Genomic DNA, 227,831 nt, shown 5'->3' on the forward strand with positions numbered 1-227,831 from the left:
GGGAGGGCAAGCAAGCAAGCAAAAAAGGTAGTCTCTTTTAAATTAAAAGAACACCATTTATAATATGGAGGAAAGCTATTTAGGGGAAACCAACAACATAAACACCACCAGAAAATAAAAATGAAAAACGCTTCCCCCCTCTTTTTTCCACTGGTGAGGGAAGAAAGAAGTGCTTTCTAGTTCTTTGTTTTCTTTGCCTCTTTGATTGTCTAGCATGGGGCGGGGGGAGGTCTCTTCTGTATTGTTAACAGGCTCTGCATAAATACTCTGCTTCAGAGTATCTGACGAAGTGTGTATTACATACGAAAGCTCATACCTTGAAAGTTTATATTTAGTTGATTTTTAAGGGGCCACTGGAATTATTTAAAAAGATTTTTTCATCTTTCATCTTGTTATTGATTAAGGCTCTGCATAATTACAGTAGCTGAGCTCTTAAGTCAGTGTTGGCCAACACTGTGGAAAGATATGGTGAGTTTGCTGGTTTGTGTGAGGGATACAGTGGTACCTCGGGTTAAGTACTTAATTCGTTCCGGAGGTCTGTTCTTAACCTGAAACTGTTCTTAACCTGAAGCACCACTTTAGCTGTGCCGCCAGAGCACGATTTCTGTTCTCATCCTGAAGCAAAGTTCTTAACCCGAGGTACTATTTCTGGGTTAATGGAGTCTGTAACCTGAAGCGTCTGTAACCCGAGGTACCGCTGTACTCTCTTCATTTCTTATCAGTTAGGAGGGAGGAGGGAAGGAGCAAACAAAGCTAGAGACACCCTGCCTGCATATTATCTGTAAAGTATCTGTTCAGCTTCCACCTTTTGTTCACCGGTATATCGCCTTGTTTAAACACTTATCACAATGTTATTTCACTTCAACGATATGGTGATTTATTCCACAGCCCTAGCATGTACAAGGCATCTTTTGTTGCTTCACCCCACTGCCCCAGTTTCATTACTGCATTTTTATTTTTCTATCTACTACTCCTTGCAGCAGTCACCTTCAACATGGCTGGCATGTTATTGTCACGGTTCAGCCCTGCACAGGCATCAAACCTGGAGTCTCAGAGGAGCAAAGAGAGTACCCCTCTTCCAGCTGTAATAAAAAAATTAAGGTCTTATATATATATATAATAAATGTTCATAAATGTACCAACCAAGCACGTACATAGATATGTGGACCACATGTCTGGAGCAGCACAGGAAGACAGTCCTGAAATCGTTTTGACTCCCAAACTGACCAAATGTTTTCTCTGCAAGGAGGGGGGGGGGTGAGGGAACCTTCCTGTTGTCTCAGGAATTGGGTAATCACTATCTCAAAGGAATGGCCAGACTGCCAGGAAAGGCAATCAGATAACCTGGCAGACAGGAAAAACAACAGCATTCAAATTCCTGTTGTAGACCGCCTTTTCTGTGATGTAGGTATGATGTTTGTGGGTGGTGGTCTTGGGTTACACCCCTTCTGTGATGTATGTGTGATGTATGGAGGGGTGGTCTTGAGCTCCAGGGAAGGCAATTTAAAATGTCTATATAAGGGCAGGCACACCTTTGTTCTGAGTCCTCCTTTCTCCTGCGTGTGAGGGGAGCACCCTGTTGCAACAGTTCAATAAAGATCTGCCTTACTAGCTGCTTTGCTTCTCAATATTCTCTGGTTGGCCTCTGTTATTTTCTCCTACCGATGGAGAACCTACAAAGGGCTCTATAATGGCTCTTGTGTCCCCCATAAGGGAATAAGGGCAGATTTTGTTTACAACACAGCAGATCACTGGATCCAGATACCCCTGCCCCACACCAGCTGCCTGGGTTCCCACCAACCTCTCAGGATTCCCCCCCCCCCCTTCACAAACATCTTTTTCTTTCTTTTTATTGAATTTGTATCCCACCAGAGGTCATCGCCTTCATCCCTTATTAGTTTCAGTTTGTGGTTCAGTCTACATGCCCAGTAAGAAAAAACTTCCAAACTGAGACACACTGTAGATGGTGATGATTATTATAATTATTTTTTGGGGTGGCTATTCTAATAACTTAATCTTTTAATTGATTTTTTGTATAGACACTGAACTATATCCTTGCTCTGGGATTGCATTTGCTTCCCTGGCTGCCTGGTTAACCTGGTCTAACTGTCCCAAGCCATGACCATATTAGCTGAGGCAGTTTGACATCTGAGAACAATGCAGATTCAGGTCTGTTTGAAAGGTTTATTCTTATACTGCCAGTCAGCAAGATTCAGCAGTCCACTCCTGTCCTTTCATTTCTGTCTGAATCTTGCTTGACACTCGGGGCATTTGCATTGCTCTTCTCCTCTTATGCAGTGGCTCACTCATGTTGTTTATAGTTCAAGACAGTGAAAATAAACAAGTTAAGTTTCAGGTCACTTCCTGAGTTTTGCTTTTGTAAGACATCATCTTTAATAACTATGTGTGTGTGTGTTTCTTTTTGGCTGCTGTATATTAGCCATGATTCTAAATCTACTGAGTTAATGCCCCTGTCATTAGGTAAAATTTAGCAAAGCAAAAGAAAAGGCACTTCCATTCTTTTAAATCCCAGTAGCTCAAAATATAACCTTATTATTAGACAAGAGATCAGTAGCTGTTTATTTTTCAGATTTGAAGAAAGAGGAAATAAATGCTTGTAACTAGTAGATCATGAGGACGGTATGAAAAACTGTGCATCCAATGGTATAATTGGTCCTCATGAGTCTATGGAGCAGCATATAATACTTGGAAGATGGAAAGAACAGAATGAGAGTCTGTAAGACTTCAGGAGGCTTCCTGACTCAAAAGGAGTAGAACCCCACAACAGACTCGAGTGAAACCCAAAATGAGAGAGCCAGGCTGTTCTGCTGCAGGTAAGTGGAAATGAGTGAACAATCTGCACTTTCCTTGCTAAATGCAATATACAAAGAACAGCAGCCCATTTTCAGTGAGACATGTAGAGCCCTGCACACTGCACATTTTTTTTACACACTGCCAGTAACTGGCAGAAGCAGAAAGAAACTCAAACTTATCAAAAACTGCAGGTGTTCTTAAGAACGCTTATGCTACTGTCTTACCTAAGCTGGCCAGTTTTTATTAAAGCAGATGCAGGTGTTTGGGAGACGCATAAGGGTCTGTGTGCCTTGGGGTATGGAGTAAACTACTGAACAGCAAGCCAACCAAACAGTTGAAAATTTGGCCAGAATTGCCAGTCATTTTATGAAGGTTTTATCATTTGAAACCTCAAACAGATGGCACATGAAAAGCCATGGTGGTGGTGCCCTGATAATCCAATCATCATATGGCATGCAGAGGACAGTTCCAAAGGGCTGTGTGAAAAGATGCAAAAAATTGAAGGGTGGGAATAATTATAAGCAAATGTGGGATTGCACTTCTTAAATATAGTTTTATGGATTCCCCCCCCCCAAATTAGCTTTTAATTAAATAGTGCCATTGTTTCATGCATTGACTTCCCACCCTCACCGCCACTGTGTTTTTATTCAAACTCTTCCAATGCATTATATATCAAATTCTTTTCTATTACCAACTTCCTTCTAATACTTTATCATTTTTCTTCCACTGTTCCTAAGTGATTGCATTTCTCTTAATGAAAACAAAGAAGGAAGCTCATGATTACTGATAACATCAAGGTTGCAGGTTCGATCCCTGTATGGGACAGCTGCATATTCCTGCAGTGCAGCTGGTTGGACTAGATTATCCTCAGGGTCCTTTCCAACACTACAGTTCTATGATTGGTGGAAACATTAATGCCAAGTTGAAACATCTGGTTCAGGCTTGCATGAAATGCCAACAAATGGCACCTTTTGTTCAGACAGAAGGTTGTGCTTGTGACAAAATGGGACCACTGGATATAGTAGGCACTGTTTGAAGCAGCTGCATCATCAGGTCCTCCCCAAAATGACTTGGCTGTATCCTATAGAACGGCCATCTTAAATCTTAGTGTTTTCATGTTTGCGCTTTGGTCCTCCAGGCTCCAAATGCACATATCCAGGAATGCAGATAATGAAGAAAATGAGGATGGGCTTGCTCGCTTACTTGTTTCACCTTGGGAGTACAGAAAGCCCGAGTTCCTTTGCAGTGAGTGATGGATGCTGTCTTAGAAAAAAGGCACTTCTTCCTTGACCATATCAAGTTCTGGTAATACTTCAGCCCCCTCAAACGGTCTGCATCAAGTTATTTATAACCATGTTTTTATTGGAAAATTGCCATATACTGAGTAAAAACACTCAAGGCATCAAGGTATTGATTTTTTAGATGACATCAATATAAACAGCACTGAATCTTCCTAGATTGTGTGTGAGGAAGTGTGAAAGGTTTTATGTGTAGCAGCAAATACACCGTTCCACTGAGTGTTTTGCTTACCAAGAAAGTAGGAATGAGAGTGAGGAATACCAAAAGGAAGACTGCAGCATTTATTTACTTGGTTACCCCAAAGAATCAACCATACTCTTTTCAAGTCACACTCCAAACATGCCATCTTATTCTGAGATTCATGAGTGTCTTTCTTGTTGCTAATTGGTTGCTGGGTGGGTGGGGAGACAACAAAGTGCTGCTAACAGAACTGACATGTTGTCTTTTTACTGTAAGGTGTCAGTGTGGTGTAGTGGTTAGAGTGTCAGATGAGCACCTGGGAGAGCAGAGTTCAAATCCCTCAGAGTGACCCTGGGCCAGTCACTCTCTCAGCCTAACCCACCACATCGGGTTGTTGTGAAGTTAAGATGTAGAGAACTATGTCTGCCACTTTGAGCTCCTTGAAGGAAAGGTTGTATATAAATGTAATAACTGTGGCATTATTTAAAAGCCAGATTGGTAAAAGGCAGCTTTTTCTTCACAAAATTTGAATAGTAGAGGAAATTTGAGACAGCATCTTGGAGCCTTTCCCCAGCTCTTTCGGACAGGTTTCAAGTTTGGTGACAAAATTCAGTTGCTTGGTGTTCTGATAAGGATGCAACCTAGGCACCAATGAAATCCGTTTAGCTAATTGATATTTTGCCTTTTAAACCTATCAGTTGATCCAAAGTAAATCACTATATCATGAAAAGTCATGGTAGGCCACTGCCATGCCCCCCCCCCCCGTCAAATTGCCTGCTTTGTTGATCTGATAAAGCAATGCAACAGGTAAAAGTATGAATGTGCATTCAGTGTGCATGGAGCCATGCTGTGCGTGAGCTGCTGGGAAGGCATCCATTCCAACTGGGTCTTTGAAATCAGACACTGGAAGATTCAGCAGAGTTCAAAGCAAGGAATGCCAGGAGTAGTTTAGCTGAAATGCAAATTAAATCCAGTGATTGTCAAATGCTGTGATGTTGCCACACAGTGGATGGAGGAGAAGGCCAGCCTTGGTGCTGTGACTAGCCTCAAGCTATGACTGAATTTGCTTACTCGACCACTGAGGGACTCTCTTGCCTCATACAGAACAAAAATGTTTAGCAGGGCTTCTAGATCCAACTCTATGAACACACACCACTATAGAAAACACAGTATACTTGACACAAATAAAAGATGAATGCTCTTGTGTAATAAAGCATCGGTTTCCATTCTGTCCCATGTCTTTCGCATGAAGTGCTGTTTCCATTCCACTGCAGTTTAGCTTCCAATGAAAACTACGTCATCTGTCTTGCTGCCGGCTGTGGCAAAATTCTGTGTAATTAATTACAATAATGTCATTCCACATCATTTAAATGCAAATGGAATGCAGTGCAAATGGGTGTAGTAGGTACTATTTGTGAACTGAAAACAACAGTGAATACTGATTGTATTGACTGGATTGATTTCCATTCCAGACATGGGACGAGAAAACAGACACAGTTAATTTCTGTTCTTTTCTGCTGAAATTCTCCAATAATCCGACTCTTCAGATGTTTGTGCTTGTGCTTGTCCCAGGAACAAAACTGATGTTCCTGTGTGTGCATGTACATGGCTAGCCAATGATCAGGATGGCTGCTTCAGAGCACTAGAATCAAGACACAAGCCCTTTTGGCAGGAAATCTTGAATCTTATCAGTGATATAATTAGATCTAATATAGCTTTAGACCCAAAGTAAATGTTCCTTGGTAGCCTAAAAGGTATCATTTGGAAGACAGATTTAAGAACTCGCTTTCACATTAATTCCAGCAAAGTTGGTGATAGCAATTAATCAGATACAATGTAACAGTACATGAAAATCTGAAATATAGTTTTTTACAAACTTAAAAGTACACTGCTGTCAGAGGAGGATGAGCTGATGATAGATGTATCAAAAGATGAAGTTAATTTATAAACTACAGTATTGGAATTTGAAATTTCTAGATAATATCCAGCTGTACACTTTAACTCAATGTGACCTGAAGTGATAACTGGATGATTGTTTCTGTATTATTTAAAGTGTGATATTGTCATTATAGGCAGAACTTTCTGATTATATGTGTGTAAGCCAATGGGTCCCAAAACTGTGATTGACAAACTTTATTTGGGTGAACTATAGCATGTCTGCATTAAATATTCATATTGATTTTAATTGCATTTTAATTGCTGCTTTTATTTCATATATTGTACTTTATTGTATTACAATCAGATTTGTGTGAAGTACCCTTAAACCAACAATATATTATGAACTCATGAAGCTGTAACCACTAAAAACACACCTGTATCAATATTTCTCAAGAGGACTCCATGCTATTTCACAAGCAAGCTGCCAAACATTTGGGCATCCGTTATAATTGAGGATCCCCTTTCAACATTAAAATTCAGGGCCTGATGCCATGTTCTAGCATGACTCAATTATATATATGAGAGATCACTTTGAGGACTTAAGAGCTGAAACTCTAGGTGAAGAGGAAGATTAGGCTGACAGCTCCAAATTCTTCTATTCGATGTATAAGTGATCCCACAGGTCCAAAACGAATTTACAAAACAACAGATCAGATACTCAGGAATGAATTTAAATTGGGAGAGTGCACCAGCCGGAAGATAATTCAGCCCCCAATTGGATGGTTTAGGAAACAGTCTGACTAGGCTTGGAACAACTTGGAGGCTTTCCAGTTCAGCTCTGATGTACCAGTTCGGGAAAACCAAAGATCTGTTCCTCTCTGTTCACTCATGGAAATTTAAACAAAAAACAACGGCTATTACTCCCACCCACTCCCCTTTTGACGGGATTGGATGAAATTTACAGACAGGCGTTTGGGGCTCGGGTTCGAGCCGCCGCTTCTCCCAATCACAGCAGGCCTGTCTGGTTAATTTTCACTCACCCGCTTTTGAAGGTTTGTGGCCTTATGGCTAAAACGCAGAGAGGCTTTGCTATCGGTGGCCAGAAGCATGTCCCATCTTTAACTGGCCCTGAATCCTCGAGATGCCCGTCTTTCCCCGGAGCCTTCCTGCAGAGGAGGAAGTCTTCCGCCGCCCCCCCGACCCCTTGGGTTGTTCTCCCTTGGAGGTTGCCTCCCCCGCCCCCGTTCCTCTGAGCACATGCCTGCCTTTTCTACCCCGCCCCCTCCTTTGTACCGGGACCCGTGGAGGGTCGAGGCCAAAGGCAGCAAGAGGCGAGCTCTCGGCAGTGCTCTGGAGAAGCGCTCTGCCTCGCAGGCAAGCTACCGGCCGGGCCCCCCAGCAGTAAAAACCCGGGACTCTCCCGGCCTGCAGTCTTCTCGGGGGGGCGGGGGTCCTGCTGCTGCACCGGAGCGCTTGTAGACACCGCCGTTGTCGCTGCTGCTGCTGCAATAACTGCGGGTGCTGCGCGCCCTGGTCACCCGCAGCAGCAGCAGCAGCAGCAGCAGCAGCAGCAGCAGCAACTGCAAACGCAGCGCCGGCGGTGGGCGCGAGGAGGAGTCGTCCAAGAGCGACCCTCCCAGGCGGCGCCCTATTGGTCGGCGCCGAAGCCCGTCAGACGCGTTGCGGCGCTGGGATTGGCCTTTGCCGCGGTCGACGGCCGCCCTGGCGCAACCTTCCCGCCTCTCCCTCGCTGCGCCCGACGCCGCTGCACCGCTCCAGCCTCGCGCCCGCCTCCTCCCGGCCGGGCTTTGTGCGGACTGAACGCGAGGAGGAGGAGGAGGCGGCGAGGAGGAGGAGGCGGCGGCAGAAGCAGCGGCGGCGGCGGCGGCCAAAGGCAGGCGCCCACCATGTGAGAGGCCCGCTCGCCGGCCCGCCGGAGCCGCGCCGCCTCCCCGCAGCAGCTCCTCCTCCTCCTGGTGGCCGGGCTGCCGGCAGGCAAAGATGCTCAGCCGGCTGATGAGCGGCAGCAGCAGGAGCCTGGAGCGCGACTACAGCTGCACCGTCCGCCTCCTGGACGACAGCGAGTACTCCTGCACCATCCAGGTGCGTCCCAGCGCCGGGAGACCGACTGACCGACCGAGTGGGGGGTGGGCGGAGGATAGGATCGCCGCCGCCGCCGCCGCCGCCGCCTTTCGAGGCACCCGCGCCCCGACGAGCCCGTTCGCCTCCTGCCCCAGCCGTCGGGGAGGCAGCGGGGATCCCCGTCCGTTCTTCCGCCCGCCTTGCCTAGCTCGCCGGAGGGCAGAGCGGCGCAACTTCCCCGCTGGCAGCGCTAACTTTGCAGCCGGCGGCGGTGGCGGCGCAGAACAAAGCGGAGGCGAGACCTGTAGCTCTCCTACCGCCGCCGCCATCCAGGCGAAGGAGCCGCGCGCTCCCTTCCTCGCTTTATCTCTCTCTCTCGGGGCGCCCTCCGGGCTGGCGTTGCACCAAAAGGGGGGGGCGGGGAGAGAATTCCGCCTCGGCTGCAAAGCTCCGTGCCTTTTTGGCTAAAAGGGGGTGGGGTTGGGGGGAGGGGGTGTCTCCCCCACCCGTCGGTGTTCCGTCCCCAAGGATGAGAAAGGGAGACCTAGCAGACCCGGGGTGGTGGAGGAAGGGCAGAGCGCCCGAGAGAAGAGGGGCGCCCATAGGTGCCTGGAGAGCACAGACCTCTTGGGGACTTCTGCTTGGCCTGGGACTGGCGAAAATCTGGGCAAGAGGGGGGCGACCTCTTTTGTCTCCAGAGAGCGGGGCATGGAGCACCCTCTCTCCCTTTCGGGGCCCCTCCTGGCTTCCAGCAGGGCGGGCTCCGTAATTGGGTGCAGCAAAGAGCCTGAAAACACCCCAGGCTGGCTAGCTCCCGAGAGTGGCAGATCTTCTTAGGAGAGATAACGACGTGTCCACAATTCTTTCGCCTTTAATGGGGTTGGATGCATCTTATTTTTCTTTAATGGGGATGCTCGCTGAACTCTTTCTGTTTGCATTGCCATCATCTTGGGCAGAGGGGAGGAGGGCCAGATCATTAAGACTTAAGGGCAGCGGCCGAGAGGCTGAGGAGCCCCCTTCGCCCAGGGTGGGCTCAGTAGTTCCTCTCCATTACATGGAGGCATTAAATCTCATGGGTGCCCTTTTTCAGACTCCTCTGGACCCACTGTTTAGTCTAGAATCCAGGGGTTAGGCTATAATTCCCACTGACACCTACTTTACTTTGTAGGCTTTTGTTGATCTAGCCAGAGCTTTCCCCATGACCCCCCCCCCAATCCTTGAGGACTAGACACTTTTTCAGTTTTCACTTGAAGCAAATGGTCCAGTTCTCATGGTGTGCTTGATCAGTAATGGAATAACATTGTCCTAGGTAGGAGATCTGGAGAGAGGGGGAGATATTGAAGCACCTGCTCAGGTGATCTGTAAAGGTAATCGGGCACATTCTCTTCAAGGTCACTGGAGGAACGACACCCATGCCGGAGAAAGTCTCTCTTTACACACTCTGCTCTGTTCTTTCCTCTCCCGCTTTTTTTTGACATGTTGCATCGTCAGCGCGTGTCTGTTTTACCCCTAAGGGTGTGTATTAATTTTTCTTAGGTGGCATTTCTCTTTCCACATTGTCTGTTGTGAGCACAAAGGCCTGGATGTGGCTTAATCACAGCACCCTCAGTGATCCACACATTGCTCAGCAGAAGGGGGTGCGTCCCTTGTGTGTTTCCAAAAGCTGATGTACCATTTCAAGTGAGAGCCCAGGTGGACTGAAGGCAGCTTCATCCTTGGACTCTTCTGAACGAATGTGGGTCTTGCCAAGCTCGTAGTAGCAGCAGCTGCTGCTACTGCTGCAATGTGTGAGCAGGAGCGAAGGCTGGCAAGGTTTGGGGCTGAATGTGTAATTCATGCATCACTCCAGCTGCCTCTAATAATGCAATCCACGTTGCCTTGGAAGTAAGACCTGCTATGTTCACAGGGGCTAATTCGTAGGTAGGAGTGCACTGCAGCCTAATTTTCCTCTGGCTTTCTCTGTGCATTGGTAATGCCAAGTATTGCAAAACCCCCTAGGATGTGTATCTGTGTCTCGATATTGCATGTAGACATCTACAATACATTGTTGGCTTATTTGCTACAAGGAAGAGTTTTGGGACACAATATTCTTGCTTGTAACCAGAGGGGGGTGGGCATTAACAGATGCTAGTTTCGGTCATTTGCCAAGGGAATATTCTTTGTTCTGTGTATCTCTTTTCTGCTACACTCTTCAGATGACAAACTGACTCCTTCTGTTTAACTCCAATTGACTTTTGTGTATGCTTAATCTGGGATAGAATGTCTATCAGATAAATGAAGTCGATGAACAAGGTTGCAAGGTGGGGGCCACACGGCATATAATGTTTTGGTTTTGGCTTCTGGTGGGGAAAGAAAATTGAAGCCACCTTTTGCAGTGGATGGAGATTTCTGCCTCTTGTGCTGCTGCATCCAGTGTGTGATCCATTTGCTTGGTTCTGGTGGTTCCGCTGCACTGAGGATAGAAATGATTAGCTGGTGTTCCTTTGGCCACCTGGGTGGCTGCAGTCACACCTGCGCCTGTCTGTTTGCATGGATCAGGGGGAGAGAGTGAAATATTGTGAACCCTGTTTTTCGCATGCTCGGTCTGAGCAAAAGCATTTGCAGGCTGTGAGGAATGGACATCTGTATGCACAATGGTGATGGGTAATGTTTCACAATCGAGAGGAATTGCTGCCTGCTCAGTGTGCAGTCTTGCAAACCGAGAGTGAGTTCTGAAGGTCATTCCTTTGGAAAATGCCGAATCCACTTACTTGGGTTCAGGGATTTGGTTTCAAGAGCATTTTTTTAAAAAACCCTATATGCACCATTTTGACTTTTTAAAAATATGAATGCAGGTATATGCACTTTCTTGTCCCTCATACTGTTTTAATTAAGTCAGGCGAAGAATAATAGTTTTCCAAGACAGAAGATATATTTGAACACTCACTGTTGGAGATTTAGTTGAAATGATTTGTATAAATGATCTGTCCATACTCATGGCTGTGCTGTGTTTGGATTGGGTGGTGGATTCAAAAGACGGCAGAGCCCATCTGAAGTGCCTGTCCCTTTTTGTGCTGGGGAGCATTTGCCTTGGAGGGAGGGGTCCCGTCCCGCTTGTCAGAAAGACCCAGTAGCCTTCCAGATAAGGGTGGATATGAATCCATCAGCACTTCTGGGGGGCTCCTCCAAAACTGGCAGTGGGACAGTTCTGGTTTGTGCCTGACCTGTGATAGAGAATAAATCCAGGTACCACATTGGATTATTTTTAGAGGGGTGGCTGTGCTGGTCTGTGTTGTAGCAAAGCCAGTGAAGAGTCTTGTTGCATCGTAAGGAACCTTTTGGGTGGGATGATTTCAGGCATAAATCTGTGCCGATGGCTGGTGATTCTTCAAAGGTGGGGGGCTCCAAGCCTCACCGCTTCCAAGTACCACTCCCACCATACCTCACTTCAACTCTACCCAAATCTGAGGGGAGAAAGATAAGAATTTGCAGCAGATGAATGGGTAAAATAATTCTATTGCTCCTGAGATTCCTTCCCTGTTTACTGTGGCTGTGTTCACACCCTCATGGACTGGACACTCACTGCGTTTCTGGGGCCGGGCTTTTAACCCGTGTTCACATGACGTTATCCAAAATGCAGTTTTGGCTTGCACTCTGTTGTGGAAAATGGACATTTGACGTTGTTTCTGAAATCAGTGTCAAACTGATGGAACTGTCCCCTGCCTTATATCCTGGAGAGCTGCTGCCGGTCAGTGTAGCCAACACTGAGTTGGATGGACCAATGGGTCTGGCTTGGTATAAGGCAGCTTCCTGTGTGCTGCCCAAACCCTGAACCATGCTGCTACTGCTGCTCTGCCTTCATTTAAGAATATGCTTATTTAAGAAAATATTCCTGCATTGCAGGGGGTTGGACTGGATGACCCTTGGGGTTGTTTCAAACTGCATAATTCTGTCTCCTCTCTTTTCAGATTAATTTCCCTTCTCAGTTGGATTTAATTTTAGATTGGATTTAATCCTAAGGAGTTAATTTTCATCCTGGACCTTCCCAAAATAACCCCATCAATGAATTATCCCTGATTCATTTTTTCCCTTTCCAAAAGTGAATTTCTCTCATGTTCCCTACATTAATGACCTGCTCTTCTAATGCAAGAAAAATGAAAAATCCTCTTCACTCATCCTGGCTGCCCTTGAATGCAGCCTGAACCACAGACACCTCTTTTCTTCCACCTTCCGGAGGCAGGACCCCTACACCCCCAAGAAAGAGCTGTGGCATTGGAAGTGGATGGGCAGCAGCTGTCTCTCCATCAGCCTCCCACCAACCTGCCTCACTGTGATGCTGACACTCTTGCACGGCAAATAACCACAGATGTCCTGGGGCTCCCTCTGGAGGGGCTACTCCCTGGCAGCAGACCTCGCAGGCCCCACTCTGCCAACACCAGTGCCCAATTGACTGTCGATCTCGTACAAGCACTGTAACAAAAAAATCACAAATTAAGTCCCAAGCATTTTCACCGATAACATTTGGAGGGGTTGCTTTTAAAAGACGACAGCAAAGGGGACAGCGCACTGGTCGCCCTGCGCATAGGGCTGCAGGTGCTGTGCACACCATGCAGCTGTCAGCACGGTTTGGTAGGGTGTGGGTAGGACCCGAACCAATGGATTGCAAGAAAAGAGAAATGTTAAGACAGGCATAGGCAAACTCTGACCCTCCAGATGTTTGGGACTACAATTCCCATCATCCCTAGCTAACAGGACCAGTGGTCAGGGATGGTGGGAATTGTAGTCCCAAACATCTGGAGGGCCGGAGTTTGCCTATGCCTGCAAAGCAGAGGCTGGGTGGCCATCTATCAGAGATTCTTTTGCTCTGGTTCCTGAATTGCAAGGGGTTGGAATAGGTGACCCTACAAGTCTGCAATTCTATGATAAGCCCTCTTCAGGTGTTATAATGACGGTGGGTTAAGTAAAAGCACATGAGTGGGGGTCTGCGGGGGCAAGCATGCTCACCTGACCCTCTCATGCTGTTCTTATCACCCTCTAGCCAGCAGTCGAGCGAGTTGTCTTCTGAGCCCTGTCCATGTTTTAGACTTAGGAGGGCCTGTGGCTCCATGGCAGAACATCCACTTTGCATGCTGAAGGTTCCAGTTTCATTCTGCGGTAGCATCTTCTGGTAAGACTGGGAGGGTTCCCCACTATGAAACCCTGGAGAACTGCTGCCAGAGCTAGATGGACCCAAGGGTCTGACTCAGTGTAAGGCAGCCTTCTGTGTCGTTTTCCTTGGTTTTCTGTAGTTCTAAAATGAGCAGGGGAATCCATGAGTTTGCATAACACACCATCGTATCGCCCGGAGGAGGCTGTTCACTCTGAAGTGCTCAGTTTATAGGAGAATTCAGTGGGGGATTACGGTCAACATTAGCAGGTTCTGGGCCCCATTTCTATTACATTTCTTGCTGGTGATGCTGATGACAGCCACTTCTATGCTCCAAAGACTCTCCTTTGATGGGAGGGCAGCCTTATGCCCCCACCCCCGGTCTTCTCTGTCTTAAAAGAAAAGCTTTCTCTGTTCCGCAACTCCCTCTCCCTTGAGTCGAGTTGGTGATACGATAAGGTTTCTCTCTGAGGAAGCCTCACCCCCCACCTTCCTCCTTCACCTAGAGCAGCTGTTCTCAACCTGTGGGTCCCCAGATGTTGCTGGACTACAACTCCCATCATCCCTGAGCTCTGGCCTTGCTAGCTAGAGGTGATGGGAGTTGTAGTTCAACAACATCTGGGGACCCACAGGTTGAGAAAGGCTGACCTAGAGCATCTCTTGAGTAACAAGCCCCAGGAAACACATTTTTTTCAGGATGCCAGAGAGAGATTGTTGAGGTGGAGGGGGTCTAGGCTTCACAGAGGAATAAGTCCAGATTGTGGGAATAGCTGAGCTTTCCGCTTTCCAACAGGATCATCTGCTCTGGGGTGGGGGGTGTCATCTGGGCCCCTCCTGAGTGTTTCCTGGCATGAGGGGGAATGGCGAGGCACCAGCAGATTCCAGTGAGGCCCCTGAAGGTGAAGACCCCACCCAATTGGGTCAGTAACTCCCACTTGCATTGCAACTTTGGAACTCCCTGCCTGTTGATCTCAGTCAAATGTCTTTACTAAACTCTTTTTTGGTGCCTATCCAGCGTCTTTTTTGATGGCTCAGTAAGGCCTGTCTTGAACTGTGAGTATCCAGCAGCAGCTCCATCTGCTCTGTGGGGTGTGTGTGTGTATGTGTCCGTCATTTAGACCACCTTGAGCCTTACAGTTCAGGGAAGTACTGACAAGTTGCAAGCAGATTTCTGCTAGGCCCAGGAAGTCTGAGGTCCCACCCTGAAAATTCAGCATCACAGCCACTCCTGAGAAAGTGTTTTGGTTATTGAAAGCAAACCAAATATGTAACTAAGAACCAGTGCCTGAGTTAGTTTCTTTTTCCTCTTCCCTCCCAACTCCCTTTCCTTTTGTGCCTTTTCTAAATTGTTAAGTCTGGAAGCAATGGTTCTGTTACTATTTAGCGTTGCAGGCTGTTCTGAGAGTCTTTTTCAACAGAGGAGTGGGGGGGGGATGCATTAAATAAATCAATCATTAGGAGAATAACGGATTCCCAGATTTGGAACCGGACTCAGAAAAAGAGCCTAGGTCATTCCTTTTCCCAATTTGGAGGGGAAATGTGTCCAAATGCAGTATTTAATCAGAAATGACAGGATTAATGTGGATTGTGGCTGACACCATGGGTACACCTCTTCCCAAACCAGCAACGGGAATGCACTGGATGCAGAGTAAACAGGAGCATGTGCACGGCTGTGTTTAGACAGTAACGTAGCTTTCTGAGCTCCGTTCTGAATTCAGTCAGGGTAAATTCACCTATGGCTAATTCTTTCTTTGCCTTGAGAATTAATACCTCTGAAGGTACACCTCTATCCTGTTTGCTAACCCCAGGAACACGGACAAGCTCCTCACTTAGTTCATTGGCCTATTTGTTACCTGCTGCTTATGCATGTACATCGAACATGATCTTTCACGTACCAGAAATTCGGCCTTCCGGTGCTATTGACTCTGGTGCTTAGAGTGGATGCTTTGAACACAGGCGATGTTCTTGATGAGTTGGGAATGTGTGTTCCATCACAGGGCATTTTGAGATGCCATCTGCTGTTTCGTTCCCGATGCCAGGCTCCCTGTGATTTTGGAACTGGCCTTCTGCTTACTGAAGGCAGCAGTGAGCTTGCTTGGGGTCTTTCATAAGGGATGAGAAGAATGGGCCAATTTCAGGCTATGCGAATGTAACTCTTTCCTGTGAAAGGCCACCTTGGTGGTGGTAATGATGATGGGGTGTTTTGTTGATGAGTTTGATCCAGATCTCAGATCCCTCAGTACCAGAGTCTGGTTTTCTGGTAGCTGCCTTTTGCCAAGTCCATCTGAGCCTTGTGTTGTCTGCACAGACTGGCTGCAGCTCTACAGGGTTTTACATGGGGGGTTGCATTTCCCAGCCTTAAGAGGAGCAGAGTTAGAAACTCAGATATATAAGCTAGGCTCCAAATAGTATTAATTATGGACCAAGGCAGAGGTTTTTAAACGGTTGTTTTTTGGTTCCATTTGGGTGGGCTATGGAAAGGCTGCAGCACTGACAAATATATCTGTGCTCAGCCCTACACTTACTTTCTTTGATGTGATGATGGAGGACTAAGATGCCCAGCAAAGGGGTCATGATTCGTGCTGCAGCACAGAAGCACAAGACGCTTGTCTTTTGCTGTTCACGAGTCAGCTGCCTCGATGAAAATATCAGTCACCAACCCGGTGCTCAGAAATATCCACGTACAGTGGTACCTCGGGTTACATACGCTTCAGGTTACAGACTCCGCTAACCCAGAAATAGTGCTTCGGGTTAAGAACTTTGCTTCAGGATGAGAACAGAAATCGTGCTCCGACGGTGCGGTGGCAGCAGGAGGCCCCATTAGCTAAAGTGGTGCTTCAGGTTAAGAACAGTTTCAGGTTAAGTACGGACCTCCGGAACGAATTAAGTACTTAAGCTGAGGTACCATTGTAGTCACAACTGGACCCATGCTAGTAGCAAAATGCACCTGGGGAATTTTGAACACCGAAGAGGAGGTGCTAGGGATTGAACATGGGACCTTCTGCGTGCAAAGCAAATGCTCTACCTATGCGCTAACATGAACCTTCACAAGTGAGAGGCGGCTGATACTCTCCGACTCCCATCAACCCCAGCCAGCATGGCCCGTGGTGTGGCATCCAGCAACATTGGGAGGGCCACAGGTTTCCCATCCTGCTATGAAGTGTTAGATCCCTCAAGCTGTTAGTCCTCAGGTACAGATTGGGTTTCCAGCCATGGAGCCGCAGAGAATTAGGCATATTCGCAGGAACCAGGTGAGCCTGAATTTGGTGCCCAATGTCTTTGTTCCTTTTTGGGGGTTGTTGGTTTTTTTTTTGCAAATTCCACCTTCTCTGCAGAAAGTTGGTCTAGGTGGCCATTGGGTTCATGACAGCCTCGTGATTCTATTTTAGCCTTATATAGGCCAGTCCCGGAGGAAACCCAGATCCAGGAGGATGCAGCAAGGATATGCATGGTGTGACCTCATTAAGAGGCGAGTCTGTCGTCTTTGTTTCCGCCGCTGTCTCCTCAGAATAGGAAATTAAATTATCGCAGGAAGAAGGCTCGTGGAATGGCCAGGCTTGCAGGTCTGAGGGACTGCGGTGAAGGAGCTGTCACTTGTTATAAATGGGAGTCCGCTGCTGCTCTTCCCGCTGCACCAGGAGAGACTCACAGCTGCTGAGCAGGGTTTCAGGTCCGCCACGGTAGAGCCGCTGGGCTGAGAACCGCTGAGCCAAGGGCAGGCAGTGTTGCCCATCAGTCTCTTCCAGAGTCAAACCTGGTGGAACTGGAGCATGCCAGGAACAAGCAGTGGATGCATCTATTCATCCTTTGTGCCGCAAAGACAACTATCACATTATTAATTTTATCTATTGTAGTGGTTCCCAAACTTTTTTGGAGGCTCTGCCTGCTCCCACCCCTGGCTCCATAAGCTCATCCCCAGTGCCCCCTACCATGCCCTATAAAAAGCATGATTCAGAATAGTTTGTACACCCTGGCAAAGAAGATAATAACACAGTGAAACTCAAAACAATTATTTGCACCTTTATTCAAAGTCCAGTGAAAGCTGTTTAGTTTAATTCGACAAAATCAATGACCTTGATGCAATATACAATCTTTTGAAAGTCTAGGAGTCATTTACACCTCCAGCACCCCCTGCCTCCACCTGAGCTCTTAGCACCCCCCAGGTAATCCCCCTGCCCCTTTGGGAACCACTGCTCAATTGCATTTATATCCTACCTCTCTTGTAACTCAAAGTGGTATAAATGCCCCCCCCCATTTTATTTTTGCAACAACCTTGTGAGACACTAGTTGGAATCTTTGATGGAAGTAAGGGGTGAATAGGTAGGAGATCATCATGTTAACAGCAGCTTGGACAGAATCTTTGTTAACCTCGACTGAAAATTTATTTTGTTTTTTTTATATATACAGTAGTCATAAACGAGCCCACGCAAGCATGAGAAGTAGAAGCTTGGCTTTGTTTAAAAACAGAGCACTTGTTTGTTAATGGAATAATTTTAAGTGTCACAAGTTGTTTGGAAGATATTGGATTCCAAACAGAAGGGACAAAAATGACTCATTTGGATCGCCAGCAAAAGCACTTTAAAACAGTTCACAAAAATAATCGGATGGCTTGGGGTTTGTTTCTTTTTGCTCAGAGTTGGGGTGGTTTGGATCCCTAGCGTTTTGTCCCAGTGGAAATCTTCTTAAAATGGAAGTTTCCATTAGTGTGCTTGGTTGGGTGGCGGATGAATGTGGCAGGTAGGCGGAGGCAGCGCAAATGGCTCAATAGGGGAGGCAGTCAAATGGAATGAGACATGAACTGTCCAGGGTAAATCTTCCACTAATGCACTATCCTTCTGTCAATAATTATATGTTGCAGAATACACCTGCAAGAAAACCACTCAGTTGGAGGGGCCGCTTGGTCAATCAGAGTTGTGGTGCATATGCCACAGCCTCAAAAGCTAGTTTTATCCGGATGAGAATGATCTTGAAGAGGCTGGTTAGAAATGACTTTTCTCTTCCCCCTTTCCGGGTTGCAAGCTGACTTATTTATTTAAATATATTTTGTCCCATTCTTTGGCTAAAAAAAAAAAAAGAAGAAGACTCTGGGGGCAGGATACAGATCGTTCCAAAAAGAAGACCATCTTTGCCCTCAGTCTTACAATTTAAAAAGACATGACACAAGAAGAAAAATGGATCAGGAGGGAGAAGGAAAGATGCAAGCTCGGGTACAAGTTCTGTTGGGTGCTGGCTCTTGCCTTTGGATGTACTTGCATACTGGTGCTGCACTGGTGCCAAAGGTCTTGCTGGTGTGGCCAGCATTCTGCTCCATGCTGCAACAACCCCCTTGCAATTCCACACCCACCCACCCCGCTGCTCTTTCCACTTGCTCCGTGGTTGCACAGCTGCATTCTGGGCATTGTGCTGTCCTTTTACACATTTCTTCCACTTGTGGCTTTGTATCGATGCAAGGAGCGCCCTTGTGCCAGCTCTGCCTGAGGCTTGAATGCTCACAGTCTCCTTTTGTTTCCCCGCTCAGTGAAACTTGGACTCTCTTTTTATTGGAGCAGAGAATCTCATGGCTGTTTGTGTGCTGCTCAGTTGAGCTGGCACCTTCTGATTCCAACTGACATTTGTATTTGCATGATGTCCATTGCTTCTGTTCAGCCTGAGAGGCCCCTAAGATGCCGGGAAAGGCTGTTTTATAGTCGTGGAATCATAGAATTGTAGAGTTGGAAGGGACCCCAAGAGTCATCTAGTCCAACCTCCTGCAATGCCGGGATCACAGCTCAGGAGTCCCTGACAGATGACCACCCAACCTCTGTTTAAAAACCTCTAGTGAAGGAGAGTCCACCACCTTCCAAGGGAGTCCATTCCACTGTGGAACAGCTTCTACTGTCAGAAAGTTGTTGATGTTGAGTTGAATCTCCTTTCTTATCATTTGAATCTATTAGTTTGGGTTCTTCCCCTCTGGAGCAGCAGAAACCAAGTTTGCTGCATCTTCCATGGGGCAGCACTTGGGACTGAACATTTTGGGTTGTTTTCAACCAACTTTTACAGTAGATGCATTTCAAATGATGACCCAGACTAACCTAGGTCCATTAATTTCAATGGATCCTCTTTGAGTAATAGCTGGATAAAACTTCTAGCTTGCTGTTCATAAAGAACTCCAGAAGTCTCTGCAGAAATTACTTTCTTCTGATTCCTGCAATTACACAGTTGGGTCCAGCGCCACCCTGTGACAGAAGCATTGGGAAGGTCAAGGGCAGAGTTTGGGGCAGTGGCCTCGCTCTGTTCTCCCCACTTCCTTTCCTAAAGGGGTTTCATCGGGGCGCTTCTGCCCCAGAGGAGACTTCACATCTGGGCGTCTCTTAACCCTGCATAGTTTCTGGGTTGCCTCTTTCTTGAGCATAGAGTCATGTGCATCCATCTTTCCCTCCAAGAGATATAGTGGCTTGTCATTCAAATTACAAAGTTTACAGAGTGACATGCAAACATTATTCCAGCCTAGCTGCTGTCCCGAGTGAAACTATCACACAGATTACCAAGATGCTTTGACGGATGCCACTTCCGATTAAGCCAGGGAGGAGGCCGGTCTCAAGGCATGCCACCCACATCTTAAGGGGGCTTTTTGCCAGCTGGTCACTGAAGGCAGAGGCTGGGAAAGTGGGACACACACGTACACAGGCAGGCTCTCAAAACCCAGCTGGAGGAATGGGTTCCCTAAAGCAGGTGGCCTGGGAAGAGGAGGCGGGCTCTCTCCCTCTCCGTTTTGGATGCACCTGGAGAGTGAGGCCTCCCAACAGTACTGCTCAGCCTTTTGGTTCCGGCTACCTAGAGGAATGTGGGACGCGAGTGGCGCTGTGGGTTAAACCACAGAGCCTAGGACTTGCTGATCAGAAGGTTGGCAGTTCGAATCCGCGACGGGGTGAGCTCCTGTTGCTTGGTCCATGCTCCTGCCAACCTAGCAGTTCAAAAGCACGTCAAAGTGCAAGTAGATAAATTGGTACCGCTCCGGCGGGAAGGTAAACAGCGTTTCCGTGCGCTGCTCTGGTTTGCCAGAAGCGGCTTAGTCATGCTGGCCACATGACCCAGAAGCTGTATGCTGGCTCCCTCGGCCAATAAAGCGAGATGAGTGCCGCAACCTCAGAGTTGGTCACGACTGGACCTAATGGTCAGGGGTCCCTTTACCTTTACCTTATGGTGACTGCAACCTAGGTTTAAGGTGCCATTTCATAATAAGAGGATATATTTGAGTTTCTTACACTGTGTGGAACTCCCTCCCACAATGATGGCTACCAACTTGGATGGCTTTAAAAGAGGATTAGACAAATTCCTGGAGGAGAGGGTTGTCAATGGCTGCTAGCCACAATGCCTATGCTTCTGAATACCAGTTGCTGGAATGGGAGGCTCTCAATTCAAATTCTGTTCGTGGGATTCCTGCTGGGGCATCTAGCTGGCCAATGAGAGAATAGGATGCCGGTCTAGATGCACCATCTTTGACCTGATACAGCAGGCTCCTCTTATATTCTAGTTCTCCCTCTGCATGACTGATGGTTGTCCACGGATATCTTTTGCATGCTTCGGTCCCTAGGCCTTGGCTCTGGAAGAAACACACCATCAAGGCTAGACAAGGCAGCAGAGTGCCTGCAAAACCAGCTCCTTATTTGTCTTTGCCAGAGTGGCTTTCCTCTGGCACCCAGACTAGAGAGCTTGTTCCTTGTTCAGAGTTTGTTCCTTTTCTCAACTGGGAAGGGGGGGGGGTGGAGAGAGAGAGAGAGAGGGAGAGAGAGAGAGAGAGAGAGAGAGAGAGAGAGAGAGAGAGAGAGAGAGTCCTTCTATTCAGGTTCTTCTCTGTCTCTGCCTTTTGGCCACTGGTCTTAGCTGGCTCGAGTTCCCTCTTTGGAATGCCATCTTATGTAAAAAGTCATTTTCATTCCTGGAGCGATGGATTCTGCTTCCTCCTTTACTCAACAGCCAGTCCTTGGTATTAACTGATGGTCTCATTGCAAGTCTGGCATCCATTTTAATTCTGTGCATCTGGTTGGAAAGATTCTCTGAGCAGAGGGAGAGAGGGCAGAGCAACTTGAGCTCACCCAACCTCCCCCAACTTGGTGCCCTCCAGATGTTTCGGATAGCAGCCCCAGTCAGCACAGCTGTATTATGCTGGGGCTGATGAGGGTCTGGCTGTGGCTGATGGCAGTCGTGATCCAAAACATCTGGATGGAGACCACTGCCCCAGTCTATCTCAGAGGCCAGTTCTCAACAGCTGGAGTTGAAGTTTTTCGGGCTGACACTCCCAAAAAGCATATTGGGTTCTCAGGCCACGTACGCCAAGGTGGGGGCCGACAGGCCTGAGGTTCTGCAATGGATCGCCTGGCAAGACAAGGTCAGGACCTTGGATAAGGACCAAAGTGCTTGTTCTCCGGACAATGGTTAGCAGTCCTGCAGATAGGCACAAAATCCAAGCTGTATTGATTTTGTTATTTATTGCATTTATATTCCTCTAAGGAACTCAAGGTGGTGCACAAATGGCAACCATTTTGCGCATGTTTGATTGATATGCAACTGCTGACGCATGGGTCATTTTGGACCCAGAAGAGGGCAGAATGGGGGGCAGGACAGGGCAGAACAGAACAGGGGCAGGGCGGGCTTATGCTGACACTTGTGAATGCCCGCAAGGCAACCCCCATGCAAATGAGGAGTTGCCTGTACATGGTTCTCCTCTTCCACATGTAATCCTCACAACAACCCTGTGAGGAAGGCTATGCTGAGCAGCAGTGACTGGCCCAAGGTCACCCAGTGAGCGTCAAGGCCAAGTGGGGATTTGAACTCTTGTCTCCCAGGTCCTAGTCCAAGACTCTAACCGCTACACCAAACAGACTCTGCATTGTCTTGGAGCAACGGGCAGAGCTCTGGACTCAGGAGGCAAGGTGGAAGACCCAGGTCCCTGGGGGTTGGCTTTGACCACCAATGGGCCGCTGACTTTTCCTGCAGGGCAATTTTAATATTCTCAGGAGTCTGTGGTCCAGTCATTGGAGTCTGGAGTCGGAGTTTGAGGGATGTGATATGGCCTGTGTTGCCATTGGATTTACATGGGAAGGACTAGGGAGTCCATCCAGCTCCTCCTCTGGGTTCCTGTTGTAGGGGGACTCTGCATCGGACAATTTCTGGTCCAGGGCTATGCTGCTCTCCCTCAGGGAAGGACATGACTCACCTGTCAATCACCAGCCTGTAAACTAGAGACAAATTATGTAAAACAAAAAACAACAAAAATCAGTTTTAAAGCTGAAATACAGGGCTTGGGAAACGAACCACTCTTGAGTGTAAATGAAGGGGTGGGCATGGATAGCTTCCTATTGATTCTTGTGGACTTGGAGACCAAACATTTTACACACTGGTTCAATATGAGTTATTTATACAGTATTCTGGGTACAGGATAGATAGCAATATTTTTATTTTAAGTTAATGATTTTCAACAGGATGCTTCGAAAGTGGCAAACCCTATTATTGCCTCGACGTGCTACAAGGAACCCATATCTCACATTGACAGTATAGATCTGGCTTTTGGGACTTACCGTATTTTTCCGTGTATAAGGCTAGGGTTTTTTAAAAAATTAAAATGAATGCCATCTCCCCCCATTTTCTCTATTTGGAGTCCCAAAAAAGAGGGGGTATCTTTTACATGGGGGCGTGTTATACACTGAGAAATACGGTACTTTGTTGGGTTGGCAGAGCATGCCAAGTGGTACCTGCAGCTGGTGGTTTGTTTGGACCTGCTTCCTGCATCTCCCTGTCCTAGATGAGCATGAGGTATGTGTGCTGTTACAAGCACATAATGAACCGAGTGCCCAGCATGCATGCATCAAGCACACTTTCGAGACGACCATCATCTTGCAGTCTTTCTCCATGTGACATTTCAGTTGCAGATTGTTCGCCAGCTGCAATTTTCAGACACTCTGATCTTTTTATAAGATTGCTCCCTCTCTGTGTGCGTACTGATTCAACAGAGATAGTAGCACATTTTTCCAAAGCCTCCTTCGCCATCAGAGGCCACGGCTGGCTTTTGCGGATGATGCCTTTGTGGCCGAAAGCCAGGGAGCTAAAATAGCATTAAGGTATGGATCTCAGGATCTCTTTTGCCTTGCGACTTGGCCAGGAGCAGTGGCAAAGCAGAGAAGCTCCTGGGGGTGGGATGTGAGGTTGGGTGGGTAGGTTAAAACAACTCAGTATGGGAATCTTACCATGTTTCTGTGTCTCTTTTCATTCACACGAATCCCAAAGTGGATTACAAACAATAAATAACTATAACATCACAAATGCAGCATAAATCATCTAGAATAATTAAAAAATACTCAGTGAAACAAGTGCAATCTATCAACCTCTGTTAACAAAGCAACAGCTAAAAAAATACAGTGGTACCTTGGTTCTCAAATGCCTTGGTTCTCAAACAACTTGGAACCCAAACACTGCAAACCCGGAGTAAGTGTTCCAGTTTGTGAACGTTTTTTGGAAGCCAAATGTGCTCCGTTTTGAGTATTACACTTCTGATTTGAGTGCCACATTTCTGTTTTGAGTGTTACACTGAGGTCTGTCTGTTTTTGCTATTTATTTTGCGTTTTTGTGGCGCTCTTTTTTTGTGACTGTGTGGAACCCAGTTCAGCTACTGATTGATTGATTGTGTAACTGCAGTACATTGTTTATTGCTTTCGTTTTATGGATCAATGATTTCGTTAGATAGTAAAATTCATGTTACATTGCTTTTTTTAGGGGTTGTTTTTAAAGTCTGGAACGGATTAATCCATTTTGCATTACTTTCTATGGGAAAGCGCGCCTTGGTTTTGGAACGCTTTGGTTTTGGAACGGACTTCTGGAACAGATTAAGTTTAAGAACCAAGGTAACACTGTAAGCTAAACCGATTAAAGCAAATGTCATATTATAAGATTACCAAATCAATACAGCATTTATAATCTATAAAACAAGATTAAGAACGTTAACAAAATAGCAACCCAAAAAATGAACTAAGCACTGTTAAGTTCTTGCACACGCTCTCCACACCCCCATGACTCATAATCTTTTGCTCTATTCAGTTCATTAAAATACATATACTGTACACATCATGCCCATGGCAGCAACTCCCTTCTGAAGGTTCATTGGCATTTCCCATGGACTCTTGACTTTTCCAACCAGTGAAATATTGGATAACTTGGATAAGTCAGAGGCAGCAGTGCTTCTGACTACCAGTTGATGAAAACTGCAGGAGGGGAGAAGGCTCTTGTGCTTGAATCCTGCTTGTTGGTTTCCCATCGAGGCATCTGGTTGGCCTCTGTGAGAACAGGATGCTGGACCAGATGGGCCATTGGCCTGATCCACCCAGCTCTTCTTATGTTCTCATGTTAAGACAACCCCCTTGTTCATTCCTGCCCTGAGTGAGTGTTAATAGATTTCATTAAGATCAAGTTTCTTTAGGCTGGCAGAAGCTGCCCTAGAGGCAGTGTCGGGTTGTGGCTTTTCTCAGCAACTGTTCCGAGAGCAGTGTGTGAATTCTAATGGTATTGTAGACACTTACTTCCACATCTCAGTTAGCCAGAGTTTTAGCAGGTGCTTTGTAGCACCTATAAATAAAGTGCTAATAAAAGACTGCCTTTAAGTACATTCCAGATACATCCCTACAAACAGGGACTTCATCTATATTATTTTTTCCTGCCTGCCATTTCCGGAGATGTTCTGTTTGGCAGTTATTTGCAACGTTGCTTTTGGGTAAAGCGTCCTCTGAGGACGGAGTTCTGTAGCTGTCATGCAGGAGTGAAAACGAGGACTTGTTAATACCACAGGTTTGTTTCTTTCGACAAATAAAAGAACTTTGGTTGCACAATCTGAAGAGCAGCCTTTCATATCATGTAACAGGCTGATCGGTGGAATTATCCAAGGAAATTCCTCGCAGCGTAATAATTGGAATAGGGACAAAGCTTGCTTACATTTTGCATCGGGACTCGGATTATGATTGCTATGTTTTGGTTCCCCTACCTTTCCTGTTTTAATATTTCAGTTTGGGTTTTGTGTTGTTTGTTTGAAGTTCCTGAACCAATTTAGATTTGGAACTTGCCCAAAAGCTCCAAGTGAGCAACAATATGTTTAAACTTTAAACGTGTTGCAGCTCTCGAGCCTGTGCAATTGCGTAGGCTCTGGCTTCAAATTGGTTCAGAATGCAAGAGTGGAGCAGCAGAGAGAACTGTGGTGCGGAACATCTTTTTCATTTTACAAAAAAGGACTGCCTCTCCCATCCTTTGCCAACCTTGCACCCTTCAGATGTTTTGAACTTCAGTTCTCATCAGCCCCAGCACCATATGGCCATCCTGACTGGAGCTGATGGGAGTTGTAGTCCAGAACATTTTGAAGGCGCCAGGGTGCTGAAGGCTGGTCTCATTTGTTGCGTTTTGTTTGTGGGGCTTCCCCTGTAAACTGATTTGAATTAATTCATTTGGAATATTTGGTTTCCCACGGGTTATTATAAGAGCAGAACTTCATGAGAACATGAGGAGAGCCTGCTGGATCAGGCCCCTGGCCCATCTAGTCCAGCATCCTGTTCTCACACTAGGCAACCAGGTGCCCCAATGGGAAACCCTCAAGCAGGATTCGAGCACTCTCAAGTTGTTCAACAAGAGCAACAACGAAAAGCCGCCTTCTAAATTAGGCTGCTGAGTTGAGCAAAGCTTACGGCAAAAGCCAAGAGTGGATCTTAGTGCAGCGGAACTGTGGGTTGTAGTCAGCTAAATCCTACTCAGAGTAGACCCATTAAAATTGATTAACTTAAGCCATGTGTATTAGAGTAATAGAACTGTTGAGTTGGAAGGGACCTAAAGGGTCATCCAGTCCAACCTGCGATTAATTTCATTGGGTCTACTGTGAGTTGGACTAGCATTGAGTACCATGATGTGGTCTCTCTCTGAGAGCTGGCATGTGCTCAGAGAGGCACTTGTGTTCTCTAATCCTAAGAGTATGTAGTCCTTATCAGGCAATTTCTCTTTGGGTGGATCTTGGTGTCCAATTTACCGAAACATCAGGCCCTGCAAGCCTGAAGTCTGCTTGCTGAGTAGATCCAGCAGCCACCCCTTTCTGCTGTGGAAGAGGGGGCTCAAGAGGGTATGACTCCAAGGGGAAACGGATCCAGTGTTACTATGAACAAGAGGAGGGATTCCTGTCTCCCACCCTGCTTTCCTCCCCTCACCCAAGGACTTCAGCATTTCTAACTCACCCTTCCGGCCAGAGAAAAGGAAAGGAACGTTTCAGTGAAGAGCAGGGTTATACATCTCCAGAAGAACCTTTGTGCCAGATCTGATTTTCCCAGCTAAAATCTGACTCTGTAACACAGGGGAAGGTCTGGGGAGCTGCGTTGTGTCCATATGGTTGGGCCTGAACCAGTGACTTCAGCTGTGATCCCTTCATTGCAGGGTGTTGGACTAGATGACTCCTTGTCTCTAAGATTCTGTGACTTGTGGGTCTCACTCACAAAAAAATGGGTTGCCTGACTTGGATTTAAACCGGGAGAAATGGTTTCTGTTTTGCAAGGGGGGAGGGTGAATAAAAGATTTCCAGTTGATCTTTCAGACAAAACTATGGGATGTCCAAATCTGTGTGTTGAATGGGGTGTCAGCACAGTTGACCCCATGAGGGAATCTTTAAGGGTTTCCCTTTTGCCTTTGTTGTGTGGGTCTTTTAAGAAACAAGGAGCTGACCTTTGCAGGGCCCACCATTGCTATGGGAACGGGGACGGGGGACGGGGATGAATGCTGTATTGCCCAGGCAATGCCCTCTGGAGCCAAAGGCACCACTCGCTCCCTTTCATGGGAAGAAGGGGATGAACTGGAGGCTTATGGTCACTTCCAGCCTGGGGGAGGGGTGGAGAGTAGGAAGCCAAGCATGAGGCAAAGATGCACGGATTCCCCCCCCCACTCCCTCCCCCCAACGCTTGGCTGCTTAGCTTTGTTGAAAGCAAGAGATAATTGCCAGGGCTCTGGGTGAGCCTCCAATTTTTCAAGTCTCTGCAAATACTAAATTGGGTTTGTCTGGTAATTTTCCTGAGTGTGAAGTGCAGGTCTCAAGAGTTACATGAACAGAGTGAAGGAAGTCAGAGCCAGGGGGATAAAGGGGGCAGGAGAGGGTTGGGGTGTGTGTGTGTGTGGTGGCTCTAGTGAAGGATCTGAGAAAGGAGGGCAAGTCTTGGATTCAAAACAGTGGCAGGCAGTACACAAGAATAGAAAAATAGGTCTGTTGGATCAGGCCAATGCCCCATGTAAGGCCAGCATCCTGTTCTCACAGTGGCCAACCAGACGCCTATTCAAAAACAGCAAGCAGGATTGGAGGACAAGAGCCTTCTCCCCTGCTGCAGATAACAGCAACTGGTACTGAGAAGCATTAGTGCGTCTGACAGCACAGGCAGAGCATAGCCATTGTGGCTAGTAACCATCGATAGCCCTCCAGGAATTTGTCCAGTCCCCTTTTAAAGCCATCCAAGTTGATGGCCATCCTTGCCTCCTGTGGGAGTGGGTTTCCACAATTTGTGCTGCTTTAAAAAGTCCTTTCTTTCATCTTCCCTGAATCTTCCAATGTTCAGCTTCCTTGGATGCCCCCAAGTTCTAGTGTGGAGATGTGCGTGTGGGGAGTGCCAGGTATTCCAGGTGAAATCCAAACCTGCATTCCTTCCTGCAGGGAACAGCGTGGGTTGGGCTTTAGCGCTTCCTTGCCTGCTTTTGCATTCCAATGTGCCTAAGCCCACCTGTGCTTCTCTGAGCTTCCCCGTTGCCCTGAGGCTGGTGCTGCTGTTCCAGAAGGGATGCCCAGGTGGCTCCCTGGTGCTTGGAGCTGAGAGTGAAATATTGGACTGGGCATGTTCTCCTAGGAGGGGCCTTTGAGGCTCGGAGCGCTGAGCCTTAAGGGACTCTTGGATCAGAAAGCAATTTTCTTCTCAGCAGCTGAAGAAGGAGGGGTTTTGGGGTGGGAGGGGAGAGTTAGCTGCTTCAGGGTGGCTTGAAGGTTGTTTTTGTTTCTCTGCTGAAAATGGAACGTCAGCTTTATGGCAGCCTTCCTTGGGGAGAGATGGAAGGACAGAGAACAGCAGGAGGCTCCTGGAGAAGGCCTTGCCCTTCTCATGACTTGCCCCTGCACTCTTATGACAGGTCTCTTGCCTTCCACAAGATAGGGAGAGGTGCCCGCAGGTGTAGGTGGAAGGCCAGGAGGTCTTGCCACCAAATCTCTGGGAAATTCTGTGATGGGGAGCTGATTGACTCATCACGAGGCTAACAAGCTTTGTACAAGTTTCCTTGAAAATTGCATTGTTTCAAAGTTAGTGGGGGGGGGGGAGTGGAGCGGTTTGCCTCTTTTCATTTTGTGTGTTTGCGGTAGGCAAGTGAGCCACCTTTCCTGCTATGAAAATTGCGACCAATTCTTGCATCAGCCTGCAGACGTGTAGGGAGCCAGCCAAGCAAGGATGCTGAAGCTTCTCTTTGGGTGGGTTGTGGCTATTGGTGCCATTGACTTAAAAATGACCATTTAGTTTGCATCTGTTCCTTTAGCAGAAGGAAGGAGTCATGTGGAAGAGACTCCCAGGCATGCTAACAGCTCGCAAGACACTTTAGGAACATGCCGAGAGCATATTGTGATATAGGGTATGATATAGGAGTTAGAGTGCCAGACTTGGACCTGGAAGACCAGGGTTCAAACCCCCACTTGGCCATGAAGCTTCCTGGGTGATCCTGGGCCAGTCATTGCCTCTCAGCCTAACCTACCTTGCAGGACTATTGTGAGAGTTTAAATGAGGATGGGGAGAACCATGTACACCACCTTGAGCTCCTTGGAGGAAAAAGACGGGGTAAAAATATAAGGCCAGTAGTGTTGGCTTGACTTTCTTCCTCTGTTTGCCCTTGTGTGGCCCCAAAGATGGGGCTGTTTGCGACAGCCCTGGCACCTTTTGCAATGCTACTTCCAGGGGATGGATCCTGGGACTGCAGTCTAGGTCTGAATTGCACAGCCACCCATCTTGGAAGTCCACACCTGGATGCACCATTAGAGTGCCTGATGACAAACCCTCGCAAGAGAAGGGACACCTGCAGCTCCCCCAGGTTACAAACACACACCTACTATAGTCAATTACAAAGACACAGTGCTCCTTACAGTGAGTTTGGTGTCCTGCAAATGATGTAGCCTGAGAGAAAATGCCTGATTGTGAAGACTGCAGGGCTGGCTCTTGAGTTCCTGGGTTCCTGGGTTCCTGGTTCTACGTTGGGTCAACTGGCCCCAGGTTCCACTTATGCGCTCTGTGTATATCTGTCAATGAACCACGCTGTGATCGCCTGGGAATTGGATTTGGATGCTGAACCTGAGGAATCCCAGCCTGCACAGGATTCCCCACCTCCAGAACCAGCTGAGCCGGGGCTGGGGCATGAGCCTGAAGGGCCCTCACCTGTGCTGGATCCTCAGGTGCAGGCACCAGCTGAGTCTGCTCTGGCTCCTGAGGGGATGGAGGGCCCATTGCCTGCAGGTGCTCCACTCTCAGCCCCGTCAGAGGAAGCTGAGGTTGCCTCTGGGTCCGGTAACCCTCCAGTCTCTCCTGAGCTGCAGAGGGTCAGGGCAGAGAGGCGGAGGGAACTAAGTTCCTGCAGGAGGAGTGCTCGTCTCCAGGCCAGGAGAGGCGAGTCACCTGAGGATCGGAGCCACCCTATGCCTCAGGGAAGATAAAAGCCAGCCAGCCCCAGACCCAAGTTGCAGGAACAACATCATTGGTTGTCAGTTCCAGCCTGATCCCTGACCTGCTTCCCTGCCGGAGCTCCTGACCTCATCCGACGCCCTGCCCTGCACCCAGCTTCTACGTCTACGGACTGCCTTCATATTGCACCATCGACCTCAGACTGGACTCGGACCTCACCTCTCAGTTAGCCCCTGGGACCAGCACACAGGCATTACAAATGCTGTAAGCATTCTGTGGTCTTTCTGTGAGTATATCAGGGCAGTGCTGTGGCTCAGTGGTTGAGCATCTGTTTTGCATGCAGAAATCCCCACGTTCAATACCCAGCATCTCCAGGTAGGGCAGGGAGAGAGACTCTCTCTGTAATCCTGGAGAGCTGCTGCTAGAAGGCCCAGTGGTCTGACTTGGTATAAGGCAGCTTCCTATGCTGGCCTCCCAGCAGAACCAGAGGGCTTGCCAAGCTTTATCTGCTGGTGCAATGAGGCCTCCTTTTCCTAGCAATCTCAGCCGGTTGGCTGACTGCACCCTGGCAGCCTCCCACTTGTCATTACTGGTTCCATGAACCTTGCCAGGGAGCTGGAGGTTGGCTGGGTCCTCCATGCTTTCCAGAGACCGGCTGGCCACTCTTTCCCCCTGACAAGGCAGCCATCGCGAGGGCAAGGACCGAGGTGTTTTTGCACATTGCTCTGCTCCTTGGGAACGTGAAGAACCTCAGATTTTTTTGACCCAGCTTGGTGCGGTCTTGGTGCTACAACCCGAGACTCTTGGGCAAGAGGATCCCACTAATTCTGGCATATGGTTTGTCCTGAAATCATTCCTATTGATTCATTGCAGGCAGATTTCAGGAGAAACCGCATCTACAAGCCTCTCTCTTCCCTGGGGAAGTTGAAGTCTGCACCAGCTAGCAGAGTTCAAATGGTGTTCAATTAAGGAGTGCAACGGGTGTGCTGTTGTGTCATTTGCCCTGCTCCTTTAGACTGGGTTTTTTGGGGGGGGGGTGAGAGGGGTGTTCTAGAAATTTGGGATATTTTGAAAAGGATAGAATAGTGGTAGAATAGTGGAAGCATAGGGAAGCAGGCTTCAGATGGAGAGGAACCTCTCTTCTTTCTGTTCCACATTCACATTCACACTCCACACACACCTAGATGTTCATTCACACTCTTACACACAAGCATGACTCTTCTGGACTCTTAGCTATTTAAACGTGGCTGTTGCTTTGCCCTGGTGTAACAGATCCAGCAATCCTCCAGGTTTTGTCTCCAGACTATCTCATCTTAATGCGATTATCAGAGAAACATACTGGATGAGGTGACATTAACTTCAGGTTGCTAGCAGGGAGAAACCTTCTGCAAGTATGTGGATTCTATAACACATTTTGCAAATCACTTAGAGATTCTGTTTGCAGTCAAGCAACAGATACATTTTGTTAAATAAAAGAAATAATGGCATACTCTTTTGCACTCTCCCGAACTCAAAAGGTCATCCCCTCTCCCTTCCATTAAGGGGGGATGGGGTGGGAAGTGGAGTTTGGTGTGTGTGTGTGTGTGTGTGTGGAGTTTCCTTAAATTTAGCCTGGTCATAATGTTCATAAGAAAGCAAAGGATAATTAGAACAATCAAGCAGAGTAATTAAAATGCACACACCTCAGATTGCAAAGGTGGAAGTAAAAATGGCAAACAATTGCTCAAGAATAGAAGTAAAAGAGCATGGCTGTCTCCCTTATGTCATTTCAGGGGTCAAAATTGCAGCTCTGAATAAAGCTCTAAATTAAATAAATAAAGCTCTAAATGAAGATGGGAGACTGCACTCCTCTTCCACTCTTTTTTTTTAATTAATTTGAATTTCTCAGGGCAGATGGGAAAGGTGGAAGAGCCATGGAGGAAATGCAGGGTGACCTTAATTCCGTGAACTGTCGTGGCCTCATACCAGGAATTACTGGAGGGAGAGCCTCTGATGTCAGCAGCCCTGAGGAGAAGACGGAGTCCCCTCCCTGCTCCATCACATGTGGAGCCATGGTCACCAGAGCCTGCATGTCCTCTCTGAACCATAAGGAGAGAATTCCACTATGAGACGGATGACTGGTCCCCAGACTCCTCAGGAGAACACGGAGATCTTCTTACACCGTGAATGCCTCAAGAAGAAGCCAGCAGCTTCAGAGGAAGGCACCAGCTCTTTAACCAGCCATGTTCAGCATCCGGGGTGTAGGACATTTAATCAACGAATACCTATCCCTATCTGTAAAGACCTTCCAGTTTCACTTTAGGACAGTGCAGTGCTAAAACAACTTGCAAGCTCAGCCTTAGCTGCAGGGTCGCTAGCCATGGTCCTGAAACCCACACCAGGGTCCCTCTCAAAGGTGCTGATCCTGCCTCTCCTCTCCTTCCTGACTGCTTGGACTACTTAACTTCCCTTGCTTGGGCCATGATCTGTCTGAGAAGGTGTGGGTCATTCTGCTGATCCCTGTGGATCAGCAGAATGACAATGTCAAATAGATGCCCTATAAAAAGTGAATGCCCAGCTTGAGATTTTCAGTGTCCTTCAGACTGAAGGACTGCAGGGAAGGAAGACTGCAGCAGTTCTTCTAGTCAAGGAGGAAGGTGGAATAAGCCAGAGATACTTTAAACAATCCTAGCATCCTAGAGTTGGAAGGGATCCCAAGGGTCATCTAGTTCATTGTTTCCCAACCAGAGGTCATATGATCCCCTGCCCCCTGGGTAATCCGGGGGGGCAGAGGTGAAAAATGCATAAGTGGGGGGCACCCTATGAAAAGATGAACACCCCAACATTATACTTGCTATTGATTATGGGGGTGCAAGTTAGAATCTAAGAGTTGGATCCAATGAAGTTATACTCAGAGCAGACCCATTGAAAGACCTAAGGTAGCCATGCTTATTAATTTGAGTGGGTCTACTCTGAGTAGGCTAGCCCTGGGCACAGCCATACTTGGCTCCTGCTACCTGTTGCTGAATAAAACCAGTCGCCCTCAAATCTTCCACAGTGACCTAAGTTGTCATGACATCCTCTTCCATCTCCGGACTGCTTTAGTTAGAAGCACCTTCATGCGGGTTCTGAAATGCAAACCGGAGACTTGATTTCCGCTTTTAAACTCTAGGGAACTTTGCTTGAGTGAAAGGGATCTGGGAGATAGCGGCTGATGGAAATTACTTTCCCTTATCAGCAAAGGTACTGCTAGGAAAAGGCACAATTCTGCCTCTCACAGCAAGCCAGCAAGGGAGTCCAGAATTAACAGAAGCAAAATTCTGTTATGTTTTGGAGTCTGCTGCCTTGCGTGAACACAGCAGTAGCTTGTAAATTTACAGCCGGACATAATGAGGTGTGTTTTTAATGACATGATAAGAGGTTTATAAAATGATGCATGTCCTGGAGAAAGTGGATTCTTTCTTCCTGTCTCATAACACTAGAAGTTATGGACAACCAATGAGGCTGAATGTTGGAAGATTCAGGAGAGTTAAAGGAAATCCTTTGTCACACAACACATAGTTAAGCTATGGAACTCTCTTCCACAGGGTGGCCATTGACTTGGATGCCTTTAAGAGAGGACTGGAGAAATTCATGGAGGAGAGGGCTGCTGACATAGCCACAATGGCTGTGCTCAGACTCCACAGCTGAGGCAGCAATGCTTCTGAATGCCAGTTGCTGGAAACCACAGGTGGGGAGAGGGCTCCTGGGCTCAGGTGTTGTTTATGGTTGCCTCCAGGCATCTATCTGGTTGGCCCTGTGAGAAGAGAACAGGATGCTGGACCAGGTGGGCCATTGGTCTGATCCAGCAGCCTCTTCTTACTTTCCTATTCTGGCTTTCTTAGGAATATAGCAAGCTGTCTTATGAGGAGTCCATCGGGCTCAACATTGTCTACACAGGATAGAAGTTGCTCTCCAGGGTTTCATACAGGGGTGTCTTCCAGTCCTATCTGTAGATTAAAGTGAATTGCTGCTCTACCATTGAACTATGGCCTGTCCTCAAGTGAACACTAGTTCTTCTCTTTCCTCCCCGCAACAGTTCTGGGAGCCAATGTAAGTGAGACCTTAGCCAAATGATGGCTTTAATGCTTTTGAATTTGGCATCATTTCTGCAGCAATCTCCTTGCAAGGTACCTTTAATGTGTCTTGAGGTGTGGGGGGGAGCTGGAATTGGAAGGTGTAGTTTAGAAATTTGAGAACGACCAGAAACAGCACCATGAAAGATGACTCAATTATCTAATCAGGCAAATGACTTTGACACAACTGAGGAAATGTCCTTGAGGATTTTTTTTTTTTTTTTGTAAAGGTCAGGAATGTTCGGTATGTAATCAGCATCCAGTGCGTCATGCACACCGAAAAGGGCCCTCTCTGCCTTGGTACGTGCGCCTGTGTGCGTTTGGAGATTTTGGAATAGTCTACTGGGAAACTCCTTTTAAAGAGACCCCTTTTACGTCTTTGCAGAGAGCCAGGGACTGGGCGGGCGGAGGATTTGAAACAAGTCTTAAATGTTTTGTCTGAGAAGACTCATGCAGCAAGGTTAAAAGAGGATTTTGGTCCCTCTAGGATGCAACAAAGGATGCATTTTAGTTTGGGAGGAGAAGAAAAGAAAAATTCTCTGCACGGTGCAGATTTTCTGTAATTGAAAACTAAGCTAAACTGCAAATTAGCAACGTAAAACCCATCTCTGATTCCAGTCTGGCATGCAGATGGCATCACTTATAACTGCTTAATGCATGGGTAGGCAAACTAAGGCCCGGGGGCCAGATCCGGCCCAATCGTCTTCTAAATCCGGCCCACGGACTGTCCGGGAATCAGCGTGTTTTTACATTAGTAGAATGTGTCCTTTTATTTAAAATGCATGTCTGGGTTATTTGTGGGGCAAAGAAATTCGTTTATCCCCCCCAAAAAATATAGTCCGGCCCCCCACAAGGTCTGAGGGACAGTGGACCGGCCTCCTGCTGAAAAAGTTTGCTGACCCCGGCTTAATGCATACTGGAATAGAAGGGGAGGGGCTTAACAGCTGGCTGCAGCTGCTGTAGACCCAAGTATTGTTAGCTGCCCCCTATCTCTAAGTAGTGAGGGGTTTGGGGGTTCCCAGCACATGCCTTGAATGAAGGTCGCTGGAGACTGATAACACTCCTGTGATAAAACATTTTACATGCAGTTTCTTCCCCCTTACAGCACCCTGCAGACATGCCTGGCCCAAGCCCACCTTAACCCTTGGATCAGGTTGAGGTGGTATGAGCCACACTGACCCCCTTTTCTTTGGTCTTCCACTTGGGGTCTCCAACAGGTTTTGGGGTGCTGTAAAAGCCCCCCCAACTGCTTTCTTGTAGAACAGCCCTTAAGCTTCTCCTCCTGCTGATAGCAGGAGCCTAGCTTGGTTAATTGTGTCGATTCCACCCCCCCTTGGAGAGCTCCCCCCGACGCCTCTTTTTTCAGCTCCAGCTGCCAGACCACTCTGCTTCTCGATCTCTTTCTTCTTTCTCAGAGATTGATTTGTGGCGGCTTCAGCTCTGCATTCTGCACTTTGCTGGGTTTATTGTCTTACTTGCCCCTGGTGGCCTCAGGTTCCTGTACACAAATATCTCTGAGAGATGCTTTTAAATACCTGGAGTGTCATATTTGGTTGCCTGTCAACTAGGGATGGATGGATCTGTCAATTTCAGTTTCTCTCATTTCTTCATTTTTCTGTTCTTTGGTTTGCCACATTTCTGCATCAGTTTGCAATTTAAACAACAGCAAATTTTAGTGCCATTTTCTTTCAATATTCACCTTTAAATATTATTAGGTTTTCAAGAATAAGTAAATATATAAACAGAGGAAGCTATCTGTTCCTCTGTACAATTGCATTACGCTTCCCTCACTCAGCAAGCGAACGATACACAGAACCACTATAAAAAAATAAGCTGACTAACTGAAACAAAACTAAATCCCTTCCCTCCACCCCCAACCGAAAGACTCTTTGGTTTCAAGTGTCATAAGAATGAATATTCACTTTTTAAATGCAGTTTTGCCCAATGCGCACATTTTTGCATGCCATTTCCCTTAGCAAAATGCATTTTTGTTTGTTTCCACTAATATTGTGCATTCTTATGGACATTTCCCCCTAATTGATGCCCCCCCTTTTTTTTGCACACAACTGTTGGTTGGAGAATTGCATTGCAAAAAAACGTGGAGAAGGGATGGTTTGGAAAGGTAGCTGCATATTGGTTCAGGCGTTGTTTAGGGTAGCGTGAATTTGAGTTAGGTTTGCATTTAATATGGGAGCCAGACTAGATTCCTCCCCCTGCCAACCCGTCCCCATGCATGTCACTGTCAGCATCATCCAAGTCCACTGTTGCTCTGCTTTCTCCCTTCCTTCTTCCTGGGCAGCCTTGCTTGGGTGCTCCTTGCAGGGATTGGCCCAGTTATTGGGCTGGGCCTCCAGGAGGATCCTTACCAGACTTGCTGCTGCAGCAGCCTTTTCCGGAGAGAGATTTATTGGCCATCTCCAGTGCCTGTGCAGCAAAACAGCCGCCACTCCGCTCTCCCCCAGGTGCCCCCATGGCTGCCGATATGCGGGGAAAAGAGTTTGAAGCTGTGGCAGGAGCTGGCAGGAGCTGAAATCTCCGTTTCAGATTTCCTGGCATTGGCAAAATAGAAATGTTCTGTACCGTTACGTTCCGAGATAGATCTTTTCAGCCCCAAAGCCTTTGTGATATTCTTGTATTACAGATGCAGCAGAGTTACTGGTTGCTCTTGCTATTAATTTTTATTATTTCTATCCCACCTTATCCCTGGACACACATTAAAACAAGGCAGATAAGATATAAACAGCTGAAAACATATAAAAGATCATCATTAAAAATAAACAGTAATAGAATTGAAACAATATTTTAAAATCTCTTAAAATGCAGATAAACACAGCACTGTTATAAAGCCCTTTCCTTAAAAAGCAGTCACTTCTTAAAGGCCAATTAAAATAGAACAGTCTTCAACTGTCTATAAGGTGATGGAAAAACACGGTGGATGTTCCTTGCTTTCCTAAACCTGTGAACAGCTCTGTTCCATGGAAGAGCTGAATCTAGGATCCTTAGAAGTTTGTTTTTAAAAGTTCCTAGTCCTCAGTTCTGAAAGATGACCAAGTTTTAGGCAGTGTCTGAAACCAGAATGGGCCTGGGCAGGGCAGATATTCCAGGGCAGGAGAGATGGAACTTCAGTGGACGAGCCATTCTTGTCTGGACTACATTTAAGTTTTGCCTACTTCATCTCTTCTCTCTCTTTCTCTGGACACAGCAGGACACAGAGACTGTTCCATCTGTGATGAAGCCAGTCTGTCCCCTCTCCTTGATATGCTTCCTGTTGCCTATCTGCCAACCTCTGCTTTTCTTTCTTTTCCCTTGGCTGCCCCTGTTCTTCCCCAATTTTCAAATCCTTCGAAAACCCGAATTCCCAAATGGAAATATTCATATTCCTTAATTTGCATCGAGCACATAATCTGTGGTTGCTTTGTTAAATGTTGTTGACCTGGAACTTGCTCCCACAGGAGGCAGTGGTGGCCATTAGCTTGCATGGGTTTTAAAAGAGGATTGGACAAATTCATGGCTATCAGTGATGGCTAGCCATGACGACTTTGCTCTGCTTCCACATTCAGAGCCAGCAATGCTTCTGAATACCAGTTGCTGGAAACCACAGGAGAGGAGAGGGCTCTTGCGCTTGAATCCTCTTTGCAGGTTTCCCACAGGCATCCGGTTGCCCCCTGTGAGAACAGGATGCTGGACTCGATGGGCCATTGGCCTGAGATGCCCTGCTTGTAGTTTGCAATGTGTAGGAAGCCTTTGGCACTCATTCTGCACATACAGAGGTGACCTGCGCTGGAGAGGAACTGCTTTCTGAACAGGGAATGCGTTTGGCCTGGGTGGCCTGAACTTGGAGGCTCCCTGGCCAGGCTCAGCTTGGCTGTTCCTCATCCAGAAATAGACTCTGGGGCCCGGAGTCGCCTCCCTTGTGTGCTGGCAGGAGGATTTTGAGTCAGCGAAGCAGCTGGCATGGAGCACACAGCCCAAGCATGCCAGGAGGGGTGCAGGCACTTGGCCACCCTTCCACTAAAATATTTAACAAGGCTCTTCAATATTGCATGCAGAGCTGGAGGCAGCGGTGGATGTGCACCCCTCTTTGAGGTGACAGTCGTGCATCGCCAGAGGAGCATGGCGTTCCTTTGGCTGCAGTGGGAGAAGGGACCGCCCACCTCCGGCAACCTGCAGCCACTTCTCCTGGTCTTTTTGACACTTGGGAAAGGGGTGGAGCAACTGCCTTTCATGCAGAAGGCCACACGTTCAAACCGTATGAGGAACAATTGAGAGAGTTGGGCCTCTTTCGCCTGGAAAAAGAAGAAGACCAGGAACAAAAGTTGGATGTCGGGAATTCTTTGGCTGTGAGCCAGTGTGGTGTAGTGGTTAAGAGCGGTGGACTCACAATCTGGTGAACCAGGTTCAATTCACTGCTCCACCACATGCAGCTGCTGGGTGACCTTGGGCTAGTCGCACTTCTCTGAAGTCTCTCAACCTCACTCACCTCACAGAGTGTTTGTTGTGAGGAGGAAGGGAAAGGAGATTCTTAGCCGCTTTGAGACTCCCTTAGGTAGTGATAAAGCGGGATATCAAATCCAAATTCTTCTTCTTCTCTTCCTATATTTCAGGGGGTTGGACTAGAGGACCCTTGGAGTCTTCCAACTCTCCAATTCCATAATTCTCTATGACAGCCATCTTCAAGTATCTGAAGGGCTGTCATGTGGAAGATGGAGCAAGCTTGTTTTCTGCTGCTCCAGCGAGCAAGACCCAAACCAATGGATTCAAATGTCAATAAAGGAGATTGCAGCTAAATGTTAGGAAGAAGTTTCTCACAGTAAGAGCTGTTTGACAGTGGAACAGACTCCCCCGGGAGGTGGCAGACTCTTCTTCATTGCAGGTTTTAAAACAGAAATTGAGTGGCCATCTGTCAAGGATTCCTTAGCTGTGATCCTTGTTATTGCAGGGGGTTGGGCTAGATGACTTTTGGCTGCCCTTCCAAATCTGAGGTTTTATTTTTCTATGAGCTTTGCTCAGTGATCTGCACTGGTTGTCAATTCATTACCAGGTCAGATTCAAGGCGCTACTCTTGGCATAAAGGTAAAGGGACCCCTGACCATTAGGTCCAGTCGCGGACAACTCTGGGGTTGCAGTGCTCATCTTGCTTTACTGGCCGAGGGAGCCGGTGTACAGCTTCCGGGTCACGTGGCCAGCATGACTAAGCTGCTTCTGGCGAACCAGAGCAGCGCACGGAAACGCCGTTTACCTTCCCGCCAGAGTGGTACCTATTTATCTACTTGCACTTTGACGTGCTTTTGAACTGCTAGGTGGGCAGGAGCAGGGACCGAGCAACGGGAGCTCACCCCGTTGTGGGGATTCGAACCGCCAACCTTCTGATCAGCAAGTCCTAGGCTCTGTGGTTTAACCCACAGCGCCACCCACGTCCCTTGTATGCACTCTTGGCATACAAAGCCCTTAACAGCTTGGGACCAGTTTACTTGTGGGATTGCCTTACCCATATATTCCCACTCGACTGCTTCATTCTGTGGAACTGGCACTGCTGCAGATGCTGTATAATACTCATTCTGCCCTTGTAAAAAATTGATATTCTAGCAGGGCAACACCCACTCTTTGGAACTCCCTGCCTTTTGGCATCAGGCAGGCGCCTTCACTGAGCTCTTGTTGGCACCCTCTAAAAACATTTCTTTTGCTCAGGAAACCTATCCAAACATGCATAATGTTGGCATGTGTTTTAATCTCTTTTTACCTGTTGGCTAAATTTAATCCTCTTTCAAATGTTTTAAAATAATGTCTGATAATTTCAATTAAAAAAACCCACACACTTAGAGTTGCTGTTATAATCAAACGATACAGAAACTTTGCTCAAAGAATGAATAAAAATCCCTAGTTTGGGCTAGGAGAGACTCCCTGTCTGAAACCTTGGATAGCTGCTGCCGGCCAGTGTATATATTTTTATTAAAATAATATTTATTGAAATTTCAAAAAATTACAAAAATAAAGAAAAATAAAACAAAAAATACAAAATACAGAAATAAAAAAAAAATTATAAACAAGTCAATCCTTCCATATCTTATCTTTCATTTGCTTATTTCCTTGACCTCCTCACACCTCCCTTTTTTGTATTCTAGTTCAATTAGTTAATTCAGCAAATCCTTTCCATCTTTGTTTTTATCTTAGTAATTTATCTTAATATATTGTAACTTTACATTCTCACCTGTTAACAATCCATTTTTACTTACTTCTTTGTAACATTGCTGCTAAAACCACATAACTTCATTCCAGCATCCTTCTAACATTCCTTAATTTTACAATATTTCTGTAGATAGTCTTTAAATTTCTTCCAACCTTCTTCTACCGACTCTTCTCCCTGGTCTCGGATTCAGCCAGTCATTTCCGCCAGTTCCATATAGTCCATCACCTTCATCTGCCATTCTTCCCGGGTGGGTAGATCTTGTGTCTTCCAATACTTTGCGATAAGTATTCTTGCTGCTGCTGTAGCATACATAAAGAAAATTCTATCCTTCTTTAACACCGATTGGCTGACCATGCCCAGGAGAAAGGCCTCTGGTTTCTTCAGAAAGGTATATTTAAATACCTTTTTCACTGGCTGCCGGCCAGTGTAGGTCATGTTAAGCTCGATGGACTAATAGTCTGGCTCAATATAAGGCAGCTGCCCAGGTTCCTATGATTTTTCAAATATTGGTGATTCTTTGCAGACTGGGGGCTTCAGGGCTTATCCATCCACAATGGAGGCTGTGTGCTGTGCCCTGCCACCTCTACAGCTGAGCAGTTGGATCCCTCGCTCCTGTCAATTTTAGAGGCTAAGCAGAGGTGCCAGTGTTGGCAGAGGAAGCTGCCTGTTGGGCATCTGCTTGAGTCACTGCTCTGGTCTTCCTTCCTGGTATGCCCAGGTCAGCAACTCATGCAGTAAACACAACAGGATTAACACAGTCTCCTGATGATTTCTACCTCCACACTTTCTCAGTCACCTTTTCTGGGTGGATAGCCAGCTTCTGTCCTCAGCACTCCTGGCTGGGAGGCACTTATCCACCACCAAAGATCCAAGAGCAGCCTCAGTCTGTGGCCAGCCTTCTGGGAATGAAAGCAGCAGCTATCTCACAATCTGCTCATTTTGCCCACAAGGTCTAGAGGTGTGGAGGTCTGGCAGCTGCCAAGGATGTCATGAGGGGCAGGAGGAGGAGACTGATTTTGCCTCCTTCAAAACAGACTAGGAGAGCAGGGATCATTCCAGAGCAAGGGGAGCCACGGGTCGTCCCATCAACCCCCAGTATGGCCAGTGGTCAGGGACAATGGGAGACATTGCCCAAGAATGTATTTCTTCACACCACTTAGTTAAACTATGGAACTCCCTCCCTCAGGAGGCAGTGATGACCACCAACCTAGTTGCCTTTAAAAAGAGGATTGGACTTGGAACAAGAAGGAGACAAATTGAAATTGCAGAGTTTTGAGAAATTAAAAGATAAAGTGTGAGACTGGCTTCATTATTATCAAATAAGAGAGGCCTATAATTTGGACAAAAAAATTGGCTTCCAGGTGGAAAAATCAAAATTGGAAACAGAACTGTTAGATCCCAAAACTAAGATACTTTCAAGAATGTATAACTTGCTGTTAAAATGGAATACGCAGGATGAAACGGTTAAATCTGCTATGATTAAATGGGCACAAGATGTTGGACATAACATTATGTTTGCTGACTGGGAACAGTTGTGGACCACCGGTATGAAATATACGGCATGTAATGCCTTAAGAGAGAATAAAAAGAGGATTGGACAAATTCATGCGGGATAAGGCTATTGTTGGCTACTAGCCATTATGGCTCTATAGAGGCAGCGATGCTTCTGAATACTAGCTGCTGGAAGCCACAGGAGGGGAGAGGGCTCTGGTGCCCAAATCCTGCTTGCAGGTTTCCCATAATGGGCATCTGGTGAGACGACGATGCTGGACTAAATGGGTGAATGGACTGATCCATCAGGCTTCTCTTCTTAACTACCACTTTGGCTATCCCTAAGTGTGCCAAGGTCCCTAACCTAGGGCCCTTGTTGGCTTTTGCCTACTAACGTTGAAAATTTTGTACTGAAAAGGTAAAAAGGTAAAGGGACCCCTGACCATTAGGTCCAGTCGCGGATGACTCTGGAGTTGCGGTGCTCATCTTGCTTTATTGGCCGAGGGAGCCGGCGTACAGCTTCCGGATCATGTGGCCAGCATGACTGAGCCACTTCTGGTGAACCAGAGCAGTGCATGGAAACACTGTTTACCTTCCCGCCAGAGCGGTACCTATTTATCTACTTGCACTTTGACGTGCTTTCGAACTGCTAGGTTGGCAGGAGCAGGGAACGAGCAACGGGAGCTCACCCCATTGCGGGGATTTGAACCTCCAACCTTCTGATCGGCAAGTCTGCTCTTTAGATGCTGATGGAGGGGGGAGCACGGAATCAACATTATCCTTTGAAAAACCAACACCCCACCTTCCTCAAAGCAGCCATTTCTAAGCCCTCCATGATAGAAGGGGGGGGGTCTGGTTGGTGGTACCTGGAGCAGCCCAGCCTGTTGCTAGAAGGGGGGTGAGGTTCAGCAGTTACTTCTCACCATTAGCGCTGGATGTTAGGTCAACATTGTAGTCGATTCCGAAACAAAAATAGAGTGGAAACTAAAAATAATATCCCTGTCCTCTTGGGAGCACTTTGGGGAAGTGCAGTTTCGACAAAGCAGCAGCTTGGTGTGAAAGACTCCGGAGAGTGAGATGTTAGCTCAGGGGTCACCAGCCTTTAGAGACCTTGCGAGTGCATGTGGAATTTTGAGGGAGTGCCGGCACCACCTGGTCCAGATGCATCCCCCCCTCCCTCTGAGTCATTCGCCCTTGTTCACAGAGACAGTGTGCCATCAAATGTGTACTCACACACTTAGGTTTTCCAGGGGGTCTCGTATTATGAAAGACCACCAAAGTCCAGTCCTGGGAGTGTATAACTTTTGTGGATGCCAGTAGTGACCCCAGTGTTAGAGGCGCAGGAGAGATTTATGAGAGAGGGCAGGATATGAGTGGAATCTTGCATAAGTCCCCCTCCCACCCACGGAAAAAAAGTCACCTCCTGGTTCGATCACACCAGATAGTGCTGAGAGCTAGTGTGGTCTAGTGGTCCAAATATTGCATTAGGAATGGAGAGGCCAGGTTCAGATTGACACAAATCTCACTGTGTGACTTTGATCTCTCAGCACCTCACAGGGTTGATCTGAGGATAAAGTGGAGGCGGGGAGAAGGCTCACACATACCGTATTTACTCAAATGTCATGCACCCCATCTTTGGCCAAATTACGTCACAAAAATTAGGGTGCACATTAGATTTGATGGCACATTTACATTCACCAGCAAATACTTCTTTGTTTTCAAGGCTTTGAAAATTGAGGTGTGCATTTGATTTGATGGAACATTAGATTCGGGTAAATACGATACCTCCCTGAGTTTATTGGAGGAAAGCTGTAGAGCAGAGGTTGCCAGAGAGGGTGGTCTTGCCCCCTTGAGGGGGGGGATGACATTACGCTAATAGGCAAGGAGATGGAAGGGGGAACTGGAAGTATAAATGACTGTCAGACTTTGAGAAACTGGTATCACTGGATCAATTGTGTTTAGTTAATTGAACTACTTAGTTTTGATTGGATTTTGAATAAATGTGCAGTTCATGATTACTGTTTTGAATTTTATTGTGTTGCTGTCTTATTCAGTGGGTTGTGCAAACTGCTATTCTGAACTATGTTTTTCATAGGGTAGGAGGCAATAGGGATATGTTTATGGAACCAAGGGGGTGGCCCAAAAACATCTGGAAACCACTGGTGTTGGATATAAACTCAGCTTGCTTGTGGCTGTTGATCCCAAAGGGGAAGTTGCTTCCTCCCATTGCAAAGTAACCAAGTTAAACACCCACTTAGTTCTAATAGGAAGTAATGGAGATGTAGCTTTTCATTACAGCTAATGGACATCACCAGGACAAGTGGCGTAGCATGGCAGCCCATGTGACTCCCCACCCCCCACCCCACCAGCCAAGCCGCGAGAAACAAGGCATGGAAATAAGTCCCAATTAATGGGTCAGAAAACGAGCAAGTCCGGAAGGAAGCCACACTTCTTTCCATTTTCTGGGGCAAAGTGAATGGGCCAAGGAAGAGTCAAAAGACACTCCCAAGGCTAGTCCTATCATGTTAAAAGCATCCACATTGGACTTCTGGGAGATCCTGGCTCTGATCTGGCTAAATGAGCTGTTCATGATCGTAGTGATCTGGGAAATGTTTGGGCATGTGCTTTGCTCTGCTTTGGGTTTTCAAAGTGTTAACAAATTCCAAATGGGGGTTACGAAGAACTTAAGAAGAGCCTGCTGGATCAGGCCAGTGGCCCATCTAGCCCAGCATCCTCACAGTGGCCAGACAGATGCCTTTGGGAAATCAGCAAGCAGCATTTGAGCCCCAGAGCCCTCCTGTGGTTTCCAGAAACTGGTATTCTGAAGCATTACTGCCTCCCACCGTGGAGGCAGAGCAGAGCCATCAGCCACTCTCAACCAGCATTCAAAATTGCCAGGTAACAGGTGCGTTTTGCACCTGGCCATCGGCCACTTGCGACCAAGTGAAGATGTCCAGGCGCCAGGATGGCACCTGATGTCTTCCCCATCTGGAGGTGCATGCCTGGGCAGCCTTGACTCTTGCTCGTTTTCACACACTAATAACACTTCCCGTAGAATTCTATCCGCTGTATTTTATTTGCACAATCCAAATGAATTTCAGGAACCAAAAAGTCATATTGAAAAATTCCACCTGCCGAGCCGTCTGGTCCACAAACTCATCGTTCTGTTTTGGCAACTGTAACCCTGGTTTAAGGAGCCATTTGGTGCCTAGCTTATATACCTGAGTTTCTAACACTGGAGCAGCGCTTCTTCTGCAAAGACCACTGGCTGATGGACAAAACACTCCAGTGTGTGGCACAAAAGGCCTTTTCACTCTGATGCGCACACGACTGCTTATGCCAGATTTATGCGCACACCCCTTCCTAGCAGCCATGCAAAGAGATCCTCCCCTCCTCTCCAGCTTCGGATACTGGAATTCCACCAAGTCATCCCCTTGAAGCTTTCATGCCAGTTAGACTGGGGTGGTTTTTTAAACAAAAAACTCTGGCTTTGCTGCTTCCTCCTTTCCCCCTCCTCACGCACAGGCCAGCTGGTGGCTTTCAGAGACTTCAGCTGCTTTGTCCTTGGGGACTCTGCCATTGGTGGATGTGCATCATGTTCCCCAGCAACACAGCCAAGGCTGATGTGGCATCCTCTTGCACAACCCAAGTGCGTGGTAGCACCAGCATCAGTTAAATCATGAGGCTGGATGAATAAGGCTGATCACCAGAGGTTCACATATATTTGATGGATTTATGAAAACCGACTGATCATCTTCCTGCCCCTAAAAATGTGCAGTGAAATAACTAAAAGCTGGAGCTGGTTTCATGCTGAAATGGAGAGGGGATCCCTGTGCTCCGTTTGCAAATGGCTTTTGGCTCTTGAAAGGCTTTGGCAACCGTTTTAGACACACACACACAGGCCAGAGACCGCTCCTGAGCGTGGCCTCCTGCGAGAGCCATTGGAACAAAGGTCTGATCCTTCCATTATGCTGAGTGCCCAGCCAAATTTTCAGGGCAGATTGGTATGCAGGAATGCATTTGCAGTTCAAGTATCCAATTATTTTTGCCATTTTTCCTAGCCCGGACACTAATCTGGGAGTCTCTGGCTCTTAGTGCTGACCCTGGAACAAACGCTCTCTGAATTGGACCATTTCTTTTCTGAGAAGAGGCAGAGCCCAGGAGAGAGGTCAGAGTTTTCCACTACCAAATTGGTTCCACTGGAGCCAGGAGCCTGACTTTGAAAACAGCCACCCCATCCCTGCCAGGCAGGAAAAAAGTCAGGCAGCTGTGTTGTTTTTTTTTCTTGCTTATTTGCAAAGGTTTAGAAAGGCTGTTCCTCCATCTAGAAACCTCTTGGTGGGAGTGGGTGGTCCAGTGACTTCCTTCCAGTGACTGACTGTTGTCTCTCCTGAAGTCCTAATACTATTGCCATAAAGTTATAGGACAGTATTTGCCAACCAGGCAGATGTTCTAGTATGGTCACTAAGGGGTCCTTTCTCCTGATATAACTTCGGGCATCCTTATCCTAGGGTTGCCATATTTCAAAACGTTGTTGAGCTTTTTGGGCAAAATCTGAAGTTTTGGCAGCCAAATCCCAGATATGTCTTGGAAATTCCAGACATATGGCATCCCTACCTTATCCATGGGGGTGCCCAGTGCCACAGAGAGGTGATGGCTCAAGCAAGGGGGAGCCCAGGAGTCCCAGGACTCCATGCGGACAGAAAGGTGAGATCAGCACCTTGGAGAGGGAAGTAGTTGTAGGTTTCAGGACCATGGATAGAGGCCCTGAAGCTGAGGTAGCGCATACAAATTGTTTCAGCAGGGTCTGGGAACAACTGGCAGATCTTTCTAGCCTGAGCTATGTATTCATTGACTCCCCAAATATTTCATTTTCCCATTAAGGAGCCAGTACCTTCCTTCACAGCTGTTGACTTATATGAGTCCTTGGAGTTCCAAGAAGTTGGGGTAGATCCTCAGGGCTCTCCTGGTTCTCTAAGGAGTCTATGGACCCATCGCTGGAGTCTGGTGGCCAAGTTGTCTCCTTGGAGTTCATGGGTGGAGATGTGGGCTCTGGTGCTTCTGGTTTTACATGGGATGAACCAAAAAGTGGATCCATCTTCTCCAAGGTTCAGCCAGCGTCTGGAGATTCCTTCAAGGATTCCTGCTTTAGTGCCACAACACAGAGCTTCTGGGGCTGTAATTTTGGCACCTGTGAAATAATAATTCTAAGCATAGCAGCCACTGTGGTTTGGATTGTTCAAAGTCCTGCAAGTCCATTATCTCAGTAGTCTACAAGAAGAATAATGTGGAATGGCTTACAGGAGAGGTACCAAAGGCCACCTTGTGAGTTCATGGCTGATAGGACATTTGAGCCTGGTTCAGGGCTCAATCTTGCTTGCAGCCCTACCCCAGCATACTCTCTGCAAACAATGTGCCGTGAAGACCTGTTTGAGATGATGCATGCCTAGTACACTTAAAAACAAAAACAAAAACGTACTGTTTGCCAGGGCTGCCTTCCAGTCTGGCATCTGGGGGTCTCTTGGATCACGGCTATCACAGTAAAGACAAAATGTGTTTGGCTTTAAAAAAAACAACCTCCTGTCAAGGCCCCGTGCGTTGACTAAACTGCCTCTGCAGTTAGTGATTATTTCTTTTCAAAAATTTCAAGTATTTGTGACAGGCTGTTTTGGAGAATTCGTATGTTGCCATAGTGAAAAATGAATTATTAGCAGGCAGCACCGAGTGACTATCATGATCAGAAAAGGCCACTAAAAGGTTGGGCTGCTCCCATTCCTCTGTAGATAATAGTTTGCTTGACACTTTAAAACCATTTCTTTCCCCCTCTCCCTTGGGTAATATGTCTCTTCCTTTCCTTCCTTCTAACATTATTTTAAAAAAATAAAAAACCCACGTAATTACCATTACGCCTTGTTCAGAAGTCCTTGCCGAACGCATTTCAGCTCAAAATCTTGGGAGCCAAAGTGCAGCCTCCTGTTTAGCCAGGCTGTTAGAAAGCCTTGAGATGGCACTGGTGCTCTTCAAAATCAGCCAGCAATCTCTGTAAGACCTGGGAGCCAATGGTGGTGATTTTGGTTGAGGCTGGGGCAGTTAAGTCGCTGCTTTTCTGCTCTGTGGGGAGTCAGCATGAGTAGCAAACAGAACAAACCAGAATGACAAAACAACTGCAAGAGGGCAGGCAAAGAGCAACTCTCTCTTTGGGCCAATGGCCAGGAGTCCAGGGAACGACCTTAGTGAGTCCTCAAGGTCGGCGATGAAATGAGTTATAGATTCCACAGATTGGAGCCTTTGTCTCTTCTCTGCCAGAACTTCTCTGTTGTCTTCAGGAGGGAGTCTGATTGTGCTGAGCCACTTTTCTTCAAGGGGTTGCAATATGCAAATGCTCATTTGGCTTGGTTTTCATGAAAGATTGTGGGGTGGAGGGCATTCTCCTTGGTAAGCCCAAGACTGAGGCAGACCCTAAACTGTTTCTCCTCTGCTTCAACTTGGCATTAGCTCACTTCAAGGTCCAGAGCTCAAAGTGGGCACCTGAGTAGCAAAGAGATGGACACTCGTATGCACTCTGGTGTTCGCTGTAAAATGGGGCTGTGCCCAGATTCTTGAACTCCCTCCCTAGAGAAGCCATACTGGCTCCCTCCTTGCTGCCCTTCTGCTGGCATTTGATGGCGTTTCTACACTGACAGGCCTTTGGGAACTGACTGTTTTTGAGGAAAGGGTCGTTTTTATTGTTATTATCGGTGTTTTTAATGGCTCTTTTTACACTATTTTAATTCCTTTGGGGTTTAATTACATTTAGTAATCATCTTTTCTATGTTTTCTTTGTCTGTGTAACCCACCTTGAGTTCTGGGCTGGGAAAAGGCCGGATATAAATATTAATATAAATACAGCAACAGCAGCAGCAGATTCCATGTTTATAAACCTACAGTCTACATAAATGTAGACATGGCACCCACAGTGCCTCATGCTTCTTTTGTCCCACGTCATAACAGCAGAGTAGCTGATTGTGGTGATTCTTCCACATACAGTATAGTGCACACAGGTAGGGATATTTGTTCTTTGTGTGCCCAAGGCCTGATGAGAAGAGTTGATCAGGGGTAGTGGTGTGTGTGTGTGTGTGTGTGTGTGTGAGTGAGAGAGAGAGAGAGAGAGAGTTTCCATGTTCAGCATGTTAACATACACCATGATCTTGTATGGATCTTGTTACGACCAACACATCAAATGCCTAGGCAGGGGAGGAAATGACACAAAAACAGACCCCGAATGTGTTGTTTGTAAAGGCCTTGGTTATCAATCGTTAATCAGGCCGAGGTGAGGGAATAACTGGTGAGCCGAAGCACTGAGCTCCCCAAATGTTCCTTCCTTCGCTCTCGTCCATTCTGGCAACGTACTTCAGGGTTTCCTAGAGAGCTCATTAAAAAGACAATAATGATGCATGATAAATAGGGTGTGCCGGCTTTTCAACGACGTTGTGCCCCTGCAGATTTCTCAATCAAAAATCAGAACTCAGATCATTTTTTTAAAAAATTGTACTTTTAAAATTTGTGTTAGCTTATGTTTCCATGGCTACAGGGCTGGGTCTGCGGATTTGCTGCTGGTAGGTACTGCTTAAATTAAGAAGTCTCAAAAGTTACAGATGTGTCCAGAATGGCCCATTGGTGTTTTAGATCTGCAGATCATCTTCCTCCGACTGATTTTGGAGAGGGAGAGAGTATTTCCCTAGGCAACATCTTGCTGCTGCTTTAGGTAATGCTGTTCTACTGTGGCTGATGGTGCTTCATCCTTCCATGGCTGGATAGGGAAAGAACATGGCCAGGCACCAACTGGAGCCTTGTGTCTAGTTCTGGGCCCCACAGCTTAAGAACAATATTGACAGGCTGGAAACATGAGCAGAGAAGGGTGACCAAGATGATCAAGGGTCTGGAAACCAAGCCTTGTGAGGGACAATTGAAGGAGTGGGGTATGTTCTGCCTGGAGAAGAAAAGACTGACAGGTGACAGGATAAGCGCCTTCAAATATCTAAAGGTCTATCACTTGGATGATACAGTAAGCTTGTTTTCTGCTGCTCCAGAGGGTGGTATCTGAACCAAAGGATTCAAATTATAAGAAAGGAGAATCCAGCTCAACATTAGGAAGAACTTTCCAGTGGTAAGAGCTGTTTGACAGTGGAACAGAATCCCTTAGAAGGCAGTGGACTCATTTTCAGTGGAGGTTTTTAAACAGAGGTTAGATGGCTATCTGTAAGGGATTCTTTAGCTGCAATCCCTGCATTGCAGGGGGTTGGACTAGATAACTCTTGGGCTCCCTTCCAACTCTACAATTCAATGATTTTATGACTAGATGGACCACTGGCCTGATCCAGCAGGCTCTTCTTATGTTTTCATGAGATGACCCTCTGCGTAGCCTAGCCCCAAGACTTAACAGGATAGCATCATTCTTGGAGTGACGGAGAAGCCTGTTAATTATTCTTAATTGCATCTGCTTTCCCTAGTCCCAGAAAAGACAGTAAAGCTGTGAAACTGACTAGACAGCTTCTGGTCTAGTCAGTTAACATGTTCCAAGGAAGGAGTGGTTGCTCACCTCCCATTTGGAAGAGGGGGCTCTGCGTTCTTGTTCATAGTGACTCGAATTGAGACTGCTCCCCTCGTTGGCTTCCCTTCCTGGCTTGGGCTAGTTGCTCACTTCCTGTTGGAACTAATCCTCCCCCTGAACAGAAGCACCTGGTGAAGAAAAGCAGGCGAGACACATTTTGCTCCCCTCCCTCTCTGCTTCTTTTTTCAGACCAAGGCACAGAAATGGTTGCTGTCATCTTTATTGAATAAGACTCTGTGTAAACTCCAGCTGCTGAGTGTAGTCGCAGCAGACGGGAATATTTCCCTGTGGCCATATTTGATTTCCACAGCTAAGCCTCTGTGTGTGTGCCTCTGCCTTGCCAACACGATTGCTCACCCTGTGGCAGGAGCAGTGTGCTGTCATGAAGTTGGGTGAGCGGTGGCAGGTCATCATATATGGGCAGGAGGGGTCACAGCAAAACCAAGTGCCAGACCATCCTCCTCCTTCTCCACTGTGAAAAGGTTCAGGTTTCTGGTTGTTGGGTTTTTTCCAGTGTGCCTCCAGTGAAGGAGAGGCCAGCACCTTCTGAGTGAGTCCTTTCCGCTGTCAAACAGCTCTTTCCTTCAGAAAGTTCTTCCTAATGTTGTGTCAGAATCTCCTTTCTTATCATTTGAATCCATTGCTTCAGGTCCTGCCCTCTGGAGCAGCAGAAAGCAAGCTTGCTCCATCATCCATGTGACAGCCCTTCAGATATCTGAAAGTGGCTGTCATATCACCTCTCAGTCTTCTCCACTCTAGGCTAAAGGCCCCCAGCTCCCTCAACCATTCCTCATGGGACTTGGTTTGCAGACCCTTGATCATCTTGTGCCCAGCACTGTGTGTGCTCTCAGCCTCTGTGATTAAACTATAGCCCTGTGGTATTCGGTTCTGAGTGTCAAATCTTGCCCTTTTACAGCAAGCTTTTCTCCCTTACGGATGTCAAATCCAGTGAGATTCTCTCTAGACTGCCTTGAGCTTCAGAATGATTTTCTGTGCAGCAGTCAGGCTGGTGTTTGACAAACATAAAGGGAAAAAAAAATGTTGTTTATGTACCTCTTTGGAAGTCTGCCTCAATTTCCAAAGTGTTTAAGTCACAGATCACCTTACAAAATGGTGGTTTTGGCTAGATAGAAAGGACCTTGTGGCTCTCCAAAGCAGCTTTCCCCATTCTGATACCCTTCAGATGTTGCTAGCTGGGGCTAGGGTTGCCACCTGTGGGTGGCGCTGTGGTCTAAACCACTGAGCCTCATGGACTTGCTGATTGGATGATCAGCGGTTCGAATCCACGCGACAGGATGAGCTCCCGTTCCTCTGTCCCATCTTCTGCCAACCTAGCAGTTCGAAAGCATGCCAGTGCAAGCAGATAAATAGGTACCACTGCGGGGGGAAGGTAAACAGCGTTTCCGTGCGCTCTGGTTTCTGTCATGGTGTTCCGTTGCGGCAGAAGTGGTTTAGTCATGCTGGCCACATGATCCAGAAAGCTGTCTGTAGACAAACGCTGGCTCCCTCGGCCTGAAAGCAAGATGAGCGTCGCACCCCATAGTCACCTTTGACTGGACTTTACCATCCAGGGATCCATCACCTTTTACCTTTTTTAATCATACAGGATTGTCCTGTATTTCAATGTAAGATGCTATGTCCTGTATAGATGCCGTTTAGTCCTGTGTTTCAGGTCTTCTTTGTCTGTCTGTCTGTCTGTCTGTCTGTCCCCCCCCCCCCTCTCTCTCTCTCTCTCTGCCAAGTCTGGGATCCTCTCCAAATACATGTGTTTGAAAGTGTGTGTGAAATGTCATGTATTTAAGCTCCAGATAGGCAAGCACAGACAGATTTATAAAATGTTGTGCCTGTGAGCATGTGTGACAAATTTCAGATGAGCCATCCTGTTGGGCTGCAATAGATTGTAATGGATTACTTTGAAGTCACTTCGGCACCAGACTGGGAAAAAATATCGTCCCTCAACCGCACCACCCTGTCCTGTATTTTGCCAGAACAAAGGTGGCAACTTTAGCTGGGGCTGATGGAAGATGTGGTCCAAAACAGCTGGAAGGCACTTGTTGGGGAAGCCTGCTCTAAGGGGTAACATGCTTACTGTAGCTGGAGCTTTCAAGAGCAGTCATCTACTTCACTGGGGGTGGCTTATTTTGGGGAGTGGCTTAGTTTTGGTAGCTGTGTGTGTGTTTCAAGATTCCATGTGGCTGTCGCAGGGTCTGGTGTTGCTACTGCTGCTTCTTTTCTTGCGATGATCTGCCCTCTGTGATGAAGCAAAGACCAACTGCAGAACTGATGAATGAGCCTAACTCAGCTCAGGCAGCGAGATGCATAAATTGAAAGAGAGAAATGATGGAGGAATCAGAGACTTTTCTGAGCTGGCAGGGAAATGAGGCATGCGGCAGGTGAGCAGGTCACCAGGGAGGCCCCCCCTCTTTTTGGCCAAAGGAGGGAATGCATGGCCAGTGGAGCAGGACACCTTGACGTAGACAAGATCTGATGTGTGCCGAAGCGGACTGGACAGCAGAAGGATGTGGCGTTGAGTCTTGGTTGCGTCAGAATGACAGTGGCCCAGCTGAGCCAGATCCACACCAGTAAAGGGGCCATTGCCTGGTGGTGGAGCATCGTCTTGCATGCAAAATGTCCCAGGTTTAGTATCCAGCAGGAATGTCCCCTGCTTTGGAACCCTGGAGAGCTGCTATTGGTCAGTTTAGACAACACTGAGCTAAATGGACCAGCCATCCGACACAGTGTTAGCGAGCTTGCTGTGAGCATTGCAGGGGACCTGAATGCCATCCAGCCCAGAATTCTTCCACCCTGGGTCTCCAAGCACTACAACTGCCTTCATCCCTGTCAGCAAAGGTTGATGAACACTGATCTAGGCAGGCTCCTCTGTCCTGTGCAATATCACCCAGGTTTTTTGGTATGTCACTTGCGGCGAATGAGTGAGAAAGAGATACAGATTCTGGCAAGAATAAAGGGCTGTTTGTGCTTGAAATATTTGCAGCAATTACTACTGGTGCCTCTCCTTAACACATCACGTCCTTGTGTGCGAAAGAGTAGCAGTTTTGACTTGTCCAAAACGGTGCCTTTGAAAAGCCCGTGTGCGAAGAGTCTCGCTGGTTCATCAGCAGAAATCTCGAGCTGTCTGTTAATACAGATTTGTTTTATTTTATTTTTCGCTCCTTGGGAAAATCCGATGTGTTTTTCAAAGCACGCAGTGAGACATAAAAATGCTGCCAAGATCTGGATCCTTGTGAGGGTTGAGGTTACCTTGTTCCCTACCTGACAAAATGCTGCTTTTTGTTTGTTGAGGAGCTTCAGAAGCCGGAAGGCAAAGGGCGGGGGGGGGGGGGGGAGAGTCGTTTTGTCTCCTTCTCCCAGGAAACTGCAGCATCTGAGATGAAGTTGGGGAGATTGGGGGGGATGGAGAGAGAGAGAGAGAAGATCTGTATGGGGAGGGCTTTTGAATTTATTATTTTTAATCCAGACTGCATGTTACCATTTGTGCAGCACCCATTAAGCCCCCCCCCAACACCCACCCACCCACTCAGTGGAGGAATTCCCTTTGTTTCCAGGGGGCCTGTTCTTTCTGCTGCATCTTTCTCCAATCCAAGTAATTGATTTAAAGTTTTTGCTGCATTTCTTTTGACGCAGCTGGTGAGGAAGCTCCTCCCCCTCCCCCTCCCCCTCCCCCTCCCCCTCCTTGGTGCAGCTTCAGCTTTTGATGGGGCTGATAAATGCTTTGCACAGCAGAAGTCTGCGCCTTGTTGCAAAAAAACAAGGGCTTTTCTCTCTCTCTCTCTCTCTCTCTCTCTCTCTCTCTCTCTCTCTCTCTCTCCCCCTGAGTTTTTAATTCATTGAGCTGCTCAAGGTGGAAATTTAAATGAGACTAAAACACAAGGCGAGCCATTTGTAGCAAATCGATAGTCAAATATATCATCATAATTGGAACTGTGAGGGAAAAGAACCAAGCTGGAGACTTTTAGGCTGTTAGGCTGTGGGCTCTGCCGTATCTACTGAGCAAATGCAAATCCTGCTGTCGTTCCTTCATCAAGAGGCAGCCAAGCCTGGAATCCATTCTTGCATTTCCAAGCTGCCACCTGAGGCCTTCTTGGACCTCTCCCCACCCTCATAGAAGTGGCTGAGTATGGAGGACGGGCCTTGGGTAGTAAGGCCTGAATTGTGGGTTGGCTGCTCTGTTCTGTCCAGACTAATAAGGTATGAGACAGGCTCAGCTCAAGAACTCTTTGGGTGATGGACAAATCTGCCAGTGTCAGCGTCTTGGTTACTCATTTCCCCAAACCTAAGATCAGTGCACCACAATTCTGCAGAGGTTTGTGATTGATTGGTTTAAAAAGTCAGCATGAAAATTCATCTCCATAATAGTGTGCATTTCAGTTTTGCCGAATAGCATTTACAGACAAATTAAAAAAGCACTGGCCCCAGAGCCATCCCATAGCATTGTGAAAACTGCCCATTCATTCCTGCTCCCTGCTTCCTGTTCTTTAACCAGTTACCAGTTCACAAGAAAGCCCTTCGTCTTATTCCATGAGTGTTAAGTTTGCTCAGGAATTTTTGCTGAGGGCCTTTGTTAGTCCAAGTACACAGTCTGCACAGAATCACCCCTATCCACAGTCCTTTTGACACACAAAAAGAAATCTACACATTTAGTTATACAAGACTTACCCTTTTGGAAACCATGCTGGTTTTGCTTCAGCAAGGCTTGTTCTTCTCTTAATTTTTGTAATGCTTTCCATTTTCCCAGAACAGACATTAAGCTAATTGGCCTGCAATTTCTTGGATCAGCCTTGGATCCCTTTTTTTTAAAAAAAAATGTATAGCATTGAGCACTTTCTAGTTTTCAGGTACAGAAGCCAATCTTAGGGAGAAGTTACATATTTTTGTTAGAAGATCAGCAATTTCACATATGAGCTCTTTAAGAATTCTTGGGTAGATGCCACTTGGACCTGGTGACTTGTTAATTTTAATTGGTAAGACTTGGAACATCGCTTATCACTGCCACCTGCCTCAGTTCTTTGGACTTGCTGCCCGAAAATGTCAGGGCAAACTTGGGTGTCCGCCTTACATCTTTGATGGTGAAGACAGACATCTTTCATAATACTAGAACACAGTGGGGTCATCCAGTGAAGCCGAATGTTAGGAATGTTAGGAAATTCAGGATACACAGAGGAACTGTGCGATTTTAAACTGTGCGATTCTGCGGTGGTTAAAGTGGTACCAGTGTCTTTTCTCTGGGATCATTGAGCAGGACTTTGGAGAGTTCAGATGGATTTAAAAGGAAACTAGACAGAGGGGGCCTACCTGTGCTTGGAACTTAGAGCAGGTGATAATTCACTGGACAGGTACAGAAGTCGCATCTCAGCCAAGCTCTGGGCATCCGTTTCACAGGTGATGAAATGTCAAGGTGCAGATCACAAAGCCTCGCTGTGCAATGCTGTTGGCAGGAAGCAGTGGACCTAGGCCAGGTGAGCTTCTGATTCTGCTTTAACAAACATGGAAGCACCAGGCAGGTGAAGGGGATGGAAGAGGGTCAGTGAGGGCAGGTCCCATGATGGAGATCCCACAATGCTTCAACTTCAGTAATTTTTTATTTCAATTTTACATCTTTCAAAGGGCAACATCTGGCTCTCTTGTCTGTTTCACAGAGATGAGCAGGTTTTGACAGCTGAGAACATCAGGCAGTTAAAAATAGAAAGTAAGAGCTGTGTGCTCACACACAAACCCTGCATGGTCTGCTACACACACATGCACACCCCACAAATCACACAAGGGTTGGCCCCTCATTCCGTCTTATAGCTAATTTTTTTTGGGGGGGTGGCATGCATAGTGTGTCCATCAACATTGTGACAATTTCTCTCCTTCTCGACACCTTTATTTAATAAACTTTTTGGCCCCTTTTAAAATCATAACGATGAGATTGTAAAAGCCTTGCCTTGCCTCTGTATATTTACATCACCACTGTTATCCTTAACAGTGTTTTTCTACCATTTTATTTGGCTCATTTATTGCATTTCAAAGATCTCATACAAATTTCTCTACCTTCTCATTTAATCCCCACAACAACCCTGTGAGGTGGGTTAGGCTGAGAGTGGATGACTGGCCCAAGATAACTCAGCAAGCTTCAGGGCCGAGTGGGGATTTGAACCCTGGTCCTCTGGGTCCTCATCTAACCATGACACCACCCTGACTCCCTCTTGGCAGCAGACAGAGTATAATTACTATTGAAATAGATAAATCACATATTCCATATCTTATATAGAAGAAGCCACTGTTGTTCTTTTTTGCAAAAAGGAAAGCAGGACTTTTTCCCCATTTTAGTTTTCTTTGGGGGGGGGAGCCATTTCGGGCTGGGAGTTAGTTTATAGAGGAAGGAAGACAGCTCTGTCCTGACGGGTTCAGTCTACTGTTAAGCTCAGAAAAGTGACAACCAGGGGATGTGGGCAAGGGAAGGGGGGGAGATGGGTCCAGGGATTTGGTTCACTGATGATGCCCACAGGCTGGCTGCTCTTCTGAGGATACAGATGGCTGCATAACCTTGGATGGGGCCCAGAGTTTATTCATGGACCTTTGCGTGACGTGAAGCAAAGTGACATGTTTGAGCATGTTTGTCACAGCAGCATAAAAATACTCCGAGCTGTCTCCCAAAGTCCTTCTGCAGCAGCCGGGTGCAGGCAGGAACCTACTCTGGCACGGCTGGCAACCCTTTCCGTCGCTGATGGCAGTGAATTTCCATATTGTCATGAAGGCTTAGTAATGATCTTCGCCTCTCTGCACCTCCAAGGGGGTGTGAGGTGGGGCCCCGTGAGCTTCATGATGGTTGAAGTCAAGTTCAAAGGCAGCCAGGATCATGCTGGGTGGCAAGTAGAGGCATCGCGTGCCTGCTTTCTCCTGCGCTCGGTGTTAGCCCCTCACAGACTAAAAACAGCGCAAGGCAACCCACGCTCTGATGGTGCTGCAGGCATCTGTGCCCTCTTTGACATCTGGGTTGATTAAGACAGGTCTTGGGTCAGAGCAGGGCTCTAGCCCTGGGCCACGAAGCACCTGGGCAAGTGCTTGAGCTTAAACTATGGAACTCATTCCTGCAGGAGGCAGGGAATGGCCACCAACCTAGATGGCTTTAAAATAAGGTTACCAGATTTATTTCAAATAAAAAGTATATTCTCTTCTATGGTCTCCTCTGTTGCGCGGCCTTCCTCTGGGCCCTGGCCTGCTCTCTTGGAGCGCTAGCCACCGTGGAGTAGGCTCAGGTTGGGCCTGGACTCGGCCATGTGTTCTTGCCTTCCCTGTGCTCTCCTACCTCCTCTCCTCAGCAGTGGCATGGCAGGGTCGGGGCTCCCCTCTTTTTTCTCCTTCCTCCCCCTCTCTCTTCCTTCTACTTCTCCTCTCCTCCTTCTCCCTGCATTGGCTCCAGGGCTTTCCTGGCCCCAGAGCGCTGCAGGGCAGTCGGCCCGGTGCTCTCGCTCCCGGCTTGATTTGGGTCGCGGGGGGGGGGGACACACAGCAGTTCCCCCAGTTGACACACCGGGCATCCCCAGTTCCCTCTTGGCAGTGGCAGTGGCAGCAGCAGTCTCAGCAGCCTGGAGCCAGCCTGGTAGCGCAGTTGGCTCTGGCTGGCTTCAGGAGCTGCTCGCTGCTGTGGCGCCCGCCATTTTGCCTCGCCAGAAGTCCCCATATGATGTGTCTTGTGCCATTGAACCAATCACACAACATTCATTCCCTACTAATAAATCTACAACACTTAAAATATAAATCTGGGGACGTTAAATGAAATCCGGGGAAATTCTGGGAATGGATTTTGTCCGGGGACAGATTTGTAAATCCAGGGACTGTCCCCAGGAAACGGGGACGTCTGGTAACCATACTTTAAAAGAGACAATGGCTACTAGTCCTGGTGGCTATGTTCTGCCTCCACAATTGGAGGCAGCAATGCTTCTGAATACCAGTTGCTTTAAGCTGCTGGGATTCTGCTTGTGGGTTTCCTATGGGCATCTGGTTGGCCACTGTGGGAACAGGATGCTGGGCTAGGTGGGCCTGATCCAGCACACTCTTCTAATCAGAGAATCACAGAATTGTAGAAGGGATCCCAAGGATCATCTAGAACAACCTCCTGCAGTGCAGGAATCTTTTTGCCCAATGTGGGGCTCGAACCCACAACCCAGAGGTTAAAAGTCTCATGCCCTACCACCTGAGTTATACTGGGTCCTTATGTCATTGTGGACAGTGAATCGGCTTTGGAAGTCCCTTTCTCCTGTGCAAAAATATGGCAGAGGCACCCAACTCGCACTGCCTTCCCTCCCCTTGTATTTTTCCAGCACCTGTGAGAAAGTCTTGCAAGGTCACCTTCCATGACAAAGGATGTTAGTGCTGGAGGAAAAGGCCCGCGCAGTGAACCTGAACACAGGAACAGGCAAGGCCTCTCTGTCTCCCAGGCCTTGGGCTTGGGCAGGCTCTGCAGGGATTCCTGGTGCCAAAATAATATCAATAATGCAGGTGGTGGGGAGGTTGTGGGGGAGTTGTGAAAGCAAAATAACACTGCACCCAGTGAGGTGTGAAAGGAAGCTGCATTAGTTGAATTTCTGCCTGCCATGAGGCTGCTGAAAGATCTCCTGGGGGTGAAGGAGATGGCAGCCCTTTTGTGATGGTGAGATCTCATTTTCCTTCACTGTTGGAAGTGGCTTTCGGGACACTTTGGGCACACAGGAGCTCATGCTTGGATGCTTCAGATTATGCTCCAAAATGTGACATGGAGCTACAAAAAAACAACAACAACCAGTCTTTGCCAGGCCGAAAGCTGGATTCTGTGCCCCCAGGATGGTCACAGCACATTGCGAAGTGATGCTATATGGAGGTCATCTGAGGAGGAGAGGACATCCTGTTGTGGCCTCTGGCTGGCAGTGTCTGTGTGCTGACTTTTGTTTTGCGTAGCACAGACAGCACAACGACCTTCACCCATCCCTTGATTATGTTCAGATTACCTTTGGCTGCCGAGTCCAAACACAAGCAGGAGTCTCTGTGAGTAGCTGGTCGGCAGCAAACGCCACATCCTCGGTTTCTGCCTTGCCCACTCCTTCTTCCAGAAGAGCCCCCACTGCTCCGTCAAGCAAGGAGACAAGCATGTTATTGCTGTTCCAGGCTCACTGGGGTGGGGGCAGAATATGGAGTATTTATTTATTCATTTCATAAAATTTATGCACCACTTGACTGTAAAAAAACCAAAACAAAACCTCAGAGTTGTTTCTGGGGGGAAATAAAACAATAAAATCATCAATAAGGAAAATTAACATTAATTTAAACTTTTCAAAAAGTTAAAATAACAACAGACTAAAAACATATTAAAACTCTCAGTATCTGGGAAAACTTGTCTAATGCATGCTTTTAGCAGGCATCAAAAAGACTACAGTGGTACCTCTGGTTGCGAATGGGATCTGTTCTGGAGGCCTGTTCACAACATGAAAAGAGCACCACCTACAGCGGCGCATCTGTGCATACGTGGGTTGCAGTTCGCCACTTCTGCACATGTGCATGGCATCATTTTTCGCGTCTGCTCATGTATGAGAGGTGAAACCCGGAAGTAACTCTTTCCGGTACTTCCGGGTTGCCGCGGGACGTAACCTGAAAGAACGTAACATGAAGCGGACATAACATGAGGTACGACTGTACAACGAAGGCACCTGCCTGGTATCAATAGGCAGGGAGTTCCAAAGTGTAGTTGCCTCCACACTAAAAGACCAATTTCATACAAATGTGGAATGGGTTATGTGGCACCTATAACAGTGGCAGTTCCGCTGATCGAAGCAGTTGAGTGGGTGTATGTGGGGTAGGAGTAAAAATGGGGCTGTTCTTTGAGGGCCATGGGGACCCTGGAAAAAAAAACTTGAGTCCTCCGCTTGGCTTATTTAGTGGGTATCTCTGAGTGGGGGTGCATCATAAGAATGTAAGAATAGCCTGCTGGATCAGGCAAATGGCTCATGCAGTCCAGCATCATGTTCTCACTGTGACTGAACCCCACAGACACGATGTGAGCACAAGAGCTCTCTCTCTTCCTGCCCCCCTAGTTTCCAGCAACTGAAATTAGAAGCATTGCTGCCTCGGACTATGGAGGCAGAACATCAATAGCTGTCTCCGCTGTGAGTTTTTCTAATCCCTTTTAAAGCTGTCCAAGTTGGTGGCCATCACTGCTTCCTCTGGGAGCGTATTCCATAGTTTAGCTACTGCGATGCATGAAGAAGCATGAAGAGGAATAAATTTATTATTAAGCACTTTCTTTTATCTGCCCAACATTCATCCCTGCCTGGTCCTTCTCTGCTGCCATGGTGTTGTGCCCCTCCCCCCCCCCTGAAAGATGGGAGCATCATCTTCTTCCACTGCCTTTCCAAGTCTCCTGTGCTTTTGCTGGAGGTTTAGGAAGAAGATGAGAAAAGAGAACCTCAAGTCAGGGGTTCAATGATACTTCCTCATTTGATCTCATACTGAGATGCCAGCTGATGCTTCTCTTTATTTCTTGCCAAGTTGCAGAATAATGGGAAGGTGGTGGCTTGAAAAAAAGAAGTAATCCTCATTCGTAAGAAAAGTGCCTCTGTTTTCTGCTGATGGTGATTTTTCCTTTTCATTAGCAAACTTGTGGGTGAAAGGAAGGGTGAGCTGTGGGTGCCTTTAGGAGCAATATATTTGGTTAGGATTTGGGGATTTTTTTGTCTAATGGGAAAAGTGAAGATCTGTATTGCCAGAGACGGCGTGTGCCCGGATGTCGGGGTCAGGGATGGGGAAATGAGCACAGCTGCCCGTCCAGGGACATCCGACTGGGAAAAAGGTGTTTGTTCTGCTGTATATGGTGCCTTAGCACAGATTTGCTCTTGATAGTGCAAATCAGGCTAGGCTTAGAGGGCTCTGTATAATTGGTGTCAGGCATCAACACAGAGGCTCGTTACCTTCCAATCAGGAGGAACGATTTCTCGAAGTGTGCTGGATTTTGTTTTCAGGCATCATTAGATCCTCCTTCCCTTATATTTTGGGTTTCTTTTTGGGTTTCCTCTGCCGCTTCCAAAGTTTTATGAGTTTTATCTTTAAATAAATTTTTATTAGAGTTTTACAAAAAAGAGAAGTAAAAAATTTACAGAATAAAAAAAAGAAACCACAGATAAAAATAAACAATAAAAGAAGAAAACACAAAAAATACAAAAAAAACAGCTAATTAAAAAAGAAGTTAAAAAAGTAAAACAAATCCATTTTTCTCAATATCCTCAAATTCATATGCTTGTATCCTTGACCTCCTCCCCCCTCCCCCCTTTGTGTTCCCGTTTAGATACTTGGTTCAGCAAATTCTTACCCTTTTTCAATTATCTTAACTTTGTGTCATAACATAATATAACTCAATATTTTCAACCATTTATCAATACATTTTTTTTTACATAATCTTATTAACTTTTGTTGCTAATTACCACTTATTGCAAACAAAGTTTTATGAGTTTTTAGCTGCATGTTTAAGAATACAAAATCAGCAGGGGGTCTAACTCTTTCTGATTGCGTTGGCTTCTCTTTAGACAACGTCAGAAAAGTGGTTTGAATGGCTTGCTGAAGAATAACCTGTTTCCAAATTGGCAAGGGAAAATATTTTCTTTGAGCCTTCCCCCCTCCCATCCACTTTTTGTCCTTGTTATGCAAACTATGGCTGGGTTTCCCACTGGAATATGCAGTGGAGTTAATGCTGGAGACAGACCTGGGAGTCCTGACCACCCCTCTTTCTCCATAACTGGGCCAGATCCATGCTTAAATATATGGGCATTGCTGGGCAGCCTGGGCTCAAGCAGGCATTAGAAGCCAGTTTGTAATGGGCAACATCCTTTGAACTGATCCTTACTGATCAGGTGGAGATTTTTCAGTAGTTCTTCCCTTCTCTCTCTCTCCCCCACCCCCCATTTCCACCCAAAAGATAAAAAAGAAAGGCACTGCTTGTTATGCAATACAGAAATAATTTTTGAAGAAATTGCTGTCGGAGGATTAAATACTGCCTCTGTAGGAGGGATGCTGGCCTTTCAAATCCTTTGCTGGCAGCTTTGGACTGCCAGGCGTTCTTTGGATTCAGCCACAGAGGCTTCCTGTTATGCTGCATTTGTCACCTTGCAACATAAAACGGGCAATAATTATGCAGCGAGGGAGGGGGTGGTAATAAATTCCAGGGAATCAAATGCCTTGAGGGGGGGGTGAGATTCTTTAACCGCAGAATCAGCAGAAGGAGCAGCCTCCAGGCTGGCATAAGAGCATGAGAAGAGACTGCTGGATCAGGCCGATCATCCATCTAGTCCAGCATCCTGTTCTTGTGACACCCCAGTGGGAAGCCCATAAGCGGGATGCAAGCACAACAGCACTCTCTGCTTCTTTGGCTTCCAGCAAGCATTGCTGCTGCCTTGTGTGGAGGCAGAGCATAGCCATCGTGGCCAATAACCATTGATATCCCTCTCCCTCCATGAATCAGTCTAAACCCCTTTTAAAGCCCAACTGGATTGGTGGCCGTCACTGCCTCCTGTGAGAGAGTTCTGTAGTTTATCTATGTGTAGTGTGAAGAAGGACTTATTCAGCCGCGCGTCTTCCAACATTCAGCTTCGTTGTTTGTCCATGAGTTCTAGTGGACAAAACGGACCAGTTACTTTTTTAAAACAAACGAACAAAAAACACCTCACTTTTTAGGATTTGGAATGTGATGGGGAAATGCACAGAAATGTTTGGAATGAATACCTTCAAATACCTGAAGGGCTGTCCCATGGAAGATGGAACAAGCTTGGTTTCTTCTGCTCCAGAGGGAAGGACTTGAACCAATGGATTCAAACGGCAAGAAAGAAGATTCCTACTAAATGTTAGGAATAATAATAATAATAATAATAATAATAATAATAATAATAATATTTTATTTATATCCCACCCTACCCAGCCAAAGCCAGGCTCAGAGCGGCTAACAACAAATAAAAATAGCACAGTCAGTTAATTAAAATACATTCTAAAATCAATTCAGAACTTCCTGAGCCATTCGACAGTGGTATGGGCCACCTTCAAAGGTGGTGGACTCTCCTTCATTGGAGGTTTTTAAGGTGAGGTTGGATGGCCATCTGTCCGTCATCCTTTATCTGTGATTCCTGCATTGTAGGAGGTTGGACAAGATGACCCTTCGGGTCCCTTCCAGCTCTACAATTCTATGATATACAGCCTTCTAAGATTATACAATTACTGTATAATAACAATTGATAAGTCAGATCTTGTGTGTGTTGCCCTTCAGCTAGATCTGCAATTTTCCGTGCACAAACAGGAACAAACGACTTGCAGTGCTCTTGTATCTTCTATCAGGGTGACCCAAGTTGTGTTTTCTGTGAAATTGCATCACACCTAACAGAACTTGCAGCCCATTTTCTTGAACTGAAACACCTTGTCTTTTCAGTGTCCCTCAGTGCTTGATTTTGGAGCACACTGTGGCTAAAAAGCCCCCATTTTCATGCTGATTGAGAAGCTCTTGGGCACTGGGGACAGGGACCCTGCTGCAGAAATAGTAACAGGCCTCCAGCCCATCCCGCTCCTGTGACTCCAGACCACCTCACCACTGACTGGGCTTCATTGGAAGCTCAAAGGCATTTTGACCCTGTGAGATCACAGTGGCCCTTGGGGACTCTTGGAATGGGAAATCACCAATAGGGGAAGTGAGGAAAACTTCAGTAATGTGGCTGAAGACTAGCAGTCCCAGTCTAATGTTTCCCAAGCTCACTTCTCCAGCTTTCCAGGAGATACGGCGTACAGGTGATTTTGAAGCTCCAATACTCCTTTCCTGAACGCAGTCTGACTCACTGCCCGACTTCTCCCATCTCCCTGCCTGCCACTTCTCTCCTTCTGAAGACAGCCTGCACCACCAGGTGTGCTCTGAAGCGCCTCCTACACCAATGTGCCTGTCACACAGAAGGCAGCACCATCAGAGGGCTAAGAAACCCAAATCCTGTGCTTTCCTTTCCTCTGCGCTCGCTGGGGTTGGACAATTAACAGCATCAGTGATGTCAGCCCAGATGCGCTTACGAGAACAGATCTTTACTGTGTTTTGGAAAATCCTCATTAAAAATCCATGAAGGACACTTGGCGTTCCTCGTCGAACAGCGTGGCGACACGAAGCTCAGCGTTCCCGCTCTGTGATCTTCCTGCCTTTCATGTGCCTGTCATTTTGGAATCCAAGCAGAAAGCAAAACAAAACCATTTGCCTCCATTAAAAACAAAAAGGAAAGGCAGACAGCAGAATACCTGTTCAAAATCTGTTTGTATATGCATTGAACAACGATGCTTCTTTTTGGATAATGGAAATGGGACACAGTCACAGAACTGTAGGCTTGGAAGGGGCCTGGAGTGCTCAGGGTCCTGTTTCTGGGCAGGTCCTGATTAGGGCAGCTGGCTGGCCAGTGTGAGAACAGGATGCTAGACTAGATGGGGCCATTGGCCTGAAGCAGGAGGCTCGTGTGTTCTAGGCAGATGACACTCCACTCTGCCTTTTCTTTTCCACCTGTGCATCCCAGGGAGTCTGTGGGACTTCTAAGCCTGTGCTTGAGGGCCATTTTGGGTTGGATGATGGGAAGCAAGCTGACGTTTAAACAAGGCAAGGTGGAGGAATGGTAATCCTGGATGGTTGTGGTCAATTTGTCTTTGTCAGGGCTGCACCCTCCTTAATGGGTCATGTTTGCCATTTGGTGATGCTGCTGTACTCATCACTGCTTGGGAGAGTCCTTGATCTGTGTAGGGCCACAGCTGATGCACCAGACTATCAAGACAAGTTGGTTCTCGTCTCAGTTGCCCATGAGCTCGTGTAGGGCTTTCTTTGAAGGGGGTCTGGAATCTTTCACAGTTATAGAAGGTGATCCAGATGGTGGTCAGAACATGCTACACCCATTTTGTATCCATTGTGCTGGTTACCATTTTCTAGCCCAAGTCAAATTGTTGATTGCTGTTACCTTTAAGACCCCAAACAACCTGGAACCAGGTTACTCAAAGCCTCACCTACACTCATGCGGTCCTACTCATCCATTAAGATCTAGCTCAGAAGAAAGCCTGCTTTAGTGGGGAACATATGAGGCAATGGCCCACCTAGTCCAGCATCCTGTTCTCACAGTGACCAACCAGATGCTTCTAGGAAGCCTGCAAGCAGGACTTGAGCGCAACAGCAATTCTGCCTTCTTACGGTTTCCAGCAACTGGTATTCAGAAGCATTGCTGCCTCCAACCACAGTGACAGATCATAGCCACTGTGGCTAGTAGCCATCAGTAGCCCTCTCCTTCATGGATTTGTCAAAGCCTTTTTAAAAAGCCTCCTTTTGGGAATGAGTCGCATAGTTTAACTATGCACTGTGTCAACAAGGATCTTCTTGTTGGAGCAGCAGGCAGGGTGCTCCAGGAGGCTGAGGCAGGCAAGGATCCCAGCCCAGCTCCCTAGCTGACCAGATGGGGCTTGCTAGCTCTGGGAGGAGGGGTGTGTGATTCCTCAGCTGGAGATGGCTTGGAACAGGTGATGGTCACCTGCCTCATTAAGCCCAGATGCTGCAATCAGCAGGCAAAGTAGAAAAGGAAGCAGAGGTGAGGGGCTGTGTCTACTCAGCTGTTTATGTTGATGGATCTCAATGGGACTGTGCTCTGTTTGGACATGTGGATTGATTCTGGACTGGGGACGACATACCACAAGGTAGGACAGGAGTTCAGGACAATGCAGTGGGAGTCTTCTCAGTGGCAGCCTTGCAATTATGGGAAGTGAGTGTTAAGAAGACTTAACAAACTTAGCTTTCCTTAAAAACCTTTGATTGGGACAGAATGAAGAGTAGCTGGCTAAGTTGTTGTTCTGTGCTGTTGGTTTTCATGTTGCTCATTGCTGATTATGTGTTTTTAAAAAGTTACAGTGAGGGGGGAAAGTATTTGATCCCCTGCTAAATTTGCCCATTTGCCCTCTGACGAAGAAATGACCAGTCCATAATTTTAATGGTAGGCTTATTATAGCTGTGAGAGACAGAATAACAACAGGAAAACCCCCAGAAACCCAGAAGACAAAAGTCAGAGATTGATGTGCATTATAATGAGTGAAATAAGTATTTGATCCCCTATCAACCAGCCAGATGTCAGGCTACCTGGTATCTTCACTGTATATAACGAGCTGAGATTAGAAGCACCTGCTGTAAGGGAGAGGTCTTACCTGTAATCCCAGCTCATTACAGTACCTGTACAGTACCTGTATTCTGTCTCTCACAGCTACAATAAACCTACCATTAAAATTATGGACTGGTCATTTCTTTGTCAGTGGGCAAACGGGCAAATTTAGCAGGGGATCAAATACTTTCCCCCCTCACTGTATATGAAGCCTGTATTTTAAAACATAAGCTGCTTCAGGGAGGATTTCATCAAAAAAAGGGAGCATAATAAATCCCTGAAATAAAAAAATACATTGAGAGAATATCAGAAAAAAAACAAAAGCCAAAATGAGATTAGAAATAACAAGAAGGATTTTTTGGAGTAGTGAGTAAAAAGCAAAAAGGATAACTTGGGGTTTCTTTGACTCGGCTGCTGCTCTCCCTTGTTGCCTGGAGATTACGTAGCATTTCTGTTTCCAGGGATGTGGTTGGATTTGGAATTTGGAATTTACCTGATTGGTCGTCTTGTTTGATGAGCTCAGCTTTTTGAGGTGCAGATCCATTGCTGCAAAGTTTCAGGTGAGAGCCAGGATGGCTGCGGTGATGGGGACCTAAGAAGAGGCTGTGGATCAGGCCAAGGACCCATCTAGTCCAGCATCCTGGTGTCATAGTGGCCAACCAGATGCCTCAATGGGAAACCCACGAGCAGGATCCAAGCATAAGAGCACTCTCTCCTCTTGTAGCTTCCAGATCAGGTCAGACTCTGTGACGGACCAAGTGACCTGTTGGCATCCATCTGTATCGGGAGGCAGTGGAGTAATGCACCTTTTGGGGGTGAAGTCTTAAACTGTTGAAGAGTTACAGTGCCTGCTGTGGCCATAGGAAAAGACATGTTTTGTTGCAGCTGGGGCAGACGAAGGCATCTGGTTCTGCTGCTGCAAATGGGGTTTCTTCTCTCTGTTCTCCTCCCAGCAGTCATTCCTCCTCTGATTACTGCTATGGATGACTGGGAGTGGCCGCCAAGACCATATAACATCGGTCCTGAAAGACCTACATTGGCTCCCAGTACATTTCCGAGCAAAATTCAAAGTATTGGTGCTGGCCTTTAAAGCCCTAAATGGCTCAGCCCAGTATACCTGAAGGAGCGTCTCCACCCCCATTGTTCAGCCCGGACACTGAGGTCCAGCACCGAGGGCCTTCTGGTGGTTCCCTCACTGTGAGAAGCGAAGTTACAGGGTGGTGTACTTCTCGGTGGTGGCACCCACCCTGTGGAACACCCTCCCATCAGATGTCAAGGAAATAAACTATCCAACTTTTAGAAGACATCTGAAGGCAGCCCTGTTTAGAGAAGTTTTTAATGCTTGAAGTTTTATTCTGTTTTTAATGTTCTGTTGGAAGCTGCCCAGAGTGGCTGGGGAAACCCAGCCAGATGGGCGGGGAAGAAATAATAATACTGTGGTCACCTGCAAGGGATCCCCATGTGGCATGGTTGATGCTGCTAGCCTTCATGTCTTGTCTGCAGACACTTTTGTCTTGCAGAGTTGGTCTGCCAGTGGGCCTGGTGCCTGAAGCCAGCTCCCTGTAGAGCACATCCTTGGGGATCCTGCCATCTTCCATTCTGTGAACATGACCTGTTTGCCACAAAATCAGTGCTTTGGAGGCGGGGTGGGGATTTAAAAAGTCAATGCAGCTGAAAATACTTTCCCCCTTAGAGAAATCCCATCCATATGCATGAAGTGGGTTCTGCTGTTGCTGACAATGTATACTAATGAATTTCTAGCTAGCAACATAATTCGCTGCATCAGGTCTCATGAGAGAAAGGCAAGTAGATTGGGTGGGATAAACCCAGTTTTCCAGCTTGAATGGAATGGTCAACAGCAACAACAACAAAAAACACCTTGAAATGTGGAACCATGTAGAAACTGGAGAGGCAACAAAATGTGAATTCATTTCTTCGTATGCCACTTTTACACTGATTGTGCCTAAAGCGGCTTACAGTATGCTAATTGAACACTAAACATATAGTTGCAGCAACGTGGGAAAGCCTCTTGGCAAAAGTTAACCGGTGTGTGTGTTTAAAATAGTGTGTTGGGGAGATGATGGCTCTGAATCCCCTGACTCGGTTTCTCACTGATGGCTGCAAAGGCTTCCTCTTCTTTCCTAAATACCCTGTCTAATAGGTTAGTGAGACAGGGCTTCCATTTGCCAAGCCATGCTGGTTGTCCTTCAGCAAGGCTTATTCTTCTACACGTGTTCTGATTAGCTACCATGCTTCACCTGTGTGTCTCAGCCTGATGGTTGCTTTCCTTACCTGTTGCCTGTGCAGCTACAAGATTGTTGGTCGTCTTTTACACTCCACAACTTCCTCACCACTTTGGATGTCATTTGGCAAGGCTAAATTTGGCTTTAGTTGGTTCCTCCCATCTCTGAAAACAGGAAGTATCATGGATGGTCTTTGGAATAACAAAGAAGCACTAAGCCCCCCCCCTTTTTTTTTTACATTTTACATGTTAGTATTTAACACAATGAAGCAAAGGTGTTGGACTACTCCAGCTAATGTTCCAGCTGCCCTGCAATGATCACCCATAAAATGTCTGGCTACAGGCACGATTCTCACTTTGTATGGAAAACTGGGACTGGGAAAGAATTGCATGCCCATTTCTTACGGGTTAAGAGGTTCCATGGAGGATCCCTTGTCTGAGAGCCCCCTGTCATCCTGATATTCGGTGTATCTTTTAAACCAGGAATAGAGAACCTGTGGCACTCCAGCTATTGTTGGACTCTCATCTGCCCCAGTCCACGTGGTCAGTGGTCAAACACCCTTCTGTGTGCTGTTCATGAGGCAGAATCTGTTTGGCTTTAAAAACCTCCTAAAGTCTCACTTAAGCAGGCATTCCAGGACGCATAAGATTCATCACATTGTTCTGTTTCATTATTTATTGATATTTAACTGAATGTTTTATTGATGGCTCCTATTTTTATTGATGTATTTTTGTTTCTGGTTTTAAATGTTGCATATTCATTTCCCTTTTTCTTTTTTAAGCTACCTTACTGTGTTTTGTGTAAACCGCCAGGGATTTTGCATATTAAGCAGCGTATAAATATTATTGATGATGATTTGAGACCCAGACTTTTCCTTTGCTGTCTAGAAGCCCGTGTGTTGCAGTGGTTAGGGTGTTAGACTAGAACCTAGGAGACCAGGGTTCAAATCCCCACTTGGCCATGAAGCTTTGTGTGTGATCTTAGGTTAGCCACTCAGCATAGCCTACCTCACAAGGTTGTTCTGAGAATAAGATGGAGAAGGGGAGATGTTTACTTTGTGGAAGGAAGAGGGATAGAAATGGAATAAGTAAAATAAATTAAGAAAAGCAGTGGTCTGGGGCCCCTGGAGTGAGTGGGTATTTGCTTGGCATATTTCCTCTGATGTGGCCTCTCCAAGACTTGTGATGTTCCCTTCAGCTGTTTCCACACAAGCCATTTTCTCTGGTGTTGATTTTTTAGTTCCCTCCATTATTAGGAAGCATCCAAATGCCGAAGTGTGGCTGTCCAGGTTTGTCACCTTCCCTGAATAGACAAATTCATGGAATGGCTACTGGCCTCAATGTCTTGTAGGAAGGTTCATGCAGAGCATAGTTAAACTGCGGAACTCCCTCCCACAGGAGGCAGTGGTGACCAGTGGCATAGTGTGGGGGGTGCAGGGGGGCCAGCCGCACCGGGCGCAACATCTGGGGGGGGCGCGCTCGCACTCGCAGCTCTCTGCCCCTACCTGGCTCACTCACTCTCTCTCACTGCAGTGCTGGCTGTGCGAATCCGATCCGAGCCGCCGGGTCGCCGCCCACTGTGGAGGGGGTGGATGCCAGGCGTGCGGTGCGGAGAGCGAGGGACTATCTGGGGGAGGGACAGTGCAGCAGCCGCCCAGCACAGCGCTGAGCGCGGGAGAGAACCACACCAGACCAGACCAGGCAGCAGCAAGAAGAAGCTGGCAGCGGCGGCAGGTTAGGGGTTAGGGGGCGCAAATTACTTGCCTTGCCCCGGGTGCTGACAACCCACGCTACGCCGCTGGTGGTGACCACCAACATGGATGGCTTCATGGAGGATGATAAAGCTATCAGCAACTACGGGGAATGATGACTATGCCTCTGCCTTGCTGGAGGCAGCAATGCTTCTGAATGCCAGTTACTGGAAGTTGCAGGAGGGGAGAGGGCACTTGGGCTCAAATCCTGCTTGCAGGTTTCCCACAGGCTGGCTACTGTGAGAAAAGAATGCTGGACTAAATGGCCCATTGGGCCAATCAGACTAAATGGTCTGATTTTATGTCTGTTCTTTTTTCCACTGCTGGAGGCAGTAAACGCCTCTGAAGTTGCTGGTGGGCTTCCCAGAAGAGGCATCTGTGTGGCCAGTGTGAGAAGTGGGCTGTGGGGATTAGGTGGTCCACTGCCCTGATCCAGCAGCTTAAACTCAGCACCTGGCTGGGGCAGGCTGATTGACACTGAGGAGCCTGGGTTGCAGAAGTTGGCAAAAATAGGTGCAAGTGACTGACTCGAGACCTAGAGGTGCCCTTTTCCTTCCCTCTCTGAGCTGCTCTGCTCTCCACTCTGGCTGATCAATAGCGTGTGAAATACCACAAGCCACATTTCCCTCTCCCAGTCTCCTGTGCCCTCTTCCCACCAGTTCAATTTGCTCTAATTATTCTTTGGAGTGGTGTTTGTAGGGTAATTAGCACTTTAAATCATCTTCCTAAGTATTTCTTTCTCTCTCTCTCTCTCTCTCTCTCTCACACACACACACACACACACACACACACACGTACAAAATCCAGGGCAGGCCACCACTGAGTTTCCTGGGAGCAAGAGGCAGACATTCCATGGGGTTTCTCCTCCAGGTAAATGCTGCTGCCTTTCCAGAGACCCAGAAGTTGAACTCTGCTGGGTGGAGAGATGTTAAATTAGCAAGGTCACTGAAGCATCTTAGCCTGGAACAGAACAGATACTGGTGCGTTAACTGACTGCCATGTAGGACAGGAGCCTGTTGCCTTTTTTTGCTTCCGGAAATTGGCTTGGGTTCGCCAGCTCTTTGTACTAACGGTGAAATGATTTGTTTCCCAAAAATCATTTTCACAAGGGAGGTACAAGGCCAGCACTGGTGAGATGAACCATAGCTCATAATTGGGGAAGGGCCATGGCTCAAGGGTACATCATCTGTCTTGCAAGCAGAAGGTTAAATCCCTGGCATCTCCAGGTAGGGTTGGGAGAAAGGCCATGCATGAAATCCTGGGGAGCTGTTGCCAGTCAGGGTAGACTACACTGAACTAGTTGGACCAAGCTCTTTCCCAACAAAGTAACCCAAGCAGACCTGGCACGAAAAGCTTTTAAGGTCTCCATCTTGCTGGGCTTGGGGGCGGGGCAGGGGAAAGGCAGACAAGGCCTGCACAGAACATGTGTTCTCTGAGTGCTGGGGATTCTCTCTGCCCTCTTCACCTGCTAGCTGTGGAATGGCTCTAAGGCTTTGGGTCTGCACCATATTCACATACATGCAAAACCCTTGGAACAGAACCCATTCCATAACATGCAATCATACTGTACCTTGAACCACAGAGAATAAGAGGAGGGACTCCTAGGTGTGTTTGTAAACATTAGCATGTGGGTTTTTACAGGCTGGATCTGAACTCTTTTATACCTACAGAAAAACACCAGTTGGGCAACAGCCCTCCCTTTTCTTCAACAGAAGGTGGGATGTTGCAGCCAGGTAGAGCTGACAAAACAGCTCTTGCGTCATTAAGCAGACAAACACCAGCCTCTCTTCCTGGTTCCTTCCTCGACACGGTCTGTGCTGTTGTTATCCGTGAAACGGGCCCACTGAGGAAAAGCCACAGCTGTCCTATTCATGTAGCACAAAAGCACTTATCATAATGTATTGTTGCTGCAATATGCTTCCTGCCAAGGAATTGCTTTGGATGGGAAATGATGGTCTGAGCTGCTTTCTGTTTCTCCTTCTCCTTGATGGCTGGGGCCATTTGAAGCCCAGGTGAGCCCTTTCGGCCCAAAGGGTCAATGGAGGTGGTGCTCTCAGCTGAGCTGAAATCCCACCACTGCTCCCAAGAACAGAACACAAAGCCAATCCACAAGTCTGCTCAGAATTCTAGCATTTATTCAAATACCTTTTTAAACAGCTTGATTTTTTATTTTTTATTTTGAAAATTGGCAGAATGGGCCTTCTTGGTTGTCCCTCCACTCTGAGGCAGTGGGTGGCAGTAGCCCAGGAGAGGGCCTTCTCTGTGGTGGCCCCTAAGCTGTGGAATGCCCTACCCCACAGAGACTTTCTGGCATCTTCACTGTACAGCTTCTAGAGAATGCTGACTATGCACCTCTCGACCCTGGCTTTTGACACTTGGGGGGGGTACATTTTCCAGGCCCACCTTATTTCTGCAATTGTTAAGTTGTTTAAAACTGTTTTTAATATTGTGTTTCAATTCTGTAACCCACCCAGGGACCTTAGAGTAGACAATGAATGAATGAATGAATGTATCATAAAAACAGAGATAAAAACATAAAACCAGAAACAGCGCTATAAAAACAAGTTAAACATGCAGCCTAGTTGTGCATTATTAATTTACAAATGTATAGCCCGTGTTTCTAGAAAAGGAGATGCTTTCACCAAAAAAGTAAACTGAAGTAGAGAATAAGATTGAAAATAGAATTTAAAAAGCAAAATAAAATACAACCTAACCCCCCCCAACCAAGATCATTGGGATATTGAAGCAAAGCACTGTTTTAAAAGCAGATCAGGCAGGGAAGTATTGTGGTGGCACTTGCTCACATGCCTCCAAAACTCTCCTCACTCAATTCTTTGAATGCATGTGGGGGGCGGGCATCTTAAGTCACCAGGATCCACATACATGATTCACCTTTCTAGTTCTGCCACCTTGCTATTAGAATGATGTCTGTTTCAGCATTTCCTACATTGGACCCTGTGCTGTTTTGAATTTGAGCCTCAACTGTACTGACGTGAGGATTCAGTGGTACCCTGGACAGCTCCATGACTCATTCAAACTAGAGACTTTCTGATAGGAGAGTTCAGATGTTGCTTCAGCACCAGCCAGCCTCAGACTGTGCCTTATATTGTAGCAGCAGCATTGTCTCAATAGCTGGCTCTGCCTTTGGTGGGAGAAGCCTCTTCATTTAAAGGGGCCCAGTTAGCTTCAGTAGTCACTGACCATGACACAACAGAGGAGATGTAGGTTTTTATGGTGTGGCAGTGAGTCGTTAGCCCTCATGAACTAGCCTCCACTGATTCACAGAATGTTCCTTTCGTCAGTCCCTGAGGCTGCCAGTTCAAGACCTGCTATGGGCTTCAGGCTTCAGGCCTAACGTTATAGAGTATGCAGTTTCACCCAGCACCAAGATGTTCTCAGATTGGCTCCAAATGAGGGTGCAATTTGATTGTGGCAAAGAACATAGCTTCTGCAGCTGGGCTGAGCTGACACCTCACCTGCCACTTGCTCCTTTGTGAGTGGAAGCCATTGAGATTTCTATGTCTTCTTCCTAACATGGTCCCCCTTAGTGCCCCTTTGGATTTCCCAAAGCTCTTGTGGCTGAGTTGCTTAGATTTGCCATTAATTTCTCAAAATGGGTCCTGCTATCTCAAGGCAGACTCGCAGGTGTGCCACCTTCACTTCCTCTCCAGCGGCTCTGCTGACTCTTCTCCTGTCCCAGGAAAATTGGTGGGAGGCACGAGACCCCCCTGATATGGGCCAGTGACCTGTGAGGTGCAGCATTACGTACATCTTGGGTTGGATGGAGGAGGGGGCTGGATTTCAGAAGGCCCAGGGCTGGATGATGGCATTGAGTGGCGCCTTTAGGAGATGGCAAATCTGTGGCTCCTTGAACGCAGTGCCAGGGCGGATAAGCGGCCGGCCGGCCTGATGCAGCCAGGAGGCTCAGGGAAAACAGGCTCTGTGGAAGACGGCAGAGTTGCCGCTCTTCAGCTGAGATTGGGGTGACATTTTTGATCCTATTGCGGCAAATTATGTCACTCTTTTCAGGCAAACAAAATTGGGTCCGACACCTACCTTCAGAGCATGGACGAGAGCAGGATCTTCCTAGTGCCTGGATCATAGCAGAGGGGATAAATATAGCTCCCTTTGAGTTGCCCAATCTGGCATCTCTCTCAGAAAGGAGAGGGAAATGGCTGCGGCAATTCTGGGGCTCGCTGGAGCTGTTATTGGATGGGACACTCTCCCCGAGGCCTAACCTTCTTTTTGTGCCTAACTTTAAAACTGATGAAGGAATCCGTGCAGACCTAATTTCCAAAAGGGCCTTTTCAAAATGAATCCCAGCTCTCCTCCTTTGCTGTCCCTTTTGCTCATATCTGCATCTCTGAGAACACCAACATGGTGCCCCCTCTCCCTCCTCCCCTCTCATGAATGCTGCCGCCTCCTCCGTTGCTCAATATCTACATTTAGAGTGCAAGGTCCTTTGGGAGGAAGGACCCATGTAGCTCAGGGGAAGAGCACCTGCCTTGCATGCAGAAGCTCACAGGTTCAGTCCCCAATGGCATCTCCATGAATGGCTGGGAGAGACTCTTGGCATGAAACCCTGGAGACAGTAAGCTAGATGGGACCGCCAATGGTCTGACTTGGTAGAAGCCCTCTTCTGGTGTTCCTGTGTCCTTGCAGCAGAAAGCATAAGAAGAGTCTGATGGATCAGGCCAATGGCCCATCTTGTCCAGCATCCTGTTCTCACAGGGACCAGCCAGATGCCGCAGTGGGAAGAAGCCAGCAAGCAGGAGCTGAACACAAGAGTCCCCTTTCCTCCTGTGGTTTCCAGCAACCAGTATTCAGAAGCACTGCTGCCTCTGCTTTTTGTTTATTGAAACAAGAAGTTTGGCTAGAGATTTCACACTGTAAAAATGTATTTAGGGGTGTGTGGAGGGTAGCATTTCCCAAACCTTATGAATGCCCCCCTTATCATTTGAATCTTGCAAATTGTAGCATTTCCTACCTGGGTTCTAGTATGCTTTAAATTGTCTGCATTTAAGGGCGCTGGAAAAAAGCAAGGGAGAGCATAGACCAGCCTTCCCCAACTGGGTGCCCCCCAGATGTTTTGGACTACAGTGCACATTGGCCCCAGACAGTATAGCTGTATGGTGGATTGTCTTATTAAAACTAAGGAACTGGGCACACAAAGGAAGTACACAGCAAAATCAGTATTAAGGAAGCATGTCTAAGGCTGCAGTCCCTAACCTGACTTTCCTGGGAGTAAGCCCCATTGAATTCAATAGGACCTACTTCTGAGCAGACAGAAGTAGGATTGCATTATTAGGTTGATATTGGTGGGAACACAGAGGCAGCTCATGAATGTGTATCCAGTGTAATCGGTGGGTATTTTGGTGGCTTTGCTGTTTGAAATGGTTTCGATTGATTTACTGTATTTTTCACTGCTTTGGGTGCCTTTTGGGCCAAGGGCAGTGTATAAAATTAACCAGGACATAATATAATTATCGTAGTCTTAAGAGCTGATTTGAGTAATCAAATAATCATTCTTACATGAAGTATAACTATGCATTAAATTGTAGATCATCATAACTTAAATCCAAAAAGTTATGCAGTCATGAACCTTGCTTTAAAACAACAACTCAGCGGTCCCTGGTGATCGGCAATTCAAAAAACCAAAACAAGGTATTGTCTGGTTTTTCTCAAGTCCTTAAATTACATTTTAATTCCTCCCGCTTAACATTTTCATAATTGGTATTTCTGTTACTTTATAAAGCTGTGCCAGCATTCCTAAATGCCCTGGATTGATTTAGATTGCCCTCTGCCCCCAAAAAAGTCTGTTGCAGTCAGCTTGTTTTATATACGAAAATCCTCTGCCATATATTTGCTTTCCTTCCAATACTGGGCTACAGTCAACATCTTACCTGTCATTTTGAAGTTCTTAATTTGATTCACATCACAGGGTTTCCCTCAAAGCAAAACGGTCGGTTCTGTTGGTATTTCCATCCTGTTACATCTTTCCCATTTTCAACTGCATCCATCCTGTGCCTTTTAATTTCTCTGCAGTCCCACAAAATGAATTTTTAAAAATGGCTTTATGCTTCCAGCACAAGCCCAGGGGGAGCGGATTTGGGCTTTTTTTGTAGCTTCTGACTGTATTGCCATGTGCCGGTGGCTAGGGATTGATTGCGGCATGGAAGTGGTATGGATTCAATTCAGTTCGCATTGAAAGGCAAGCCTACCTAACTCAAAAACTTTCTGAAACAATCCCTAAACAGCAAAACACAGCCGCCCTTTGAAATTCACACTTCTCTGAATTTTGCAATGCAGTTCTCAAGCCCAAGGAATGTGTACAAAGTTCTTTGCACACATTTGGAAATAAAAACTGGAAACAATTGCAAACACATCTGTTCCTCTTTGGAAACTGGATCAGGTAATTCTGAAATACCGGAATTTGCATGAGGAGAATTATGGAAACATCCCTAATTCCAACCATGCAGCAACCATAATGTAAAGGTAAAGGGACCCCTGACCATTAGGTCCATTCGTGGCTGACTCTGGGGTTGCGGCGCTCATCTCGCTTTATTGGCTGAGGGAGCCGGCGTACAGCTTCCGGGTCATGTGGCCAGCATGACTAAGCCGCTTCTGGTGAACCAGAGCAGTGCATGGAAACGCCGTCTACTTTCCCGCCGGAGCGGTACCTATTTATCTACTTGCACTTTGACGTGCTTTTGAACTGCTAGGTTGGCAGGAGCAGGGACCAAGCAATGGGAGCTCACCCCATCGCGGGGATTCGAAGCGCTAACCTTCTGCAAGCATTTTTGCCAATTTAAGAAACTTTAACCCTCAGGTGGAAGTAAGGCTGGAAAACAGCCTTGATTTGCTTTTTTAAAGGTGGGGTCCCCTTGTACAGAAATGGCCTCCTTGCAAGCCGGACACAATTATGACCCTCATGATGTTCTGTGACCTGATTGCTGCTTGTCAGGTAAGCCCTCCCCCCGGTGGCCAGCAGGTGCCCCCCTTGCACTCCCAAGGGAGCAGTGCAACTCTGTAAGCATCCCTGGGCAGCTCCTGATCTTGCCTCTGTTTTCCTGTCAGTTCTAATTTGAGTGTTTGCAAAGAGCAAGAGTCAGGCTTCTCTGCAGAGCCCTCTGAACACGTGAGTGCCTTGATCTCAGCCAGAGAGGCCCGAGGAAGGAGTGCGAAGCTAATTAGACTCCCCACCCACCCTGTCTATGCCAGCATGGCACCCTCTTTGAGAAGGTGTGGACCTCCAGAGCCCCGCTCTTCTTTGCTAAGCTGCTGGATCTTTGTTAGGCAAAGTGTTGTTCAAACCAGAAGTGGCCCAGAGATTGAACATAGGACATGGGGATATAGGAAGCTGCCTTCCACTGAGTCAAACCATTGGTCCATCTAACTCAGTATTGATCACATTGACTGCCAGCAGCTCTCCAAGGTTTCAGGCAAGTTTCTCTCCCAGCCTTTCCTGGAGATGCCACTGGGGAATGAATCTGGGGCCTTCTACATGCCTAGCAGATGCTCTCCCCCTGTGCTGCAGCTCTTCCCTGCTATAGCTATCTATGCATGGAAGATTTAAGCATTACCTGGGGAAGCCATAGGGGTTAGAGGGAGTTAAGTGTGCAGATCACAGGCACTCAAACATTTGGTAAAGGGACCCCTGACCATTAAGTCCAGTCGTGGCCGACTCTGGGGTTGCGGCGCTCATCTTGCTTTATTGGCCGAGGGAGCTGGTGTACACCTTCCGGGTCATGTGGCAGCACACGGAAATGCTGATTACCTTCCCGCTGGAGCGGTACCTATTTATCTACTTGCACTTTGACATGCTTTCGAACTGCTAGGTTGGCAGGAGCAGGGACTGAGCAATGGGAGCTCACCCCATCACAGGGATTCGAACCGCCGACCTTCTGATTGGCAAGTCCTAGGCTCCGTGGTTTAACCCACAGCGCAACCCGCGTCCCCCAAACATTTGGTATACAACCCTAAAGCAGCAAAATCCCCAGAACTCAGCTCTATGCATCTTCCTTCTGCAACACACGGAGAGCTCTGACTCATACCTGAACACGTTAGGAGCTGCAACAAGCAAGAGCACCCCTGTAGGAGCACAAGGTTCCTATTCAAAAGACCGGCTTGAGATCTTGAATCTTGCAAGGAAGGCTTTTTTGACAGAAAACAGAAATGAGCTCTGGGATGGGTTTCACGCTTTAAAAAAAATAAATAAATTAAAAAGCTTTCTTTATATATTTTCCAAAAATACAATACAATTAGTCAAACAGTTCCAATATATATTCCCTTCCACCCTTCCATGGTTTCCTCAATTGCTGCTGCGTATTATAATTATTCTATTCCATCTTTCATCCATCTTATTCTCAAAATAGCTTTTACTGCTGCACTTACTCCAAACCGCCTAGCATTTTAACATACAATAGGATTTTTAAAAAATAATCTATGAACAGTTTCTAATCCTCCTTAAAAATTATCTCATCTTGTTCTCTAATTTTACTGGTTAAACTTGCTAATGCTACATATTCCATCAATTTCACCTGCTACTCCTCTTTCATAGGTATTGCATCATTTTGCCATGTTTGGGCATATAATGTTCTCGCTGCAGTGGTCGCATGCAAAAATAAGTTCATTTGATTCTTTGGTGCTTCTGATCCAGTTACCCCTAAAAGGAAGGCTTCCAGTCTCTTTGGAATAGTCCTCTTGGGATGGATCTCACACCTGGCTGGCTGTCCTTCATGCTTCCTCTTGAGCTGAGCTAACTTGAAACTAGGGCTATGTGCACAGTTATCCGGATCAAAGCTGGTTTGGGAAAACTTCTTTGGTTAACATGGTGCTTAACATGGTGCATTGCAGAGGACTGGACCAGATGACACTCCTGGTCCCTTTAATCTTGACAATCCTATGATTCTCTTCCATGACTAGCTGGCCCAAAACTATTGCTAGGCAAAGGGATTATTCTGGCAAACTTGCTCTCATACCCTCTAGCCCAGGCACAGGCAAACTTGGCCCTCCAGATGTTTTGGGACTACAGTTCCCATCTTCCCTGACCACTGGTCCTTTTAGCTAGGGATGATGGGAGTTGTAGTCCCAAAACACCTGGAGGGCCGAGTTTGCCTATGCCTGCTCTAGCCCCATGGTTACAGGAACCCAAGAATGGGAAGAGACTCAGGGCAACATTCAGACTTAACCACCACCCCCCATGCCAAAATCACAACAATATGGATTTGGCAGATGTGTACACACTCCTCCCCAAGCCAGTAGTGGGAGCACCCTGGCTGCAGTCCACAAAAGTGTGTGCACAGGGTTGTCCTCAGAGTGGCTGAACAGAAGAATGGGGGAATGGCAACGTGGAGACCAGGCTGGTGGCACTCAGAGACAGAGCCTGAACTTGGCCTTGGCACAGGAGTAGAAAAGCTGTGAGATACCCCAGTCCATCCTTCCCCAAGCTGGTGCCCTCCAGATGGTTTTGGACAGCTGTGCTGGCTGGGACTGATGGGAGCTGTAGTCCAAAACTTCTGCAGGGCACCAGGTTGAGGGGCAGTGCCCTGGAAGGATGTTTTCCCCAAGAAGGTGGCTTCTACTCCAGGAACAGCCATGGCCACACCGAGAGAGTGGGCATGAAGGAGCATCATTTGGCTATTGGGAGAAGAGTGGGCAGCCCTGGGGGCAGCCTTACAATCAGGCCCCCATTCTGATTTTTTGCAACAGAATTTTTTGGGTTAGGTTGCAAACTGCCCTTTCCCTGCCTTGCTTAAAATGCATTCATTTGTTTTATATGTATGCTGCTTTTCTACACACACACAAACACACACAGTGCTCCAAGCAGCTTACGACAAAGAAAACAGGAATGCCAAACAGTACAAAAACAATTTCCCAACAACATAGCAAAACACAATAGCAAATATAATAACATACAGAAAGCAATGTTTCAGTAACCATAAATGTAAGATTACATGGAGCATCCAGCATTCAAGACCAAAAATAACAAGGGGGCTTTATAGATTTACCATGATGAGAGAAGACAGTGAGCAACATCATTGCTGGGTTTTTTTTTAATAGGTAGAAAAGGAAAAGGGTGGCCCTTGCTGTTGAATATGGTTGCTGTTAGATAACAAGGTAATTTATGTTTGGTATGTCCCATTTGCTACTGGACTGTTATGAAATTGTTTTGCAAGGTTGCGTTTGAAATACTTTCCTGCTCCCTTTGCTGTAAGCCGCTATGAGCATGCTATTTTTTTGTGGGAAAGCGGCTTACAAATAAAATGATGCACATATGAGATTGCTCACAGCTCTTCTCCTGCAGCAGCAGGGTAGGATTTGCAAGGGCAGGCTCCAAAAATCAGAAGCACAAGCGAGGAGGCACAAAGCTGCCATTGAGCAGCGCAGGAGCCTCAGAGCACAGAGCGGAGATTGTGCCCCGTTAGCATCCTTCTGGTGGAGACGTGTTGGGATGGCTGAGCACTGTGTCTGTGAGCTGGGCAGCCTCTGCTGTGCTGGACTGTGCGTGCGTGTGTCACAAAAATGATTGCTCTTCTCGGTGGGGGAGGCTCCAAAGGCATCGCTGTCATCTCTCCCCGGAACACTTTATCACCCAGCTAAAAACCTTGCAGTAATTGAAGGGGCTGACCTCTCCTCACTTAACGTAATGGGATTTGCAATGCATTTTAGCCCTTGTTTGGGGAGGGTGGTTATACTGGAGGCTGGAGGAGAGTCAGAAAATGGACTTTGCTGTCGACAGAGAACAAAAGTTGCTTCTATTTCCATTCCTGCTTTGCAGCCCGGAGAAGCGTCTTCCTCCTCCCCTTCCGACAATCCCCAATGGGCCTGGGTTCTAATTGCTCCCATTTTATGGTTGAGGCGATTGAGAAAACCACAGAGCGTGCAGCTCTACTAATTATTTCCATCCTGCAGGCAGTTTGGGTTGGCCCCGTCTGGGCACATTTTGAGTCCTGCGGAAAAGGTTGTTGGTGAGCTGTATTTGCTGTTGTTAAAAGCAAAGCCACAAATGTAATTGGAGTTGGAGGCCTGGGCTGGGCTAGGCTAGGCTCAGCGGTTTAAGCTGCATGTTCTACTGTCGCGGCTTTCGACAACCGCCGAAGCATTTTTGCAAATATTGCAGGTGATTATTTTGCAGCTTTGGGGCATTTGCTTTTGCTTAAATCTGTTGGCTTCTCCCAACTAACAAAGAGTCAACTGGGATGCATTTGAGGATTACCAAACTGCATTTTGTGTGAGATCAAGGCTGGTAGCCCCTTCTTGCCCCACCCGCCAAATAGGTGCCTTTTGGAGCCTAGTATGTAGCAAAGTGAAAATCTCTTATTGCACTCAGCTGCCTATGTCCTCAGATTGATGATTCCCTTGAACAGAGTCCAGTACCAAATGTAAGCAATTAGATTATTCCAGCGAGAGACACTGACGGCCAAGAGGCCATGGCTGCAATGGGGTTAGCATGGATTGGGCACTTCATTATATGCCTCTGGAATAGGACAAGGGTTGCTGAGTTTACCCCTGCGGGCTGCGTTAAGTGAGATGGAGTCATTTCCTTCCACCCCCAGAACTCTCCACTTGCTCTGTTCATGGAGTGAGGCTGCAGAGACTTGATGTCAGAATCCTCCATCTGCCTATGGGATAATAGTTCCTGCTTTCATGTTAAAAAGGGTCTGTCTGGGGAAAGGAGGCTGAGCCCTTGCCAGTCACCCTCTTTGCCACTCGGACCAAAATAATCTTACCCTTTCTAATGGTAGAACCATCGTAGCTCAGTGGTAGAGCCCCCGCTTTGCATGCAGAACATCCCAGGTTCAAATCCCAACAGCGTCTCCAGGTAGAGCTAGGAATGTCCCTTGCCCCAAACCCTGCTGTGGTGCTGCCAGTCAGTGTAGACAATATTGAGCTAAATGGGCTGGCGTTCTGACTTGGTATAAGGCAGATTCCTACAGAAACAGGCATGAGACCCTTTGCACTTGGCTCTAGGAAGACATCTTAGGCAAATCACCCTAGGAGACCTGCTTCCCTGCTGCTCTTGTCTTATGGGCAGGCAGATTCCATGCTAGGAATAATTTAGGGAAAGGACTGAAAATGCCTTCATGCAAATCTGTGGGGTAGCTTTGCTTGGAATACTGTGTGCTGTTCTGATCTTCCCATCCCAGCTCTGAGGGCCTTCAGGAGGCCTTCTTGGTAGTGGCATCCACTCTGTGGAACACCCTCCTGTCAGATGTCAAGGAGATAAATAACAATACAACTTTTGTATAAGACACCTGAAGGCAACCCTGTATTGAAAAGTTTTTAATGTTTGATGTTTTATTATGTTTTTATATGTGTTGGAAGCCACCCATAGTGACTGGGGTAACCCAGCCAGATGGGCGGGATGTTGTTGTTAAATTTTATATTGTAGATCTGGAAAGGAATGTGGGAAAGTGCCCTCTAAATGGTGTGTGTAATCTGACAAGGAAAGGAACCTGTTTACCTGTTTTCAGTTTACAAAAAGGTTACTTCAGTGGGGACATGACATACATTTACAGTGGTACCTCGTGTTTCATACTGTCCCCCTTACGAATGCTGCGGGTTATGCGCTCCGCTAACCCAGAAGTAGATGCCCCTTGTTGCAACCTTTGCCCTGAGATGCGAGCGGAAGTCGCGCTTCGGCGGCACAGCAGCAGCTGGAAGCGCCATTAGCGAAAGCTCGCCTCATGTTACGAGCGGTTTCCTGTTACGAACGGAACTCCGGAACGGATTAAGTACATAACATGAGGTACCACTGTATACAATTATGCCTTGTGTGGAGAAAGAGGGGAGAGATCCATTTTTCTCTCTGTCTCATCCTTGTGGATGCCAGTGGTGCTGAGGCATTCTGGACAGTCAGAGAGGAGGACTTCTTTTCACAGCATATACTTAATTAATTGGCGGAACTCCCTGCTGCAGGACAGGCTGATGATAGAAACTCACTTTAAAAGGAGATGAGACAAATTAACACAGTGGCTGATAGGAATTATTTGGAAATGGAGGGTGTTTTGGTTGCTGAACGCTGACACTGTTTCTAAAACCTGAAATAAGAGATTTGGAGGGAAAGGAAAGTTAAATACTCACATTGGGGTATTCGCTGAAAGATTGAAAAAAACCAACAGGAATTTTTTCACTTCATGAAACACTCAGGATTTCCACAGAAAGAGGGGTTGACAAAATTCCTTAGTGAGGCCTTTATTGAAATGAATGGAAAATGGGGGTTTATAGACCAGGGAGATTGTTTCACCATTGTGGGGATTAGCATAGGTGCTAAGATAGCACATCACTCAGGTGTGATGAATGAGTGGATAGCATTTTTTTCCTGTAATAAACAGAATTCAGTTATTTATAGCATCCCCCTTTCCTCCTTGATTGTAAAGGGTAGTGTCTTCTGTAAAGTACATGGAAGACAAGATTGATCTCTTTGTGATGATGAAATTTTTGCCCTTGTTTTGCTAATTTCCCCCAGAAACAGGATTTGTGTTTTGCACGAGTCCCATGGAAATACCAAGCTGCTTCTGGTTCTTGTGACTGTCAGTCCAAATAACCATCCCCTCGATCAGATTTTCTCAGAAGTTCATTCTGATCTGACAGTTCTCCTCATGAAGGTCAAGAGTTGGCCACATGTGTGTGTCTATTGTCTAGCAGCTGGCGGAGATTTTCAGACTAAGTAAGACAAAAATAGCACTAGACACACACACACGTCTCGTGGGAATTAAAACTTTTCAGCTGAAAAACTCCCAACTTCCAAGTTTGATTTGCACTCTCTGATGTATATTTTGCTCTAGGAGGCTTAGTTTGGTCAGAATCAAGTATACACTTTCAGAGTTAACGCTAAATACATTACTTCTGGTCTATGAGCTACCATAGCTGCTAGAGGGTTGTGAAAATTTGTGTCCCAGGCTTTTTAGACTTGTCTGCCAGATGTTAAATATATTGGCATTATTTTCAGCTCTACTACCCTACTATTTAGTTCAAGCTAAGTTCCACGGTTTCACCACTGAAATGTGTGCACCTTCCAGCCTCAGAATCTGCATGCCTAGATGCTTGGGCTCCGTGCTTCTGAAAATGAAGGGTCAGAGTTGCAAGGGACCAGCACATTCTTCCCACATCTTGGAGAGTGTAGGGAGTGTGGGCTGCCTTTCGGCCTGAGTGGCTTATAAGGGAACTGTCCGGGAAATGCAGAGTGCTTTGGCCTCAGAGTTCTTAGGTTTTAGGTAGTTTAGCGGGGGTCTGCCAGGGAATCAAACAAGATGCTTTGAAATTGGACCAGGATAAGGCAGCTGGGAGCTGGCCCTGCATTCCCCAGTAATTTGTGTGCCAGGTGCACGGTCTCAGAGCCTTTTCAAATTAAGTGCTTTGATGCAGCCCCAGTTTTCCCCCTTTGGTTCTGGGGTTGTGGGTGACAAAAAGAGGGCGGTGGCAGCAGGTACTGGAGAGTAAGACTCAACTAGCAGCACTGCAGGGCTGTTGTGTTGCAGTTGGGTAAGGGAGGGGGTATGGAAGACTCTCCTGAGCGCCCCCACCTCCATTCTTCACACCTTACATTTCAGATTATTCTAAGGAAGTGCATCATGCTTGAAGGGGTAGACTCATGGGGCTGAGCCTTTCCTTCCAGAAGCAAATGCATTTTCCATTTTAATTTTGGCAATTCCTTTGGTTGCTCCTCCCCACCTTGACCAGCAGAGAGCGCCACATACCTTTCTAATTAGGCGAAAGTACGTTCCGATTATCCGCAAAAAAAGCATTCTTTTCAAAGGGATCATCAGCACGGTCATGGCTGGGCTTGGAAAGAGGGCTGGCTGGGAGTCGGCTGGCAAAGAGGAACCTGAGATGTGGATAAAAGAAAGCCCATCTCCATGCAGTGCATTGTTAAACTATGGAACTCCCTTCCACAGGAGGCAGCGATGGCCACCAAGCTGGATGGCTTTAAAAGAGAGGATTAAATAAATTCATGGAGGAGAGGGCTATTGATGGCTGCCATCCATGATAGCTATGTGCTGCCTCTGCAATTGGAGGCAGTGATGCTTCTGAAAACCAGTTTCTGAAAACTGCAGGAGGGGAGGGTTGCTCTTGTGCTGAAATCCTGCTTGCAGATTTCCCATAAGGGCATCTGGTTGGCCACTGTGAGCACAAGATGCTGTCCTAGATGGGCCACTGGCTTGATCCAGCAGGCTCTTCTTACGTTCTTGTGTTGGAGTTCAGACCTGGATGCCTCTTACTCCACCTCGAATTCAGAGCAAATCAGGCACAGAGTTAATCTCTCTGCATCCCTGGAGCAGCAGCTGTTCTCTAGGTCACATCAAGGGGGACAGTGGCTTTCACTTGGAGCAGTTAGAGACCCTTTAGCAGTGCAATGGGAGAGTACAACAAGATGAAACCAGGGAATGAGGAGTTTTAAGGCCAGAATGGGGAGCGGGAGAGACAGGCAGGCAGACTAGGTCCTTTCATGAGACAGGAAATTTCAGGGAGCGCACCTTGAAAGGCCTGTCGTAAAATGCTCGTGGCTGGGGAAGCATTTCTGCGTATCTGTGCCTGAGAAGACTAATTTATTTAATGGCAGTTGGATGGTCTCTGATTACAGGTGCTCAGCTGATAAATGGGAAACTGGAAACAGGAGGCGTGTGTCACGAATATAGCTGTCGGGTTGTGTGATTTCAGGTGCAGGGAGGCTGTGTGGGGCTCATTGTCAGGAGCGCCACCATGCGCCACCAAGCCACAAGCTTTGGTTCCTTTGGGCCCTGGGGTGATTGCGCACACCTTGCATGAATGGATGTGTGCAATTGAATTAGCCAGGCCCTGGAGACTGTCTGCCCCACAACTCCACCTTGAATAATCCAATGCATACAGGTTCTGGAAGAGAGGAAGTCAGCAGTAGCAGGGAAGTGGTGGCTTGGAGAAATGAGTGGGTTTCCTTCCCTGGAAATGCTGCCTCCATCTCCGGTTGTGTTCCTTACTCTAGATTAAAATCCTGCCTCTGCAATATTCTCTCACTGCCACCTAGCTGTGCCGTTCATTTTTTATTTTATGTATTGCGTTAATATCCCACCTCTTCTCCAAGGAGCTCCAGGTGGTGCACATGGTTCTGCCCCATTTAATTTAATCCCCACAACAACCCTGCGAGGTAGGTTAAGCTGAGAGGCGGTGAGTGGCAGAAGGTCACCCGGTGAGCCTTGTGGCCAAGTGGGGATTTGAACCCTGGTTCTCCCAGGTCTTAGGGACGCGGGTGGCGCTGTGGGTTAAACGACAGAGCCTAGGACTTGCCGATCAGAAGGTCGGCGGTTCGAATCCCCGCGACGCGGTGAGCTCCCGTTGCTCAGTCCCTGCTCCTGCCAACCTAGCAGTTTGAAAGCACGTCAAAGCGCAAGTAGATAAATAGGTGCCGCTCCGGCGGGAAGGTAAATGGCGTTTCCGTGCGCTGCTCTGGTTCGCCAGAAGAGGCTTAGTCATGCTGGCCACATGACCCGGAAGCTGTACGCCGGCTCCCTCGGCCAATAAAGCGAGATGAGCGCCGAAACCCCAGAGTCGGTCACGACTGGACCTAATGGTCAGGGTCTCCCAGGTCATAGTAATTCAACACTTACCACTCCATCCCACACTGTTTTTTCTTTGCCTACATTGGTTATGTCTCTGGCAAAAAGGGCACCCTGACCTTGTTTCAGGGGTGCTGTGCCTCCATTTTCAGCCATCTCCAACTCTTCTTCATCTCACAGCTTTGGGTGGGAAAGGGAGTCCTGTGTTATGGCTTTGATAAGTCAAGGAGGGGATCAAGGAGGAAGGAGAAATTAATGCGAAAATTCAACATTACTTCAGCAAGATTTTTGTGTGTGTCGAGTCCCTAATGGGAACAACAACAAAAAAAGAAAAAAAACATATAAATGAATTCTTGTTTTGAAATGTTAAACCCTGCAGGCAAAGCAAGAACCTCCTTGAGATGGCAAGCAGAGAGCTGCTGCGCACCTTTTTAGAACATTTTGCCATACAAAAAAGCACCTGTTTTAAGTCATGCAACTTCCTCTTATCAAACACCCAGAAGGACTTTGTACCCTCTACCAGGCGTCAGCAAACTTTTTCAGCAGGGGGCTGGTCCACTGTCCCTCAGACCTTGTGGGGGGCCAGACTATATTTGGGGGGGGGATGATGAATGAATTCCTATGCCCCACAAATAACCCAGAGATGCATTTTAAATAAAAGCACACATTCTACTCATGTAGAAACATGCTGATTCCGAGACACACACCGCCGGGCCTTAGTTTACCTACCCGTGCCTACGTTAACTCCCTTCCAGGCTAGACTTTAGGATTTTCAGAAGTTCAGCCCAGCAGTAGGGAGCCATGAGTTGGAACATGTTCATAAATGATCTGGCATGAGGGGAAGCGTAGAACATCTGCTTTGCATCCAGAAGGTCACAGGTTCAGTCTCTGATGGCATCTTAAGGTAGAGCTGGGGGAAACTCCCTGTCTGAAATCCTATATAGCCCCTGCATGTATTAATAGCTGCCACCATGGGCAGCTTTGAAAGGTGCTTAAACAAATTCATGGAGAATAAGGCTATCAATGGCTATTAATAATAATAGCTATATATTGTCTCTAGGAACATCGTAGAAAGGTTTGCATCCACCCACACCCTCCTAATAGAAGGACTCTGGGTCACTGAGAAGTTTATGGGCTAAGGAGGTTGAGAACAGACAAAGAGAAGAACTTTCTGGCATTTCAGAGTTAACTTGTGGAACTTGCTGCCTCAGGACATCACACTTGCCAAAGACCTAAATGGCTTCCTTGATTGGTTGGTTGTACTTCACCACTTCCATTATTGCAGGATGGGTTTGCAAGTAAAAAGAAACCCATAAAAATATAATCAATATTTAAAATAGGGAAGAAGACAAAAATCCTGCAAAGGAACAGTTTCACTGCCGACAGTCTGACTCCTGCCCCCATTTAAGTGCCAGATCCACGCAGAAAAGGTCTACCAACAGCTATTTTCCATTAAATAAATGAATACAGTCATTTTTATTCTGCATTTAAAGGGTTTTTATAGACGGCTTCCATAATTAAAACATCAAAGCAGCAATAAAACATTAAAGCAGCAATCAGAATGATTAAAATGATATCAAAGGACCCTAAAAGCACATGGGGACAAATAGCGCCGGCGGAAGCAAGGCCGCCATCCTCAAGCGTCGCTCTGAGGGGAGGAGCCACAGGAGAGAGCTCTGTCTGGTTTCACGGTGGTAGCTGGCGCTCCTCCTTCCCCAAAGGGAGCCCAGAGCAGCCCACAATAATAGCACAGCATAAAAATGGTTTTAAACAATGCGACACTACAAGAATGGGAGCCTTTTTCATTCCAGGGGCTGCATTTCCATCTGGGCAACCTTCTAGGGGCCACGTGCCAGTGGCTGATGGGGACCGAGGCAAAAGGAGGTGGAGCAACAAATGTAAATTTTGCCTTTGTGCTATAGGCTGGTTTCTACACTCTCATCCATGTATCCTGCATGAAGGGCGGGGCCTGGGGAGAGTTCTGAGGGCCAGGTGTGTGTTTCTGTTATGTACTGAGTTGAATAGGATCCAAAATGCAGCAGTCTGATTGGTCCTAGAACAATGGAGCAGTATGATTGGTCCGCAGGAGCCACCCAATCCAGCTCCAGGTGGAAGTGAATCCGCAACCTGATTGGCCTACAGGAGAATCCCGGAATTAGCCAATCACATGGGGCCCATTGTGTAAACAATGTATATGAAGCAGACATCCTGGGGGAACTTCCATTCCTCCTCACCACTATGAGCTGAATAAAGAGCATGAAATCCACTCTCGACTCCGAGTATATTTCAGTTTCATTCATTCATTCTATTTCTATGCTGCTTTTCACTCACATGAGTCACAAAGCGGCTTACATACAATAAATAATATAGTAGAACATCACAATTGCAACATACTTTATATGAAATAATTAAGTTCTAAATAAACACTATTAAAACATTAAAAACCACAGCACAACCACAAGAAAAGTCATAAAGTTCACAAAGCATTACATCACTCATAATCCACAAAACAATATTAACAATCATAAACAAACTCAGAAGCAAGTCCCACAGTAGAGCTTACTCCTGAATAAGAGTTGCAGCCCAGCCTAAAGCAGTGTTGAAACCAAGGGGTTGTGTCCAGTGCTAATCCCTTTCAGAGTAGATCTATTGAAATTAATGAACACAACTGACTCTCATGCATTCGTTTCAATGGGTCTCCTCTGAGTATGACTTGAGTGTTGGTGGGGTTATTTCCTTGACGCCCCTTTCTCTCTCTCCCCTTTCTTTGATTTGAGGGGCTGCGAAGGTCCAGGGCCAGATCCTGCCTCCTTTCCTGGCCAGCATGCTTCCCTGGTTGCATTTTCTGAGCTGTGACACTGTCTGTGAGCCTCTGAAGGGGAGTGGAGATGCCATGGTCCTGGTTTCAAGGGGAGCAGCTGCAGCAGAGGAGGCTGCCAGTGGGATTCTGGGGATGCCTGACCTCTGCTGAAGAAGCCTTTTTTAAAAAAGCCTATGTACTATGCGATTCCTTCATTTCCCCCTCGTTTGCCTGGCGTACGATGACTTATTTCCCATCAGGTGGCCGCTTTCTGGCTGGAGGTTTTCTTCTTCTCTATTCCCCATCCCTCCCCATTTTGATGGAACCTTCCTTTTGCACATGGGGGCGCTTAACGATTCCTTCCTTTTCAAAGATGCAGTGCAAAGCAGAGAGTCTTTGAGGACACATGTATTTGGTTTGCTCACGACACAGGAGCTCCTGAGGACTTTCTCCTAGGAGGGAGATTTGCAGGCAGGCAGCTCCTTGGTGGGTAGAGGACCCAGGCCCCATCCCCCTCCTTCCAGCCACCCTTGGCTATGTCTCAGACAGCCATTTCTGCTGACTAGGGCTCCCCGTTTCCAGAACGCTCCCTTTGCTCCTCTTTTAAGGTGCTGCACAATGCTTTGTGTTTGCACGAGAGGCTCACTCGGGTGCAGGAAGTGTTTATTCTTTGCCTCATTTCCCCCCCGTTTTGCCAAGTGCCTTAATGCCTTATCTGGGCTTCCAGCCTTTGTCCACTGGGGGTGTTTTGTTGTGCTGTTTTATTCATTTGGTAAGAAGCTGCCTGGGGCAGGATTTGTTCTGCCCATGAAGCACACCAGCCTCTCTCCACCTGGCGCCCTCCAGATGTTTTGAACTACAGCTCCCATCAGCCCCAGGCAGCCTAGGCCGATGGGACCTGTAGTCCAGAACATGTGGTGCCAGGTGAAGGAAGGCTGCCCTAATAATTACCTTCTCCCTCATGATTCCTCAAATCCAGGATTGTCATATTTCCACAGCTATGGAACTCTTTCCCTGAGACGTGTCCTCAAAACCTAGCCCCTCTCGGCTTTGTTTCAGCCAGGTCTGTTCAGTTGTGGGCTGGGTCTTCCTCAAGCTGGTTCCCTCCAGATGCTTTGGACTACAACTCCCATCAGCCTCAGCATCGTTCAGCTCTGCTGGTTGGAACTGGTGGGAGTTGTTGTCCCAAACATCTGGAAGGCACCAGGCTGTTACACCATATATGGTACATCCATGTGCCCTTTCCACAAGACAAGGCAGGCATGTGCATTGTGGTATTTGGGGAGACGTATTTGCACAAACGAAAAGTATGAGGTTGAAATTCTTCCATGCAGGAATGATCCTTGGTAAACAGCTAAGGAGGACGGAGGAGAGCCTCCCAGTCCTACGCCCTGCCCTACACAACAGCCGCTCAGTTTGTGGCTGGTGCTGTGAGGAACTGTCCACAATAAAGAATAAAAGAATTCTAGAGTTAGAAAAGGGGCGCGGGTGGCGCTGTGGGTTAAACCACAGAACCTTGGACTTGCCTGTCAGAAGGTCGGCGGTTCGAATCCCTGCAATGGGCTGAGCTCCCGTTGCTCGGTCCCTGCTCCTGCCAACCTAGCAGTTTGAAAGCACGTCAAAGTGCAAGTAGATAAATAGGTACCACTCTGGCGGGAAGGTAAACGGCGTTTCCGTGCGCTGCTCTGTTTCGCCAGAAGCGACTTAGTCATGCTGGCCACATAACCCGGAAGCTGTACGCCGGCTCCCTCAGCCAATAAAGCGAGATGAGAGCCGCAACCCCAGAGTCGGCCACGACTGGACCTAATGGTCGGGGTCCCTTTACCTTTACCTTTACCTTTACCTAGAGTTAGAAAAGACATAAGGCAGTCATCAAGTCCAACCCTCTCCAATGCAGGGATCACAGCTAATCACAGCTTCAGGAACCCTAAGAAGCAACACACCCTGCAAGCAGAAACAGAGGGTGTCAAGGCCAGCAAAAGAGAAAAGCTGACCTTTTTGAAGTATTAGGATTTTAAAAAAACCTGTTAGCTCTCCAGCTGTGGACAAAGCCCTCCGGTTCCAGCTTTTAAAAAGAGGAAAGTCACATCTCTTTAAGGATGGTAGCCACATCATTTAGGTTCCCTTTGGCCAAGATACGCCCACCTGCCCTATATCTGGTGCTGTGCATGGGGCAGGTGTGGGGCTTGTAGAGAGGCGGCTGGGTTGAAAGGGGCTTTACAAGCACCGACCACCAGCTGATTGGAGATGCCTGCAAAGCACCATGCTTGATCGCAATCTGCCCAGTCAAAAATGGGCCACTTGTGGTCATTGTGCTGTCAGGTGATTGACAGGTGTGCAGCCCCACCCACCTTTCAAACCTGGCCCACTGGAGTTGGGGGGGGGGTCAGAATCCAGCCCACCCCGATTCTTCTTCAGCTCAAAGGAGCTGCTTCCCAGTGGCTATAAAAATCCTTCTATGACCATGGAATCATAGAACTCTGTAGAGTTGGAAGGGATCCCAAGGGTCAACTAGTCCAGCCCCCTGAAACGAGATGTGACAGCCTGGAGTTCACCCATCATGGGCCATGGTATAATAGGTAAAGGTAAAGGGATCCCTGACCATTAGGTCCAGTTGTGGCCGACTCTGGGGTTGCGGCGCTCATCTCGCTTTATTGGCCGAGGGAGCCAGCGTACAGCTTCCGGGTCATGTGGCCAGCATGACTAAGCCACTTCTGGCGAAACAGAGCGGTGCACAGAAATGCCATTTACCTTCCCGCCGGAGCGGTACCTATTTATCTACTTTCACTTTGACGTGCTTCCGAACTGCTAGGTTGGCAGGAGCTGGGACCGAGCAACGGGAGCTCACCCTGTCACTGGGATTCGAACCGCCAACCTTCTGATCAGCAAGCCCTAGGCTCTGTGGTTTAACCTACAGCGCCACCTGCGTCCCATGGTAAAATAGCAACTGCTAAAATAATGCATTTTGAGGGTTGCTCCTGTTACTGATGGGAAAGAGACCCCTGTTCCTTCCTACATCAGGGTGGTGGGGAGCTGCGCTGTTGCTGCCTCTCCAACTCCAAGAGCCAAGATTTTAAAATTTGAAACATGTTAATTGAGGCGGGGGGGGGGGAGAGGAGGAGGCTGTGTCTGGAAGTGGAGCGAAAGAGCAGAAATCTTCCCATAAACAGCTTTGGAAGATTACGCAGGGAAAAAATAGGGCTATGCTGATTAGAGCTTATTGTCCTCTCCAATCAGGAGCGCAAGCAAGATGCCTGGCTCCACTTATCACTGCAGCAAATGCACCTTATTAGGAGAGTCATTATTTTATGAGGCTGTGTAGTCCAGGGAGGACACCAAACATCCAGCTCAAGGCACTTCTCTGCTCCTACATGCTGGCATTGGAAAGTGCAAGGCTGTGTAGGCAAAGGTGCAAAGCTTTGGCCATGCTTGTGAAATGTGAAGGATGGGGCTTGTTTGGGAGCCATGGGAGCAAAGATGGTGTTATTTTGATTAAGAAGGCCTATCTGACAGTAAGAGCTGCTTGACAGTGGAACAGACTATTTTAGAAGCCTTCCTTGGAGGCTTTTAAATAGAGGTCAATTGGACATCTCCAGGGAATCTTTAAACTGCGATTCCTGCATTGCAGAGGGTTGGACGAGAAGACCCTTAGGGTCCCTTCCAAAATCTACACTTTTATGGTCAACTTTTTAACTTAAGCGACCTGGTTTACTATTTTTTGCCCAGACTCAAGAGAGAGACATGCTTAGCTTTAACCTAAGCACGCATCCTTTCAGCTGGAACTCAGATTTTCTGTCTCATTCCTATTGAGACCAAATTAGCTTGACTTTAGGCAGCGACCATGTGCTATCACACACATTTAGAGCACATGGCTTTTCCCAAAGAAACCTGAGAGAGAGAGCTCACAGAGCTGCAATTACCAGCACCCTTAACAAACAACAGGATGGGGGAACTGTGCCAAAGCCAACCAAATGGATTTCAACCAATATAAATGTAAAATCCTCCTTTTTGCGAGGCAAGATCAGATGCACAAATACATCTGGTGGGTGGCACCTTCCTTGATTTTTAAAAATGGGAAAGGACCTGGGGTTTTAGTAGACGACTAATTGAACATGAGCCAGCTATGTGGTACAGCTGCAACAAAGAGCTAGTGTGATTCTGGGCTACATCAACAAGAAGTATACTATCCAGAAGGTCAGAAGTCATGGTCTCATTGTGTTCTACTTTGGTCAGACTTCACCTGATGTGCTGGGTCCACTTCTAGGCATTCCTCTTTAAGGATATTGGCGCCCTGGGATGTTTCCAAAGGGGAGAGCATCAGAGATGGTGAAGAGCCTGAAGGGTCAAATCCTAGGAGGAAAGGGGGCAGGAGAAGTTGGGCATTTTGAGATGAGGAGGCAAAATAGTCATCACATATAGGAGGACTCTCACAAAGGTGATGGACCTCATTTCTGTTGCTCCAGAAGGTAGGAAACAGAATAGCAGGGGCGAATTGCATGAAAAGGTATTTTGATTAAACATCAGGATTCCATGATTGTGAGCTGTTCTCAGAAGACTTTGTTTTGGGAAATGTCATAGCTGTGATTCCATACCCTCCAACATTTCTCTGATGAAGAAATCAAAATAATAATAATAATAAATAAATAATAGCTGCCACAATAACTGGTGAGGTGAATGAGCCGTGGAATGGGTTTTGTATTACCTGAGTATTCCGTGGGTCTTGTGTTCATCAGACAATCGCTCTGTTGAATCATACAGACAACTCTAGAAAATTGATTGTCGTGACAACGCCACGGACACCAGCTCATAGGTATTCCTTTGAGGGTTTGCAGTGGTTGCAAGTGGAATTATGCCAAGACACAGGCTATGCAGATGCTAAGCAGAGAGTCACCCTGTACTCTGCTGCTCTCCTCCAGGCAAAAAATGGGGGCCTTCAGAGGAGAGGCATCTGTGGACTTCAAAGCAAGAAGTGCCTAGTTTGGATCTAGATTTCTGCAATAAGAGAGTAACGGTGATTGGATACATCAATGCTAAACCATCACGTCCATAAATTTCCTAGGATATAGTTGAACTAGCATCAACATCATGGAGAGGAGGGATATCAATTACTACTAACTAAGTTGGAGGCAGCAATGCTTCAGAATGCCAATGACTGGAAGCCGCAGGAGGGGCGAGTGTGCTTGTGGTCAAATCCTGCTTGTGGGTTTCCTATTGGGGCATTTGGTTGGCCACTGTGAGAACAGGATGCTGGACTAGATGGGCCATTGGCCTGATCCCAGCAGCCTCTCCTTAGGTGGTTATGATGGGCAGATGTTGTATTTATATGTCTGGTAGAGGCTCCTCGCGCAATGGTTCAAATGTGACAGCCTCAACCTCAGAGGCACTTTGTGGAATTAACCAAGAACGAGACAGAATCTCACAGGGGCACCTGAAGTTCAATTCAGTTGTTTCTCTGCTAGCAGTCGGATTTTTCAGAGATCAACCTTGTTCATTTTTCCTGCTTGTGTGTTGGGATTGCACTTTCTTCACTCAAGACCTGAAGCTGCGTGTTCATATGTGACAGCCCTGATTTAGCCCCCGTGTCCTGTTTTGATGGAGAAGGTTTGGCCTGAAATCCCCAAATGATGATTTTTTGCAGAAAGCGAGCAGGACATCTGCAGGCCTTTAGATCTGACTCCTTGTAAGTGGAGGGAGGTTGGTCTTGCCCTACCGTTTAATTAACATGGTGAGGAAAGAAAGCGACATCCCTTTTCTAGATAATTGTTTTTAAAAATGAGGCAGCCTCTGGTCTGGAGATGTCGCTGGGGAGGCAGATTTCCACTCCTCGGCTATTAGGTTCCTGCATGTATTAATAACTCAATTTTCTGTAATAATGGGGTCGCGGCGACCTGTGCTTCCTTCCTGCAACCAAGAGAGCGAAGGATCTAAATGGGAATTTGGATTTTCTCTGAGCTGCTCCCGCTCCTTCCTCTTCTCATAACTCCTCAGATGCCAGACGTTGCAGTGGCCTGCGGTGATGCCAATCCCCAGCACAGCAGGGCTGCCTTATCCAGACAAATAACCCAAGTGTGGGTAATGGGACACAAATACCAGGGGGTGGAAGGAGCGTCTCTTTCCCCAGCGCTGACAGATTCCTTATTAAAGTCCTTCATGGCAGGAACTCTGCTTTCCTGACACATCCTCCGTTGCCTGGCTTGTTCCGCAGGAGGCTGCCTGGAGGCTCCTGCGGCTTCTGCCGAGTGCAATGTTGTCTTTTAAAAAAATGCATTCTGAAGCATTCCTCTGCGCCCCGTTCATTATGAATATTTGAATGGTGCTAAGTGGCTTGTTCTGGCGGCACAAACGTGTCTCCGGCGTGTCCTTAATTGGGAGCCACTGAGGAGCAGGAAACAGATGGCCACGACGGCAGAGGGATTGACGCACCCTGGGCTCGGGGGCAAATGAGGTCAGCGCTCCTGGGTTTCTCCTTTGTTTTGGAGGAGGTGCCATAGTACAAGCTGGTTAGGGCTTCTTCTCCAACTCTGATGGCTTTGGAGGCAGAGAAGGAAGGAGACCTGGACTTACCTTGCCTCTTCACTCACTGTGAAATGTTAAACTCCAGAACTTGCTCCCACAGGAGGCCACCAACTTGGATGGCCTTAAAAGAGGATTGGAAAAATTCATGGAGGAGGAGAGGGCTATCGATGGCCACTAGCCATGATGGCTGTGCTCTGCCACCACAGTTGGAGGAAGCAATGCTTCTGAATACCAGTTGCTGGAAACCAAGGAGGAAAGAGGGGTCTTGTGCTCAAATCCTGCTTGAGTGTTTCCCATTGGGGTATCTGGTCAGCCACTGTGAGGACAGGAGGCTGGACTAGATGGACCATGGGCCTGATCCAGCAGGGATCTTCTTAGTTTTTAAGAACTGGAACACAGGAAGTTGCCTTAGACCAACACCACGTTCGCACCGTACATTTAAAGCACTTTGAAACCGCTTTATTTTAAATTATTTTTAAAATAAATTTTATTTTTCAGTTTTTCAAATTGACAGCAATAACCATCAAATACGAGTGCATACATAGTTGTAGTTGTTTAGACTTCCCTCCTCCCCTTCCTTGGTTCCCTATACAAACATTTGCAAAAAACGGTATCTCTTCCTTAGCACCTTTTGTTTATTACTCTTGTAAGTCTTCCAAAGTCACCTTTTAACCACTAGATTTTAAATTAATCCTGCTAATGTATTGAAATGTTTACAATATATATTTTTAATAATCCACATGTCTCCCCCATTCTTTGTTGAAAGTTCTTTCTTCTTGAATTCTTAATCTTCCCGTAAGTTTTGCCATTTCTGCATAGTCCATTAACTTTACTTGCTTTTCTTCCTTTGTTGGGACAGTGTCCTCTTTCCACCTCTGGGCAAAGAACATCCTGGCAGCCGTGGCTGTATACAAAAACAGTTTTACCTGTCCTAATATCACTATGACACCACTTTAAACCGTCATGGCTTCCCCCAAAGAATTATGGGAGTTGTAGCTTGTTAAGGGTGCAGAGAGTTGCTAGGAGACCCCTATTCTTCTCCCAGAGCAGTTTAACAATCAATCCCTCTTCCCAGGGAACTCTGGGAATTGTAGCTCTGGAAGGGGAATAGGGGTCTCCTAACAATGCTAAGCACCTTCACCAAACTACAACTCCCAGAATTCTTTTTTGGGGGGTGGGGGGAGGATGGAGAAGAGTCCAAGAACAAAGTGGAGGGTTTTCAGCATGTTGACATTTGCCCAAATGAGCAAGAGAAAAGTTGGAAATGGGAATCTGTCCCACTGAGAGCACCTGGTGAGAGGGTGAAGACAGATGAAAGACTTTTGAAATCCAGCGCACGAATTAAAATTTAAAGAGATAAAGACTCTAATTTGGGGCTTAAGGAACCAAGAGGCACTTGAAGCTCATTTCTCTTAAGTAAGTTCTCTTCCTGCGGGCTTATATAAACATATGGAGAAAAAAGACCTCCCATAATGAGCCTTGAAGGGAAAGATTAAAACGTCAGTTAACAGGAAGGAGGATTAGAGAGGAAAAGGGAATTAGCCTCAAAATGTATTTGCCTCAAATATGTCAAGATCACCACTTAAAAGTTGAGATTAAAGATTCAAGAAACTTTGCACCCTTCCCTCCCTTGACTTTCTGAGCAGATCTGTAAGAATAGCAAGAGTAGTGATGATGTAAGAAGCGCCCTGAAGCTGCAGGATGAGGCCGAAAGGAGCCCATCTAGTTCTGCTTCCTGTTCTCACAGTGGCAAACCAGATACTGCAATGGGAAGCCCACAAGCAACAGCAGCTCTGCAACAGCAGTTTTCCATCTTATGGTATTAAGAGGTAGACTGTCTCTGGGCATGGAGGTTCTGCTGTCATAGCAGACCTCCTTAAGATGAGAAGCCCACATGCAGGACCTGAGGGCAATGCATCTGGAGGGTACCAGAATGGGAGAGGCTCCTGCAAACCACCCTTAGATCAAATCTATGCTGACAGGTGCCATAAGAAAGCTGCAGAGATAGTGCAGGATAGTACACACCCTGGAAATGATCTCTTTCAGCTTCTGCCTTCTGGAAGAAGGTATAGGGTTATAAAGACCAGGACTAGCCACCTGAGAAACAGTTTCTACGCAAATGCAATTCTGGTTCTAAACACAGCATAAGGAGTCTCTATAGTATATTGTATTTTAAAATGGGGTTTCAGAGTTTTTAGGGGTTTTTGAATGTTTTATGTAGATTTTCAATTTCATTGTTCTGTATGGGACAATGACAATAAAGATATCGTATATCGTATATCATATATCATATATGAATAACTCCACAGCCTTTGCTCTGTAACCCTCAAAAACAGCATCAACATAAGCAGCAGCTGCTGGATCAGGCCAATGGCCCATCTTGTCCAGCATCCTGCTCTCAAAGTGGTCAACCAAATGCCTGTGGGAATTCCACAAGCAAGGTTTCAAGCACAAGAACCCTCTCCTTTCCTGTGGTTTCCAGCAACTGGTATCCAGCATTGCTGCCTCCCAAAAACAGATTTGGTATCATAGAATTGTGGAGTTGAAAGGGACCACATGGGTCATCGAGTCCATCCTCCTGCAATGCAGGAAACTTTTGCCCAACGTGGGGCTCAAACCCACAGCCCTGAGATTAAGAGTCTCGTGCTCTAATAACTGAACTGTCTGCCCAATCCCAATCACATTGCTTGTGGCTCTGAGGACTGGCAAGGCTGATTCTTTCAGCCTTGGAGGTGGTGCCGTCAGCTGAGCTCGCTTTGTCCTCACCTGCGCCTAGTCATGTCCTCTTCAGTCATTTAACATACAGCAAAGTGCAAGGCAAGGAATGAGCCAGGCTGCTGCTGCTGCTGTGATGGAACAAACCAATTTGGCAAAATTGAGGGGGGAAAGAATGGTATTTGCATGGGCGGGGATCTTGCCGGTGGTTTAACCAACCATCACCTTTGCAGAATGGCTTGGTGACTAACAGAGCCTCCCAATTGCCTGGGCTGGATGGTGTCATTCGCTTGCAGAGGGCTGATTAGGAGATCTCATCCCCAACTGCCTGAAGCTGGCGGCATTATCAAAAGTAATTACATAAATACCACTGTGACACCAGCCAGAATCTCATTAATTTCTCTTTTATATCTAAAGAACAATTGAGTTGCAGTTAGGAATATTAATGCCATCCTCCTTGCCTGAAAACCTGTGCAGATTGTACCCAACATATCCTAAAAAGGGAAGCAAAAGAGAACTCCCCGCCCCCTCCATGAAAGCATGTTTTCTGCTGCTCCAGAGGGTAGGATCCAAACCAAGGGATTCAAATGACAAGAAATAAGATGCTGAAAAGCATTGAGGTCCACCTCCAAGGTCTTCCGGTGGTTCCCTCACTGCGATAAGTGAAGTTACAGGGAACCAGGCAGAGGGCCTTCTTGGCAGTACTGCCCTTGGAGTGGAACAGCCTCCCATCAGATGTCAAGGAGATAAAGAACTACAGAACTTTTAGAAGGCCGCCCTGTATCAGGAAGTTTTTAATGTTTGACATTTTACTATGTTTTTATCTGTACAGTGGTACAGTGGTTGTTGTTGTTTAGTCGTTTAGTCGTGTCCGACTCTTCGTGACCCCATGGACCAGAGCACGCCAGGCACTTCTGTCTTCCACTGCCTCCCGCAGTTTGGTCAGACTCATGTTTGTGGCTTCGAGAACACTGTCCAACCATCTCATCCTCTGTCGTCCCCTTCTCCTTGTGCCCTCAATCTTTCCCAACATCAGGGTCTTTTCCAGGGAGTCTTCTCTTCTCATGAGGTGGCCAAAGTATTGGAGCCTCAGCTTCATGATCTGTCCTTCCAGTGACCACTCAGGGCTGATTTCCTTAAGAATGGATGTGTTTGATCTTCTTGCAGTCCATGGGACTCTCAAAAGTCTCCTCCAGCACCATAATTCAAAAGCATCAATTCTTCGGCGGTCAGCCTTCTTTACAGTGGTACCTCGGGTTAAGGTCCGTTCTTAACTTGAAACTGTTCTTAACCTGAAGCACCGCTTTAGGTAATGGGGCCTCCTGCTGCCGCCACACCGCCGGAGCACAATTTCTGTTCTCATCCTGAAGCAAAGTTCTTAACCTGAAGCACTATTTCTGGGTTAGCGGAGTCTGTAACCTGAAGCGTATGTAACCTGAGGTACCACTGTATTGTAAGCCACCCAGAGTGACAGGGGAAACCCAGGCAGATGGGCAGGGTATAAATGTTGTTGTTGTTGTTGTGTTTGCCTGGGTAGACGGAGAAAGGGTTGTCTGAGTTCATGTAGGTACCTGTGAGCTTTGCAAAGCCAATTGTACAAAGGGAACTGTCACATCATTCATTGCTCTACCTGCCCATGCGCCACACTCCCACACCGCCAGACGCCTACCCATGAGGGAATGTGGCTTTGGCGTTGAAACAGGTTCCCCATTCCTGCCCGAGGCCTTGCCAGCCTCCCAGTTGCAAGAAATATCCCCACTGTCGCAAGGATGGGCTTTTTGGAAAGAAAGCAGTGTCTGAAGTGAGCTGCTCTTTCCAGATGATTATCTTAGAGCAGCTGCTTCCTTGGAGCTGGTTGTCAATAAAATGAAACCCACAGGGTCAAGCTCCTCTCTGATCCATGCAGGCAATCTGTGCGCATTTGCACACACAGGCTGGTGTTCCTAGTGGAGACGTGTCTATTATCCAGTGTTCAGTCAAGAGTGGCTCCTGCATTATTCCCCAAGGATGGGAGATCAGAAGCAGGCAGAGTGGTTTGCTTTTATTATGCCAACGCAAAATGATAAAAAATAATAATCTCAGGAATACATAAAGGAAGCTGATTTGAAACGCAAATAGTGACAATCTGTTTGCAAAGGGGAAGTTGCAAATGATTGAAAACACCTGCATTTTGCACTGTCGTGGAGCATTTGCAAATGAAGGGTTTTGGAAATGGTTGCAATGCTGAGAAATACCCAATTTCAATAACCCTCTTGGTTTGCTCTGCTGCTGAGCCAGCTCCTGGTGCTCAGGTGCAACAGAAAAGGGTGCAGATGGATGAAGACCACCTCTTACCCCCAGTTGGTGTCCAGAGGCAGCATCAGTGCTCTGGAATGAGTTTGCCTGCTTGGTCCCTGCTGACAATTTATGTAGAAACGTTGTGTCAGGGATTTCTGAAAGACTGGCGGTGCTTATTGAGCCGCTTTTGAACTGACATAGCAATGGGAAAGCAAACGCCTTCCTTTTTTCCAACCCCAGTTTCCAAATTGCAAAGGACTTAACACTCAAGTTAAGAGAGCAACCAAACAACTAAGACAGATGGAAATCTCATTTCTGTAAGATGAAAAACAGTGATCCCAAAAACCTCCTAATCTAGATCTCTGGAAGGGACTTGCCTCCCTTTTCAAGTTGTTACTTTCATAAGAATGCAGAGAATTCCTTGGAGGACACATTCTTAATGATTAATTTAAAACCTGTTTAATTCAAGTTAGGGAGATCAAAGAGGAAACAATTTTATGCATATCAGTGTTTGCTTTTTGACACTGGAACCTCATTTCTCTGCAATTCAGCAGGATGCGGTTTGACTTGTTTTCTGTGATGTTTTCTCTGTTGAAATTGAAATGGAAAACATCTTGCAGGCATCAGGATGAACTCCGAGCATCTTCCCCCTGCAAATCCTTTTAAGAAACATTGAAGCAGGTTGGAGAAGAGAGTATGGGCTGCTGCCTGCTAGTGCCTGTTTCAAGTGGAAATCCTGCAGCCTCTGGTGCCTTCCAGGATTATTGGCAGCATTTGCTGTCACTACAGTAAAATACTATTTAAAGTTGCTGCAACAATATCAGAAGAATCCAGCTTTCGGGCTTTGCATGGCTGCCCAAGCAGAGAGAGAGAGAGAGAGAGAGAGAGAGAGAGAGAGAGAGAGAGAGAGAGAGAGAGAGAGAGAGAGAGAGAGTTCTCTATTGAATGAAGCATAAAGTTCTGCATTATAACTTTAGATCAATTTTTCAAGAAGGTGCAAACGTTTGCTTTTCCTCCGCTTCCTGGGATCTTGCTGTCTGCATGCGGAAATAATGAGAAACGTTACCATTTGTCATGGCAAGATAAAAAACAATGTCTCAAGGGATCTTGGAGGATCTTGTCTACCCTCCTTGCTCAGGATGGAACTACAGCATCCTTGACAGATGCTGTCAAATCTCTGCTTAAATATCCCCAGTGGAGGAAACACCATCACCTCCTGAGCATGTCTGCTCCATTGCTAGATGACCCCTCTGGCCTCTGAGACTTTTTCTCACTGTCTCATAATACTATCTATTTCCTCCACACTGTTCATGATCTTATACATCTCTGCCATTCATGCAGAACTGGCTCTGTTACAGGTGCCACATGATACCCGTTCTGCATTTGTAATAAATCAATATTTTCATAGGGAAGTACTTAACACTTTGGAACTCCCTGCCTATTGACACCAGGCAAGTGCTTCTGCTGGACTCTTGTTGCCACCTGCTAAAAACATATTTCTTTATAGACATGCCTACCCAGATACGCAGAATGTGGATGTGTGTTTTAATCTGTTTTTAGTTTATCACTGATTTTTAATTCTTTTTGAATGCTTTAAATAGTTGTTGTTGTTGTTTTTTGTATACTATTGTGAGGTTTGTTTGATTTTATAATCGGGCGGTGATGCCATTTCATTAATTAATTAATTAATTAAAGGCATTGATTGCCCTCTCCTCCATGTATTTGTTCAATTCTCTTTTAAAGCCATATAGGTTGAGTGGGGTACAAATAACATCATTATTATCAGTGCTTTTCTTCTAGGAAAAAAAGGTGCCAGTACTGTGTACCCTTGAGTACCGCTCAAGGCACTGATTATTATCATTATCACCACCACCACCATTATTATTAAACTTCTATAATGTCGCCTCTTACATGCCTTTTCTTAAAAAATATATCCTAAAAGCTGCAGCTTTTCTTCATAGGGGAGTCATTCCATCCCCCTTGATCGTTTAAATTACTCTTAAAGCCTTTCCCATCTCTACAATATCCTGGGGCGACCAGAACTGTGCACCATATTCCAAATGCAGCTGCACCATACATTTGTGTAGCAGGATTAAGCAGCCCTTGCTAAGCTTCAGCATGTGCTTCGGAAGGCTGTCTTTGTGATCTCCGGCGGGATGCCTGCTTCATTGCCTCCGTGATAACACACAACCACATTGCACGTGGTGTAAGGTGCCGTTGTAAAAGAGTGTGGTGCCCATTAGGGGCTGCTCATCCGTGAAGGGGAATAAGTGGAGGCAAGGTGGTGATTCACGGCTTAATCTTTGATTGATCCAACAACCCCAAGGTTCCACATCATGTGTCAAAAAAGAAAATGGGTGTCTTGTTCTAACAAAGCCTCTTGAACCAAACCATCAGACGGTTTTCAATGAAAGGATTGATGTACATAAACAGAGATGTCCGTGTGTGTGAGGGGAGGGGGGGAGAGGCTGCTTTGACAACAGCACACAGTCCTCTGGTTCCAGCAATGCTGCAAGGAGTGAGACGGCAGCACAGATGTTTCCTTCTCCTACATATAGAAACCTCAGAAATGTGGTTCTGTTGAAAGAGGCGAGCCCTTGTGGCTCCTTTTTCCTGCACAACTCTGCCTTCCTCTTCAAAGACGCTTCCAGGTCAGCTTGCAAAGAATCATAGAACAGTTGAGTTGGAAGGGACCCTAGGGCCCAGGTGAGCTTCCTTGGGGAAATGGTCCCACAATTGAGGCCACCGCAGATAAGCCCCCTTTGAAAACCCTGCAGCCACCTGAGCTGATTGGGGAACCAGCCATCTTTTAGGTACCCTTGTTCCACGTCTTGGTGGGTTTTCAAAGGCAAGGCTAGCCCTTTGATTCTAGGATATTGGTTCAGCTGGATCTTATTAGTGGCTCAAAGGAACGAGATGTATGAACTTTAAAATGTCTCCTTTTCTTTCTCATAATTGCTTTTAAAGAACGAAAATTCTCGGGCCAGATCTCTTTCTCTGCAGCAAATGATCAGAGCAACAGTGGAGAGGCAGGTCCATGCATCAAGGGACAGGGAACTTGGCACCTTCTGGTGTGGCCCTGCTGGCTGAGGCCTGGGGGGTATTGAGGCTATCTAGAGGGCTATTGATATCCCCCCCGGCCCCCCAGCTTTGCTGCGTTTGACTCCTGTCAGTGCTGCTGAGTGCTGGATAACAATCTTGTCTTTGAAGGCAAAGACTGGAGCAGTGAAGGAGAGCATTTGCCTGGGGCTGTGTGATGCCTGCAGGTGGGAAGCAGGGCAGAGGCCATGTCCCTGATGATCAAATTCTTGCAGCCAAGGAGCAGCCTCCTCTCCTGTCCTCCTGAGGCAGCTGCAGCTTCCCTTTGATTTTGCTGGTTTTTAGGGGGCTGCAGCTTTCACAGCTCCAAGAGTGCAGGTGCTGTGTGCATTGTCTATGTTTTGTTGAGCACATATTGTCCCTGAGCATCGGCTAGAGAAAACTAGCCTGGCCCAGAGGTCTAGCTTAGCCCTCAGCCGGGCTCCATACCACCATGCACCCTCCTGCTTCTCCCTGCAGTCGTGGTGGCCTTTGCGAAGCTTGGAGAGTTGTTTGCAAAAGGTCACCTCTCTCAGCGAGCAAAATGGGAACATAGCGGAATCAAGCTTGTCATTGCAGCAGCAGCCAGAATCCAGGCAGGGCTTGTTGACGATTCCAGATGCAGTGACATTTAGCGGCAGAGACCCCGGAAAAGCAGCTGTGCCCCAAGCCACGGGGGGCTCCAAAGTCACATGGCACAACTCGCCATGGCTGGAGGCTGTTTGATCACTTACAGCCCAGTTGCTCAGTCCATGTGCAAGAAGGAGGGGAGGCACGGATGCCACCAAGCCAGCCAGCCAGCCAACACCTCCCCATCCCAGCATGTGCTGTGTGAAAGGAGGAGGATTAGAACTCTGTCAGGTCATCAGCCCCACATTCTGTCTTGGCACATTCTGTCACAGCAGCCAACCAGTGCCCTTCTGCTTTTATAAGCACTAAGAGAAGGCGGGGGGGCATGATATTTGGAGATCCTGGACTTCATGAAGACAGCACATTCCTGCATGTGGTAGAGGAATCATGGGGAGGATTCTGGCCTGAGGATCTTGCTAGATGCTGAACCCAAAGGAAGCCGGGCCAAGTGCATTAATCAATCAATTAGCACAATTAATCAGTCCACTGGCTACAGACGCAAGCTGTATTTTCTGTCTTCCCTTGGCCTCTTCGAAAGGGTATTTGGCGCTTTCGTGACACAAAGCACTCAAAAGTATCCCAAACAGGTTTCCAGAGAGGATTGTGTTTGGAGTTCGCTGCTGCAGAGAAACTGTGGTTGTCGAATGCACCTAACTCCCCTGGATGTGCATAGGATGGCATTTTAACTTGGCTGTGAATCACTGGACTGATTTAATAGAACACCATAAATTGCTTGGAAAATACAGGATTTCCTGGATGGCAGGCGGGCACAGGATGGAGGGAGCCAACAAGCTGGGCTCAGGGCTGCAATTCTCCATAAGAACTGGTCCAAGTTAGAAACTGAGGCGGACTAGAAGGGCCGTTGGCCTGATCCACCGGAGCTCTTCTTATGTTCTTATGATGGGCCAAAGACAGCATTTTCGTGCATTTCTCTGCCTGTTTTTGCCTCTGGTATGTGGCCCCCAGAAGACTGCCTGGAAGGGAATGTGGCCCTCAGGTTGAAAAAGGTTTCTCTTCTTTCCCCTGTGCTAAATGGTTGGTTGTAGATTTGGGCTTCTTTTACCAGGGACCTGAGGTCATGAGTTCAAAAGGGAGGGGGTGTTGCTGTCCACACACACACACACACACACACACACACACACACACACAGCTAAACAGGCAGCTCTGAACGTGTGTGAACTGTGAAGTGCCACACTTAGTATTGGTGGCCTCTTGACAAGGCTGCCTCTTCCCCAGCTGATCTTCCTCCTTTCATTTCTCCTTCCTTCCTTCTGGCAACAGTGAATATTCCTAACAGAGCTTGAAATTAAACTCAATCTTTATCTCGGTCTGCTGCACTCTCCGCCTTGCAGGGACGTCGTCGAGGGCGCCCTGAAGGGAGCCAGGAGGAACAGGAAGGAGCTGCTACCAGATTCCCCAACAACAGCAGGGAGAGGCGCCCACACTGGGGGCCCTGCAAGGGCCAGGGAGGGGGTTAGCAATGGGTTGCCCTCCTACCTTCCGTGGTTGCTCATAAAATTGGGATGTCTCTCATCTAGACAGAGTTGGTGGGAGGTTAATGATATTGTAGAGTTGGGAAAGGATCAGATAAGGGCAACCAAAATGATTAAGGGGTGGAGCAAATCCCCTATGAAGAAAGGTTGCAGCCTTTGGGACATTCTAGTTTAGCTAAAAGACACGCAAGAGTCAACATGATAGAAGTTTATAAAACGGTGCATGGCATGGAGGGAATGGGTTGAGAAACATGTTTGTCGCTCTCTCCCAACATGAACTTATGGACATCCAGTGAAGCTGAATGTTGGAAGATTCAGGATGGATAAAAGAAAGTCCTCCTTCATGTTGCTCATAGTTAAAACTATGGAACTCCCTCCCACAGGAGGCTGTGATGGCCACCAACTAGGATGGCTTTAAAAGAGGATTGCACAGATTCATGGAGGAGAGCACTATTGATAGCTTTGAGCCATGATAGTTATGTTCTACTCCAACAGTTGGAGGCAGAACTGCCTCTGAATACTAGTTGGTGGAAACTGCAGGAAGGAAGAGTGTCTTGTGCTCAAATCCTGCTTTTGGGTTTCCCACAGGGCTCTCTGTTTGGCCACGGTGAGAACAGGATGCTGGACTAGATGGGTCATTGGTCAGAAATTATGGGGGCTGTAGTCCAACAATATCTGGAGAGCACCACAATAGCTCCCTGTTGTCTAAAAGGTATAGACAGTGCCAACTAAATCTGTTCAATGGCTGGCCTGCTTAACAGGGATTGAGTGCTGGTTGGGTGCTTGGCATTGCAGAGAAGATGAGGAGTGATGTGGTCTCTGCCTGAAGGAGAGCTCTGCCTCCGGTGGGCAAGAGGCGGGTGGAAGAGAGATGCCAAACATGGCAGCGGACAGTAGAGGGGAAAGCAGAAAGTGGGTATTGTAGAATTAAGGAGATGGAAGAGGTCATTTATCCACCCAGCGGGTCTTCTGGGAAGGTTGAGGATTCTGCAGAGCCTGGAGGTTGGATATATTGACATTGCTGTCAAATGCTCCACCATCAGCAGTGCATTTATCCCTTTCTTTGCCTGCTGGAAAACAGTAAACCTGACATTTGTAGTTTAAGCACTGATCTCCCTTGATTCTATAGATTTGTGTAATTAGTTGTCTGTTGCCAATTCCAGATCTGTTCAGAACATCGTTCTGCCTATGTGCACAAGGTGGGATTTACCAGGAGAGGTGTCCCTGGCCAAAAAATGATCTAAAATGGCTGGTTTAGCCCAGGGAAGCAGTGAGGGTGCCTCAGAGGGTTCCACCCTGGCTTTAGCAAAAGCTGTTGGAGGTCCAGGGTCCCTTTCATAAGCCCAGATTCCTTGGGGTGGGACTCATGTTATCGTGTCCCCTTGTCCACATATCTCAGCGATTCCACATGTCATAGGAAGCTGCCTTATGCTGAATCAGACCTTTGGTCCACCTAGCTCTGCATCATCTACGCTGACTGGCAGTGCCTCTCCAGGGTTTCAGGCAGGATTCTTTCCCTGTCCTACCTGGAGATGCTGAGGATTAAACCTGGGACCATCTGTACGCAAGGCAGATGCTATGTCACTGAGCCCTTCCTGGTTCATGAGTCTGTGTTCAGGCCATTTGGTAACAGTCACGGTGGTGGCTATTGTTCCCGCTCTGATCAGGGTCCTTCCTTTGTTTTGCAGAGAGATGCAAAAGGGCAGTACCTCTTCGACCTCCTTTGCCATCACCTGAACCTGCTGGAGAAGGACTACTTTGGGATCCGCTACGTGGACCCCGACAAGCAACGGGTGAGTCCTGCGGAAAAGGCCCAGCTTGGTCAGGCTTCAAAGCTTGGAGTGGGAGTTAGCAAGGCCTGGTGCTGCAGTGAAAGCAGAACAAATAAATTATGCAGAAGCAAAAGCACTCTATGCAAATTGGCTGCCTTTGCAAAATTTATTCAGGGTGCAAAATCTGACCTCCTTGCTCTGCAGCATGGGGCTTCTTGGTTGCCTGCCATTCAACTGTGAGCCAGCCCTTCACTCCAGAGAGAGAATGCAAAATGTGGATACGGCCCCAACTCCTGCTTCCTGACTGTGGGGGGTGGGGGGTGGGTTGGTTGAGGCTGGCTTTGGTTTTTCCAGTTGGTGCTCTGCTTTCCCCTCTGCAGGAACCCTTCCCATTGCTTGACTTAGTTGTCAAGGTTTATATTATTAATTACATTTATATCTCACCTTTCTTCCAAGTCACCCAACTTGTTATTTTTAAATGAAAAGCAGCCCTGGGGTTGCTGCACATTTGAGCAGAGAGGATGCGTACTGTACCCCCCTCCCCACTGGACATTTTCTTACTTAAAATCCCCTAAGCTGCTTTCGCAGCAGTGGGGAAAAAGATAATTGCATCTTTGCTTTCATGGGTGGAAAAACAGTTGAAGGGATCTCATTTTGAACAGGAAAAAAATGGCCCATGCGGAAAAGGTTTGTGTGCTTATTTATTTAAAGCGTTTTACTTAGCTCTGCATTCAAAAAGGCCCCCAATAGCAAATCAGTAAGAAATGAGACAGACCCTGCCTTCAGGCTTTCAATCTAAAAGATGTGATATGAAAGGGAAATGGGATGAGGAGGGAAGAGGAAAAACCAATAATCACTGATTTTTAAAAGTCTCATAGTGGTTCCAGCTGGGATGGACACAGTTCAGGGACAGAGGGAAGGAGCCAAAGGGAGCTGGTCTCTAAGCAGAACTGATACAGTGGCCCTGTTTCCCTTCTCTCCCTCTATGGCAGCCTGATGAAAGAACTGCTGATAGTGACAGCTGAGGGAGAGGAAGAGCCGGACACAGCTGGCCTCTCAGCAAAGCCAGTGGAGTGGTCCTGTTTCCTTCCTTCGGTTGCAGCCTGATGGAATGGTTGCTGCTACTGTAGGTGGTAGCTGGGGAGCCAAAGGCTGCTGATCATCCAAGAGATCCAGTGATGTGGCCATGCAAAGCTGTGCATCTTTTCCCCTTGGCCATTCCTCCAATCCAAGTTGCAGGCTGCCTCCTTAAAACAACACAACGACCAACCAAAACATCCCTGTAAGACTGCCCCTGAAACTCACCCTGGTCCATCTAGGTCAGGACCCTTTGTAATCCAGTTTGGTTGTCTGCATGAGGCCCTCCCCACAGGTTTTGTAGCTAGTGCTTTGCTTCCCCCCATTTTGAAAACTGATTTCTTCTTCGTTTCAGCACTGGTTGGAATTCACAAAGTCTGTTGTGAAGCAAATGCGATGTAAGTATTGCCTTGTTAAGAGAGCCGAGACAGTGAAACAGCCCCTGATGTGATGGAGGGAGCAGCTTTCGATTCTACCAAGGGGCTTGGGGTGGCATGTCTTTTTGTCGCAAAGTGTTTTTGAGGTTTTATTACAATCAAGTTGTCTTTACATTTTGTTGAATTACTAAAATAAAATAGGAGCAAAAAGCTTCTGCACTGGCCTGGACAGTGCTTTATGGAGTTCCTCCCCTACAAAGAAAGCTTGCAGCATTTGGAACTTTTTCGTTCCGAGAAAAGGCAAATGATAGGTAACATGGTAGAAGTTTATAGTTAGGCATGGTATGGAGAAAACGGATAGAGAAAGATGTCATAAGATTAGAACTCGTGGACATCCAGTGAAGCTGAATGTAGGAAGATTTGGGGCGGATAAAAGAAATAACTTCTTCATGAAGCACATAAAAGGAAGTATGTCTTTATGCAGCACACCGTTAATGTATGCAACTTCCTCCCTCAGGAGGCAGTGATGGCCACCAAGCTGGATGGCTCTAAAAGAGGATTAGACCAATTCCTGGAGGAGAGGGCTTTGGGTGGCTACTAGCCACAATGCCTATGCTGTGCCTCCAGAGTTGGAGGCAGTAACGCATCTGAATACCAGTTGCTGAAAACCACAGGAGGGGAGAGGGCTCTTGTGCTTGGATCCTGCTTGCAGATTTCCCATGATGGGCATCTGCTTGGCCACTGTGAGAACAGGATGCTGGACTAGATGAGCCATTGGCCTGGATCCACCTTTGGGACTCTCCTTGTGCATGAATGTCCTCATGGGACATCAAACTTTCCTGGTATTTTCTAAGCACCTTTGGACTTTAGGAGCTATCACACTTGCTTCTAAGGAACTGGCTGATCCCACTTCTCACACCATGTATTATTTGACTTGACTTTTTCCTGTACAGTGGTACCTCAGGTTACATACGCTTCAGGTTACATGCGCTTCAGGTTACAGACTCTGCTAACCCAGAAATAGTGATTCAGGTTAAGAACTTTGCTTCAGGATGAGAACAGAAATCATGCTCCGGTGGTGCGGCGGCAGCAGGAGGCCCCATTAGCTAAAGTGGTCCTTCAGGTTAAGAACGGACCTCCGGAACGAATTTAGTACTTAACCCGAGCTACCACTGTATTGGTGTTTTTTTAAACCACAAACTCCAAACAAATGTGTCTCTTCCTACTAACATCACTTTGCTGCACAGAAGGCTCATTCTTTCTTCTGCACATGTGGCCATGAGTTGTATGTGCACTTGTGTCTGTGTCCAAGGGCAAGTTCCTCATCATAAGCTTCACCTCTAGTTTCAGCCATTCAGTTTCCTCATTAGACATCTTTTTGGGTGTCCAGTTCCCAGCCTAGGTTTTTCCTTTATGCTCTTCAGCTCCCAGAGTGGCTTGCAAATATCAGCGAAAAGAAACCCTAAGCCCTCTGGCTTACAGTTGAAAAGTTATGGCACAAAAGGAAAGCGGATTGATGGGGAGGAGGAAATAAGTGCTCTTTCTTAGTACAGAGTTGTTGCAATGACTTGCTGGAGTGGTCATTACAAAGATGAGCTTGCACCAGGAAGAAGAGTGTATTTGCTCACTGGAATTTGAGTGTAGCGTTTGGGATGACGGAGTTAGGGGGATTGCCAAGCTGTGCCTTGTGCCTGGATCTTGCCTGGAGAGATAGGCTTCTAACAGGCCATGGGTGGTGGTGGGGGAGGCTGTTGTTGATTCTCCAGCTGATATGCTAATCATGATGCTGTTCTCTCCTGCAGCACAGCCTCCGTTCACCATGTGCTTCCGGGTGAAGTTCTACCCTACCGACCCTGCGGCCCTGAAAGAGGAAATCACCAGGTAAGGCGGGGGGGGGGGTGTGCCTCCTTTCGGAATTTGCGTTCGGCCGAGCTACTCCTCCGGTCGAGCCCTCTGACAGTGATTAACGACCTGAGCCTTTGATGAGGCTCCAGGCACATTCCCTCATTACGCAGAGTATTCAAGCATCAGCTAAGGATGAGAAATAGGAGCTATATTGCTAAGAGTTTTATTTCTAACTACGCAGACAGAAAAGAAATATACATCCTCTCTCTGTGAAAGCAGAGAGGCAACTGGAACAAAGGAACAGGAAACCAGTAATATCAACATCCGTCTCCCGTGAGACTTTCAACAGTCTGGAATCTCTGGAATGTAAACAGAGTCTTGTGACTCCAAGCACTGCACAGTGGCACGAAACAGAAATCCAATACCTCCCACATCATTAGGTCTCGCCACAAAAGGAGCTGATTGTGATGTGGGGCTGTGGAGGATCCTTGGGCATTTTGCAAAGGGGTAGCTTTGCCTCCCCACGCAAAAGACATAGAAAGTGTCTGCATATTGAGACATTGTGGAGACATTAGAATCTGCCCTATACCCAGTCAGAACTTGGGTCCATCTAACTTAGTACTGTCGACCCTAGAAGCCTCTAGGGTTTTAGGCAGAGGACCTTCCCAGCCCTGCCTAAAGGGGCTCCTTCTGCATACAAAGCAGGTGCTGTGCTGCTGAACAACCAACTCTCCCATCCAAGGCACCTTTCTTTACTGCTGTTTGGTTCACCAAAAGCAGAGTACCAGATTTTCCTGATGTTGCCATTTTGTAGAAAAAGAGCTTTGCGGAGCCTTGGAAGCAGATGATCCACTTAACCGTTTTCCTGAACGCAAAAAAATGTTATTTGACAGTCAGGACACTATGATTTCTTTGCAGACTCCCATTGTGCCAAGTCAGCTTCTCTGATTGTAAGAGAAGAGCGATGTAGCTTCTTCTCAAACAGAGAAATTGTGTGTGGCGATGAGCTCTTGCTCATTTGTATAGCAGGAAACAAAGTCGTGTCTGGGGTTGTAAAGCTGCACTCTGTTTCATAAATTGGAAGCCAGGTTTTCTTCTCTGCTCCTCTTATATCTCAGGTATTTTTAAAATCTAGAAGACTATTCTGAATTTTCAAAAAAATGTAGGGCATAATGTTGTTTTTGATCAATCTTCACCAACACTTGCTCTGCTTTTAAAAGAAAACTGAATGCCACTTAATATTAATTTGCAAGATGTGATGTTCTATAACTGTTTCTGGGAGCCCAGATGTCCTTCTTAAAAGATGACAGAAGAATGTTAAGAAGAATAGTCATGGTTTTGCTTGACTGAGGGAAGCAAGATGCTCATGAATCAATAATGGCCACCTGTTCTCTATCTCGTTCTCCCCTCCCCGATTTCACAGTGTTCTACTGGGCTGGGACAGCTTCACCTGGCCTCCCCTGACTCTTCCTCCAAAAAAAGCCTCTTGCAAGATTTAAACTCTCTAAGGTCTTAGTCCAGAATTAGAATGCCATGCTTTGGAACAGGGAGTGATTTATTTTGGCAGTGCAAAATGTCCAGTACTGAATGCCTCAGGGTGAGGCTTTGGCCAGCTGCTCTGGCTCCCAAATTCGTGGTCCTTCAACAGGGATGGGTGGATTCCGTCCTTTCCAGTTTTTCTCAGTTTCTTATTTTTTTTTCTAGTATTGCCACATCAGTTTTTGATATTTATTTTTAAAGGGTAAATCCAGATTAAAGCGGTGGCAGACGGAATTATGGGCCTGCGTTTTTATGCATGTAGATGCTGCAAAAAACAACAACAGACCTTACATGAATGAGGAGCCCCCATTTCTCAGTAAACATCTGCCTGGAAGCTCCCTGAGAGTCCCCTGAGGCTGTCTAGTGGGATATGGGCATGCGCAATCCTCATTCTAATCAGCCTTTCTGTAGGGCTGAAGCAAAAAAGGGTGTGGAGGGGGTGCTTGGAGCCTCACCAGAGAACTGCTATTGAATTGCTACTCCTTTGTTTTCAATGATGACTGCACATAATGCTCACTGAGCAAGTGCAAGGTTCTGTAAGTCATATACATGGAAAGTTCGTGGAAGTTTCTGGAAAGAAGGTCTTTTACCAGTGTGCATTGAGAAGGTGGCTTTTTGCAGATGCTCACCATCATGATCAGAGTTGGAGCCTTGGCTTTGCTTCCTCCCCCCCCCCCCCCTTGCCAAGAATCAGAGCAGCAGGCAAAAAGCCTATTTTGTTCTGGTGAGGCTTGGTTGGGGCAGCTTGCAGCCAGTGCAAGTGTAGAAAACATGGATTTTGGCCATTTCAGGTGGTCCGTAAACACGTTATCAGATGGAAGGATGAGGCAGCCTGGTGAACAGTGAAGTTGATGAGCTTAGCTTTTTCTTCCCGAAAACAGCTGCCAGGAAGATCTGAGCTATTGACAGTATGTCAATGTCCACCTCTGGCTTGGGTCGGTTAATTTGGGGATCTAATCAGGGTTGAAATTTGCTCACTACTAGTGACACAGGGGCACAGGGAGTAAAGCATAACGAGTTAACTCCACAGACTCAAGGTTATAACTGAAGCAAATCAATGTGGTTATTGTTGTATAATGCTCCAATTAAAAGAGTTTATTTCCTTTCCCAACTGAAGATTTGGTTTCCTAGCCCCCACAGCCCATAATTCATTTCTAATCTCTGTTATTTTGTAGTTTACTGGGCACTTTGGGATAATGTCCTGCTTTACCCAAACAGCTGGGAGGGAGCAGGTAAATAAGAGATGAGGCAGGAGCAAGGGAAGGAGGGAGGAAGGAAGGAAGGAAGGAAGGAAGGAAGGAAAGAAAGAAAGAAAGAAAGAAAGAAAGAAAGAAAGAAAGAAAGAAAATGATGCTCTGTACAACTTTCATCATGATCAGGAACTGGACCAGGAGAAGATTAGTTTACCTAGGTGAGCCCAAGTGGGATGCAGGCTCTGGGGGAGCTCAGTGTGGTACACATGGTTCTGTCCTTCCCCATTTAATCTTCACAACAAGTCTGTGAAGTAGGTTAGGCTGTGAGGGAGTGACTGGCCCAAGGCCACCCAGTGAGCTTCATGACCAAGTGGGGATTTGAACCCTGGTCTCTCAAATTCTAGTCTGACATTCTAACTACTGCACCACTCTGGCTGTCAGTATTTTACTGATGCTATGATGTTCCCTTCAATAGTAGCATCATCCAAGATGCCACACAACTGTTTCCTAGAGTCAGCAAAAAAAGAAAAAGAAAAAAGGCAAGCAACCTGTACAAAGTAGTGCAGAGTTTTGTTTTTAAATTCTTCTCGCCCATTTTAGTCCACCATGGCTGCTCATCTGTTGCAATTGATGGTTCTTCAAGCCGAACCGAGTGCAGAATAACAGGGTACAATCTGGGTGGTAGCAGCTCAGTTTGGGTGCTTATTTGGAAAAAGTGCACAACTCCCTTCTCCTTGGAATCTGCCAGGGTGGATCCCAGGCTTCCAAGTCACCCTCACAGCTGCCCTGCTTGATTTGCAGATTTTATGGTAAATGCTTCTTTCAGCAACTGCTGCATTGTGCATCCATTAGGCCTGAATTTGAATGTGGAATGGCCAGTAGGAGGTATGGCTGGCATTATGTCCATGGTTGATATGGTAATCAGGACTGCTCAGAGGTCAGTGCCTTGACAGTCATCGAAGATAATAAGGCAAATTGAAATCCCATCCAGAAATGTATTTGGGGAGGCAATGGAAACCCAACCACTTCAGGTCATCAAAACAAATCCTTGCAATCCCAGAATTTGCAGAGGAAGAGGCTGGTTGCTGCAGGTGCGGGCTGGAGCCAGTTGCTGCCCTGGCTCCCGGATAATCTGGCTTTACATATTTTCTGGCTGCCTGGCCCCCTCTCTTGGCATATCTCCCTCGTGCAGGTGAGGAATTAGATTACTTTCTCTGTCCCTGCAACCCAGCAATTTCTGCTTTTCATAGCCAGGAGATTTTAAATGGGGGCAAACCTAATTTTAGCTGGCATGTCTGTAAGCTAATTCATGTCGTCTCTCAAATCTTCTGGGTTGGAAAGTCAGAGAATGTAACAAATGAGAAAGTAGGAATCAAAATGGTTAACTGCCTGGCCGTTGGTGAGTCAGTTCATTTCAGCTGAAAAATATGTCATTTCTTAATATCTCCAGTGAAAGTAAATCCAAGGGTTTCTTAATTCAGGTTTATTGAAGAAAGATGATCATTTCTGCTTGCTAAAGATACAGGCAAACTCTTTATTTTCTGGAACGCTTCAAATCAAAAGGGAAAATGGCACAACTGAGCACTGATTTCACTAGTGCGAAGCAAGGACCAGGGCAAAGTAAAACTTCTCATTTTAATAAGCAAATAAAATTAAAGTGATCAGTGCTTCTGAAAAGGTTGGACAGCAATCAGGTGCTCAGCGGAGGAATGGCTCTTTGTGGAAATGGATTTGAACACCCTAGGGGCCCCCTTTGCTCCTGCCTTGACTAGTGTGGCTCAACATTCCACTGCAAAAGTGCAGGAATAGAACAGTGTGCATCCAACTGTGCACAGAACTGTCCTGCCTCCCAGTTGTTGAAGAACAGGAACCCAAAGAAAGATTCTTTCCAAAGGCAGGGTGGTCCAACACACAGCCCCCGAGGCCAATCTTGGTGGCTTTCCAGCTCCCCACCCTCTACCTCATCCAGGGCAACACAGCCAGGCTGGAGGAGACAGCAGTGAGTGTGTGTGCTGCCGCTGAAGGCAGGCTGTTGCGGCAGCTGTTCCTCCTCCACTGTTGCAGGAGCTCTGTGCAGCCACCAGGCTGTGCTCTCGAGCCCACTCAAAGCGTGGCTGCATCACCAGGCTGATAGCGGTCTGGAGCACTGGAGCTTCCTGGGATGCGGGCAGTACAGAGAAGAAGCGTGGTGTGTGTGTGAGTGTGTCTGTGTTTCAGTATGGAATACTTCGCTTTCTTTCTTGCAATACAGAGAGGTCTGAGCTTTGGGGTGCACTGATTGGTGGGGGAGAGAAAGGAATTTTGGTGCCAAGAAGCATGGGGTAGGTCTGTGAACAAGCATTTTCAAACATGAACTTCATAAAGTCCAAAACTCTATAAACAACTTAGCAACACAATTCACTCAAGATTTGCCTGTGGATGTCAACAATGAACCTCAAGGCGGACATTGATCAACATGTGACGAATTCTCTAGTTCGCGCATCCCACTGATGTCTGCATTGTTAACAAAAATGCATGCATCTTTTTGCGTATTAACTCTATTTAATAAATAAGTGTTTTGAATCTATTAGTTTTTGTATCTAATTAAATCTATTGTTCTATTTAAATATATATGTTTAATTAAATACATTAATTGTGTATGTATTTATTTATTTAAAAAAAACACTATATTGCAAACACTTTAATTTACAATATGGAAATTTAATTCAGTGTGTGGCTGTCGGGTTCTCTGTCAAAGTGCTCTTGCAGCCCATTTGGTCTGGGAGGTTGGACTGCCCTGCTTTAATGCTTAGATTGGTGCGATCTATATGCAAATTGCTGAGGCACAGTGGGCAATACAGAGTTTTGTACAGATGCATAAAGGCAGGTGATCTAACTACCCAAATTTCTCCCATGGCCACCAACCTTGGATGGCTTTAAAAGATCAGATGAATTCATGGAGGGGAATATGGGTGTCATTGGCTTCAAGCCACAATAGCTATGCTCTGCCTCCATGGTTGGAGACAGTGATGCTTCTGATTATCAGCTGCTGGAAACTGCAGGAGGGGAGAGGGCTGTTGCACCCAAGTCCTCATTGCAGTCTTCCCTTTGGGGGCATCTGGCTGGCCACTGTGAGAATCTTTCTTCTGTTCTTTATTTCTGCAAGTGGAACAAATGGGAGAGGCCTTGCTATGAAGCCCTGCTCCTTGTAAGAACTGCGTAGCGGAAGCTACTCAAGGTTGGCTCTAATGAGAGGCGTCACTGACTCCCTGTTTGCTGTGGTTCTCTTGTCAGGTATCTCGTCTTCTTGCAGATCAAAAGAGATCTCTATCACGGCCGCCTCCTGTGCAAGACATCAGACGCTGCTCTGTTAGCTGCCTACATCCTTCAAGGTAATGCCTCTTGGCAAGGTACATTTGCTTTCCATGATAAGTACTGATGGCATAATTTCAGCTACAAGGGCACCGTGCATAGGAATGCCATATGGCTGCTGTCTTGGGCTCCTGCTTCTGGGCTGCTCTGCCATCCGGGGCAGGGATTGGTGGAATCCTATACGTCCCATATTGATGGCTACTAGCCATGATGGATGTTATGTTCTGCCTCCACAGCTGGAAGCAGCAATGCTTCTGAATACAAATTTCTGGAAGCCGCAGGAGGGGAGAGTGCTCTTGTGGTCGAATCCTGTTTGTGAGTTTCCCACAGGCATCTGGCTGACCGCTGTGAGAACAGGATGCTGGATTAGATGGGTCAATGGCCTGATCCAGCCAGGCTCTTCTTGAGAGCACCAGCTTGGGGAAGGCTGTGGCATTTAGTGCTCTCTGACTTGACTTGGCTCCATATACTGAAAGGGAACAGAGCAGCCCTTGCCTGGGCCTGTGGCTGATTCCTCTCTCTCTCTCTCTCTCTCTCCTGTCCTTCAGCGGAGATTGGCGACTATGACCCTGGAAAGCACCCTGAGGGCTACAGCTCCAAGTTCCAGTTCTTTCCCAAGCATTCAGAAAAGCTGGAAAGGAAGATTGCAGAGATCCACAAGATTGAGCTCAGGTGACCTTACAGCTCTGTGCTTAGTCCGGATCCTTACTTGGGGGCAGGGGGTGGGTACGCAATCCATTCTTAGGTCTGCAATGAAAATTCAAGCGGACACAAATCTGCCCTGAGATGGGACGTGCCTGGGGGTGAGGGCATTAGGCGGGGAGGGGGGATGAGTAGTGGCCATCCACCTAGGCTGCTCCTTCAGAGCTGTCCCTGCTCCACTAGCCATCCCAGTCGGAAATTATTCATTCATTTATTTATTAGGTTTATTAGTTGCCATGTGCTGATGAAGTAAAAGCCATCAAACAATCCCAACATAATAAATCCAGCTGTTAATAACTAGAACAGGAAGACCTAAGTAAAGTTTTATAAAAGAAAATTAGGCCAGTTTGCAGAAGCATTTGCAGCAGCCCAGAGGGTCTTAAATGCAGTTGGCCTAGCAGGGCTCACTCTCCTAGCTGGGATTCCTCAGTTGACCCTTTGGGTCCTTTCCAACTCTACAATTCTGGGATTCTTCCAATGCACTGTGGATGGGCACCCCCACACTGGCAAAAGGGAAAGGCCACAGGCAGACGACAGAGGTCAGGCCGAGGCAGCGACCCAGATGGGTACCCTGGGACTTCCTAAGGGTTGCACCTTGTTCTTTAACAGCTGTGGAACAGGCAGAAATTCAACAGGCACCATATGGCTAAGATGTGAACTTTTCCTTTTCTCCTCACTTTATTTCAACAATTTGTATACTACAGTGGTACCTCAGGTTACATACACTTCAGGTTACAGACTCCGCTAACCCAGAAATAATGCTTCAGGTTAAGAACTTTGCTTCAGGATGAGAACAGAAATTGTGCTCCGGCAGCACGGCAGCAGCAGGAGGCCCCATTAGCTAAAGTAGTGCTTCAGGTTAAGAAGGGACCTCCAGAACGAATTAAGTACTTAACCCGAGGTACCACTGTACTTCATTGCATTTGTCTCTTTACCTATGAATGTAAACAGGGCATGTTTTGATTCAAGTTGATTTCCCCCATTTCTCTCTTTTCCCCCCTCTCTTCCAGTGGTCAGACACCAGCTACTTCAGAGCTAAACTTTTTAAGGAAAGCTCAGACCCTGGAGACGTACGGAGTTGACCCACATCCGTGTAAGGTACAAAGCAGCAACCTCCCTGACACTCAGCGGTGCCTTAGGGAGATCTCTTGTGGGATTTCAGTCCCTTCTACATAGAGCTGTTTTCTAGACATTAACTGGCCTTGCAGGTCAGTAACGGAGGAAGTAGCTGCTTCAAACACATACCAGTTGGCCATGCAACCAGAGAGTAAAACAAACTACAATTTGGTGGCTGTATCCATCTTCCTTTGAAGGAAGTGCTCTATTCCCAGTACTAATGGAGACCAGCCCATGGACAGTTTGGAGACCATAGGAAGCTGCCTTAAGTAGAATCAGACCCTTCCTCCATCCCACTCAGTACCATCTATAGCGATTGACAGTAGCTCTCCAGGGTTTCAGGCAGGGGTCTTTCATTCTCTTCCACCTTACCTGGAGATGCTGTCGGGAACTGGACCTGGGATGTCCCACATACAAAGCAAATGCCCTTTCCCTCTAGCTTTGACTTGCAATGAGATGGTTTTGTAAAACTTCTGTGCTTGGTGGTTGTTGCTTTTGGTCTTCGATCAGGCATTCAGGGCAGCCGTCAATGAAGTCTAATGTTACAATATCCCACAATTCAAGTATTCCACAATTCAGCAAAATGAGTTGCAATCAGCCTGAGGATAGAATATTAACAATTGCACAAAGACAGACATAATTTGCATGGCTCTTCACTTTCACCTAACCGGTGTCATGCCTGCCTTTCCTGTTCATACTGCTGCCCTCCTAGGGAGCAATCTTCATCTTTAGAAGAAACTACCAGTTCATTTAATTAGGCTGAGCAGGGCAAAGCACTAATTTATCCCCAGGGGGCCCTGGCAGGCCTCTCTGTGGAAGGTGGCTGCGATTCAGATGGGGGGATGGATGTGATGAACGCAAAGTGGGTGCTGCAGGTTCTGCCACAATGGAGGAGGAGGGCAGGGGTGCCAAGAGCAGGTTGTGGGGTCCCCCCAGCAAGGGCAGACAGGCTAAAAATATTTACATAGAGTGTGAAATAAAAGTGTGATCTCATTTTTAATGTTAATAATATGGTAATAGTCGTGTCTGTTGAAAATATTAAGATCTTAATGACTATTATCAATAATAGAAGCACCCAGACCATTTGTTGCTGAACTAACCAGACACTTTGAACATTAAACTTGTGCATGCAACACAACACAATGAGCACCACACAACAACTTTGTTGTATTTGCACTTATGAAAACATACGAATGCGACTGCGTTTAGTAAGATGAGGCTACACTGTCGTACTGTCAAAGTGCAAATGTTCATAGAGAGTCAGAAATGCTCAGGTCACAACAGAAGTTTGCAAAGGCGCTATTTAGAATTGTGCATGCATTGAACACAAAATATGTATTTTGTTAAGAATTGCATAAAACATATGCAAGATAGTTGGGGCCCCTTCTGGACTGCTGGGCCCCAGTAATTTGTACCAGTTTCTCCCCATACACACTCCCCTTGTCAGCCCTGGAGGAGGGGTCTGTGCTTAGTAGGCTGTGTGCTCCAGTGCAGCAAGCCCAGAGAATCGCCATCAACTCCCCCCAACTTGCTCCTTGGCATGCTGGAAGCTGTGCACTGGTCTGATTCTAGCATAATGCCCCCCCTCCCCCCGCAAACACACACACACACTATTTACGTGTCCGTGGAGGAATTCTCTTGCAAAAGACAGATGAGTCAACTTCAAAGGATCTAAATTTTTCATTCATTTTCATTTCTGTATTGGCCACAGGTCACTAGAAAGATGAGAAAATGAAGTACATTAAATGATTATTAATGGAACCATCTCTTTGCAGAGTGTTGCAATAGGCATGAGATAGGACAGTCACTACCATGACCATAGGAAGATTTTGTGCCATGAAATTCAGTAAAAGCTGCAGAAGCTGCTGGTTTAAAGAGGTATTTCTAGACACCTATTTGCTAAGAAAAAAGCTAATGTTTTGAAGGTCTGGCCCATCTTCCTCACCTTGATAGCAAATGGTGCTAGAAATTTAGCTCTAATTCATAAATAAATTCAGCATTTGAAAAGGTAATGCATAAGAGCCTCAGTTTCTCCCATTGCAGGAAGATAATCAGGTGTCATGAAATAACTGGGTGCATCCTACTTCCAAAACAACTGATTACACTTTAGCCAACTAACAAGCCTGACAATACGCATTCTCGCATCACAGTCCCCCCCCAAGGTTTCTTTCTAGCCAGTCTTTTGATCTCACAACCCCTAAGGGGTCCTGGCCTTGGTCTGGAGCCAGAGGCGAGTGGGTGGACCAAGTCTGAGGCTTTCTGTGCCAACATCTAAAGAGCTGGACCAGGCTCCTCATCCTGATACTGGGACCAAGGAGGCTGGTTGTCAGGAGTAAAGAGCCTGCAGAACCCTTGTGGGCACCTTCCTCTCAGCCTGAGGAATTGGGTGCTCCCACACTACCCTACCATGCCTGCTCAGTCATGCAGGGAATGTGGCTACTGAGAGGCCACAGAGAAGTGCCCACCTCCAGGCCAGGGGGTTTGTCCTTTAACAATCTCCATCCTTCAAGCAAGTGTGTGAGCTGGAGGGAATGCCTCAGGGAGCCCCCAGTTCTTCTGACAAAGGCTGAGGTTGCTCCCAATAATGTCTCCATCCAGGGCCCGTCCTATTGTGAGGCAAAGGGAGGCAGCTGCTTTGGGTGGCAAACGCTGCAGGGATGTGTGCCACGTGACACTCCGGTGTCCTGTTGCCCACATTGAAGTAAAGGTCAACTGCCTGAGTGGTTGGCTTTCCTGCTTAGGATTGAGGAAGGTGCCGTTTTGTCCTTGCCTCAGGTGGCAAAATCTCTTGGGCTGGCCCTGTGTGAATTCTCCAGCCTGCCTTAAGAGTTGTGCCTCATGGCTAGAGAGACATCAGAACAAAAAGGGGCTTGCAAGACACAGAATCATGAAATTGCAGAGTTGAAAGGAACCCCGTGGGTCACCTGGCCCAACCCCATGCTTCAATGCAGGAAACACAGATAAAGAATTCCTGACAGATGGCCATCCAACCTCTGTATGAAAACCTCCCGTGAGCTTCTAACTATTAAAAACAGAGCAGTTAACTTGTCTCCAGGGTGGTCAAGAGGTTATTAGACTTTGGGCAGGATCCTTGGCTGGCTGGGCTGGAGGGAACAAAGAATATGACCTGCTATACAGTAAATGATGTGAAGAAATGATGGGCAAAGTCATTTTTGAAACCAGGAACACGATCTAAGGCACTGAGGGTCTTCTGAAAGGGCAGGTGAGGAACTTGCCACTCCTCCCTGTGTTCAAGGGGAGAGACAAGGGATCTGCTTTCGTCCCTGATTCATTTCTCTGCTGCCAGTGGCGTAGCGTGGGTTGTCAGCACCCGGGGCAAGGCAAGTAATTTGCGCCCCCTAACCTGTGGATTTGTGCCCCCTAACCCGTGGATTTGCGCCCCCTAACCCTAACCCCCAGATGTTGCGCCCGGTGCGGCCGGCCCCCCCTGCACCCCCCACGCTACGCCACTGTCTGCTGCTGAAAAAGGAGATTTTCACAGCACATGCCTCTTGTCAGCTCTTTCCTACACAACAGCTTCTTGTGCCAGTAGATGCGAGTGGAGGTTGTCCTACAAGCCTTACTGGCTTTGCGCTGTGTGACGAGAAGTTATTGCTCTCTTGCAGGATGTGTCTGGAAATGCTGCTTTTTTGGCCTTCACCCCGTTTGGGTTTGTTGTCCTGCAAGGAAACAAGCGAGTCCACTTCATCAAATGGTGAGTTCTGCTCTGGAAACCCCAGTTCTACCATTCCTTTTTGGGTGGCACTGGAAGCTTTCTCTGATATCACCCTGTTGCCCCTCATTTACCCCCTTTGGTGCAGAACAGAGACCTGCTGACCAAGACAGGATCTGACCTTCTAGTTGGCTTGGCATCCCACTTTTGCTCTGCTCTGCCCCTTTTGTCCAGAGGCTGGAAGGCCTTCACAGCCAACTGATGTGTTTTGACAGTACGTTGCTTCTAATGTGAGGGTGAGAGCTTCAGGTTTTGTGCCTTCCTTCCTTGCTTCCTCTTCTAGTTAGATTTAGCATCCATTCATTCTCCTGGAACCCACGACTAAATTCTACAGCTTCTACACATGACTTGGGTATGACTTTCTGAGCTGGAACTCAGACTCACACACAAACACACACAGAGTTTGTCTAATTCTTGTCCCAGACATTTCACTTAGTGGAGAGTGCAACTGGTGACTTTAAAAATGGTGAATTGGGGCCGGAACTGCGGTCCCCAGAACATGTGTGGGAGGAGAGGCATGCTACTGTTTTTGCTCTACATGGACAACCCAGCTTCCACTGGGCACAAATACTTAGCAACCCAGCATGCAGCTGTTTCCTGCTAAACAATGCAATAGGTGCAGAGGGTAGGGAGCTGACTTAGCTGGGAATTGTGGGGGATGATACCTGAAATGCAAGGAAATAATTTCAGATATACCGGATTGGACCGAATATAAGCCGCACCTGCAAATAAGCCACACCTTTAAAATTAAGGGGGGGGGAGAGACAATATCCAAATATAAGCCACTCCCTTAAAATTCCACAGGCACTCACACCCACAAATGGCAAATGTTCCGTTTTACTGTATGTCTGTTTCGGCAGCGATATCATAAAAGCCAATTTTTGTAAGCTCGCGAATTTAAGCCGCACTTTAACTTTTCATGGTCAGAATTTGGAGGGAAAGTGTAGCTTATATTCGGGCCAATACGGTAGCAGGTTTTGGTCCCACCTGCTTCTACTGGACACAGTGTTCCTCTCTCAAGTCATGATTATATTGGAAGACACTTGCCATGAATCTACCTGTTCCCTTGACCTTCTTGGGGATCATGTGGTTAAAAGCAAATGGGCAGTCAGCCGGATATGAGACAATGTGGCAAGTCAGACTTTTTATTGTGACAGCGGAGATGTAAAGGGTACTATTAATTTTACATGTAGCGTACAAGTATTTTGTTCTGAAAAATCTGGGGAATTTTCAGAAGTGTAGCTTTGAATTTGTGAAACTTCTCTCAGTCTAGTGTTGAGTGGTCACCTGTGCAGTTACACCTATCTCTGGGCTCCTCACCTGCCCTGTGTCATTCTCTAGGAACATCCCAAAGCTCTTTCCAGGGAGTTGGGGCACCAGGACTTTTTGATATGTGCACTTCTATCAAGGGGGCAGGATTAGCACCTTCCCACCCATTTCCTTGCAAGGCATCCACTCTAAAGTCAGAGGACCTGTAGTAGGGAAGGAAGTAGAGCTGTGAGTGCACAGGTGACCACATTAAGTATTTCAGTGACAGGTAAATAACCAGCTCTGTGCAGTTTCACACCTAGGCAACTGGCAATCTGATGTACCTGGAAGAGAATCCTGGTGTCCTCGTGCAATGAGGTTGTGGAGGGCTGTCTGCAACCCTGGAAGCTGTGTTTGGCCTTGAGCTACACACTGTCGCTCCAGACTTTATTATGGCTAGTGAAAATGGCTGCTAGGCATTTTGTTCCAGGAAAAGCTTTAGGCAAGCCATTAGCATGCAGCACTTGGGACATCTGCCCAATCTGTGTCCTATTAGCACATTATTGCTCTCAGAGCTAGCAGCAACACTTCATTTTTGAAAAGCCAAAATCTTGTCATTCTGCAAAACCCAAGTCTACTTGTTCTTTTTGCCTTAGGATCCCCCACCCTCCACCAGTTATCCTTCCCAGAATTTATCCCCTTGGTTAAAGATTGTGGGCATTGCATTTTAGCTGCTGGAGGGAATGTGCTTTGGCAGTCAGTGGACGCAACCCAAGGAGTTGTGTCCCTTGCTTACTGAAAGCATATTACGTTTCTCTAAGAGAGTTCCTGGTAATTAGGGACCTGGTCGATGGGTACTAAGGCTCAGAGTTGCCCAGGTTTTTTCTTATCTCTGAAATTACCAGTGGCTATTTCCAAAGAAGTCATTTACTCACCAGGGTCAAATTTCTCTCCTTACAAAGGACCAAGGCACCCTGAAAACTGTCCTTGCCCCAAAGGTAGATAGCTGGGCAGGGCAATACATAGAAGGAGCAGCATTCCTGGGAGCAACTCAATAATGCACAATACTGTTTGTTTCCTTGAGATCTTTCCTTTGTGGTTATTTCTGTAGTTTTTTAAATATGCAAAATGCTTCATCTGGAATTCCCAAGACAGATTGTTCACCTATTAGCTCTGATGTCTCTTTGAACCAGTTTTCACCTGGGCCTCCAATCCTACTGTTGCCATGCAAAAAATTGGCTATGCAGTGATGCAAGATTCTTGTTCCTGCCCTCCTTCTCCTCCGATGAGATAGTTTTTCATCTACCTACCTAGTAAGAAAGCATGATCCATGGTGTTTTGTACAGAATGCCCATAGCTAATCAGAGAATCCGTCCCCTGCAAAAAAAGCCCCTGTAGGTTTTCCATGCAGGATAATCTCTCCTGAATTTCCCAGTGCAGAAAAGAATGAATTCTTTTTTGCCCCCTGCCATGCCTGTTGGGGGCTCCTCCCATCCTCGACTATGTTTTGTCACAAGGGGCACGAGTGCCTCTTTCCCCACCCCCCACCCCGCTGCTCAGGGCACAAGAAGCAGAGCTGTGATCTGGTCCATGCAATGTAGTTAGTGTCACTTCTTCTTCTCTTGCTTTGTATTGTATCCCGTTGTTGATGTACCCCAGTATCCTGTTTGCCTTTTTTACTGCAGCCACACACTGGGCTGATGGCTTCAAGGATTTTTCTACAATAACCCCTAAACCCCTTTCCTGGTCAGTACGCTGCATGACTGTTCCATGTAATCTGTACTCTCAATATTTGGTTTGTTGCCCCAAAATGTATTATTTTGTACATCTGTCTGCATTGAACTGCATTGTCCATGTTTATTGGCACAGTCACCTAAAAGCCCCTCCAGACCCTGCTCCAGACCTGGTCGCATTGTTGCTCATCCTTTTGCTGTATCTCAGATTTTGGCCTCATCAGCTAAGTGTGGTTATCTTACATTTGGTATTCTCATCCAGATATGCACCCGTTTTAATAAAGCAAAAGTTTGCAAGGTGGCTCCTGGACACCCCCCACTTAAGACTCACCCTTTTGCGCTGAGATTCCTCTCTCATCTCAGCCACTGTTTTTGAGCCAGGAGTCCTCTTCTCTAACCATGTTACACTTTGGATGAACTGCAAATGTTGGACTTGAAACTCCTGCAACTGCTGCCCTCTAAAACATTTTGTTTCTTGACTTTGCGTTTCATGCAAACAATTTGGTTTTCAATTTCTGCATCTTGCCGGAATCTATTCCACGCTGTGTGTGGGCTCTGCATTCGTAATGCTGTGCGATGGGAGGCGGGCTGCGTCCTCTGGTTTACACAAGTGCCTTTTTTGTGCTTGTAGGAACGAAGTGACAAAAATGAAATTCGAAGGCAAGACGTTCTATTTATATGTAAGTCAGAAAGAGGTGAGTACCTTCTTCGGCCACTGTAACTGTGTAGGTATAGTTTTTGCCTCTGCTCCAAGAGAGATGCAATGTTTAGGATTCCTGACTCTGATTCTGGCCACACTCCATCCTGAAGCACCACATATATTGAGAGGCATGGCTAAGTTTAAGGATGCTCAATCTAATACTTACTGGCCTTATAATAACTTCTATTAGGTATCCTTAAGGGTCAGGTGCATTTGCAAAGGTAGCATTGTTGGTATTGCCAGAAGGAAAGTCGAATCCTGCCATCATTTCCGACAGTGGAAACAAACAGCCAGAGCCTTCTGTGCAAGACTCCTCACAAATAGCATTACAATCTCATCCACTGTTTCCGCGGCCCAAGTAAAAATCACACTACCACTTGTAGTATGCCATCGCCATCTTATGCTGAGCGGTTTCCAGGTTTTGCAGAGTGTGTGATGCTGCTTATAGAGCCACATATATTTATTTATGGAAAGCAAACCCACAGCTCCTTCAGGGAAATTGCTTTCCCATCCTTCTTCCGTTCAAATAGCATTCGGGGCATTTGCATTTAAAGCTAGCTCACTGAGCATGCTGTCTGTGAACCAAGCTTGTGAATTAACCTTACGGGTTTTTTCCCCCTGGGCTTTCTATAGGAAAAGAAAATTGTTCTGACATATTTTGCTCCAACTCCTGAAGCCTGCAAGCACCTCTGGAAATGTGGGATTGAAAATCAAGCCTTTTATAAGTAAGCATGAAATAAATTTCCCCAGGATTAATTTTGTCCGTGGGGCAGTTGTGATCATTCCCAGCAGCCGCTGACAGTGTCGGGTGTGGATGTGGAAACATGCCTGGGCAAACTGTGTGTATGTGTGGGGGCTGCTCTGAATCTGGATTGCCCCCCTCCTTTCTGCAAAAAACAAACAAACAACAAAGCTACTTGCAGGAAGGGATCAGGGCTGCTTTCCTGCCAGCTTCCTTTTCACTTCTGCCTAGGCCACCCCACTTTTAGCTGCAATTTGGATCTAGGACAAGGTGTAGGCTGACTGGGCGTTGCAAGAATATCTTGGCCCCAGAAAGTTTCTGACCAGCAACTGAACAGCCAGCTTGAGAAGTAACTGAGGAACAATGGGCCAGAAACATGGACTATTTGTGAAGAGGCGTTTCATCTCTGGTAGCCCCCAAACAGAATCCTTTGTTCACTCCCTCTAATTTGGTGTTTTGCTTATAAAATAGAAGGTTGCTTTCTCTAGTGTGCTTCCTTGTAGTCGGTGGGCTGCAAGAAAATGTGTGCTGCTTTGTTCTGTTTGGGTAAGCTGCAATCAGGCCGTCTCATTTCTCATTATATTAACATGAAGCACAGCTGCCGTTTTGCTTCACAAATCTTTTTGCTTCTTTTCCAGATGAATAGCGGCACTGGTACATTGTCTTCTGCTTATGCATCCCCAGAAACCAGATGATGGATGCAATTAAGACCGCTCTGTTCTATCCTTGATCCCCTCTATACAGAACCAGTGCCTCACCCAAAGCACCCCTCCTAAAGATTCTAGGCTAGGGGCTCTTCCAGACAACCTGTTTGTTGAGCTAAAATGTGTATGGAAGTTTATACAACACCCACTGTGAGCATTCATTCTCTGTTTGCGTGGAGGTTGTATGATGCTGTGTGATGTCCCACTTAACCCACACTTTCCAGTGCATTTTCTCATAACTTTCCTTACCACATTCCCCCTCTCCCCCGGAAGCTGGGTTTGCTTTATAACAGCACAAAATCTACTTTAATTACATGACTAAAATTTACTTGTGTACCTGCAAAATAGTGGCAGTGTGGAAGCAGCCAGAACCCGTAGCCTTATCCAAAAAGCAAGCCCATTCCTCCTCCTAGTGAAGTAGCCCAACCAGTGTTGGGATTGCTGATCTGCTCCAGCAGTTTGGTAGCAGTGAGGTGTCAACCCCAAGCCTCCTGTGCACTCCCAGTTCCTTCTAGGTGAGGAAGATTGGGCGGAATGTTTTTCTAGCCGATAATGTTCCATTGCGGATCTCACTGAAGGAGAGACTTTTGCATTTGCTTTACCACTCTGGATCATTTTACACCTCTTTCTCCTCTGCAGCTAAGTTACCTCTCTCTCTGGGCCGTGAGTCTGAAATTCACGCAGAGGCACTGCAGGGTGGGCAACAAGTGCAGTGGCTACTAGCCATGATGGCTGTGCTCTGCCTCCACACTTGGAAGCGGCAGTGCTTCTGAATGCCAGTTGCTGGAAACCTCAGGAGGGGGAAGTTGCTGTTAGGTTCTCTTCGGGAGTTTCCCATTGGGGCATCTGGTTCTGGATGGCCACTGTGGGAGCAGGATGCTGGACTAGATAGAGTTGTTGGCCTGATTCTGCAGGCTCTTTTTATCTTCTCATGTCAGACCCTTAGCTTTGACTTGGAATGCAAAAAAAAAAGGGGAAGTCAAGAGCAGCTTCTGGAGAAGGAGTCAAGATGCTGAGTTAAAAAACTGTTCACCTTGGACACTGGCAGGGGCACCAAACCGAGGGGAGCGCAGGGGCTTCTTGAAAACCAGAAAATATCTCTCTACCTGCTCCCAGAGCAGGAGCTTTGACATCATTTCCAACAAAGTCTGCCAGCAGAATGCTGCCAAAACCCAAGTTATGGGCCTTTTGCCAATGCCGGCTTTTTTGTTTCAGGTTGGAGAAGTCAAGCCAAGTCCGCACTGTGTCCAGCAGTAATCTATTTTTCAAAGGGAGTCGGTTCCGATACAGGTAAATAATGACCGTAAGTAGCAGTTACTGGGTATGTTCTTGGATGCTTCCTCTGGGTGGCTTGAGGAATGAGTCTGCTATAAGTTCAGCTGTATTGAATCTTGAGATAAAATTATTGGGCCAGATCCTTGCCCTGCCAGTGCAATAGGAGCTCCTTCTAGCTTTGCAGGGCTTCTCTCCTCTCCCTGCCCCACAATTGGCTGTGGGGGGAGGTTGGGAGAACCCCCAGAACAGCACACGGGGTTGTGGTGGATATCATTTCATCAGGCAAGTTAAAATACTGGTGCTGACTAAACAGTTGGAAGGTGGTGAGGTTGGATTCCTCCCTAAGGCAAGGCTGCTCATCTGATGCTCCCGATATAATGCAGGGATTCAAGAGGTGCCTTCCCCTTTGTTTTCTGAGCGAGCTGTTTTGTCGGATGCCAGAATTTAAATGTGAGGTGTAGTGGTTATAGAGTGCCAGAGTAGGACCTGGGAGACCAGGGTTGGTACCCTCACTCGTCCATGGGACATGCTGGGTGTCCTTGGGCTATGTCACTGCCTCTCGGCCTAACCTACTTCAGAAGGTTGTTGCAAAGTTAAACTGGGGGAGAGCCACAAAGCCGCCTTGAGGAAAGGTGGGATATAAATACAGTAACTAAAAATCTGAAATAAAAGGACTGCCGTAGCTGGGCCAAATTCTGCTTCCATGCACTCTAGTGCACAGCCAAGAAGCAAAGGCCAGTAATAGGTGACAAGGAAAGTGCTGCAGCCAAGGCCATGCAACAAGGGAAGGAAAACAACATAACATTTCGAGGTAAATAGCACAGCCAATATACTGGGGGTGTCCTTTCTGCTCACTGAATGGGTCTGCCAGGAAGTATGGCTTTTCTTTTGAGCTTCAAGCAAGCCCGATTCCTGTGTCTAGAGCAGGCAAGAGTTGCTGGCAGAAACCCTGGAGGGGAAAAGGGTGGTTTCTTGCTATTGTCACGGCTTCTGTTCTCCAACCACTTTCAGTGGCCGAGTTGCAAAAGAAGTGATGGAGTCTAGTGCCAAGATCAAGAGGGAGCCTCCAGAAATACACAGGTAAGGCTCAGCAGAGGCAGCTTGGAAGACAAGCTGTGGGCTCACCTGGGAGAAGCCACGCTGGCTGCAGTTCAGTAACAAATGGGGGTGGGGCACAGCTTCCCCATAGAGGAAGATTTATAGCACAGTAGCAAAGCATCCAGAAAGCCCCATATTCAATCTCCAGGTTGGGCTGGTGAGCCATTGCCACCAGTCAGTGTAGACAGTCCTGGCCTAAATGAACCAGTGGTCTGACTCAGTATAAGCAGACTGTTCCTCTGCTAGTTGCAAAAGGGTGTGTTTTCCAGCTCTACCCCTGCATTTTCTGGAAGGGGCCATTTCCTGGGTTTGGCTCATAATCTTAAGGAGGCTTGCCTCTGATGCTGGCTGCATTCCCAACACCATTTTGTGTGCTTCTTTTCTGTAGGGCAGGGCTGGTTCCTAGCCGTAGCTGTCCTTCCATCACTCATGGGCCACGGCTAAGCAGCGTCCCCAGAACTCGAAGGAGAGCTGTGCACATCTCTATCATGGAAGGTGAGGTCTGGACACAATGGTGACTTCGTGTAGCTTTGCAGCACTCTCCAGATTGAATCTCTCTTCTGAACAAAGGGCACATTTGCACATTTGCCTCCCTTGGGGTTAGGATGGTCTGTGTGCTACAAGCTCCTCATCCGTTGTTAATCCTTTCTCGGAATGGAATCTGAGTCTATTTTGTGGAACTACTGTAGTTACTGGGGGCGGGGAGTGTTATTTTAAATGTGATTTCAGTTTCAGTCTTAATGAAGGAAACATTCACAAATGCCAGGTTTGCCTTTCCATGGAGTCCTTTTCGTATGTGCTGTTATCACTCTCTTGTGGCCAAATAGGGAGGCAGCTGTCTCAAGTGATTTATGGAACGCAAGGACAGGAGACCGTTTCATATGCACTTATGCTAATTTCCGTAGGGAGGGCTGGCCAACTCCATGCATTGTTATTCTGCTGGTGTGTGGTTTTAGAATGCTGTGTGCTTGCTACAAATGCTTTGCCACCTGCATCTTAATGGGAGAAGACAAAATCCTTTGCAAGATTGACCCTTTTAAATGAAATTTCTCACATGGCTGTGGAAGGGTTTCTCCCCTTCTACATACACAGCACACTAGCTAAAGGTAGACCCCTGGGAAGGCCCCACGGAGGAAATTAAAAGCTGGTCTGCATCAGGGTTGCACCTGCTAAACTGAGCTCAGGAGTTTAATGTCTGAGGTTGGGTCAGTGTCAAGAGCAAGACCCAAGCTGAAGCCAGAGGCTGCTTCTGGGGTATACAGTGGTACCTCTGGTTAAGTACTTAATTCGTTCCGGAGGTCTGTTCTTAACCTGAAACTGTTCTTAACCTGAAGCACCACTTTAGCTAATGGGCCTCCTGCTGCTGCTGCGCCGCCGGAGCCTGATTTCTGTTCTCATCCTGAAGCAGAGTTCTTAACCCGAGGTACTATTTCTGGGTTAGCGGAGTCTGTAACCTGAAGCGTATGTAACCTGAGGTGTACTGCCAGTTTCTGTAGTGTCCTTTGGGCTACAAAAAGGCAGTTTTTATGTGGGGCCAGCTTCAACTAAGCAGTTCCACTAATGGAAGATCCAACACGAAGGGCTCTGGCTAATGCAATGGGGCTCTCCCCCCCCCCAAACAGCATACAGGAGGGTGGGAAAGGAGGTGGTTCCATCAGGGAGCTGGAAATGCTAGTGCTGATGGAACCTTTTAGCAAGATGCTGGATTTTTAACTTGCGAAACGAGATAGCTTTCTTTTAATCTGTTGTACAATCACAATGGATAAAATCTGGGAGATTTTATCAGCCAAGCTAGTTATTCCCCCAATTAAAAAGTGTCACTCCCTAGGGCCTATGTGAACAGTGTGCAAATGGTGTGTACTGTGCCACTAACAAGATAGGCGTAACTAAAGGAGTAGAAGAATTTAAAAACTTTGAACTTTAAAGGGCAGTCTGGGCCGTTGCAAATTCACCCAGGCCACGACTTCTGCACCAGGTAAGCAGTAAAAATTATGTGCAATCACTTGTGGTGCTCCATGCACCCACACTTTCTCCTTGCGTTTTAGCTCCATGTCGCTTCTTCTCAAGGTTGGGGCAACATTGAAGCTACTAGCCATGAATGCTGGGCTCCACCTCCAGCTCTGAAGGCAATGTGCCTGAATACTAGCTGCCGGGAATCACAAATGAGATAAGCACTGCTGTTGCACACAGGTCCTATTTTCAGGTGTCCCTTAATGGGCATCTGGTTGGATACTAAGAGAACAGGATTCTGGACCAGATGGCCCCCCTTTCACCTGCTTTTCTTATGTGACCAATTCTATCATCATAGAGGTGCTGCAGAGCTTTGTAGATCATCTAGCATTGCAGACATGGCTGCCCAGCAAATAACAGCTGCCCTCCTAAAACACACAACTAACTGGTTCCATTGTTGAGTTGCTCCTTTCATCAAAATGTTTCCAACCAAAATCTCCCTGTAATTTAAGGCCATGAGATCTAGGTCTGCTCTCTGGGCCAGGACAGAACAAGCCATTGATGTGAAAGTCTTCAGAGATGCTATCAGCCTGCTCAGTGTGGTGACAGCCATTTCTTTCTTTTGGGGAGGAGCATCCAGACAGGAAGCCTCCAGGTGTTCACAAACATGCCCTAAATTTGCTTACTGTACAGATGGGGAATTTTTGGAGTTTCAGATTTTGGGAATATGCAACCGATTTCCACCAAACCACTAAAAGGCACAAGTCTGCATTGTGCTTGGATTTTTGGCATTCAGAATCACTGAAGAGGAATCTAAGGAATGTTTTGAATTAGGTTGGGGAAGGTTAACTTCCTCCAGGATTCTTCTGAACCTGGCCAGATTATAGCCCTCACTTCCATGCTCAATTTACAGTGACATCTTGATCTTGGGATAAACAGTATTTTGTATTGAAAGCCCAACTTACGTGTCTCCATGCTGAGGCTGGCTAATGCGTTGGCGACTCCCCTCATCTTTCTCCATAGCCAGCCCCTTTCTTCCTCTCTCCCTCCCTTCCCCCAGGGCTTGAGTGTTTGCGGGACAGTGCCCACTCCACCCCGGTACGGTCAGCCTCCCACGGCGATGCCTTCCTGCCGCATTCACGGGCCTACCGGGCCGAGAGCAGCGAGCGTGTGGCCATCATTTCGGACGAGATCTACAGTCCCTCGGACAGCGTCCTTCCCACGCCGGTAGCTGAGCAGAGCCTTGAGCTGATGCTGCTCTCCAGGCAGATCAACGGAGCCCCTTGCAGCATAGAGGAAGAAAAGGAATCTGAGGCCAACACGCCCACGGTGGCCGAGGCCGAGGAGCTGGGGAGGGAGCTCCGAGCCTTGTGCCAGGGTGTGGGCAGCGGTGGCGGAGCCCAAGCAGAACAGGTGAATAAGTTTGTTTTCAGTGTCCTCCGTTTGCTCCTTGTGACCGGTGGGCTCCTCTTTGTTTTGCTCCTCCTCCTGATCATCCTTACCGAGTCTGACCTTGACATTGCCTTTTTCCGTGATATTCGCCAGACCCCCGAGTTTGAACAATTCCATTATCAATACTTTTGTCCCCTCAGGCGATGGTTTGCCTGCAAAATCCGCTCCGTGCTCAGCCTACTCATTGACACCTGAAGGCAGGACTCCTCCTAGTAACTAGCCAGGTGGATTGCAGAAGATCCCTGCTACCCATTCCCAGAAAAATGGGACACATCGTGGCACCATCGGCACATAAAATAAGTCCTCCTTTCATGAATCAAAGTAAACAGCGGCCTAGGAGAGTTGTTTCCAAGCAGAAGAAAGGGATAAGACTTTCTCACATGCGCCAGATTCAAACAATGCCCATTTCTTTACACGTCCTCTTCCTGGAAGTGTCTTCAACTGGTTTGCTTTCCAACTTTTAAATTATTCTGCACTCTTCCAAGTTTAATTTTAAGCTTTCCTAGAGGTGGCCATTTCAAAAATTTCAAGTAAAGAGAGTTTATTTTATTACTATTGATTATTGCATTAAGTGCCAGCCTCCAGCTAGGACACTAGTTCAAGAAGGCAGCGTCATTTTATGCAGGAGCTTTTGTAATGGTGCTACTGAGTTGTAACTTTAGTATTTTATTATTTTATTAAAACTGCCACTGTGTACAGCACTACCACCTTATACATAGTCTTGCTATTTTACCAATCAGACTTCTGGCTTAATCTGGAATTTTGAAGGTGGGAGCAGGGGGGATTAAGGTTCTGACACCATATGGTCACCCAAACACACTCGATTCTTTATAAGCAATAGGTAAGGCACGAGACAAGGAGGCAGCAATGAGGTGTAAATCTAATTCTTCCCCCTAGCGTTGAAAAGTGTGACTAGGAGAAACCTGTCCTTTGTGAATTTCAACTTCTGACCTTTAGGATCCCAGAAATGCAGTTTTTCTTAGAGCAGTAAAGTCCCCATATAAAGCAAGAGTTAGTATATGGGGGAAATAAATATATGTATTTGATTATACTTGACCGAGTCTTGCTGTATTAAGTAGTAGTGATCATATCCAATTTCTTTGAAAGACATTTTGCCTCAGAAAGCTGTACTTGTTTTTGTACTACAAAAGAACAAACTTGTTCCAACCTATATATTTTAAGAACAAAATGCTATTTTGTTAACGAGCAAACCAAGTCTTTTTTACTTTATGAATTAGGTGAATATAGTGTGGTATTCAAAGTGATTGGTGGTAAACAAAATATTATGGCTGTTTTTAGGATGGTATTTGAGCATCAAGCTAACCCATTCATAACTTCTGGGGGAAGGAAAATGGGTTACCTTGTGCCATTAAAACGATGGAGAACTTAAGGACGTGGGGGAGGTAGCACTGGAATGAAAACACATAGAACAATCTGACCCACACGTTTCCATCCTGAAGGCAATTCAGAAATTTTTTTCCTACTTTTTGTCTTGTGATGTGGATAGTCTAATCTAAAAGCCTGACAAATAGCAGCTCATTTGTAAAAGGAGCAATAAATTTTAAATATGGTGAGAATACTCACCAAGATGAGCAGAGCAAGAGAATGAAATCAGACTGGCAAGTGTTTTATTTCATCTCAGGGAGAGATTTCAAGTCACTTGGGAATCTAAATCAGAAATATTTCAAGAGGCTGGTTTCATTTATCTTGTCTCTGACTTGGCTACTACAATTTTCAGCAGGCACACAAGCCCTTCAAGTTCACGCAGAACTGAAGCACTGCCAGGACTTGCCCAATGGGAGGGTGCGTGGATAGGCGTGGGAATCTCAAGCACTGATTTCCTTTCCAAGTTCAGTTACACTCTGCCCACAGCTGGTCATTCATCATTTGGGGAAAAAAGAGCACAATGACACTATTAGCAATACACTAAATATTGGCAAAGGTTACTGGACGCAGACTGGGGTGTGGGTGTGGGTGTACGGTACACTAGAAAAGGATTCCCTGTTATTTGAACACATCGTGGAAGTGCTACAAGGATCTGTTTGATTACTGACCATTAACTGCAACTGCCAGCTTGGAAGTCACAAGAGCCAAGAGAGATTTTGGCTTTCACTTTTGCTTATACAGGTACATAAACAAACTTCTGAATGCCTGCCAAGAAGATACAAGGGATAGATTTTACAAGGATACACACTGTTTTATGCAACACAGCAACAAAATTAACTTCTAGTGTAGTGTTCCTACCTCAGTCTGTAGTAAACGATGCTTCTATGCAGTGAGTGAAAAGTCTTAATTTTAACATTCTCCATCCCAGATAACGATGCAGTATTTATTTCATGTTTTAATTGTTGGTATTGTTGATCATGCCACACACCTGTCCTGTTATCTGTAACTATTTTGTACAATGGACATTTTCATTTTCAAAGTGGACAACTTACGAATACTGATGGTGGCTTTAGATAGTTATTTTACTTTTTTAAAAATTCTGGCCACAATCCTAGAGTTAAGGTCTCCCGTGCACTTTCATTTCTCTGGGGCTTGCACTGCAGAACCTCTTCCTAATGGATTGTGTCTCGTTTTTGCCAAATGTTTTATCCTGAAAACTTTCCAGCTGGCAACTGAAAAAAAGTCATTTTTCCTGTTTTGCCCCATGTTACGTTTCATGTTTCACTTACTACTAAGTTGTTCCTGGTCTCATTTGTATAAACTGTGGTGGTTTCCATAGGTTGCTGTATCAGAGGAAACAAACTCTTAATAAGGACTAGCGTACTGCATATTTAAAAGCAGTAGAAAGTAAGTTACCTGAAAATGTGAATTTTAGTTTTCATAACAATATAGACGTTAACCTTTCATGTGCCAAATGCTGTGTTACATTTTCCCTTCAAAATAATGTACCTTTTTCTACATATTCAACATGTAGTTAGCATAAATCATTGGTGCCATATAGAAGTATTTTTAAATTTAAATAAATATTTAATTATGATGAAAATGTTCTCTGTTGAGTAAATTGATGCTTCTGCTCATGTGACATGTCTGCTTAGACAATTCCTGAAATGCTACCTGCTACTGTGGAAAATTTCTTTCAACCTCTCTGTCCTTAATGTTTTCAGAACTTGAATGCTTAACCAACTTAAATTGGATATATATATACTTTTTACTGCCAGATCATCCATATGATTTTGGTACAACCACCACATGATGCTACACAGATTCCAAAGCATTTATTGTGCGTACTTTAAAAAAGTTGAACATGATGAGCAGGTCTAACACTGATTCATTTACTATGAATGCTTCCCTGGTGTAAGGTGCCATCTGGTGTTACTACACAACAGACATAATTGCATTTTCCATCTTGCAATGATGCATAAGCATTATTAACATGCTGCTTATGTTCAAGTTAGTGGGTGTTAAGAGAAAGCCTGTGCCTTCTCACCACTCTTGATACACACCAAAAAACACCCTTTTGATCTCAGAATTGTTAGCAATTGACCTCTGAATTAAACATGATCTAGTACACAGCCTGCTCTGTAGATTTTTAAGCCACTATGAATGAACTTAAATATATTGAAACCATTTAACAGTTTCACATAAACAACCTTGCAGAAGCCTGCAATAAGTCACTGCATTTGAATAACAAGGCTAGCCTTATTTATTTCTGTTATCACTTAGAAAGTTTTGAAATTGAATATATTTGTCTTTCTCCAGGGACAAAGTCCTAACACAACCAAAATGCAACTCATACTCTTTGTTACCTGAAGGTTCAACATTCTCTTCAACTTTTTTTCACTCTTTGAAAACATGGAGGCGGCCACTAGAGTTACCACATGCAAGAATGTACCTGGTAGGGTGCCAGGCATTGATGGAACAAACAGAGCCAAGGTAGTCTTCACTGAGGAAGGAATGGACCAAATCTCCTGTCTTATGAAAGGCTTCAATTTGCCTTGGTCGAGACATACTCCCCACCACAAAGCAGTCATCCGTCTTTGGGTCCCAAACAGCTCTGAACCTTGTGAGCCACCGTCCCGTGTAGTTATTATGCCTATTCAGAAAGGGGAAGGGGGGGGAGAGAAATAGTTAAGATTCATCTACATCGCTGCCTTCCAGTTGCTCTAGACAGCAACATGCCAGCAGCTCTAGCCAGCCCAACTGAATGATGTTAAGGCTGATGGGGAGTTGTAGTCCAAAGCATCTGGAGGGCACTAGGTGGGGAGGGATGATCTAGAAAACCAGGGTTCTTAAATCTGATGCACATGCTCTCTAATGGAAAAACCACTCTGCTACAGTCAAATATTGTGTTTTGCTCACTGTGATCTCATAATCCCCTCCACCAAACTTGAATCTTAGCACCAGAGTAAATCCTATTCTAACTCACCTGATAGTTGTGAGAACAGGGACTGAAGATGATATACATGCGGTTTCAAAGATCCTGCAAGAGACAAAAAGTGGGGGCTTAAAAAAAACCCCAAATAGTCGATTTAGCCCCCCCAAAAAACTACCTACTTACTTATTCAAATCCAGCATGAGGATCAACAGGAAACTTTATCAAAGAGTTCAAGGACACAGTCCAGTCAGGCAAAAACACTCAAGGAAGGTGTTGCCTGAGGACAATCCTGACGGCCACATTTTGCTCCCTACCCTCTGGTTTAGACTATGTAAACAATTATATTGCAAGGGGTCTCCCTACTGCTCATCGAGTGAAAATATGCTATGTATTTCTAAATACAAGCAAGTATTTTGAGGTAGATTTTTTAAAAGGTCCTAAGCAAGGGCCCACACACCTCAATGCAAAATATTTAATTGCCGTAACTCAGCCATACACATCTCTCACAGCGTCTCCTACATTTGTTTCCAACAATGGTCAGCAAGAGTCATGAGTTCCAAACCTCTCCCACCCTTGGCAATATACAGCCTCTGAACATGGTAGGATCTACAGCATCCCTATGTTTCAACAGTCCTATTAACTTGCTCAATTCCACTACTGATGCCATATAAGCCACGGGCCACAGCCAAGTCTCATGGCAGCAAATTCAGTTATCTGTGAAAAAGGACTTTCACAGGAGGAAATCGTTAATACAAAAGCCAGCTCCCTTCCCACTCTCACATACCTCAATTTATCATCAGCACAAGTAGTCAGCACCCTGTTGCCAGTCACAGGTGAAAAATAAGCAGAAGCAACACTCTTGGTGTGCCCAGCAAGAGAGACCACGGGCTTGCTGCCACTCGCCTTCAGGTGCCGAACATCATAAATATCTACATCCCTGCGGCATAAATGGGAACGTTAAGACTTTCATCCTGGAAGTCTCTTCTTCGGTGGCTAGGAGGATGCCCTGAATGGGACATCTCCTCCCAATGGACTATCCAGGCATAGCTAATCTATTAGACTTCCTGTCTCTTGTGGTGGTGAGAGCTCCTCACACATCAAGGAAAAAAGGACATTGAAAACATAGAACCCTGCAGGTGTCAAACAAAATATTGGGACAAACTGCACTTAAGAAAATGCGAAACCACTGTATCAATATGGGGGTGGGGGGAATAACAGAATTTGAGGACGATTCCACTGTTTGCTTACAATTGAGACAATAATTATTTGAGGAAGGAAAAAGTCATGGGATGTCCCTGTGTGTACCTGTTTCCCTTTTGGTCTATAAATTGCAGATCTGTTTGATTTTATGTTCTTGATATCATAAACATATAAAAGTATCTTAATACACTGGTACAAATTCTGAGTGAAACAAGTTTCCTCCTATGAGATCAGGGGGTTAAGGGGAGCTGCTCAGCATATACACTCACTTCCTCCTCCTGGATGAGTTACCAAATGCCATGCTAGAGCTCAGAGGAGACCTCATGCCTAAGGTTCCACAGAACCCATGAGCATAACATCTCTGAATGGGTGCCCACTTTCTGGCTCAAAGGGGAGCACTGTTTCTGCCTATGCTATGTTCTCAAGACCAGGAGTCTGCTGGATCAAGATCCACAGCAGTCCAAGGTGCTGCTCCCTCTTTGCTTCGGGGTGTGGAGGTGGGACAAGTACCAGTCCTGGCTGGTAGATTCACTGGTCCCCAAGTGTGCAGTGTGGATGGGTGCATTGCCCTTCTTTGGTGACAGTCGCTTTTCTCTTCCTATCTCTCATTGCAATTAGCCGTCCACAGGAAATGAAAACACAGGAAAGCAAAAGGAAGTGCCAAAACTTTTTTAAAGTTTTGAAGTAAGGGAGGGAGAAAAGCTACTACTCTCAACTGTCTGCTATAGCTTTTCTCAACCAGGGTTCCATGGGACCCTAGGGTTCTGTGAGGTCGCAAGGAGTTCCTCGAGAGATTGTGATGCTAGCTAGCATGGTGGGTACAGCTCCCTGACATCACCTCCTCTCATGTAACTCCTAATTTCCATGGCCATTTAGGCTCCCCTGCAACCACGGGGTCCTAGGGCCTTCCCATATTTTTCTTCCTCTGCCAAGGCTGAGATTGGGAAATTTTGCTTCTGTTCGTCCAAGGCTCGAACAAAGTGAAGAGTTTTTATCTACCACTGAGTGTGTTAAAGGAGCTCCTCTCTTCCTCCAAAAACTGAATTCTCCAAAGGAGGAGACAGAGTCTAATGGCTCCATGTTCCTTGGGGGGGGGTCCTCACCAGGATATCCCCCTCCACTGAAGAATGTGGAGATAAAAATAAGCTTGCTCTTACAGAAAGGCTTGCTCTTTCTGTAATCTCTGAAAAGTATTAATCATCTTGGAGCACGTGAAGTTCTCTCTGTGTCCCACATAAAATCTGTAAGTTTATGCAATCTTTTATCACAGATCTGTTTTCTCTGTAAATTAAAAACAGGGAAACAATGTATGTAATGCTATAATTTGTGCAGGACACTTCTTTTGGGGTGGAATTGAATTTTAAAGGGCACAGGAAAGCAAAACTACTTAAGATTTTTGTCAATGGCTGTGACCAGGAGTTTTGTATAACAACACTATAATCTCTTCAGAGTCCCCCCCCCCCGTCCCCTAAATTTAGAGAATGTCCAGAGGTCTTAGGCTTCGGAAGAATCTATTGTGACTCCGCTCCCAAGAGGAGGCCTCTATTCATTTACTAGCATCACATCTCTTTGATTTCTGGGCTCCAAATTCCTAATGTACTGCAACAAGCAATCGTGTATCACAGCTTGTACCTACCCTGCTCCAGCAGCTACGAAATAATGTCTGCTGAGTGGGTTGGTATGGACGGTCCTTGTCGTCTTCGAATTAAGTTCTACAAAAAGCTCAGCGGAAGCTCCTGGCGTTCTCTGATCTACTACAGCTACCTCTCCATCCCACGTTCCCACTATCAGAGTAGAGGCATCTGCAGCCAAGAAATCAAATGAGGAAAGGTTGTCCTCTTCATTTCTGTACACCTGAGAATGAGAAAGAGGTTTACTTTTAGGTGAAATCTAAACCTATTTTAAATTACCAATTTTATCCTGATACATCACAATAGCTGTAGGATACCCTACAACTGTAGGGTGCTTCTCTGGCTGCCACACCATGGTTTCCTCAATCCTCTTTGCCAATTACTACGAGCACGCTTGCAGACAGACAAGGTTTCCAAATGTACAGAGTTAAAAATCCTGACTTTTCCATCCCCGCTTAAGAAACTGAATTCTGCCTGTAGCAATGGATAAAAGCAACAGGACACTGCCTTGTACTATGTGGAACTGTATGTCCACTTAACCCAGTTCTGTCTATTCTGACTGGCAGTAGCTCTCTGGGGTCTCAGGCTGATTCCTATCACCTGCTGTTTGATTACCGCCCCCTCTCGCCATGGCCACCCCTTTTCTTCTGGATGTGCCAAGGATTGAAGCTCAGGCTTTATACTTGTAAAGCACATGCTGTAATGCTATGGTATGGTCCTTAATGAGACAGAAGTGAACAGAAGAGAGAGAGAGCGTGCAAGAGAGAGCTGCTCTTTTCCATCCATCTTGGAGGAGCTGCTTAAGATAGAAGGATGGAGGAATACCATATCTGATTTTGCATTATACATACAAAAGGATCTCATTCTAAAAAAGGGAATATTGCGATTTTGTTGCATTTCTGCTAATGTTTGAACACATAATTTATGACATTTCCTTCCATTCTTTCAGTAAAAATGGAAGTTTTACTATTTAGCACAAGTCATTGCAGCAGTATACTATTCTGTTCCATTTGGAATGGTTTTATTTATTTTATAATTTTAATTATTTTATCTGTTTTTATGACTCTATTTTCCATTAATGATTGTATCTCACCCTGGGAACTTACGGTGAAGGGTGAATTAGAAATCAAATAAGTGAATAAATAATCTTTATTGAGACCCTGCAATAGATGCAACGTTGCAACCAACACTCACCTCATCAAAGACCGCTCTGATTACATCCCCACGTCGTAACGTGCCGTCGTGGCTCACAGACAGAAGATGAGCAGGATTAGACAGAGAAAAATACATACAGCTAACTGCCTGGCTATGGGGAACAAAGGTGTGTACTCCATCTTCCAATCCGCTGTCCTAAGAAGTACAAACAGACACAGCATTAGTACATTTCTCATAATTTCTCTTTTCAAAATTGGAAACAGAACTTACAGTGTGGTTCCCTTCCCATTCAGAAGGGTCAGTTCTTTCTCAGTTAGAAGACAGAGCCAGAAAAGTTTGCAGGGGACAAAACTATCAATGGCTACAAGCTACCATGGCAATGTATTACCTCTAGTGCTGGAGGCAGACTGTTGCTGAATACCAGCTGCTAGGAATCACAAGCGGGGAGTGCGCTGCTATTCAAGTCCTGCATGTGGGCTTCCCATTGGGGAATCTGATTAGCCACTCTGAGAATAGGATGCCGGACTAGAAGGGCACCCTTTGGCCTGACCCAGCAGAATACGCTTTAATGTGGTGACCGCTCCTTCATTGGAGCTTTTTAAGCAGAGGTTGGATGGTCATCTGTCCTGGATGCATTGGCTGAGATTCCTGCATTGCAGGGGGTTGAACTAGATGATCCTCAGGGTCCCAACTCGATATGATTCTATGATATAAACAGCAATAGATAGCAAAGACAATAGAGTGCAAGCTATTTACCAAATCCCAGAGACCGATCTGTCCCCACTTGTCTCCAGCTGCTACTAAAGTTCTGCTTTCAGATGGATGGATAGCCACGGAGTGAATCCGGTTTCGGACCACTTTTGCTACAGAATCTTCTCGGAGGACCATTTTACGCAGACGAGCTTGGTAACTGGGACAAAATCATTAGCATGTTAATATCCACAAAAACCAAGCAAATTTGAGGGGGTGGTAGTTAAAACTGGTTTTTTAATTACCTTTCCAAGTTACATGTAGGTGTCTCAATCACCTTAGGCTTTACCTGTAAAATTGGTTGGAAAACAAAAGGAATTTACCATGCAGATATTGAATTATTTTTTTTTTTTAAGTATTTAGGCTCGCTACATGTCAAAACAATGATACCTGACTTATTTTTGCCCACATATTCAGAAAACCTTCAGTTACATCATTTCCTTCCTCTTGATCTATGGGTATCATCTGAAGCGGTCCAGGTGGCAAACGAGGCTTTCAAGAGAGGAAATGGCACAAAACATCACTGGCTTGCTTTACAACTTGCTCATCAGTGCACCCCACAGAAAATAACACAGAGAGCCACTTGATTAAAAAATAATAATTGTATTTTCAATTTTTAAAAAACTTTGACTTCTATTGATAACGTTAATATTTTATGCTTTTTTGTAAACTACATGGGCGTTTATTTAGTTAAGCAGTATACAAATTTTGTTAAATAATGAATAAAAATTTATTCTCCCACATCCCAATCAATCTTTCTACTTTATTCACCAACCCAAATTATTTTCGCAAAGCCAAGTTCTTAAGACTTGTTTGAAGCAACTATACACTTGATCCGTGAGGAACCAAGGAAGTCCAAGGATGCTCAGACCAAACTAAGTGCTAGCCAGCAGAAAAGGTCTCTCAGCAACCTCTCACGTTTCAGAGTAAAATGCCTTGAAAGTGGCTGCAGGAGGACTGCGGGCAAAATCATGGGAGGGGCGTTTCTAGAACTTACGTGAAATTGTGAAGCTTCCCTGCCATTTTTGCTACACTGGAAGCTGCATGTTGTTTAAGGGATCTCATTTATATCTATTCTATTTGCTATTGCTTTGCTATGCCATCATAAAATTGTTATGAAATCTTTGCTATGTTATTGCTTTGTTATGTTATTCTGAATTTTTTTGTAGTGTTTGTTTGAAATGCAGCCCTATTTCTTTGTTGTAAGCTGCTTTGAGTGTGATTTTTGTGTGTGGAAAAGCAGCATACAAATACAATGAATGAACAAAATACTCTTGCAAAATCAAGTCTGGGTATTTCAGTGAGAGAAGAAGAAGAAGGGTTTGGATTTGATATCCTGCTTTATCACTACCCTTGGGAGTCTCAAAGTGGCTAACAATCTCCTTTCCCTTCCTCCCCCACAACAAACACTCTGTGAGGTGAGTGGGGCTGAGAGACTTCAGAGAAGTGTGACTAGCCCAAGGTCACCCAGCAGCTGCATGTGGAGGAGCGGGGAATCGAACCCGGTTCACCAGATTACGAGTCCACCGTTCTTAACCACTACACCACACTGGCTCTCCCCTCCACTCAGCACCCAGTGCAAGTTGTATCTGTCAACTTACATATTCGTCAACTGATGGTTCTGGATGTGCTTGTGCTTCTGGCAGGGGAATGCTCAGTGGATCCACTTTTTGCAAGCGCATCGATCTTCGACGAGTTGTCTCAGTTTTTGCCTTGGAATATTTAATTCTACGGAGACAACATAATTTCTCCACTAAGTCCTTGCAGGGTTTCAAGTGTTCCTCATTCATGCCGCTACAGATTTAGCCAATGCCTTATTTCTTCCTTTAGATTATTCTGCATTTTCTGTTATTGCTTTCCATTTCGTTTTTCTAACTGCCTCCATCAGACACCACAATGGTTGCAAAATTACAACCTGGAGACCTTGCTTGTCCCTCTGTACATTTAATATAACCCATAGCTTACCATTCAGTTTGCAATGAAACTCCCAGAGTACTTTAGAAATGAAACAGCAAAAATACAACAAGGCTGTCAATGCTCCAAAATAGCAAACATTATGTTGCTACTCCACTTCTCCCCCTCTCACTTGCCAAGAGTAAAACTGGAGCCCCATATGCTTAAAACAAGGCAAAGGAGGAGGTGACAGAGCAACTGCATATTCTCCTACTGTCACAGTCATGACATTATTAACCCAAATGCAGTGGTACCTCAGTTTACAAACTTAATCCGTTCCGGAAGTCCATTCTTAAATTGAAACCATTCTTAAACCGAGGTGTGCTTTCCTTAGTGAGGCCTCCCACCGCCAGTGCCCTTCCACTGTTTGGATTCAGTTCTTAGACTTAGACTGAGACACTATTTCCAGTTTTGCGGAGTTCGTAAACCAAATAGTTCTTAAACAGGGCTGTTCTTAAACCGAGGTACCACTGTACTACTTTTAAAATGATATTTTCTTTTTCACATACAGTGGTACCTCGGGTTACATACGCTTCAGGTTACATACGCTTCAGGTTACAGACTCCGCGAACCCAGAAATATTACCTTGGGTTAAGAACTTTGCTTCAGGATGAGAACAGAAATCGTGCAGTGGCAGCAGGAGGCGCCATTAACTGAAGTGGTGCTTCAGGTTAAGAACAGTTTCAGGTTAAGAACGGACCTCCAGAACGAATTAAGTACTTAACCCGAGGTACCACTGTATAATACAGCAGGTAAGAATTCCCAATAGCCAACCAGCAGGAGTTAGGCTCTCAGTATTAATTAGTTAAGTAGATTCAGGTACTATAACGACATAAAGAGGGAAAGGGGGGGAAATTGCCAAAATATTTAACCATAATGAATGGGTATGTAGTTTTACCTTTGTATTTTCGGAGACTGCACTCTGGCTGTCATATTACGAAGACTTGCTGCCGACTTAAGAGTGAAAGAGAAGATCAGATGCATAGAATGTAAGATTTATCCACTTCATAAAATTTCAATATTCTTGTTTCTGCTTCAATTTATTACATTTATATCCCACATCTATCTTTTTATTTCCCATAGCTTTTAACCTCTGAGGTATTTTTATTTCTGTTGCGTTTGGCTTTAGCGATACCCTTTACTGATGTCAACTGTTGTTACTGGTTTATTGAGTGGTACTCAACTAAGTTTATCTCAGAGTAGACACACTAAAATTAAAGAACATAACTAAGGTAGGTCCATTCACTTCAGTTTGAATGGCAAAATTTGGCAAAACTTAACTGAATGCCACCCATTCTGCTTTATGACTTACTGGAAATGTTTGGAAGGCCCTGATGTTTGCTGTATTAACTATTAGCTATGGAACCACTGCTGAAGATGTTAGAAACTGAGATAAGAAAGCTAGGAGCTAAATGCCACCTTAAACCTAGGTCAGGGGTCTGCAACCTTTAAGACAAAAAGAGCCACTTGGACCCGTTTCCAAAGGAAGAAAAACTGGGAGCCGCAAAACTCGTCATTATAAAAATAACTTTTTTGTCACCTTTTTTTATTATTTCTTTGTTTGACCCCTCAGAATTACTCCTCCTCATAGAAATAAACGTTAAATTAACAAGTTACCTTTTTTTTGTGTGTGTGTTCTTCACTCCCCTTCAAAACAGTGACCAGCGTACATGCCCCCTTTCAATGCAGTGACCAGCGTACATGCCCCTTACAATGTAGCGGGCGGGCGGGAAGATGACGTCGGGACGGTGCATGACTAACGCACACACCGCCCCCATGCGACGTCACAACCAGTACAGCGCCCGCCACAGTGGGGAGTGTTGGGGCGCACAATGCACCTCCTCCCCTCGCTAGTATCCGCCCCGGAGCCACGGCAAAGGTGTAAAAGAGCCACATGTGGCTCCAGAGCCGCGGATTGCAGACCCCTGACCTAGGTTATGGGCACAACAATGGAATATCTAGGTGAGCTTTTTTATAACATGAATACAAAGCTAAAAATCAATGAACTGCAGCTAAAATATGTTCATTTTTCACATGACCTAGTCCCTTCTCCTGCCCACCCCCTAATATTCTTAAGAGGGTCTCTTCTCCAGTCTTCAAAGAGTAGCTGGAAGTGGGAAGGCAGAAAAAGGTCCTCCTTTCCTTCCACTCTGGAGTTTTAATCTGAAATCTTAGGCGCAGTACTGCACCCAAAGCTCAGAAACTACTTGCACTAATGGAATTCCCTGTCGCAAAATGCACCTAGAACAATAGGAGTTTCAAACACTGATTCTCAAGTAAATTATACCACTTAAAAATATAGCTAAAGCCATGATGAAGACCAAGATCAACAGCGTAATCCTATTCCGAAGTAAGACCCATTGAGTTCAATGGGCCTTACTTCCAGGTTGGTATTTCCAAGGCTGCACCCCAAGTATCAGAACTTGTTGTTCTAATCCAGAAGACATTCCAACAAACCTCAAACAGCTTCAGGGAAGCAAAAAATTTGGCATTTTCTGTTATGTTCTTCAGTCTTTTCCTCTCATAAGCCGATAGTTGTGTTGAGACTTCCTCCTGCAACAACAAGCAAGCAAGCAATTATGTTTCAAAATATTCACAGGAGTTGAAGTTTTAAGCCATATCTTACATGTAATTCTAAGCACAGTATATAAGCAGTTATTTTCCTCACCAAATTAAGAGACACTTACATCATTTCTGTCACTCTCAGAATCCCCATCGGTCTCCAAATCACTGCTGACAGCCTCTACAACTGAACCACATCTGTGAGAATCCGTGTTGAAGACTACCTCGCTTACTCCATGAGATATAGCCCTTGTTTCTGAACTTGAATAATCGCTACAGATTTTCTTGGCTTTGGGTTCTTTACCGAAAGACTCCTCACAGCTGGAAAATTGCTCTAACAAACGTTTCTGAGGCAAATGCTTGTTGTGTTCTCCACATGCGGCTGACACAGGCGTGAGAAGAATTCTGATTTGTTTTGTCAAAGTCTTACTCTTCACAGGGCTTCTGGGGAGACATGTGGTCGGATTTTCAGTGGGTGTTGTCTCCTGAAAATGTGTAAGAAATAAAAAAAAACCCGTTATCTATTCCTTATCTATTGATTTATTATTGCAACACATTCCCAATGAACTTGTACTGGGAGTTACGTGAAATCCATTAGCAGAAATGTTTTAAGTTTGTCTGTCATTTGAGAATTGTTTTCTACTCCAGATCGTCATATCACTAGTGATGCACCCCATTCCAAAGAACAATTTTTTAAAAAATGTATTCTGCCTTCTAAAATTCTGATACGGTGTTCTCAGCTGCAGGAGTACCAACTTGAATAAAATACTGGGGGGGGGAGGGGAGCCCCACTCCACATAACTGATCACATGATAATAATAATAATAAATTTTATTTATATCCCGCCCTCCCCAGCCGAAGCCCCCCATTTGAATGGCAATCTTCCTCAACTATTTTGGGAGGCAGCCCTCTCAAATATTTTATTAGGGAGTAACCTCAGCCCCTAGCAGTTGGTACTTATGCTCAGCTGAAAGTGGGGAAATGAACGCTGACCTGAAACGCATGTAAGATGTAATCACCATTGAACACTTGGGGTGTTGCTTCGAAAAAACATGCAGTATAAAGAGTTAGCTAATCATCCCCTAATTTTGTATTTTCACTACAAACATCTGGAGGGCCAGAGTTTGCCTATGCCTGCATTAAGAGCTCACAGAGAACAAACATCTAACACTGGGGAGCAGGAATGCCACACACACACAATTGGCGCCCTCCAGATGTTTTGGACTACAACTCCAGTCAATCTCACTCAGAGAGCACATTCTGGCTGGGCTGACGGAAGTTTCAGTCCAAAACATTTGGAGAACCACTGGCTGGGGAAGGCCACACATTGTACCACAGGTCCATCTGCATGGTCTTCTTTAAACAGTACACCCATAGGGACCCTTGGAACAAGGTGCAACGTTGCGTTGTAAACCACCAAAGAGATTTTATTATGCTCAAGCAGCATATAGATTTTGTTAATTTACTGACTCTGGGATCCATCCATGTGGGTGGATGGCTGCCTGTGTCCATCCTGGGCCCTCTCACTAGTTTGTCATCCCAAGACAGCCCTCTGAGGCCAAAGTTTGTGGCTGGGCTCAAATGCAAAACCTGCAGAACTCCCCATTGGTGCCCTGGAAAAAGGGTGCGAAAGCCAACAGCTCAGTTGGTTAGTGTGGTGGGGAGCTTGCAGGTTCGATCCCCGTAAGGCAGTGTTCCCCAACCTTGGGCCTCCAGCTGTTTTTGGACTACAATTCCCATCATCCTTGACCACTGGTCTTGCTAGCGAGGGATGATGGGAGTTGTAGTCAAAAAACAGCTGGAGGCCCAAGGTTGGGGAACACTGCCGTAAGGGACAGCTGCATATTTCTGCATTGCAGGGGGTTTGGACTAGATGATCCTCAGGGACCCTTCCAACTCTGATTCTACGATTATCACATCAATTAGGAAGGCTGTCACAGCAAAACTTGGTACTGTCCCTGCCAGTGAGCCCCAAATGGGGCAGATCTGTGGGTGAACACCAACCTCTTTACCCACCCCCATCCCCCAACACTTGAGATATGCATGTACTGTATTTTAGGGCTTTTCTCTTGATTGCAACCTGCTTTGTTTTGAATATCTTATTTTCAGATTCTTGTAACCCACCCAGGACCCTCACAGTGAAGAGCAGGTAAGAAGTAATAATAATCCAATACTAGCGCTACTTAAGTGCAGCATAGTGGCAAATTTAGAAGTATGGGTTCCCTCGTGATAGTCACAGCCACACCCCTCCCAAGGTTATGCAACTTTCTAAGATTATACAATAACCTTATTACTTACACAATAATAGTGATTAGGGGTGCACTACAGCAACCAGCACAGAACTCCGTAATTGCACTACCAGGAACAAATTATTTGGAGTGCTCCAATATCTTCTTCTGGAGTGACTTAACTCCTGTGAAGTTCCAGGGTTTGGAACATAATTTTCTCCCCATTCTCTCGAACCCAAAAAGCGCCCCATGCGTTTCCAGTGTCCTTCAGTGCTTAATTTTGGAGCGTGAAGTGGCTAAAAAGCAACTGATGAACTGATTGATTTGGGCCCAGTGGGTCTAATCTCAGCGAAGCTGGCTGCAACTCAGAAGCGACCCACTGAAATGAAAGCAGACATGGCCAATTTTAAGAGTGTTAATTCCAGCATGTCCATTGGGAGCCGCCTACTACGAATAGCAAGGAAGTCGCCTTCGCCACAGGAGCCTCACGAGGAGCAGCGCTTTCATTAGCGGCGACTGAGGTGGGGCTTCCATTTTAAAAGTGGCCGGCGCCTATTATAAGCCCGCCGCGCCTGCGGAGCCTCCCGCCACCTCGCTTCCCTCCCCGCCTCCCTGTAAGGTAGGGCAGGCAGGCAGCCACAAAAACCCACCTGCTCCCGCTGCTGGATCAACGCCGCCGTTTCTTTCTCCTCCTCGAGCACTATCCGCTCCGTCTCCATGCCGGCCGGCTCACTCATCCTGCCTTCCCTTCCTTTCCCGCGCGCTGAAGCGGCTTCCTGGGCTCCGCGCGGGGCGGGGAAAAGGCGCCAATTCTGCTCCTCCTCCTCTTCTTCCTCGTGACCCGCTCAGCTGTGTAGCTTCCCGCCTTTACTGCCTTCTGGCCTAGGGCTACTCGTAAAACCTTGCGCGCCTGCTGTGATTATTTATTTATTTTTTAAATTCCAATTCATGCTGTGAATTGGAAGCGGGTTGCAACGAAAGACGAGTCAAACGCTGAAAAGCCACGAGCAAATGCAGCGCCCCGTTAAAATGCGGGACATTCCTCCTCCCTCACATACTGTACACCCCCAAATAAGTAAAAATGCCGCCATTCTTGCTTCAGCCTTTTGGGCACAAAGCGGGCGAGAGAACTGGTTGCTGCTATGCGGAGGTACAGGGAGGAAACACTCGGCCCGTTTTGACTTTGCATATTTATTATTAATAAAATTTATATACCACCTGGTTGTAAAAAATAAAAAAGCACATGCACACAACTAGACCCTTAAAGCGTATAGTTTTGTTTGTTCATTTACTGCATTTTATCTTGCTTTTCCTCCAAGGAACTCAAGGCGGTATACATAATTCTCTTCCTATTTTATCCATACACTAACCCTGTGAGGTAGGTGAGGCTGAGAGGCAGTGACTGGCCCAGTCACCAAGTGAGCTTCATGGCTGAGCGGGGGAGGAGGGATTTGAACTTGGGTCTCTCCAAGTGAATGAGCAGCCTTGCCTCAAGAACAGATATGGAGAGACTTTACTCAAACTGCTTTGAAAAGGCACAGGAAGTCTTGCAAAAGGTAAAGTCTGGGGCTCAGACATCCACTTTAAAAAGTCCATGTGGCAGCTATTGTGGAGGGGTGGAGAGAGAATGAATAGCAATGCCAGGTTTATGTCCTTGGTTATAAGAATTTTAAGGTCTCAAATATAGAATATTCATAAATGCACACATATCTGCATATATGAACCATGTGTCTGAAATAGTATGGGAGAGCAATCCTGAAGCCATTTTGACTCTCCCAAGTGAAGGGCCATTAAAATATTGTTCTATATATGATCCCAAAAACTCTTTGAGGTATTTTTCCCTCTCTCATGTTATCCCTAAGGGGGGGGGGGAGGTTTTTACACCAGCCAGAAGAACAAGGCTTTAGATGTTACAGTGAAAATAGGCCTCTCTCAGGAATGTCTGGCTTAGGTGGGTAGAGATAAGAGCAAGGTTGAATGGGTGTTATTGTAACCCCAGAGGGAGGGAGGCTGAAACAGGAGGAAGGAGGGGCTGGAAATATGTGAAATAAGGAAGTTGATCCAAATACGGAAAAACGAAACCTAATTTTTATGGCATTTCTTGTAAAACACGTGTTTTCTCAGAAATCAGATGACTGTCCATTCTACAGAGTATAAATGGCTGGCACGCCCAGAGGGGGGGCAGACATCGGGCAAACGCTTGTCTGTACCATTTTTGTCATGACAAAATAAACGATCCTTTTACTGCTGTCGTTTTGACTCCTTGCAGTGTCTCTGATGCTCCTAGTATCAGATAAGGAAAAAACAAAGGAAGGGTCCTTCACAATGACCTCAAATATTCCTCTGCAGTAAGGGAGACAAATGGGGACTGACAAATCCTGCTTTAAGGGCATATCTGTGTATGAATAGGGTGAGCCTGTGACCCGGATTGAGGAACTAAGTATTAACCATCACAAAAGAATGGCAAGAGACTGCCCAGGTAATGCAATCAGTAACCATTAGCAGGTATCCTAGCAGACAGGATTTTTGCCATAGGCCACCTCCTTCTGTGATGTATGTATGATGTTTTGAGGGGTGGTGGTCTTGGACTGCTGGGTGGGCAATTTCAAAAAACTGCATGCGCACCATTGTTCAGGGTTCTCCCTCCTGCATGTGGTGAGTGGGGACCCTATTGCAACAGTTCCTTGAATAAAAGTCAGGCTTACCATCCTCTTTGCTTCTCAATATACTCTGGTTGGCCTCTGTTATTTTCTCCTACCAATAGGGAACCCACTTAAGGACTCTATACGAGCTCCAGAATACCCCATAAGGGAAAGGGAGCAGTTTTGCTTATAACAGCATGCATCCTGCTTGCCCTGGAAGAATGCAACCAGAAATGGCTCCCACAAACTTCGGCTTGGAACCTCATCTTCTTTGCACCTGTGCACCAGTTACAAGGTGCTGGAGTTTGGCAGCACATGAAGAAAGGTTATGGTGGTAAAATAGGGCAAGAATAAGCCTCCTGGGGAGCCAGGGGGTGGCTTTGCCAACTAGGATTGCAAGCAACTAGGATTGCAATATACAATAACCTGAGTAGTGAGGAATGGCAATATGCAATACTGCTGTATTTCAGATTTGGATGTCCAGGCTAGAGTGAGCTATGAACTCAATGCTAAAACTATACATTTTACACATTTTTTTCCAAGTATTCTGCCGAGTGGGATGGCATCAAGCCTGCCATCCCTTCAAAAGATATTTTCCACCCTTACTTGTCACCAACATGCTTTGATGTTTCTGCAGATTAATGTTTAAATTAATTTTGTTTGCTTGGCTCTTCAGGTAACATGTATATCTTAATATACTGTGACAAGACTCGTGTTCTCATTACTTACAAAAAGACAGCATCAGTATTTGCATTCATATGCATTTGTTCTGCAAGGCCTGACAGAACACAGGAAGGGGGTTCTTATCGTGACAGCTTACAGAACACCTGCCATGTTTGCAGGAGTGTAACTTAAAAAGATATTTTAAGATAACTAGTTGAACAGCCGCTAGCCAGGTAGGTTAATGCTGACAAGCTGAGGGATGCAGCTTGGCTTGTACAGCTGCACAGTGAAATCTGCAGTACATTAGAATTCATCTGGACTAGTGGTTCCCAGCCTTTTTGATATGGTGACCCAGAAGTCCAAATTTACTTAGGTAAAATGACCAATTTGTTTATTGTCACATAAATATTAGACCTTAGGTGTTTGGCAGCCATTGGTTTGGAGCATTTTAAGTGCATTTACCTGTTCTAGAACACCTACTTGAGATATCCTAGCAAAAAATGTGTTTAATACCTCTAGTCATGTGGTTAACGAGGCTATGTTTAATGGGGAAACCCAGCCAGATGGGTGGGGCATAAATATATTATTATTATTATTACTATTTTGTATTTTAGTGTTAACTGAACTGAGTACCAGTTCAGTTACAAATTTGAGGAGAGAGAGAAACTCCACACAGATCTCATGCACTACCTGCAGCCACAGAACAATGGAGTCCACATTTTTGAGGATTCATCTTGCTCTTTGATATAATCAAAGGATAATTTTGAACACCTAGAGAGGGAACTGAGTATTGATCAGCTCTGCACTGTGGCAGAATCCATGTGGAGCAGGTTAAGGCAGATGGGAACCCTGGCAAGCATCCTGAGAAATATTTTGGAGAGGTTGAAGGAGGCTTTCACAGACAGGCCCTGAGGGCTAAACCTGGGAGTCAGGAAGGCCTTGGGATGTGTTCAGTACACCTACCCAAAACACGCAAGCCTCAGCTAATACTACATGAAGTTACTGGTCCTATTAATCAGTTAATAACATTGGGTTTTTTTCTTCAAGAGTTTGTATTCATGTATTTAATTCTTCTTGTCTGTGTAAAAAGTTCTGCAAACACATATTTCAAAACTCTAGTATTCACAGCTGTTCAGACCAGAAGCTTGTCTGGTAACATACATTTTGCATTAGGAATAAAATAGTCTCATGCTTCAATACCTATAAGTGGGCTGCTTTGAATGTTTTAAACATACATAGTAAAATGTAATAGATGTGGCGTGATCCACAAATGCATGAAGTTCTCTATCTCTCATGGACAAAATGTTCAGAATAGAGTACTGAAAGTGAGCAAGCTATTTGGGGAAATGGGGACCAATACAGAGGATTTATATACCACCAAACACTTTATCAGCGTAGCTCACAAGGTGCCTTGCTAGAAGCTCTCACAGTATGGTTCAAGCAAATGTATTTATTAACATTAGGCATGAGTGTTACACCTCAATAAAAAATTAGTTAAACGGCTTCCATAGAAATTAAAAAGTCTCTAAGGATATTACAAAAGTGAGAAAGAAGGTTTAAGGTATTGTCTGCTTTGTGGTTTTGGTGGTGCCATAATTGCAGGCCTTTTGCCAATTCCTGGCTTGACAGGAGGAATGTAAGATGTGGAACTTTTGGAGTTAGATGATGCCTTCTTGCCAGTTCTGTAACCCCTAGAAAATTAGAAAGGGAAATATAGGTCATTGGCCCCAATAATTTTGTAAACATGCATATATACTTTATCTGTTGTTTCAAGAGCCTTATGAGATTTAAATCCCTAAAAAACAACCTCCAACATTTCTGCTCTGCATTTTGGCCAAATGTTTCATTTGTACATTTATAAGGTGGAGACCAGAATACCAATGTGATTTCAGTTTGGCATTGGGGCTCTTGACCTCACTGCTGAGACACTAACCCTTTAGCACCAGCACGTCCCTCTCTTCTAGGTGCTTGGAATTCTCCCAATTGTTTTTGTCCATTTCATCCAGCCCTACACACCCAGCCTTACACATAAGTAACATGGGAATTGCTGTGTTCCACAAGGACATCCTGAAAGGGACAGCACTTCCAGGCTGGCATCACAGCTTTGTCAGTCATGATTTTATGGGATGGCTTAAAATTAAGTGATTCCATGTTGCTACTATGGCAATGTGCTCCTCACTCCTTGTGAGGTCTTCACAATAAAAGTTATTTTACTTTACTTTACTGTAAAAGTGTTCTTAATTGGCACCGTAGAAGGGCTTTAATCCCATTGTTATATCTGGCTTACTTGCCACCGAAGGATTAAAAAACAAACAGCCATACCCTTTAGAACGAGCCTGCTGACCTCCCGACCTCATTTTCTTCTTTGATTCTCTGAAGAACTGAGGCTTTTTTCTCTTCCTTCCCTTGTTGGGTCTGTTGTGGAAATAGGCAGATGTTGTATGCAGCTCCTCCTCTGCTTCATCAGTACTGGAATTTCTTTCAGCGTCAGCTTCTGTAGCCGAAAGAGGCTTGTTTTCCGCTGTTGAAACAGACCCAGGTGTCTTTAATCCTGTGGCTTTGGATGTTGCCAAACACAGATCATAACCCTGCAGCTTCTCCGCTTCCCCTTAGCACAGATAGTGTTATGATGTAAAGCAAGAGAACTGCTGGTCTGAAAACCACTTCAGGGTGACAGTGCCATTTGCGCCACTGTCACTGAAAAAGGAATATGTGAGCAGTCTGCATGGCATGGTTTAAGTTGCTTCCATCATGGGGGGTGGGGAAGTATCATCATCATGACTGAAGTGACCAAGATTGCATTAAAAAGCCATTTCAAATAAAGGGCTCCCCGAGGAGTTCCTTGTTCCAATGGTAATCATGTAGAGAAAAACAATAACTGAAGTGACTACATAAATAAATAACGTGCATAACCTGAAAATGCAGAAGTCACACAATACCTGGCAGTGTCCATTCATAATACTTCTGCAGCACTTCAATGATTTCTGCTCCATACTTCTCTAACTTGTCCTCTGTAACACCATCAATCTGAAGCAGAACTGCAGGGTCTGGAGACAGTGTCTCTGGAGACCGGGAAAGAAAAACAGATCTTTAAAATGGCTTGACATCTGAGAATGTCTGGTATAAGCAGGGACAAGGATACATATGCTGAACATTTTTTGTTGTTGAAAAGATTGATCACCACACAAGGCGGTGACTTCTTTTACAAGCAGAACAGTCCATTTGCTTTCTATCTTCATACAAAAAGAGTGCACAGCAAAATCTCTCAGTTCTGCTATTAAGAGAGTTGTTCTGAAATTCCCATGCAAGCCATGCCACCTGGCAGACACCAGGAATATCACAGAGGGAAAGAGTTACAGTACAACCACGTCTTGCGTGGGGGATATGCTCTGGGGATGGCACATATATGCAAAAACACATACACCTGAACCACTCCCTTGGGATCACCCCTACATGACCATCCTTACACCTTCCAAGCAAGGCATAGCAGTTTTAAGCTCAAGCTTAGCTTACTGGGCTCTGGAACGCTCTCACAAAATCTTGCTGGGCCAGCTGAGTAAGGAAGTCTGAGAGCTTAAAAGCTCTTTCCATGCCATGAAAATGTAGCGTAAAAGGAGCTTGCATGCAATTAACTTCCAGGATTTCAGCTGGCTGGCTTTCAACCATGCAAGGTTGAAATCGCGCATACAAGATGCAACGGTACTGTGCTTCATTCACAGACACAGACTTGAACCGTTTCTCCATAAGCACCAACATTACCTGCTATTCTTTTAAGCGTGGCAGTGTTAAAAACATTGAAGTAATGAACATCAAACGCTTTCCCAAGGTTTTTGCAGACATCTGTGAGTTCTGAGAGACATTTCTTAACCATCTCTTCCCGCTGGGAAACTTTGATCACTGATGCCCTTTGGTGCTTGCGAATGCTGCTGGCACTTTCAGTTTCATGGAACTCTACCTAAAGGAAGCAGCAGAAGAAAATCTCACTAATGTACAACTGAAACCAAGATGTGCAGTTTCCTTCTATACAGCTTGAGACTATGACAGCAACACAGGAAGAGGATGAAGGCGCCCATTAGAGGAAAAGGAGCATCTCCTTTTTCAGCCACTCTCTGCAAGACCTTGAGATTTTCTTAAATATTTTCCTGGGTGGCTCCAAGCTCCTAACACCTACTTGAGGAGGAGACAGGGCATGACACTTTAGGGAAGTAGATGAACTTAGCTCTTACACACCTGCAGAGATCCATTCAGCACAGCATAAGCTTTCTCGCCAATCTGGACATATGCAACTGCTTGGTCATTAGCAGTAATGTAAAGGTCTTCCTCTAGAATCTTGTCCAGTACCAGTTTCCTAAAGAGTCGCTCAGCATTATGGCGTGAGTAGGCCGCTCCTTTTCCAAACAGGCCAGACTGAATCTTGGCACTCTTTGTACCTGTACAGAAAAACACAGTGTGTCCTCTTGATAAAGGCAAAAGCAGGAAAGATGCTACAGCACAAGAATCCCCAGAGTGAGGACTCACAAGTGATTTAATCACCTTCCCTCTCATGACCAAGGCCAGATAGCAAAATGAAGCAAAACCACATGGGAGATTGGCTAGCTACTCCTCACTCACCAGAAAATTATATAAGGAATATTTTTTATTATTTAACATACATGACCCACTAAGGAAGATAACAGAAGTCAAAACAGTAACAATTAATTGCACATTTGTTCAAAATCCAATTAAAACTTTTTAATTAATTCAACAAAACTGATTAAATTAATCCAGTGATACCAGCTTTTCAAAGTCTGATAGTAATTGACACCTGAAGTGCCTCTCTGCCTCCCCCTTGCCTCTTAGCACTCCCCTGGGTAATCCCCCCCCCCTCCAGGAGCTGGTACCACCCACTTTGGGAACCAGTGATCCAAGGAACAAATCCAACACTGAGTGTTGACAGCATACACTGCAACTTACCCAAGAAAATGTCAATCATCATATTCAAGGTGTACCTCCCTGTGTTATTCCTTCTTACTCGCTTCTCGCCACAATGCTCCTGAACAAACCTAACAATGTTTTTCACGTCTTCTGTCACGTTCCGTGGTTTATAATCCTAACAAAAACAGTTTTGAGGAGGAAAGATTGATTTGTTGCACTACATCTGGCTGTTGACAATACAGTATTGGCCCCAATTTGGATACCATTCCAAACTCAAGATATACAAGCTAAGTGAAGTGTTAGCTTAAATCTGAGAGATTAATCTGAGGGAAATACAAGAAAAAACGAGTCATACATTGAAGAAAACAGCTGGAAGTCATTGTCTGCAGGTTGCAATCCTTAGTTTCTTCAGCCCAAAAATCACTCCTGCCCAGCCACTACCAGAAATACATGTGTTCTAACCTCTAAAGAGATAACACATTTTGAAGAGTTAAGAAGCAGAACTGGCTTACCTGCTTCCTGCTGCAGTTGTCACAACTGACTTCAGGGTGTTCCTTGCAAAACCTAGAGTTGAAGCCTGTTTCCCCAAAGTAGGCCAGCAGCTGTACTCTCCGGCACTCCACGATATTCTCACAGTAATGGACCATGCTGTAGAGATTGTTGAAATGTGTCTGCCGTGTGTGGCTGTTCCCATCTTTTTCCACTGAAATTCAAATAATGCACCTTTTGACTTATTACGGAACATACACATAGAGCGAGAGATTGCTTTTCCTTCTGACCAATAATTTACAGACATGTATGAAGAAGAAGCCAAAAGGTTCAAACTTTAAGTTTGTGAGCTGGATTTCAACCTTTTTTAGTAGGATACACAGAAGAGAAAGGAATGAGACAATGCAGCATTTTTTCTATATAAAAATTGAGGCGTTTATGGAAAAGGAATTCTTCAGGAAGTTTACAGTATTTATAGTCTCCTATGGCTAGATGCTGCACACTGCTTGTTCCAAGCAACCTAAATGAAAACACTTAAAGCCTAAAACTTGAGAGGCAAATGCCAAGTGATTCTATTGCAGGCGGTGCTTCTATGTTTTATAGCCATGATGGCTGATGTGGGCTGCTAACACTGTTCTATGACAACAATTATAAAATTTACCCCCCCACACACACATTTAAGCCCATTTTTGCATGATTCTGGTCACAAGGTTTGAGATCTCGCAGAGAAATGCTTACTAAATATGAGTCTTCTCAGCCTGTTGACATCACTATAGGTGTAGAAGAGCAGGCAGTGAGAAATTTCTCCATCACGCCCAGCTCTCCCCGACTCCTGATAGTAACCTTCAACAGATTTAGGAAGAGAGGCATGGATCACGAAGCGCACATCAGGTTTATCAATCCCCATGCCGAAAGCAATGGTTGCACATATAATCTGGAAGAGAACAAAAACAGGATTTGCATACTGCCAAGGGCAAGCAGTTCATCACAAACATACTTTATACACTGAACTGGCACAGTGCTTTCTGGCTTGATACTCTGGTCGACTTTCGGCTCACCTCAAGGAGGGTAAAGACGAACACACACACAAATCCATTGAGAAAGGCCATAGAAAACTGACCAGCTAAACAGACGGGGCCATTTGTTTTGCCACAGGAGCTAACAACCATTTAGATCTGTGCTGGCTACACCCTATGTTCGTTTTAAATATTTCTACTTGTGTGTGATATCAGCACCATCTACAGTTTCGTCCCCTTTACCTGACACCCGTCCTGATTAATCCACTTCTGCTGCACATGGTCTCTGGTGCTGTCCGTGAGACCAGCATGATAGGCAAGTGCAGAAAGGCCAGAGCTCTGCAAAGTGTTGGCAACGGAGTCACATTCGTATCGGGAGAGGCAATAAATTATCCCAGAGTCATCTAAAGAAAAAGAAAAAACAGGCAAAATATGGGAGCCTGGAGTATTCAGTCCTCTCAAATAAAGTAAATTAAAAGTGACAGCGGAAGTCGCACACCCCTCTGAGCTACATTTCACAGAATTGAAGAACTTTCTGACAGTGGTAGCTGTTTGATAGTGGAACGGACTCCTTTGGAAGGTGGTGGCCCCTCCTTCATTGGAGCTTTTTAAGCAAAGGTTGGGTGGCCACCTGTCATGGATGCTTTAGTTGAGATTCCGGCATTGCAGGGGGTTGGACTAGATGACCCCCAGGGGCCCCTTCCAAATCTACAATTCTTTCATTCTTTGAAAAAGCCTCGATTTACACGAATAAATCCTGCCAGAGGAAGGAAAGGAACTAAACTCACTTGGGTGGTATTTTCGGATCCAATCCAAGCAGTCCAGCGCAACACTTTTGGGCTTCTTGGGCAAAACATCGTATTTCAGGTTCCGCCTGTTAAAGCTCATACTAAACCTGGAAAATATCCATCACAAGAAAAAGAATTTTTTCTTCTTTAAAAAACAGTAAATTGCTAAAGGATATCTGTATCTTAAATGATATCTTAAGAAAAGCCACCAGTGACTCCTCATGTATTTGCATGGCCCCCACCATGCCACAGGATCTGGGCTGGACACACCAGCAGCTCCTTGTATGCTGAGTAAAGGAGGCTGAGAGGCCAAGGAGGGCAGGTAAGTCATTTCTTTCTCTTAGGGGAAAGGGCCAGAAGTGGCACTGAAGGAAATAAACAAACACAGGGAAGAGAAAGGAAGAGAAAGAGATAACAGATCTGTTATAGGGCAAAGAAGTCAATCTAAAGGAAATAGGCCAAAAGGATGAAAAACTAGTGGCTGGGGCATGTGGGGTGGGAAGAAGATTCAAGCTGAGTCTGAAAGGAAAATAGGGGGGAGATATTATAGGAGATGGGATAAAAAAACAACTTCTGGGATGCTTGGGAGCAGGGCAAGGAAAATATAAAAAAGGCCTTCTCTACCCGACTAAAATGGGACTGAATTCTGACAAAAATGGTAAGGCTGAGTTACAATACCTCCAGAACAGATGCCTGCAGGTAGCTTGAGGAAAGCTGACCTATGGAACTCCTTTTCATGAGCTAAAGGCTGTGCCAGAGAATTTCCAAAGACTGATTAGATATCACTAGAAAAAGATGTCAGCAATTGCCAGCTGATTATGCCAGACGCAGCAAATGCCACTGGCCACCATTTTAATGCTGCCTGCCCTGCGCCACCATTTTGGGCCTCGGTGGTTTTCAGCGATCTCATGTGGGCCACTGGGTATAGAAAGTTGGAGAATTCCTGTGTAGGTCAAACTTACACCTGTGGCTTCAGCATCTCCAGTTGATTCAGGACGTCCTTTTGCACCCTTGCGTTTGCGGTGGCAGTCAGAGCCATCATAGGAATGGAAGCAAATTTCTTACGAAGCATATTCAGCCGCTTGTAGTCTTGGCGGAAGTCATGGCCCCACTAGTCAAAATATATTTTTTTAAAAAAGTTAATTTGCTTACAGATCAATGCAAGGGTTCAGCTGGTTCCCCAACCTCTGATATTTCCAAAAAAGAGAAGGTCACCTGACTAACGCAGTGTGCCTCGTCAATCACAAAGCGCGCCAACAGCTTCCGTTCATAGAGATTCTCCAGGGTTGACATCAGCCGGCCACTCGAGCAGACCTAAGGAAGACCCACACCCAAGGATCCAGAAACTTTAGTGGAGAATTGCTATCACTGTATATTCACACATAGCAAATTCCTTTCTACATCACTTTTCAGCATAAAAAGTGCTTTAGCCTCCTTATCTCATTTGCCCTCATCCACCACTTCAGATAGACCTGGTGTTGTAAAATTTAGGGTGCACATATAGCAGACACCCAGTCCACAGAAAACCAATCCTTCACCCTTCAACATTTGGAAAATACCTTGAGAGAAATAGCTTGGAGAACCAGTATACTTTCATTTTAGCCTGTTAAAACAAGGACAACCTGAATTTCCTATGGAACATTGTATAAAATCATTTATAACTGTATAATTCGAGTCCTCCATAATCCCTCTTGCCTGAGAAGACATAGGTAGATAGCAATCAGGGAAAGTTCCTGAAGGGATTCCTCTCCCAAATCTATGAACCTCCTTTGTGTTAATTGTCATTGTTTGCCGAAATGCCCTGCACTGAGGGATGTTGGCTGGGCATCCTGATTGTCTCAACAAATGCTAATATTTTGCATAAACTGTGTCTATGTAAAACTTGCTAAATCCTCGGGAATGTCACACCTTGACCTGCCTGAGCCACTGTAGCCCCACCTTGTGTGTGATGTAATTTCTGGTTTGTAAAGGGGCCAAAATGCAGCCCTTTAAAAAGGGATGCTTTTTCTTTGCTCTTGGTCTCTTTTACCTCCTTTGCAGGGAGGGGAGGAAACTCTGTTGCAAAAAAATAAATAAAGATCTGCTTTGCTTTCTTTAGATCCTTGCCTCCATCCATTCATCTCTGACCAATCATGAACTTAGGCGTCTCAGTCCCTTGGGGAGTTGGGCAGCAAAAAAAATAAATAACCCCAATTTTTCTACACCATTGGTAAGCAGAGGCCTGCTCTAGTCATGCAAACAGAGTTCATGTCTGAGCAGGGATGGAAGCCTAGCTCTTCTCCATCCAAACCTGCTGGCTTCCTTTGCCTGGTGGGCTGTATCCTATATATGATACAACCCAATGCTGATGGTGCTCAGACCTTATACAAACCTTCTCTGGAGTAACATAGAGGAGTTTTATGATGGGGTCTTTCTTCGACAGCTGCATGTAGATTCTGGATGCTTCAGCATCAGTCTTGTCACCTGTCAGGTGAGTTGCTGGAATCTATGACAGAAGAAGAGCTGTTTGCACTCAGTATAAAGTAGCTCCCTGTGTTCCCGAGTCAGATCTATTAGTCCATTTACTATTATCTACAAAGACTGGCAGCGGCTCTCTGGGATTTCAGTTATGGTTCTCTCCCAGCCCTAGATGGAATCAGGGATCTTCTGCATGCAAAGCAGGTGCTCTACCACTGAGATACAGTGATAGACTAAATAGATGCAACAGCAAATGGATTGGTGAATTCAACACTCATTTTACACTATTATCTATAGTAAGTCAAAAACGGTACACACAGATAAAGTACTAGCTTCCGTGATGTAGGCCTAAATGTGTCTCCATGCTCCCTTCCTTGCCTGCTATGGTGCTGAGCTCCCAAACTTTGGATCAACTTGAATCTTAATAGCAATGCCCAAATATTGGAAATAAGGAATGGAAGTTTCTAATTTGCATGAAGTCATACCCCAGAGCAAAGAGCAGAATCGGTCACGACTAATGAAGATGCAGACAACTCTCCTCATGCAAAGGATCAATGAGAAAACCATGGGCTTGAACTCACATCCATTGATGTTAGCTTCTGAACTTGATCCACTATCAGTGACCTCAAGGGGGAGATCACAATGGTGACTCCCGCTGAAACGCAAGCTGGTAGCTGGTAGCATAAGCTCTTCCCACCTCCTGTGGGAAGGAAAAAAAACAAGGATTAGTTGGAAAGCTCACCTGGGCAGGAAGCAAATACAGGTGGTCCAGATGAGATTTAGCAAAAGCCAGAAACCTCCACCCTAGAATATTTCAACAAATTTTCCATCTGGGTTTCAAAATTACTTTCTGCACTCCTCCAACTCCTGCTAAGAATGGGTCACTGCAAACACAATTTAAGTACAGGTTTTATGATCAAGACATTAGGAATTTTTAGTTCTGGTAACTTTTTTCAGACAGTGTTTTTTATTTTTTAATCGAAAATTCTCAATATGTCATGCTTTAAGAGTTGCTACACTGTCTACGTAAGAACATCAGAAGAGTTGTGCTTGATCAGGCCAAAGGGGGTCCCATCAAGACCAGCATCCTGTTCTCACAACGACCAACCAGATGCCTCTTCTGGGAAACCCGCAAGCAGGATCCAAAGCACAAGAGCACTTGTGGTTTCCAGCAACTGGTATTCAGAAGCATTGCAGCCTCCAACTGTGGAGGCAGAGCACAGGCATCGTGGGTAGTAGTCCCCAATAGCCCCTCCTCCATGACTTTGTCTAGGTCACATAAAGTCTCTAACCAGTTGCAAAGAAGCATGCTTAATCGTTAGAGCCAGTGGGAATGCATGCCTGCTTAGGAAATATTAGCAACTCATTTATATCCCGCTGGAAGCCGCCCAGAGTGGCTGGGGCAACCCAGTCAGATGGGTCGGGTACAAGTAATGATTCAACTCATGGATTATATTCAGTGATTTAAATCAATTCACCCTGCATTTAGCAATCCCACACCTCCACTATGATCCAGATCTCCCCACAACCTGTTTGTCAGTCTTCAACTTTGCTGTCCAAATGCACATTGTGTGTCCTTAAGGACAGCATCTTTCACTTTGCTGACATACACAATAAAAGGTTGTGGCACTTCATCACCTCAGGAGGCAAAAGGTCATTTGCCAGGAGTCTCCCACACCTTTTTACTCATTGCACACCTTCTGAAAGCCTCCCAGGTTGCCAGAGTAGCCCCCTAGACCACATGCGGTTGGCAGGCACCCTTGCCATCACACACCTGTGGGCATTAAGATGAAGCAGTCTTCGCCCAACAGAGCAGCATTGATGGCTTCAAGCTGATTTGTCCGGAAGTGATGCAGACCAAATCTTTTGTGAAATATTTTCATCATTTCGTTAGAATGGGGAAATGCTAAGCCCCTGAAGTGCTCTAGCAATGGATTTCTGGAAGGTGAATTTTTAACCTGTGGATCTAGAAGAAAACAGGTTACTAGAATAAATAACAATTGCTTGGTTTTTGTGTGTGTCCTGTAGCATATCAACAGCTTACTCTCAACTCATTTTGCATAATTATTTTGTAAGTATACTAGTGTGGCTAGATAGGTGGAGTGTGATCCTCAATTGTGTTGGCAATGCAAAATCAAGAGCTGGGAGTTATCCTGGATTCCTTAATATAACTATAGGACCCTGTGAAATCTCAGCTCAAAGTCATGCTTCGAAACACAACAGTGTTGGGCAGCAAAGCTGACATTTCACAACAGCAGCCCTAACCCCCACAGAAGCAGCACAACCACAATGCAAAACTGTTCAAGTTAATGTGAGAGCAAATTCCTGCTGTTTGAAAAGGAAAATGCTATACACTCCTTACAGCAGAATTTGGTATTGGTACAGAAGAAAAACCATGTGTGTGTGTCACATTTCCCAAAGAATTTCAGAACTCAGAAATGCAGTGACAAAAGTGTGACCTCGTGAAGGAAAAGCAAAGCTGCTACCAAGTGACTGTGATGAAGCAATGAATAGTATTCCCATTGCAACTCAAGCAATGTGTCAGATTAGTTAATTACTCTCTACACAATAGCTCCCTGGCACAACTAGCTTCTGTGACAGAGAATTAGCATAATTTACCCAAGCAGCTCTTGGCAGGCGCACCTTGGCAGTTTGCTCTGGGAAAAATAGGATTTGAAAAATGACCATTTCCCTGAGCTGTAAGGGAGCTTTTTTCCAGGAATGGTTTGGCAGGCTGTGCTTCCTCAGCACGCTGGTAGCAAGTACTAGGTGGCTGTAAAGTTGAAGTGTTTATTACGTTGTCCAACTCATCAAAGTCATCAATATCAAAATCATCATCAAAGGCCACATTCTCTGTTGCTGAGGAATTCTCTCTCAAATTATTTTGTAGAGTGAGTTTCTCTTGGTCTTGATTCCCCTTTGAAAACAGCCAACCCTTTTCTCCCCATTCTGTCCTTGGATTTTTGATGGAACTGTTCAGAGAGGAGATTCTGTTGTCGACTCCTCTTTTAGAAAGAGACAATCCTGCATTTTCCGAGATGCTACTGTCCATAGCAAAAGTCTTGGAAAAAACTGACAGGTCAGCATTACTGGAGTCTTGAGTCCTTGGTACAAAGGAGGGGGTTGAATGAAAGTTATGCTGGGGTGCAACCTTTGGGGAAGGTTGTCTAGACATGAACAATTCCCTACAAGGGTCAGTGGCAGAGGTTTTTCCCAGTTGAAAAGAAACACCACCATCCATAGATCTTTCATGTCCAGAATAAAGTTTGCAATTTTCATCCAAAGATATGCCACTGTCCTTTCTACTTCCATTAGTGCCATTCTTTAAGAGTTTTCTTCTGGAAATAAAGAAAAAATATGAATTATTAATACACAGAATCACAGAGTTGGAAGGGACCCCAAGGGTGATCTAGTCCAACCGCCTGCAATGCAAGGATCTCAGCAAAAACAAGCTTACTCCATGTGACAACCATTTAGATATTTGAAGATGGCTATCATATCTTCTCTCAAGTCTCCTCTTATTTCAACTTTTTATAGGTCAGGTTAATAGCCAAAGAGCCAGATAAATATGCCTTTGCTTACCAAAAAAATTGATATAAACTTGCCTCAATTGCCAGACCAAGATTTCTTGAGAGTATTTATCTCAGGAGGGACACTGGTGGCAAAAAAAAGCCCCCCTTGGGGACGCGGGTGGTGCTGTGGGTTAAACCACAGAGCCTAGGACTTGCCGATCAGAAGGTCGGCGGTTCGAATCCCCGCGACGGGGTGAGCTCCTGTTGCTCGGTCCCTGCTCCCGCCAACCTAGCAGTTTGAAAGCACGTCAAAGTGCAAGTAGATAGGTACCGCTCCGGCGGGAAGGTAAACAGTGTTTCTGTGCGCTGCTCTGGTTCGCCAGAAGTGGCTTAGTCATGCTGGCCACATGACCTCAGCCAATAAAGCGAGATGAGAGCCGCAACCCCAGAGTCGGTCACGACTGGAGCTAATGGTCAGGGATCCCTTTACCTTTACCTATTTATCTCAGAGACACAAGGGATAAACAGAGCCTGTGAACACACTCTGGGTTAGTGGCATCTCAAGACAGACCTGTGATCTCTATGCTGAAGGAGCTCTTTTCCACACGACAAAGACTTCAGCTCCCATTCCGGAATGGAATCCACCAGCTTGCAGATATCTTCCATCACACTGTAGAGGGACTGTCCCAAAAGTGAATGCTTGTCTGAAATGAAACACAGTAAGGTTAAAGCACCACTTTAGTCACAATCTACCAGCAACTTGAAAATGACCTGCTTTTTCAAGGAAGTCCTTAAGATTCTCTAATCCTTGGACTACCCATGTGCTAGTAGTTCATTCTGACTTCAGTGGAATTTAAGCATGTTTGTAATTCAAAGGGAAACAAAGGAAGTTTTACAGGAAAACATGCCCACTACACAGTTCTTAGGTGTTTTTTTAAAAAAACCTGAAGTCACATTGCAAAATCTTAACAGAAGCTGAAGCACTTACTACCCAGTCCTGTGATTTAGTCAGGTGCAAGGCTGCAGACAGGTCTGTATCTGAAGACCACAATGAGGTCTGCACTTTCTGAAAGCAAGCAGGTGAAGCCCCTTCAGGAGGAGTTATTTTACCTTCTTGCCTATCACTGTTTCCATGGGTGGTTTCTCCAAAGTTTGGAAGGCTGCTTTTCAAACTTTCAAGGGCCAGTGTTTTCTCAACAGCAGCTTCTCTGGAAACATACCTAACATTAAAAAGAAGTCGTTAAGTCATCCCATATAAATACACTGCTGTGAATGAAGTTTTTCGCATCAGCTAGAAAACACTTCTTACTAAGCTTATTTGTTCCACCAGCATTTTGGTCATTCACTGATGAAAAAACTCCAGATCCATTATTTCACCATCCTACCCGGGCTACCAGAGATGGTTCTGGTAAAGAACCAAGTTGTGGACTTTTTATTTCCATCATACCTAATGCTTTTCAAAGAGGATGCAGAAGAAGGTATTTCTTCCTCTGGAGAGGGTGGTATGCAGTCTACGTAGTTTTCATCCTCAAAGGCATCATACATAGCTGGATCATTCCACACTTCATCTGGTTCCTCACTTTCATTTAGGATGAAGTCAGCATCATTCTGTGCTTTAAAACAAGCAATAAGAATATTTGACTAACAACAGTTTTAAAACACACCGAGGACAATTTAAAATATCAATAAAACCCACCCAGTAATACATAAAATCCACCCAGAAAAAAATCTAACAGACACAACTTAAAAACCCAGCCACCTATCCCCACTGCAAAAAGCCCCCACCTTTGGGTGCTGTATCCCATATGGAGATAGGCCTTCTCCATGGTGGTACCCCAGATTTAAAACTCCCTGCTCCTTTATATTTAGCCAACTATATGCTAGAAAGCATTTGATAACTGACTAAATACATCTATTTGTGTGGTGTGAAAATGAACTAGTATATGCAGTTTTATGGCTTATTCTGTATTGGGTGGTTTAATGATTCTTTGTTACTCAGATCGAGATCTTGGACAAAGGATGCTATACAAACATTTAAAATAAATAATACTATTAATAGACTTGACTAGAAAGAAAGCCATTTACCTTTCAAATGCTCTTCCTTTTTGTCACCGAAGGTACTTTCCACAGGCTTCTCCTCTTGAAGATTTTCACTTACAAAGCTTTCACAAGGGCTGGGTGTGGGAGAATCAAGGCAAATGACAGACTGGCTTCCAGCAGGATCTGGTTCCTTGTCAAGTATCTGTATTTTGTTCTTCTCACGCACAGAGGGTCCATTACATTCTTGTTTAGCTTTTCCCATGCCATCTGCCTTTAATGACTTACTGGGGATGGGACTATGGTTTTTTGGAGCCTTCCTAGCTTTTATAGACTGGGTGTCTGAAAAGGAACCAGGCCGCTTTGAGCATACCTTTCGTGGACCAGATATTTCAAAGTCATCAGTGTCATCCCAGACATCATCAATATTAATAACTGAATTGTATGAAGAATTATGGTCTGATTTCAGGAGCTGATGGTCATCTGGTTTGCTGCCCACGCCACTTTCTTTTACAGAAGACTGGAAACAATCCAGAACATCTCGACATTGCTCATTTGGATAATTGTGCTTTCCTTCCTGCTTTTTCAATGTTGTTTCAAAAACTTCACTGATTCTCATCTGCTTATCCTTTGACACACTTGGATTTGTCAAGGAAGAGTTAGCATCCTTCTCTTTTAAGGTCAAATCCTTTGTTTCAGCTAAATATTTTACTGGCGTACAGTTACCAAGAGAGGTTTTCTTTTTGAATGTAAATCCCCTACAAAAGAGCCAAACAGTTTATTTAGACTTTGAGTGATTCATCAAGTCCTGCATTCTTTATGCCATGGTATTTTCCTCTGCTTTCAAACACATGCTTGAATGCTATATACAAGCATTGCAAAAAAATTAATGATATATTTAATTTTAGTTCATTTTGGCATTGTTTCTTATCACTTATTCTGTTTAGATTTTAAACAGCAAATTAGTCTTCCTATTACAGTGGACCAAAGTATCTTGAAAGATACCAGGAAACAGATAATTGGACCAGGAAAGTGAGCATGCCCAGATTTTTTTTTTTAAAATTAGCCTTTCATTTCAAGCCATGTATTTAAATTCCCCAACATGTTGCTCATTAACTATTTTTAAGCATTACTAACACCCAAAATTAGACAGAAATTACCCTTAAATGTGTTTTACATTTATACAAGCTTTGCTGGACTCCTATTTTTAAAATTTGTAAAAGGATTTTGTATACATCGCTCAATTTTATTTGTGATATATATATATATACAGAGAGAGAGAGAAAGAGAGAGAGAGAGAGAGTTACTTTCCCCCTTATTTTTATGCAGTTCTTAAGGTATTTTTCATGTTATGAAAAGAGGAAAATAAATATTTCCCCAAGTAACTATCATTAATGTCTAGTACATGCTCAATATCTGGTAAATATTGATTGCCACTGTTTGACCATGTTCAGTTTGAGATGCTCGGGGGGGGGGGGCGCAATACTTACATAGTCTTGGGTTTGAGAGGCGCCAGGTTTCTTAGAGGGGCTTTTGCTGAATGAAGTGCAAGCTGCTTCTGCAGGTTATTCTGAGGAACGGCTGCCATTCTGTTTTTTTAAGTAGGCTGGGGGAGAGAAAACAAACAAAACCCACACACTTGAAATACATAAGTATCATAAGCAAAAATAAACTTTGGTCAATAAGAAGTTGAAAATGACTTTAAGGGCAGTTATGTTCCCCGCTGTAAGCAGAAGCAGGAGCTTGAGCCTCTGTTTTGACAATGGTATTCAAAGCAAAACCAGCAAAGCTGAGCTAGACAAATGCCCCAGCAACTGTAATCACTAGCCAGTTCAAAGGTGCTGAGATTCACATTCAAGCTTTCCTGAAGGGCTCCAGTTCTGCGGCAGAGTGTCTGCTTTACTTATAATAAGGCCATTGCTAGATTAAAAGATGGGAGAAAGATTCTCCCATAAACCTTGGAGGACTTCTGACTGCCAGCTTAGATGGTCTAGGAGCATAAGGCAGCTTCAGGTAGTCCACCTGCGCCAGCGCCAAAGGCAGGGGGATATCTGCTGAAGATGATCCCAATTCACTCAGACGAAGTGAGTTCCAGGGAGATGCCTGGCAGCCAATGGTCCCAGGAGCCAGGGCCGGATTTAGATTTGATGAGGCCCTAAGCTACTGAAGGTAATGGGGCCCTTTATATGTCCAGCTGTCGTTTGTCAACAACAAATTGTCACTGTTTTTGTGTTGAATATACAGTGGTACCTCGGGTTACATATGCTTCAGATTACATACACTTCAGGTTACAGACTCCGCTAACCCAGAAATATTACCTCAGGTTAAGAACTTTGCTTCAGGATGAGAACAGAAATCGTGCTCTGGTGGCGCAGCGGCAGCAGGAAGCCCCATTAGCTAAAGTGGTGCTTCAGGTTAAGAACAGTTTCAGGTTAAGAACGGACCTCCGGAACGAATTAAGTTCTTAACCCGAGGTACCACTGTATGCTATATGGTCATTTATGGACCTAACGGGTATCTAAAGCCATTTGCACATAACAAAAGGCTAGGAGGCGGGGCCCATTATTTACATCATAGGAGCCTACACAACACAAAACACTGTTGCTGTATGTAGGTTTTCCTTGGTTTTAAGCTTATATTTTGGAAATGTATATCCATTTTTTCCCCTTTTTAGCCTCCAAGCTATAGCTTGTTTAGCTTATACGTAAATCCGGCACTGCCAGGAGCACAGCAGCTCCGAGCGCCGCCCCCCCCCCAACCCCAGTCTGCGCTTGCCAGCGCGGCACCCGCCCCCCTCCAGCTCTGCTTGCAGTGGGGTGGGAGCCCTGGGGGTCGTCCAGCAGCAGGCGGCCTCTCGCAGAATCGAAAGGAGCCCAGTGGATGATCAAGTCCAACCCCCTGCAATGCATCGGTCCGCGTGGCACCCCCTCTCCCCCCACGACTTCACCGCTCCCAAGCACCTACCTTCACCGCAGAAGCGGCTCTCGCCGCAGTCGCCTCGCTCCCTCCTACCTCCTCTTCGCATTTAGCGCCTTCTCAGCCTCCCGAGTATCCTATTGGCTAAGGAAGAGCGCCTTCTCGGCTGTAAAGGAAGTGACGTCGCCTACAGGTCCAGCGCCCGCAGAAGGTCCGGTGGGAAAAGGACATCTCCGGGCCTTTGCGGCCGGGGAATGGCTTCCGCCCAAGGAGCAACCTCCCCGCCCCGCCCCGCCCCAACCTCATTTCCCCCGGCTAATTCATTCTGATAGATGCAGATCCGGCGCCCCCAGAACAAACTCACAACCAGCCTTTTTCTTTCTTTTTTAATCCAATGAGGCTTTATTTGTCAAAACTAGAAACATCATCCTTACAAAAATAATCAGGCTTTCAAATGGAAAGAAACTGTTAACATTCCGCCCCTCCCCCCGCAAACCAAGGGCAGATTACAAGATGCAGATTACAAGATCCCTGATGCAGAGTTTTAGCAAAGAGGACAGAAAAGCTTCCGGGAAGTTGCTCTTCATTAGGACTGTTAAAGAACAAGGGGGCTCTGCCATCTTTATGGGTGTAGCCAAGATTTTTGTTGGGGGACGGACGGATGCGATTGGTAAATTAGTTAAGTTTTACTTGGCTAAACCCATGATCTTCATCATCATCACCTACAGGAGCCCATGGTTTTATTGCTATGGGCTTAAACACAGGATTAATGTAAATAAACTGTGTAAAGGCAACTGATTATTTCAAAAAGCCAACATCTTAAAGATTTATTCAGCATTACAATATTAACACAATACAGGAGTTTCCCAATTCAAGCAGAACAGTTCACATACTGTAATTTTAAAAACAATCTGTGCAAAGATATTACCACTTGTTATACAAAATTGGGTTACATGTACATAAACATGCTCGGGAATAGGTGTACAGATAAAACATGAACCAGGCAAATCATCAGAGCAAGAGCAAGGCGATCTTCAGCCTCAGGTTGAACTGTGAGACCCCTCCAAACAGGTTGCAGGAAGTTCTAGATAAAATTACTCCTTCACAGCCCACAAATCTTTACACTTTCAAGCACTCAATTAAACATGTCAAAAGAAAATACTGTACTTGAATGGGGCCAGTATGTGTCAATAATCTCTGACATCAAGGTTTTCACCTTTTCAATAAGATGCTTGGCCTGGAAAAGCAATTAGCAGGTATTGTTCAAATTTCTGAGCGATAGACTTGTAAAAATGTTGAATAAACACAAAACCCTGAGCATGTGGTCTTGGCTAAGGGGCAGGACTATTTATGAAGTATTTTAAAGTTGTTCCTCATTTTGTTCTAGAATTCTCACCTCCCTTGCATTGGGAGCAAGGGTGGGAAGAGACTCTCACTTGCAAACAGAAGAATAAAGAAAAATCCAGCCTTGTGTGTGTTTTGTTCTTTCTGTGATCAACTAGGTGATCCCTTGCTCGAGGGAAGGGCTGTAAAAGTGCCCCCCTTGCCAATCTGTATAACGAACGGATTGGTTTAAAAGCATGCCAGCTCTTCCACAAAGGCTTCTTATTGTAGGATTCTGATAACAAAAGCTGTGCAAAATGTTGGGAATTGGGAGATATGAAGCAGCTTGGGCTAAATGAGAAAGCCAAGCTTTTTGAATCCCACCATCCCTTACCACTGGTCCTGTTAGCTAGGGATGATGGGAGTTGTAGTCCCAAAACATCTGGAGGGCCAAGTTTGGCCATGCCTGCTCTAAGGCATGGGTAGGCATCTGGCCCAATGATGGTCTGGGAATCAGCGTGTTTTTACACGAGTAGAATGTGTCCTTTTATTTAAAATGCATCTTTGGATTATTTGTGGGGCCTGCCTGGTGTTTTCACATGGGTAGAATGTGTGCTTTTATTTAAAATGCATCTCTGGGTTATTTGTGGGGCATAGGAATTCGTTCATTTCCCGCTCCCCCCAATATAGTCTGGCCCCCCACAAAGTCTGAGGGACAGTGGACCGGCTCCCTGCTGAGAAATTTTGCTGACCCCTGCTCTAAGGCTTCTAGAGCATTATACCACATGCCAGCTGAATTCACTAGAAAGGCACGAGAAAGACACTCAACCCTTGTGGCGGGGAGGGGGGCAGCAGTGGGGGAAAGCAGCTGATAACCAACAATAGTGTAAAGTAATTGGTCAGAACTCAGCATTTCTTGGCATATGGGTTGAGGCCTCACTGAAATTGCTGAAAGGGAGAGAACAGATTTCAAGTCAGTCACTAAGAGGTGTTTCTGGAAAGCAGAAAAAGTGGAGTTGAGGCACGCAAAGGCAAAGCAATGAGCCCAACAACAAGTTATCTAAGGGTGTAAAAGGTACACATGGCCCCCAGTTATGAAACTTGTTTTCCCCACCTTGTTTCAGTTGGTCTGTGTTCAGACAGTAGTTAAAAATTTGTCCAATTGCCTTCAGAACATAAGTGCAATTGGCCTACCTAACTTACTGCTGGCTGTGATACATTAATTTTTACTGGATTTTGTTGCAAACTGATTTTACTCTTGGTTTTAGTGCTGGATTTTTGTGATTGTGTGAGCTGCTCTGAGCACATGCAAGGGGAATGGTAGGGAATCAAGAAAATCTTAAGAAAAGGAGCATGATTTTGGATAAGGTGAGCAACTGTGCTAGAAAAACAAGATACACAGGGAACCAGGAAAGTGCAGCAACTTGGGTCAAAAACTTTTTCACAGTATCAGACACACATGTAGAGGAGGTGTGTGCTTGAAAATCCATTACAAGATAAATTGCCCCGCTTCTTGGCTTCGATGAACTTCATTCCAGCTTCAATTTTCAGCATAGTGACCCATCACTACCAGTTCTCTGGCACCCAAATCCAGGCCAGCTTTAGACAAGAGGGACTGGGAAGGATGCACAGTCAGCAAGGCCACACATGTTCTTTCCACGTTCAATATAGAAGTATCTAAAAGAGAAAACAGGTTTTCATTCATAGGTGTTGCCTTATCAGAGAGGAATGTACACAAAACCCTTAAGGGCAGGTAGGGCTGTGGCTCAGAGGTAGAGCTTCTGCTTTGCATGCATAAATTCTCAGGTTCAATCCCCAATGGCATCTTCAGGTAGGACTAGGAAAGTCTCCCTGTCTAAAATCCTGGAGAGGCACTGCCAGTCAGTGCAGACAACACTGGGCTAGATGGACCAGTGTTCTGACTTGGGGCTCATCCAGACTTCTGCTCGTCCTGCAGCTTTCCCCTGAGAAAACACAATCTTTACCTCTGAATCGGAGCAAACATCGATCAGGTTTTCTCCAAATTAATGTTTGCTCTGATTTAGAGCTGGAGAGCTGGTTTTCCAGGGGCATCATTGAAGCAAAAACAAAACTGTTCAGACCTGTACTTTCTAGGCACAGGGCAAGTGAAAGTGTGGACAAGCCCTTGGGGTCTAAGGCAGCTCCCTACGTTCCTAAGACTCTGTTTGACAAGGTGTGTCTTGGAATGCTTGAGGCCTAGAAAACTGGCCTGCTGCACCCTGACCATGAGAAGCAGTTTGAAGGATGGTGCTTCTCTTGATTAGATTAGTTCAATTTATTAAGTGTCTCACTTCACACAAAGGAGTCTCAGGGCAATTTACAGACCTAACAGCAGAACACTATGCATTAAAAATCCATTAAAATGAAACAAATATACAACAGTGTTCTTTCACAAAAACTAGTCAGCAAAATAACCACCCCATTACCACAAGGCTGAGTACCAAAAATAGATGTCCAAAAGCCAGACCATTAGCGCTGTCCAAATACCTGAGAAAATAAACCCATCTTTGCCTGGTGCTGGAAGGATAACAAAATTGGTGCCAGAGGGGCCTCAGGGGAAGGTATTCTGCAATTGATGGGCCACTACACACAGAGAAAGGCCTCTGATGTTAATCTGAGGGTCTGGCTGGATAGGTTCGTATAGGGAAATAGGGTCCTTAAGGTACTGGGGCCACAAGCCCTGCAATGCTTTGTGGTTCAAAACCAGCACTTTGGAATTGGGCTCAGAAACAAATGATCAGTCAGTGAACCCAGGGCAGAATTGCTCTATGTTCAAACCAGCCTAGCCCCAACTGGTAGTCTGGCCACTGCATTCTGTACTAGCATCAAATAGTCTTCAAAGGCAGCCCAGCATACAACACATTGCAGTAATCTAGCCTAGAAGTTACGGGAGCTGATGCTGCCAGCCCCAAACCCTCTCTTGCCCCATTTCCCAGCTGTCTAATGAGAATGAAATTTTAACAGCAACAACAACAACAACAACAACAACAACAACAACAACAACAACAACACTCCAGGACCACATAGACACATGTGCATAGGCAGGATGAAGATGTACAACAAACTCCAAAGAATCTTTTGCATTATAAATCAGATTTTGGAGAAGGGGTGGGGTTTTCATGATGCCCAAGTAAATCTTGAATATTTATGGCCTGATCGAGTCTAAGGAGAGCTGGCAGGGGGGATCCTTTGTGGGCTTTCTATGGACGGAATTGGCAACCTAATTCTTGATATTATTATCCTCAGTCCTGAAGCAAGCCACTAGATGGTGCCAGAGAATCAGCTAAGAATCCCGAAACAGCCATTGAGCCTAGCTATATATTTCTGACTACAACTCCCACCAGCCAGCTGGGGCTGATGGGAACTGTAACCCAAAACATCTGGACAGCACCAAGTTGGCAAAGGTTGGTTTATTAATAATAATAATTTTATTATCTGACCTTCACCCTAAGGTACCAGGGCGGGTTAAAGCCTTAAAAACCATTTAAACAACCCAGAAGCATAAAATTAGGTGAGTCCTAAAAACATACACCACAGGTACTAAAAGTCACAGGAAAGAGGTGTGTCTTTGGCATTCTCCAGAAGCTGTATAATGAAGGTGCCAGACAAACCACTGTGGGGAGGGCATTCCACAGCTTAGGGGCCAACACAGAGAAGGCAATCTCTTGGGCCGCCGCCGCCACCACCCTATGCCTCTAAAGGCAGAGGAGTTACCAAAGGGCATCTTCTGCAGATCTTAGCATCTGAGAGAGTCTGTAGCAAAGGAGGTGGTTTCAGAGACTAAAGAGGAATACTTTACCCATCCATGCCCCACGAGGGGCCCCAGGAATTTTTGACAATCCAGTACAGAAGGCCATTCTCCTCTCCATAGCCTACAGCCAGGACAGCATGATTGACTTTGTCTGGAGTTTTCTCACAGTGTTTGCTGTAGAAAGAAAATGATTTTTTAAAAAATATTTACTGTGTGTTGAATATGGAACCTACTGCCCAGGAAACCTACTCTTGCAGAACCCATGAGAGGAGGGGGCCATGCAGTTTCTGCTTAAAACCCTCCCATGAAAGAGAGCCCACCACCTTCAAAGACAGCCCCTTGCGCTGCCCAGCAGCTCAGACCATCAAGACTGAGGCTTCCTAGTGTTCCATCTCAGTACTTGTTCTTGCAATTTGACCCAGGAAAGGCAGGTGGAGCCTTGACCCTGATGGCTTCAGCAGTCTCCAGGTGAGGTCATCTGACCAAGTCAGAACAGACTGAAGTAACCCAGATAAGAGAGCAGATGAAAAGTCAAGCATCTTTTCCTGCTCTCCCTTCTTTGCTCGACAAACATTGAGTCCTGGTGGTGCAACCACACAAATGCTAACATGCCCTGAAAGATGCAAGATGAGCTACGGGGCCATGACAATGACCCTTGGCATTATCTATAAACCAGTCCCATTACACACACACACACACACACACACACACACACAGAGAGAGAGAGAGAGAGAGAGAGAGACTGCCTTGTTCATGGCTCAATATATTCACCTGGTGTAAACACCCTTCGTGTATAACATAAAGTCGTCTGTCACTTCAAAGGCAAAGCTCAATGGATTGTACCTCCCCACAGCTTCCACCATGCCTTGCTCATCATTCTGGAAGGAGAAAGTCATAGGAGCATAAGAAGAGCCTGCTGGATCAGGCCAGGGGCACATCTAGTCCAATATCCTGTTATCACATAAGACAACCAGATTCCTGTGGGAAACCCACAAGCAGGATTTGAGAACAAGAGCGCCCTTCTCTCTAGTGCAGCGGTTCTCAACCTGTGGGTCCCCAGATGTTGTTGGACTACAACTCCCATCATCCCTGAGCTCTGGCCTTGCTAGCTAAGGGTGATCGGAGTTGTAGTCCAACAACATCAGTGGACCCACAGGTTGAGAAAGGCTGCTCTAGCGGAGCTTAATATGCAATGCTTGGCCCTGGCTAAGCAAAGGCTGAGTAGGAACTCCCCAGGAAACAAAGCAAACAGTGGTGAGACTCGGGACCCATTCCTTAAGGGCCAGAGAAGATGTGCAAAGTGGGAAAGTACTAGTTATCCGCCACCCACAGCCAGGTGTTTTCTGTTTACTCTTACCCCTCTTTCTAAGAAGGGGCTGGACAAGTTCGAACGTCCAGTAGAATTTCAGTTACATTTTATTTTCACCTCTTGGGAAAAGCAAAATGCATGGCAGGAGGAGTCACTCACCAGCGTAATGTTGACGACTTTTTTGACGAATGCAATGGCCTTCTGACCTTGGAATTTGCAGGTCCCGTTCTGTGCATGAGACAAGGGAGGCCCATTAGAGATGGCTCATTGTGGAGGGCAGTGCCTGCCCTCTTCTACGCTGCAATCTAATCCTAGCAACAATACCTGTGCGGTGTATGGGTAGTCATCCTCCCCCATCAGCCCTTTGTTGTACAGGATGTATTCAAACGCCTGGCTAGGGAGTCCCCTGGGGAGGCAGAGACACAACAGCACAAATCAGCCTGCTCATTCTGAGTTATTCTCTTGCTGTGGAGATTGAGGAAGGTTGTGGGAAGGGGGATGCAGGGGATGGAACACTGAGTTTGAAGGTATTACTATGATAAGGAAGGGCTGAGATTACTCAGAAGATGCTGCCACTTACGTATCTATTTCATAAAAATTATATACAGCTCGATTGTGAAAATCCCCAAAGCAGTTTACAGAAAAGACGAAACCATAAGACTATCACTTAGAAAAATTAACAATAATTTAACACTTTCAGGAAGTTAAAATGCAAAGAGACTAAAAAACAGATTAAAACTTGCACCAATGTTTTAAATGTCTAAATAGGCTGATCTAAACAAAAATGTTTTCAGCTGGCACCGAAAAATGTCCAATGATATCAAGAGGCAGGGAGTTCCAAAGTGTAGGTGCTGGCACACTAAAAGAATGACTATTACAAATGCAGAACAAGTTACTTGGCACCAGTGTCAGTTCTGCCAACCAAAGCAGTTGAGTGGGTGTATATGAGGTAAGGTGATAACGCATATAAACTTGTACTAACTTGTTAAGGGCTTTATATACTAATAGTAATACCTTGAACTTACCCACTACATCCATGGTTGTTGAAGGCCTGAGCACAGTCAACCAGTTGCTGTTCAGCCTGGGGGAGGGAGACACTCCTGTATTCATTTATAATTTTATTTGTGTACTGCCTTTTCACACAAAAAAATAATAAATAGGCTCATAACAGCTTACAGCAAAGAAAACAGGAATGCATTTCAAAATCAAAACAGTGCAAAAACAATGTTATAGTAACATAATAAAACAGGACAGTAGCAAATGTAAGAACATACAAAAAAAAATCAGTACTATAAATACACAACGTGTGACCGGAAAGTTTGATGAATGGTCACAGAAATCGGACAGCGAGAAATATTCAAACATACAATCGGCACTGGAAACCCACAAAATGCTCACAATTGTGTACGGAGATGAAGCTGTAACTCAAAAGACAGTGTATGAGTGGTTTAAGCATTTCTGTGAAGGGCGGCAAACCATTGAAGATGACCCTCAGTCTGGCAGACCGTCGACAAGCAGAACGGCGGCAACGATAGAGTTCATGAGTTATTGATATGGGATCGGCATTTCTCCGTCCAAATGATGACATGTTCCGCATGAAATCATTACTGAGTTGTCCCACCCTCCGTATTCTCCCAATCTGGCCCCACTGGATTTCTCTCTTTTTCCAAAACTGAAATCTGCACTGAAAGGACACAGATTTCCCAACATTTCACATGTCCAAGCTGCTGTGACGAGGGAACTGAAAGCAGTACAAAAAGAGGAATCATCATAGAATCATAGAGTTGGAAGAGACCACAAGGGCCATCGAGTCCAACCCCCTGCCAAGCAGGAAACACCATCAGAGCACTCCTGACATATGGTTGTCAAGCCTCTGCTTAAAGACCTCCAAAGAAGGAGACTTCTCCAGAAGTTTCCAACGAACGTTGTTAATGGTGCATTGTATCAGATGGGGGCTACTTTGAAGGCCTGTAAGGTTGTAGGTTCAAATATTTCTTGCTGTCCGATTTCTGTGACCATTCACCGAACTTTTCGGTCACACCTTATAGAAAGATTACATTAACTACAGCCTGAGAAGGGTTTCTTCAATCCCTGGTTTCCAGGTAAATTGGCCTGCACCTAAAAGTAGGAAGTTGAAGCCTGTCCCTTCTAAAACCTGCATTCAATTAATCCAGGCATAGGCAAACTCGGCCCTCCAGATGTTTTTCTTGCTCAGGGAGATTTGTCCACAGCCAGAGAGAGGCTCCCGAAAGGGAACAGGCATTAAAAGTTAGAGAATTAACTGTTAATTAACTTGTAACACCTGCCTCTAGCTGTGGACAAATCTCCTTGAGCAAGACCTTCAGCTTTTTGGCTATGTGTTCCTGCATGTACATGAGCTTTGCTGCTTTCAGCTACTTTAAATGCATGTTGAGCTTCTGACATTCCCTTTTTGCTGCCGTGGATGCCCAGTTCTTTTGTCTCCGCTTGGTTCTGAAGAGGCAATCCACTTTTTCTTAACCCGGATGTGGCCTAGACTTTCATGAGGTTAACACAGGCCACACAGACATGGAACAGAGGGAACCAGAAAGGCCAGAGTTCAACAAGGCCAGAGTTCAACAGAGGAGCCTTACCAGGTCCAGTAGCTTTCCTGTTGCGATGGCAATAGCAGACTCCAAGCACCCAGTGGTTGAGAAAGTCCAGCAACTGCCACAGGGACCCTTGAGGAGGAGGGAGAAGTCAGATGGATGGAAGAAAGGAAAGAAGAAGACTGGTTGACTGAGTTTACTTATATGGCGCTTTTCCACAATAAGTTGCACCCAAAGCAGCTTACAGCAAACATTCAGAACATCAAAATACAGCTCATTGGACATATAAATATACAACATACAGAGCATGTCAGTAAATTCAAAAATGACAAGAAGGAAGGGGAAGGCATGAGAAAAAGCAACAACTCTCTTCCCACAGGTAAAGGAAGGCATGGTGGCTTGGTTCACACCTAACTCTAAACCATGGTTTGTTCAACAAACCAGAAGCTGTGCCACAGATAGTCAAACAAACCACGGTTTGTTCCTCACAGCTTGTTTTCCAGCAACTTGTGCCTTTGTAGTTTGGTGAGCATCTGGGGTGGGGGAGCCAAACAAACCATAGTTAAGGAAAGGGCCTAAGTTCGCATGTAACACCAAGCCCAAGGTTAACCCCTTAAGGCTTAAGTTGACATCAAACCATGGCTTCAGGTCGTAGTTTGTTGGCAGTAGAGAAACTATAGTTCACACATAACACTGAGCCGTGGGTTAATAAACTGTTTTAATGTTATGTGCAAACCAAGTTTATATCTGTAGCACTATCCCTATCGGCAAAATCCTTAGGAAAACGTAAGCCCACAACTGGAATTACATTTAAAACCCTTTTGGGCCTCCAGTGGAAACATATTTTCAATTGCTCTGTGGGACCAACAGTTGAGGGGCGAGGGAGTGGCCTTCAGGATCAGTTCCTTACCTGATTTTTCACAGGTGTCACAAAATTTCCTTTCTTCCTCCAGTCTATGGTTTTTGGACAGGCCCCACCACGGCTGATGAAGTTGCCAATGGTGGCTGAGCAGTTCTGGAAACAACAAGAGAGCCCCTCACTCAGCTGGCAGCTGACGTTCCCCAGACACAGAAGCCCCTGAGCCACAAGTGGTGAGAGTTGCCAGGTTGGTTGGCCACAATCCGCTGTGGCACATCAAATAAGAACGGGGGCTTGGAGGCCAGTGGAGTCTCTGGCTCAATTGCTACCTCTGCAAGTCACCATCTCCCACCTGCAGCCTCACATCTGCTGAAGGAGCAAAATAGTATCAGACACCACCACCAACATGAGTTCACCATATGACGCTTGGCAACCCTTCTCCATATATTTTCCCTTATTTTTATTACAGTATTCTCTTATTATTCTTTTTATTATCTTCCATAGAAGGGACTACACTCATTATATGTAAAATAATCCTACTGGGAATTGCAACAATGACTTGAGAGTAAAATTCACAAGTAAGTTGGCTAGCCTGTTTTAAGAAAATATTTCTTTCCGATTCCATGGTTTACAAAAATATTTTTCACTTTCAATGCATTACAGAGCAAAAATAAGGCAATGAAATAAAACTGCTCAAGTCCCTATTTTTGAAAAAACAAAACACAACCCCAGCATTTTATTGCTTACAGGAAAGTATTTTTAAAGCCTCTATTTAAAACACGCTCTCTTCCTCCTCCAGACTTTGTGTGTTTCCAGGATGTCTTATTTTTAGACGGTTAGAGCTCTATTTTCAGAACCTGAATGCAATTTGGGTAATAATAATGTGTTCACAAAATGCAGTACTCCATATTTAAACTGGGTGCTCAGCCACTCCCCATACAGCACCTGCCTGGTCCATGGGATCCCCTGGCACATGAATGTGGCATGCGGAGGTGAAGGAACCTCCTGAAATGCCCCCTGGGAGCTGGGTCCTTGCTAATCCAGCATCACCTTTAATTTCAGGCTTGAGATGGTATAAGTGAATCACTATGACTGTTATGTACTGAAGTTCTCATCCTGGGCCAGCAGGGGGATACTGTAGATAGTTTTCATTCAGGTCCACATATGCAAATAAGGGATTGAAAGTGACATTCAGCGATTGGATAGTTACAGAAAGTGGTTACTGTTGCATTCTAGTGGAGCTCTATATAAGCACGCTGGCTGAACCCTTCAGTTCAGTTCAGTTCTGACCTGTGAATAAACAAGAGCTTTTTGAAGAATCACTGTGTCGTCTGATAGGTTCACCCACAACTTAACACTGACCACCTGAAAAGGGGCCATATAAATACTAAGTCCAATGTTTATCCTTCAGAAAGACAGGTGTAAAAACTCAAGTCTTTTAGCACATACTGTACACTTTGGAACTCTCTGCCAATTGACAGGGAGGAGCCTTTGCTGTAATTTTTTATTTAGGAAAGCCTATCCAGGTATGCTGAATGTTGATCTGTGTTCTAATTTGTGTTTAGTTTATCCCTGATAATTTTAATTTACTGAATGCTTTAAATAGTCATTTTAACTGTCTATATATGAATTTTATGAAATTAAAAAATTAAATACAGCACGCACACACACACTATTGTTCCAGCTGTGACAGGTAAATTTTAAGCTCTGTTATATCTTCTAGAGCTTCGCACCAAACTGATGTTCTTCCTTCCTTTTTCTTTAGGACAATGTGTTTCTCCCGCTCTTCTGATAATTTATTCTTTCTATATGGTTGTGGAAGTAGAAGAGCACAGTCTTCTTTTTGGCGATCACTTGTAGCCAAGTAAGATTGTCTTCCATAAACACAGTTTTAACAATGAGTCTGTAAGTGACTGTGGAGGCCAATTCTGGATCCACACGTCCTTCGACAGTGGGGACATAGGTTTCCGGGCGGGAGTTGAACAAGGTGAGGATTTGCCAAGCGTGCCTTCCTCTTAGTACGTTTCTCCCTTGTGTCCTGCGTTTGAGCATCTTCAAAGCCCATGACGCCTTTGGTAAAGGCTGTTCTCCAACTGGAGCACCGCAGGCCAGCGTTTCCCAGTTGTCGGTGTGTGTTTATACTACATTTTTAAAGATTTGCCTTGAGAGAGTCTTTAAACCTCTTTTGTTGAACACCAGCATTACGCGTTCCATTTTTAAGTTCAGAATAGAGTAGTTGCTTTGGAAGGCAATAATTAGGCATCCGCACAACATGACCAGTCCAACGAAGTTGATGTTGAAGAATCACTGCTTCGACGCTGGTGCAAAAGGCACAAGTTAGGACCTATTAAGCCCTATTTGGCTTGGGCCCAAGCTGTCTGAAGGATCATCTTCTCCCATACGAAGCTGCCTGGGCTCTGAGATCTTTGGAGGAGGCCTTTCCCTTAGTCCTGCCACCCTCAGAGGCATGCTTGGTGGTGACATGGGAGAGGGCTCTGTCAGCGACTGCTCCCAGGCTTTTGAACTCCTTTCTTAGGGAAATTAGACTGGCTTCCTCCTTGTTGCCATTCCGCCAGCAGGGGAAGACTGTTTTATTTTGACAGGCTTTGGTAAAGGGCTGCTTTTAAAAGGAAAGGGGTTTAATACACTCGTACCTTGGAAGTCAAACAGAATCCGTTCCGGAAGTCCATTCAACTTCCAAAACATTCAGAAACCAAAGTACAGCTTCTTATTGGCTGCAGGAATCTCCTGCAGCCAATTGGAAGCCGCAGAAGCCCCGTCGGATGTTCGGCTTCCAAAAATAGTTCGCAAACTGGAACAGTCACTTCCAGGTTTGCTGTGTTCAGGAGCCAAAACGTTTGACTTGCAACGCGTTCGGGATCCAAGGTACGACTGTATTGCTGTGCTGTTTATACTATTTGCATTTTTGTATATTTGTTTTTTATACATTTTTAATTCTTTCAGAGTTGAATTGCTTTTTAACCATTATCTGTTATCTGTTTTTAGGTTGTGGCGTTTTATCTGTGTTGCTTTAATTTGGGTATGCCACCTGGAGTCCCATTCTGGGGCAAAGGAAGGATATAAATAAATAAACATAATAATGAGAACTACGAGAATACATTTATGTTGGTATGCTGCAGTGCATTGCTTGCTGTGAAACTGAATCTCACCCCCACCCCTCCCGCCACCTGCTGCAATAAACAGATGCACTGGCATTCAATCCCAGGCTTTGTGTGTGGGTCTGGCTTCCTGGATTTTGAACTTTCTTAGCTGCATTCTCTGGCACACAGTCAGTCCATGTAAGGATTCCTCTCTTGCACGTATCTGAAGAAGTGTGCATGCACACGAAAGCTCATACCAAGAACTAACTTAGTTGGTCTTTAAGGTGCTACTGGAAGGGAAAAAAATTTTTTTTTGTTTTGACTATGGCAGACCAACACGGCTACCTATCTGTAACTGGAACTATGGAAGGCACCACATTGAGCCGCATGAAATGGAAGTCCATCAACCTCACCAGGTATCTGAAGAAGTGTGCATGCACACGAAAGCTCATACCAAGAACTAACTTAGTTGGTCTTTAAGGTGCTACTGGAAGGAAAAAAATTTTTTTTTTGTTTTGTCTCTTGCACAAGCATGCCTAAGGGTTATGTGTGAAGGACGCACACCTGTGACTTCTGAGAGACACGTGCAATAGAGAACATGGCAAGGACGCAAGCCCAGGATTGCATGGTGAGCCCCCAAGCATTTCTTGTATGATGGGGGTGGTGGGGTGGGGAGGGAAATGGCAGGAAGGCACATTTACCTGGGGTTCGCGCCAGAGATACTTTTTCCTGAATTCAGCAAATGTCATGTCGGCAAACTGGTTCAGACCCACTGAGGAAAGAAGGAGAGAGAGAAGAGGGAGTTGTGAAGCCAGGTCTGCAGTCAACCTTGCCCTCTTTTAAAAGGTATCTCAAGAGCAGAGTCCGTACTTTGGAAGGTATGATTCCCAGCATTGTGCTTCTCAATCTTCTGTTTGTTACTAAGGAAGATCTGAAAGCGCCGCTGATACTCCTCCGGGCCGTACTGCTTGTTGTTCTGTGGGAGAGAGGAAGGACACAGCAGCTGCAGGACACAGAAGTGAAAGTGCAACCCTGGGCAGATTTAGAACAGAGAAGTGCCTCCCCCTCCCTTGCTCACAAACCGCACCTTCTTTGGAAGTCCCCTACCCCACTTCAATCTGCAAGTATCCATTTCAGTCATGGAACTGAGACATGGGAACTGGTGGCTGGTAAGAGACCAAGGCATAATCTGCCTGCTGTGATGCAGGTGGTGAACCTGCAGCTCTTCAGGCATCATTTATTCCATTTAGTACCACTACTACTATGTATGGAAGTGAGAGCTGGACCATCAAGAAGGCTGATCGCCAAAGAATTGATGCTTTTGAATTATGGTGCTGGAGGAGACTCTTGAGAGTCTCATGGACTGCAAGAAGATCAGACCCATCCATTCTGAAGGAAATCAGCCCTGAGTGCTCACTGGAAGGACAGATCCTGAAGCTGAGGCTCCAATACTTTGGCCACCTCATGAGAAGAGAAGATTCCCTGGAAAAGACCCTGATGTTGGGAAAGATTAAGGGCACAAGGAGAAGGGGACGACAGAGGACCAGCTGGTTGGACAGTGTTCTCGAAGCGACAAACATGAGTCTGACCAAGCTGCGGGAGGCAGTGGAAGACAGGAGTGCCTGGCGTGCTCTGGTCCACGGGGTCACGAAGAATTGGACACGACTAAACGACTACAACCACTACTACTACTACTACTACTACTACTACTACTACTACTATTATTAAATTTCTATACTGTCCTTCATCCAAAGATCACAGGGCAGATTGCAATATAAAAACCATAATAACAAACAAAACCAATAACCCCGCCCCAACCCAGTTTAAAAGGCCACTGATTGCCTGAGCTGGTCCTGTAATGAACAATTATTTGGCATGGGGTCCTCTTGGCCACATGCTCAAAAAATCTAAAATTTCAGTTTTTATTGCATGGCTATATGTATAATTTTAGATATATTTTTATGAATAACAGTATACCCTAAGTATTTATTATTATTATTTTTATTATTATTAATAATAATAATAATAATAAAGAGAGATGCTCAGAAACCAGTTTGTCATCATTTCAGACCTAGCAACTGGCTCACTGGGGCTGCATGGCTTTGCACCTTTGTGCAAAGGCAGGCAGGCACCTGTGTGGAAAAAAACACACACAGCTCAGGCCACCCTCCCTGGGAGATAGAATAGGAAGGGTGAGGTGCTTCCTGGAGGGAAGGAAATGAGCTGCCTTTTACTGCTTGCTGAAATGTGACAAAAGGAGGTGGCCGTCTGGAAGACAGTTATGCAAAATGCTGACGCTTGTAGCGATATTTCCCATTAATTCTGATTTAATTCAAAGTGACTCTCCAAATCCAGCACATCTTGAGAAAGACCTAAAAAATCCCTCTGCAGGGTCACACTAGAGAACAGCCAGGACAGCGCAGAAGGAAAAAGGAGGGAGGGAAGGAGGGAGGCGAAGGCAGCACTTGCTCTCTTCCCTCCCACTCTCCCTTGAAAGTCCAGCAGGAAAGTCCCTTGCAGTGGAACCAGCCCAGGGGAAAGTGAAACAGGCCTTGAGCATACGGGGTTATACCTAACTTTGGGGGAGTGGCGGCTTATGAATGGGCAGGAGGGCCTTACCTGAGACATCCATGTCTTGAAGAGAAATTCCTCTGTTGAGGGAAGAAGAAAAAGACAAATCGAGAGACTTAAAAAAAAAAAAGGGCAGATCCGCACCATACATTTAATGCACATCCAACTCCCCGTTAAGCCACCTAACGTCTCCCAAAGAATTCCGGGAATAGCAGTTTCCCCTTCACAGAGCTATAGGCTGCAACAGCCTTAACAAATGAGTTTCCAGAAGTCTTTGGCGGAAGTCATCTGTTTTCAGTGTGAGCTGGATGTGTATTAAATGCTACCCTAAGCTACTAATGAGCAAGATTCTGTTTCACACCTTATTATTAGCATTTACAGGGTGAATCCTTTAAAAGAGGCCCCGCGGATACAGAGTACAGTGGTACCTCGGGTTACAGACACTTCAGGTTACAGACTCTGCTAACCCAGAAATAGTACCTCGGGTTAAGAACTTTGCTTCAGGATGAGAACAGAAATCGTGTGGCGGTGGTGCAGCGGCTGCAGGAGGCCCCATTACCTAAAGTGGTGCCTCAGGTTAAGAAGAGTTTCAGGTTTAGAACGGACCTCCAGAATGAATTAAGTTCTTAACCAGAGGTACCACTGTACTGTACACATGTTCCACGGCACCTCTTTTAAAAGACTCACCCTGTATATCCTGCCTCTCCTGCAAGGAACTCAAAATACCAGGCATAACTACTTTATCCTCACAACAACCCTGTGAGGTTTGTCAGGTCCAAGGTCACCTACTGAGCTTCATGGCTGTGTGGGGATTTGAACCCTGCTCACACAGGTCCCTAGTCGGACACTCTAACCACTACACCGCACATTATGCACAGAAGCAAGCTGCACCTCCGCACACCCCTCGCCCAGGACGATGGTGACCACCCACCCAAGTTCCTGCCAACCCAGCCAGTGAGATAATAGTATAACAACGAATTAACCCTTATTTATTAAATTTGTATACCGCCCTTCATCCGGAGATCTCAGGGCGGTTCACAACATAAAATACAAGATAAAAAGACAAAACTCTGAGCGTGGGGAGGCAGGCGCACTTTGACTGCTCTCCCACTGGCCGCCTCCATTTTTCTGCGGGCGCCTGAGGACACGCGCGCTCCTGGCCAAACCCTCCGAGGGCGAAGTAGTGAAAGCGAAAGGAATGTGGCGTGGGGAGAAACGGGGCCGGGCGCAGAGGCTTCGGCGCCCCCGCTTTTCTTTCTCTCCCCCCCCCATAGAGGTGCGCTTCTTGCGCCAGCCGCCCCCTTCGGAGCCCCCCACAAATCGCCACCGGCTCCTCCCCCCCCTCCTCTCGGGGGAGGGGTCCTGGCTCCCTCTCTCGTGCCCCCCACCCCCGGTCGCGCTCCGCCGTACCTTCCTGGTGGCTGAGCGCGCAGGAGACGAGCGCGGAGAAAACCGCAAGCAGGAACAGCGGCAGCAGCTGCGCCCGCATCTCGCCCGCGGTGGAGACGGCCGGAGTCGGACTGCGAGCCTCGGGACGCCGGCGGGGAGGAGGAGGAGCAGCAGCAGTGGCCGCCTCCAGGGAGGGCAGAGAGGGAGGAGAGGCCGGCCCCTTCCAGCCCGTGGCCGGGGAAGGCGAGAGGCGCACTCTGCCCGCGCTCAGAAGCCGCGCCGCTGCTCTCCCAACGAAGAGCAGGTGCTTCCAAGGAGGCTGTCAAGAAGGAGTTTCTTTCTTTCTTTCTTTCTTTCTTTCTTTCTTTCTTTCTTTCTTTCTTTCTGTCTTTCTGTCTTTCTGTCTTTCTGTCTTTCTTTCTTTTTCATCCAGCATTCTTCTTCAAAGAGCTCAAGGTGGCGGACCTGCTTCTCCCCAATCTCATTTAATCCCCACGTGGCGCATACGCAGCGCAAAGTTAAACTCTGGAACTCCCTGGAGGCAGTGATGGCCATTAACTTGGAGGTCTTTAAAAGAGGGTTGGACAAATTCATTGGGGGGGTGGTGAGAGCTATTGATGGCTGCTGTGCTCTGCCTTCATAGTTGGAGGCAGCAATTCTTTTGAATACCAGTCACTGGAAACCACAGAAGTGGAGAGTTCTCTTGTGCTCAGATCCTGTTCACAGGTTTCCCACAGACATCTGCTTGGCCATTGTGGAAGACGGATGCTGAACCAGCTAGCCAACTGGCCTGATCCAGCAGCCTCTTCTTATGTTCACAGCACCCCTGGGAGAGGGTTTTTTTTTTCAGGGGGAACTAGCCAGAACAGTTCCCATGCTATTGCCATTCTAAGTGAACGAGGGAGGTGTTCATGGTGAGTTCCGGCACCTCTTTGTCCATAAAAATAGCACTTCCTATGACGTAGGTTAGGCTGGGAAATGCAGTGCCTGCCCCCATGAACTTAATGGGCGAGTGGTGATTTAAACCCTGGTCCAAGACTCTCACCACTACACCACACTGCATTTCAGTGGTGGGGGCAGAAGCAGAGCGAGAGCCCAATTGGACCAGTTGTTTTCAAGCTTGGACTCCCTCCCTGTTTTCTTCTACTACTCCTGCCCCAGCTTACCTCCAGCCTGCCCCAACCTGTTGACCTCACGGTGTTTGGAACTGCAAGTCGCATCAACCCAGCCAGGACCAAAAGGTTAGAGCAGAGGCCTCCTTGCCTCTCCCATTGGGATTGATCCCAGTCAAAGGGTTCATCTCAATCAAAGACCCCTTATGCACAGAAAATCCCAGGTGTAGCCCCCCCTCCAGCCCCTCTGTTGGGCCCCTGGAACTCTGCAGGCCACATTCCTTCAAATCTCAAGTGTTTTTGGTGGGATGGAACATGTGTCTTTGAATTCTGATATCAACCATCTCAGACCCTTTGATGATCAGCGGGTAAGGCCTCGCTGGTGGTGCCATCTGGTTGGCGTTGACCTGGGACAGGGCCTTTTCTGTGGTGGCTCCATTTGTGGAATGCCTTCACTGGCAAGATTGCATCTGCCGGCATCATTATTGACTTTGAGGAGGAATTTAAATGCATTCATATTTACCCAGGTGAATGTGGTGGCTGAAGGACACTGGTCCTGTTACCCTGAGATCATCCGTTGAGATAGTGGGTGAAATTCACCTAACAAACTTGAGTGAAATGGCTTCTGCTTGTGCAATAGAGCTTTCCCTTTTTCCACCCCACCCAAAAAAAATGACTCGAGGGGCAGCTTGGGAGAACCTCCAGAACAGTACATGGCAGAAAGGGGACAGTTCCCTCTAGCAACCTGACATGCTTATGCAGGCAGAAAATTTGTAAGCACAATGTTGAATTCCACCCATAGTTTCTAACTTTTTAGGATGTTTTAGGATGTTTTTAGGTTTTTAATCACACACACACACAGACATAATTTTTTTAATATCACATATTTTTCTCCAAGGAGCTCAAGGTGATGTAGATGGCTCCTCCCTACCTCTTTTAATCCCCACAACAACCCTGTGTGGTAGGTTAGGCTGACAGGCAGTGACTGGCCGAAGGTCACCCAGTGAGTATCATGGTCAAGTGGGGATTTGAACTCTGGTCTCCCAGGTTGTAGCCCGATTCTCTAACCAATACACCATGCTTGCTCTCAAACCACACACACACACACACAATTGCTGTGTCTGCTGCCCTGGGCTCCTTCAGGAGGAAGGGCAGGATATAAATGGAGTAATTAAAATGAGCAATAAAATAAACAATGCCTTGTTTATCTGGATGGAAGACAGAGAGGGATGTGCAAGTGTGTGCAGAAAGTGGGCTAGCGAAGGAAGGAAATATTTCCATTAATTGCACCACCCACTTTTGCCTCTGGCCCCGCCCACTTCTTGGCTGAGACCCTTGGAAGGTTACCCATAAGGCAGTGGTATTCAACCAGGCTGCTGTGGCACCCTGAGGTGCCTTGAAGGATGGTCAGGGGTGCCACAGGCAACACTGGCCTCTGCCCCTCTTTCTTTCCTTCCCTCCCTCCTCTGATGCCCTCTCATGTCTCTGCCTTCCAAAGGCTTGCACAGCGGTTTGTTGCAGCAGCCCTGGCTACAAGCTCTGTGGGTGAATTGTGCCTCTGGGGCTGGCCAGGGGGTGCTGGTTGCCAGGAGCTGGGTGGCCTTGGAGTAAGCAAGCAGATGGGCAAGGGAGCCCAGCCAGCCAGTCCGCCAGCCCTTGCTGTTGGGAATGGGCTGACAAGTCCCAGGCCCCTGTGGGGCAGTATGAGGAGGCATGTTTCTTTGGGGCAGGGAAGGGCAGCTCAGAGACCAAGGGCAGAAGCAGCGGCTGCCCAGAGGACTTTCAAGGAGAGGGGAGAGGAGAGGAGGTTGAGGTAACACTCCACAAGGGAGGATGTTGAAGAAAGGATGAGAAGCTGTCAGCTCTGCTGGCAAGGGGTGGCATAACTGGGCTTCTGAGCCCCACAGGGCTGCCGCAGAAAGAATGCAGTTGGTCAAGGAAGTCATGGACTCAAAAAGGTTGAAAACCTTTGCCATAAGGAAATATGGCCCCCAGCTTTGCTGCATGGCTGGTAACTGGTGATTGATAGGTTACAACAGTAACTGCTCCCTGTCTTCCCATAGAGTTCCTGCAGACTGTCCTCCTCTCAGGTGACCTTCTGCTTAGCCATATTTTGGGGGTCTTAACCAGGCTTTTCTGATGAACTAGGCAAGCTCCCCTGCTTAAACTTGCCCATCCCAAACAGCTCCCCCTGATGGGTCCAAAATACACCTTTGCAAAGCCACTGTTCACCCTGAGATAGAATAGATTTATTAGCAAGAGGTAATCAGGAAACATATATTTTTACAAAAATGGAAATTTTTTCCTTTTCCCAAACAAACAAGCTGTAAGTCGAAATATTTTAGGTCTTGAAAGAGAATTCTCATACCAATGGGTATTGCTTACAGCAAAAGGTTTTGTTTTGTTTTTTCTTCTTCTGGTTTTTCCGTTACTGTGGAGCATGCCTGCCACTCAAAAATTCACCTGGGCTTATATCCTGTACAATGTAAAAAATACGTGATAATATTCACAGAATAAGCAGTACATTACTGTAGTCCTGCTAGCAAGTGGTTAGACAGGATTACAGTATATGTAATAAAAACACTTGGCCATTCCCCTCCCCCCCTCCCCTCCCCTCTCTAATTCTACATTATGTTACTAAGAAGAGTCACTAAAGTCTACGGACGGAGGAGCGAAATTCACACAGAGCCTCTCAGGAGGGTGATGAAGCAGGAATTTTCAAAGATATGGTTGGTCTCTGTCTGTCTTCCTCTTGTGGCTGGCCCAAGCCACCTGGGTGCCTGAGGCAGGAAACCCAAATGGTGGTTGTCTCCTCCCTGCCCTGCTTCCCTACCCATTTATGTGGGGACAGACAGCACCCCACAAAGAGTCATCTTGCACCAAGAGTACCTGTTCCCCGGGGGAGACCTGTCTGCCTGTCTCCTTCCTACTCTGTCACCCAAACCCTACTGCTCCACCTTGGCCTCATTGAAGAGAGCCACCATCTTTCCACTATCAAGCCTGCTTTGCCCAGTTGACCACCAGCGGGTCAGATTCTCCTTCAAGCCTCTCTTATCTCCTTGGCAACAGGAGGTCAGAGTCCCCTTGGCTCTCTCTGCTCCTGCCGCTCCTCAGTGAAATGCGTCCTCAAGAATTTGCTTTCCCTTATTACATGACTTGTATTGGGGGACTTAGCGGTTGCCATCCGAAATGACTCGGAGTGAGTGTGTGTGTTCCGTAGCCCCCCTCCCGGCAAAATGGAAGGCCGTGCCCAGATTGCAGAGGCCTGGAAAGCAGGCAGCTGTTCCTCAGGTAAGGAGGGGCTCCCTTGTGCAATGCCCCACATGCCCCCATGGGTGGCTTTCCCGGCTGCCACCCCCTCCGTCCCTCCCCCCGCCCCCAGTGCACGCACGCAAAGAATCAACAACAAAGAGAACATAGCTGAATAGGAACCAGGACTGCAGTCAACAAAGTGGTCTATGCCGGACTCCCCAGGACAAACGGTGGCTAGTCAGATTCTAAGGACAAGGAGAGGGGTGGTGGTGGTGGTGGGGTCTTGGAGAAGCACATACGAGGAAGTCAACTGAGGGTTCCCAAAAGAAACAAACAGCTGCTATGTACAATATGGTACATGGTGTACAGGGAAGGGCCCCCGGGGGGCTGCTGCCACTCTGGACTCAGGTGGGCAGCTTTGGCTCTATCTGGAGCGAGGCCTCGTAAAGACCCTCCTCGTCCATCACAAAGGACTGGTCCAGGAGGTACTGGGTGACCTGGAAGAGAAACAAAACAGAGAGAGGGTGAAGGAAAGGGAGGCAGCGAGGGGTCAATGCTGCTCCCTCTGACCCAAGGGGAGAGAGCCCAGTGTTGTGAGCCCCCGATGGCTGGGAACAGATCTGTTGGTCTTGGGATACCGTGCAACAAACTAACCATAGGGTTTCTTAATGGCCTCAGAAGAAGCACCTGCCGGATCCGGCCCATGGCCCATCTAATCCAGCATCCTGTTCTCACAGTGGCCAACCAGATGCCTGTGGGAATCCCACAAGCAGGATTTGAGTACAACAGCATCTCTCTCCTCCCCTGCAGTTTCTAGCAACTGCTATTCAGAAGCAGACTACCTCTGCTTATAGTTTCTCTCTCTTTATGGGAGCTAGTTTTGTAGGAAGGGTTCAGAAGCATTGTTTCCTCCAGCTGTGGAGGCAGAACATAGCATTCATCATGGCTAGTAGCCATTGATATCCCTCTCCTCCATGAAGTTATAAGTACCTTCCTCAGCAACGGTTATCTAGGAACAATTATTCAGGAATATATCCTGTTCTCACAGGGGCCAATCATATGCCTATAGGAAGCCTGCAAGGTGGATCTCAAGCTACAGCTATTGTTTTTATCCAAACAGTCTTCCCCAACCTAGTGCCCTCCAGATGTTTTGAACCACAGCTCCCATCGACCCCAGCCACCATGTCCATGCTAGTGGAAGATGTACAGTGGTACCTCGGGTTACATACGCTTCAGGTTACAGAGTCCGCTAACCCAGAAATAGTACCTTGGGTTTAGAACTTTGCTTCAGGATGAGAACAGAAATCGTGCTCCGGCGGCCCCGGAAGGCCCCATTAGCTAAAGTGGTGCTTCAGGTTAAGAACAGTTTAAGGTTAAGAACGGACCTCCGGAACGAATTAAGTACTTAACCCGGGGTACCACTGTACTCCAAAACATCTGGAAGACTCCAGGGTGGAGAAGTCTGCTTTCAAACGAGCTCTCAGACACCCTCACCTCTGGGAAGTGGGTGCAAGGGACAAGCCTGACCCCCGGAAAGGGTCTGCGGTGAAGTTACCTTTGCCTGATGCTCAATTTTGTAGGCCGTCTGCTGGAACTGCCTGATCTCTCGGATGATATGGGAGATCTGTGCAGAAAGAAAACAAATTGGTGCTTATGTTTGTGCTCCTGGGAATAAAAGTTGTTGGGGGAAACACTCAAAGCTCATGAAGTAAAAGGGCCTGATGGTGGTGAATGGAGTAATCAGGCGGTTCACATCTTCACGGACTATCCTTCCGTCAGGCTATTCTTGACATCTGATCAGACTTATGAAACCTCCTTATGATTTGCCCTTTCTCCCTGCCAAAAGGCACTGTGCCAGGAAACTTACCATCCTCATTTTGGAAAAATTCACGAGGCCATCTTCAGTGTAATTGGGGGTGCCTTCCTCAATGAAGGCCAGGTCTGTCAGGTACATCCCTAGATATGGGACGCAGGGTGGGTCGCAGCTGGAAGGGAGAAAAGAAGTCCCACTTAATGTGATGGGCACCCTGAGACAGGATCCAATGGTCTTTCTCCTGAGTTTCCTCTTTGGCCACAGTTCATACAGGCACTTTCCTCACTCCATGTCAGCTCAGATGGGTTCATAAACTGTCACCACAGATTACACCCTGCAGGGAGAGCTTTTGTGTCACCCTCACATCAAGTCTGGTACTTAAGAACATAAGGAGGGTCTGATGGATCAGGTCAATGACCCATCTAGTCCAGCATCCTGGTCTCACAGAAGCCAACTGGATGCCTGTGGGAAACTGGCAAGCAGGATTCAGACACAAGAGTCATCTCCTCTCCTGTGGCTTCCAGCAACTGGTATTCAGAAGCATTGCTGCTCCAGCCGTGGAGGCAGAGCCAGTGGCCATCAATAGCCCTCTCCTCCTCCATGACTTTGTCCAATCCTCTTTTTAAGCCATCCAAGTTGATAGGCACCACTGCCACCTGAGTGAACTCCATAGCTTAATTATGCAATGTGCGAAGAAGGGATTCCTATTATCATCCAACATTCCGCTTCATTGGATGCCTGCCAGTTCTAGCCTTACGAAAGAGGGAGAAAAACTTTCCCTGTTTCCATGCCATACTTTCCAAAGTAGTCCTTCACATCAAGTATGAATGAGTCTCCAGCTACGCAGACCCCTGTCCCTTGCACAAATAGGAATGCCTTGGAACTCTGGAACCTCTGAGATTCTCTGCATTCAGTGCAGAGGCCAAAGTATTCCTCCCTGCCCTCTGAAGGGCCTCTTCCCTTTCACAGTCTCTTGCTCCTGGTTAATTAGCTGGTTTCCCTTCCCCTTGCTCATGAGGGGCGTGCAAAGTCCCAGGGGCTGGAGGCCCAGCTGTGCAGCATGCCACCCACCGTCTCCACCCCAGCCAGAGCAATTCCTCACTCATGGAGTGTGCTATGGGAGTTCTTCCCTGCAGCTCCACATTTCCAGACCTGGACCTTTGGAGACCCAACCCTTGATAGCTTCAGCCTCCTTGGAAGGAGGGCTTCTGGGTGGCTCTTCCTCCTCGGCTGAGGCTTTGAGCAGGGAGAGACAGTGTTGTGCAGTGGTTAGTGTCAAACTAAGACCTGGGAGAGACCAGGGTTCAAATCCCTGCTTCTCAACCTAACCTACCTTCCAGGGCTGTTGTGAGGACTAAGACCTGAGTGATCAGGGTTCAAACCCCCACTTGGCTATGAAGCTCACTTGGGTGACCTTGGGGGCCAGACACTCTCCCTCTCAGCCTAGCCTACCTTGCAGGGTTGTCTAGCGGGTTAAACGAGGAAGGGGAGGACCAGGTGAGCCACCTGGAGCTCCTTGGAGGAAAAATGTGGAATATAAATAAATAAATAAATAAATAAATAAATAAATAGAGCTGAACTTTCTCAGGTCCCGGCAATATCAGCCAAATACCTAGTGGGAAGGAGTACTTTTTGGAGGTGCTCACAGGTGTGCCATGCTTTGTCATTCTGTGTGTGCATGCACATACCTCAGACGCCACGCAAGGTCTCACATTTTGCAAACAAAGGCATGATGGGCACCACCACAGGTGGACGAGCTCTGCTGCCAGCCACTTACTTTTTCAGGGCCTCCCTCAGATTCTTGAAGCGGCCTTCTGAAGACACCAGGCGCTGCAGCTTGTCGATCAAAGCTTTCGTCTGAAAAGAAAGACATAAGGCAGAAAGTGCAGACTCTGGTTAAGGAAGAAAGAAGAATCCAGGCTGGGGCGGGGGGTGGGGGGCACCTTTTTGGGGAATGATAACAAGGATCTGCTTCTGAGCTACTGAAAATCAAATGGGCGCTTTGGTCACCATGGTGAAGAGGCAGGCCCAGCAAATTCAAAAAGCAGTTTGGAATCAAAATCAGGAAGCGGGGCAAATTATCAATTGGCCAGGGAAGCTTCGTTCAATTAGTTGTACCCAATAATCCCAGCTTGCAACCCTAGAATCATAGAATTGTAGAGTTGGAAGGGGCTCCAAGGGTCATCTAGTCCAACCCCCTGCAATGCTGGAATCACAGCTAAGTTGCCTAATAGAGACAACTGGGCTGAAGGCAACACAGAAGTTCAAAAACGGGGTGGAGGTCACTTGTGAAATTGCCTTAAGACCACAGAGGTTCCAGCTTAACATATTCTTTATGTGAATCGTCTGCAGAAACTGAAGCTGAGCAAGAAATCTGCTCCATCTGGTTTGGCTGCACTTTTGTGTTATTGAGGAACCATCTGAGCGTATGATAAGTATCTGCGGGGAGAATGCCAGGTCTCAGTTCCACAGCAAAGAAGGAAGTTGAGCCTCCTAAGTGGTCTGGCAGGGGAGTTCTGGATGAAAGGAGGAAGAAGGAGCTGCACAGAATAGGCCAAGCAAATCTCTCTGCTGTGGCTGGGGGAGGAGGAGGGGGGTGGCTACATAGTAAATAAATCTCAGCACTCCACAGCTAGCATGCGCCTCTGCACATAGACTGGCATGCAGCAGAAGTCAAAGATCAAACAAAGCCAGTCATTGTGCTGGGCTGGGTGGATCGGTGCCCAGTTCTCATGATTCTGAAGGAATTTGCATTCTCAGAAGCTACCAAGTCAGACCAATAATCCATCTAGCTTTACACTGACTGGCAGCCATGGATCTTCAGAGTTCTTGTTGGGGGGGGGGGCTCCTATCCCTACCTGGGCATGCCACCAGGAACTGAATATTTGACCTTTTCCACGCAAAGCAAATGCTCAGCCACTGAGCTACAACCCTTTTCCCTGAATGATTTTAGATAGATAGATAGATAGATAGATAGATAGATAGATAGATAGATGATAGATAGATGATAAATAGATAGATAGATAGATAGATAGATAGATGATAGATAGATGATAAATAGATAGATAGATAGATAGATAGATAGATAGATAGATAGATAGATAGATAGATAGATATGGATGATAGATAGAAAGATAGATGATAGATAGATAGATAGATAGATAGATAGATAGATAGATGATAGATAGATAGATAGATAGATAGATGATAGATAGATAGATGATAGATAGATAGATAGATAGATAGATAGATAGATAGATAGATAGATATAGATAGACAGATGATATAGATTGATGATAGATGATAGATGAAAGATGATAGATGATAGATGAAAGATGATAGATAGATGATAGATAGATAGATAGATATGATAGATATAGATAGATAGATAGATAGATAGATAGATGATAGATAGATAGATAGATAGATAGATAGATAGATAGATAGATGATAGATGATAGATGATAGATAGATAGATGATAGATAGATAGATAGATAGATAGATAGATAGATAGATAGATAGATAGATATAGATAGATGATAGATAGATAGATAGATAGATAGATAGATAGATAGATAGATAGATATGGATGATAGATAGAAAGATAGATAGATGATAGATAGATAGATAGATGATAGATAGATAGATGATAGATAGATAGATAGATAGATAGATAGACAGATGATATAGATTGATGATAGATGATAGATGAAAGATGATAGATGATAGATGAAAGATGATAGATAGATGATAGATAGATAGATAGATATGATAGATAGATATAGATAGATAGATAGATGATAGATAGATAGATAGATAGATAGATAGATAGATAGATGATAGATAGATAGATGTGTTTGTTATTGCATCAATTTTACTAATGGTGAGCATATGCATTTAAATAAAATAAACCCCACAATTATATTATTATTTACTACTATGACAGCTCTCAAAATTTCAATATATGAGAGTCAGGGATTCTTTAGCTGCAGTTCCTGCCTTGCAGGGGGGTTGGTTCAGATGGCCCCTGGGGGTCCCTTCAAACTCTACAATTCTACGAGTCGAAAATGACCCCAGAGCTTTGCCTCGTGCTCCCCGCTGGCGTACCCACCTGCTTGGACACCTTCATCCATGTCTTCTTCAAGCGGAAGATGGCACTGCGGTTGAAGGCCGAGGTGATCTCAAGGACCGCGTTGTAGTTGTGCAAGCAGCGGCAGATGTCGGCCACGGCCACCCACTTTTCGATGGTGCTCACCCTGGTGGTGATGTCCTCGTTGTGGAGGATCTCGGAGGCGATCAGGTTGCTGATCTGCAGAGGGGAGAGGAGCCGCACAGCCCAGCGGTCATCAGGACCGCCTGTGTGCCATTTAAAAGGATCACAGAGCCCTAAGCTCAAGCACAAAAAGATGAGGACAGGAAAACAAATGTACTTTTATCTCAGGGGCACATGCATGGACTTGACAGGGCTCTGAGTTCACAGAACTTGTCCACAGGGTTGGCTCCTAAAGCATGATGTCGCCAAGGTTTCACCACATTTTTTTTGCTGCCCCCTACTGGACATTTTGGGATGCGGGTGGCGCTGTGGGTTAAACCACAGAGCCTAGGACTTGCCGATCAGAAGGTCGGCGGTTCGAATCCCTGCGACGGGGTGAGCTGCTGTTGTTCGGTCCCTGCTCCTGCCAACCTAGCAGTTCGAAAGCACATCAAAGTGCAAGTAGATAAATAGGTACAGCTACAGCGGGAAGGTAAATGGCGTTTCCGTGTGCTGCTCTGGTTCGCCAGAAGTGGCTTAGTCATGCTGGCCACATGACCCGGAAGCTTTCTGCGGACAAACGCCGGCTCCCTCGGCCTATAGAGCAAGATGAGCGCGCAACCCCAGAGTCGGTCACGACTGGACCTAATGGTCGGGGTTCCTTTACCTTTACCTTTACTGGACATCTATCTGTAACTAAGATGGGTAAAGAGTTTGAAATCCATGTTTTCCATGTTCATCTTTAAGGTGCCGCAAGAACCTTGGTTGCTGTTTTGCTTCAGCTGACTAACAAATTCATTGTGGCATAAGGTTGTTGTTGTTTTCAGCAGGTGCATGAAGTGTTATCCAGAGTTGGAGGTTATTGTGACCTAACTATTTACACACACTTACACAGGATTGTAAATAGGGAGATCAGAAATAAATGGGACACAGGAAAGTACAGATGGGTATAATTACGTTATGAACAGTGCCCATATGAACAGACATCCTAGCACTGAAGGACCAGGTGTGCAGCCTGGGAGTCATTTTGGACTCGCAGCTATTCATGGAGGTGCAGGTCAATTCTGCGTTCAAGGCAGCTGTCTACCAGCTCCATCTGGTACGCAGGCTGAGACCCTACCTGCCCACAGACTGTCTCGCCAGAGTTGTACATGCTTTAGTTATCTCCTGCTTGGACTACTGCAATGCGCTTTACGTGGGCTACCTTTGAAGGTGACCTGGAAACTACAACTAATGTAGAATGTGGCAGCTAGACTGGTGACTGGGAGTGGCTACCGAGACCATATAACACCGGTCCTGAAAGACCTACGGTACATTGACTCCCAGTATGTTTCCGAGCACAATTCAAAGTGTTGGTGCTGACCTTTAAGCCCTAAATGGCCTCAGCCCAGTATACCTGAAGGAGCTTCTCCACCCCTATCGCTCAGCTCTGAGGGCCTTCTGGCGGTTTGCAAGATGTGAGGTTAAAGGGAACCAGGCAGAGGGCCTTCTTGGTAGTGGCGCCCGCCCTGTGGAACGCCCTCCCATCAGATGTCAAGGAAATAAATAACTGACTTTCAGAAGACATCTGAAGGCAGTCCTGTTTAGGAAAGTTTTTAAAGTTTGGTGTTCTATCGTGTTTTTAATATTCTGTTGGGAGGCACCCAGAGTAGCTAGAGAAACCCAGCCAGATGGGCAGGGTATAAATATATTACTACTACTACTACTACTACTACTACTACTACTACTACTACACATCATGTGATAAAAACCTGTGTCCTGTTTCCATCCACAAAAAATAGCTCAGAACATAAGAAGAGAACAAAAGCCTACTGGGTCAGGCCAATACCCTATCTATTTCAGCTTTCTGTTCTCAGAGAGGCCAACCAGATGCCTATGGGAAACCAGCAAGGAGGGCCCAAGCACGGGAGCACTCTTCCTTTCAGTGGTTTCCAGCAATTGCAGAGCATAGTTATCATGGCTGGTCGGCATCAATAGCCCTCTCCTTGACAAATTTGCCTCACCCTCTTTTAAAGCCATCTAGGTTGGTGGCCATCAGCTCCTCCTGTGGGAGTGAGTTCCACATTTTAACTACGGTATGTATTGCGTGAAGGAGGACTTTCTTTTATCTGCCTTGAACCTCTTGGTGAACTGTAATTCAGCATAAAAATGGAGGTCAATAAGAGGGATGGAGCTTCAGTCTTCAGTAGGATAATAATACCTTTTATTAGGACAAAGGAGGAAAGTGTCACGAAGTGTGGCAAGCTTTGGGGTTCTCAAAAACAGTTTAAACATGGCAGCCTCAGTTTGAAGTAGTAAGGTCCGTTTCAGAGAATTCTGGGAGGTTGAAATGATCATAATATCATTATGGCCATCTATGCTTTTCTGCATTTCATTTTCACCTGGCCTCAGTTTTAACAATCCCTGCCCTGCCCCCTGCCTCTGCCTCTGCCCTTTCCAACCACGTGTGCATTTCCGGCACTTCAGGAGAAAACTTCGACTGTAATCCACAAGTGCTAATGCTATTTAGAAGAGAGTGGGAGGGGTGGTGGTTCTGGAGACTGGTTTGGCCAGTTGGCCATTTGCTGAACAAACATCAAAGCTTTCCAGCTATTCCATGTCAAGCAGATCCTCTGAAATCCTGCCAAAGTCAAACTTCTGCCTGAGTGCTTTCCTTCTGAAAAGGAGAGCAGGTCCAGATTCTCACAGGAGGAGGAGTTTAGACTTGATATCCTGCATTTCACTCCCCATAAGGAGTCTCAAAGCGGCTAACAATCTCCTTTCCCTTCCTCCCCCACAACAAACACTCTGTGAGGTGAGTGAGGCTGAGAGACTTCAGAGAAGTATGGCTGGCCCAAGGTCACCCAGCAGCTGCATGTGGAGGAGCGGGGACACAAACCCGGTTCACCAGATTACGAGTCCACAGCTCTTAACCACTATACCACAGAGGCAGATTTGGGAACAAGAACCTCCCCAGCCCGGCCACCCACTGACTGCAATGCTATGCGACACCGCTCCCTCTTCCCCAAATTGGGAGCAGTCCCTCTTGCATCTGGGCTCCTCCAAAGCTGTTCAGAGCCCTAGAGCCCAAACTCACATCATTGAAGTGCTTGGTATTCTTCATGATGTACGGAGTCCTCTCGTTCTTCTCCAACTTCATCCAGCCTTGCCCAAAGAACTCTCTGAAAATGCAGTGGTAAGAATATAAAAATGTTAGAAGAGCCTGCTGGATCAGGCCAAATGGCCAAATCTAGTCCAGCATCCTGTTCTCACAGTGGCTACTCAGATGTCCCCATGGGAAACCAGCCAGCAGGATCTGAGCCTAGGATTGGGATCCTAACCTACCTCACAGGGATGTCGTGGGAATTAAATGGGGGGGGGGGCAGGGAAACATGTCTGCCACCTTGAGCTCTTTGGAGAAATAGGCGAAGAAGGGAAATGAAATGAAAAAATATTGCCTTCTCCATACATGCCAGAGATGGAAAGGAGGAAAACAGAAGCAACTTTGTGACTCACTCATAAGGAATGGTTTTGAAGACCAGGTGATCCAGCAAAGTCATCTGCTCAGCAATTTCCAAAGCAGAGTGGTTTTCAAAGGGCTCCGCCTTGACTCCCGCAGCCTGGAGAGAAAGAAGACAGCCCCGGCATTTATTTAAGCCCCTCAATGGAAGCAAAGACAACAAGCGCAGAATCTGCTGGTAGCAAGCAAAGACTCAGAGAGCTACTATGGGGAGGTCCCTTTTCCTCCCAGGCCTTGCTCAGCCTCTTCTTCAACGGGGCGAGCATCTATGCATATGTGCACGTGTGTGTGTGTGTGTGTGTGTGTGTGTGTGTGTGTGTGTGTGTGTTGTGAGCACCAGCAAGAGTCACAGAGGGCTCACCCTGAGGCCTGCTGACATTGGAGGCCAGGCGGGCAATACCTACAAATTGCCTTACCCCAAATATGCCCATTCGACTGCTTCAATTCACAGAACTGGCACTGTTACAGGTGCTACAGAGTGGCAGCATCTACATCTTGGAACAAGAGGCAGCATGACAGTAGTGCTGAGCTTGGACTGCAGAGGCCTGCTTCATGATGAGGATCCTCTCTAAGTGGGGGCTCTCCCCCCAGATGTCAGTTACTCCTTTGAAATCCCAGTAATGTCCAGGTGTATGGCAGCCCTACCTTAGAAGTTTGTTGACATGCAGGGGGGCGGGGAATGCCACTCTGCACTCCATGCAGCCTCAAGCCTGCACTCCAAGGGGCTCCTCAAATGCTTGGCACTCTGCACCAGTTTTGCCTCTTTGCACACACAAGAAGGGGAAGAGATCTAGCTCAGTGGTGGAGCATCTGCTTTCCCTTCACAGAATCACAGGTTCGAACCCTGGCTTCTCCAGGTAAGGGTGAGGAGAGACTCCCTGCCTGAAGCACTGGAGGGCTACTGACAGTCAGTGTCAACAATATGGCCTAGATCAGTGATGGCCAAACTTGGCCCTCCAGCTGTTTTGGGACTACAGCTCCCATCATCCCTAGCTAACAGGACCAGTGGTCAGGGATGATGGGAATTGTAGTCCCAAAACAGCTGGAGGGCCAAGTTTGGCCATCATTGGCCTAGATGGACCAAGGGTAAAGCAGGAACTTCCTGCGCAAATGAAAATGTCCCCTGCTACTCCGCTTTCTTGCAAAGTAAAGTGAAATCTACTCTGTTCTGCTCTTCTTTTTGGAGGAATTTCCCAAAGTGGTTTTGCCGTGAGTGGGGCTCTGGACTAGAAAGCCCTCACTCCCTTTTCCTTTTTGCTGAGAAAAGTGCAGGATGTTCCTGGATAAGCCACTTGACTCCTGGGCAGGCAGCCCACTTGCCATCCGGGCAGTGGCGTAGCGTGGGGGGTGCAGGGGGGGCGGGCCGCACCGGGCGCAACATCTGGGGTTAGGGCAAATCCATGGGTTAGGGGGCGCAAATCCACGGGTTAGGGGGCGCAAATCCACGGGTTAGGGGGCGCAAATTACTTGCCTTGCCCCGGGTGCTGACAACCGACGCTACGCCACTGCATCCGGGAGGGACATTTCTGTTCTCTGCTTCACTTCTAAAGTGGCTGTTGAAGAATTTTGCCCCAAAACTTCCAGCACTGGTGCAAGCAGGCATATCCTTAAAACGGCCCCTTTGCATGACGACCAGGGAGTTACACAAAAACCACCCAAAGACACTTAAAAAAGCCCAGCAGGCTCTCGTCATTTATGTTGGGTTGTGAAATGCTCACTAGTGGGCGATGAAAGCATCTCTTTCCCAAAAAACACGAAGGGGTCGGAGGGAAATAAAGGCAGAAGGGAAAAAAAAAAAGCACAGATCTTCATGGCGATCCAGTTGCAGGAGGTCAGAAATTGTGGGAGGACAGTTACCATTTGCAGGATCTCTTCCAGTGTGATCTGATTGTCTCCAGGGTCCTCCTGAGTCAAGGTCCTGAGGTGCAAGAGAGAAATAGCAGCATTGGAATATAAGAGCCCAAAGCACATGGGAGATTTTCATTGCTTCCCAGCAGAAGACTCTTTGCATCGAGGTGGAAAGGCCTAAGTAAAGCATCACTTCCTCTCTTTTAAAAATAATAATGTACTGCCAACCCTTCAGCAGCAGGCCCCAGGCAGATTACAGCAATTTAAGATCCAGAAACTAAAACAAATTGTAGTCACAGGGATGAGGTGAGTCCTGGAAATACACATCTCAAATGGCAAATGCCAGCATCAAGAGGTGCATCTTCAGCATTCCCTGGAAGCTGTATAATGAAGGTATCAGATGCACCTCCGTAGGAAGGGAATTGCGTAACTGAGGGGCTGCCACAGAGAAGGCCCTATCCTGGGCCACTTCCTATGGGCCACCAGTTGCCACCACCTAGACCTACCTAAGCAGCTACCAGTGAAAAGAAGGGAGAGGGCCCTCTTGGTAGTTCCTCCACCAACTTTTGAGGAACTACCATGAAGAACCCTCTGCGCCTTCTCACTGCTAGCTGCTTTGGTTTAAGTGGTGGCAACTGACGGCTCACGGGCGCAGCCCAGCCCAGCCCATTGTCTCAATGCTTAACTGTACCCTGGGGTATGAGCACCCTCAGTCTCACCCACACCACACTGAGTGTGGCAGTGGAGAAGAGCTGGGTGGCCAGGGATTCGGCCTTGTCCTTGGCCAGCTCATTTGCCAGCCAACCACAGATCTGCAGGAGGGTAACTTGCCTGATGATATTGGCTGCTGCCTTCCTCTCTTGTGTCAGCAGTTCTGGGTCATGGATGACTTCCTCCAGAAAGCTGATCACTTTGCACTTCAGTTCATCGTTTGTTTCAAAATCCTGCAAAAAGAAAAATAGAAATGTTTGGGTGTTATTCCACTAAGCTACATTCAAAGTACACCTATTGAAATTAATGGGCCTAACTTAGTCCTGTTCACGCATTTCAATGAATCTACTCTAAGACTTAGTTTAAAAAAATCAGCCTCTATATCAATTCTGCATTTTCACAAGTCAGAGCAGTAGCTCCCAAAGTGTGTGGCATTGCCCCCTGGAGGATGGTGGAGTTATCTAGGGGGAACACCAAAAGGCAAGGGGGTAGCAGGAGGTGTGAATGATTGTCAGACTTTGAGAAGCTGAAATCACTGGACCAAGTTCATCCATCTTGTTGAATTAATTAAACTATTACCAGTGCAGCTTCCTGCCTCCACTTGTTCTGGGAGCAGCTTACCTGGGAGTGCTTGGAGACCCAGTGTCTCAGGACATTGAGGACCCGGTTGGTCGCTGCCCTCCTGATCACAAACTCCTTGTCACCATTCCTTTGGTCAGGGGGGAAGCCTGGAAGGAGAGCAAGGAGCACAGAGGAGGCTGAGTCAGTGTCAGAGCAGGGGAGGGGAAGAGGCCATGCAGGGATGCCTGGGAGGATAAGCTCCAACCTAGCTGGGAGGTCAGGAGGGTTGCCCAGACCCTGCCTTCTAAGACCCGGCAAGTTCTCCTAGATGGTGAGATTTAGCAGGCGCCTTCTGTGCCAACTTTTAAATGCCAGCTGAAAACTTTTCTGTTCCACCCAGTTTAAGACTACATCCTCCCACAATGGTTAATTGATGTCTGTTTTTACTTTTTTATATATGGTTTTTATTGTGTGGTTTTATGTTTTTATTGCTGAAACTGCATGTATCGTATTTTTCTGTCTATAGGACGCCCCCTTGTATAAGACCCCCCCTATTTTGGGGGACTCAATTTTAGGGAAATGAGGGGAGATGGCCCAAAGTTGTTGAGCCTCTCCCCCTAAGCAGCTGTGGGCAGGAAACACCCCCTAGATCATTTCCCACATGCAGCGACATCAGGGGAAGTTGTACTCCCGCCAACAAGCTGGCTGGTGGCGCGCAGCTTCTCCACACACACACACCCCATGCCACTGTCTGTCTATTGGACGACCCCAGTTTTTTGACATGATTTTTGAGTCAAAAAACCTCATTCAATACACGAAAAAATACGGTATATGTACAGCTTGGGGGCGTGGGGCAGGGAATAGGCTGTATGTCAAGACCTGTCTAAGTCCTGGAATAGCCAGTCCAGCTTCCTGGTGAGGACATGAGCCATTAAGGAAACAAAGGGAATAGTTCTGTGCTAGACAGCAAAAGGGTGGGCTCTACTCCCTCAACTGGCTGCCAGTTAGAAAGGCAAAAGGCCAGAGTTCAGAGCTGAGTTATGTGAGCTAGAAGCTGGAGGAAGCAGGTAGGTTGAAAAGGCAGAGAGAAAGAGCCACGCCTGATTTCTGTGGGAATCCATGGCTGTAGCTGTAGGAAAAGCAAGGCCGTCTTGGGGTGTTAATGTTGTGAACCCATCCATCGCAGGCTCAGGTTGTATATATGTGTAAATAAACCATATATCATAAAGACACCACAATTTCCACTATACTTCATTCCAAAGCAAACACAAATTCTGGGTAAGCTCCTAGAACCTCACACTGCTTAGAGACTGGGGTGTTGTGAAACACACACACAAGCATGATAATAGTGATATACAAATATTAAATAAATAAATTGCAAGTGTTAATGCCCTACATTTCAGGATACAAACCCTGCAAAGGGAGCATGCAAATCAATGAGGCTTTTGCAAAGTGTCCCCATGGCCTCTTCTCTCTGCAGAGAAAGTGGGGTGGGGCCCCCAAGAAGGGGAGGAATCCCCATTCTCTCACCTGCACTGGCAAGGGACATCCTCCTGTACTTCTCTTTGGTTGGCGTGCCCTCATTGGCACCTGCGGTTGCGATGGCAAAGGCTGAAGCAGCCGAGAGGGCACTGCGAGTGTTGTCTAGCTCCCGGCAGGATGTCATCACGACCCCATTGTTATAGGAGAACAAAGGGAATTCTGCATCAGGAGAGAAAATTCGCAGTGAGCTTTCCTCTGGCATGAAACACTCCCCAAGGGCTCCTTCCCCACTTGCTGGCTGTTAAAGGAGACTCAGAGAGGGCCAGATCCTTCCCCAGGAACTGCACTGGCAAACACCCGTCGACAAGAGTCAACAGCCTCTCTCAAGTGGTCTGTGCAATGGTATTCAGAAAGGCGTGGCTGAGAGCTGATGTTCATCACCATATTATACAACAGGAAGACCTTCTTCATACAGCACATAGGTAAACTGTGGAACTCACTTCCGCAGGAGACACTGAAAGCCACCCACTTGGATGGCTTTGGATGAAGACTGGACAAATTCATGGAGGAGAGGGCTCTCGTTGGCTGCTAGCATTACCTGAGGAGTTTTTGCCTTTGACCAGTTTTGGGGTCGTGGGCGATTTGGTTGGCGAGGTCTCCGTTTCTGCCTCATCACTCTGGTTTGGATCCATGTCAGACTCTTCTCGGACAGACGTCTCTGGGCCTGGTTGGAGCAAGCGGAGGCATCACTTAAGGATTTCACACAAAAGAACTTTCTGATGGCAAGAGCAATGGAATGGACAGTGGAATGGACAGCATTGGAAGGTGGTGGACTCTCTATGACTGGAAGGTTGGATGGCCACCTGCCAGGGATTCTTTAGCTGTGATACCTGCATTGCAGGGGGTTGGACTAGATGATCCCACAGTTCTACAATTTTATTAACCCCTTCCTGACCCTGCTCTACACAGGAACATCCCCCTCCTCCAGAAATCACTTACTTTGCTTGTTCAGAAGGGTCTCCTCTGGCTTCTCTGTGCCCGCCTCCCCCTCATCGGAGATCTTGTTGGAGTAGTTGCTGGCAGAGACGTAGAGCTTGTTGATGTCCAGAGTGGTCTTGCTGAAGGGTGACATGGAGGAGTACATGCTGGCATAGCCATTGGAGGAGCAGCTCAAGGCAGCCAGGTCCAGGGCCTTCCCACCTGTGATGATGGGGATGTTCAAGGACAGCTTCCTCCTCCGGCTTGGGGAAGAGGACTTGGTGATGGAGAGGGGTGGTGGGGAGGAGAACTTCCGGTTGGCTCGCGGAGACTTGGGAGGCTCCCCATAAAGAAGCTTGGTGTTCTGGCTGCTGGCGAATAGGAGCTCCAGAGACCTGGTGGACAACAAAACCAGAAGAGACCTCATTGACTCTTTGCACCTGATATTGCTTTCCATTTTCCTTTCCTTTTTCTGTCCCATCCCCAAGCAGTATGGAGACTGGAGACGGGAAATCTACTTAGTCACCCATCTAGCCTAGCATTCTGTTCTCATAGTGGACTAACAGATGTCTGTGGGAAACCCACAAGCAGGAGTCAAGCACAAGAGTCCTCTCCTCTCCAGTGGTTTCCAGCAACTGGTCTTCAGAAGTGTTGCTGCCTCCTACTGTGGAGACAGAGCATAGCCATCGTGGCTAATAGTCATCGATAGCCTTCTCCTCCATGCATGGCGTTTTTGCCTCACCTCCCCAAGCCCATATTGCATTTCTCAGGAGAAAGTATCCTCCTCCAACAGGAGAGAAGAGGAGGTGACACCCCTGTAAGACTCACCTTGCAGGAATTGCACTGATGGGCTTCTTGTAGATAGTGATCAGCTTGTCCAAGACAATCATAGCCGTGGTGAAGACCCGGTAAGAGTGCAGGAAGGTGTTGAGGAAGTCGATGCTGAGGAACCTCAAGTCTGTTAGCCTCTCCAGGAGCCGCTCCACACTGGCATAGCGGATCTGGAGGACTTTGCAGGAGTTCATTGTTTTGCTGAATCGGATGTCAACATCGTCACAGTACAAGCTGGTGTCAGACCTGGAAAGTGAAAAGATGCAGATAAACGGCAGCATGGCAAACCATAATTTCCTTCTGGCCACAGAACATAAGGGAACCAGAATATTCATGGGGCCCACACAGCCATTCTCTGACAAACTGGGTAAGCTGGTACAGTTGTGCATTCATCATTTTATTTGTATGCCGCTGTTCCACAACAAGAATCTTGCTCACAGCTGCTTTAAACAAAGGAAGCAAGAATACACCTCAACCTGCCCCATAGTTAGTACCTATGAACACATGTGGTGGGACTGCTCAAAGGTGGCTGACTTTTGGAATAAGGTGTTTGCTGAGATCTCTTTGATAACTAAATAAACTGTTGCTCCATCTTTCCACCTGCTGCTTTTGAACTTGTCTACGGAAATGGTACGGGGTTTGAAAAACAAATAACTTATTTCTCATCTCTTAACAGCAGCCCAGGGTTGTGTTGCCAAATTCTAGAAGACCTTTAATCTTAATAGTTTGGATTGCTGGAATCCTAGGGTTTGGCAAATTGCTTTTCTTGAAAACATATTGCGTATCTAAAGGGAAAAGCTTGAACGAAGCTTTTTAAAAATAAAGTTGACCAGCCACTTACACCTAATTTACTTATGCAGGCATCCCCAAACTTGGCCCTCCAGATATTTAGGGACCACAATTCCCATCATCCCTAGCTAACAGGACCAGTGGTCAGGGATGCTGGGAATTGTAGTCTCAAAACATCTGGAGGGCAGAGTTTGTGGGTGCCTGTACTTATGTGATTGAAACTTTGGGTACACAGCTGAAAAATAAATAAATATATGGAGAGCAGGGTAAACCAGCTTCAGAAAGAGCTTTTTAGGCTTTCTGCCTTGCTTACTGGGGTCAGGGAAGGTTGTGCAAGGGCCCTGGGATGCTCACACATCCCTCTCACAACAGAGGCAAGTCTTCCAGGACTGCATCGCTGGGACCCCAGCTCCTAATAGGGTGGAGAACAGAACTGCAAGCCGACAACGTCAAAAGCATTCCAAGAAAACTACTTACTTGATCATCTGGGGGACGGTGACTTTTGAGTTCTCCTCAAAGGCATTCATCATGAGGCCATTGCAGCGGATGTTATCCACACACTGAAACACACACACAAGCATGAGGTAGATGGAGAATGAAAGCTGCATTCAAAACTGCATTTAAAAAGAGCAAAGGGACTGCAATTCTGCAACAGAGTTCTGCATTAGTGAATCTTTCTGAGGTGTCTGGATGTCTGCGTAGACTCTGGAAAGCCCACCCATTCTCACACCTTAAAAAAAAAATATTATTAGTTTATTTCTTGCATTTTTATCCAACCTTTTTCTCCGAGAAACTCAAGGTGGTACACATGGTTCTCCTCCTTCTCATTTAATCCCCACAACAGCCTTGTGAAGTAGGTTAGGCTGAGAGGCAGTGACTGAATGACAGTGATTTTCATGGCTGTGTGGGGATTTGAACCCTGGTCTCCCAGGTCCTAGTCTGACACTTTAACCCAGGCTTCCTCAACCTTGGCCCTCCAGATGTTCTTGGCCTACAACTCCCATGATCCCTAGCTAGCAGGACCAGTGGTCAGGGATGATGGGAATTGTAGTCTCAAAACATCTGGAGGGCCAAGGTTGAGGAAGCCTGCTCTAACCAGTACACCATGCTGGCTCCATTCAAAACTCCACCCCCAATCCCAAACTATTCTTAGAATAACCTTTATTCCAGATGGCCTGAAGATTATAGTCACACTGAATGATTCATTTGATGATGATGATGATAGTATTATTAAATTTATTAACAGCCTTTCACTAGCAGGTCCTAGGGTGGATTGCAACATCTAAAATTCAACATTAAAAGAGTTAAAACAAATCACAGCCACAGGAATTTGGGTCCCCAAAACACATATCTCAGGTCAGGTGTCAAAAGGTCAGGGCAAAGAGGTGAGTCCCTAAAGAAATCTGTGTAACAGAAGCCAGTGTGGTTTAGTGGCTAGGATGTTGGGCCAGGACTTGGGAGACGCAAGTTCAAATCTCTTAGCTTCACTTACCTCACAAGGTTGTTGTGGGAGTTAAATAAGGAGGAGAACCATGTACTCCACACCTTGAGGTGAAAGGTGGGACATAAATGCAGTAAATAAATAAGAATAAAGGTGCCAGCTGCACCTGTGGAAGGGATTCCATTGCTTAGGGTCGGCCTCAGAGAAAGCCCTCTCCTGGGCTACACCCCACAACTTCTTTTGGGTATTTCCCTTCCTTTATAGAGTGGCCTGTGGGGTGGGGGTGTGCCTCACCCCCCAATCCTCTGGCACCTTGATTTGGGTAGCTCCTCCTCCCCTGGGCTTGACTCCGCCTTACCTGGCTGATGTCACTGGTCCAGGCTGCCTTTTCCTGCCTGGATGAGGCCACAAGGATAACTGTGTAGGATGGGCTGTCTTTTGGCTCCACCACGATCTTGAAGTCAAGATGGTCTATATCTTGCCCGGATCCTTTTGCTTTGGAATCGAGAGCAAAGAACAGTGGGACGATTTGTGAGGGTGAACTACAGATTGACTGTGGGTGAGCATAGCTTTAGGGGTGCAAACCATAACTGCGCTGGGGCCCGCCTTGGTGCAACGCCAAGAGGGTGGCACAGTGACTGCTGCGTTTGTGAGCAGCATCAGGATCAAACCCTCCTCAGCCGTTTGTGGGAGAGGAGCTGCCATCTCTGCCGCATTTGCATAGCTCAGTCTTCTCTGGCAACTTCAGGCTCAGTCTTTGCTCAGGGACCATCTGTGATTCCCCCCACACTGGAATTTAGTCATTCTTCAAAATATAACTTCACAGATACAATTTTAACCACTTCATAGGCCAGCTTCAATTAAACTGTAGGGTGGGAAAGCAGAGCGTCTACTTTGCAGGCAAAAAGCCCCAGGTTCTTTTTTTTAAAAAAAATCTTTTATTTCATTTAAATGCCTTTTAAATAATTTTTCTTCATGTTCACAGAAGTTTCACTGACCAATTTATATGTTATATGTTTAAGGTCCAGATGCAATGCATATTGTATAAAAGAGAGCACTTTTTGTTCACCTTGCATGAATTAAACCTACATACCTTTTAACTCTACAGACTTCTGCATAACATTTAGACAAAGCTCTGACACACAGCATGCCTAGCTTTCTTTTTCCTATCTTTCATTTCTTTACCTCTCCCTCTCCCCTTGAACTGATGGAATACTTTATTAGTCTTGTTTGCTATACATTTAAGTCTCTCTCTGTGTGTGTGAAGTCCTGGGTTCATTCCTTGGTGATATTTCCAGGTGCAAGAGCTGGGAAATATCCTCAGTCTGAAAACCTGGAGAGTCACTGCCAGTCAGTGTTGGCAATATTGAGCTGCTAGATGACCAGGAGTCATTTGACAACCAATCCTTCTTCCAACCAGCAAACTCTGGGAATTGCAGCTCTGGGAGGTTTATAGGGGTCTCCTAACAACTCCTGGCATCTTAACAAACAACCCTTTGCGGGATTCTTTGGGGGAAGCCAAGGCTGTTTAAATTGGTACAATACAGTTTCGAATGTATAGTGCAGATGGAGCAGATGGGAATAGCATAGCATATAATTGCACATAGAAAATTCAAGATTTTCAGACCACATCTGCACCATAGTTGGATAAAGGTGCTAAGAGATGTTAGGAGACACACCCACCCCATTCCCCTCACAGAACTACAATTCCCAGAGTCATTTAACAATCAATACCCCTCCCAGTGAAGTCTGGGAACCATAGCTCTATGCAGGAAATAGAGGTCTCCTAATAACTCCTGCAAGGGATGCAGGTGGTGCTGTGGGTTAAACCACGGAGCCTAGGACTTGCCGATCAGAAGGTCGGTGGTTCGAATCCCCACGATGGGGTGAGCTCCCGTTGCTCGGTCCCTGCTCCTGCCAACCTAGCAGTTCAAAAGCATGTCATAGTGCAAGTAGATAAAGAGGTACCGCTTCAGCGGGAAGGTAAACGGTGTTTCTGTGTGCTGCTCTGGTTTGCCAGAAGCGGCTTAGTCATGCTGGCCACATGACCCAGAAGCTGTACTCCCTCCGCCAATAAAGTGAGATGAGCACTGCAACCCCAGAGTCGGCCACGACTGGACCTAATGGTCAGGGGTCCCTTTACCTTTACTAATAACTCCTAATAACTGAAGAGAAGACTCCCTGGAGAAGAGAAGACTCCCTGGAAAAGACCCTGATGTTGGGAAAGATTGAGGGCACAAGGAGAAGGGCACAACAGAGGTTGGACAGTGTTCTCAAAGCTACCAACTTGAGTTTGACCAAACTGCGGGAGGCAGTGGAAGACAGGAGTGCCTGATGTGCTCTGGTCCATGGGGTCCCGAAGAGTCGGACACAACTAAACAACTAAACAACAACAACTTTCAGCACCCTTACCAAATTACAGTTCCCGGGATTCTTTAGGGGAAGCCATGGCTGTCTAAAGTGGTGCGGTATTGCTTTAAATGTGTCGTGTGGGTGGGACCAAAGTTTGCAGGGAGCAAGGAAGGAGGCTCACTCTGGTTTGTAGACTTTGCCTAAGGTCTGAGTAGTACTTACTATCCTCATCGGTGCTCTCTGTGTCTTCCACCAGGGTGCAGTCAATGAGGGAGATCACGCCATTCTGGAATAAAGAAAGAAGCATGAGGAGGAGGCCTCTCGAGCAGGAAGTTCTTACCACCCTGTTTCTCTTCCAGGTCTTTCCTCCCACCTGGGGAGGCAGAGGAGGTGCAGGAGGTGGTGGTGCCTAGTGAGACCTGCCTCTCTAGGTTTGGATGTTATAACTTACTGGCTACATCAGTCAGGGTGTCAAGTCAAACGGCAGACCAAGTTCAAGGTGTTACTATTTGTATATAAAGCCCTTAGCAACTTGGGACCAGTTTACCTACAAGGTTGTCTTGCCCCATAGACACCCTTTGATCTGCGGAATTGGCACTATTACAAGTGCCATATAACACCTATACTGCATTTGTAAGAACTTGAAATTGGAAGGGGGAGTGAGAGACCTCCCCCCGCCCCGATAGGGTTACCAGACGTCCTCGGTTCCCAGGGACAGTCCCCAGATTTGCAAAACTGTCCCCAGACAAATGCCGTCCCCGGAATGTCCCCAGATTTGCAAATCTGTCCCCTGGAAATGTGGTAGTGGCAGCCTCAGTAGCCTGGAGCCAGCCTGGTAGCGCAGTTGGCTCTGGCTGGCTTCAGGAACTGCTCGCTGCTCACTGCCACTGCCACTGCCAAAGGTGAACCGGGGACGTCCGGCGGTACAGATCTCCTGCCCCCTTCCCCCTTTGTTTTGACAGATTGGGGGAGGCTCAGGAGTCGTGGGCGGGTGGCCGTTGCTCAGGAGGGGCGCAAGGCGCATGGTTTCTCTACCAGGCAAGGTGCAAAGCCCTTCTTTCGCACCCTGCGAAACATAAATGCGCAGAGTTTTTTAAAAACTGGGCAACAGCTGCCCGCCTGTGACTCCCGAGCCTCCCCTGATCTGTCAAAACAAAGGGGGCAGGAGATCAGGGAAGGCTTGAGAGTCACGGGCAGGTGGCACACCATTGCCCAGGTTTTTTTAAAATGTGCATTTATGTTTCACAGGGTGCGAAAGAAGACCTTTGCACCTTTATACAATATGCATATGTGCTTGGGCCCAGGGTCTTTTGCCTCATCATCCCCACTACTGAATTCCTGTTGCTACACAGCTTTAAAAAAATAATAAAAAGTGTCCCCGGATTCATTAAAAAAAATTTGGTAACAATATCCTACGAGCCTTGCCTACAAGGCAATGACAAAGAGCCTCCGCTGCACATTACCAAATCACTGATAAATGTACCCATGTACTGGCTCAATGGGAAAACTTTAGAAATTCCTAAGAAATCACATCGTTGTATCAATCTTCTCCATTCCAATGGCATTTAGGACCCAGGGAAGTGAAGTATAAGGGGAGGGGTGAGTGAGCCCACCATAATTTCTGAGATGTACAGTCACATCCGCCTTAGTCATCATGACCTGTGATATCCTGCCCCAAAAGTGTCAGACAGATAAGCATCTCAATCACAATGCCTACCTGTCAGGGAACTGTCATCCGAGACAAAGGAGGTGAAAGGGCTCATGGAGGGTGAGAGAGACCACTCAGCGGAGGAGGGGACCAGCAGGGGGAGAAGTGGAGTTCCAAGGGAAAGTGAGTCGGAGGGAGGGCTCAGAGACACTTCAAGCGAGAACAGTGGGGAGGTTTCAGGACCTCCCGTAGGGACACCCACTCCTCGGCGGAAACTGTCACGCCGAGAGTCCAGAAGACGCGTTTCCGTTAAGGAGCTTTTATGCTGGAAGAAGTTCCGTAAACGCCCACTGTCCGATTCAACGAGCGATTGATGGAGCCATGCTTAAGGAGCTCCATCACAGACAGAGGTTTGGGAACATAGCCAAACTCTGAGGGATCAGGATTTTACGCACAAGCAGCTCACCATCCCATCACAGCAATCGGACAGTCCCTGAAAGCAGCTTGTGCAGAGAGGCATCATGAGCAACCCAGCCGGAGCCGGAGGAGCAGCAGGAGCTGGAGAAGGTCCAACTCTGGAAGAAAGGTACAGAGTGTTGGAACTCCAGCTAGCAATGCAAACGGCGAGGCTAGAAGAAAGGAGGGCGCAGGATGCAGAAAAGGCAAAAGGCGCTACACTAGCAAGAAAGATGCCAGGAATGGTGCAGAAGTTTGGGGGGGACCCCAGGAACTACCAAGCCTTTAGGACAGAGATGCAGTATGCTCTCGAACTGCAGTTTAACGACTTTCCCGACGAGGCATCGCGAGTGGCGTTTGTGATTGGCCATCTCGAAGGGGGGGCGAGAGACTGGGTTAGACCCCTGATGGCAGGGAATAGTGACATGCTGAAGGACGCGAGGAAGTTTTTTCGCGCCATGGATTTGATGTTTTCCAGCGAGATTGAACAGGGACTGGTGCGCAGACAATTGATGGCTTGCAAACAGGGGAGCCGATCGGTTCGTGAGTACTGGACTGAGTTTACAATGTTGATACATAAATTGGGGTGGGACCTATCGGCGGAACCCATTCAAATGCTCTTTGAAGAGGGGCTTTCTTCGGCGGTGAAAGACGAACTTTCCCGGGCGCCCAGGGCGGAGTCTATGGACCAGCTGACCAAATCAGCGCTGACCATTGGAGCGCGCCAGGAGGCAAGAGCCTTGGAGAAGCGGGAGGGGAAAGGAGAGCGTTGGAGGGATTTCCGCATTCCAGAGATTCCAGAACCAAGTTTCCCGCCCGGAGAGCCGATGGAAGTTGGAACAGCGCGCGCGCGCGCAGTTTCAAATCCCAGTGAAGGGAGGAAGAAGGAGGGAAAGAGCGCCAAGAAATGTTATCTCTGCCAGCAGCCAGGTCACTTTGCCAGAGTCTGCCCGCAAAGAAAGGAATGGCAAGGGATGGCGGGAGCTGTTGGGGGGAAGGAGGAGGAAGTCCAGGAGCCAGTAAAAGCCAACGCCTGTCTGCCACTGTCAGGGCACTGCAGACAGGCCAAGGAGCAGTAAAAGTGCCCGCTCCGGAACCTCCAAGACCAGCCCTAGTAATAGAGGTGTTGCTAGAGCTGGCAAACGGATACCCACTAAAGACCAAGGCGCTGTTGGACTCAGGCAGCTCCTGTAATTTTATGAGCAAGGAGTTTGCAGCTGAACACCAGATACAGACACTCCCTTTAAGCAACCCCCTGCAGGTCACCACGATCGATGGGAGGGAGCTGTTGGGGGGAGAAGTTAGTCTACAGACCGTCCCAATGGTTATGAGGGTGGCAAGGCACACCGAAAGGATAGCGTTCAATGTAGCCACCCTGGGAGGGGCGCCAGTCATTTTGGGAATGAGCTGGCTAGCGTTGCATGACCCGCTAGTGGGCTGGCATCAGAGAGTGGTCTCCTTTGGGTCAGCACATTGCCTGGAACACTGCAAAGAGGGAAAGGTGCCAGAAGGGGCAAAAGCCTCCCTAGCAGGGACGGAAGTGGCGGACAAAGGGAAGGTGCCCAAACAATACGCTGACCTGAGCAAGGTCTTCAGCGAAAGGGAAGCAGATAAACTACCACCGCATAGAGACTTTGACTGCCAAATTAACCTGGTCCCTGGGGCCCAGCTCCCTGTGGGCAAGCTGTACGCCATGTCAGACAGGGAAATGCAGGAGTTGAGGGAGTTTATTGACAAAAACCTGAAGAGAGGTTTCATCAGAGAGTCCAGGGCGGTGGGGGGCAGCCCAGTGTTTTTTGTGGACAAAAAAAACACGGATAAACCGAGATTGATCGTGGACTACCGGCGGCTAAATGCCGTGTCAGAACCAGTGACTTTCCCCATGCCCAGGATTGATGACATTTTGACCAGGGTGAGGAAGGGAAAGATATTCACGAAACTGGACCTGAGAGGAGCGTACAACCTGATACGAATAAAGAAGGGGGATGAATGGAAGACAACGATGTTCACCCCCCTAGGGGCTTTCGAATATCTCGTTATGCCCTTTGGATTACAAGCAGGCTCCGCCTGTTTTCAATCGCTCATGAACCATGTACTGGGACCTTTGCTCTACAAGAATTGCGTGGCCTTCCTCGATGACGTGCTGATATATTCAGAGAATGAGGAGCAGCATGTAAAGGATGTCAGGGAAGTGCTGAGCCAGCTGCAAGCAAACCAGTTGTGGGTGAAATTGGAGAAGTGTCAGTTCCACGCCAAGGAGGTGGAATTCCTGGGGTACCGCTTATCAGACAAGGGATTAGCCATGGATCCAGGCAAGGTCCAGGCGGTGCTGGAATGGAAGACACCGAAAACGAAAAAGATGTGCAAAGGTTCTTAGGGTTTGGGAACTTTTACCGTAAATTCATCAAGAACTTTGCCCACTTAACGGCTCCCATCACGGACTGTCTAAGCAGCAAGAAGAAATTCGTTTGGACGGCGGAGGCGGAGCACGCTTTTGAGGAATTGAAAAAGGCATTCGCTTCGGAAGAACAGCTCCTGCATGTGGATTTACAAAAACCCATGAGAGTGGAAACTGATGCCTCAGACCGGGCGGTGGGGGCGGTGCTGCTTCAGCCAGGGAGCAATAAGTCGGAATGGAGACCGTGTGCCTTCTTTTCGCGTAAGCTGAACAAATCCGAGAGGAACTACACGGTATATGACCGAGAACTACTCGCCATTCACGAAGCGTTCCGGAGATAGAGACACTTACTAATTGGCGCACAGCATAAGGTGCAAGTGTGTACGGACCACAAGAATTTGGAGTATTGGAGAACGGCACGAGTGCTCAACCAACGACAAGTGAGATGGGCCCAGGAGTTCTCCAAATTCCATTTTGAAATCTGCTATGTGCCAGGTCCAGAAAACATCAGAGCGGACGCTCTCTCTCGCAAACCTGAATATTTGGAGGGGGAGGGAGCGCCAGAAGAGAGACATATTATCCCAGAGGACCACTGGGTGTGTGGTGCGGCCTGGGTGGGGCAAAGAGAACTGGTAGAGGGAACGGTAAATGATGAGTACGCCCAGGATAAGCTCAGAGGTTTAAGGAGAGAGGGAGAAGACCCCGGAGGTTTTGAAGAAAGAAACGGGGCATTGTATTACAAAGGGGCGCTATATATACCCGAAGGGGAATTGAGGGGGAGAGTACTCAAACAGCTGCACGACAATCCCACAGCGGGGCATTTTGGGCAACACAAGACCATGTGGTTGGTGACCAGGGAGTTTTGGTGGCCCAAGGTGAGGGAGGATGTACGGGAGTATGTGAGAAGGTGTGACCAATGCCAGAGAGCCAAAGGAGAAAGGCGGGCACCAGCGGGGTTATTAGAACCGTTACCCACACCAGAACGACCGTGGGAAGCGGTGTCGATAGATTTTATGACTGATCTGCCCAAATCCCAGGGGAAAACCGCCATACTAGTCGTAGTAGACCAGTTAACTAAGATGGGTCACTTTGTAGCTTGCTCACATGCAGTCACGGCGGAAGAGACAGCGAAATTGTTTGTAGAACATATTTTTAGGCTGCATGGCGCCCCCTTGAGGGTGGTTTCCGACAGAGGGAAACAGTTCATGTCCAGATTCTGGAGGAAGCTTATGAGCTTGTTGCACGTAGAGGTCAACTTTTCGACTGCCAGGCACCCTGAGACCAATGGGCAGGCGGAGAGGGCAAACGGTATCCTTCAACAATACCTGAGGTGTTATGTCAATGACAGAGAAAACGATTGGGTCGAAAAGTTGGCACTAGCGGAATTTGCTTACAATAATGCAGAGAATGTGTCCACCGGGATGAGCCCCTTTTTGGCTAATTATGGGTGCCACCCCAGGGCGTTTCCAGGGGAAGGAGGAGAGAGATGGAGTGTTCCGGCCGCTGAACTTTTTGTAGAAGAAATGGAAGCGATCCATCGTCAACTCCAACACAACTTAGAAAGGGCCAAAGAAGAATATAAGAGGCAGGCAGACAAGAGCAGAAGGGAAGGTGAAACAATTAGGGTGGGGAGTCGGGTCTGGCTATCAACCCAAGGATTGCCGTTCAAGGGGGGTTGCAAGAAATTGAGACCCAAAAGATTGGGACCATTTGAGGTCATCCAACAGGTCAACCCAGTGGCTTTCAGACTCCGGTTACCGAACCACATGAAACTGCACCCAGTATTCCACAGGTCATTACTGTCACCATACAGGGGGGAAGGTGAAGGGGTATCCACACGGGGGCCAGCCATAGAAGAAAGGGAAAGCCGCAACTATGTGGCGGAAATCATCGACTCCAGGTGGAAGGGTAATCAGGTGGAGTATTTGGTCGAGTGGGAAGGGGAACCGGAGTCGGAAAACACCTGGGTGAAGGCAGAGGAGGTCCATGACGAGGTCTTGATTGAAACGTTCCACCAAAGGTTCCCCAGGAAACCTCAGCCAGCAGCGAGGTTCCGGAGGGAGTACTTTGGCACCACCGACGATGAGGAGGAACTGGAGGGATTCAGGGAATCGGAGTTGGAAGGAGGTACAGACTCCGAGGAGGAGGAGTACTTGGAAACCGGAAACAGCAAAAGGTGGAGGGAAGTGTTCGAAACTTCGGAAGATGAGGGAGGTTCCTTCAGGGGTTTTGCTCCCTCGCCTCCCGCAGAGGAGGGGAGGGAAGGGGGTGAAGGGGGCCCTGGAGGGGAGGTGGATGTCAGGGAACTGTCATCCGAGACAAAGGAGGTGAAAGGGCTCATGGAGGGTGAGAGAGACCACTCAGCGGAGGAGGGGACCAGCAGGGGGAGAAGTGGAGTTCCAAGGGAAAGTGAGTCGGAGGGAGGGCTCAGAGACACTTCAAGCGAGAACAGTGGGGAGGTTTCAGGACCTCCCGTAGGGACACCCACTCCTCGGCGGAAACTGTCACGCCGAGAGTCCAGAAGATGCGTTTCCGTTAAGGAGCTTTTATGCTGGAAGAAGTTCCGTAAACGCCCACTGTCCGATTCAACGAGCGATTGATGGAGCCATGCTTAAGGAGCTCCATCACAGACAGAGGTTTGGGAACATAGCCAAACTCTGAGGGATCAGGATTTTACGCACAAGCAGCTCACCATCCCATCACACTACCCACCCCATAGTCAGGGTTGAAGCTGGGACAAGACAAAGGGCTGTATTTGACTTGACTCAGGGACCAGAGAACTGAGTCTTAGTACTGTGATGGAGTACATGTCAAAGATTATATCTGAGTGACAGGGGCATGCCTGGATTTCTGTGACATATCTATGATGTCTTGATGATGCTTCTGGAAATGTATTATGGGAAACTTTGGGAAACTTTAAAGTACTGATGTAACCATTGTTCGGGGCTTCTCTCTGCTTCTTCTGTGTGGTAGTTTGAAGTCTTGTTGCAACCATAAAGATCAGGCCTACTGGGCGCTGTTTTGCTTCTATCTCCTGGCTGAAGTCTCTTGCTTGTGACCCCTGACCTGAACCTATGGGAGCCAAGGTTTTGTGGGGTGCTCCAATGACTCCCTTATACCTCTTTTAGTATGGCAGCACCTACCCTTTGCTTTCACCTGCCAGGGACATGAACAATTTTCACAAAGCCTTTAGTAGGTGTCTTGGCCAAGCCAGATTTCACCCTTTCTAATTTGCAGAGTCCTTGCCTGGTTTATTGCAAGTTTTTCTCAGGCACAGCTCTCCACTCCACAGAAATGTCTCTTAAGCCCCATGTATGGATTTGGGTTTCCATTACTCCACCCACTGAATGTTTCTAAAGCTGTACTGGGGTGGGGGTGGGGGCTGATATGTGGTTTCTGACTGGGGCTATGCCAACACTATACAGTTAAAGCCCATTATTCCCCCCAAAGGATCCTGGGAACTGTACATGCAGCCTGGGCTTTTTGGATATAAAAGCCCATTCATTCACAAGCCCTGTTCATTCACAAAGGTGATCGAAAGGGTGTCACGGTCCATCTCAGGCCCCCTTCCTGGGTCCACAGAGCCAAGGAACTCCACACTCAGCTTTCCTCCACAAGGTAGAAACCAACAGTGTAAAAAAGCTATGGCTGGAGATATTCTGAAAGAGTTGTGGAAGTCTTTTTCCCGGGACATGCATGGCCTGCAAGAGGAGTTTTCAGGGGAGTGACAGGAGACTGGAGCTTCTTCAAAGAGTGGGAAATGGATCCCTTTCCCACCCGCCAGCCACTCATTTTATTTGTATGCTGCTATTCCACAAACACAAAAATCATGCTCAGTGGGACTTATGACAAGGAAAACAGAAAGGCATTTCAAAAGTAAACAGTATAAAAAAAAAAGTCATAATAACAGAGCAAAACAACACAATGGCAAATATAATAACATATAAAAAGCAACATGGCAATACTATAAATAGAACAAGATTACGCAAACAACACCCAGCACTCAACAGCAAAAATAAGAAGGGAGCCTGACAGTTTCACCTTGGTCCTAGAGACACCCCTCCCACGATGTTGCTCACAGTCCCTCTCCTGCAGCAACTTCTTAGAGGGCTTCCGAGGGCAGAGGGAACCCACTGCCCTCCGCTGCAAGGCCGGGTGCCACCTGCTCCCATCCACTCACCTTGGTCAAGTGCAGCTTCCCACCTGAGCCTCTGGTGCAAATGATCAAGTGCTTGGAGAAGAGGAAGCACTGTCTCTCACCCTCCTTCCTCAGGGAAAGGGAGCCCAGGCGGCCCCGCGTGATCTTCCCCTTCTCGGACATCGGCACTTGGATGAGGGAACCTAGGAGAAGGAGGAAAAACACTAGGTCACAGGGGCTGGGCACATGCCATTCTTCCTTCCCAGGCACCACAGTCAGGAGAGAGGCTGGGGCAGCAGGCAAGAGTCATTAGCTTGACCTTGGACTGGATCGTCCCCTCTCACTCACCAACAGAAGAGGAGGGATCCTCAAGAGTAGGGGGAGCCAACCTGTGGTATTGTAGGAATCCCATCAGTCCCAGACAACACCTAATTAGCACCCCCCCCCCAATAAAGCTAATGCAATTCTAGGCTGTATCCACAGAAGTCCTGTGTCCCATTCTGGGCATCACAATTTAAGAAAGATATGGTGGTACCCAGGTTTAAGAACAATTTGGTTTACAAACTCCACAAAACCAGAAATAGTGCCCCGGTTTGAGAACTTTACCTTGGTAGAAGAATGGAATCCAAACGGTGGAAGGGCACCGGCGGTGGGAGGCCTCATTAGGGAAAGTGCACCTTGGTTTAAGAACGGTTTCGGTTTAAGAACGGACTTCCGGAACGGATTAAGTTCATAAACCGAGGTACCACTGTATTGACAAGCTGGAATGTGTGCAGAGGAGGGTGAGTATGATGACCAAGGGTCTGGAAACCAAGCCTTATGAGGAATGGTTGAGAGAGCTGGGTATGTTTAGCCTGGAGAAGAGGAGACTTGAAAGGTGGTATGATAGCTATCATTAAATATATTTTTTGATGGCAAGAGCTGTTTTGCAATGGAATGGACCACCTGAGAAGTTGGTGGACTCTTCTTCAGTGGAGGCTTTTCAGCAGGGTTTGGATGGCCACCTGTCATGGATTATTTAGCTATGATTCCTGCATTGCAAGGCTACGTGGCCCTTGGGGTCCCTTCCAACTCTACAAATGTTTTCTAACACAGCCAGTGCTCAGGGGAAGGATGGGAGTTGGAGTTCAACGGCATCTGGAGGGCACCATCATGGTCTGCCCCAACCAAAGGGGTGACTGGGTAGCAATGGCCTGGAAATGGTGCTGTGCTGAGAGGCTAGAAAAGGCCACTCTGTCTCTCCTCTGCAGGGAAGCTACCTTGTCTGACAAATGTCTGGCTGGTGTCCAGCAAGATTTCACACCCCTCGATTATCATCCTTTCGATTGCCAAGTTCTTCCGAATGTTTTCTGTCTCGCTCACTTCGTCATGCATTATCCTACGGGAAGAGGAAAAAGGTCAGCAAAACGCCAACTGCGTTGGGACGGCTGCAGCTGATTTTATTTCCCCACTCCTAGTCCAGAAAATGGACCCATAGATTGGGGGGGGGGGAGAGAAAACAGCACCTGGCACAGAGTTAGCACTCAGCATACTTCCAAGTGTAGCAAGCATTCCACCAGTTTAAGCCATTTGTGGCGAAGGATTGACAGAAAAGCTGGTTTTCAGGGGAGGTGGCTGTTCTCTGTACCTTCTCTCCACCCCAAGGAGAACAGAAAGGCCATTCGGGAAGAGGGGAGGTCACTCGCTGGACCATTCTTCAGCCATTCATCTGCCTGAGGTGAAGGACAAAATGGCGCCCCTCCCATTCCATGGACAGAAGTTCATGGACTGGATTCTATAAGCTGAATCTTATTTCAAGATGGGTGACATGACAACACCCTCCAGTGCCCCTGAGGAGAGCTTAGTAGAGGATGGCAGGCAGCCTGTGTGGGATACCAAGGGTTCCTGCATTGCAGGCTTAGACTAGATGGATCTTTGGGTCCCTTCCAAGTCTATGACTCTCTGGTTCTATGATTCTGAGGCCTCTCAGCCATTCCCCACATTCCCAGCACCTGCTGCCTGAGGCAGCTACCTCCCTCTGCCTAATGGTAGAGCTGGTCTCCATCACTTGGGCTGGAGGGGGGAAAGGGCAGGATGCTCACACCTCTCCCCCCCCATTGTACTGGGCTGGACTAGACCTTTGGATCCCTTCCAACTCTACGGTTCTATGATTCTATGATTCCTCCTCTTCCTCTGCCTGACCCAACAGAGCCCCTTTCCCACCAGCTGGTCCATCTCTGGCCCATGCGGCCAAGCCTTGGCCAGTGGAAGAGTCCCGGGTCTAACCAAAGACGGGGAGTCTCTCCGAGACCAACACGCCTTTGAAGTTTCTCAAGCAAGCTTGAAACTTCTCCTCGGGGATGTGTGTTTTCCCTTCTCAGCATTTTCTAAAATAGCATATGCTGCCTTGTCATCCTGCCCTTCACACATCCTGAACACGGTGTCTCTGCTGGAGTACAGATGGAGGCTTATTTTCCCCAATGTGATAATTATACAAAAATGTGAGAAGTTCAGCATTCATTAAGGCGCTGAGCTAAGCGTGCTGTGGGGAGCTCTCTCCGTGGATGGCGGCGAGTATTCGGGGGTGCACATACAGTCACGTAGCACCCGGCTACATTCTCGCCTTCCAGAACCAGAACCTCATGGCAAAATTTGAGCCCAAAATTCAACACACCACACCCTCCACCCGACAGCCTGAACTGCCAAATCTCCCCACCTGGAGAGCTCCTCCAACTTGGACTTGGCGTAGTCCAGGCTGTTCCTCTCCACATGCTCGTGGGGTGTGTGAGCCAGGAGCTCGTGCAGCGTCAAGATGTACCTGGGGATCTGGGCGAAGAAGAGACAGGTGAGACAGGTTGGAAGAACAATTCTGTGCAATGCAGAAAAGTCCACAGGTAAGACCTACAAGCAGCAGGAGGAGATTCTGGGCATCTTCCATCCAGGCTATTTGGTTTATGCATTTTTTTTGGGAGCTGCCTAGAATCCCCATGGCTGTTGAGAATAAGTGGGGAGAGTCCAGCATGGCCACTGGCAGGAGGTCCAAAATGGCATTGGCATTGGTCCAAAATGTCCGGAGAGCACCAGATGAGGGAAGGTGGCTCTAGTTTACTCAGGCCTCTTTTTTGTGTTGGGGGTGGGCAAAATGTATTGGGCCCCATTGCTCAAAAAGTGAGGCTCTCCACCCCAAATGGCCACCCCAAGAGCAATGCCCTGATCTGCCCTAAACCAGCCTGTCACAAATATCCTGAAAGTCTCTTCAAATGTTAATAGGGTACTTAAGAGACCTGATTCAGAAAGAGCCAGGCTTTAAAAAGATGCCCTGCAGCTCTGTTCCATCCCAGCAACAGGCATAAGAGTCAGCTCCTAGGGACTGAGGGGTGTGCGGTTATTGGACTAAGGGGACTAGGCTAGTGACTAGTCCCCTAAATGTTCCGCTGGTGCCTCCTTCCCAAAGCCCAGGAAGCTTCTGCCTGGCTTAGGGAGGGAGGTGCAAGGCTGTGATGGGTTTAAGATCCATCCTGCCATCTTCCCAAAGCCCACCCAGCTTTTGGAATGAGGCAGGAGGGCTCCAGCATCCTGTCAGAGCCCAGGCACCTCCTTTGCAAAGCCCGGGAATCTTCTGGCCAATCTAGGGAGGCAAGCGTGATGCTCACGCGCATGACGTCAGGACGCCACAATGTCACATGCATGACTTCAACCCCCCCTATCCTCTTCGCAACCTAGCGCCTCTGGCCCTAACTGTTCCCCTATGAAAAATTTCACTGCACGCCACTGCTTCAGATCCACACCCCCGATAAAATATTTTTGATCAATTATGCGGGTGGGGTTTACCTGGGCCCCCCAATATTTTATTCAAGTTGGCATCCCTGGCACCAGGGACCTACACTGGAATTTCTCCTTGCACTTGGGCAAGGAGAGAGAGGCTGTCTTGGGCACCCCCTTGTGACAGACACCTGCTGCTTCCTCCCACACCTGGAACATGGGGTATGTCAGGAAAGTTTCTAGCGTCCGCTCCTCGCAGTCTGGCTTGGCCTCATAGTGCTTCAGCAGCTTGTCGAAATCCCTGTTCTGCTTGCAGTGAGCCAGGATCTGCAGGCTGTACTGGTGGTTCCGGACAAACTCCTGGTAGATGTTGAGCATCGGCAACAGGATGTCAAAGAGGTCAGCTGTGAGCGAAGAGGCGACAGTGAGAAGAGGAGGGTGTAGGAGATGCAGCCATCCCCTGTTGACTCTACCCTGGAGCCTAGTGGGCACAGGATATGGGCTGGTTGTTGTAGGGGTACGGAAAAACAGGGAATGAGGGCATGGAATGCAGCATCCGAGGAGAGGTCGTGGCTGAATAGGAGCAACTCTGCGTGGCAACATTTTGTTGTGGTTGACACTTGTCCTCCTGTTGTACCAGGAAGAGAACAAAGATCAAAGAGTAACACTCACCTAGCACCAAGGTTGGCCAGCTGGAGATGCGTGCTTTCAGGCCCTGGTAAAAGATCTGGTGTAAAAACATGATCGTCTCACTGAAAGAGAAAAGAAAATGAATCAGATGGGGGAGCCATTGTGTTAGGCATCCTCCTGGTGCTTCCAGGGTTCAAAAAGTATGGGGAGTGAGTTCTCGGTTCTTAAGAATGAACCTTTTATTCTCTGCAAACACAGGACTCCTAGTGTTATGAGAGAGGGAGGAAAACTTATCTCTATCCACTTTCTTCATGTTAGGCATAATTTTATAAACTTCTATCATGTTGCTTCTTACTCCCCTTTTCTCTAAACTAAAAAATTTCAAATGCCACAACCTTTCTTCGTAGAAACCTCCCTGATCAGTTAGACTGCCCCTTTCTGAACCTTTCCCAACTCTACAATATCCTTTTCAAGGTGAGGTGGCCAGTCATGACATATATTTGTATCTTCTTCAGCAAACCTGCTCAACTGGGCGCTGCTGGCCTCCTTCCATTCGGACAAGCCTGGTCTTGCTGCACACAGCTCAGAACACCTGTGCACATGTTTCCATGTGCTTTGTCTGGGCACAGGTGTCTTCATACAAAAAAGGGGGGCAGGTAGGAAGAGATAACTAATAATGCCTTTCATCTGATACTGGTTCTCACCAGCCCCTGACTGTCAGCAGAAGAATCTGTCAGCCAGTAAAATATTTCAACAGCAGCTCAAAGTAAACATTGCCCTCTTCCTTCAAACTGAAGCATCACTTGTGCTGCCCATTCATTCCCACTACTGATCCCTGCACTCCTGGGAGAGAGTTACAGATAGGTAGCCGTGTTGGTCTGCCATAGTCAAAACAAAACAAAAATTTCTTTCCAGTAGCACCTTAAAGACCAACTAAGTTAGTTCTTGGTATGAGCTTTCGTGTGCATGCACACTTCTTCAGATACACACAGTATCATGGCATGCACACGAAAGCTCATACCAAGAACTAACTTAGTTGGTCTTTAAGGTGCTACTGGAAAGAAAAAAAAATTTTTGTCCTGGGAGAGAGGAAGGGATTCTTCAGCCACAGAGGGACTAGGATGGGCAAGACTGCTGTCGATCTGCAGGACACGTGGAAGTGTGGATACCAGCCAAGCAATTATCCTGCCTTGTGCGAAGGTGGCAAGAACAAACTGCTCTGTTGCATTTCTGGTGATGCCATCATGGCAGATGTTCAAGTACTTATCCAGTGAGGAAGGTAGCTCACAGATACTCGGCCTGCATCCAAACTATACTGTATGTTTAATGCACACTCACCCACCAATAATCGTGGGAACTGTCATTTCTCCTTAAAAGTAAAGGTAAAGGGGACCCCTGACCATTTGGTCCAGTCGTGGCCGACTCTGGGGTTGCGGCGCTCATCTTGCTTTATTGGCCGAGGGAGCTGGCGTACAGCTTCCGGGTCATGTGGCCAGCATGACTAAGCTGATTCTGGCGAACCAGAGCAGCACACGGAAACGCCATTT

At 46.6% G+C, this 227,831-nt stretch overlaps 5 protein-coding genes across 17 annotated transcripts in view; 1 reads left to right on the plus strand and 4 right to left on the minus strand.

Moving 5' to 3' along the window:
- The first annotated feature begins 7,914 nt into the window (after positions 1-7,914).
- On the plus strand, positions 7,915-137,215 carry FRMD5 (FERM domain containing 5). Of its 7 annotated transcripts, none has more exons than XM_083586616.1 (15): positions 7,915-8,274; positions 108,308-108,412; positions 109,824-109,866; positions 111,648-111,726; positions 117,696-117,793; positions 118,322-118,445; positions 119,486-119,573; positions 123,218-123,306; positions 126,937-127,000; positions 127,639-127,730; positions 129,667-129,741; positions 130,738-130,806; positions 131,213-131,319; positions 133,835-134,187; positions 134,367-137,215. In XM_083586616.1, the coding sequence occupies exons 1-15, from the start codon at positions 8,173-8,175 to the stop codon at positions 134,412-134,414; spliced, it is 1,536 nt and encodes a 511-aa protein (XP_083442742.1). In that variant the 5' UTR covers positions 7,915-8,172; the 3' UTR covers positions 134,415-137,215. The 7 variants fall into 7 exon arrangements, with proteins under 7 accessions (XP_083442742.1, XP_083442743.1, XP_083442740.1 ...); XM_083586617.1 differs by having other exon boundaries at positions 126,937-126,985; XM_083586620.1 differs by adding an exon at positions 126,258-126,318 and having other exon boundaries at positions 7,951-8,274; positions 133,835-137,215.
- On the minus strand, positions 83,757-151,068 carry WDR76 (WD repeat domain 76). 5 transcript variants are annotated; one of them, XM_083586599.1, is made up of 19 exons: positions 150,677-151,065; positions 147,924-148,283; positions 147,694-147,789; positions 146,135-146,190; positions 144,885-145,011; positions 143,674-143,775; positions 143,529-143,572; positions 143,290-143,443; positions 142,573-142,728; positions 141,384-141,601; positions 139,332-139,484; positions 138,599-138,652; positions 138,065-138,265; positions 121,201-121,306; positions 119,964-120,190; positions 94,151-94,260; positions 87,162-87,322; positions 85,278-85,405; positions 83,757-83,899 (listed from the first exon to the last, which is right to left on the minus strand). In XM_083586599.1, the coding sequence occupies exons 1-14, from the start codon at positions 150,761-150,763 to the stop codon at positions 121,282-121,284; spliced, it is 1,833 nt and encodes a 610-aa protein (XP_083442725.1). In that variant the 5' UTR covers positions 150,764-151,065; the 3' UTR covers positions 83,757-83,899; positions 85,278-85,405; positions 87,162-87,322; positions 94,151-94,260; positions 119,964-120,190; positions 121,201-121,281. The 5 variants fall into 5 exon arrangements, with proteins under 5 accessions (XP_083442725.1, XP_083442723.1, XP_083442727.1 ...); XM_083586597.1 differs by lacking the exons at positions 83,757-83,899; positions 85,278-85,405; positions 87,162-87,322; ... (1 more) ...; positions 119,964-120,190; positions 121,201-121,306 and adding an exon at positions 135,838-136,098; XM_083586601.1 differs by lacking the exons at positions 83,757-83,899; positions 85,278-85,405; positions 87,162-87,322; ... (2 more) ...; positions 121,201-121,306; positions 138,065-138,265 and adding an exon at positions 135,838-136,098.
- Positions 151,069-154,766: 3,698 nt separating this feature from the next.
- BLM (BLM RecQ like helicase) lies at positions 154,767-171,666 on the minus strand. Of its 3 annotated transcripts, none has more exons than XM_083586213.1 (22): positions 171,509-171,666; positions 170,035-170,150; positions 168,593-169,302; positions 167,955-168,120; positions 167,618-167,727; positions 167,079-167,211; positions 165,639-166,333; positions 164,770-164,961; positions 163,577-163,695; positions 162,910-163,023; positions 161,754-161,852; positions 161,501-161,649; positions 160,539-160,645; positions 159,994-160,154; positions 159,473-159,668; positions 158,758-158,948; positions 158,285-158,420; positions 157,562-157,761; positions 157,091-157,286; positions 156,271-156,393; positions 155,654-155,852; positions 154,767-155,022 (listed from the first exon to the last, which is right to left on the minus strand). In XM_083586213.1, the coding sequence occupies exons 2-22, from the start codon at positions 170,130-170,132 to the stop codon at positions 154,866-154,868; spliced, it is 4,251 nt and encodes a 1,416-aa protein (XP_083442339.1). In that variant the 5' UTR covers positions 170,133-170,150; positions 171,509-171,666; the 3' UTR covers positions 154,767-154,865. The 3 variants fall into 3 exon arrangements, with proteins under 3 accessions (XP_083442339.1, XP_083442338.1, XP_083442340.1); XM_083586212.1 differs by having other exon boundaries at positions 165,615-166,333; XM_083586214.1 differs by lacking the exons at positions 170,035-170,150; positions 171,509-171,666 and having other exon boundaries at positions 165,615-166,333; positions 167,955-168,115; positions 168,593-168,719.
- A 166-nt stretch (positions 171,667-171,832) lies between these two features.
- On the minus strand, positions 171,833-189,014 carry CTSH (cathepsin H). The gene is made up of 12 exons (XM_083586965.1): positions 188,373-189,014; positions 187,011-187,042; positions 185,262-185,367; positions 185,093-185,163; positions 181,342-181,446; positions 180,477-180,563; positions 178,890-178,945; positions 178,189-178,270; positions 178,024-178,092; positions 177,327-177,433; positions 176,604-176,729; positions 171,833-174,460 (listed from the first exon to the last, which is right to left on the minus strand). The coding sequence occupies exons 1-12, from the start codon at positions 188,449-188,451 to the stop codon at positions 174,385-174,387; spliced, it is 996 nt and encodes a 331-aa protein (XP_083443091.1). The 5' UTR covers positions 188,452-189,014; the 3' UTR covers positions 171,833-174,384.
- A 2,676-nt stretch (positions 189,015-191,690) lies between these two features.
- The window catches only part of RASGRF1 (Ras protein specific guanine nucleotide releasing factor 1), a 66,364-nt gene continuing 30,223 nt past the window's right edge, over positions 191,691-227,831 (minus strand). The window contains exons 6-27 of the mRNA XM_083586273.1: positions 226,327-226,406; positions 225,865-226,058; positions 224,609-224,718; positions 223,173-223,291; positions 221,956-222,116; positions 213,496-213,559; positions 211,280-211,416; positions 209,958-210,040; positions 208,689-208,937; positions 207,882-208,255; positions 207,481-207,606; positions 206,931-207,101; positions 205,461-205,567; positions 204,960-205,072; positions 204,138-204,198; positions 202,277-202,380; positions 201,858-201,942; positions 198,641-198,838; positions 196,306-196,385; positions 194,583-194,700; positions 194,271-194,339; positions 191,691-193,212 (exon numbers count right to left, since the gene is read on the minus strand). Of these exons, the coding sequence (XP_083442399.1) occupies positions 193,120-193,212; positions 194,271-194,339; positions 194,583-194,700; positions 196,306-196,385; positions 198,641-198,838; positions 201,858-201,942; positions 202,277-202,380; positions 204,138-204,198; positions 204,960-205,072; positions 205,461-205,567; positions 206,931-207,101; positions 207,481-207,606; positions 207,882-208,255; positions 208,689-208,937; positions 209,958-210,040; positions 211,280-211,416; positions 213,496-213,559; positions 221,956-222,116; positions 223,173-223,291; positions 224,609-224,718; positions 225,865-226,058; positions 226,327-226,406 (2,896 nt within the window). The 3' untranslated portion in view covers positions 191,691-193,119. The remainder of the gene's footprint in view (positions 193,213-194,270; positions 194,340-194,582; positions 194,701-196,305; positions 196,386-198,640; positions 198,839-201,857; positions 201,943-202,276; positions 202,381-204,137; positions 204,199-204,959; positions 205,073-205,460; positions 205,568-206,930; positions 207,102-207,480; positions 207,607-207,881; positions 208,256-208,688; positions 208,938-209,957; positions 210,041-211,279; positions 211,417-213,495; positions 213,560-221,955; positions 222,117-223,172; positions 223,292-224,608; positions 224,719-225,864; positions 226,059-226,326; positions 226,407-227,831) is intronic.

This window comes from Podarcis filfolensis (genome assembly GCF_964270895.1).
Source record: "Podarcis filfolensis genome assembly, chromosome: 14".
In the NCBI taxonomy this organism is placed as follows: domain Eukaryota; kingdom Metazoa; phylum Chordata; class Lepidosauria; order Squamata; family Lacertidae; genus Podarcis; species Podarcis filfolensis.

Bases quoted from the DNA above. Each gene is read 5' to 3' on its own strand.
- WDR76 (XM_083586598.1), bottom strand. From the start codon at position 150,763: ATGAGTGAGCCGGCCGGCATGGAGACGGAGCGGATAGTGCTCGAGGAG. The intron at 145,012-146,134 runs GTAAAACTACAT...TTGTCTCCGTAG, and splicing joins CAGTCTCCGAAAATACAAAG to AATTAAATATTCCAAGGCAA. The intron at 143,776-144,884 runs GTAAGTTGACAG...CTCTCTTGAAAG, and splicing joins AACCATCAGTTGACGAATAT to CCTCGTTTGCCACCTGGACC.
- CTSH (XM_083586965.1), bottom strand. From the start codon at position 188,451: ATGCGGGCGCAGCTGCTGCCGCTGTTCCTGCTTGCGGTTTTCTCCGCG. The intron at 180,564-181,341 runs GTAAGGAACTGA...CTCCTCCTCAAG, and splicing joins TGACACCTGTGAAAAATCAG to GGTCCCTGTGGCAGTTGCTG. The intron at 177,434-178,023 runs GTGAGTGACTCC...TTCTCCTTCCAG, and splicing joins AAGTCGTCAACATTACGCTG to AATGATGAGCAAGGCATGGT.
- BLM (XM_083586212.1), bottom strand. From the start codon at position 170,132: ATGGCAGCCGTTCCTCAGAATAACCTGCAGAAGCAGCTTGCACTTCAT. The intron at 169,303-170,034 runs GTAAGTATTGCG...GCTCTTTTGTAG, and splicing joins CCTCTCAAACCCAAGACTAT to GGGATTTACATTCAAAAAGA. The intron at 155,023-155,653 runs GTATGGCTGTTT...CTAATTTTCTAG, and splicing joins CAGCAGGCTCGTTCTAAAGG to GGGTTACAGAACTGGCAAGA.
- FRMD5 (XM_083586614.1), top strand. From the start codon at position 8,173: ATGCTCAGCCGGCTGATGAGCGGCAGCAGCAGGAGCCTGGAGCGCGAC. The intron at 117,794-118,321 runs GTAATGCCTCTT...CCTGTCCTTCAG, and splicing joins AGCTGCCTACATCCTTCAAG to CGGAGATTGGCGACTATGAC. The intron at 129,742-130,737 runs GTAAATAATGAC...AACCACTTTCAG, and splicing joins GGGAGTCGGTTCCGATACAG to TGGCCGAGTTGCAAAAGAAG.